Source organism: Pogona vitticeps, chromosome 3 (genome assembly GCF_051106095.1).
Source record: "Pogona vitticeps strain Pit_001003342236 chromosome 3, PviZW2.1, whole genome shotgun sequence".
NCBI lineage: Eukaryota > Metazoa > Chordata > Lepidosauria > Squamata > Agamidae > Pogona > Pogona vitticeps.
In genome coordinates, this window is record NC_135785.1 from 120,877,015 (window position 1) to 121,097,609 (window position 220,595).

Genomic DNA, 220,595 nt, shown 5'->3' on the forward strand with positions numbered 1-220,595 from the left:
GTCACTAGCCTGGGAGACAAAAAAATAATTAAAAAATCTTATTTTTCGTTTATTCGTTCTCTTCTTCTGGGCCCTTCTTTTGGCAGGCAATTCAGACTAAACATTGAGCTTGACATACAAAACAAGAACAAAATTAATGTCGCCAAAGAAACAAATGAGAGGAAATTCTAGATAACAAAGGAAATTGGGCAACCTTTTTCTAATTCAAAAGACACAACGTTTTCATTTCATACTTTAGATGAATTAGAAATTCTCACAGAGGGAGATTATGATCCCTTGTCCGTTCCGGAGAATGTCTCAGTATTAGTGATTTGTCTGAGGGTGGGGGGGTCCTTCTCATGACTTACCATCTCTGGGACACCATGACTAAAAACTGGATTTTGAACTGGTTTATCGAGGGAAGGAAAAGAGTAAATGTATTTCCTCTACACAATTAGCACCAAGTAAGGAGCTCACGCTCACTTCTCTCCTCTGGTGAAATGGTCTGTCTAAAGCGTCTTCTGGGAGGCCCAGGGACAAAAGGGTCGCATGGCATCTTTAAGGCTAAAAGATGGAAGAGAGCAGTTCGCTCACTCCGATTATGCTTAAGGGCGACGACGCGCTTGCCTGGGAGTAAATGCCATTTCCATGGGCGTGAACCTGGAGGGAGAATTATAAAGCCCAACTATGCAGTTGGAGGAGAGGAGGAATTTGAGGTTTGCACCCATTATCCCTTTCGAGGTGGTATAAAGTTATCCAGCTGCAAAGAAGCCGTGCTGAACCCCAGCAGGCGCCTAATCGCTGCGTTTCTGTGGATCGCGCAATTATTTCGAAGCGAGCGCCTCCTTCTTCCACCTCTCCAAATAAGGCTATTTAGATGCTTTCCAGATGAGTGGAGGGGCGCTGAAACAGAGCTGACAGAGAAGTATATCTCCGGCAGCCCAGCTATCCTTCACGCCGGCCTCCGCGCCTATCCCCACTCCCCACCCCACACTCCCTGCCAGCCCAGGGATGCGCTCGCCAGCATACTCCTGGGGTCTCCTCCGGGACCGAGACTGCGGGCTATTACGAGCAAGGGATTAATTTGTAGCCAATTACAAGAGAGTGCTAAATATGAATGCATAAATAAGCCACAGTCCGACGTGAAAGAGGGTGGAATAAATGTCTAGGCTGACCCAAAAGGAGGGGGAGGGGGAAAGAGGGGGAGGGGTGACAAGGAGCAGCAGAGAGACCCTCGAAGCGGAGCCGAGCGCCGCAGCCCCCTGTGACTCGCGTTCTCCGCCAAGTTCCTTCTGCTCCTGATCGTCAGAAGGGGGTGTTTCCAGGAGAAGTTTGCTGAAAGAAGGAAGTCATCCGGAGGAGGGGAGAGGCGGGCGAGTGGCGGCGGCGGCGGCGGCGGCGGCGGCGGGGGGGGGGGCTGCTGAGCGAGGAGTCATGAACGTGGGCCGAGACAAGGCTCAGGTGGGTGACGTCTCTATTCCAGCAGCGGCAGCGGCGGCGGTGACGACGGCCAGCCCTCCGGAGCGCAAGCTGGGGGAGACTGGGTCCTGCAGCTGGCGGGGGGACAGCATGGACAGCCACGCGGAGCAGCGCCTGCCGCCGGGCAACGACCTGCCGCCGGTTTATTCGTGCCCGGTGAGCCGGGAGCGGCCGGGAAGCGAGAACCCGAACAACACTCCCGGGCCCGAGGGGGCGGGCGCCGCCTTGCCCGTCGTGCACAGGACCACCTCTTTCTCGGTGCTGGACATCCTGGACCCCAACAAATTCAACAGCAAGAGCCGGAGAGCGTGCGCGGTGCTCTACAAAGCCGCGGCGGGGGCGGAGTACACGCTGGTGACCGAGGAGAAGCTCGAGGAGGCGGATTCGGAGGCGAAAGCTCTGGCCGACGAGTTGCAGACCGGCAGGAGGAAGCCCTCGGCCGACTTGCGCAGTAAGTACCGGGGGGGGGGGAGGAACGACAAGTTCTCGGGCAGGGACGGGGACCACCAGCCCAGCCAGGGCATGTTCAGCCTGCTCGGGGAGGCAGCGCCGGCAGACCCCGCGTCCCATCGCATCGGCCGCCTTGGGGGGCGCCCAGCATCTCCCTCCCTGCTAGAGGTTCAGACGTGGTGCCCCGGGGCAACCTGGGGGGTCGTGAGCAACTCTCGGCCCTTTTTCGAGGCCAAGCCGGAGAGACGCGGGTCTTCCCCCCTCGCGCCCGGCCGCGGCTCCTTCCGCGAGGCTCTCCCAGTCCACCGCCCAGAGGTTTGTGCTGGCCGGTGGCCCCAAGGCGGAAAGTCGCCCGCCAGGCGCCCATCCCAGGCGGAGGCAGAGGCAGAGGCCAAAGGAAGAGGTGCCCATCCTCTGCTGCTCCTCCGCCGTCCGGGTCGTGCGCTGGGGGGGCGGAAGTGGCCCGGCTCCGCCTCGTCTTGTCCTCGAGATGAGGCCGGACTGCAGCTTGTTCTCCCAGAAAGTACAAGGCCGGGCGGCATCCGCCGGTCCGCATGTCCGCGGGGGGTTCCCAACACTCGGGGCGTCGTCAAGCCAAGCCCCTCCTCGGTGCGAAATACTTTGGAGCGCCACCCGGGCTGTTGATCCGCAGGCCCTCCCAAGAAGGCCTCCGCCTGGTTTCCCAAGCAGATCGCAACCGCCGCCGACCGAAGCCCCCCCCCCCCGCTTCTCCCGGCCAAACAAGCGTTTAGGACTCGGACGGTCCTCTTCTGGCTGCCTTCTTCACTCCCCCCCACCCTCCCCCGCTGCTGTTTCTTGCTCCCGGCGACAGATTCAATTTTCTCTCCCCCTTTAGCTTTTTTAGGACAAATCAGACTAATTGTGACAAAATGCTGGTTATCTCTGGAAAAACAATTAAATTCCTTCGATTACATTTAAAGTAAAATGTGCTTAGCAGCGTAAAGAGGCTGCATAATGGGGGGAAATCGCCCCAGAGTGGCGTGTCGGACTGAGCGGGTCGATATCCTATTATCGAATTGTGCATATCTCTTTCAAGCACCTTGCAAACTCTCGCCTAACATCTAAATTATAGGGTCAAAATTCGGATAATTACTCGATTAAAACCTATTACACTTATTAGGGCTGGCTATCGACCGGGAGAGGCGTTCGACCCGGACGTCAGATTGCTTTTGCTTCCCTGGGTCCAAGGCTTCCCACTTGCAAACCCCCCCCCCGCCATCCCATAGCTCCCATTCCAGCGTTGCAGCTCCAAGGGTACCGGAGCACTTGCCCGGCCGGAGGAGAGCGAGCGAGCGAGCGGGGCAGGCACGGAGGGGCGCCGGCCTGGATCGCCGATCGCACCTTCGCTGTGGGTACAAGGAGCTTCTCGCCCTCCTCCCGCTTTTACTAGGAGACGGGCGAGGGGGGCCCTTTCCACAAAAGAACCTGCGGAAAATCAGCACCACCCCGGAGAAAGGAGTCGGTCCGCGGCGTCGCGGCGCTTCTTCCTCGCCCTCCTGCCGGAGGCCTTTGCCGGCCGCCTTGGCAGGCCGCCTCTCCGCTTGAGGTCCCTTTTGCCGGCTTTGGGAAGGTCGCGCTTTGGAAAGACGAACTCCAGCCCCCGGCTTAGGAAGGGGTTTATCTCCCCAGGGCCTTGTCAGGGCCCGGCCTGGGAGAGCTCCGGTGCCCTTTCCCCAGAAGTCTCCGCTTTTCCCCTTTGGATCCACGCGGTGCACCTCCTCTGGAGTGAAACGCGAAGGGATCTCCCCATCCAGGAACCCATCCAGATCGTGCACGGTACTTCCGACATCCTGGCCACTTAAATTCCAGCCCACAAGGTCATTTCCCTGTTAAATCCCGGGTTCCTGCTCCTTGTGGCCTCAAGTATTTTCGCCTTTGGTGTCACACGGGGCTGCTTTGCGCTTCTTTGGATCCCTCCGGGTGGGGGACGCGAGCTGGAGGAGGGAGAGGAGGAGGAGGAAGCCCACCTTTCTCTCCTAAAGGCAATCCGGCGGAGATTCTGCTAAAGAGTTGGGGAAATTATTTTTTTCTGATTGGGGTTTGCTCAGCAAAACTTTCTCTGGATTGCTCCCTTTCGCAAAAACAAAATAAAGCAAAACTCTATCCCCTTTATCTGCTTTTATCGAGCTATATATTTAACCGGCATTTATTATAAATTTAACTATACAGTTTCTGATCGCGTCCCTGTATTCTCACCTATTTCTCTTCCCATCTCAAGCACTAAGTTTTGGGAAACATTATTGTCCCGACAAGTCACCTCGTAAAGATTTAAATTGCGGGTTGTTTTGTCTAGTAAGGATTGAGCAACACAACCTGGAACCATTTCACTTGACAAGGTTAAAACCATTTCGCCGTCAGCCCCCTCGTCTTGATAAAACATCGTAGGGCCAGCGGTCGCCTTAGGTGAGGACGGGAGCACAAGATGAGTCGGGTCAGCTCCAGGGTCCACTTCAGAGGAACGAAAGGCTCCCTGCCGACCAAGCCGCCTCTTCCTTTGAGGCTCCTTCCGGGGCTCTGCGCTCGCTTTCATGGTTCATCCCTCGTCCAAGGCGACACTCCTGCCCGTCTTGCCCGAGGAGTAGGTCTTATGAAAGGGGGAAAGACTTCTGGCAAGCAGGCAGAGGATGCGCTCCATACGTGTCAACTTCGCGGATTGCTGGGGAAGGAGTCCGGCGATTAGTCTTTCGGGAAACAACCCCAGCCACCAAGCTGCGAGGAGGGGGGGGGGGGAAGCACGGTTTGCCCCCAATTCGGAAGCGTCTTGCTTTTCCAAACGGAATCTCTGTTGCCGCCGGAGGAGGCTTTGGCAAAAAAACAAAGCAGAGGCAGGAGAGGCCCTTCCTGCGAGGAGCGCCTGGCCTCGCCCCTTTAATTGGCGGCTAATTTAACCTGGAAACCCAAATAAATGAAGTGACCGTTAATTCGTTTACACATTACACAAAATGGGTTTAATTGAGTTTGAATCTGCCCTGGTAATCGATGCCCGCATGTAGCCGAATTAAAGGCTTCTTCCATCCCGGGAAGACCAACAAGGGAGGAAACAACGTCCGGTAGGAAGAGTTTTGAACCGAGCGGGCCCCTCTTTCCCCCTCTTGGGGCCCACTTTCGTTCAGCTTCACACGCCTTTCTCCGAAGCCCCGGTTAGGTCTGTTTCCCGAGATCAGCTTGGCTGCGCCGGAGGTGCCCGCCTTCTCTCCTTTTCCCCCTCAACAAGTCCTTCTTCCTTGGAGTGGAAAGGAACGGGCTCGGCCCCTGGGCTGCTCCCGAGGAAGAGCGGCGGGGGCCCGGAGGCAGGTTTTGTTTTCTTCGGGGCTCCGGGAAAAGAGAGCGGCCAGCCTGACCCGGACTCCCTCCTTCCCTCCTTAGAAAGATCCTCCTCCGCCTCCTTTAGGCTGCCCAGGGGAAACGGGTCCGCCTGGAAATCGTTTGGTTTGGGTGTCTTCCTTGTCGCAGCCGGACCTTGCCTCCTGGCGGGCCTTCCCCAGCGACGCCATTCCAGAAAAGTGTCACTTTTGCTCGGGGAGATGTTTCTTGGTGAGCGCGTAGGGCAGGAAAGAAAAGGAAAAAATCCGTCTCGGTGATTCCATGAACCGCCGGCCCAAAATTCGGATGATGTATTCAAAATAATAAAAGTTTTCGAGGCACGAGCGGAATGGGGGGGCGGGAGTTGCTTTGGGGTCTGGACGTCGGCTTTTCAGAGAGAGGGGGAGGGAGCCATTCCACCGGTCTACTCTGGGGAGACCCTCGTGGGAGCTCGGCGAGGCCCGGCTTTGTCCGGCTTTAAAAACACACCCAGTCGTCACCCAATCCATTTTTATTGTTCGCGGCTGGGCTCTTAAAAACAAATCCTCAAAGCACCTGCAGAGAAGACTGCTGGCGGGCAGGTTCTGTCCACTGCGCAGCACTGCCCCTCAATTACTGCAACCGAGCCATCAACAAAGGACCTCGAAGGCTCCAAAGAGCAGCTCCTCCCCCGCCGGCTTTAGCCGCGCAATCCCTCCAGGTCAAGAGGCCTGGCGGCTCACGTTTCTCCTCTCTAAATAGACCGTCCCGGCCTCGCAACGCAGCGGCGGCCCGCTTGCCCGGAGCCGGGCCTTCCCAACTCTCCTCCTTCCGCAAGAGCGCTTTCCCCGTCTTCCTGGGCTCTTTCCCCCGCCCGCCGGGTCGGAAGGAGCTGCGTCCCCTTCCTCAGGCTGATCCTGGAGAGCGGGGTCGTGGCGACGGGCGGGGGAAGAAGTTCTGGCCCTTGTCGTCGACTCCAAGGGCTGAGCCTTAGCATCCCTGCGGGGAATCCCGTCTCCCTCTCCCTCTCTCCCTCTGTGCATGTTGGTGCTTCGACTTTGGAAAGGAACGTTCTGACCCTCGGATCTCCGGAGCACCTTGGGAGTCGCGGATCCGGGCGAACCTTGGTCTAGGAGGAAGAAATCATGAAAACAGGGCCGGGTGGAGGGAGGATTCCTTCACCGACGGTGCGGGCCGTGGAGTCTAATGTCTTTTGGACACGGGAGGCCCTGCCGCAAAAGGCCTGAAGCGGGTCGCTGGAGAAACGCCAGCGGGTCGGGGGGAAGAGACCTCCCCCGTGGCGGTTTCCACGGCGGGAGAGCCCCTTCCCGCACGCAGGTCCCTCCCCTTTCGGGCCGCCGCGACGGAGCGGTGGTCCACAGCGGGTGGGTGCGCGTCAGCGTCCGCTGTGGCGGCGAGCTTCTGGGCGCTTGGAGGATGGAGGGGTGGCCCAAAGGGCCCGGGGAGTCCCGCGGCCGGCCTGACCTTCTTTCGCTTTTTTGCGCAGAGCCCGGGGACCTGTACCGCACCCAGGACGCCGAGGTGGACTCGAGCACCCGCAGGAGCCCCTGCCCCGAAAGCGAAGCGGCCGACGAGGAAGACGACGAGGAAGACGAGGACGACGAGGAGGAGGAAGAGGAGGGGCTGTGCAGCGAGGAGAGCAGCCACAGCGAGGGCGGCGGGAGCAGCGGCCTCGGGGGCACCGTCGAAGCCGGCGGCGGCCTCCCAGCTGAGGAAGCCCCGAGGCAGCCCCCGCCCTCGCTGCCGCCCCAGCCCCAGGCGGCACCGCAGCAGCCGCCGCCCGGAACCCCCTCGGCGCCCCAACAGCAGCAGCAGCAGCCGAGCCAGGCCGGCCAGACGTCGGCCCCGTCGGGCAAGGCCAAGCGGAAGCGCCCGGGCTCGGATTCCAAGTCGGGCAAGCCCCGGCGGGCGCGGACAGCCTTCACCTACGAGCAGCTGGTGGCGCTGGAGAACAAGTTCAAGGCCACGCGGTACCTGTCGGTGTGCGAGCGCCTCAACCTGGCCCTCTCGCTCAGCCTCACCGAGACGCAGGTCAAGATCTGGTTCCAGAACCGGCGCACCAAGTGGAAGAAGCAGAACCCGGGCGCCGACACCAGCGCGCCCACCGGGGGCGGCGGGGGCGGAGGCGGGGGCGTCGGGGGCGGCGGCGGGCTCTCGGGGGCGCTCAGCCCGCTCAGCCACTCGCCGCCCATGGGCAGCCACGGCCTCGGCATGCACGGCCCGCCCGGCGCCTACGGCGGCCACCCGGCCGGCGGGCTGGTCTGCGCGGCTCAGCTGCCTTTCCTGCCCAGCCCGGCCGCCGTCCTCTCGCCCTTCGTGCTGGGCTCGCAGACCTACGGCGCGCCGGCCTTCTACGCGCCGCACCTCTGAGCGGCTGGGACTGGTGAGCGCCCTGGAGGGCGGCCTCTGGGCGGCTGGGCGCTGGGGCCGGCCAGGCGCGGCCTCCCGAGCGCAGACGCTCTCCGAGGTGCTACCACCGGTGCCGCCGCCATTTCCTCTGGAGCCGGAGACCGGGGGTTGAGCGGGGGCAGGGGCGGGCCATGCAGCTCGCCTGGACCGACCCGTTCCTTTGACGCTCGGGACTGACTGGGGAAAAGCGAGTCTGAGCGAAAGCTGCCATCAGGACTGCAGGCAAGCTGTCCCGGGAGTTGGGGGATTGAGGGGCCTCGGAATAAAAGACAACTGGGTCCTGGGGAAAGTCCTGCGCTCCCTCCAGCCTTGCTCCAGCCGGGTCTTCTCGGGGCGTCAGTCCTCTCTGTCGGGTGTCAATCGGAGGAGCGCAGCAGGCAGGCTTCTAGAGGCGGCCGCCTTTCGCTCTGTATTGCTCAATATTTCTGCGGAAAATCTGCCGGAAGCAGCCGAAGGAAACCTCCGTCTCGCTCTGTAAATAGACTGGCACAGCATCATTCCTCTCCCTTTTCCGCCTCCTCCTCCTCCTCCTCCTCCTCTTCTCCTTTTCTGCCTTCTCTTCCTCCTCCTGTTCCTCCTCTTCCTCCGTCCGGGGTTTTGGCTGTCCACCTGTCAATACTTCGCTCTCCTTCTCTCTTTCCACTCAGCTGACTCTCAGGGTAAAATAGAAAATGTTTCCCTTCTCGGCATTGCTGAGAAAACAAGGAACTCTTTGCTTTCGCGATTCCACGTTTTTTAGGGACTTCGGTGTCCGTTTGTTTTATTTTGTATTTTGAAAAAAAAAAGGAGAAGTAACGGGAAGGGGTGTTTAAAATAAATTCTAAAGGGTTTGCGTCTTATCTGAAATTCGTTTAAAGAAAATAAAGAGGCAAACTTTTTTAAAACATGAATCATCTATGTATATTTCTGGCTGTTATTGAAAAAAATAACTTTATAATTTGTGTATAAAGTACAAAAGAAACGTTGATCTCAAAGATACAGAAAGCACTTTGCTGAAATTCTAAACTAATAAAAAATAATTAATAAATCAACCTTGCTGTGCCCCAGTGACTGTTTTTAAGCTGGCGCGGAGGGCGGGAATCCTGCGAATATGTTGCCAGGATGAGTTCCGATGACGGGAAAGGCGACTCAGGAGGCCAGCCTTCCTTCAAAGTCAAGCCTTTTTGCTTTTGAAGGGAAGCTGTTAAAAGGGTGCACGAGCCTTTGCCGTGAAGGTCCTGAAGGGGGTGATGAAACCGGTCCCTCGTTGCCTTCGTTTTTTCTCTGTCATCCCGTGTCTGCTAATAAATCGAGAATCTTTCTAAACCCGGCATGTCTTGGGATGCCCCCTGTTCGGAGAGGGGCAGATTCCACAGGTAAAAAGATTCCACAGGCAAACCTTGCTAGATCGTTCGTTAAGAAAATGCGCCCTTCTCCGGTTTTTGTCATCTCCCTCTTATTAATTTCCAAAGAGCAGGGAGATGAAATGCAAATCCTACGTAAGAATAATGAACTTGGTGGCGATTTATTAACTGAGCCTTTTTAGCCTATTCGGAACACCTTTGTCTTTATAAATAGTATAATCGAATCCTGTAGAGTTTTTCCCACTGTTAAACACGTAAATTGAATTTAGTGATCTTATTGTTTTCTATATCTCCCCCCCCCAACAAAAAACAACCCTTCACATTCCGTCGGTGGTGTCAATTAAAGCAGCACGTGATGATTATTACTAGTAACTCTCAAGAATATTATTAAAGTTAATTGTTAAGTCAGAATATATTTCTATTGTATTGAATGTCACAACCCTATTGTTCCTATCTGTCCCTCTTGCTGACGTCACAATCGAAGTATCAAGAAACTGAAGCGGCGGGTATCCTGTCGCTCATGAACACAGCAGAGTTAATCGGGACATTTTTCTGCACAGCCCCGCTGAGAAAAGTTCTTCCGCAGGTGCAATAGCTTTGATGACTAAAGGAAAATTTCTTTAGGTTTTGTCCTCCCGTACCCGATTGTGATCTCATTCTCTCCTCCCCTACTTTTGGCCCAGGGGCATTTCAATGCAACAGGCACTGGAGGAGGAAAGCAGCGTTATTCCCTACCCACTCAGATCCCTGCGCGAAAGAACAGGAAACGAGCTTGCAGAAAGGGAACCGGCTGCCATTGGCATCGCTGGACCGGGGATGGACCCCAAGAGCGGGCAGGCGAAGGGTCCCAACTGGGCCCTGGGGTTCAAGACGGCGACCCGACACCCAATGACCGAGGGGGGAGTCCCAGCGAATACAATGGAACTTGCCTCGGGATAGACACGCAGAGGACTACCCTGGAAAGTCACCGAACTCGCGTGTGGATCGGGAACTGGACCCAGATCACAGGCGGGCACCCGGGGCGGAGCGGGGACGGGGCTTCCTTCAACCCGGGTGACAGAAGTACATACAGTGGCATCTTTCTAATCCTATTAGCTCCGCTCTCTTGTTTGCTGCCGCGCTGAGCAGCTTTGACAGCCTCTCACTGCCACCGCTGACACTTGAAGAACGAAGAAGTTATAATTTCTGACGGAGAAATTACATAGTCCCGCCGATGTCGTCGACAGCTGGAGATGTAAATAGCCTGAGCAAGAGGGGGGGAGGAGGAGGAGGAGAAGGCGGGCGGCTACAGCTGGCGGAGCTGGGTTCCCGAGCTCAGAAGCCCCCTAGGCAAAGGGGAGTCCTCTTGGGCCAGGAGGGGGAGACGTGGGGCGGGAACGCGGCGAGGAAGGCGCCCTCGATGGTCTCTCTCTCTAGCTGGCGCCAAACGAAGCGGGGGCCCTCGGCTTGCCTGCGCAGAAGCAACCCCGCCCGTAGCCCAGGGACCGAGCGGAGGTGCAGTACAGGATCCTGCCAGCCTTACTGACGCAGAGGCCTCCGACTCCCCGGAGCGGAAAAAGGCAAACCCCAAATCGCTCAGGACATCTTCGTACCAGCGAATGGACGCTGGACGTTCACCTGTGAGAGTTGCTGCCCATCTGGTCGCACCCAAAGGGCCTCGCTTCGGTGTCCCGTTGGCAGCGCGGTCTGGGAACCAGGATTGCAGGACGGCGCTTGGCCTGTGATCGGCTCGCGACCCTCGAACCTTCCCCGAGCAGTTTCCGACATGAGCACAGACGCGGAAAGAGACGGCAGGCACCTCCCGGTCATCGGCCTCCCTGCGCTTGCTCCTCCATTCTGATGGCACGTGGGGGGGGAGGGGATCCCCTTCCGACTGTCTCTCCCGCCCCCTCACCTCTTCTACCTTTACCACGTTAGAAAGGAGCTTTGCGTCTCCTTGAAGTTCTGTCGAGTGATGATGCTCCCCCTCTTAGGAAAAAAGGGCGTCCTAACTGCTATTCCATGTAAAATAGTTTAGGCTTCAGTTGAATAAAGTTAGGATGTGGACTTTGATGTCACCGAGCAGGTGTGTGCCGTTCAATACGTTAATGAGCGCACAGAGCCCCCACCCCCGCTGGGCTGCTCCCCTGGGGATGCGAGGAGCTGCCAGCCCGAATATTTCTTTCTTTCTCTTTTCATGACTTGCCCTTGACCTAGTACTGTAAAATGAGTTTTCATACGAAAACATTTTTGCCGCTATCCGTCACCGGACTGCCTGTAGTAGGTATCCTAAGATAACCTTTTCTCCAAGAGAACTTTTAAAATGATTTAAAAAAAAAAGAAAAAGAAATCATTTAAAAAAATCTGTTAGAGGAAATGGCAGGCACGCACGCTCACAAACATGTTTGCCAAGACATTCCATTTTAAAAAGAAATCCCGTTACAAAGCCATTCTCTAGATTTATAACCAAAGGAATAAAATCTTCTTGGCTGCCGGCCTCCCCGCCAGGAGAAAAGAGGAATGACCCTGAGTCAGTCGCTTTCTTTCAGCCTGACTACCTCGGAGGGTTGCTGTGAGGATAATGTTGGGAGGGCGGGGGGGGAGCATGTGCATCGCTTTGAACTTGCTTGGAAAAAGACAGAATATAAACATAACCAGATAAATAATGGAATCTGCCTGACGGATTTGACTGAGTGACTGACTTATATGCCGCTTTTCTCCCCATAGGCGACCCAAGGCGGTTCAGAACAATTAAAACTATACGAGATTGACACATTTTAAAATGCCCTAAAATTGTGTAGCAGTGCGGTTGGAGAGAGGGGGCTTGCTCTCACTTTCCAGCTCAGCGGCTGACTCAGAGTCTTTCCCGGTCCGGTCCCCTCCGGCAAAGCAAAGCAGTGGCCCCCCGCTAGTGCTTCGCCGTCCCCTGCCTCTGAAGACGCCGTGGTGAGGGGGACAGCGACTGTCACGGCAGCTCCGCCTTCCCCCCCCCCCCGGCAGCAATAGGAGTGGACGCCCGCGGGGTGGGGGGGATCGCCCCTCTAGCCGCCGCCGCTGCGCTTGCGTTGGCCCCGCCCAGGGCCAGGCCAGGGCGAAAAGGCGGGAAGCGAGCGGAGAAAGTCAGGCGCCCGTGCTGGCCTCGATCGGCAACACGGGGCTGCCCGGGAGGAGGAGCAGGAAAGGGGGCGCAGAGGACGGCGATGGGAAGGGAGGGGAGGGGAGGGGAGGGGCGGCTGCGGGTGACCGGAAGCCTTCCCTCTGCCCGGGCGGCTGGGGCTGGGGCGCATCTAAGGGGAGCGGAAAGTTTTGCTCAAGAAAGAGCGGACCCGAGCAACCTCGTTTCGCCCCCCCCCCCCAAATCCCTCTCGGTCTCTTCTTGGCGGGAAACCGTATCCCATCTTGCACGAAGCGAAGCCTGATTCTTAAGACTCGGGGGAGAGAATAATCATGCTCAAGGTGGCAGGGAATTTTGACAAGGGCTAGCAGCTGAGATGGGAATGGGGGGAGGGGAAAGGATGATAATCCAGAGGCGAAGAAGAGGCTTTTGAGGAGGTCGAGCTCGGTGCCCTGGGGCGCCCAGAGCCCTCACCCGCCGCTCCAGGCCCCGCGGTGCCACTCAGGGGAGGGGCCAGCCAAGATCATCCGGAGCTTGAAGGGCTGGCTGAGGGGAATGCCTGGCTCTGCCTAGAGATGGGAAGGCCTGGGGGGGGGGGGAATGGAAAAATGTGGGGGAGAGACATTTTCCCCCTGCTTTTTTTCCAAAGCAGGTTTTTGTCGTCGTCCCCCCCCCCCCGAACAAAATAATAATAAAACGAAGGAGTGTGGAATACGTTCTTTTACAATGATAAATAGTATGCCTGTGGCGTGGTATTCAAACTATATGACATGAAGACCTTAATAAAAGACGTCTGAGGCCTGAAGTATTTAAGTCACCCTGCAGGATCCCGGAGTACCACCAGGAGGAAGGATTGGCAAAGGGATTGCGGAGCATTTTATGCCTAGAAAACCCTGGGGCGGTTGGAATTGAGATGATGGCACATCATTACTAATAACCCTTCAAAGACACTGGCAGCTGGACGTGCAGGCATGGCAAAAGAGCGGTCCCTTAGGGAAAGGAGACGGCCGGTGTCGCTGAAATGTTCTCTTGCTAGGTCTGAGCACCTTTCCTGCATGGAGAGGAAGGTGCCTGTGCATGGGCAGGTACATACCAGCACCCCCATCCAGATGCCTGGTTTCCTGCCTTTTTATTTTCCCTTTCCCTTTAGTAATGCAGGGAGGCATTAAGACAAAGAGGTTCATGAATCTGGTGAGGTTCAAATCCAGAGAAGCACTTTTGAGGAGCCACCTCACCCACCAACAGTTTGCCTGGTCTTCAGGAGATCTGAGGACGAAATTCCACGCGCTCCCTTTGTGAGCCTGCTCGGGTGTTAAGATCATAATTTTGTGGCTTCTTCTATTTTTAGTAATGCATCTGCCTAACATTTTTTTAAAAAATATATAATGTTATTAATTCTTTTTAATGTTTGAATAATTTACTGTTTTAATCTTTTAATAACTTTTTTAGTGATGTAAGTCACTTTGGGTCCTTTTTAAAGGAAAAAGGTGGGGGTAAAACTATTTTAAATAAGTAGGAAAAGAGAGGACAGGAACGCGCGGCACAGGGTTTAGTCGGACATGTAGCCAGTTGAAGGGGGAGGAATGTCCTCTTGTCAGCCTTTAAAATGACACCCGGATGGCTGCAGCAGTGTGTGCAAAGGGAAGGAGAGGAGGGAGGTCGTTTCCCCTGCAAGCGATGGAGCCGGAAGGGCCGCTGGGAAGAAAGTGAGAAATCACTGCGTTTCTGCGCCGCGCACCCGGCAAATCAATCCGAGGCCACGGACAACCTCGCAGCGGCTGACCTCCCCTCACCCTTTCGCTTTCACTCTTTCCTGCCTTGTATCTCTTTTATGTCAGCAAAGAGAGGACACACAGGATTGGCCCGCTCCTTACTCTCTCTACCTTGGCAGCTCCCCTTCTGGTGGCTTTTTCTTTTCTTGTTTCCGCTCGTTCTCCTTCTCAGCAGCTTTAAATCATGCGAGGCAAACACCTGGTCTGGGGAGATCTAAACATCGGTTGCTTAGATCGGTGTCCCCTTCAAGATTGAGGGGCGCTTCAACTGGACAAGCCGTCCTGGCAAAGGGCCTGGGTTGCGCGACCGGGCGCACGGCACCGAGCCACCAGCCCCTTCGCCAGATTGCCGCAGGACCTTCCACAGCTGGAGGTCCACGAACGGCAACGTGGAATAGGGCACCGTCTTCAGACACTCGAGGTGATCAGCAGAGGACAAGAGCGTGTGTGTGTGTGGAGATGGGCACCCAGGAGCCAGGCTGGCGTGCCAGCGTTCTTCGACTCCACCATGTCCCTGCTGCTAAGGCTCAGTAGGAGAGCGCCTCCACCTCTACCCTCCTTGCACGAAGTCAGAGCCATGTTGCAAAGCTCCAGTTGCTCTGGTAAGGCTGTTAGACCGTCTGAGCTGGTTAGTTAGTTATTCTAATTTCACTGCTTCAGGAATTGATCCACTGTAAATAAATACTCATACCACTGAAATCTCCTTTTGGGTGGCTTTTTACAGCTGTGTTTTTGTTTCATACATGGTAAATAGTCTCGCTCATTACAAAAAGGCATCCAAAAAGAGGTTTTATAGATGCTCTAAACTTTAACACAGGAAGAACACTCGAAAGGCCATACCAATAATTTAAATAAAATAATCTGGATGAACTGGAAAGCTGGGCAGAAAGCAACTGAACTAAGTTCAGCCTAAAGTTGTGTTAGCCACTATCATGCATGCAATGTGCTGGCAATTTGGATTGGCCATTTGGCCATGTTTAAACACATATTTCTCGAGGGGAATATATTAAGAACATCTTTTCTCTAGGGGAGAATCTGAACCCAGAGCGTTAGGCTAAGCACAGTGGCACTGTTTCTTGTGCTGGAGAAATAGTGAGAACATCTTCCTAATATATCAAGTTAATTATTCTCCTCTGGTCTGCTTAGTAGGAAGATGTTAGTACACCCGATGTGCAATACACAAGCTTCACTTTGAGTAAACCACCTTCATAATCGTAGCATCTCCCTTGTCAAATCATTCTGAGACTAGAAGCAGTTTGTGGAGTGTATAACGGAGGCTCATTATCAATTTGGGGGGGCGGGGGAAGGAGGGGAGGAAGGGCAGTCCTACTCTGGTCATGAGCAACCTGTGTCTAAGACTGCCTGGTCTAAAAAGAAGACCTTAAGAAAGTGCCTGCCTAAAAAAGAAATACAATCAATGTCAACAAAATAAGTACACAAGAGATGACTGGAGTTTTCTTTTATCTTTCAACAGCCTTAAGCAGAGCTTTCCACCCACCTCAGTGTGAGAACAGGGAGTGAGAAAAAAGAAGATATGTATTCAGAAATGAAAGGGACACAACTATACCAAATACGAGGAGGGAGAACATCTGCAGCATATTAATTTTGATTACCTTAGGCTTAATTTAGCTCACCTCACAATGTAACTAGGCAAGAATCTCCAACCTCCTAATCTCATGCTCTGTTGAGCAGAACTGGCCTGGCCCAAAGCGGGGGAACCACAGCTCCTGGCAAATTCAGGAGCAACCCACATCTCCCATGCACTGAATGAAGCTTGCCAGAATTGCCCATCCAAACCAACTGGCACTCAGTCGGTGAGGCAGACAAGTCCCATGGGAGGGTCGCACACACCAGACCCCCCCACCCAGACTGAAAGCTCTGACAAGCCAGTTTGACAACCACTCCTTCAACAGATAATAGATGCTTTCAGCCACTCACGGAAAATCCTTAATTTAATCCTCCCCCTTCAGCCTGCATTAACCTTGCTTGTTGTGACATAATTAAAGCACAAGCAAGAAATCTCCATAAACGGATTTCAGGTAAGAAAATCCCAAACACAGTGTGGAATAGGCCAAAGCCAAATTCCAAGTATCCAGGACCAAACGCATAATATTGCTAAGCATACCCAAAGGCATAATATTGCTAAGCATACCCATAACAGCAAATGGAAATAAACCGACAACATATTACAAGGAAAGGTGGCTGGCAAACCAGCAGTAAAAAGACATTGTAGCAGCTGAGCTGGGCCTTCATGCCCTTCACCAATACTGTACAGTGGTCCCTCAGTGGCCAATGCAGAAGAGGCAGGGTATAGAAGGGCACTCCCTTTTCAACATTGTTCTCACAGAACTGCCTCCCTCCTCCATATTTCAGTCTGAATGTTTTATTGATTTTCCTCAATCTATGGGTCTTAGAAACAAGTACTGTACTTTAATTTGATCCTGCTGAGACCAAATGGTAAGGACAGCAAAATGACTGCTGGGAAACATTAAGGAAGTAAGTGCAAAAGCAGGATTATTGTTGAATGTAATGAAGAAGAAAATGTGGCTGCAGAAAAATAATAAATGCCAACAATGAAGGTATTAAAATAATTAAAGATTTTCTATATCTTGGTTCAATCATCAATCCGAAATGAGTCTGCAATCAAGAAATCAGAAGAACACTGAGACTCTGAAGGGCAGCTGTGAAAGAACTAGACCAGATCTTAAAATGGAAGGGTTTTGTAAGGCCAGAAGAATCCATGCTGTGGTATTAACAGTTACAATGTACAAATGTGAAAGATGGACAATGAAGAAAGGTGAAAAGGGGGGAAGAATTATTTGTTTGAAATATGGTGCTAGAGAAAAGCTTTGCTGGACCATCAGAAAGACAAACAAGTGGGTGTTAGATAAAATCAAGCCTGAGACAAAAATTAAGGTCTTTTTCTTTAAGTATATCATGAGAAGACAAATCTCACTGGTAAAGACAATAATGTAGGGAAGAACTGAAGGCAGCAGAAGACCAAAATCCCACAAAGGCTTCTCTCCTCTCATGATAGCAAAAATAAAACACAACAGCAAATTTTCTGTCCTTCCATAACATCTAAAATTAGCTGCCTGGGGTAGTTGCTTAACTTCAACCAATTGTAAGGCCAGCCCTTTTTAACATCTCAGTACTGAGTATAAAAATGTGACTATTGTTGTGGCTTAACTTATTATTTTTGTATTATTGAACAGAAACCAAAAAAAATAATAATAAAAATTGAGGCATCTGCATCAGGTGACTTGCTCCCATTAAAGGTGCAAAATTCCCATCTTTGCATCTGCCCCACCCCACCCCACCCCCGACTGTGGCAGACCAATAATCTGAAACAGCATGACAAAGGTTCATACCTTGTGAAAGAAGATTTAGCACACACATGTATGTTTGTGTACATATTGTAACAGACTTGCACAGATATGAGTTTCCTCTCAGTTCTGCTATGAGAAATTATTTGATGTTATAGATTATATGAAGTGCGGGTAGAAAACAACACTTCTACTACGACAATTGCTCTATTCTATTCTATTCTATTCTATTCTATTCTATTCTATTCTATTCTATTCTATTCTATTCTATTCTCTTCGGACTGTGTATTGCTACTGCGATCTTGTAACAGTACAGCTCTACCAATAGCATGGTATAATACTGTATGTTGTTGTTTAGTCGTTAAGTCGTGTCCGACTCTTCGTGACCCCATGGACCACAGCACGCCAGGCCGTCCTGTCTTCCACTGCCTCCCGGAGTTTGGTCAAAATAATACTGTACAAGTTGTAATAATAACTGTGTACAAAATTTTATTTGGAGTCCTGTGTTATTCAAGAAAGATGCTGTTCATAAGATGTGTAAAGCTGACACAAGTCCTGTTGCTTCTAAGCTCTCAGTCCCAGCAATTGCTTTATTACTTTGGAAAATCCCTTGCTCTCCTTCTTCTAGCAAACCCATAGTCTCCTCCCAAATTATTTCAGAACTTCTCACCTGTCCTGTGCTCTGAGAAAGAGCTGAGGTTGGTGCTGAGCTGATTTCCAATGCACGGCAGTTTTCCCTTGCGTCGCCCGATGTTAATTTCCTCAAGGACACAGCTTCTCGGGAAACTTTTTCCTGCATTCCTCTCTCTGCGCGCGTCTCCAGGGCCTGTAAATCCTCTGTTTGGACGGACGATGAATCGCTGTCTTCTCTGGAATGCTCCTTAGCATTCCACTGGGCCTTGTTAACTCTTTCCACACAAACATCTTGCATCTCAGGGTTGCTTCCAATTGTATGAAGCGTCTCATTGCAGTAATCCCCAAAGGAACCCTGCTGAACTTGGAAAAACTTTTGCATCAAGCCAGGTTCTGTGCTAAGAAAACGTTTTAAAAGGATGTTTTCCTGATAAAGCTCACGTATCAGGAAATCTCTTTCCCTAATTTTCTGCTTGGCTTGCTCGAAAAATCCAGAAGCCATTTCTAAGAGTATATCTATGGTTTCTGACTGGTTTTCTTCCTCCATATCTGCTGGTACTCTAGCCTTGGCTAGGTTAGCGAAAACAAACAAAAAGGAGAGAAAAAAAAATTTAAAAATCTCCTCTGCACTTCTGACCAACTGCTGTCCCTTCTGCTATCCTAAGATAGGCGAGAGAACAAACAGCTGCCAAACCAAAATAAAATTAAAAATCTCTTCTGCGCTTTCGACCAACTGCTGTCCCTGTGACCCTAAGGTCTGTGAGAAGACAGACAGCTGCCAAAACCAAAATACTGAAAACTCCAAAAGGAAGAGAAAAGAAAAACTGTGATTACTCTGTGAACCCTAAAGTTACAGAGATGATCAATGACTGAACTGGGTGCAGATAGATACCTCTAGGGCCAGGTCATCCCGACAGATGCTGAGATCATAGGGCATGACTCTAGGCCAAGCCAGATGCAACTAGGTACTCCTGCCAGATCCTAAGATCGTAGTGGGGAGACCCAGAGCTAGTCTGGAACACGGCCAGGTGCTCCGGCAAATCCTAAGATTATAGGAGTACACTTAGGCCAAAAACAAAAACAAAATACTTGGATGCAAGTTCCAGAACAATGCAGTCAGAGTCATTTATGCAATCCTAAGATTGTGAAATGACCTGCTGCTATTACAGAGTGCAAGCACTCTAAAAATAAAGGACATGCATCTTGGAATTTCTTCACTACAACGTTGTAACAACCTGCACATGCCTACTGCTTAAATTCAATTGTTTCCTAACAGTTTGCTTGTCCCACTGGGAATCTCTTTCTTAAAAGAGCACCCCAGATTCTAACACACATTACCACAGCCTGAAGATTTAACACCTCTCACCACAGCCTTTAGATCTAACTGCTGGCAAACAGCGTTTCCTAGGAAATTACTGTTTACACCCAGGGAAGCACCTAGCTCCTTGAAGCCTCAGTGTCCCACTGCAATCAAAACTTAGCTTGTGGATCAGAGTCACTCAAGCTGCCAGATAGAACAAAAATTGGTCATCCTGAGGTACTACAAAACCCAGCACGTGGTTCATCCCACCGCTGCCACCATGTGACGAACACGGGTTCGAAAACACACGTGTACGCTTGGACAGAGAGCAATCCGGAGTTTGCACATGCTAAAATGGGCTGAAGAGTCCAATTCAGCCAGCTATGTTACAACACTCCTTCTCGCAGGTCTGCCCACATAAGAACACACTGTTACCCTCAGATATTATTGTGAAAAGGTCAAGTGGGCTTTGTAGTCCTTAGACTTAACTTGCACCACTGACAGGACTCTAAGTAAGCTAGGCCGAGGCAGCACTCTCAGATGACCCTATGACAAGTGTACTGTTCAGGAAACCAAATGAGTTTTATAATCTTTATTTTATTAAAGAAAAAGCATGTTACTAAGTATCAGAGCCAAATTAAACCAAAACAAATAAACTAGTATTATGCTGTTTAGTTACACAGATGTAGTGAGGCAAAGAAAACATGAAAAATAGAAAAGTATTCAAAAAGCAAAAAAGCCATTAAAATGAATAAAAACAATTCCAGTCCAGGAAATCATTAGTAAACAAAATAATCCAAGTTGGTTATGAAAAGGCTATAGTCCTCAGTGATCCTATAGAATAAAAATCCCTAAACAAAAGTAAAAATCCATTATATGTCCCATAATCCTTAGAAAAGTAAAATTCAGTAAATATACCATAGTCCTTACTAAATTACAAGAGCATAGTCCATATGGAGTATTCCAAGAAAAGAAGTCCATAAAGAATATTCCATAGGTAACAGTCCATAGAAAATAGTCAATGCACAGTCCTTAGGAAAATCCCATAAGTCCAAAAGTAATCCAGCAAAGCATAGAAACCAGTCCATGTAGGTAGGCCACTAAACTCTCTCTCTAGACATCAGGGTAAGTCCCATATGGCTGAAATGTAGGTCACGAATCACTGAAAGGTCGGTCTTGGAAAGACAATGTCCATAGGTAAAAAGTTCCTTTTTCAAGAGTAACTGGCAAGGGCCTAATGCACCTTCCCACGATGTCATCCAATCAGAGTTCGTTACTAGGCAGACAGTCCTGTTACATCACATGAATTCTTTCTCATACACACCAGATGTTATTTGGGTTACGGTGGTTTATCAAAGAGTCACAACAATTCCCATCTAATCGCACCGAGTTCTTTTTCTCAGGCCTTCAGAATAACATGCTCTCTGCTCGCCTAGAAAACAACTTGTCAGCATAGCACAGATATTATATACAAAGAAACAAAATGGAACCTCTCTGGCTCACTTCATAATTACAAAACCCATATGCCTTTAAAAGATTTTAACTTAAAAACCCATCTCATCACATTGGTTACCCAAAATGTTTTACTCATGTCAAAAATGATGTTGAAAATTCAGTAGAAAAGGAGTGTGGTTTTGGGAAGATTTGGGAAAGCAGGTCCTTGATCAGACTTCGATTCCTTCCCACTTGGAACAGTCCTCTGTGGCTGACGACTGTGATTGGTTGTGGGTGCTTATCTCCCCTTTTCATCCCCTCCCCCCCACTGCCTTTTGTGTGTGTCCTTTCTTTGGTAATTGCAGCTGCCTTGTGGTGGACATCAATTATTCTGATGTGGCCGGAAGGATCCCCTCAGTATAAAGCAAAAGCAAAGCATACTGCTTATATACCGCCCCACAGCACTTCAAGCACTCTCTGGGCGGTTTACAAGTCAATTTTGGAGGCTACACATTGTGCGCCCCCCCCCCCGCAAGCTGAGCACTCATTTTACCGACCTCAGAAGGCTGAATTAACCTTGAGCCGGCTACCTGGGATTGAACCCCGGGGTCGTGAGCACAGTTTAATCACTGTGCCATGAGACTCCTATAAGTGATAGTTCAGAGATCTGGGGCAACATTTGCTAAACAAAACAGAGGTGGTATGTTTGGACTAAAGTTTGGCAAGCCAGATCTGGCATGGCTGCTGCCTACAAAGAAGAAAAAAAAGGCTTAACCTACAGAAGGAGACTATTTTCCCTAGCAGAAGTTGGTGCTCAGAAGGTACATAAAATACCCCTTAAAAGTGGTTTTGTAGCAGCAGCAGGTGAAGGGCTGATGATGACTGAAGGGCTGATGGGCTCAAGAGGATTAGTAATGAGATCCCAGACTTTTGGCTTTGTTGTCACCGGTGTGAACATTACTTGATCCAGCCTGGGCATGAGGTCATCACCAGCTGATAGATATTTAGCAAAGTCTCAGACAGGCTGGTAATACTTTAATCCTTTTCTCATTTAAGTGACATGGTAAAAAGACAAGGGTGGATAAAAAGTAAATAAACATGGAACAAATATTTCAATTCACCTGGTTTCCATCATGTGCAATCCAGCAAGGCCACACATGCAGTGTGCCTATTGACATAGCCTTACAACAAAATGTCTGTAATTTGGGAGTGGGTGGATGGGTGGGGGAGCATAAAAGTCATGACTTCCTCAGTTAAAACACAGCTCTCTGGGGCTGAATTATTTTGCTATTGCATTGCTCCTGTTACTGCTGCTGCTCTGTCATCAGGCAAACAGGAAAATGTGCTTGGAAAATTATTTCTGTTCATTGATTTGGAAACATGTTTTTTCTTTTTAGATATAGATAGCTGATAGATCCTTACAACTTTTTTTTAATTCTTCACAAAATTTCCCACCATTATTTGTCAGGGTGCATTTTAAAATACAGCTGTTTAAACTCTCCTTGTGAGACTTCTCTCTGAGAGGTGATACATAAATAAATGTAGGTGTACTCTACCTTAATATCCCTCCCTCAGTAAAGATGCCAAATGAAGGGGCACTTTCTCTCCCTGTCTTTGCAATCTGTATGTAGGGCATATCATATGGAAAAAATGAATTAGATTCAGATTAAAGAGGAGTGAAAATTAGTGCAAGAAAAATCAACAATTTAAGACATGCTGATAACACCAGGTTACTTGCAGGAAGTAACAATGACTTGAAAAAAAATAACAAAAGCAGGATTGCAGTTGAATATTAAGAAGATGAACGACAGAGGAATTACATTAATATCGACAATGAAAAAATCTTAACTGTATAATTGAGTTGGATTATGGTCTATGTCCTACACAAGGCATTCCAGAACAAAATGTTGAAGCATCTGTGCTGGGCAGACTCACAGTTGATGTACTTTGATACAATAGGACTCCCGTATCCACAGGGGAAACAGTTCCAAACTCCCCATGGATACTGAAACCATAGATAATAGCAAATCCTATGATCTGTTAGACCCAGGGCTCTCTCTATGTATCTGTAAGGACAATAATTTAGGGTGGCTGATGACCATGACACTCGGGAGGTAGAGATGTTCACAGCTGTTTACAAGCAGATACTAGAGAACTGGCTGGATGGTTAGAAGGTTGGAGATACTTACAGGGTGTTGGTTTCTACCTTTTGTAGAGGAACCTCTTTCATTACATGTCTCACATGTCTTTCATGTACCATTCCTTTTGTTAAATGCAAAAAGAACCAAGTCTTTTGGGCTATTTTCTTTTGCTTTTCCTCATTCTTTTTTTTTTTTTTTTGACTGAGTAAAAGCCCTTAAAAACTACTCCAAATAAACAGGCAACAGAAACAGACAATCTACTCGAAAAAAAAGCAACCGGCCACCACCAAATTAAAAGCCTGCCCCTGCCAACAAAAAAGTTTGGCCATGTTTCCTAAATGTATCTGCTCCCCTTTCTAAACAGATGGCTGCCACGAGCTAATGTTGCAACTACTGCCATTGCTGAATGCAGACAAAGAGCAAGAGAGAGAGGAGAGAGTTGCAAGAGATGCCGCCAGTACTCACTCTCTCTCAAAGTGGAAACCTAAAATCTTGAGGCATCTGTGGTGTCAGCCTTTCCCTAGTGGAGCAGTGCAATGAATGAGCCTTGAGAGTTGTTGTTGTGCCTTCACCTCCAGGTGGCTGTTGGTGCCCAGAGGGCTGGACAAGGGACCCTTCATCCTTTTGTGTGTGTGTGTGTGGGGGGTGTTTCTCCTTCAATATGGATCTGCTTTATGCTCAACACCAAGACTTTCGAGTGTCAGGGCAGCTGGTGGCCCTCAAGGAGGAATTGACCAGCCACACTTGGAGCCCCAGAGACCAGTGTGGCATCAACCCTTTGCTCCTCATACTGCAGCCTCAGGTGGATGGCCTCTTGTAGGAGGTGAATGAAGACAGGGAGAGAGGAACTGAATAGAAAATGAATGGTTCATCCTTACACTTCTTTTGTGCCAACTTTAGAGGGAGAGCTTGATGTCTTCCCCCTTACTGAGAGAAGTGAAGCATGAAAGGAAGGCAGGGCTGAGTTTTGATAAAGATCTCAACCCATGGCCTTGTATTGCTTGGCAGGGCAAGACTTAGCAGCAGAACGTGGCAAATCTGAGCCAAAGCACTCCCTCTGGGTTTCAAGCAATTCAGTCTCTTTTGCACCTTGAAATTCACACCTTTTCCTCGCATGAAAAACTTCCTGGGTGGTTTGACAGAGGTTTAAAGGGAGTTAAAGAAAAGGGGAGAGGAGGAAAAATAAAATTCTTGCAAATCAACAAAAGAACACAAAAAAGAAAATAAGAGCCTCCCCCATTTGTATTAACCCTTTTGTGTTGATCCCAAACATACTGATGGAAGTATATGATGCTGAACTCATCTTCGTGCTCTGCATTGGCAACATTCTCCACTTGCCCCTGAAAAATGCAGTGGATGGCTGCAAATGACTTCTAACCTTCCCTAATTACACCAACAATTTTCTGAATTGCTGCAGGATGATTTCAGGACACTCCCATCACAGTGTCAAAGGCAGCAAGCTGCTGCAGAACAAACAAGCAGAACTGGGCCTCCTGCCACCTACTGGTGCAGAAGATATCAACAAACTGGAACTCCACCTACTCCGAGCATATGGAGAGCAGCAGTGTGCTGGGTGTAAAATGGCCTAAGTCAGTGAAATGAGCCTGCTGACTTCTGATTTCTCAGGTACTGGTGCTGGAGTACAGGCCTTTTCATAAGGCCACTGGGACCTTGAGTGCTTTCAGAAAAAAGACCCTTCTAAGCCAGGTGATTCCCATTATCGGGCATCTCTGGTAGCAAATTATTGAATTTCTAGATGATGGAGATCCACAGAAAGGAGCTTTCCTACATTATATAACATGAATGGCATGCAAGCTGAGGATTAGCATAATGGCATTAACATTATACCAGGGCTAGGTGTACATAGTGGCCCCCATGTGTGGCCATGTGGGGTTACGGAGAGCATTACCAAGCGACACAAAGTTCCGGTAAAAGGAAGTGCAGGATGCCCAAACCTAGAAGTGTATGATAGCACTAGGACACAGCAGATACTCCCTCTTCTTCCCAGAGCATCACCAGCAAGCCTTCCACCTCTACCACTCCTGGCAGATGCAGAAGAAGCTATTTCAGCACCAGTAACAGAACCATTTTATTCCCACAAGCACCTGGGCCACATCTTTGGGAGCAGCATTTGGGTATCAAGGCAGCCACAGCTTCTTGTCAGGAGGACACTCCCGCAGCACTGATGTGTTACCTGTCTGAGCCAGTGGAACACTTTGACACCAATTCTCTGGAGTTCTGGGCAGCTTGCACCCAAATCTATCCAAATCAGTATCCATTGATTCACCTGCCCCCATGTAATTAATTATGGAAAGAAACAGAACAATGACTGACTGCTCACCCCGATGGGTTCCCATTGGTCCACTTGCTTGTACCTCTGTTAGCACACCCTGCCTATATCTCCTTCCAGTTGCACCAAGTCATGTGACTGGTGGGGGGGGGACATGGAAGGAAACTTCCCAAAGAATGTTGAGGACTGTGAACATCTTTGACAATGACAGTACCCTGGTGGCTGATTCATCCACTCTGGAAGCACCACTGGATTGCTTCTGGAACCAACAAAGAAGAATCTGACTGGTGCCCAATGAGGAATTTGAGTGGCAACTCGTTAATTTGCACAATTGCACGTACACTGGTATACATCCACTTACAATGCTGGTGTAAGTGGTGACTCACACATATTTTCTTGATGAATAGGTTTTCATAGGATTTTTCTTCAAAGCAACTGTCACATTCCTGCTTGCTCCTTGATTGTTTCACCACGCAAGAGCACAAGCTACGTGTCGTGTTGCTGCCACCAGGAGGTCCAGGAAATGTGTCATTTTAAATAGAACCAAATAGAAGTTGTTTATTGTTACAGGTGATGAAGGTACAATCAATGTTGTTAACTCTTAACGGAGCATCCCACTTCATCCACTCTCAACCACTACTCCCTCTCAAAACTCCCATCTAAACTCTTCCTCCTCCTGCAGAGAATCTTATATCTTGTGACTTTGCCTCTCCAGCACTCTTATTGGTCAATGCAGATAAAGAGGTTACTTACCTGTAACTCTTGTTCTTTGAGCAATCATCTGTGAATTCACACTAATGGTTAATTCTGCACATGCGCAGAGGCTGTGGAATATTCTGGAGCTAAAAATTCGCTAGGATCCCCCCCCCGCGCAGCCCACGTGGTCTGCCGTCCTAGTGGTTACCTCAGTTCCCCAATGCCGCTGCTGCTCAAAGAGAGAGACAGACAGAGGGGAGATGTGACAGACAGACGGGTAGGTAAGATGAATAGTCTGCACAATCCATCTTGATATGGTTTGGGGAGAAACATGCTGTCCTCTGTGAGGTGAATGAGGCGAGTCAAACAAACACTCGGACTTCCTAAAGGAAGCAGTCCTTCCTTTAGGAAGTCCAAGTGAAAGCTATAGCATGTTGCACGTCCAAAAGGTGAACTGATCTCTCAACACCAGTGGAAGGCTTTGGAAAGAAGGTGAGCAGAATCACTGATCGCCGAACATGAAAATCAGTCGATATCTTCGGAACGAAGGAGATGTCTGGATATAGTGCAACCTTATCCGGGTGGAATTGTGAGAAGGGTCAACACAGAGAGCTGCCAGCTCTGATGCCTTATGGGCAGAGGTGATTGCCACCAAAAACAGAACTTTAAATGACAACAAGCAATAGCCAGTGGTTTGAATGGTGGGAGAGACAGACACCTTATGACCATATGTAGCGACCACTGAGGTGTAGGGAACAGTCTTGGAGGATTAAGGTGGGGTAACTCACAGGGGAATCTTTTCAACATAGGGTGCTGAAACAATAAAGCAGTCTCAGAATCTTGGGGTTGGTGTGCGACAATAGCTGATAAGTAGACCTTCAGCGTGGATAATGACAGGTGATGATCAAACAGGTAGGATAGGAAGAGTAATACGGCCCTCAGAGTAGTCGGTGCCATTGGAAGATCATGCGCTTTCGCAAATTTTTGAAAAGCAAGCCATTTATATGCGTAGAGATGGTTAGTAGAAGGTTTCCTCGAGGTAAGATTCTCCAGGCCTTAAGATGTAGCGATTGAAGGTCGGGATGGAAGGTCTTCCCTCCGTGTTGAGTGAGGAGGTGAGGGAGACAAGGTAGCTGCATTGATTGGCATGCCATGGCTGTCAGCACTGTGAACCATGGTTGCCTCTGCCAGTATGGGGCAATTAGGATCACATTGGTGCAGTCTTGCTTTATTTTGACTATCGTTCATAAAATGAGTGGTAGCAGAGGAAACAGTTAAATGAGATGAGCTCTCCACGATACCATGGGGGCATCTCCTAGTGATCCCTGGTTAATTCCTGCTCTTGAAAAGTAGCTGGTGCACTTTTTGTTTTCCTTTGTTGCAAACGTATAACAGGGTGGCCCCATTGTCTGCAGATGTTGAGGAACACTTCCTGAACAAGAGACCACTTGTGCATCTGGAAAGTCTGTCTGCTCAGATAATCTGCCCAGGCATTGTCCTGAGTGGAAATGTGGGCAGCCGATGGAAAGATGTGGTGATCCAGGCAACACTCCCAAAACTGGCCAGGGGCAAGAGGGGAAGTGAAAGCATGCCCCCTTGTTTGTCAACATAATACATAGCTGTAGTATTGTCCATGGTAACCTGGACCGCATTGCCAGCAATGAAAGCACCTTGAAAATGGCCAGCAACTCCAGGTTGTTGATGTGGAGAAGCCTTTCTTCTCAGCGACCATGTTGCGTACATGTGAAGGTCCCCGCAGTGCGCTCCCCAACCTATAGGACTGGCATCGGTTGTCACCTGTGATGTCAACAAAAGCGGTGCAAAGGCGCGACCCATGAATAAGTTGGTAGGAGTGATCCACCACTGAAGCTGGTTTGCAAGCTCATAGGTAACCTGCAGGCCCATGGTGGGTGCATCATGAGGGGGATTGATCGTCTCTAATTATCTGTGCCAATAATTCAATTATCATTGTAAATAGTACTGGAGATAAGGGGCAACCTTGTCTTGTACCTCGGCCTAGGTGTATTGTCTCAGTTATACCATCATTGACTATTACTCTGGCTATATTCTGTAAATAAAGTTGGTGGATTATCTGATTAAAATTAGGACCAAACCCTAAATAATTAATTAATATCTTTAACAAATCCCATTCCACTGAATCAAATGCTTTGAATATGTCTAACGATATTACTCCCGCCTTGGAATTACTTTCTTTTGCTAGGTGCATTACGTTAAGTACCCTCCTCATTAAATCTGACATATGCCTGTCTATTGTGAATCCATTTTGATCATTTTCAATATATTTCCACATAAAACTATATCAATCTCTTTGCCATTATTGCTGTAAATATCTTAGCATCCTGATTTATCAGTGATATGGGTCTCTATGCTTCCATATTTATAGGATTTTTATCTGGTTTCAATATTAAAACAATGAGTGATTCTCTCCATGACAGTGGGATTTCTTCTCCCCTTAATATCTTATTAAATAACTCTTTTAATTTTGGTATGAGAATCTTTTTAAATACCTTATAATACTCTGGGCCTAATCTGTCTGTTCCAGGGGTCTTTCCTGCCTTTAAATTATTTATAATATCCTCTATTTCTTTATCCGTAATCAGCTGTTCCATTATGTTTTTATCCTCATCCAAGACTTTCTTATTAAAATTATTTTTTATGTACTCTTCAATTTTTATTATGGAAGGATTTTTACTATTATATAAGGTTTTATAAAATATTTGGAAAGCTTCCAATTTCTCCTTCATTTTATTGGCGCTCACAGAAACATTCCCAAGGCCAACTCAGAAGACTGCAACATGTTTCAAAATACACAATGGTTCATACATTTACAAACATGGCAGCCACTAACCCTGGGATGCACTTTTGGATATTTTTCTCACATCTACCACGGCCAATAGGATGAGACCCAACACGCACACATAGGGTTCAGAAGACCAATAAGGGGATGCTGGGCTTATTGTATTTTGTGTAAGAATCTTATAAAATGTTTTTTTCCATTAATGATGGGACTCCCGATTTGCCTTTTAAGACGGGAGTCCAGCTATATGTTTAATAAAAATAACAATTGACTCACATATAGTCTGATTGATGCACTTTTTTATCTGTATTCCCTGCCGGAGAAATAAAACCTAAAATTGAATGGTAACAGTGCCTTGCAAGATGATTTTAATTTGTTCCGCGAAAATCGTTGTCACACACCCCCAGTTCCCGTTTGTTCTTCTACACAAGCCAGGTTCACTTTCGGGCATGACATTTACTTTTCAACCCTTTTCGCTGCCATCAGAGGATTTATTCCTCACTCTATCAAATGACTCTTAAGTCACAGTTATCCAATATAACAATGTTTATTTATGTGTTTATAAGTAAATCATATAAAGTGAATCATGGATAGTCTTATTTTATTCATTCAATAAACTGTGCTTTGATAACATTTATATTTGCTTATGAAGAATTATTTTAATCAAGGTATTTATTCATTTCTTATCTTATTCTCTACCTCTCTTCTCTAACACATTTCTGGTCCTAACTACCTAAACTGCTTCTATCAAACTGACATCCCTAACTGAAGTCCCTAACTGATCTCCCTAACTCATATCCCTAACTGATCTTTAACTGTCTTCCATTCTCTTCTTATATTTTCTTAGTTCTGCCCCTTCCGCTCAACCATTGGTTGCTAGTTTAGGGTTCCATTATGATGGACAGGAGTGGTTACTGACCTGTCCATCACAATCGTCTTGTGAAAAAAATCATCTTACAAGGTTCCCTATGCATCAATCTAAAAAAATGTCTTGTGAAGCATCGTTCTCAAAAAAAGTCTTGAGAAGCAGAGTCATAGAAAAAAAGTCTTGTGAGGCACCACAGTGATCGCAAAAACCAATTGTCTTGCAGGTTTTTCATGCCACGAGGCAATCGTCTAGCGAGGCAACACTGTACATATATCAATATGCACTATGCTGCAATACTACAGAGCAACTATCTGTCCTTCTTGGTTCACATTTTGGAAAACAATGTGGTTATTTTCTTTGCATCAGGCATTTATTCACAATCCATACTGTACTATAACCCCCCAAAATGAGGCTTAATTCCCACATTTGAAAATTATTGTCCCTCAGACTTCAGTTATGAATGAATGCTTTATTACGGTCAAAGACCAGCAAAACCAAATCAATATAAAATAGATAGTATATGTAGTTCAGTAACCATAGATACAAGAGCCCTGTGGTGCAAAAAATTATTCTTCTGCTCCCAATTAGTATTTCACTCATTCTATAAATCATAGTCTCCCAACCTGCGGACTGTGATTCCCAAGGAGGTTGCAAAATGTTTTCTGGAGAATAGCCATGGTTATTTTTGGTTGCAATTATTTTTATATTTCTTATGTCAAATATGGCATACACAATACTGTTTTATTTTAATCCTCTTGACCCACAGAGGCAACCTAGAGTTCTCAGTTATTTCTGTAACTCTTTGGGTAGATTTTCCTTTTATGTATGGGTATTATCCTACCCACTCTGAAAGAGCCGCTCTTGCTCATTTCTCTCTGCTCCTCCACATCCACCTTTGGAGGACTGAGATCAGCCCTTTGGACCTGAGCATTACCCAGTTCAAAGACACCTCAATGAGGCAAATGCACGGTACAAGCGAGGAACACCAACACCCAATATGGTGGCAGGATTGAACAAATGTTGCTGTAGTGGCGGCAGTGTTGCCTTTTCCTCTGCCTGAGTCTCCTGCTCCTCTGGGTGTGTGATAGCAGTACAGTGAAGGGAGAGTGGACCTGGATGGGGAGATGCCTCCAGGCCCCATCTGAGTCATGGAGGAGAAAGGCAAGAGGGGCAAAAAAGGTGAGGCAGTAGAACTGGGGAGGGGATTAGGCCCATGGGTGTTTGTGTTTATTTGGGCTCTAGAGGGAGGGACTCTTCACTTAGGGAGCTTTTTTGGGGGGGAAGACACGTGAAGGGTCGTTTCTACCTCCAAAAAAGTAACTTAAACTCAAAGTATATTGATATTTTTTCTCCTTTTCAAATTTTATTTGGTAGAGGCAGATTTACAGCCCCCACAATAATTATGTATTATTACATAATTATTTAATATATTATGTTACAATTATATTGTGAAAAATCTATTTTAATGCGTTTTCTTTATCCCACTAAAATGCCTTTTTATACAAATACAGTGCAGACTGCAGGTCACTTGGCTATTATAAAAGGGGGCTGCAATTTGAAAAAGGTTGGGAAGCACAGCAGTAAATCCTAACTACCAGATGAAACAGTTCATGAGTTTAAACAGAATGCTTGCCTTGAGAAGCCTGTTGGCTAGCAAACATCCCAGGTTTAGATGGCTATCAGAGTTCTAGCCTTCTCTAGCAGGCATCAAATTACCAAGGCACCAGTGGTCACATGGCAGAACAAATCTGCACTATGATAGGCTTTTAATACATGGTATAAATATAAATGCCCTAAAGGCAGAAAAATCTAGTCCAAAAAGGTAAAAAATATATATTCAAGAGTTCAGCTGGAATATACAACACACACACACACAACTGATTTATTAAAATTGACATCAATATAAACTGACATTAATATAATATATTCCAATAAATGTTTTATCTACAGGGCTTTAAGAACAGCTGTATTGGTCAGTGTCTTCTCAGTCTTGACATTAATAACCTTCAATTCAGTGCATAGTTAAACTGGTTTGCAAACTTTTCATGCTTTCTTTGATCCATTTGATTCATTGCTTTCACCACCCGCTTCACTGCAGCTCTGTAAGAAAAGCAAGACAAGAGGAAAATAATAACCATACTAAACCACTACTCTATGCAAATGTCTGCAACACCTATATGAGTTTGTTAGCAAAAATAATGAAGTGGGCATGATTAATTACTAATCAAGCCTCAAACACTGCACTTATGATGAAGCAGAACAAATTTATTATGTTAACTAAATTAGCTACAGCAATACAAACAGTTTTAATTTAGCAGTGAGCTCATTAACAGAAATAAACAAATGGAAGTCTTTCAGCATAATGATCATGCACTTTCTACCATTTACAGTCACATCCATTTGAGGCAATTACTTGGGTGAAATTTTATACATTGCCTTAGGAATATAAACTTATAGATGCTACTGTTTATGACCTTCTACTCATCAGTAAGTGTCTTGGAATTAGGTGAATGTGAAATGTTTGTATGCTATGATGGAATGAACCATAACAATGCAAGCAAGTTACACATGAAACTGTACCAAAAATGATTTTAAAAATCAGTTAACAGCAACCCTAAGGTGCAAAGAGAAGCATTAAAATAGCTGTTGTGGCTTGATCAACACCCATCCTGGCATTCATTATATCCTACAAATGTAGTAAATTATTTGTTAGGAACATCCTGAATCTCCTGCATGCAATAATTTCCAGAAACAACTTATAGGGATGTGCTGATAAGAGACAATAGTTGCCACTTCCCACCATCACACAAAATGAAAGATCCAAATCCATTTTAACATTTGCTATCGCAGTAAGAACATGTGTGAATTACTGGAGAGAAGTGGGAGGAAGAAACATGAGGGGTGGCGGTGGGATTTCTTTCCTCCGACCTGAAATGGAGTAATTGGAAAACTCAAATTTTGAGGAAAACCTTGCCTTACAAAACCTTTTACACATTCCAGAAGAGAAAATATTTCATCTGAGTGTGAGAGTTGATTCCCCAAAGTTTCAAAACTGAAAATCTATCCTTGGAACACACAGAAATAAACTGTTCCCTCCTGAATTTTTCAACTTTTCCCCCCTCATATTTTTAGGGAAGATACTCCTCTCAAAACTGAAGATATGAGTATCTGCTCATTCTACTACTATATTACACTGTGTTAACTATTCCGTTTTCTATGACTTTTTCCTTATGATTTCTATGACAATTACATTTTTGTTTTGAAACACACATCCTCCATTGCTGCTTGAAGCTTTTGAAGTATATAGTGTTTCTCGGTCAATAAAATAAAACACTTGCACTTACTAGAATACTGGTTAAGTTTTTATTTTTTCTCCTGTTTTCCATTTACAGAAATAGCTAATAAAGAACCTTACTGGTAAAGTACCACTCTAATTTCAATATTGGGTATATCTGTAATATTTATTTGAATAAAGTTGCTTACTTTTATTTTACAAATAAGAAATAAGGCAAAGACAAGTTTATGTTCTACGTTTCATGTAACACAGGGCCAGTGCAATGTAGTGGTTAATGCTGGGCTGCTGGGCTAGGACATTTTCCTGTTCTGCCACAAAGCTGACAGGGTTTTTGAGAGGATAATAGAGGTGGGGGAGAACTGTGTATATTATCTTCAGTATTTCATGTTCTTAATGTTCTACAGCTAAGAGCTGATCATATTTTTCTCTTCAAAGACTTTAATCTTTCTGAGCATCTTATCTCTAATTTAGATGTATAGTCAGCTCTGGACCACTTGCCTGGAACTACGTAGATATGGCTTTACTTGCTCTACCATGGAAATAAAGGAAATGGGATGAGTTATTTATGAACTGAACATAGTTAAATAGCATAACCACCACACAACGGTTGGCAGCAGCATGGTCAAGAAATCAGGTGTCCACTATTTCAGTCCATCTGTTTCTCTCACACTGAACATACACAGGTTGCAGTTGCGAGCCAAAGATGAAGCTTGTTTTATGAAGTGACAATCTTCAGTCATTAAACCTTTCACAATCAAGTCTTTCAAGGAAGATCCTGCTACTGGGGCCACATTCTGCTTAAGCTTGGCACCACGTTGTCCGAGTGGTGTCATGATTATTTTGAGAGCCTTGGCCACATTTTATTCTTGCACCTCCCAACAATTTTACTTTCACACTATTTTAATGTATGTGTGCAATATTTCTCATATGCTTTTAAAATGGAGGATTTACAACAATTAAGATTATTAGCACATTAAAGAAGTGCCCCTTTAAGTAAGTTTACAGGAGCACTGCTATAAAAGAATGGCAAATATTTGGTCAGGGTTTTGGATCTGGAATGTTATTTAATTGGTAGGAGAAAAGTGAGTCTTTAGCACGGCCACAGTGGCCTTGGCACTTTCATGTCATGTAGGTTTTACATTAGCACCACTGGCTTGTGAGATACTGTAAATGAAATGAGATCCCACTCTGATGATCTGTGTGCAATTTCACTTAACTTTATTGGCAGACTGGAGCCTGGGTTTATCACCTGCACATTTCAAGTAATTTGGGGCTGTTATATAAAGCCAAGGTTATCATCTTGTTTAGTGCTGCAAACTATGAAACCTATTAAAATATGACAGATTGGATTCCCACGCCTGGCACTAACACACATTCAAAATCATTAGCACGAAGCACAGTAAACTAAAAACAACTTTTTAAATTTATTTTCTAAAGCTGACATGAAATTCCTGCTTATTAGAACTTTATGGCTTATTGACTCTTCAAAATAAGACCAGATAATACAAGATTGTCATGGACAATGTGCTGTTCTGCAGGGAGAAGAAAACCAATGTGAGTTTTCATTACACATAACAACCATTACATCAAGACAAGAAGAGTAACACAATTTTTAAACAACGAACATCCCTTGAACTGGCTGATTCAGGCCTTTGAGGTTATACAACATTGTAAGTACTTATATATATATTTTTTTGGAACAAAAGGTTTTTTGCTTCTTGATTCAATTGTAGTTGCTTTCATCCACGTATCTTGAGCATGTCAGACATTGGTCTATTTGTAATGTTTGCAACACAGATGATGGCTTCAAACACCGCTGACCCAAGCAGGAGTTGGAACAAGTAACCATGCAGACCACCAGACTTTTATTTTCAACTTCCAAATTTAATCCTGCCTTTCCATTCCCTATGGGAGGGCCTTCCATGCTATCGCTATACATTTTTGGCAGTGGCTGGTAGTGATGTGGAAATTCTTTATACAATGAATTAGATCTGCATTATTAGCTCCTTGTCCATTGACACTACTGAGCAGACCAGTCACAAGGATGTAGTTTTAAGCATTAGATAATGAACATAACCTTGGTAAACAACTGATGTTTAATTCACAAGATGGAAGTCCAGTGATGCATATGAATGTACAAGATATATAAAAATTTATTCAGGCAAAAGGTCCAGATCATAATGCAATACAGATGATGCAAAACTAGCTCCCATGAACAGGGGCGAGCTGGAGAAATGTTTCCCTCTTTGTGGATGCTGCCACTGACTCTTCTGCAAGGTTCTCTGATGTGTGCTGCTCACGCACATCAGGGATAATTCAGACCTGTACAAATTGGTTTAATGTTTCTTAATTGTTTTTCCCTTTCAAGAAAGATGAGGAAGGTACTACTCAGATCCTTGAAACAGTGCTTAAAGTATAGAGCTACTCTGTTCTGAGTGTTGCTCTTTTCTATATCAGAAGTACATCTTCTCCAGGAAATCTTATTTTAAGAGACAGAAGGTGCTTGGGAGAACCTTCCATATCTGGGAGACAGAAGGACCTTCTCCAGAAGGTTCTGTATCTTGGAATCCAAGTAAATGACTCCAGAGGCATCTTCTCCAAGTATCACTGCAGAACAGCCATTTTCAACTTTTTTGGCCATGGCCATAAACACAATATAAAAGAAATATAGGTTGAATCAGGAATGTATAAGCCACATAATGAACCTTATAAGGTGGTATGTGAAGAATTGATTCTAGTCTATGACCCCCGCCCCCTTGAAATGTGCAAGACATTCTTATTCAAACTGTCTGTCACATTGGAGGCCTCATTCAAGGCTGCTCTTATAATCTTTTTTTTTCTTTTTAAAAAATATTTTTGTTCTTTTGGCTAAGTAGCAAGAGAAACCTTTTCCAAACAGTTGTAAATCAATCTGGAGGAAAAAAGACCAGATGATGCTACTACTACAGAATATCCTCACCCACAACAACCAGCTATTTTAAGAATACTTGTGGGGAAATATGAGATGATTCTGGTTTAAAATTCCTTCACTCACAGCAAGGAAGGGAGGCAAGGCAATCTGCTGATTTACAACAGTCTAGCTGATGACTACAGGGCTTATAACCAGGGAAATGATGCTGGGCAAGTACAAGTTCTATCCATATTGTCAGAAATTCATAAATTCTATTAATTATAAAATGAATAATACTTTGATCAATATGCAGTTTAGCAGAACAATTCCATCCACTGGAGCTCAGAGGCTAAGAGGAAGTGTGTGTATATGAAAGTTATGGTGTCAGTGAACAAAATGTCTTAGGTTATGGAGCATGTTTGCCACTTATGTAGCATGGATGCTAAGCCTATACGTACATTACAATTTTCATGCTTTGTAGTGCATGAGTAAAACTGAAAGTATCCCAAACATACTGAAACAGCTTTATAATCCTACTAATGCACATTGCAAGTGAATAGAGAATGCCCTTTCAAAAGGAAAGGGTAATAAGATAACAGTTTGCAGACTAAGGACACAATCTTTTCTTTTATATATGGAAAACCACACTCTGAAGAGGGAACACAGCAAATCAAAACTAACCTAATACAAGAGATGAGGAATTAGAAACAAATGAGCAAGTCTCTTACTTATTGAAAACTTTCTTCTCCAGGCGGGAACGACAAGTGTTTGCCTGTTGTTTCAGATCTACCAGCTTGGGATATTTCTTCTTTCCTTTGGTTTTTCCTCCTTTTCCTTTCCCACTATACCGAGAAGATCCAAGATCAGCCCCTGTGGATGCTTCAACTTCCCTCATGAATTCTGGATCTTGCCATTCTGACAAAGGAAAAAATCCATTAAAAGGTTTCAGCACTCACTCCTAAATCCATATGTTTTCAGAATGTCATAATCAAACAAAAACTTACTAAATTATTAAAATGACTGGCTGTTGTGGTTTGTCTGTCTACAATGTTCGGGCAATTTGGAGCTTAGCCTCACAATTTCCACATCAGAAAGTAACTGATCCTGGTTCAAAATCAGAAATCTAATTGTAAGACAGATATTAAAGGAAAGTCTCTGTCTTCCTCAAGTACTGTGTCAAGGTTCCTCAGATCAAGGCCCACACTAACCATTGGTTAACACTACCCTAATTGTGCTGGTGTGGGTGAATTCCAGGAAGATCAGGTGTGCTGATGCCTGGGAGAGAATCTTCTAGCCTGGCACCCTTCCAACACCTTGGTTGCAACCTGATTAAGCAGTGCTTCCAGAAAGTCACCAAAAAATGCAAAAGATGAAGCACTTTGACTCTTACGTCAACCCTGCAAGGTATGAAACCAATAAACCCACAAGACACACAGTCCCCCAGTAGTGCTAAGGCATGATTTTAAGTACCACCAACCATCCCAATCCAAAATTCAACAACTGTGAAAACATTATTTTTTATTAAAAGTGGTGATTTTTTTAAAAAAAAATCAAATTCAAAACAGCAACTCTTAAAAACCATTTTCTACAGTTATAGAAATAGTCAGAGGCTGTGGAGCAAATAAGCAATCATAAAGTTAAGGCAAGAGCAATTACAGAGCAAATTCACAAGAATATAATAAAGCTAGCTGGCCTATTCTAATGCTCATATCCTAGCATAGCTTCAGCATAGTCTCAGAGCAAAAATGAAGTGAGTGTCTTGCAGCAGGGCAGCAAATGAGTATAGCTTTCTCTTGAGTGATAACTAAGCCAAATTAAGTAACTTTTGTTCCCATTTTTATACCCGAAGTTCCAAGTGCTAGACTTTTCCAGAAGATCTGCCAATCAGACATGGAGTTCCTCTGAACTTTCACAAAGACGTAACTACTTACTTCTTATTTCATTCAGCTGAAACCATGTTTCTAATGAGTTCAGTACAGAGGAGTGAGCTCAGCTCGGCTTTGAAGCTTGTTCTCACAGTGATAAGCAACAGGTATTACTGCCTTCTAATTACCAGTGGGCATTCCTCCCTTCTCTTGGTTGGGTCATTCCAGGTACCAACTACAAAGCCTGATTTTCTAGAAGAGCAACAGAGTCCATGATTCCTCATTTTCCCATTTTCTTGACACACTGCTTTGTGTCTAACAAAAAAGGCTAGTGTGTATGCAAGGCCTTGCCCTTGATTATCCTCACTGTTTAGCAAAGTAAGTTAAACCATATTTAAAGTAGTGGCACATGAATTCATACTGACATTTCAGTTTTCAAACTATTTTGCGCTGATGACAAGGCAAGGCATGAATACTACTAGGGAAGTTTTCATGGAGCTATTCTTCAACATGTATAACAAAATCCAAACAACTTTCCCATCTAAGCAAATAAATTGTAATCCATGAAAACTCAGAATGAAATAAATTTCTTTGTCTTTAATGTGACACAATACAATTATTTTTATGGTCGTTGCTTATTTTGTTAAATATGGATGCTATTAACATTCATTAATATTTTTGCATATGCTATAAATATCTTGATTAGTCATGAAAAAGATGAAAGGTTAGGGTTATGGTTGGAATATGAAGTAGAAAAAAGTCTCAGCTGTTCAAAGCAGGTGGAATTGAGCTATTCCCCACTGAAAAGACACAGTACAGTGTTGATGAACCTTTAAAAGGCAAACTGAACTAGTCTATTAGCTTCATTTATGGCAATAAGAGCAAGATTAAAGCCCTGCACAGACAACAAGTGGGGTGGGGTGGCAGTAGAGCTCTAATGGAATTCATGGGTCTTCCCTTCAAGCCTAGAAGAGCAAAATGAAAACACACACATGCACAAGATGGATCACAGGTTTTTGTTTTCTTCTGTAAGTAAAGGAATACAGAGCAAAACAATCCAGACACAGAAACAATTAATCCAGGATTAACAAAAACTGTCTAAACAGTTTATCTCCCAATAAATAAGAAGGCGTCACAGTTTAGGAACCCAGTGAACAGAGCAATTGTTTAAACACAACGAAAAAGTGCTGGTGTTCAGTAGAGATGAAATGAGCATTTGAGTAAAATGAAGGAGCAATTTAAAAGCCTTTGAGAAAAATCGATAGCATGCCAGGAAGAGCAGCCTTTTTGAGCACTGATGGGCCCCTAAAGCTCTTCATACATTGTTACTGGTTTAGCAGCAGGGAAAAGAAAATTACACAGTTTGCAAGGGTAGGGTGGAATCAATACTGCAGTTAGTAAAGAGATACTATTTCACATCTGACTGGCCAGCGGCTGCCTTCAGTACCTTGTCCTGATACCTGTTTGTTAACAAGTCACTAAGGGTTGGCAAACCAGATATTCTTCAGGGCTGACACAAAAAATAGGCACTTAATTTGCTCCTCTGTGTGAACTATTGTAAAAGGATGAACACTGCAGATTAGCAGGTCAGCCTAATCCCTCATGATTTGTCGTTTCAGAAGAGCCTGAAGCTCCACTCTGTGGACAGCTGGGATGTAATATTTTTAAATTGTCAAGGAAGAAAAAGCAAGGCTTCATCATTATTAAACAATAGCATCAGGGTTGCTCAAATACTTTCCAGTTAACTGGCCACAAGACAAAAATACAACTGGAGATTCACAAAATATCACACTGACACACAGGACTGGTTTGTGGTAATTCAACCCTTCTGTAGTGTTAACCAAAGTATTTCCCTCCACCTTGACCTGTACAAAACACTTGTACTCCTTGTACAGATTGTGGGTTTGGTCTCTTCAGGGTGACTTAAGGTTTGTAAGGCTCCCTGCCCAACTTTAGTTCCATAAATGAAGTTGATTACTCTTTTCAGAGGATGCAGATTTCAACAAAGGAAAATTCTAAAATTCAGAACCTTTCTGCAACTCAAAACAAATGTCTTAGGGCTTTTGTAGTTCATGGTCTTAAGAAATTAGAATTACTTTTCTGTCTTATCATGGTATTCATACCATTAAGCTAACTTATATATATATTTGGTCTTACATAATAAACCATACAAGTCTGTTACACTGAGAAATAGCTAAAATTTCGAACATTTTGCCCATCTCTATTAAGCAATGCAATAGTAACGCAATATTTTCTTTTGGTTTTAGGAAATGGCTAATAATTCATATAATACCTTTTTATGAGAATTATTTTTGATATAAATATTTTACAGTAGAATCAGAAATACATCAATATTTGGATATTAATAAGTACCTGTATTGCTTCTCTTCTCTTTACAATAGGGATCTTTTTATTTCAATATTTTTTAAAAACAGAATAGTCACACTTGGATTGCCAGTTACTCTGCATGTATTTCAAACACAACAACAGATTTAATAACATAAACAAACCTGGGTGCTTTTCCCTTTTCTCAAATTCATTCTTTGCTTCCTTGACTCTGTCCTCTTCCTTGACAGGGATTCCAGATTCATCACGAGGTATTATTTTTCCATGAAAAGGGCACTTCAGGATGAAAAAAAAGTATTTGTTTTAAATATCTATGTTATAGATTATTTAAAAACAGATTATTGGAGAAGCCAAGCCTGATCTGAAACGACAGGTTACCCACCTGTAATTGTAGTTCTTCAAGTGGACTTCTGTGATTCACTCCCTGGGTGATCTGCGCTTGTAGAGCCTCATTGGAAAGTTCTAGAGCTTCTGCGGTATCAAAAAATAAGGCCCCTCCCCGCTCATATAAGTACCTTGGTACCAAGGCTCCCCTTTCAGTTGTGTCAACCGCCGCTACATTAAGCAGAATGGCGTGACAGTGGGGAGGACAGGTGGAATGTGTGAATCACAGAGGTCCACTTGAAGAACTACAATTACAGGTGGGTAACCTGTCGTTCTTCTTCGTGGCCTCTGTGAATCACACCCTGGGTGACTAAAAAGCTATCTTACCTGGAGGCAGGGTGTCATGCCAAGGTAGAGGCTAGATCAGCATGTCCAAAGGCCGCATCAGTCTTCTGCCTGAGATCAAGTCTATAATGCTGGATGAAAGTGGACAGCTGTTCCCAGGTGGCAGAGGTGCAGACGTCTGGAAAAGGTACGCCACGTAGGAATGCCGTAAAGGTCGCCACTGCTCTGGTGGAGTGAGGGCAAATCACCTTTGGGACTGGTTTGTGTGCCAGCTGATACGCGAGATGAATGGTTGAAGCGACCCATCTAGATATAGTTTGAGATGTCACCTGGCGACCTTTAGTAGGTAATTGGTGACTTATGAAAAGTCGAGGTGAACGCCTGAAAGGTTGGGTGCGTTGGATGTAAAAGGGAAGGGCTTGCGTTACGTCTAAAGTATGGAGGATTCTTTCCTGAGTTGTGGACGGTGACAGGAAGAAGGAAGGAAGGATAAACGACTGAGAGATGGAATTGAGATACGACTTTGGGGAGGAAAGAAATATCCATGGATAGTTTGACCTTGTCCGGTAAAAACTGTAAATAAGGATAGTCATGACGTAAGGCCATTAAATCACTAGCTCATTGAGCTGAGGTGGTGGCGACGAGGAAAACTGTTTTAAAGGTAAGTAGCTGTAAATCAGTTGAAGCTAAAGGTCTGAAAGGAGCTTTAGTAAGTTGTTGCAGTACTGGTGCTAGTGACCATTGCGGGGAAGGCAGGCGGGTAGACATGAGATAGACCTTTAAGAAAACGTTTCAGTGTTGGATGCTTGAAGAAATCAGTTGCTGGAGAGTTAGGGGGCTGATAAGAAACTATGGCAGAAAGGTAAACTCTCAAGGAAGAGAAGGAAAGGCCGCTAGACTTGAAATGAAGCAAAAAAGGTAGAACAGTAGCAAGTGATGGATTGATAGAAGACAATGAAGAAACTTCAGTGAAAAATTTGAATCTGTTCCATTTCTACAGCTAAGCCTTTCTAGTGGAGGACTTCTTTGATTGACAGAGGACGTTCATTAACAAGGCAGAATCCTCCACCCTGCCAGGTGCAGAAAAGGTAAGTCTGGGTGGAGTACTTGGAGTTGTTCTGCATGAGGAGGTGGCACAGGTGAGGGAGGTGGTGAATGTCTGATGAGAGATTGTGAAGGATTGGTGTTACATACAGCACTGATGTTACCTGTCTGTCATGGGTTTGGAGGGAAAGTTCCAGCCTATGGGGAGTGGAAGGCGGGACATCAGGAGGAGGGGCTGTACTGTATATATATGTGGAGCGTGTGTGGAGAAAAAGGAGAAGCTGGAGAAGAGCTGAGAGAAGAAGCTTGAGTGGGAGTCTGTGTGTCAGACAGGGTACTACTGTGTGTCAGTCAGTACCAACCTGATAGGTTCAGGTGTCTGTATGGTTAGCCAGAACTGATAGGTTCAGGGTCTGTGCTTCAAGTTAAGTGTTCTGTGTGAACCAAACTGTGTGTATGTATGATTGAGACTAAGCCACGTTACTGTATCTTATTCACCTGATCATTTTATTTTTCCCTGTGTGTTATTTAATAAACCTTGTTCTTTTATTTGTTAAAAATCCATCCCTGGTCTGTGTGACTTCTTATAGGGAATGGTTGGTGGCAGCTTAGTGAAACTGTGGCATATCCCAGTAGGTCTGGGTTTGTCACATTGATTGGTGTCCAGCGTGTGGGATACGACTGGTCCAGTTGTCCAGTGGTCCAGCAAAGCCTTGGCAAGTGTGCCCAGAGCAAGGGGGGTCTAGTCAGGGACAATCTGAGAGCGCGTAGGTAATCTTCTAGGTGTGCCTCACGGGGAGGTGCGCTAGTAGAAGAACGTGTAACCTCAGATTGGGGACTAGATTGGGGAGCTCTGAAGCAGCCTGTTTTGGCGGGAAAAAAGCTGAGGCAAAACTGTGTAGTAGCAGTGATCTAGCCTGCCTGCTGAGAGGCCTAGCAGAGGGGGGTAGACTCTGGCTCGCAACTGTTGCAAGTTAGTGCTGAAGAACAGCAGCAATCTATAGAGAAGGCTGGTTCTGAGGCAAAAGAAAAAAAAAAGTGGTCGCTTTATTTTGAGGCTTGACTTTTGAAAGCAGCCTGTGCTGGGGGGGGATTATGCCCTTGACTCGAAGCCAAATGGCAGAAATGGGTGAAGTGAAAGACCCCCAGGTAGACCAAGGTTCTGAGGATGAATTTGGCTCAGTGCAGGGTGACAGCACGGGAGAACAGGACCCAGAACTCAGGAAACTGCTCATAGCCCAACAGCATGAACTGAGGATGAGGCAATTGGAAAGAGAAGAAAGATTAGAGAGAGAAAGAAGGGAGGAAAGGGAAAGGCAATTTGAAATGGAAAAGGAAGAGAAATAGGAAAGGGAAAGGGAGAGGCAAAGACAATTTGAATTGGAATTGCAGAGAGAGAAAATGGCGTTTGAGTTAAGAAAATTGGAACTGATGAATCAGAACAATAATAACAATAGGGATTCTGAGGGAGGCCAATTGTCTAAAGCTGACCTGAAGAAATTCCCTGTGTACCACAAGGGAGATTGTCCTGAGGTGTTCTTTTCCCTCGTGGAAAGAGCGTTTGTGGACTTCTCAGTAAGGGAAACTGAGAAGATGACCATTATGCGATCTTTAATCAGTGGCAGCCTGGCAGAAGTCTATGCAGAGATGCCACAGGAACTGATGAAAGATTTTGCAGAGTTTAAAAAACTGGTGTTTGCCAGACATGGGATAAATGCGGAACAGCTGAGGCAAAGATTCAGGTCAATCACCAAGAAACCAGAGCAGACTTTTACCCAAGTGGGGGCCCAACTGGTGAGGCTGCTAGAGAAATGGCTATCTCAGGAGGGGACAGAGACCTTTCAGCAGCTCAAAGACTTGATAGCGCTGGAACAGTTCTATTCAGTCCTGCATGGGGAACTGAAATTCCAGGTGAGGGAAAGGAAACCGAAATCTGTGGCAGAAGCAGCCGAGATCGCAGATTTTATTTCCCAAATAAGAAAGCCCTTGGGTGAGGGGAAATCGATAGGTAAACCCAAAGAAACCTACAGCAAGTACTCTCAGGGACCAGGAAGAAACCAGCAAGGGGGAGGGACCCATGGTGAAGGGAAGCCCTCAGACATGAAACCAAGACCTCAGATTTTGGAGGGAAAACCAAAACAAGATGAGAAAGACTCAAAATATAGCAGAAAATGTTATTTCTGTCAGGGAAAGGGCCATCTAATCTCAGAGTGTGAGAAATTAAAGCAGCTAAAAGGAATTGTGCCTCAGGATTTGAGTGGAACCAAGCCAAAAGCTGTGTACTGTGTCCAGAAAGAGCAAAGCTCCTTGTCACTGAGGGAGCCTGTTGCCATGGCTACTCAATCTGGAACAGTTACATCTGCTGATCAGGCTGAGGAAAATGGTCCTCTTGTTGAGGTCAAGCACTGCTTGCTCGTGAGAACAGATTCTCAGTTGTTTGAAACAGCAGGGGTGGACGTAGGAATACTTGACCATCAGTATCGGGGGCTGAGGGACACTTGTTCCCAGGTGACCCTGTGCCATCCAGATATTATTCCTAGGGAATATATAATCCCAAATGAGAGCATGAAGGTGGCAGGGATTGAGGGGCAGGTGATCTCACTGCCAGTAGCGGAGGTACCTGTGAACTTTCAAGGCTGGAGGGGAGTTTGGCGGCTAGCGATTTCATCGACTCTGCCAGCAGCCGTGCTCGTGGGAAATGACCTGGCTGAACATGTGAAACGGGTGCTAGTGATTACACGTTCACAAGCCACCACGGGGACAGTTCAGGGGGGTAATGATGAGCCAGAGACGGAAGCAGAGGGGAGTTCAGAAGCTGTGGTGGAAACCTTAACCACAGACAGCCGATTTGGCCAAGAGCAAAAGGCAGACGCCACTCTCCAAAAGTGTTTTGAACAGGTGACAGACGCCCAGCTAACACCTGAAACCCCAGTGAGATTTCTAGAGAAAAAGGGGATTTTATATAGAGAGACCCTGAGGAATATCTCAAAAGGGGGAGATGGGATCCGAAGTCAGCTAGTGGTACCTGAAAAGTATCGCCCCATGATCTTACAAAGGGGGCACTCTGACATGTTTGCTGCGCACTTAGGGGTGAACAAAACACAGCAGAGAATCACACAGAATTTTTACTGGCCTGACATAGGGAAGCAGATTAGGGAGTTCTGTAAACAATGTGATGTGTGTCAAAGGCAGGGGAATAGCCGCGACAGGACCAAAGCAAAGTTGTGCCCTTTGCCTGTGATTGACACTCCGTTCAAATGCATAGGGGTGGATATTGTGGGACCTTTGCCCAAGGCCACAAAGAGGGGGAACAGGTTCATTCTCACCATTGTGGACCATGCCACGAGGTACCCTGAAGCCATACCCTTGACTAACATTGAAACTAACACAGTGGCAGATGCCTTGGTGGGGTATAGGTCCAGGATGGGATTTGCCTCAGAAATAATCACAGATTTGGGCGCATCGTTTACATCGAAGCTCATGAAACGCTTATGGCAAATCTGTGGAATTAAGCACAAGGAAACCACTGCCTATCACCCTGAAAGTAATGGGTTAACTGAGAAGTTCAATGGGACTCTAATGCGCATGATTAGGGCTTACTTGGCAGAGAATCCAAACAATTGGGACCAGAAGCTGCAATCCCTTTTGTTTGCTTATCGATCAGTGCCACAAGCCAGTACCGGGTTCAGTCCGTTTGAACTTTTATTTGGGAGAAGGGTGAAAGGGCCCCTTGATTTGATCAAACAAAATTGGGAGCAGATCACCCAGGATGACCCACAAGACGTTGTGACATATATAGACTCTTTAAGGAAGGACCTAAAGAGAAACCTAGAGCTAGCAGCAGAGACCCTGCAAGCTCAAAAGGTCAGAAAGAAAGCTTGGGATGACCAGGAAGGCAGGGAGAGGTACTTTAACCCAGGGGAGGAAGTGCTTTGGCCTAGGCTCTGCAAAGAGAACAAACTGCAGCGGGGTAGCCCAGAAATAAAATACTTGGGTCACATAGTAGGGGGAGGAGTGATAAAACCCCTAGAGGCCAAGATAGAAGCTGTTCGTTATTGGCCCAGACCCAACACCAAGAAAAAAGTCAAATCATTTCTTGGGTTGGTGGGCTACTACAGAAAGTTCATCCCGAGGTTTAGCGAGATTGCGGCTCCGCTGACCGATCTGACGAGGAAGAAGGCTGATGACCGCATCCCGTGGACCAGCGACTGTGAGGAGGCGTTCCAGCGGTTGAAGCAGGCGCTCATCAACTATCCAGTGCGGCGTGCTCCAGACTTCGACCGGGAGTTCATCATCTACACCGATGCGTCTAACAGCGGGGTAGGAGCAGTTCTTTGCCAGGAGGATGAGAATGGTGACCAGCATCCAGTGTCCTACCTGAGTAGGAAACTCCAGAAAGGTGAGAGACATTTGGCAACCGTGGAGAAGGAGTGCCTGGCCATAGTCTACGCGATCCAGAAGGCCAAGCCTTACATCTGGGGAAGACATTTTGTTCTGTGCACTGACCATTCACCACTGCAATGGTTAAAGACAATGAAAACCCACAATAGTAAACTTATGAGGTGGGCTTTAAATCTGCAAGACTATGACTTTGAAGTGAAGGTGGTCAGAGGGTCAGTGAACTGTGTGGCTGACGCCTTGTCAAGAAGACCTGAAGAATGAAGACGGCGAAAGAAACATGGACTATGTATATATTTTGATGACAAAAAGTCAAATGTGTCTGTTTATTAAACATGTTGGTTTGTATGAATAAAGGTAACTTGATGTATTGTTAATGGTAAATGTTTAAATGCCTAATAGAGTGTAAGTATAAGTAAGTATGATATTGTATGTTATTATATGACTGTTTTTGTTTGTTTTGGGTCCAGGTTGTTTTTTGGTGAAAAGCACCTTAGCTTTCCCCCTACAAAACAACTTATAAAGAGGGGAGGTGTTACATACAGCACTGATGTTACCTGTCTGTCATGGGTTTGGAGGGAAAGTTCCAGCCTATGGGGAGTGGAAGGCGGGACATCAGGAGGAGGGGCTGTACTGTATATATATGTGGAGCGTGTGTGGAGAAAAAGGAGAAGCTGGAGAAGAGCTGAGAGAAGAAGCTTGAGTGGGAGTCTGTGTGTCAGACAGGGTACTACTGTGTGTCAGTCAGTACCAACCTGATAGGTTCAGGTGTCTGTATGGTTAGCCAGAACTGATAGGTTCAGGGTCTGTGCTTCAAGTTAAGTGTTCTGTGTGAACCAAACTGTGTGTATGTATGATTGAGACTAAGCCACGTTACTGTATCTTATTCACCTGATCATTTTATTTTTCCCTGTGTGTTATTTAATAAACCTTGTTCTTTTATTTGTTATAAATCCATCCCTGGTCTGTGTGACTTCTTATAGGGAATGGTTGGTGGCAGCTTAGTGAAACTGTGGCATATCCCAGTAGGTCTGGGTTTGTCACATTGGAAACCAGGGTTGTCTTGGCCACCAAGGGGCTATAGCAATGGCATTGGGTTTGTCTTGTTGTAGGTGAACCACGACCTTGTGGAGAAGCGGGAATGGTGGAAAAAGGTAAGTGATGATCTTGGGCCATTGGCCGATGAATGCATCTCCTTGGGTGTTTGCCAATGCTGGGCTCGGGAGCAGTATCATTTGCACTTCCGATTCATGCGGGAGGTGAAGAGGTTAAGAATTGGTTTGCCCCATCGTTCACATAGGCAAAGAAAAACTAGAGTTGGTGCGGCTGAGTAGATCGGCCAAGTCATTGTCGTGGCCAGCAATGTGTAAAGCCATGAGGCAGATAGGATGTGCTAGGCACCACTCCCACCAACAGCTCTAATTCCTTGATGTGAAGCAATTTCTCTCTGGAAGACCACTTGTCATGGATTTTGAGAAATTTGAAGCGAGCTCCCCAGCCTGTGAGGCTGACGTTGGTGGTGACCTGTATTTGTGGTTGTGGATGTCGGAACAGCAGCCCGACGGATAGGTTGGGAAGAAAACACCACCACTGAAGTTGGGAGGCAAGTTCTGGAGCGACCTAGAGGAGGGTCTGTGAATGGGTCAAAGTGGGCGAGAAACCACGACTGAAGAGATCTCATCTTGAGACGTACGTGCTGCACTACTGAAGTCATAGAGGCCATGGTGCCTAATACAAGTTGCATAGTCAAGGCAGGTACCATAGCATGAGGGGTGAAAACTTGAAGTAATGCAATGAGATTTTCTCTCTTGTCTGGAGGTAGAAAAGTGTGAGCTTGTGTGGAATCTATACCTATATAATGAATAATCTTTGTAGGTTTCAAATTTGATTTTTGTTTCTTGACAGCGAGACCAAGACCACAAAGGAGGGTAAAAGTGAAGTGAGTGTCACGTTGGGCCTTGCGATGGGAATAAGCTATGAGGAGCAAATCGTCGATATATGGAAATATGAGAATTTTTTTGCAACCTGAGGTAAGCAGCTACTGGTGCCATGCACTTGGTGAATACTCTTGAAGCTGTTGCAAGGCCGAAAGGAAGCCTTTTGAATTGGTAGGCTTGTGAACCTAGCTGAAATTGAAAGAATTTTCTGTGTGAAGGATGTATGGAAATACGAAAGTATGTGTCTTTGAGGTCTATGACAGTGAGCGAGTCGTTTTTTCAGAGAAAAGGGAGAACTGATTCGAGGGTAACCATACAGAATTTTGTAGTAATGATGTATTTGTTTAACTCTCGTAGGTCTAAGATAGGGCGAAGACCTTTGTCCTTTATGGTGAAATAGCGAGAGAAAAACCCTTTGTTGTGTTGTGAGACGGGTTGTATGGTGTCTTTGAGGAGTAAATTTCTTATTTCCTCTTGTAGGGTTGGAGATGATGGAGTGATGACATGTGTTGCAGGAGGAAGTTGGAAGAAATGGATGTGGTAGCCGTCACGGATGATGGACAGTATCCAGGCATCTGTAGTGATGGATTCCCAGACAGGTAGGTGTTTCTAAAGGGCAGGATGGGTGGAGTGGTGTGTGATCTCAGTCATGGGAGTGTCAAACGTGATGTTTGGGCTTGCGCTCGTTGCCCCTAGTAATGGGTTATTGGCGGGGTTTATTTCTTTGATTTATGAAATGGGATGTATGATGTTTGTTTTGGAGCATCACGTTGGAATTTTTGATATGAGTTGTAGGGTTGTCTCCACTGATTTTATTGGGGGCGTTGCTGGTAGGATGGATAAACTCCCCAACGTCTAGCTGCTGATCTTTTCTTTTTCAGGTTTTCCAAAATATCATCAGTTTCAGCATTAAAGAGGCCTGCTCTATCGAATGGAAGGTCTTCGATAAATGTGTGGGCATCCTCAGCTAGACCAGCTGTCCTTAGCCAAGAGAAACGTCATAAGGCTACTGAAGTGGCCATTGACTTTGCTGTGGTTTCTACTGTGTGCCTAGCAGAAAGCATCTGTTGTTTGACAACGGAAAGACCGTCTTGTTGAAAGGTTTGGGCGAGTACTTTTTTATCTTCTGGTTAAGATTCGACAAAGGTTGACATATTGTCCCAAAGGAAATATTGATATGCACCCATGGATCCCTGGTAGTTAGCGACATGCATGGTAAACACTGCTGATGAATAAAGCCGTCTTTCCATTGAGTCAATCCTTCAACTATCTTTATTTGGTGATATGAGGGTTTGTCGATGCAGAGATTTGGATTGTGAGACTTCGACAAAAATAGAGTTTGGAGCTGGTTGTTTTTGAAGAAATATAGAGCTCCAGGATCATGGACTCTGTAGAGGTTATCAATTCATTTAGATATGGTATGGGAAGAGGCTAGTGTTGTTCAGGATTGTTGAGTCGTGCTGGGTAGAGACAGAAGCATCGAGATGTGTATTGGAGTAGTTGTATCTTTAGACACTGAGTTGTATAGATGATTGGCCAGTTGTGTTGAAGGACGCTGAATTTGGAGATTGAGAGACTTAGCCATATGGATCATAAGTTGGGCGTAAGTTTGAAAGTCTTCAGCTGGTGATGGCGGGTCGGCATCAACAAGGTCAGATTCTGGTGAGGTAAGTAATACTGACGGCGTCTGAGGTCTGGATCCATGATCAGAATAATCGGGATTGTGTCGGGAGTCGACGGATTGTTAATAGGTTGAGTGTCATAGTACAGTGGTGCCTCGCTTGGTGACGTTAATCCGTTCCAGCGAAATCGCTGTAGAGCGAAATCGTCATCAAGCGGGGAAAAAACTATTGAAATGCATTAAAAACCAGTAAATGCATTCCAATGGGCTAAATACCTAATCGTCTAGCGAAGATCCTCCATAGGGCGGCCATTTTCCAGCGAAAATTAAGTCCTGAAAACAGCCGGGAGCCATTTTGCACAGCGGGCGGCCATTTTAAGAGCTGCCAATCAGCTGTTTTCAGATCATCGTAATGTGAAGAATCGGTTCCTGAAGCAGGGAACCAATCATCGTAAAGCGTAAATTTTTCCCATTAAAACATAATTTCCCATTAAAACCTCGTCAAGCGGATTCGTCATTTAACAAGGTAATCGTTAAGCAGGGCACCACTGTATTGATGTTTGTGGCTCAATGTCAATGGAGGCGGCATGTCCATGGGCATTTGTTGTCGATGGAGGTGGCATGCCCATGGGCATTTGTTGGTGTCGAGGATTTTCGATATCGATGTCATCCGAGTGTCCATGGATGTCATTTGATATGGTTGAACGTCGGTGTCGAACTCGGGGTCATAGTGATGTCGAGTTCAATGGCTTGGTTCTATTGGGTGATGGAAATCATGCGTCAATAGAGAGACAGAATGACTGTCCATGAACTAGGACAGATATCGAAGATCATCAATATCAGAGCCTGTGTCTCGGTGATGTCAAAATGGAGGTTGTTGATGAGCTGGTAAAGCAGTGGAGTATATAGATGCTGGAAATGCCGAGCGAGAGGAATGATTTCCCTCATCTGGATTAGTGGGAAAATATTGGGCGGCTGGAGCTGTAAAACCCTCATGTGTAGAAGAAAACTGCTCGACCGTCCTGGGTCTTTTAGGTGCCAGGTAGGGAGCAGGTTGGAGTTGATGTGGGTCACGGTGATAGGACCGTTTCAACATTGGTAGCTGTGAAGATCGAGGCCCCCCATGAGAAGGTATGGCCGAGCTGGATAGAGCAACTGGCTGATTGGTGGTTGCAGTTTGTCCGGTTGATCACTGGTCGGGACAAATGGCAACCTGGGGAGAGTGCTGAACACGGGTTTGAGCCACGCGTTATGAAATAGACGGCTCCAGGGGCTGGTGGGGCTGATGTCTCTGAGAAGGTCGTGGTAGACAATCAGATGTTACCGACTCTAGTTGTTGTTTGGAGTCGCCTGTCAGGTGAAGCAACTACAGAAGGATGGCTTGAAAGAACAGAGTGTTTAGGACTGGGAGGAGAAGATGTTAATCGATCAACTCTTGCCATCGCATTCTGGTGATTGGGAGCAGGGTTGATGAGAGGGGATTCCATCATCATCAGAAGGCACACCAATAGGGATTGATGCGGCAGTTTGTTGAGGCTGTTGAGAAATGACTGCAGCTTTAGATTTATGCCGTTTAGGTCTTTTTAGGTGGAGAAGGCTCTGGAACCAAAGAGGCTTCAGTGGACATTTGACATTTAGTGGAGGGCTTCAATATCGAGGATTTTGGTATGAAGCGCTTCGATTTATGGGTTTTTAAAGTTTTAGATGAAGTGGATGGAGCATCGGAGTGGGATGGCGTGGTTGATGGATGTTGTTTTGAGGCTTCAGAAAGAGCCTTCTCCATTGCTTTGGTTTGTGAGGTGGCTTTACAAGGAGGTTGGGCTATTTTGGTTGGTTGAAGGAATTGTTCCCAAAGACGGAGTTTTACTCTGGGTAAGTGAGAACGGAGGACTCCGCACTTGAAGTTCTTACAATGTTGGCAGGAGGACGTCTGGTGTGCCTCTCCCAAGCAAAAAAGACACTTGGTGTAGCTGTTAGAGAGTGGTATTTTGTTATCACAGAACACACAGTGTTTAAACGGGCCCAAAGGAGCCATGAATAGAAAATTATTTGAGGAGAAAAAATTATGAGGGGGGGAGATGCTGCAGCCAGAGGCCGAACGAAGTAGAAAAATGAAAAGAAAAAAAACTCTGATAATGAATTTGATCTAAAAGTTTAAAAGGAAAAGACTGATAACAGGAAGGAATCAAGAATAAACTCTCCTTCTCTTTTACTCACAGAAGAAGAACTATGAGACTCTCAATGCAGCGGTTGAAAGAAACTGAAAGGGGAGCCTTGGTGCCAAGGTACTTATACGAGGGGGGCGCCTTATTCTAATGTGTTTTTTGCTACCGCAGAAGCTCTAGAACTTTCCGATGAGGCTCCGCGCAGGCATGGATCACCCAGGGGGTGATTCACAGAGGCCACAAAGAAAAACATCTATGACATATAGGTTAGAAAAGCCATTTGGGACTTGTGGATGTGTTGACTTATCTGTATCATTTTGGATAGGAATATCCAAATAGAAAGGTGCTCCTGAGGGGCTAATCAGTGCAGGGAACTTTGCTATCACTGAAGCCATTGTTTCTCTCTGATCTGAATGTCTTTATTCCTTAAATAAAAGAATAAGACTTCTTGAATTCTTTTCCGAGCTAAATGTTTGATAAGACATCTCTAGATTTAGGCAAATGTTTAATGAATATTATGTTTGCATGTGGGGAAGTTGGTGGAGAGTAAACAGACACCTCTGAAAATACTGTGAGGCAAAACAAAAGTTTTGTTTTGAGAGCCAGCAACTTTTTCAGAAGAAAAAGAGGTGAAGGCCTGTTACTGGCAAGTGACATAGGCAGACTGGAGCCTAAGCAGGATGTACTATCAGACAACTAACTGCCTGTGTGTTGGGGGGGGGCTTAAAAAACCCCAAAAAACACTGCTGCTTGCTCCCTCATTTGCCTTGGTCACTTGTAATCTTACAATCAAAGAACAGAACAGGAAAGGGCATCAAGTCCAATTCCCTGCTCAATGCTGGGATCCAAATCAAAGTAAGTCTGATAGATGGCTGTCAAATTTTCTCTTGAATGCCTCCAGTGCTGGAGTGCTCACCACCTCCTGAACTAATTGGTTTCTCACTTACTGAGTTCCAGGGAAACAAATATTTGAGCCCCTCTGGGTTTACTCTAGCATTTAACACCCATTCAGAATTCTGGCCACTTTGTATTGAGCACTGGCCGGTTGGATCCCTTCTTCTCAAAGCAAAGACTTCGAAGTAGAGTTACATTGAAAGAACTGGAGGAGAGATTAGCCAATGTCCTGCTTGCTTCAGGTACCTGAAGACACTCTCAGTGCTGACAAATGTCTCATAGCTGATATGGACCAAAAAACTGTAGTATTGCTAACTCCGTATTTTTACTGTAATGACCTCCAAATGGAGATGCACTTGAAGATGATTCAGAAGCTTCACCAAAGGCAGAATGTAGCTGGCAGAATTGTGACTAGTACAGCCAGGTGGACTTGTATTATACTAATTTTAAAAGATATCTACTGGCTGCCTGCATGCTTCTGGGTTCAGTTCAACGTGCTGTTTACACTTAAAATCCGAAATGACTTGGTATTCACTGAGAGAGAAAAGTTCAGATAAGTGATTTTTCTATCAGTGTATTCATTGTTTTAAGACAGGGATTGCTTTCCCCCAAATACCACTAGCTCATTGTGTGATAAGAAAGTCTGCCTTCTCTGTTGAATCACCTGCAATGTGAAACAGCTTCCCAACTGGAGATGCAAGTTGCACTGACATTATATTAGACTGTGTTCATGAGCTTCACATCTGATCACTTTGGGACAGAGACATTTCAGTGAGATGGCTTTGATCTCATTCAGGAATTCTGTTTCTAATCATGTGCTATATTGTGCTGAACAGCTCAAACACTGCTCTGAATTGTACATTTCTCATTTATGTATCTGATCTGTGTCCTGTTCATTCTTCAGAGAAGCTTAGAGTTGCATGCATTCTGTTATCCTCTTGATAACCTGCTAGGACAATTAATTCTGTTAAATATCACTAAGCGATCTTCATTCCTGGAGGTTTTGAAAACAAAGCCTTTCAGTTCACAACTACATCCAGCAAATCATATCACATGATTCAAACTTTTTACTCTCATACACCAGGATTTTTTAAAAGTGCACATAAGTTTTAGGGTATCTATGACCTTTGTTGAAAAGCCCAGTGTTCTCCTATTACAAAAGAGACCAAGCTATTTACAGCCACAGCATGTTACATTTGCTTATCCATATCTCTGTCCATCAAAAATATCCCCAACAGCAATAAATTTGTTGCAATAGTTTTTTTGTCTTGTGATTTTAAAATCTGTTTTTAAAAATTGTGTTTATGGCAAGCAGGTGAAATTTGGCAACATTGTTTACATTTTTTTCAGGTGAAAATGCTGCTGCAGTTCTAACTCTATGTGGGTTTGGCAACAATACGTGACTACCACAAGCGGAACACTTTGAATTTCATTATAGACTCACCTTAAACCTATCCTGCCTTTCACAAAGATTTCCATTAGGCATCGGCGCCCGACATTTATGTTTCACTGGTTCAAACTTGCCAGCAAAGGTTATGTATCTGCTTTTCAGCAACTCTGCAATTTCTTTGTTTTCCACTTCTTCTTCAACTTCATTGGGTGCCCAAAAGCGGTGCTGAGAGGAAAATCTAGCAAACAGAACACAATCACAACAAAGCACTGTATTCTGCTTTGAAGGCAGGCACATTGTACAGAATCATTATAATAGATTTTTCCCCATTATAAAACCATGAGAATAGACTTTTCCTATTATATAAACCATGCTCCGAAGAGTGATTTTAAACATTAACCCTTACTTGACTGGAAACACAGACACAAACTACATGAGTTTTTAAAATCTAAATTTTACACTTGGTCTGCAAATATATTAATCTAAAATACAACTACAATTTCAAAAGGACTCCAAGGGATTTACTTCTAGGAATGCTTGCAGATTTTGTTCTGTCTGCATGTTGAAGGAACCAATCTGTTTTGCGCTCTGAGAATTAATACATGGATCACAATGCAGTTATCCTTTGGGATTTTTCACTTCACCAAAAGCTAAAATACAGTTGTGTTCAAGGAATGTCTTCTGAATACTTAACATAGTTATAAAGATGGATGCACATATGTTTAAGATAACTTGACTTAATGTATAAAGTGCTGCTACATTCATCCAAAAGTTATGCTCTAGTCTTGCTTTATGCTTGTCACACAAGAGTGTGGACTGAGTAACAGTGATCTGAATTTGCCTGACATCACTAGATGTATTGTTTGGTGCCATTTCAGGTTCATATCTTTACCACTGGGGTTTGTGCTTTCTCTCCTGGGCTAAATATATTGATTCCCATGACAATGGGTCTTGTTTCAGGGGAATTCTAATTTTGGTTTGTGAAGATCTCATATATTAATAATATACAAATACACCCTGCAGACAGAGAACCAGCATATAAACCAGTACAATTCTATGCTAGCATCTTTTTTTTTGTGGGCATAATAATCTTTTCTTCCTTAATTATTAGACTGATTCAAATATAGTGGAATTGAGAAAAACTACAGAATGTGTATGCAGATCAGTTCTCAGGCTGTAAGGAAGTGCAGCTAAAACACTTTGTCATGCCTTGTTCCTGTAGACAGGAAATGTTATCACAGGATACAACACTGGGATGACAATCCCTGGATGCAGGGATTCCTTTGTGAATGCGTATTCTGGCATGTCCCAAGAGGTTTGGAATCTGGCTCTAAAGTAGTCTATGAACGAGAAGTGACAAGAAAGTTACTTTACTAAAACTTTTAGAAGTAGCATGGATTCAGAAGCTTTTAAAAAATGGATGTAAGTACAAAGTGAACACATAGTTGCTTTATATTTTTATGTCTGAGGCAATTCTACATAATTTTGTTGTTAACATCTTATGCCCCCTGGTGGACTGAGAATACCTTTACCTTTGAAAGTTTTCACATATTTGTATCTTCCAATTACATTACTAGTCTTTCTTATATCTAGTTCATAAAATTGTTTATTGGCAGTATAGCCTGTGCAACTTTATGTTCATAATGGTAGTAAACCATGCAGACACAGCGTTTTAAAGTATTTTAGCAATTTTCATAAATGAAAAGACATAAAATAAATAAATCCTAGCAATTAGGCACAAATGACGTCAACAGGACTAATTAAATTTTCCTGACATGGTCACTGAAGAATCCCTTACAGTGGATGTTTTTAACTTATTCATAATACTGTCTGATTTCTAAGGTAAATAGCTCAGTTTATTTGCAGTTGTTTTTTTTTTTTTACAATTAGTACAAGTAAAAGACTCCACCCTCCCAAACTCTTCACCTCATGAACTTCACTGGTGAACATTTATGGTAATAACAAAGGCTGGCATTTCAGCCTCTATTCATCTCTGCAGCATGGAATCCAGAATTTATCACAAAACATCAAGTTTGCTAAACTTGGTTTTCAACTTTTAACACACTTTCTACTACCTATAGTTGTACAGAGCAAATTTTAAATAAAATGAACTGCTAGCATTGTTTGTGTCAGCTATCTCTGCTTGCATCTATTCTTTAGATCCACCACACTCCCTCTGAGTTGTGCAGTATGCACAAATGGCCCAGCTTTGTTTCACTACTTAGGAAGGCATGGAGCTGCACAACTGACTTACGTAGTGTTTCCCCAATACCTTCTCAGACACCAAGGACAGGACATCAGATTTGCACTGCTTTTTGCATTCTCTGAAATACCACAGGAGAGGAACAAGGTCTTGCCCCTCTTCCAAGTGCATGGACTGGAGGAGTCAGAAGAATGAAGAAACCTCAAGTAAAGCTTCCTATGAAGCTAAGTTAAAAAGGGATGAAATTTAGAAACCATCTGCTTATTATTAGCAATCTGAATGAATATCATCTGTTTCTTAGTACTACCTGTTCTATCTGACTCTCCTATATTCCAGGATAAGGAATGCAGCAAATTATATCCTCAATAATGTTGTCAATAAAATATTTGTTATTTATTAAAACTACCACAAGTAAATTGGTATATAGGCACATGCTTTTGTTACTGGGCAAGCACTGGGAATATAGGAAACTTTATTAGTCAAACTATTAGTCCATCTAGCCAAAACTATTGGCATGAACCAATAGTGCCTTTGTGCTTTCCAGGTTCACTAACATCTGGAGTTCACTGACATCAGTGAAGCCACTTGTATGGAAAGCATGTACTTTACCAATTTGCTATGGACTCTTTAATAATCCTTATGGTCTATGGAAGACTAGCTAAAGGCCCTTTCTGTAATATTTTTTCTGTGTATACTGACAGAATATGACAACACAGGGTCATTCCTATGATCTGGTATAAGGCTGCCTGTACAATTTCTGTCAGTACAATTCAAATGTGAAAGCAGTGTGGTGTACTTGACAAAGTGACAGATGAGGACCACCTATTCCCAAATTGAAATGCCTGCTCCATTAAGAAGCTCATTGGATGATCTTGGACTGTCAATTTAGAGACTGCTTCCACATCTCCCAGCATCATTGTCTTTTACGAGAAAGTGATGACTTCCTAAATTCCCGGACATGGGCCCCAGATATTCCTGGATTACAACTTCCAAAAATCCTGACGATAGATTATATTCATTAGGGTTTCTGGGAGTTATGGTTCATGAAGATTTGGGGCTCCAAGTTTAGGAACCACTAGTATGGGCCCAGGAATTCAACAGCTTCCATCTCCTACAACACAGAAACCAAGAATGATAGCAAAATAATAGGTAGTTTTGTTATATTGAAATAATCTTGTTAAACACATACTAATTATAATACTTTGATTATGAAGGAAGGTTATGCAAATGTGCAGCTCTGAGACATTCAGGTGCTTGAAATAAAGTATAGATATGCTTTTCTATTTGATAACTAGATATTACTTTTTAAAATATAAATATTTATATTTTACTCTCTGGTTTTTATAGCTTAAATTTCAGTTGAAATGCTGTGAATCATTTAAGTAAAGTGGGTGAATTACTTTGCTCAATTCCATTTCTAAAAGGAACAATTAAGAGGTACTGGAAATCCATGTAGTCAAAACTTAATTTTTGAACTACTGGATGGAATACAAATGGCCTTTTCCCTGCGTGTACAAACACCACTTGCCAGAAGACTCTTTAAAATATGATCACATCAAGGGAAGAAATAGTTAATTATTTTAGAAGAAAATGTGAGAAAATATACTTACTTAAGAATCTTGCTAGAAGATTCTGGTTGCTCTTGGCCCCAGTAAAAAAGATCCAACCCAAAAGGCACAAAAGGAGCCTTGGCTTTTTCGTCTTCACATGTATTGTTCCTCTCCCCAGAAGCTGTTGGCTCAGAATTTCTAGATACACTTGATTAAAAGAGACACAGGTTTATGTCACCTTCATTATTAAGAATTGTAACACAAATTCACTAACACTTTATACATAAATCTGCATACAACTTACCTTGACAAGCTGGAAGTTAAAGACAAACAGAACAAATTTATTTATTTTATTTATTTATTTATTTTATTTCTATCCCGCCTATCTGATCATATTAGACCACTCTAGGCGGCTTACAGTAAAAACAACAATGTAATTTTAAAACTTTACAGCAGAAACTTAAATTAAAAAATAATAATAATAAAGAACAGAATAAGAAAAAAGATCGTCAAGGGTTTTCTGTTGGGAAGGCCCGCCTATACATCAATGTTTTTAGTTGTTTCTTAAAAATGCCCAGCGAGGGAGCCGCGCGAATCTCAGGGGGCAAGTTGTTCCAAAGGCGAGGAGCCACCGCCGAGAAGGCCCGGATTCTGGTCTTTTCCTTTCGGGCCTCTCTCGGCGTTAGGCTCCTCAGCCTTATCTCCTGGCTCGCGCGAGTGACACGGGTAGATCTAGATGGGAGAAGGCGTTCCGCCAAGTATCGAGGTCCTAAACCGTTTAGGGCTTTGTAAGTAAGCGTTAACACTTTGAAATCAATGCGGAATCGGATTGGCAGCCAATGCAATGCGGCCAGAGTGGGGGAGATATGTTGGTATCTTCTCAGCCCACTGAGTAGTCTGGCCGCCGCATTCTGCACCACCTGTAGTTTCCGCAGCAATCTCAAAGGTAGCCCCACGTAGAGCGCATTACAGTGGTCTAATCTCGAGACTACAAGCGCATGCACCAGAGTGGTGAGAGACCCCACATCAAGGTAGGGCCGCAGCTGGGCTATCCGCCTGAGATGGAAAAAAGCGGAACGGACCACGGACGCCACCTGGGTCTCCATGGTGAGCGCCGGGTCAAGATGGACACCCAAGCTACGGACCCCATCCCTGGCGGGCAGGGTCACCCCCCCAAAAATGAGGGAGTTTCCCATGTCCCCAGGTGTGGGGGCGCCCACCCTCAGTACCTCTGTCTTGTCCGGGTTCAGCCTCAGCCCGTTCTCCTGCATCCATTCCTGTACAGCCTCCAGGCAACGCTGAAGGGACAGAACGGCATCTCCTGCAGTTGGAAAAAAGGAGATGTAGAGCTGCGTGTCATCCGCATATTGATGGCACTGCGCTCCACACCTCCTGATGACCCCTCCCAGCGGCCTCATGTAGATATTATTCATATTCATCATGTCTGTACATTCACACCTATTCTGGCACAGATAAGCATGAAACACTGAATAGACATGTGGTGTGAAGTTTTTTACTATGTTTATCTGCTTTTCACTTTTTAAAAAAATAGTGACAATCTGTAGTGAAAATTAGATTTATAGAAAATGCATTGGTTCTACTATAAACAGCTGTCTCTTAATTCACAAAGCTCTCAAAAATCCAGAACTAGCAAATTCTTTATGCTTCTTGAACCCTATTTAACTGATCCCCACAAAATTTTGCCTTTGTTGCCTTTCAATTTCAAAAATACACACTGGGGGAACAAACTTTGGTATTTCAAAGCAAGGAAATGCATATCAAAAGTCACAATTTCTTCACTACAGAGAATGAAGCAATCTGTAAACAAAAAAAACGTATGCTTAACATGCTTTGTTAGTCTTTAAGATGCCACAAACCTTTATAACTTTTTACAAGAAACTCCTTTCAAAATATTGTCTGTCTGGGAACACAGCTGAAGTACTACTATCCCATGCTTTCTACAGCTTGTTATGGTTATAGTTTCAATGAATGCATCTGTGAGTATAATGCACAAATGCATGCACAAACACATAATCATAAACATGTACACTCATATATACATAGGTATCTATTAACCTGTCATCTGTAGCTTGACTCCTCGGTAGTTTATCTTGGATGATTTTCCATGTAGCTGCTGCGCAGGTTGGATCACATTCTTCTTCATTTCTTTTAGGATGGAACTGGGAGGTCGGTATAGATGTCTTCTTTACTATCCCAACTGCTAAGGGGTTTGGAGGTATTGCAGGCTCCAGACCTGCAGGAAAAAAAAGACAAATATGCCAGTAAATAAACCTTTACTGAAACTATTTAGGATAGATGATAAATAAGCAACCCATTATCTGAAAGAAAGGGCTGATTAGTTTATATAGGGCAACTTAAGAAGCAAACACTCAAAGTAAAATTTTGCTCCAGTAAGTAGGACGCATCACTCCAGTGGGTTGAAGTTGCAACTGAACTCATCATCAAGAAGAAACATACCTGCTTTCAGATAGCAGTGATACTTCATTCCTTAAAAAAAATCCACTACCGTATTTTTCGCTCCATAAGACGCACCTCTCCACAAGACGCACCAAATTTTTAGAAGAAAACAGGAAAAAAATAATTTTTTTTCTTCTCCTAAAAATTGGTGAGCCTTATGGAGAGGTCCATCTTATGGAACAATCACACCTCAATCACACTTGCACCTTTGAAGGATGCGCAAACTGATATAGAACAAGTTAAAAGGAGGACAACAGGAATAATCAGAGGACAGGAAACCAAGTCCTATGAAGAGACTGAAAAAAACTGGGCATGTTTAGCCTTGAGAAAAGAAGAATGAAGGGCAATATGACAGTACTCTTCAAATACAGTGGTGCCTCACACAACGATGTTAATCGGTTCCAAAAAAATCAACGTTGTGTGAAACATCGTTCTGTGAAACACCATTTCCCATAGGAATGCATTGAAAACCGGTTAATCCGTTCCAATTGGAACGGATTGCCATCTTTAAGTGAAAAAAACCCATAGGAAACATCATTGAGTGAAACAATGTTTCCTCCATTGGAATGTATTGAAGCCGACTCAATACATTTCAATGGCTTTGCGAAGTCCGTTTTTGCTCATTTAAAAGTGCCTTACAATGCTTGGAACAGGTTTTAAATGCTTGCAATCGTTAGCCCACCTCCTGAACCCTATGCAAACTTAATTTGGTGTTGTTCTGAGTCGTCTTTAATTTTTGGTGATTTTTTGAATTTTCTCTCATTGGAATGCATTGGACAGAAAGTTCCAAACATTGTAAGACCCTTAAAAATGAGCGAAAACGGAAGAGCTTAAATGCATTGAACTGTCCATTCAATTGATTTAAATGGGGAAAATAAAAAAATCAAAAAGGGACATTGTTAAGTGAAATTCCCCCATAGAGAACATCGTTAAACGATGGGGGAAATTCCTCAAAAAAACCCATCGCTGTGTGAATTCATCGTTGTATGAAGCAATCGTTGTGCGAGGCACCACTGTACTTCAAAGGCTGTCACATAGACGGGCAGGCTCTGTTCTCAATCATTCCAGAGCGTAGGACAAATACTAATCGGCTCAAATTACAGGAAGCCAGATTTCAACTGAGTACAGTAGACCCTCAACTTACGAAGGTCCCTACTTATGAAATTTCGAGGTACAAAAAGCTCTGGCCGCAAAATTTTAGTTCGACTTGCGGCTGGAGCTTCAACCTACGAAAGGCAGGGGGAAAGGGTGGGAAATTCAAAGCAGCCCCCGCTGTCCTCTTGTCTCCTGTCCCCAGTGCCCTCAGGCAGAGGGCACTGGGGACAGGAGACAAGAGGGCAGTGGGTGCAGCTTTCTAAGCCCTGAAAGCTGGCAGTGGGCGCAGAGCGGCTTTCTGCACTGCTGCCCTCTGTCTCTTGTCCCCGGTACCCTCTGCTCCTGTCCCTAAGGGGAAAGGAGGCAGAAGGGATAGAAGGCAGAGGGCACTAGGTGCAGCTTCAGAAGCCCGGGATTTTTTTCTTTGGCTGGAACGTATTAAATGGTTTTCAGTGCATTCCTATGGGAAATGGACCCTCAACCTACAGAATTTTTGACCTGCGGCCACAGTTCCAATACGGATTAATTCCATAAGTCGAGGGTCCACTGTATCAGGGAAGAAACTGTAAATGTTAGAAAAATACAAGGATGGAATCATTTACTCCAGGAGATGGTGAGCACTCCAATACAAGAGGCATTCAAGAAAACACTAGACAGCCAGCTGTCAGATATACTTTAACTTGGATTCCGGCACTGAGCAGAGGGTTAGACTCAATGGCCTTATAGGCCCCTCTGAACTCCATTGTTTTATGATTTCATTGCATCTCCGTACATTATGTATAGAGAAATGTAAGCACTGACTAGGGTGGATGGGGGGACAGTGTAGCAAAAATCTGGAACACCGTACAATAGTATCCTTAGTGACCTATATTGGCGCATGCAAATTCTTGGGTGTGCAATCCAGCTTACAACATGTAATATAGCAGTCAGTAGGAGAATATGTCATCTAGTACTAGAAAGGGAGGAGGTGGAAGAGGGCCTGGCGTGTTCTGGTCCATGGGGTCATGAAAAGTCGGACACGACTTAACGACTAAACAACCAGAAGGAAATAAAATCACATCAGCCACATGACAGACAGGAGCATAGTTTAAATGAAATGCACATTCAAAGGAGAATACTTCCTGCATTACACTTCATTTTACAGCCTTTCCAAAGTCTCTGCCAATATGACAATTTGGATAATCTGTGCCATTGGTAATGGGATTTAATTAAGTGAAACAAAAGTACAGAACATTTGTGCGAGCATCCCTGTTACCGTCAAGTTTAGTATTAATTCATCATGTTTCAGTTTACTGATGAAGAAATGAAATATTCAGAAGGTTTTTTTAATTGTTGAACAATAGAGACCTCCTTTCTACAATTCAGTAAAGAAAACCAACAGCAGAAAACTATGGATGGTAAGAAATCCTAACAACTTGGTTAGAATTAACTTGCTACTTCCATTTTAAGCAATAAAAAAGGAAAATAAAATACTAACTTATAATAATCATATTCTCTTAGTTAGATAAGTTTAAAGCAAATTAACTAAAATGCTAGATATCAATTTTGATTAATAACATTTAGAAATACTCACCTGCTACAAATTACAATTCTTGGGCAGAAAGCATGCCTATATAAGAAAGAGGATGAGGCTTTAAAAGTGAAATGCTTTGTATTATCCCCTTGTAAGAATACTTTGGCTCATATTTCTTATAAATTTTCCTTTCAGGATTTTAAAAATATAAATCCAAATTCCCCCCCCTTTTTTTTGTTTAAATTGACCAAATGGCACCTATTTACTTTTTGCAATAAAGTAGACAGTGTTAAAGAGATAAATCAATAATAGGAAATAGAGAGGCTTGGGTTTCAGCTGAAAGTTAGGCTGCTGAATGCTGACATTATTGATTTCAGCTAGTTCAGCTGGCCTTGTAATTAAAATGTAAATTTGAGAAAGAGATTATGTCCTAACAGAAATGGTGGGATTAGGAAGAGATAAAAGCTCCTAAAAGAAAATTCAGCAGAAGCAGAACAGGCTTCACCAACCATTTGGATTTAAGAGAATCAAAAGAAACATTAATATATGTTTAAAATAAAAGGGAAAAGCACAAAACAATAATTAAATAATATGAATAATATTTTTGAAGAACAGAGCTCTGCCACTTCCACTCTCCAAGTTTTGTTTTGCAGACAACTCAGGCTAATTCAAAACACACAACTGTTATTAGTATACGTTGGAATATAAAGAATTCTTCCAGGTACGCCCAAACGCTGACATGACATGGAGAATTTTCTTTATTTCCTCAACCCTTTCCTCTCTTAATAAAAGGTGGTGGTGGAAAAACTTGATGGTATCTTCTGCATATTTTAAATTATTGACCTTACTTCCACATTTTAACGCTACATTCATTTGAATCTCGTCTAGGTTTTCTTAAATGTTCTGCATATGGATTGAGCAGATAAAGACAAAATGCACCCTTTTTGGACATTTTTTCTTGTGGAAAACCATTCTGTCTCTTCATATTCTGTCCCAACAGTAGCTTCTTGTCCACAATACAAATTATGTATCAAGACAATCAAGTGCTGAGGCACACTCATTTCTTCCAGAACAATCTATAGCTTCTCAGGATCCACAGAGTTAAAGAGTTTGCTGTAGTCAATAAAGTATGTATGGATCTTCTTTTGAAATGCTTTTATGTGCTCCATCAGCCAGCAGATATCTGCAATATGATTTCAAATCCCTCTTCCTTTTCAGAATCTAGGCTGAACAATTGGCTTTTCTTGCTCCATATAAGGTAAAAATATTTGCTGCAACACACTTTGAGCTTCACTTTGCTTACATGGAAAATCAGAGTAATGGTTCTGCAGTTACTGCATTCCTTGACATCTCCTTTCTTGGGGATTATCATGTATACTGAACATTTCCAGTTTGTACGCCATAATTTTGTTTCCTATAATTATTGGCATATTCTTATCGGGATTCTGACAGATTCAATCCCTGTGACTTGGAACAGTTCTATTGCTATTCCATCTACCCCAGTGATTTGTTTCTTCTTAGTGGTTTCAGAGAAGGCTTCACTTCCTTTTTTAGAACTGCAGGTTCTTGTCATAGGATTCCTCCTCAAAGGAGTTTGTCATTCTTATATCTATTTTGTATTGGTCTTCAGTATACTGTTTCCACCTTCTCTCTCTCTCTCTCTTTTTTTTTTGTCTTGGTCTGATGGTACGCTTCCCTGTTGGTCTTCCAGCATTTCTAATCTGGGCTTGGTTCTGCTTTATTTCCCACATTTCCATTCCACTCCTCAATAATTACCAACATGTCCTATTTAGTGTGTGATCAATTTTCTTTCAGATGTTCACTTTTCTTCTTCAGCATCTATATTTGGAGCATAGATTTGAATTACAGTTCTGCTGATAGGTTATCTAAGTCATATGACTGATATTATTCAGTCAGATCTTTCATTACAACCCCCAACTACTTATGGTTCATCTTACTTAAATACTTGAGCCACTCTATTTCTTCTGAGTTTTTCATTGCCATAGTAAAATAATTTGTAGTAGCCTGACTGAAAATATCCCATTCAAGTCCACTTTAGTTCACTCACACCAAATACAGCAATAGTTTAAAGTTCCATTTTTTACTATACAACTACCAATTTACCTTCATACTTCTCACACATTATGCTCCAACTGCATGTATCAATCAACCCTGGACTTTCCTTTCACCTTTGAGCAAAATGGCCACTAGATGTCCTTTTAACTAATCTAGTAGCATCATTAGCAACAGCTCTATTCATACTTGTCGTTTGTTCTTCCTCAGTAGAAGTCTCATCTTCCAGCAATATCTCATTTTATTTTCTCTTCATACAGTTTCCAAGGTATGAAATATTTAGTCGTTTACTATTGCTGCCTTCTGCGAAATACTAACAAAAGTTAGCTTGAGTGACACTGCTGTTGTCTCTGCAAGATCCTCCTCCAGTGAACTAATTGAACTACTGCTGCTACGCAGTGGATGCCTTTCAAGAGTTTCACTGCCCTCATCACCAGTAGAACTATCCATTCTTTTTGGCTGATGCAAGAGTTACTACTTCTGGAGAGCTTAGACACATCTTAGTCTGGTGTCTCTGCTTTGACCATTCTACCTTGGGTGACTCCACTATGAGTCCTAACTCATAATGGAGTCTAGCTCCCTGATGGCATTGCTCTCAGCTTAAACCCCTCACCATGATAAGGTGAACATCCAAGACCCAGGTACCTGCCCTCAATAACAGAATCTAAAAAAAACACATGAAAAGACAGAGAAGCTGGAGAAAAACATTACAAGGGAGTAACCCCTCATGGATTGCTGCCTTGTCGTGGCGAAGGGGCTTGAGTAACTCAGAGAAGCTATGGGCTATGCCATGCAGGGACACCCAAGACGGACAGGACATAGCGGAGAGTTCCGACTAAACGCAATCCACCTGGAGTAGGAAATGGCAAGCCACTCCAGTATCTTTGCCAAGAACGCCCCATGATCAGAAACAAAAGGCTAAAAGATATGATGCTGGAAGATGGGCCCCTCAGGTCGGAAGGCGTCCAACATGCTACTGAGGAAGAGTGGAGGACAAGTACAAGTAGCTCCAGAGCTAATGAAGTGGTTGGGCCAAAGCCGAAAGGACGCTCAGCTGTGGACGTGCCTGGAAGTGAAAGGAAAATCCAATGCTGCAAAGAAAAATACTGCATAGGAACCTGGAATGTAAGATCTATGAACGTTGGGAAGCTGGAGGTGGTCAAACAGGAGATGGCAAGAATAAACATCGACATCCTGGGCATCAGTGAACTAAAATGGACAGGAATGGGCGAATTCAGCTCAGATGATTATCATATCTACTATTGTGGGCAAGAATCCCCTAGAAGGAATGGAGTAGCCCTCATAGTCAACAAAAGAGTGGGAAAAGCTGTAATGGGATACAATCTCAAAAATGATAGAATGATGTCAATACGAATCCAAGGCAGACCATTCAACATCACAATAATCCAAGTTTATGCACCAACCAGCATTGCTGAGGAGACTGAAATTGAACAATTCTATGAAGATTTACAACACCTTCTAGAACTGACACCAAAGAAAGATGTTCTTCTCATTCTAGGGGACTGGAATGCTAAAGTAGGGAGCCAAGAGATAAAAGGAACAACAGGGAAGTTTGGCCTTGGAGTTCAGAACGAAGCAGGACAAAGGCTAATAGAGTTTTGTCAAGAGAATAAGCTGGTCATCACAAACACTCTTTTCCAACAACACAAGAGGCGACTCTATACATGGAAATCACCAGATGGGCAATATCGAAATCAGATTGATTATATTCTCTGCAGCCAAAGATGGAGAAGCTCTATACAGTCAGCAAAAACAAGACCTGGAGCTGACTGCGGTTCTGATCATCAGCTTCTCATAGCAAAATTCAAGCTTAGACTGAAGAGATTAGGAAAAACCACTGGGCCACTCAGGTATAATCTAAACCAAATCCCTTATGAATACACAGTGGAAGTAAAGAACAGATTTAAGGAACTAGATTTGGTGGACAGAGTGCCTGAAGAACTTTGGATAGAGGCTCGTAACATTGTCCAGGAGGCAGCAACGAAAACCATCCCAAAGAAAAGGAAATGCAAGAAAGCAAAGTGGCTGTCCAACGAGGCCTTAGAAATAGCAGAGAGGAGAAGGGAAGCAAAATGCAAGGGAGATAGGGAAAGTTACAGAAACTTGAATGCAGACTTCCAAAGAATAGCAAGGAGAGACAAGAGGGCCTTCTTAAATGAACAATGCAAAGAAATAGAGGAAGATAACAGAAAAGGAAAGACCAGAGATCTGTTCAGGAAAATTGGACATATTAGAGGAACATTTTGCGCAAAGATGAACATGATAAAAGACAAAAATGGGAGGGACCTAACAGAAGCAGAAGACGTCAAGAAGAGGTGGCAAGAATACACAGAGGAATTATATCAGAAAGATTTGGATATCCCGGACAACCCAGACAATGTAGTTGCTGACCTTGAGCCAGACATCCTGGAGAGCGAAGTCAAGTGGGCCTTAGAAAGCCTGGCTAACAACAAGGCCAGTGGAGGTGATGGCATTCCAGTTGAACTATTTAAAATCTTGAAAGATGATGCTGTTAAGGTGCTACATTCAATATGCCAGCAAGTTTGGAAAACTCAACAGTGGCCAGAGGATTGGAAAAGATCAGTCTACATCCCAATCCCAAAGAAAGGCAGTGCCAAAGAATGCTCCAACTACCGTACAATTACACTCATTTCACACGCTAGCAAGGTTATGCTCAAAATCCTACAAGGTAGGCTTCAGCAGTATGTGGACCGAGAACTCCCAGAAGTACAAGCTGGATTCCGAAGAGGCAGAGGAACTCAAGACCAAATTGCTAACTTGCGCTGGATTATGGAGAAAGCCAGAGAGTTCCAGAAAAATATCTACTTCTGCTTCATTGACTATGCAAAAGCCTTTGACTGTGTGGACCACAGCAAACTATGGCAAGTTCTTAAAGAAATGGGAGTGCCTGACCACTTTATCTGTCTCCTGAGAAACCTATATGTGGGACAGGAAGCAACAGTTAGAACTGGTCATGGAACAACTGAGTGGTTCAAAATTGGGAAAGGAGTACGGCAAGGCTGTATATTGTCCCCCAGCTTATTTAACTTATATGCAGAATACATCATGCGGAAGGCTGGACTGGAAGAAACCCAAGCCGGAATTAAGATTGCCGGAAGAAATATCAACAACCTCCGATATGCAGATGATACCACCCTGATGGCAGAAAGTGAGGAGGAATTAAAGAACCTTGTAATGAGAGTGAAAGAGAGTGCAAAAAACGGTCTGAAACTCAACATCAAAAAAACTAAGATCATGGCCACTGGTCCCATCACCTCCTGGGAAATAGAAGGGGAAGATATGGAGGCAGTGTCAAATTTTATCTTCCTGGGCTCCATGATCACTGCAGATGGAGACAGCAGCCCTGAAATTAAAAGGCGCCTTCTTCTTGGGAGGAAAGCGATGACAAATCTTGACAGCATCTTGAAAAGCAGAGACATCACCTTGCCAACAAAAGTCCGAATAGTCAAAGCTATGGTTTTTCCTGTCATGATGTATGGAAGTGAGAGCTGGACCATAAAGAAAGCAGACCGCCAAAGAATTGATGCCTTTGAATTGTGGTGCTGGAGGAGGCTCTTGAGAATCCCCTGGACTGCAAGGAGAACAAACCTATCAGTTCTAAAGGAAATCAACCCTGAATGCTCACTTGAAGGACAGATCCTGAAGCTGAGGCTCCAGTACTTTGGCCATCTCATGAGAAGAAAAGAGTCCTTGGAAAAAACCTTGATGTTAGGAAGGTGTGATGGCAAGAGGAGAAGGGGACGACCGAGGATGAGATGGCTGGACAGTGTCTGCGAAGCAACCAACATGAACCTGACACAACTCCGGGAGGCAGTAGAAGACAGGAGGGCCTGGCGTGCTCTGGTCCATGGGGTCACGAAGAGTCGGACACGACTAAACGACTAAACACACACAACCATGCCAATCTGTTGCAGAAAAACCAATAAAGGGTCTTGTGGCACATTAAAGACTACCACATTTTATTTTGCACAAGATTGCAGGCCACCCATGATGGATCTGATTAGCTGGGCTATAATTCACAAAATCTTCTGCCAAAGAAATTCGTCTTAAGCCCTATTCAGGAGTACAAAAACTGTTAAATCTGCAAGTGTGACCATGGAGAGAATTTCAGCCCCAAACCTGCCATTGTTCCCACAGGAAGGAGTGTCTGAAGAGGAAACCTTCTGCTAAACATGCAGTTTCTCTATGTGACTGAAAATCTTTAAAAATCAGGGTTTCCAATTCCATGGTTCCCAATTTCATGGGAAATTCTTCTGCTTCTTCTTTAGACTGTGTTCTCCAGACTAGGAACACAAGAGACAGACTCATGCCTTCAAATTAACCCTTGAATTCTTCACTAGGGAGTTAGTTTTAAGGTGTGTCAAGATCCTTTGTCCATCTTGGAGGGGGAAAAAATAAAAACTTCACATGAGTGGAAAAATGAAAAAAGGGAAGACAGTTAAGCAACAGATTAACTAATGTAGGAACAGGAAATAAATTCATAAACATAGCAAGAGTAAATGGCAAGATATATTGAGAATAATTTCTTTTTATATAACTGACGAAATCCATGGGCTCAAGATAGGATAAAGTATCTGCAAATGAGAATGTACTCCCTTTCTTACCTACTATATAATCAAACCTGAGCATTATTATTCTCATTCCCTACCAATTCTTCATATAGCATCTGATAAGTGATGGCCAGACTTCTACTGGTGTCACAAAGCAGAAGCTGGAACTGCACAACTGATGTGCACTGTCACGCTATCTCTCTGTCATGTGCACTGACACACCTACTATACAGTCAAAGGAGAATAATCAGTAACACAAATATTATGCCATTTGTAAGTTGAGTTAATTGACAGATGGCTGCAAAAGTGCTCAGGTTTCCAGCCAGCCTTTCCTGCAAAGCAAGACAACACACACAGATACGCAAACACAATTTTAGTGTTTAAATGTTTGTAGCTTTTCCAACTGATACTGAATTTTTCACAGCCACTAGGCGTGTTCAGTACCACTGGGATCTGGTTATCGGTTGTGTTATGGATTATTCCCTCATTTTTTAAAAAAACAAATCTTCTGAAACTGTGCTTCTACAAAGCTCAGGGTTCCCCCTAGGATGCAGATTTCTCCCTTTGCTTCTCAGTCACCTTCCTATGACTCCATAACATGGGGGGGGGGGGGGGGAAGGATGAATATTCTGTGCCTTGGAGAATTCTATATCATCATACAGTAGACACTGAAGTATGTAAAAGCAACCTATTTATAAAACCTATTTATTCACGTAACAGTTGTATGCCAGACTGCATTTAAATGATCATACTTCTACAAGAAAGGAAGACACGGATTATGTTATGGTTTGTTTCTTTGGCCATTAACTGTTCTACTGATGGCCACTTTGCTCTCTCCATTTCTGGTTTTTCATCTTTTTAGTCAGTTCCTGTTTAAGGATGGGTAGATGGAGATTATGATTCTGACATAACAAATAACAACTTAAATAAGAGTTCAAAAGGCAAAAATAAAATTCAGCTTCTATCTGTGGTTTGTAGCTGCATAACAAATGAGTTTGTTTCTGGGGATGCAAAAAAAAAAAAAAAAGAAGCCACAATTCAACAGACCATTATCTGGTCCACCCTATGTGCAAATCCAGGTCCTAAATTGTTACAAATGTTGTCTTTGTTTTTGTTCAGTCTAAAACGGGTGGGGAATGTGTGGCTCTCCATAACTGTTGTTTAGTCGTGTCCGACTCTTCATGATCCCATGGACCAGAACACGCCAGGCCCTCCTGTCTTCCACTCTCCAGAATTATTTGGCGACAACTCACAACAGTGCTAGGCCACATGGCCAGTAGGAAAGGATGACGGCAGTTTTAGCCTATCTGCGTCTGAAGGACTACACGGCCCTGTCCTCAAGTGCAGAACAAGTCTCATGGTCCTAATGCACAGCGACCACACTCAACCTGGAACAAATCAACTTAATCTTACTATCAATTTATAAAGAGGCAGTATAGAGCATTTTCATTGGTTCTTCCCCTCTATCTTATGTAAGACAGAGAGTAGTGTTACATACATACAAGGCATAAATTCTCTTTTCAAAACAGTATACATTTACACAGTTACCATTCTGCAATGATCAGGTGCAGGGGTAAATAAGGATTATACAAATGAGAGGTCATTAAAAAGCCTGGTAATGTTAATTTGGCATGACACCCCTTAATGGGTTATGTCTTCACACTTCAGTTGTCTAATCACCTAAATTCTTCTACAAATTTACATTTTATCTTATACACAGAAGATCCAATCAGCTGCATCCCTCTAATAACATCTACTTAAAACTCATTTCTGCCCAAGTTTTACAGTTATCATGTATACTTAAAATTATTTGTATAACTTTTAATCTTAGTGCAAAGAATTAAGAAACAATCACAAAAAATTCTAAATACACATTTTAAAAAACCTATTTCTTCTAAACTGTAAGAAGAAAATCCAGAAGCTTTTGCCATTTCCTCTGCACATCTTTGATTTTAATAATGAATGTAAATGCCATTAAACCTGCAGTCTAAATTTTCATTGCTTCTTGAAGTACAGAAGTATTGGAACCAACCGAAAATGTTGAAGCATATTATGAGAGAAGAATGTTTCATAACCTTGGCTAAAAGCTGTAAACTGTTTTTGAGGGAAAGAACACTTAAAAAGAATTTGGTAAATTCTCCTTAAGTGCTTTTCGTTAACAACAACACAAAGCCAAAAGGTACCTACTACTTAGTTTCTCTATTTCCCAGACCTGGCATTGCTAATACCCTTCTTACTACTCCATCTAATCTTTACTTTTGCTTCCTTTATCCATTCTATTAAACACAGCTATATTATTCATCTCTTCAGTGACAGTTTTCAACATTTCATCACAAAGGGAAAACTATTTTTGTGGTGCTGCAGTTGTGAAGTTTGGGATGTGTTAATACAGGGGCCATAAACTTTTGTACAGAATACTCCAATCACTGAAGCAACCCACTTCTAAAAATCTGTTTTATTCCTTTTTCCCAACAAAGAGACCCAAGGTAGCATTTTAAACAATTAAGGCAACTAAAACTGCTAAATAAAAATCATTTACAAGAATTTAAAAATAACTTTCAACTCCCCCACACTAAAATGCCTTCCTTAGCAGCCAGTTACTTATTAAAAGCCTATCTAAAAAGAAAGGCCTTTGCTTGCCACCACAGGGGCCGCAGAAATGGTGCTAGCCTGGTCTCTCATGTAAGGGAGGTCCATGGTTTGGGAACTCCCATGAGAAAGACTTTTTCTGGCATCCTTGCCAAGAAAGACTGTGGAACAAATTACCTTGGAAGTGACACAGTCTCCTGTGACGGAGCCCTCCCCCATTTTACCCAGCAACAACAGAAGTAAGAAGACTGGCTGGAAGAAGGCTGGAGGAGAATCAATCCAGAGGAGCCAGCAGGAGGTATATAAAGAAGAGCTCAAGAGGAGGAAGGGGGAGAAGAGTTAAATGGTATCTAAAGAAGGGAGGTTGGGTTTTTAAGAATGGACTGAATATGGCATGCTAGATTGTATCTAAAGAAGAGAGGTTGAATGTTTGAAGCACGACATGGGACACAGTGTAACCTGAAGTTGAAGTCTGTTTAATGTCACAAGCTGTTGTAATTACCGTGTTTCCCTGAAAATAAGACAGGGTCTTATATTAATTGTTGCTCCAAAAACACAGTAGGGCTTATTTTCAGGGGATGTTTCATTTTTTTCCCATGTACAAATTCAATATAGTCATGTTATCTTCTGGTTGCTGCACAATGCTGCACAATGGTGGAGGGCAGGGTTTCACTTACCAGGGGCTTATTTTTGGGGTAGGGCTTATATTATGATCATCCTGAAAAATTCATACTAGGGCTTATTTTCAGGTTAGGTCTTATTTTGGGGGAAACGGTAATAAAGATCAAATTGTTGTGTTCTAAACTTACAACCACTTGGGCTCCTATATTTTAGGCTTAAGGCAAGCCTGGTATAAGTGAGGGCTGTTTAAAGGTGATTAGCCAAGTAAGGCTGGTCACATCTCCTTTTGGGTTTTTTTTTTAAATAGAGGTGATATGCCAAAAATGCTTTAAGTATGGATTTCTTGCACCGCCAGGGATTTGAATGATGCCAATTGTTCAGTCTTTCAAAAGTCAACATGTATTTAGCTCAGGATAACTTTGCAAGTACTCACAGCCATGTCTGGTACAAAAGGACAGACTATCAGACATGTATTGTATCTTACTACTACTACCACACCCCCTGGAAAGTGGCTCTGCTTCATTAAATGGACTAATGGAGATACAGCATCTATGTGGAGCAGCACACACACATTTTGAAACAACTAATTTACATGCAGAGATGCCTTTTATACTCTTTGATCTATTGTAATTTGTATTAGATACAGTGCTTAGAAAAGTTGATTGATTTCTAAATGCAAAACCAGATATTATTAGAATTATAAATGCAATAATTAACAAAAAAAAAGAATGGAAAAAGTCTACTTTACAATTATTGCTAAACCATAAAAACAAGCACCATGGAGACTGACGTCCAAAATGCATGATGTCTTGGTTTTTTTTAAAAAAACATAGTTGTGTTGCAACACATCAGGACTACATCTGATGAACAGCAACTATTCCAGGGTATAGTACTTGGAATTGAAAACAGAATTAATCCCAGAAATTTCAAAGGACCGCCTTAAAAACTCTTCCTTTTATATAGTAACATTTGATCAAAAATGAAATACTGCTTTAGGAATTATGGAAACGTTTTTAAATCTCCAAGAAAGACATTTATTTAATTACTTTGCTATCTAAGGACTGTTTGTTGAATAAAGAATGAACAAAAATATTGTGTGGTTTGTTCACTCTCTGCAATATTAACTACCATGAGTGATCATGAGAGAAAGAAAGGTCTCTGTATGGAAAGAGATTCAATTAAATTATAAGCAATATGGGTTATTTTTAAATTCAATAGTAGCAGCAGTAGTAACAGTTTAGCAGCAGCACTCAGGTATCTGTTGAAATATATGTAGTTGTATTGTGTCCCCTTATTCCCAGCTCTAGCACATAGCCTAGAACTGAACCAGAACCTTAGCAAAGCTCTAAAAACAGAGAAGGGCTGATAAGTGTAAAGGTAAAAATGAAAAAGAGAAAGTTACAAATGTCACTGTTAAATTATGACTGTAAGCTGTAACTGATTAATTGATGTCATTAATCAATGGATGCCATTGCACACCTTCAAATATATCCCTTAATTTAGCAGTGTGGAACTCCATACATACAAATTATAAACTTTTCATGGGCCTCTTTTCCTGCTTTTTCCTAAATGTATTGATTTCATAAAAAGTAAAATTAAGGAGTTATATTTCCTTCATTTTTGTACAAAAAGTCTAAACACTTGTTTTCCTTTCAATGATAAACTATTGCTGCTTTTCTTTTAAAGGAAACCTCAGACAAGTAGCACTACTCAATTAAAACAAATGTTACTGTAACTCTAGGTTGAGGTGGGTGACCCCAGAGGGTTCAAGGCCCATTTTTCAAATTTGCCAGCAGCCTACGGGCCACATTCCTGATGGGTGAGGCTAAAGGGACTAATTTGCATATATCCTAGAGGACTCCCTAGAAACCTCAAAAAAGAAAGTGTGCATTGTTTCATTCTTTCAAATAAGGTAAGGAATCTTGCACAACTGAAGAATTCCTCACTGAAGTATTCCAGTAGCATACCCTAAATTGATAGGAAAGAGGATTATAGTGAGCATCCTAAAAATTTCCCCTTTAAAATATAAACTAATTCACTCAGATCAATTGGTTGAAAAAGAAACCAACAGAAAGTTTTTAACACGTCTTTATAGAGTCTTCTATACATGGGGTTTATACAGGGTTAAATATGAAAACTTACTGGGACACACTAAATACAATGGACTTTTATATAACAGAACTTCCGGTTTTGAGCATCACAGTTTAAGGGCATCAGCAATAAACTGAACAGTGGCACTGGCTAACAGAGGCTGATCTACCAGGGAGGCTTTTCCTTCAGTAGATGATAGGAATTAATGATCCTTGGGAACTCTTTCAGTTCTGCTATTTGATCATTCTGTACCACAGTTCTGAATAAAGTAACCACGCAAGTGTTTTCCTTAAAATGCTTTGATTTGCTTATGTCTTTTTTCCTGTTCCCCTTTTAAAATCATTTAATCGTTTTCTAGTGTTATGATTTGTTTCATGAATTTTTAAATGTTTTAATCTATGTACCCATCTTCCCTCACTTCCATTTCTGAAACCACCCTGAGTCCCTGAATTGGGAAAAGGGCAAGATATATATGAAATACATAAATGATAAACATACTAAAAGTGTGCAGTACAAACTTTCCTAAAGGAAAACAAGCAGAAAACTTAGGGTATTCCTGCACATAGTAATGAAACATTGTGGGTTGTGCAGCAACCTTGAAACTGGGGTTAAATTTAATTTCAGCTTATTGTTTTAAAATCCCTTTTTAATTAGCTGCAAAACCCCCAGGCTGTATCACTGAGGTAATTAACAAACATTTTAGATTTTCTGTAGCTGGAATTAAAACAGAACAGCAAATTCTGTTTTCTCTAGGCCAGTATCCTATCGATCTTCTGTTGAATGGAAATTTTTGTTGCCATAATACAACAAAATAACACTGTCTGCAGAAGCAGTGCAATTCACAAGGCTGGATTTTCTGAATGGAGATCTGTGTCTGTGTAATAGCAATGCTTGTGCAACCGATGTGCTACTGGATGATTATGCTGGCAAGACTTTCTGTTCAATATCCCGCCCTACAACTGTTCATTTTAGGCAAAGAGTTAAATAAACAGAATGCTAAGAATCATTAATACACTTACACTTTTAAATTGTACAGTAGCACCCCCTTATTCACAGGATCACTATTATCTGCGGTTTTCACTACTCATGGGGTAAGGCTTGGAGTCAATTCCCAGCTGATATGGGGGTCCTACTGTAGTTCCATGCTGATTTTGATTAGCTGTTACAATGTGCACCAAAGAGCTATACTTAGCCATGCTTCACAGTGGAATTAATTCCTTGGTTTTGACAGACTGAGATATGAAGAATTCATCCTAAGTGAAAAGCCCCTGGCAAATTTGGTACCAATATTAGTGCAAGAGACAGGAGTTACTCTGGCTTTTGAATCTCATTAGCCAGCCCATTCAACAAATTACAGTTTCGCTCACCAAGTGACAATTTGGCTCTCAAACTCAATAGTACAATAGCTGAAGTCAAACCCTAATAGGAGAAGTGCTAACAGAGTATGTACACATGCATGTAGGCATCCTTCAATCTCAAGAGACTATGGTAACGTGCTCTAAATAGAGCAGTGGTCGCTAACCTTTCTGAGACTGCGAACCAAACCGGTTAAGCCTCTGAGGAAGGCGGGCCACTCCCTGTGCTCTTGGGAGCATGCACACACTCTCTCTGGTGCGTGTGCGAAGTGGTGGGGGAGAGCGCGTGTGCCAGTGCCAAAATGAGTGCTCCCATACCCCTACACGCATGCTCAGGAGCACCTGCATGCCCGCCCACTTACCCCTTCGCATGGGTGCTTGGGCACATGTATGGGGGGGAGCACTCAGTGTGCTGGCACATGCACGCGTGCGCAAAGCAGCTGTGGTGAGGGAAGTGCATGCAGGTGATGTGGGAGGTCTGTCTCCACGGCCCGGTCCAACTCAGGCCACAGACCGGCACCAGGCCACGGACCGGGGGTTGACGACCTCTGGAATAGAGGTCTTGGAACAGTGTCTAGTGTGGCTGAGAAGGCCAATTCGAGAATGACAATCCCTTTCACACTGAAGACAAATACAATCTGTCCCCTGTCCAGCTCCCTGCTTTTGCTGGTTTCAGGACTGCCTCTTTGCCTCGGCAATGCATGCATATTCATACTCAAAACGTGAATATAGAGGATCAGATTCTTAAGTCACTGTGACTATTTCTGTTTGTGTAGATGCATGATGACAAACAGCAGAAGACTGTAGGCAATAGCACTGCCACAGTGCACCCACATGGAAAGCCTTGTCCTTCTACAATATTGTTAAAAGGTTAAAGGTTCCCCTTGACAATTTTTGTCCAGTCGTGTTTGACTCTGGGGGCGGTGCTCATCCCTGTTTCCAAGCCATAGAGCCAGCGTTTGTCCAAAGACAATCTTCCATGGTCACATGGCCAGTGCGACTTAGACATGGAACGCTGTTACCTTCCCACCGAAGTGGTCCCCATTTATCTACTTGCATTCGCATGCTTTCGAACCGCTAGGTAACAATATTGTTACCATTCCTAAAAAAGAAATGGAGGGGAGCAGTTTCTGTTTCACTTACTAGGGTTTCAGCAAGTACAGCAGTGTTGTGAAATGTGAACCAAGAAACCTAATGACAGAATGCCAAAAGTGTAATTATTTCCTGATTAGACCATTTTCTTCAGCCATAATATATGAAAGCTGAGAAGATTTTTAACCCCAGACACTTTACACATTTAATAACTGGGAGTAAACATAGGTAACAGTGGCCTTGTATACATAGGGATGCACTCCAAAAAAGCATTTAGATTTAGGAATGGGGTAAAGTAATTAAATAAAGCTGTAAGAATAGTTTCTTCTAAAGCAGGCTCTTGGCCAGGCTTATAAAACTGGTTTTATGCTCCTATTTTCTAAACCCTGGTTTACCATTTCCCAAAGGTTGGGGGCATCATCTGCAAAAAGTAGTACAATTCTAATTTATTCTATCATGTTATCACCATTTGTACTAAGTAACAGATATTCATTCTAGTCTATGAATTGTTCTTTTTTTACTGTGCATGGCTACCTATATACCTCTGTATATACATGCACAGCAACTTCTTTACTCAAGGTTACATCAAAATATGAGTGGATAAAACAAGTCACTGACCCAACTTGTCTCCTAGAGAATATTTGTTTTTTTTTAAGTCTTGCTCCTTCCCTACCTACGTAATGATTCCCTCACAGCAGTCAGAAAGATTACCCACACCACTGATCATTTTATTACCTCATAATGGCTGTTTATTTGCTTTACTGCAGCAGTAACATCCAGAATTTTCACAGCTGGACAAACTCACCGTATTCCTTTCGGAGGTGATCAGGAATGTGTGGCTCATAGCCTTCCTTCTCAGGCACTTCTACAAAGTCATCGTCGTCGTCATCATCATCATTTGTAGCTTTTACCTATCAAGAAAACTCAAATGCATCACAGGTGCATATCTAGTATACAGTGCTGAATGTCCCACACAGGCAGCTATGTATTTAGTAACTTAAGAACTGGCATTCCATTTATCTCTAACTCTAAGCCCCAAATTATATATAAAACAATGATTTACCAAGTAAAACAACATTTGCAGGTATACTGTATAATCTTCACCAGGATGTGGAATGGATGACATTCTTCCTTTTATCTTAAATTTACTTGTATTTTCTATTTTTTAAAGGTACATAACAAAATATCTTCAATAAATCAAACAGCACTGACAAACTTGAACCTTCTGCATAACGGCATCATTTTTGTATAATAACTTTGTCACAACAATAGGGAAAAACAGTAGTAATAACTTACTTCCACATGCTTATATTTGGTTACAAAAATGACTGGAGCTATCAGGGCTTGAAGATACAAACAGCAAACAAATAAAAGTGAAAGCTAAATAGTATGACCATGGTATCTGTGGAGGATTGGTTCCAAGCCTCCTGTCCTCCATGGATAATACTTAACCTTATACACAACATGGTCAGTTCTGGTGAATGCACCCTGGAAATACGTATATACGGAGATATTATTTAGTATTTTCAGGCGGTGGAGAAGTGAATCAGCAGATAGCAATATTGTGGATTGGGGGGGTCCTACTATACACATTTGGCTGATTCACAGAACTAAACCCAAATATCACTACATCGTTGCTCCTACTAAAAATTTTCATTTGACCTGCAAAGCTTTCCAGTAACTTTCTGGGCCTATTTTGATTTTAAGATTTCCCTTGACTCTTTCTGTCAGTTCTTTAATTTTTGTGTGCAGGATGTTATCTGCTTCTAGTATTCCAAAGTATTTATGATTTTCATCACTTAAGAGTGATCTTATAATGTTGTCATTTTAAACTCTATTCCATCTAGTTTTTGGATCCTGCCACAGTGCATAGACAGTGCTGCACATCTGTCAATTACAAATTTCATTTGAATATCTTCATTAAATATTCTCGCAGTGCTTAGCAGTGATTCTATCTCAGTGGAACTTTTTGCATAGTTTTAGGTCATCCGTGTATAACAGATTGATTTTTCCTGCTTGTTCTGAAATATAGTAGCTCAATCCATTTTCATTTAAAAATACTGACATGGGGATTAGTGAGATGTTAAACAGCAGTGGCAACAAAGAATCCACCTGCCCTCAAGGAGATACTCATTAGGCCCATTAGAAAGAAACCTAGTTTGGCGGCGGACAAAATTGGCAACTATAGGCCCGTCGCCAATGTTTCTTTCATGAGCAAAGTGGTCGAGAGGGTGGTGGCTGACCAGCTTCAGGCACACTTGGACGAAACAGATGCCCTGGATGCGTTTCAGTCGGGCTTCAGGCTGCGCCACGGTACAGAGACGGCATTGGTCGCCCTGTACGATGACCTGTTGAGGGAAGCCGATAGGGGTAAAATGTCTCTGTTGGTCCTCCTCGACATCTCAGCGGCCTTTGATACCGTTGACCACGGTATCCTCCTGGGGAGGCTCTCTGAGCTGGGAATCGGTGGCCTGGCGCTTGCCTGGCTCCGTTCCTTCTTGGAGGATCTCCCCCAGAGAGTGCAGCTTGGGGAGAGTGTCTCGGCCCCGAGGAGTCTCAATTGCGGGGTTCCACAGGGGTCGATTATCTCCCCAATGCTGTTTAACATCTATATGAGGCCGCTGGGTGGGGTCATCAGGGGGTGTGGGGCCTCGTGTCTTCAGTACGCTGATGACACCCAGCTCTACATCTCCTTCTCACCAACTGCAGGAGATGCCATTCTGTCCCTCCAGCGCTGCCTGGAGGCCGTACTGCAATGGATGCAGGAAAACGGGCTGAACCCGAACCCGGACAAGACGGAGGTACTGAGGGTGGGCGCCCCCACAGTAGGCGGTTTGGGAATCTCTCTTTTGGGGGGGCGACTCTTGCTACCATGAGTGGGGTTCGCAGTCGGGGTTCCATCTAGACCCAACACTCACTATGGAGACTCAGGTGGCATCGGTGGTCCGCACCGCCTTTTTTCACCGTCCTCAGATAGCCCAGCTGCGACCCTATCTCGATGTTGGGGTGCTCACTACCTTGGTCCATGCGCTCGTAATCTCAACATTAGACCACTGTAACGCGCTCTACGTGGGGCTACCTTTGAGGCTGATGCGGAAACTCCAAGTGGTGCAGAATGCAGCAGCCAGACTTCTTAGTGGTGTGAGAAAATTCCAACACATCACACCCACTCTGGCCGCATTGCACTGGCTGCCCATTCGGTTCTACATTGACTTCAAAGTGTTGATGCTTACGTATAAAGCCCTAAACGGTTTAGGGCCTCGATATTTGACGGAACGCCTTCTCCCACCAAGAACTACCCGGGTCACTCAATCGAGTCAGGAGGTGAGGCTGAGGAGCCTTACACCGAGGGAGGCCTGAAAGGAAAAAATAAGAAATCGTGCCTTCTCGGCAGTGGCTCCTCGCCTCTGGAACAACTTGCCTCCAGAGATTCGTGAGGCCCCGTCGCTGGGTATTTTCAAGACCAATCTAAAAACATGGATGTATAAGCAGGACTTCCCTCCAGATAACAATTACATTTTCTCCCCTTCTTTACCTATTATGTGCTATTTTTTGCCATCTTGAAGAATTTGCTTATTGTTTCTTTATTGTTTAATTGTCTACTTTGTATATTTTTATTTTTTGTTATATGTATTTAAGTCTGCATTTTTATCTGTCTGGAAGCCGCCTAGAGTGGTCATTTCGACCAGACAGGCGGGGTATAAACAAACAAACACTGAAACAGCAATAGTGTTTGACCATTTAAAATGCATCACTTGCACTGTTCTAAAGGCAAACTTTGAAAAAGTGAAATGCTATTTTGAAGAAAAAATTCCCAAGTTTCCCCTCGTTTGATTTTATATGGACTCCTAGAGAACTGGGGTTTAAAATGTATTTTACAAAAAGAGCCCCAGCTAAAACTAATGTCTTTAGTGCAAGAGGCTGATGTGAAACTGAGCATCAACATCCGTGCACTCTTGCAGGGTCTCCAACTTTGAAACCCTCACAAAGCTCGACTAAGAAGAAAAATAGTAAGATGCAAATTCACTTTGTTTAGGCACAATCCATGAGCTGCACATTTAAGCACTATAGGAAGCATTAATCATTGGCAACTGTAATTTTTGTTATCAGTCCAACACTAATCAAAGGGGAAACCTGTCACCAGCACTGACCTGTGAAACGTCCCAATTATACTCTTTGGAAATGACAGGAGCACTTAACTTCCTCACTGAGTAAATGACGACAATCAATCACGTTTGAATAACAATGAGCCACGGAGCTGAAAATTATTTTTTGTATAGAATATACCCAGGAATTTATGAAAGGTGAAAAGCAACCCAAGGTTTTAGGGCCATTATAGCTTTCAGCTAGTACAGTGCATATCAAACACTAAACAGAATTTATGTGTTTTAATTTTCTAAAAGGTAGATGTGGACTTGGTGCTACAATGCATAACATATAATGCCAGATTTTAAATATGAGGGTCGTTTTCATAAAATATTATGCATATTGTCTGCAGCCTTGAATTCACTGAAGATTTTTAAAAAATTCTTATTTCCTTTAAAAATATTTAACTACTTAGCTAACTGGCAGGAATTAAATCCTCAGTTCCCAGATATAAAGAGACTCGTTTTCAAATTACTCTATAAAACCATGTTTCCCTTCATCTGTAAACAAAGGCAGCTGCTTATAAAATCCATGTAGCAAGAAGGGGCACTAAATGACTACTTATCAAAATTGCATTTTTTAAAAACACCCTATCATTTCTGCTTGCAAGATTGAGTCCCCCACCCCCAAGTTAAATACCAGCACTATATTAGCCAGAAAATCATTGTGCCTAGGATTCCAGCCTAAAACACCAACTTCATGCCAATAATACCAGGTTGCAATTTCAACCTACTAAATCACAGCACACTTTCAACTAATCCAAAGCTACAGGTCTGACTCTCCACATAAACAGGTATATACTTGGCAACAATTTCTGAATGCGGTTATATCAACATGAACCGCCACTTTAAAAACATGAGAAAATCACTTCATGAGAAGTGATACATAATCCCACTCAACTAATCTACTCTGCTGAGGCACAATCCAGCTTCAATCTGTATACCACTTGGCGGATTAAGAATGTCATGCATTATACCTGATGTGCAGGCAAACACACATCAGAATTGCTCATGTGGCCATCAATTTTGTGTATCTACACTGCAGGAAATCTAAATATGCTCCTCCATCTTGATGAAACTAGTCACATTTTTAAAAAATGTGACCAAAACGAAACATACTGATAATCAATTCAAGTGCTTTTTTCTTGTAAATCTACACTCACATATAACCCCATATAAGTGGTAGTTTAAAAATAATAGCAGTTGATGCCGTAGCTCATACTTGTCTATAGAAGACATAATTTGGTCACTTAAATTTTTCAGATTTTAAAGAGAAATCTACATATATTCCTGCCCTGCTACAAGAGAAAACAAGACACTTCAGCTGAAGGAAAAACTGTTTTTATAACTGTTTCATTAATGTGCAATAAAACTAGGATGATGAACTTCAGTATATGCTGAAGTTCTATCTGGTAAGAGACATTTGTGTAACCATGTAGAAAGCAACCAATACACAGAGATGCATTGTTCCTGGTACCAAAGTGAGTTTACCTGCACCACGACTAGTTGCCACTGATAGCTCTTTATTCCATCAATTTATCCAATTCCCTTTTAAAGTTATTCAAACTGCCAGTCATTCACAAACTTCAGTATCACATCACTAACTCCTAGGACTGCATGAAATGGTAAAAACATTGAAAATAGTTTTCTGTATACATTATTTAGATTAACCTTTCTATCTTCCCAAGTATTCTGTCTAATACTGATTATAAAATACAATGAAGAATATTGCAGTTCTCAAAACTTGCTTTTTATTTCTCGAGATGCATCTGTTAACAGCAACTCTGACCTGATATTCCAATCCTGGAGCTTTTTGTCCCTCCCAGCATGATACAGTGTGTAACGGCCTATTAAAATCTTCAGAATTACAGTGGTGCCCCACTTGACGATTACCTCGTTATATGGCGAAATTGCTTCACGACGACATTTTTGCGATCGCTATTGCGATCACAAAATGATGTTTCAAAGGGCTTTTTTCGCTTGACGATGGTTGGTTCCCTGCTTCAGGAACTGATTTTTCGCTTAACGATGATCAGAAAACAAAATGACCACCCGCTGTGCAAAATGGCTCCCCACTTTGCTTTAGGAGGGCTTTTTCGCTTTACCGGCACCGGAAAATGGCTGCCCTATGGAGGATCTTCGCTGGACGATGAGGTATTCCACCTATTAGAACGCATTAACCAGTTTTTAATGCATTCTAATGGGTTTTTTACTTTCGCTTAACAACAATTTCTTTGTACAAGCGATTTTGCTGGAACTGATTATCGTTGTCAAGCGAGCCACCACTGTATTTTTAATAGCTTCCTTGAGTGATGCTGATTCCTTTAGAACAGGGGTCCCCAACCAGTGGTCCGTGGCCTAGTCAGGACTGGGCTGCAGACACATATCTCCCCCCCGCGCACCCCCCACGAATGTGTGCATGCACAATCAGTCCCCCCGCGAGTGCCGCCGCAGTCATGCATGCGAGCATGCTCCATCCTCCTGCAGGTGCAGCACACCCCCGAGCGTGCCACGCCCCCAACCGGTCCATAGTTTGGAAAAGGCTGGGGACCACTGCTTTAGAGTGATAATCCTAGCTACTGGCCCTCTGCAACTTTTTATACACAAAGTCAAGCCTTACCTTGCTCTCTGAAAGTACACACCTTTTGAAAATAGAAATGTCAATGAACCCACGATTACTGGAGGCCAAACTATTACAACACATTAAAGACTAAAAGTTTTATTTCAGTGTGGGCTTTTGTGGATGAAAATCCAACTCAAAACCTCACACTTAAATAAAAGTGTTAGTCTTTATAGTGCTACAATATTTTCTTTTTCTTCCCCTTGTCTTCTTGCAACATGCTGAGAAAGATTAAGACAACAACTTCTTTGGAGATTTTTGGTTGAGAAGTCAATTTTGGCAAGAAGACTTCTAGAGATAAATGCAGGAAGAAAGGGGCAGGCAGTGGAAACAAAAGTGAAACTGTACGAGCAGAACAGCTTAAAAGACTGGATACCTTTTCAGAACACTCTTCCATGTCTGAGGTCTACAAAGATTAAGTCTACATGTTAAATTTCTCATGCTGACATGCCTTATTTAATTTTTGTTTTGCTTTTAAAAATTCAGTAAAAAAACAAACTGGATCTTAAAAATATCTATATCTAAAATTGTTCGCTATATTTCCAAAAAAATCTCATTTGCTTGCTAAAAAATTAGCCCAAATCCCATTACTTACTATACTAAATTGCACTAGAGTAGGCCCACTGAATTAATGGGGGAGGACCATCGGGAGGACTGCCCCTTAACTGCAGTTTCTTAGCATAGTAAATTGTATTTAGAATAGGCACATTTTAATCAATGGAACTTATGGAGGAGTTGACCCACTAAATCCCCAATAATTCAGTGGGCCTACTCTAGTGTTATCTGCTACACTAAGCAACAAGATGGCATTTACTGTTGAAGGACTGAAAATCCACTATGCAGTGTCATTTTAGTTAAATGAAACACTTCAGTGTCTGGAGTTTATGATTGCCCAGAGTAAGGTCAGAAATTCTCTAAGTATTCAGTGCCCTCACAAATATTTGCTCCAGTTAGCTTAGGTAACTAAAATAATCATTTTTCTAATATAAGTCTGAATGATTTTCAAAATAAACCAGTTTTTAAAATTTATACTGCAGGACTTCTAGAAGCAGTTTTGTAAAATATGCAAATGTATTAGTGATGCCGTTAAAAAGAATGTGTATGATTAAATCACATTTTTCTGAGTATCGATCTAAATTGTGATATAAATCATGATGTGATCAATTTGACTGCAATCAAATCTACTGTGCTGCCGATATACAAAATGCACATACCTGTCAATAAACAAGTTGCAGAGTAAAAACACTCAGAATAACATGTAAATGTCTGAAGATTTTTAGTTTAGGGGAAAAAACATGTAAGGAATGTTGACAGGACTTAAATTATTATGCTGAGCAGAGAAAATATTTCTTCCCTTTTCCACAAAGAACTGAATAGCGCGAGAGAAGGATAGACTAAGTTATTGCTTCTTCTGGCTTCTAGTCATGGCTGCAATCCATGAACTCTGAGGCCTGAATATTAGATTCAGACTCTGAATGCCTCTGTATATCATTTGTACATGGTGGGAAATCCTCACAACCTGTTTGTGAGCTTCTCCCAGGTGCCGCTGTTTGGCCATTGAAAAAAACACACGTACAGGACTAGACAGGCCTTTGGTCTGATCCAGCAGGCTTCTTATCTTTATCAAATAATTAGAATCTGGCAGTTGTTCTGATCAAAATCCACTAGGTTGACTATTCAAATCTGAACAAGAATGAAAAACAAGTCAGCAGTAAGTAATACAGGACTTGAAATGTCATTTCCCACTACACTGGCCACTCTGTAAGTTAGCAGACAACTGCTTCAAATGAAAATACATTTGCCTTTGCATACTATGCAGCAGTGCTTTCCAAAATTCCATAGTCTAGCTAAAACAACACATCCTACTTAACCTGTCAGCATAGCTTCACTTTTTAATATAACTTATTTTCTTGAGAGTCTGCTAAATGTTATCAGAATGTTAGATCCCATTATGTATTTTCACTGTGTTGCACTTTCCAGAGTGCTTCCACTCAGATGAATATACTGCCTCCTCTAATCTCACTCTAGCTCCCTCTCTTGCAGTGACTATGTTCTTCACATCTTGCTACCACAAGCAAAAGCATTCCACAATCAAAGTAAGATCAGCCTTTTATTTTCCAACCATGAAAGGATAGCAGTGATAGTGTAAGTAGTACAGGTTAAAGCACCCTTAAAAACAACAATATCTATTCACTAAATAAGGGGTTTTTAAAGAATTTTGACAAGATAGCTTGTTCTGCTACCTTGGTCACTTTTTATTGCCTTTGCCATCCCAAGTAATTACTTTTACTCAGATACAATTGTGTGGCAGGCTCAGATTCTTGTCCTGTAACGTGATGTAAGGTATTCTCAGATAAGTGAACTCTAAACTTCATTTGTCTTTCAGCAGGCTTGATGACTATGCATTTAAAAACCCATTCTGTCTTATAAACTAAAAATTAAATGTACTCAGCTGTGATGGTCATCATTGCATCTGCTATTTATATGCTAATACCCTCACTGGAAGATCTTGCAAATTATTCCATCATACCAATATTTCATGTGCATCTACTCACGGTCAACTAAATATTTTTTCATAGAGGAGAGAGGATTTTTGGCCAAGGAATTAATATTTACTGCAGTGGAACCAATTTATAAGGGTAACTTTATGTGAATGCATATTGAATTCAGCCATGACATAAAATATAGTCTTAATCTTAAATGGGGGGAAAGGACAATTTGTGTAACCAAATCACATAGTGTTCATTAATTGAGTATAAAATCCTTCTGAAACGACTGACAATTAGAGCAAAACAAGGTGCCTATATGAGAAACAGAACAAGATACCTTACTGTGAAGCAAATTTTACTACTTTGTCTATTTTATAATTTTCACAACATAAATGCAAATGATGTATTGACCTGTAAACTGTTCGATTTATCTTTAAAACTGCTGTAAACAGTAATATAGGATGGGAAACCGGGATTCATGAGAGTCTGGGAGTTCGGTGCCACCAGTAAACTGATGACACTCAACTCTTTCTCTCCTTTCCATTGGAAGCTGCTTTAGTTCTAAACTAGTGCCTGATATCAGTGATGGGCTGGATGAGGCAAAACAAACTGAAACTTAATCCAAACAGAGCAGACGTGCTCTTGGTCAATAAGGCGGCAGATGCCGAGGGGACAGGGATCCAACCTGTGCTGGATGGGGTTACACTCACCCTGAAAATCCAGGTCATCCCTTAGACTAGATGCCCAGGTTTCAGCAGCGGCCAGGAGTGCATTTGCACAGTTAAAACATGCAAACTAGCGCTCTACATGCCCTGCCTTTGAAGATGATTTGGAAACCTCAGCTAGTTCAAGATGCAGCTGCCTACAACAACTGCACTGGCTATTAGTCCATTTCCATGTCCAATTCAAAAGTGCTGCTGTTATGAATAAAGTCCTATATGGCTTGGGTCCAGGCTATCTGAAGGACCGTATCTCTCCATATAAAGCCTTCCTAGTACTTAAAATCATCAGACACCCTCCTCCTCTCGATCACATTGCCATCGCAGAAACATCTGAGGAAATAAGAGACGGCCTTCTCTGTGGCTGTTCCCAGGCTGTAGAATGCTTTCCCTCAAGAGGCTAGGTTGGCCCTCTCCCTTTTAGCTTCTGCCAATAGTTGAAGACTCATATTTTCAAGTAGCCTTTTAATAATCATAAATGAGTCCTGAATGCTAGTTTTTAGCTGAGTATGTTTGTTTACAGTTTAGATGTTTTCGATAATTTGATGTATTTTAATTACTATTACAATTTAATTGCTTTTAACGTATACTGTATTGTTTTTACAGTGGTACTTCTACTTACGAACTTAATCCGTATTGGAATGGCGTTCATACGTCAAAAAGTGTGTAAGTTGAGGCAAAATTTCCCATAGGAATGTACTGAAAACCATTTAATCCCTTCCGGCTGTTCTTCGTTCGTATGTTGAGGTGCTGTTCGCAAGTAGAGGCATTAGTTCCCATAGGAACTAACGCAAAGCCGGTTAATCTGTACTAGGGGGAAATTTTTTAAATTATTTTTTCTTCTTTTGACCTAAGATGAACTTAGGTCAAAAAAGGGCAGGAAAGTTTTTTTTTTCGTTTGTAAGTTGAGGCTCCATTTGCAAGTCGAAGCAAAATTTTGCGAATGGAGCCATTCGTAACTTGAAATGTTTGTAAGTAGAGACATTTGTAAGTCGAGGTACCACTATTATTATTATTATTATTATTATTATTATTATTATTATTATTATTATTATTATTATTATTATTATTATTATTATTATTATTATTATTATTATTATTTTTATTATTATTTTAAGTACTGTGAGGGCCCTGAGAACTTATCTCTTAGTCGCAGTTACCTGTGGCAAGCAATGTTCCCTCTAATTTTCTGCCAGTGCTGGACAGGTGACTGCCCCATGTGCACAGGTTCCCACCCATGACTGGGCAGAAACTGATGCAGCATTATGTGGCCACTGGCCACTCGACTGCACAGCTTAGAACGAACGTAGGTGGCAACTTATGCAAACCTCATGCTAATATCAACAGCATTCTAGCCAATAGTTAGTCAGAGCCAATCTTATTATAAGTGCAGCAGTGTGTCCTTGCGCCCCACAAATACTAACTAAACTAAGTGATTCTCATTTCACTTCCCTCCAGGAAACTTATTCTTCCTCAATGCTGCCTAGTAACTTCTTGTGTTGCCTTAATCAAGTAAGAATGTTCTTAACATATATGATAGGTACACATATTGAGCATACTCCTACATACTAGCAATTAGCATTCAAATATGAAGGGAGTCAGACAGCTCCATGTTTCTCCAATGAATTGTGTTGATACGGCTCTAACTCTACAGTACAGTGGCTGACCTTACATATATGTTCGGGTAGTGTGGGCGGCATATAAGTTAAATAAATAAATAAATATTTTTGTCACACTGGACTTCAAGAATATCAAAGGATTCAATAGCAGGTTCCAGGCCCTTCTGGGCATGGAGGACACTGGGTATCCTAGCCACCTTCAAAATGTGATGCTGGAAAAGAGATTAATGGATACCATGGACTGCCAGCAAAATAAGTAAATGGGTGCTAGATCAAATCAGCATTGAGCTCGCACTTGAAGCTAAAACAATGAAAGAGAGTAGACCTTTGGTCTAGATGGGCGGGATAGAAATCTAATAAATAAATAAATAAATAAATAAATAAATAAATAAATGCATACCTTGAAGGATGCAACTTAAAGCTATCAGTTTTATTTGATCACTTTAGATTTATTTGGAAAAGAATCCAGAAACCACACCATTCCTCAGTTTTTATACTTTCCCTCAGGGAAAAAAGCTTACTTGCAGTGTAATCATCCCTATGCCTCTCTGTGAATAAGATCAAATTTCCTCAATAATGTCTACTTCTTAGTTGCCACAAACAGAGTTTTATTAATATACAGTACATTTATCAGGAAACTCTTGATTTTGAAAACTTAATACCATATAATATTTGACTACCTTATATAAATTAGTGTTTAGTATATATTTGCAGAACTAATGGATTATCAGTGTCTTCTAACTTAGATTTTCCTACAATTATCCTTCAGAAAATTAAGGAGCAGAGTTGCAATTTCCATTTTGAAAAACTGCACACACCCAGATCTTTCAGGTACTTAGCACTGCAATGCCAATTAGATTACAAGTAAGCCTAAATATTTAACAGAAATCATTGCAATTAACCATTAGAATACTTACATTTAACCTTAGGGAAATCTGTTCAAATAGGTTTACAGAGGAATACATGAGCAACTGATTTTAGATGCACTCTGGAAATTAGTGCATTTTCACTTCATATACTAAAAATAGTTACAGATCTAGAGCTACACTGAGATTTGTTCCTCTGAAACTCAAATGCTCATATATCCACACATATTAATCAGGCTCTCAGAGGTACATATATTTTGAAAGGAATACTTTCAAAATATGTAAGAAATGAGCAGAATGAAGAGTAGACTCCCTCTACTGGGCACTGGAAAGAAATTCAAGGTGAATATATATGCCTTCAACCCAAAGAAGCTAAATGAAAATGTTGTAATCATACTTCTCATTTTAACACAAAATGTACACAAATTCAAGTACTATGTCAATTACCAGATTTACCCACAGAAAAATCTGAAACTTTCCATTACCGTGTACTACAGCAGAATCACAGTCTTACTGCCATGCAAAAATATCACATCTTACTATATACAAAGAAATGACAAGCCTGCTAAACACATTTTAGACATACATTTTAATTCAAAATAACCAAATCTCAGTTCAAATCAGATATGTGAAAACTGCTTTTTGGACTACAAGTCTACAAATATCCAGGCAGCATGGTCACTGGCTACTTCTGAAGCTGTAGTTTAAAAGTAGCTCTTGCCATCCCTTACTTGGATACTTTAAGCTATACAGCAGACAAAATGAAAACAGATGAATAAATAAATAGAGTTGGACACAACTAAACGACTAAACAACAACAGTTTTCCTGCTTTGGAAGCTGAAACTATGATCCTGGTTCTAAACTATGACTAATAAAAGCCTGAATTAAGCATGAGGAATCCCAGAAGTTTTCAAATACAGTGGTGCCTCACTTAACGGCGATAATCCGTTCCAGGAAAATCGCGTTAAGCGAAAACATCATAAAGTGAAAATAAAAAGCCCATTGAAACGCATTGAAAACCTTTCAATGTGTTCCAATGGGCTTAAAACTCACCGTCCATTGAAGATCCTCCATACGGCGGCCATTTTCGCTGCCTGTATAGCGAGGAATCTGTCCCTAAACACAGCGGGGAACCATTTTAGTTACCCAGCAGGCATTTTGAAACCGCCGATGAACTGTTTAAAAATCATCGTTTTGCAAAGAATCGGTTCCCGAAGCATAGAACCGATCATCGCAAAGCGAAATTTCCCCATTTAGACCATTGTTTTGCGATAGCAATTGCGATCGCAAAAAGATCGTCGTAAAGTGGATTCGTCGTAATGCGGGGCAATCGTAAAGCGAGGCACGACTGTATTGAAAAACACTTAATTCACTCTTGTTAAGTTCTGAGCTCAAAATCATATAAGGAATAGGTTTAGATTTTCCTGTATGCTCCTTTACTCAGCATATATGTGGACATGAAACCTGTCCTGTTCAGAACACATCTAAAGAAGGAGCAACTTGCGTCTTTAGAATTATGGCTTCCTCACCATCAACTAGAAGAGACAAACGTTTCTCCACGATAGGGAAAGCAACTGTGAAAGTTAAGTTGGTATATTTCATTGGTAAAATTCATGCAAATTCAGTGTAAAAACATACTTTCTTCACGAGGGATCAGTTCCAAACCTCAATGCAGATGTTGAAAATTGCAGACAGAGAACCCTATACAGTGGTCCATCGACTTACAGACGTCCCTACTTACGAAAATTTCGAGTTACAGAAAGCTCCGGCCGCAAAATTTTGGTTCGACTTGCGACCGGAGCTTCCACTTACGAACGGAAAAAGGCAGGGTGAAAGGGCGGGAAATTTAAATTTACTGTTGGTGGCGAAGAGGCTGCTTCTTTGTAGCTCTTTCGCCGCAACGGTTAGGGAAAGGGATGCGGTGGGGGTGTCCTACAGCCAGGAGGCTTGACCCTCCTGGGTGCTCTGGCGACAGCAGCGGGGGTGGTGGAGGCAACGGTCACCCAGTGCCAGGAGGCTTGAGCTGGCCAGGGTGCTTCGGCCGCTTGCCTCCCAGCTCGCCTCCCGCTCGCTCCTCGCCACCCTCCGCCATTTGAATTTCCTGCCATGGACCTCTGAAAGCCACAGCACTGAAGAGCTGAGAGGCGGGGAGCCAGTGCCACTTTCAGAGATCCCCCCCACCAATTTTTTTTTGCCCATAGGAACGCATTAATTAAATTTCAATGCATTCCTATGGGAAACCATGCCTCACAAGACAAATTTTTTTTCCTTTTATGAGTCACCAAAAAACTCCCAAGACGCTTTCGTCTTGTGAGTTTTTCGTTGTGCAAGGCATTCGTCTTGCGAGGCACCACTATATTAGAGTCTGATATACAAATGGAGAACTAATGTATAAAGGGCCAAAAAGACATGTATTTAGTTTCTTTATAAATCACCATTTGTTAAAACTAATATCTATCATGGAACACCAGTCTGCAAAAGGACACATAAGGAAAAAATCCCACAACAGTAAATTATTGAAGATTTTTTCCAACCAATTTGCAACTAATTTCATTATGTGTTAATATAGTCAAACCGTATCTGACAGATGAAATTAACCATCTTGAGCGAGAGAATAATTTGATGTAGATGGCAAGAATAGCTACTCATAATTTTTCCACAAAAAATTGTCCTTTCTCCTTGTCCCACAGGTACTGACTGTAACACAACATCTGTTCACAAACATGTCAGCTAAACCAGTTTCACACAAAGTGAAGTAAAGAAAATTGCATGTCCTATTTAAAAATACATTGCACATAATGAAACAGAAGGCAGTCTCCATCATTAGTATAATGCAAGTTAAAAATGACCCAGATACTGTTATGAAAAAAATTGAGAAGAATTTGTTAGGTTAAGATAATTCAAAACATGCACAGTACCTATTGACTTCTGACTAACCAAAGAACAGAAAATCAAGACTAGAATATGGGAAAGTAAGAAAATTATCACTGACCTATGTAACCAAGTCAAGCATTCTCCCATTAACATTTATCAGAAATAGTGCAACTCACCACTTTCTTCTTTCTCTCTTCAAAGTCAATATTTATTTCTTTATTTTTCTTCATAGCAGTTTCCAATGTATTTTTAAGATCAATGGCTTGTTTTAGACGATTGTCACTTATTCCAGCCCTTGTGAACAACTGCAAGTTCAAATTGCATGGGTAGTTCATCCATTAGTTAGTTTATGCACAGATTTGGCAAGCTACAGAAATAACACAACAATGCAAGCATTTGCAGTATTCAGCTATCAAAGGTTTGTCCAGACTTTCTCTCCTATGGAGATATGGGTTGCAAGCACATGGAAAGCTGAACTGTACTCATCCTATCCTCTGGCCATGGTGTGGTTTGGAAAGAGGTCACATTCAGTAGACACACTCCTTGTCTAGACATATCTACTGTTGCATAAGATTTCAGCACTAAGGGTTTCCAGAAATGTCAGGGGGGCATAAAATAAATGTTGTTATACTTCTATGTGGCAATACAAGGCCAAAAGTACAACATCCCTTTAATACAGGTTGTCCAGGAAATTTTCTGAAAAGTTTGCTAACACTCTTAAAATACCATGGTCTGGTCAAAGCTGGAAAAGATGTAAAAACAAATGGATGGGCGAAATCAAATACAGTGGTGCCCCGCATAGCGAGGTTAATCCGTTCCGGATTAACCATCGCTATGGGGAAACATCGCTATACGGAACAAAAAAGCCCAATGAAATTTAATGCATTCCAAATGGGCCCAAAACTCACCGTTATGCGATGTTCCTCCATAGTGCAGACATTTTCACGCCCTCGATAAGCGAGGGCAGGGCGCGAAAACGCTGCGCACGGCCATTCTGGGTGTTCCGGCGGCCAGTGAAACGCTTACCAATCGTCGCAAAGCGAGTTTTTGCCTATCTAGGCATCAGTATGCGATCGCATTAGCGATCCCAAAAAATGGATCACTATGCGAATTCGCCGTTAAACGGTGCGCTCGTTATGCGAGGCACCACTGTACTGAGTTATGAATACCAGATATGAAAAAAGTAGTTACAACATTACAAAACATGCTAGGAGAAAGGTTGTAACTCCAAATGGAGTATTCTGAAGTTTCTGAATAGCCCATGGGGGGGATTACTGCATGAACCCACCAGCATTTTCTACATAAGCAGATCCAAAACACACAACATTTCTTTCCTCCTCACCTGAATCCAAGATTGCACTAAAGGTAAGAATTTATTTTGGATGAGCTTATGAGAATCTTTAATATTATTTATTATAGCTGTATTGTCTTCATTCTCATTCAGCTTCACATCTATCAAGAAAAAACAGACACAGCATCACTTTTAATTCAGAAGCAAACTTCCTTTCTTGCCTAAATAATATTTACACACTGATAATATATTATTCTAGGGCAGTTATCTGACAAGCTTGGGTATAATAGTCTAAAACGTATTTAACAATAAGATATTGTTCCAAACAATCTGCATCCCCCACCATCTAACTATTCAATGGTTTTAAACATAATAGTTTGATGAATAGTTAAGAAATAGAAAACAGAAAACAGAAAACATTATTGTTGTTGTTGTTATTATTATTATTATTAGTTTTATTTATATGCCGTATTTCTCCCAACAAGGGACCTAAAGCGGCTCACAACATTAAAATTCACACAATTAAAACAGTAAGTTAAATATTAAAAGACAAATTAAACAATATATCATTTATACGAAGTATAAAGAGAACTCATAACAGTCCTCTCATTTGTCTCTGATTTAGTCTTTCTTTCAAAGATCAGTTGTCACAGAGACACAGGATGGGAAACTAATTTAACAATTAATGACTTTACCAAACACATATTTTAAATATGATAAATATGATTTGCACTATGCAAACGTGTAACATTAAAATTAACCTGCAGCTAAAAGAAGTGCTGTGCTCGATATAAACATAACAGTAGGTCTAAATACCTGTGGGTATTTCCAGACTGAGAGTGTATTTATGAGAACCAAGACCATGACTCCGAACAAAGGTTGCATGATCATCTTCACTGGCACCAGCAGAAGTCAACTGAAAGTCTAAGCAGTCTTCAGTATTTATGTTCTTCTGCATTTCCTTGTTCAGGTCTCCACTGTCAATTTTTGGAACCAGAGAGAGAGAAGGAAGGTTTTTGCTACAACAAGGCTGCTCGTCATCATCAATCAAAGGAACAGATGAAGAGGAAACAGTTTTGCCCACTTCAGTTGTCCTCCAATGAACAGTTTCAGTGTCATTCACCATAAAGTCAAAAGGATCTGGCATCAAAAGCCGAAAACAGTTTTCCAACTCCGTCAGCACAGCTTGGATTTCTACGGACATATCTGTTGAGTGGTAGTAATTTAAGAATATTGCTGTATATAATCCAGAGCTACTACTACACACACTAAAACCGATTCAGTCTCTATGAAATAGTTTCCTACCTCTGCAGAATCAATTTTTGTACATTGCTAATGTTGAATCCAAATCTATTACCTAGTTTCTTGTGCAAACAAAAATTACTCCAAAAATATTTCAAAACATAAAACAACCAGTGCAGAGAACACACAGAGAAAAATTTAACATGAAGTGGCTGATGGTCTAAGAGGGTGAAAAATGCATTGGTATAAGGCAGAGAAGGGCAACACAGTTCATGAAGATTACCCTGCTGAAGACTTAACTCACAGAGAGAGCCTGGTAGACTGTGTTTCTATGCAGAGCAGCAATAAGAAGCCTAGCTCTCACCAGCTTGAGTAGGAACCATGCATCTGTGGTCCCAGTGAGTGGAAAAAGGGCAAATCCATCCATAGTTTTAGATGTTCAATGGTTTTGTACATATTTGGAAAGAAAGGAAAGGAACAGGATTTGTTTGGACTTTTAGAAATATGCCCACACATATCTGAGAGCTATGGCATTTTCTTTGGAATTGTCCAATTGCCAATGGATTTTCATTTTCTCCTCTTGACCTTTGTATCTCCCTTTCCATACTTGCTTCTTTAAGCAAGCTGCTTAAAGAATATACCTACCCATTATTATTATTATGATTATTATGATTATTATGATTATTATACCTATAGAAGCAGCATTGTCCAAAGGAAATTAATGAAGCTTCACAGTATCAGGCCAGAATGTTTCAGTGACACTCCAAAAGCTAGTCCACCCCTAATTAGGGCACTAAGTCCTCCTCACCTTCCATTTCCTTCTCAGCTTTCTTGGCCTTTTCTCCATATATGCTATCCAATCGTTTTTGTTTTTCTTCATCTCTTTTTCTTTCGGCTAGAGTTCTGGCACTTACATTTTGAAAATCCACCTAAAAGAGAATTGTGGATAATATTAGTTTCCTTTAACAGAACAATTTTTTTCTTACAAAGAAATCTAGGTCTGCACAATATCTAAAGATCGACATCTAAAGTATACATAGCACAAAGGTTGCTTTCTTGTATTTTTACAGCATCTGCTTTTGAGACAATGTACTCTCCTCAAAAGTCTAAAGCAAATTTCAAAAGATTTTTTTAAACATAAAATGTTGAAACAATCCAGGATAATTAATTACGCAAATTTAATCTCTAAGATAAAAAAACTGTGTTCTTTGCCTGAAAATGCACCCAGATTCTCTTTGCCACTTTGTCAAGATTGTTTGACTGTTTTGTTTCAAGCCCAAAAATATATATCCAGGCCTGCAGTAAATAAACATGCACAAATCCGCCATACAAAGTGTTGCACTGTATAAGCTGTCCATACTGAACTAACAGTAAGCACCTTAGTAGCAGCAAAAATCAAGAAAAGGTTGTGAGGTCCCTAAAACAATATAAAAGTGGGTAGAGGTGATACCTTTATTTGACCACTTAAAAAACCCTAAACAGTGAGCTTTTGACAATTATTCATCTTCAGAACACACCTTCCCCTCACAGGCCTCTTGCAGACTGCAACTATTTGTATCTTTAAAAAAAACTAACCTTGTTCCAACAATGACCCTAAGACTTTAAGACTTTAATAAAAGCATATAATTTTGGAACTGCTCATAAGAACTAGGGTCATAGCCTGAAGATGAATTATCATTGAAAGCTTGCTGTTTCTTTTTTGTTTTAGTGGTCCAATAAATGTATAACCTGTTCCTGCATTTCTACCTGCAGTCTGAGTGAATAAACAATCATTTCCCCTAATTATTTACAACAAAATTCCTTTTTTCTTTCAGGCAAACACACATACATCAACCTGCACTAAAACAAGCTTTCTAAAATAGCATTTAGCCATACAGCACAAACGAATGAAAATATTTAAGTACCTTCTTGTTTTGCTTTAAGAAATAGTATCCAAGTGAAAGTTTCTTGTAGGCCTCCCCATACTCTTCATGCCACCTTTGAACAGATTTAATAGCTACTGTTTTCAGCTTCTGAGCTACTTCTTCTGGTGGAGGAAGAGGCTGATCATAGTCCGTTTCCACCGTAAGCTCCAATAATTCTTGGAAGTTTGATATAATTAAAGTCCTAAACTGATGTGATCGTGTAAAAAGTTCATCTACAATTTGGAATGCTGAAAGACGTATCTGAGCATGGTCTTCATTTAGCTGTGTCATTAACAGGTGATAAATGTGACAAATATGCTCATCTGAAGACCTTAAAGAAAGTATCAAATAAATGAGTACTCCAAAAGCAAAAACCATCAACCATGAGGTCTTAAAGACAATCTAACACAATCACACACAAAAAAAGGATCACTGCTGAGTCTTAATATACCAGTTACATGCTATGCCACCAATCAAAATAACATTTTGCTTTTCAGTATCTTTGGGGATGCAGTCCTGTACACATATAAACCTCATTTGGTACCATGAGACTTGCTTCTGTATCATCATGCATAAGCACTTTATAATGAGGAATGCACCAATTTGATCTAATATTAGAAATCAAGCAGAGCTGAGCCAGGTTAGTATTCGAAAGGGAAGTCACTGGGGAATGACATGTTTTTCCAGGAAAGAATATTGCCTAAATTCTATCCAGGAGAGCTGCTGTCAGTCAGAGTTGACAATATTTAAATTGTTTTTAAATTTTAAATTCTTTTTAAATTGTGTGAATTTTAATGTTGTTAGCCGTTTTGGGTCCCTTGTTGGGAGAAATGCGGCATCATCATCATCATCATGGTGATGATGATGGTGGTGGTGGTGGTGATGATACTGGGCTACAAATGAACAAATAGTTTGCTTATGCTTCTATTTTACTGAACCCACAATTTAAAGAACAGTGAACACTTTGGAAAAATTATTTTGCAATTTTTTACCTCCACTATTAGAGAAAAATAACCTGTAACGTGTTATTTTACTACCACAGACATTTGGCAGTACTGTAAGATCATACAAAAATAGGCAACCCTGATACCTGCAAATCTTCTTTAGTTCCTTCATCTTCTGAGAATCCAGCTGGGGTTCTCCTGAAGTTGTAAGGTGCTCCACAAGCTGAGACAACCTTTGATCCATCTTTGGAGTGAAAAAGTGCACAAAAATGATTAAACTAAAATTAACTCCGAATGAGCAATTCTTGTCGTGATGATTCCCGTCTCCCTCCCCAAGAAAACCAGGAGAGAGGAAAAAAAAACCTCTTATATTTTAGAAAGCGAAAATCACAGGAATTTGGACACAGTTTGGGAAACCAAACTGTCATCTGCGCCCGGCCGCCCGCCCGCCCGCCCGGCCTGAAGGCAATCCCGTCCGCCTCGGCTACGGAGGTTACCTTCTCGCTTTCCTTCCGGAAGCCTCTTTCACTCCCTCTCCAAACGACGACGACAACGACGACAGGCAGCTCCTCCTCCAACTCCTCGCCTTTCGCTACAAGGCGACGCCATAAGTGACCCCAGAGGAGCTGCGGAGCTTCAGCCGCAGAGCAACAAGCCCGCCGTCCAAGCCGCGGCGCCGTCCTCGGGCAGAGCCGGAGAGAGAGCCGGACAGCCCCGCCACTTCCGCAGCCACCGCCAGCGAGGGCCGAGGAAAGGGGGGAGCGGAGCGAAGAAAAGGAGGCCCCGAAGGAGAGCGAACTGGAGGCGTCCGGACTCCGGGGGGGGGGCCTGGAGAGAGAGCGAGAAGGGCCACGGAAGCGCCGCCGCCGCCTCTTTTCCCCTCTCACTCGCGGGGGACGCCGGGCGCCCTCCGCCTCCTCCCTTCCGGAACTAGCCGGGCCGAGTGACGCCTTCCAGGGCCGGTCCGCGAGGGAGGGAGGGGAAAGAGGCGGGCCTTCCCCTTCGCCCTAGAGCGACGGTCGCCTGGGCGACGAGGAGGCGGGAGCCCTCGGAAATCAAACGGAGGTTGCGCAGAAGCCGAGCCCTCCCCTGCGCTGCCCGTTGGTCTCGCCTCCCGGGCGGAAGTGGAAGTGGGTTCTGCTGAAGCCATCCAGGGATTCGCCGGGCGACCGCGGGCAGCCCGCACGACGAGATCGCAGGGGAGGGAAGAGGTTTTTTTTCGGGGCTTCAGCTGTGGGAAAGGGCTTCTTCTGTATATGAGGCGCTTGTCATGAAGCCAGTGCCGCGCAGACGGGACAAGCAGGGAGCCAGTTGGGCGTTGATCGGAAAGGGGAACGGGGGGGGGGGGGAGAGAGAGAGAGGCCTGGTCTCAGTGGATGTCTCTGCCCCCACCCCCAAAGCCTGAGTTCAGGATGCGGAGATCTGGCTCCCTCAACGCCTTTTCTTCGCAACGGCCCTCCTTCGCAACGGCTCCGCGGGGAAGACCTTGCTGTTTTATTCAGGGGGTTTCCTCTCCCGCCGGGCAAGAGGAACAGGGTCTGGGGGGGGGGGGTTGTTGAAATCCCTGGGAGCAAAGCGGGAGAACCGGCCCATTTGGGGAGAACTGCCCCGCCCCACCACCACCCCTGCAGCCGGAGACCCCCACAGGCAGCCCTCGAGGTTATTCAGGGCTTGGGTTCCTTCCGCCGCTGGCGCCCGGGAAGAGGCGGAGAGGGCCGCCCCGCGGGCTGGGCGCCTTCCGTCCGAAGACGGCCGCTCCGGCGCTCGTGGAAATGCAACTGCGGCCCTGCAAGACAGCCCCGCAGAAGGCCTGCGGTCTTGAGAAGGGACGGGCCCCGTAAGCGGCGGCTCGTAGCGAGAGAGGGGCTCGCTCGCTCTTCCCGGGTAACCTCCTGGGAGCGGACTTTGGGAAGGCGCCCCTTGGCTCTGCAGAGAGCGGGACGCCTTTCCTTGCAGCTTAACAGGAGCCCGAGGCTGCGGCCAGGGCCAGGGCCAGGCTTTTTTGCGTCCTTTTTTGCGTCCTAGGCAAGTCTTAACTACTGTACTTGCGCCCTTCTCAGTTCAGCTCTGCACCCCTCAAGTCAGTTCTGCGACTCTCTGGGGTCAGTTTTGCGCCCCTCTCAGGTCTGCACTCTAGGCGGTCGCTGCGCCCAGCTTTGCTCGGAGCGCCCTTCGCTCCTTTTTTGTGCTTTCATTGCAGCCGGCTGGCCCAGTGCCGTGGGTCCACCGTGTTGCTTTTGCATGAGGAACAGCTGCGCAATTGCTACCTGCGGTTACCTGGCTCCTAAGGATCGTGACCCTGTGAATTCATTCCTGCTATTAACAGCCGTGTCTGAAAGTCCTTGGCAGTCTTCATTGCACCATGCCATCCCATATTTGCTCTGCCAACTACCTTCAGTGTACCGGTAGCTTAGCTGGCTGGATAGCTCAATGGTTTAGGTATCTGGCTGCAGTGGGAGATGTTGGGGAACTGAACTCCCCACTGTGCCTCCTGGGAGAACAGGCAGCCTGTGAGGACTTGGCCAAGCGGCAGAGTCGCAGGGCTCCCCTCAGAAGAAGGAAATGGTAGATCACTTCCAAGCACTCTATACTTAGAAAACCATGAGAAAAAGGTTGCCACGTCAGAATGGCACACAAATATTAACAACTTTAAAAAGGGATTAAATACATTCATGGAAATTGGATTAAACTGTGGGGTATCACCACATTCTCAGACAGGGATTTCATTAGTGCATATTATCAGAAGTAGTACATTTTTTGGCTTGCTTGTTTTTACTGCCTGTCATTTTCACTAGCTAAAGGCACATTTCAGCATTATTAAAGGGAATGTTTTTCCTCCTAGTTTTGTTGGACTATTTAAAATGCAGCACAACCCTCTCGGAGACTTTAAGGCCCTTGAAGTCTTTTGGGGGTGGACTCAACCAGCCGGCAGGTAATGAGCCTTGTCTCTTTGCAGGGCTTTTTCATCTGCTTATTTTATGAACAACATAAATACGTCAAATTCTGTTCAATATTATAAAAAGGAGTATCACAATCATACATATGAACTGAACATGCCAACTGAAGCAAGAAACAGTATGCCTGCCTTTGAGGAAATGATGTAACAAACTAAAGAATAAAATCAAGTGAAGAAAAATGAAACAAAGGAAAACAGATATCCTTTAATACAGCAGTCCCCAACCTTTTTCGGACCGCAGATTGGTTGGGGGAGTGTTCTGTGGGGGGGGGGCAGGTGCTCCACTGTGCGGGCATGACACACCCACTGTGCAGGCAGGCAGAGATCCATCTCCGCAGCCCAGTTCCAGCAAGCCCAAGGACCGCCACCAGGCTGCGGACCAGGGTTTGGGGACCCCTGCTTTAATAGAAATGCAGGTATGCCTCAGAGTTTTCTAATGCATCATTTCCTATACCGGTTGTCTTACACTGAAAAGGTAGGAAACCAGTTTATCAATGTGAGGTGTTCTTGCTTCATTGGAGAGTTCCCTTTTATGGTCCCAGACAATGATGGAAGCAGGGTTGTATGCAACAAACGTTTATTTAATGGCAAAGTAGTAGCATGAACAACAACTTAAGTAAGCCCAACAAGGCGAAAAGAATAGGGTCATCTAGGCCAGATGTCCCTCAGTTCACGGGTAAACATGAATTTAGCAGTGAGGGCTCACATCAAATCTCTCCTGGTTTGTCAGCTTTTGCAGAGGTCTCCTCAACCTGGCACAGAGTCCCACAGCAGGGGTGACACACAATTCCCCTTTGAACTGCACCCCTGGATTAGGTCTCTGTTCCCGGCATTCCTTGCTCTTCTAATACTGAGTAGGTATAGAATAAGAAAAAGTAACTGAATATATAGCAACGTATAGTAACGTAGCACACATAGAGGATTAAGATTCCTCATGCCAGATCTAGCAAGCTTTAGCTGACCTCGACTCCCAGAAATACGATAAGGCCTATGTGACCTCCAAACACATTGGGATATTACAGGGGAGGTGTGAAGAGGCCCATTTACAACAGGTCCTCCGGGAGAGCAACACCAGCATATAGATAAGGAATACACATCTGGGGTGCCAGGATGTCTGGAAATTAGAAGGACAAAGGGGGGGGGGCTCCATCTCTCCTCATTCCCTGTCAAGAACTAATAGGTCACCATATCGCAGCCTCAGCACCAATTAGGGCAAGGATCCAAACATGTTGCAGATTAGGCCCAGTCACAGTTTTCGGGTTTATGACTGTTTGTAAACAGTATGTGTATCTGACCAATGTATGTTCAGGGCCTTCTCACTCTTTTTGAGAGGAGCCCCAGCTGTCTGTCTTGACATATTTCACTTTTTCTCAATAAAATGTGTTGTATTACAATTATCCTCAAAATCGAGGCTAACATTTCCAGGGACCCCCTTTCTTGAGGTACACGTATACTATCCATTCTGGTCCCTCTAGCTGTACCAATACTCTTTTTTTCTGCTTCCTTTACTGTTTCCTTTCTCTCCCCCCCTTGCTACATTTAGCATGGGGAATCTTATTTTTCTTAATAGAAAAGATAAAGAAATGAAGATATTGAAACATATTCCATGGCAAATAAGACAGAAAAGAAGACAATATGTGGAGCTGCTCCATTTTGGGAACAAACTCAACTAGGTGCCTGAGGGTGTTCTCTCTGAATTCCAAGAACAGAGTTATTATATTAACAATGAAGACAGAAACCTTTATGAAAACAAAGGAGAAATGGCTGGGTAGAAAAGGAGGGAAAAAACAGATGAGAAACTTGGAGGAGAAATCAAGTGGCTTATTAGGATATGAAGCAGAAAGAAACTCGACTAGAGCAGAAGAGCAAGTGAGAGCATTCAAAGGAAAGCACACTATAGAAACAAGAGGATCTAGGAGGAGGAAAGAAAACCTGAACAATAAAAATGGACTAAATGATTACAACATGAAAGTGAAAAATGAAGTGGCTAGAGACAGTATATAAAATGGTACAAAATGGTAGATATTGTGACGATTGCCCCACATCACTCATGCAATTCGTAGTCATGAGCTGATTTGCATGAGCCTATGAGAGGGCTGGAGAGGCAGAGTCAGCAGCTATATGAAGGTTTGGCAGGTGAAGGGGGAGTCAGATAGAGATAGGGATGAGATCCAGATAGAGATATGGACTGGTTAGTCAGAGGGAACAGATATTGAGTGATAAGGCTGGTTAAGAAAATAGGCAGAAAAGGTGGTAATGATATTGCAAGAGAAAAGTATATACTGAGAGAACTGTTAATGATTTGCTTGTGTACAATGTTTATCTGAAGAAATTATGTTATTAAATCTGCTTCAATTCAATAAATAAGTTCAGTTTGTATTCACAAGTTTTCTGACAAACATTTATATTGTGGATTGAGGTAATTCACTGGTGGCAGCGAGAGGAAAACACGATGTGGGCCTTTGTGAGGGCAAAATACGCAAGTGCCACAAGGGTGAACGCCATAGATATTAATGTCCAAAAATCAGTAACTATTCAATAAAATATAGGTAAGATGTTTTATAGATGATATATGAGTTACTGATGATACACAATGCCAACTTTTTTTAAAGAAAAGAAAGGTTTAAAAATATGTTTAAATAATATGGGAAATGTAAAAATACTTTCATTATGCTTGATGGATATATAGGAAAATACTATAGGTGTATGAAAGTGTGAAAAATATTCTTTTCCACATGACATTTAAACTGGATCGGTTTTTTTATTGAATAGTTGACCTGAGATGTTACAGAAATAATTTTTTTGATAAGGTATATTTTTCCATGTATAAGACACTACTTTTTCCTAAAATCATTACACAAAAAATTAAGAGGTGTCTTTTACATTGAAGTAAGCTGAGATAGCAAAACGGCTGTATCTTGCCTCTATAAACAGGCTTCCTCCAATCACGAGCCTTATGGAAGTGATGTCGGCTAATGCTGAACAAACCAATTGGAACACACCTCGTTGGAGGTGGAGCCTGTAGGATCAGATTCAACAGGGACTCCTAACTAATGTCTAACGTTCTGAGCACGGAGGCTGAATACTCAAAGCTAAGTTTTCTTAATTTGGGGGTTAGAAAAGTGTGTGTAGGAGTCCTTATAAACCAGGGTGTGTGTGTTATAAATGGAAAAATACAGTAATTTCTACAGTTATTAGATGGGAAATGATAGAAGAAAACATATCCTAGAGTCAGAAGAGCTGAAAGGGAAGTCACAGAGCTGGAGGAAACAATAATTCCATAATTAGACTGAAAAGATAGCTAGGAAAGCATAGATTAAAGAAGAATGTGAAGGTCCAATTAAGGAATAGACCAGTAACTATAGTAACACTGAGAAAATCTGCTGGTTTCTTTTAATCTTTCTTTGTAGTACAGTATAAGTGAACAAGTTGATGTAAATGTACTATCTCACTCTGGAATGTTTTCCTTTCTCTATCCATACCTACCCCCCAACCCTAAATTCCTTTCTCCATAACCCTATCGCTATTGAAAAGAATAAAAAAAAAAAAATAAGGAATCTTATTTCTTTGTGTGCCACATTACTATATGTTGCTATATATTTAATTACTTTTTCATATTCAATACCTACTTGCTTAGGAGAAGGTTTGCTCTTTTGTCTCCATTCAGTTTCCTCTGTTTCATTCAGACCATCTCTCAGGTCCACAGTTCCTCTATCTCTATCCATCCCCATCCATGAGGTAATCCTTCGTTATCCCTCTTTCATCTTCTTTCTCCTTTCTCAACTCATCTGCTCCATGTTCTGCCTTCTCTCCCCACTCTCTCCCCTCTTATCTCCTCCTCAATCACTACTTCCTTCTCTTTTCTTCCTGCTATCAGGAATCCTTCCGCTATTGGTAGAGCCTCTGCTATTTCCCATGTCTGTCTTATTCTACTTTATTTTCTCTACCCCTTCCAGTTTGTAATCGCAACTTTGAAAACAGCAGATAAAATAGTGTAAACACTCTCATATCCCTCCATTGCAGACAATAGAGAGGACTGCTCACTACCAGTCGCTATAGCCTTTGGCTTTTCTTACAATCAGCCACAAATCTCAGATCGCATATTCCCTCCAAACATGTTAAAATCTGTTTGTGCTGCTTCGGACCATATATCTGCAAATGTAGACTGGCTGTTGCAAAGAGCTAACCCACTGAAAGTTTTTGGCATCCACTACTACCCATGACTATGTCCTTTTCATGCTTGGGTTGGGATTCAAACACTACAATTTGTGATGCACATCATTTGTTAACTAGCATTAATCTTTGTCCTAGAGATGTTTCTACTAGTGCTGAGGAGAGGCTGTGTGAAGTATGAACTCACATTTCACTGCACTGAGTTTTATCATAGCATGATATGCAGTTCGTATAAAAGTAGATAACGCTTGAAATCCTGTTATGCATTGCGCAAGTTTTACTAATGATTGCTGTAAATTTTAAAAATCTGTATCATTATTTGTTACCCGCTGACTCAGTACACAACATATTCTCTGGAGATTTCTTAATGTATGACGTTTCATAGCTAAAAATGCCTTTTGCAATGCTCTCTAAGTGGGGCTTCCCTTGAGACTGACCAAGAGACTACAGCAGGTCCAGAATGTGGTGGACAGACTGGTGGCTGGTGTTATCAAATTTGATCAATCTTCCCAGTGCAGGCCATCCTCCATTGGCTACCCATGGTGTCCCAGATCAGGTTCAAGGTTCTGACAGACATATATAAAGCCCTTCATGCTTTGGGACCACATTATCCGCTGGAGCTTCTTTTCCCAATGTCAGGCCAGGCCCCTGTGCGTATCCACCCTGAGAGAGGCCCAACAGTTATCTACTACAGATAGGGCCTTCTTGGTGGTGGCACCTATGTTATGGAATCAAGTCCCAGAGGAGGAATGCCTGGTCCCTTCCCTGTACTCATTCAGGAGGCAATTAAAAACACTATTTTTCAGGGAGGCCTTTCACTGGTTGGATGCCTCACCTCCAGTCTTGCCTCACTCCAAAAAAATTGTTAGCCTTTTTATTTAAGTTTTTAGACCATGTTTTTGCTATTTATGATGTATTTAGTTCTGTATAGTTTGTTTTCACTGTCCGTAAACCACCCAGAATAGTGCTTTAGCACTAATGGGCAGTCTATAAATTGAAATAATAAATAATAGTGAACCACCAGTGCAATTTGGTCAGATTTGTAGTTTGATGTTTAAAAGTGTTATTGGGGGTGGTGGTAATTTTTAAACCAAGTTATTTCTGAATGAGCTGATGGGGAATGTCATTCGGGTCAACAGTGAAGGAACCCTGTAAATCCCACTTATTTTAGTAGGGAATTAATACTGCTCGTTCAATGCATTGAATTAGTGTGAAATTTTGACTGTATGACTCAGCCCTCCAATTCCTTGCCTTCACCAGAGTTTTGGATGCTCCTATTGGGTTAGAATTAAGAAGAGGTAAGCATTGCACATATCCCATTACTGACTAGTTAAGAATATCCACAATTTCTTGAAAGCAATATTCACAATATCATAATTTTCTGATGATTGACTGTTAATACCAGGATTAGCTAAAATATATTTAATGTACCCATTCCAGTAGTGATGAGGGGGATTGCTGAAGCCCATTAAAAGAATAAGCTATTGCGTAAGTAAAGGAAAAAAGGTTTATGAACAAGGCTTATGTTTACTTTCTTTATTAGCTAATCAACATCAACATGCAAAAATAAATGCTAAATACAAACTTCTACCATATGGTTTTCTTTCAACTACAATGGGTTTTGTTTGGAGAGTGGTAAGGAGGTGATTTGTATCTGTTAAAATTGAACTAATCTCTTCTGTAATGAATACCCTAAAGTTACATAATTATCCTGCAAGGCATCTTCAAAACTTGCCCAACACTTAAGGTTATCAGATGATTTTCATGTGAATACATTCTCAAAGCAAGAAATAAGGCAGTAGCACTAATGGTCTGATACTGAATCCTATGCCCATAGTAACTAATAAATGAATGATGTTACCACTACGGTCAACTGGAAGGACAGGCACCAAAGCAGTGCATTATGCCTGTAACATTATCTGTTCTCTGTATTTATGCACTCTTCCTCATGATGGAGGGGAGAATAAAACCTTATATTTCTATTCAAAGGAATTTCTGATACCTCCAATGAAATTAGTCTTGTTACTGTTGCCAGACATCCCTTCCACAGAACTACAATAGCCCATGGGATCATTTAAAAGGCAGAGTGTAACAGAATACCAAACAAAAGGGTCTTCAGTTGCTAACATAAGAGGCAGGAAGCACGCTGAGGCCCACATCACACTTTTATATAACATGTTTCCAGTTTGTGTGTGGCAGCCACATCCAAAGGGAAGATGCACATGCACTCAGACTCACACATATCTCAGCCATACACTTGAGGCCACAGTAGACATACATTCAGAAGCTGTGATTAGCTCCAGCTTCCTAGTGTATTACAGATTTGCATATTTGGCCCCTTCAAATACCACTCTGTTTCACAAATGGGTACACATTAGTGTTACTGAAAACACGTCTGGAAATGTGAAGTGGCCCTTTGAAATTCACTGTAACATTTTTATCCCTCAAGTGAACAGTCCATTTGAGTAAACTTCTTTTTCTGGATGAATATTTGAGATACCAATTACTGTCCAAACATTCAAAACTTGTTCCCTCCAAGTACAAACTTTTAGTCACACTTCCTCAATTTCTAAGAGTGTATATTGTTGTTCAATGATCTTTGGTCGCAAGAAAAAATGCCACCAATAAATCTGAATCCCTCCCTCCCCAAAACACAGCTCTCTTTGCTCAAGATCTCTTTCTACATGTCATGGCAGAATATCTTGTGACAAATTCCAGCAGCACTTCATTATGTGTATAAGGGATTTACATAATGTAAACCTTCTCTGCTTGTGAGAAGTTGAAGACTTCTTTGGTTCTTGGGCAAACTACTTTGTCATCCTGACGAACAGAAAGCAAAGACTGGAATAAAAAAACAGAAGACAGATTAAGACAATCCTCATCTGAAATAAAGCATATATTAATTAGTGATAGTCATAATCTGTAAGTGTTCTCTAAGACAGCAACAGTTCTGCAGATCATGAACCTATTGTATGCTAAAATCACAATAACAGTCTGTCCAGTCTTTTTGTAATCTTGCTCTCAAGATATCTGCACAGAGACAACTTTTACTGAGATTCTGTTCTTTTAATTTTATATTTTAGCTTCATTCTTTGAAAATTTTTTGATAGCAGAAACAGGCAAGTAACCTGAACACCCACCCTTTAGAGAAACAAGTACAACTAAAATTGTAACATAACTATGTTTGTCAAAAATACTGACAACAGCACCATACTGACAGGCCTCAAATTGGTATGAATTATGTAGGTCAATATCTTGTTCCCTTGTTCTGCATGTGCAATGCTCTACTGCACAAGCAGTGGGTTTTTCCCAGAACCTGCACATTAAGTATCCAATATCTCCTAGCACTGGGGGAAAAATGGAAGTGACATCCAACTTCTGCAACAGCAAGCTGGTGATTGCAAGAGCTCACCCATGGTGAACAAAACAATAGCCACAACTCTGTCTATTCAAAAGAACAGGACATGATCTGCTGCTTTAAGATGCAACCCACTACATAGCAGCTTGGGAATAACAGCTTAGTGCTGAAAGGGAATAAGGTATTCACATTGTGTAGCTACCTAGTAGCTAGTCTATATAAGAATATAAAGCCAGGTGCTAGTCTATATAAGAATACTACGCTCAAGAGGCTTTCAAGAGCTTCTCGATCTATCAAGGAAAGTTTATTTCCATTTTCAACAGGGTGAAGGATAAAGAGAAAAGTTGTTATGAAAGCCATTACAAAATTCTATTCCAATTTTTAAACTTCTATTCCAAATTGTAGTGACCCTAATATGATTTTCAAAATATGCAAGATGTTCTAGGAAAAGCTAACCCTTGCCACGAGTTTCCATGCCTGAGCTGGGATTTGAACCCAGGTCTCTCAAGTCCTAGTCCAAACACTGTGTTCACTACATCACATTGACTGTCTCTAGGGTTATTACTTTATACAAAAACATATGCAAGTCATTTACTGTGACTCAATGTCTTCACTAGGTTTCATTTTACAAAAGCCTTCTCAAGAAAAATCTTCGAAGGGTAAATGCTGTTTAATACTGCAAGTCAATGAAGCTACTGAGTATATAAAGCTATTTTAAAATGTAGTTCCCAGATGGTGGAATAAAAGAAAGTGGTCACTGCAGCAGGAGTGGTTTAGAATCTTCTGCACCATTAATCATCAGTAGCCAAATCAATACAAAAAGGGTCCTGTGAGGGCAAATTTGGTTATCATTAAGAATTTCCTTGTAGATGAAACCACTACTTCTTGTCCCATCTTTGGTTAGAGCAGTCACATGTCTTACTTTACACAGTACAGTTCCCTAGTATAAGGAATGTCAAGAGTTTCTTAAGAACTTGCATGTGGCAATTACCAAAAATATGTGTCTTATAGGGCAAGCAAAACAAACATTGGCTCTTGGGTTGTTTTAATAAAAATAGTACAGCCTATAGTTTCTGAGCCCATTGGAAAAAATGATAATCACAAAGTAAGCACTTTCTTTCATAAAATATTCACAAATAAGATTCCAAAGCATATTTAGTGCTACTTTTGTTCTTGGTTGCATATATAGCAAGCTTAGGTTAGATTGTTTTAAAGGAAAACACTTACATTGTATCCATACACGTATCCATTTGGAAGCATCATGGGAGGATTATTTTCATTCATCACATCTCCTGAAATCTTGCAGACTAGTCGGGAGTTGGCACAGTGTGCCATTGGCAAAGGCTGAGCCAGCTTATTTAGGGATTTGCTACACACAGGGCAATCAGGGTTCTTTGAACTGCCATCCTCTTTATAACATTGTCTATTAAAAAGCAAGTTAAAGGACAACTGCTATAGAAGTTGAATATTTAAATCGATAAACATTGACTGAAGGATTCAGTTGCCACTGAAGACTTTCAGGCTAATATTAGGAAAGATCATGCAAGTGCTGAAGTTTTAGTTCAAGTTTGCATAAGAAAAGCAAAACTTTCCGGACCACCCTTAAGGTTTTTAAAAAACAAACAAAAACTTTTGAGATTCAGCATGCAATAGACATACTTGGTCACGTTATTAAATACCAAGCAAAAATACATACCTGGAATTCAAATTTATTTCCCAATTTGCATCAAGACTGTTTATCACTCAGGCTATATTTTGTGAAACACAGACTTTGAAAACTACTGTAGCTTCTGTATTTCCCCTAAAATTGAACGTAAGTATACTAAACAAAAATTTGCCAAGTACTACTATAACTTAGAAAACGTGTTTCCTACAAAAATTCCTAATTTTTAACTGCCAAAAATCTTTAGCAATCCATTACTATGCAATGAAGGATACGGTGTTTTTATAGCCGAAAGCCCAGCTTGGAGTGTTATAGTAAAAACAGAATTGTTCCCCAGCTGGTGCAACCTGTAGTTATCGTATCTAAACTGCTGAATTAGCATCCTCCATCGTGCAGGGTCCAGAAGATCCTGTTGAGAACACACAAAATGCAGAGCCAGACTGAAACATACTGAAAGTCTCAAAATACTGAGAAAAATTAAATTATGTGTTGCACCATTTGGCCCTGAAATTAGCTCATTAGCCCCAAACCATAAACATTCCATTAGTATGAAAAAGTATTTTATGCTTATTTAGTCCCGCCTCAATAAAGCTCAATATAAAACACATACAGTAAGACCCCCTTATATGTGGTATCAGTATCTGCTAGTTCACTTATCCATGGTCTAAAAATATTAAAAATATTAAAAGAAATATATATTTCCAAAGATGAAGTTACCAGAACTGGCCACTAGAGGAAGCCAGCAACCATGCTACAAACAGCATTTGCTATTAAAATATCAAAATAGCTTTTGCTATAATCTGCATTTTCCAGCACCTGGGGTGGAAGCTTGAAACTGATCCCCCATGCATACAGGGGATGTCCTATTGTATTCCTTTAAACACACATGCATACACAAATACAGTAATGAATAAATATTTACCTTGTAAGGAGAGATGTGAGTATCGGAAGGGAAGGCCAACATTCCCATCACTTGTCGCACCTCATCGAGCTGACTTCCTTCAGCCTGGCTAAAATGTTTCCTTGCATGTCTGAAATTCAGAATCCAAAATAATTTTGCTTGGGTCTCTTTCCTTTTCTTGTAATATTTAAATCTCTACACAAAAATGTACCACACCTTAACATATACAGTGGGGTCTCGACTTACGAACGACCTGACTTGCGAACAATTCGAGTTACGAACCTGCCCTATAGGGAAAGTAAGGACTCGACATGCGAACTTCCCTCGAGTTACGAACAGGGAAAAAAGTCCCCCCTCCCTCCCCTTAGAGGCTTCTGGAGGGGGGGAAAGGGTCAGAAACTTAAAAATAAATACTGTACTGTTAAATAAAGTCACTTACCAGGCCTTGGTAGCCCCCAAACCACAGGAAAAAGAGCAGGAAAGAGCTAAAAGCCCACACCCAGAAAGAGCCTGGCAGCCATTTTGTGGTTTTCCCCGCTCCTCTCCCCGCCTAACAGCTGATCGGCTGGCTCTGAGCAGGCTTCCGGAGGCTTGCTCAGCACCTAAAAAGCCTGCCTGAGTGCCTTTGTGCTGAAAAAATCAGCACAACATGCTTTAAAACATTATTTAAAATTGGCTTCGTTTAAAAAAAAGAGAGTTCTAAAGTGCTGCCTTTGGTGTTCCCTGCCTTCCCTGAACCTAAGGGGAAAAAAGAAAATATCCCTCTCTAGTGGCAGAAGGCAGAATAGCAGCTTCCCATTAGTTTCTATGGACAGAAAAGAGCAGATACGGATTAAATGGTTTTCAATGCATTCCTATGGGAAATGCAGATTCGACTTAAGAAATTTTCGACTTGAGAACCACCTTCCAATACGGATTAAGTTCTTAAGTCGAGACCCCACTGTAGAAGGCAGTTTTCAAGGCAAAATCTTGCAAGCAGAGGAAGCATCTCCATTTATATGTTAGAATAAGTACTGCTAATTTTTTAGACAAACATGCCCCCCTAAAAACACTTGTACAATATAAGCTAAGCCAAGTTTTTCCACATTTTGCATGGAATGCAGTGTTTAAGCAGTTCTAAGTCTGTATCAAATCTAATACTATCAATCGCCTAACTAAAGTTCTGAGTTTAGCAGTATGATGTATGTTTGTATATACCATCTCGTTCATTTCACCCCTTCAGTTTCTTGACTAGCATTAACTTTGATAAGTGATGTCTGCATTAGCAGTAGCTGTTAACCAAGATCTGTAAATCAGTTCTCAAGCTTGGCTTAAAAGCTAACCAGAATTACAATTCACCATGGTTAGCAATGGTACAGGAATAATGCTGAACCAACCTAATAAATCACAAGATACGAAGGAAGAATTTGTGTACTGTAGCTATAATTAGCCCATCACAGTCTCCTGATCTACTAATGATAACTATGTATAATATTAGCTTTATATATTTGCATTTGTCCTATAAATGTTGCAGGAGAATGTCTGGATTAAAGCTCTTGAATTTTTAAGTAAGTACAAATTCTCTTATATAAATTAAGCACTAGGAAAAAATCTCAGCACTTGATAGCAAAATTAAATAACTATGATATTAAAATGATTCTTTGCAGAGTGATGCAATTAGCACAAATAATATAATGAAATATTAAAATAGTACTTATAGATTAATAAAATAAATAAAAATAGCCAACAGTACATTAAACTATAAAAACAATAAAACCAAACTATTTAAATTATTTATTTATTTATTTATTTGATTTATATCCTGCCTATCTGGACCGACGGCCCACTCTAGGCAATTAAATCTTTTAATTGCCAACATTACAGCAGTTCTGAAAACAGAAGTCTTTGCCTGGGAGCTGACTGAAACCAGATACAGCACTACACACATTTCTCTGAGGATGGCAATCCAAAGCCAAGTGATTTCCATGAAAATACTCAACATATAATGAAGACAAAAAAAAGATAAAACAAAAACATCTGTCCAAGCCATACATCTGCAGTAATTATTACCAGACTTGTCTATCCAACTTAATTAGTATGAGAAGTTGTTGATATTCTATATGTTCTATAACTTTTGGTTCTTCTAAACCTTAGAGGAGCTTTTGATACTACCTTTGAAAGAAATCAGATCCATTGTTGGTATTCTTAGCAGCTTCCATTTTCTAGCAGTCCAAACTCATGTAAGTTTTGATACCTGAATTATCTTTGTTTTGGGTTCTCAAAATGAAACAAGAGTCCTGCTAATTGGAGTAAATATTTTTGCCCTGGTTCATAAGAGAAAAACAGATTGCTTTAATAACATTTGTTCTTTGAGAGGTTATCTATGCATTCATACTAAAGGAAGTGTCTAGATGAAGAATGAGTTTTGGTGGCAGCCTCACCCTTCCATGTGCTGATATTCAACACCCTCCCCATTTTTACATTTGGGTGGCACAGTCCTAGAATCAGTTAACTGCAGGTGCATTAGATGGAAGAGATATTAAGTCAAGTGAATTCACAAATGACTACTCAAAGAAGAAATGCTACAAAAGCAAACCATTCTTCTTTGTCTTTGTTTCTATGCATTCATGCCAATGAGTAAAAACTAGCAATCCTACTTCCAAATACAACTAGGGGCAGGAGGATATGCACCTGCAGTTAATACAGCACTGCAAAGATTACAGTCCTCCAAAGAAAGTGAGACCTGGTGTCCATTCAGTTAGACTGGATAAATGTAGATGATTGAGAATGACACTGGCATAAATGAGATAATTACTCCCCATTTAAAAATTATGAGTAGACAGCCAAAGCCTGGTGGAGTTGCTTTGGCAAAGGCATTCTAGTCAATTGATATGCCAAAGCGATTGCTCTGATTCTGCAAAACTCTGAGAAGAAACCCTTTCTTAGGTCACTAAAATATGTCTGGTGGATTGACTGAGCCGTTTTCTAAATGGAGAACGCTATCACTATTTTTATAGTCAAGGTATATAGATCCTTTTATGTCAAATGTCAAGGGAGATAGGGAAAAAGAAGGAAACACTACCTCAGTGCGATTAACAGACTGAAGTGTGGAAGCCAGTATTGATAGTAAGCTTCTGTGTGTGTGTACCAAAACAAACAAACAAAAACTGGCAACATGAAGGACGAACAACTATATGAAGATAAATGTCTTTCAGATCTATAGATATAAATCAATCATCTTCCCAGACTAAAGGAAGGAGATAGGTCAGAGTCAATGCATGAAAACTATTTGCAGTAATGTAAACGTTGACACCTCAAAGATCGAAGGAAGGCCAGATGGCGCCATGAAACAGCACATGTATCAGGAATAGGATGATTGTGGTATGAAGAATAGTCTTGATGATTTCTTTATTTAGTTGTTTATTGATCTCTTGCAAATAAAGGCTTGGGAGGTAGCAATGTACAGGTGTCAGTGGAAGATGGATTCTCAATCTATTCAATATACCTACTGCACTACTTCAAGTACCCACTGTTCAGTAGTGATTCTGTTCTAGGCCCAAAGTGGTTGTGCTAATGTGGTAGCAAAGACCGTGGTTTGGGTATTTATATAGGAAGCATAGTGGAGATTAGCACTCCCAGTAAATTCAGTAGCAACAATGGAGATTAGATGTTGTTGGACACTCTCCAAAATTGATGGCAGTAAACTTGTATTTGTCAAGGTGCCAATGTAGATATGGTGGTCAACGTTCACAGTTTCTTTCTGAAGGAAATAATTTGGCTCTGAAACAGGGAAATTGTTTAGACTGATGTGTGGTCATTTAGAGAAGGCTTGTTGTGGCCTCATGTAAATAGGGCTCCTCCACTGGAATCTGCTGTAGATTTGGTACCCAACCATGCTGGTTAGGTTGGTGTAAAAGAGATGTTGATGGAACTCTCATACAATTTGACATGGTAGCCAATCTGTACTCTGTATCTAACCTTTATCTGTTCTAGATAAACACAGACCATGGCCTTCAACTGGCATATATCAACTATCTCATCTCTTTATCAACATGTAAAAGAAACATTGGATGGAACCATGAATGACAGCACTAAGTGACTATTCCTGCAAGGGCTCTCATGGGGCACTGAACCGCATGCTCTGCTGAGTTAATTTGGTGTCTTGCCAATTCACGTCTCCCAAAAAAAATACAGCTGACATGCATATCTTGACATCTGAGAGGTGATCCATGAAAACAAATGCCCTGGAGCAGTGATGGTGAACCTATGGCATGTGTTCCACAGCTGGCATATAGAGCCCTTTCTGCTGGCACGCAAGCCATAGGTTGCCAGATTGCTACTCGCCTCGCCCCACCTGCGCAGCCTCAGGAGGTGGCTGCAGCTGGTGCTGGCACTTCGGCAGGTGGATCCGGAGCAACTGGTACTAGCAGCGGAGGGGTCTTGAGGCACCTCCATGCCAGGATTCCCCCTTCCGCCACCACTTCCGGTTCCAGGTCCACCATTTCCAGGTCCTCCAGGTCTGCCGCCACCGCGGCACACTGCCCGCTGTTTCTTGTTTTTGTTTTCCAGTTTGGGCACTGGAGCCCAAAAAGGTTCGCCACCACCCTTGAGAAACCACTACTATAATTCCACATTAAGTTTCCTAGGTTGCAACTTTTAAATTGAGGGATGCTCCAGAATAAGCTTTTCGGCCTAACAAATTTAGATGTTTCCTTTCTTTCCCTGGAGATAAAGAAGTTACTTACCTGTAACTCTGGTTCTTTGAGTGGTCCTCTATGAATTCACACTAATGGGTTAATCTGCGCCTGAGCAGAGCAGCCTTGGAAACCTCCACAGCTTAAGCACTTGGTGCTGGCACCTCCCCTACACTGGCTATATAACTCCGCCACCGGCACCCAGCCCTCATTTCTAAGGAACCGACTGCTGCTGCCCAACATGCAATGGCACACGTGACGAACAATGGGGAGGAGGCTGGGATGTGTGAATTCACAGAGGACCACTCAAAGAACCAGAGTTACAGGTAAGTAACTTCTTTTTCTCCTTTGTGGTCTCTGTGAATGGGTGACTGGCAAGCTGACTCACCAGGAGGGGACAACAACACGAAAGTGCAGATGCCAGGACAGCTTGACCTACTGCAGCCTGAGCCTTTGGACAGACATCCAGGCAGTAGTGCGAGATGAAGGTAGACAGAATGGCCCGTGTGGCAGGGTGGCAGACATCTGCGATGTCCACTCCATGGAGAAAGGCTGTTGAGGATGCTACAACTCTAGTAGAGTGAGCTCTCACTGACTTTGGAAGAGGAGTCTCTGCCAAATCATAGGGAGATGGATGGTCTTGACTATTCAGCTAGAGATAGTCTGAGAGGAAGCCGGTGCGCCAAAGAAGAAACCAGCATAGGTGACAAAGAGACGTTGAGAGGCACGAAACGTGGTCGTGCAATGCACATAATATGACAGAGCACGCTTCACATCTAGAGTGTGCAAAGTTGTCTCAAGCGGTGAAGATAGTGTGGGAAAGAAAACAGGAAGGAGAGTTGGCTGTTCAAATGGAAGGCAGAAAATACCTTAGGCAAGAAGGTTACCTTACAGAAAGGAGGATCTGCTCTTAGTGTAGCCAGTCCTCCAGCCCTGCAAGCTAAGGATACCCCCAGGAGAAAGGCAGTTTTGAAGCTTAGCAAGTGGTGCGATGCTGACTCCAGGGGCTCGAAGGGAGGCCTCATAAGAATTGATTGGAGAGACCACTGAGATGTTAGTGGTCTATATGCAGGGCACATATTCTCCAGGCCTCGGAGAAATAGATTGCAGGTAGAACAGGCCAGTCCCAGGTGAAGCAGGTGAAGGAGAAACTGAAGGAATGAGTCCAGAGACTCTGGCCTAGTAGGCAAATATTATCTTGATGCAAAGTGACAGAACGCCTACCATTATAGGATTAGGTAAAGATGGTAGAAGATTTGTGAGCATGACTGAGCATGTCTGTTACTGTCGGGGAAGACTCCAAGCCGACAGGCAGAGGGACTCGAGGACCGGATGAAATATCCAACCTCAGTCAATAGATGAGGGACCAGCTGCAGTGTGATGTATTCTGCAGCTCACAGAAGCAGGATGGAGAACGATGGCTAGCAAGGCGACCAAGCATGATGTTTGCACACTCATGTTGGACTCGAAAGACAGTCCTTTGAAGAAGGGGAAAAGGTGGAAACATGTAGAGGAGGTCCCGTGACCAATTTGTCAGGAAGGTGTCACCTAGGGAATTGCAGCCGATGGCGGCAGGGAAGCCGAACATGGCACACTTCTTGTTTGTCCAAGATGCGAAAGGGTCTATGTCCAGAGTCCCGCATCAATGGCAGAGGCAACGAAAGATGGTATTGTCAACAGCCTGCTTGTGAGAGCCTGACTGTAGTCTGCTGAGATGGACTGCCATGGAATTGTTCTCGCCTACCAATGTATAGCCACCAGATAAATGTGGCAAGCATAACACCATTTTGAAAGGTCGACAGTGTGAAAAAGAAGGCGTAACAAGTGAGTGCCGCCCTGCTTGTGTATATAATAAACTGCAGTGGTATTGTCTGATGCAACCTGGACCATGCAACCCCAGAGTAGGGGCTCAGATGCCCCAAAGGCCTTGGTGATTGCCAGGAGCTCCAGCACAATGATATGCAGGCCGGCTACTATCATGGACCAGCAGCCTAGGGCAACATGGTGGCGTAGACAAGCCCCCGCAGCCTGGTGGGCTGGCATCCACCACTGACTGAACCAACCGGGTCAAGAGACCAAAGGGTCTCCCTATCTGTAGGTTGAGGGGGATCTCCACCAGTCCAGTTGTCACCTGGAGCAACTTGGATTGGTGGTCACAAGAAATCTGAAAGAGTGAGAGAAACCAGGCTTGAAGGGACCGCAACCTCAGTCCAGCATGCTGTCTCATAGCTGTGGTAGATGCCATCAGCCCCAGGAGTCGCCGGATCTGTAGGACAGGGAACCAAACGGCTGAAAAAAAGGAGCATAACAAATTATGCATTTTCACAAACTTGCTGTCAGGGGAAAAAGGCTGCTTCAAGAAAGCATCCGAAGTTGCATTAATGCAATCTACAGATTGTGTAAATTGCAAAATTGACTTCTCTATGCTGACCTTTAGTCCTGATGCTGACAAAAGATACAGTGTCAAGGATGTGTGTTTACAAGCTTGTGACTTGGACTCAGCAGCCAGGAGCCAGTTATCCAAATATGGATAAACAGTGATTCCCCCAAGTGAAACCCTGAGAAAGCGTTGATAGTCTGACCGGATGCCAGCATGAAAATGAGCATCTTACGATTATGAGCAACTCCCTGGACGTAACATGTGAATAACAGAGTCCAAGGAAGTCATAAGGAATCTACGTCGAGTAATAAAAGAATTCAGGCCTCTAAAATCAAGGATGGGCCAGAGGTCTTCATCCTTTTTTTCTTTTTTTGGGAGGGGGGATCGGGGTGGCCTTAATGTGGCCTGTGGCAGGGGATATATCAAATTCAGTGGCATAGCTGGTAGCTATGATAGAGACTACTGAAATGTTAGATGTGGAGGAACACCAAATGGAAAGATAAGGGGCCAAACGATGACAGAGAAGTCAGGTGCAGTAAAGAGACCGCTCAGCTTTGCGGACGTGCCTGCGGTTTTGTTGGTCAGGGTGCTGCCTGCCCACATGTCTAGGGGGCGGCAGCTGGTAACTTTGGAGTTGAGGCCTTTGATGTTCCTGGGATGCCCTAGGCTGGTAGGAACATCACGAGGTACTTGCAGTTGTTACTTCGTTACACCGTGCCACCTTCCACTGCTCAGGGGAATATCATTGATACACATTATGATATCCTTGGCAGGCACAGTGTTTCAATTGCGTTGAAATTGAAACACTTGATATGATCCTACAAGATCATATCAGAAAGTGCTACAGTGCTTTTATTCCATTCAACAGATTATAGAAGTGTCACAATGTTTTATCTTGTCCTAGATTCTACTCCATCTCTTCATCAGTACTAGTGGGAGAAGTCATCTAGAGATTTGCGCTGGGCTTTCACCAATACAGTACCTGGCTGACTCCAGCTTTATCTCCTCTTTTCATCTACAACTCCCAGGGAGGTCAAGTTTTGCCACATTTCTACAGGTCCAGACCAAATAGAGCCACAACGCATGGGGAAACTGACTCATCTGGAGAAAAGGATATGATTGGTCTTCAACAAGGATGGTTCTTTCCAAAAAGATCAAGTTCACAGTGTGCTGGACCTCCTAGCCTACCTGTGAAAATGCTGATGGCATAGTAGCTAGGTGTGTCCTTCAATGACTTTAGCTGGTATACGAGTTATTCCTCTGCTAAATAAATCAGCCCTTATTTAATATGTATACCCTCTATAGCAGTGGTCCTCAACCTTTTCTGAACCGTGGACCGGTTGGGGGGGTCCATGTGCGGGGGACAGGGTGCTTGCTCATGCATGCATGGGTGGGCAGGGCGCGCTTGCGGGTGGGTGGAGCACCCATGCATGAAGGTCTGCAGGCCATGCGTGGGGGGAGTGCATGCAGGGGATGGGAGATCTGTCTCCACAGCCCGGTCCTGCCAAGGGCATGGACCGACACCGGGCTGCAGACCGAGGGTTGGGGAGGGTATTCACATCCACATTAGACTATATACAGTGGTGCCTCGCTAGACAGTTACCCCGCATGACAGTTTTTTCGCTAGACATTGACTTTTTGCGATTGCTATAGCAAGTCGCAACACATTGATTCCTATGGGGGAATTTCGCTGGACAATGTTTGGTCCCTGCTTCACAAACCAATTTTCGCTAGACAACGATTTTGACAGCTCCTTCCGCACTTGCAAAACAGGTGTTTTCGGGACCTAAGCTTTGCAAGACAGCAATTTAAACAGCTGATCGGCGGTTCGCAAAGCGGCTTTCCTATGGCCGATCTTCACTAGACAACGATGATTCTTCCCCACTGGAACGCATTAAACAGGTTTCAGTGCATTCCAATGGGGAAATGCTTTTCGCTAGACAATGATTTCGCTAAACAGCGATTTCAGTGGAACGGATTATCATAGTCTAGCGAGGCACCACTGTATAGTAGGGGCAAACGTGCTTAAGATGTCCTGGGGGCAATTTCAAGCCTCCAGCACATGTTCACAGGCCATACCAGCCCCCTCCTCAAACAAACACCTTTCATGTATAGGTGGCCTATAAGTTTTAAGTTGTCATAAAGTGAGCTATATAGTTGATTCAAGTAAAACCAAAACCACAGCAGTGGATATGTCTGGGTGTCAAAAGATTATGAATGAGGCAAGCTGAAACCGCTGAATAAGGATGATTAGAATTGGGGGGGGGGGGGAGAGAATGAAATGTAAGGTGTAACTTCAAATGCTTCCAGAAGACTAATACATACATACAAGATGCACTGCAATGACAGTTACTATCATCATAAAATGTAATATGTTTCTCTGCCTGCCACAGAATGTACACTTGAATGTATCTTTGTTGGTCTGTCTTGTTAGCAGAATGGTTGGCTTGGGACAGGATACACAGTAATTCCAGTTCCCTATTTCATAAATTTTAAATCACGAGTATCTCTGAACTTTCTTCCACTAGACAGAATTTTTAAAAAGCACTCTATCCTTTAAAAATGTTTTCAGAAAACCAAGAAATTGTGTGTGTTTTCAATCTGCCAACATAATAAATTCAATTTACTGTGCACTTAAAAGGCATCCAGAATAATTGTATCTTCATAACACTCTGAAGACACAAAGCTAAACAGGCTTCCCACAGAAAAATATTACTGAATTTGGAACAGAGATGTAAAATTTCCAGAAATTTTGAAGCCATCGTAGGAACCACCCCAATGAACAGAAGTCACATAACTTCCATTATGCTCCTACAGTGGACCCTCGACTTACAGACGGCTCGACTTAGAGACTTTTCGAGTTACAGACTTCTCTGGCTGCAAAATTTAGGTTCGACTTGCAGCCTGAGAATCGACCTACAGACCAGAAAAAAACCAAAATGGAACAAAAATGGAAAAAAATGGCTGGTTATGGGATTAATTGGTTTTCAATGCATTGTAGGTCAATGGAGACTCGACCTACATACTTTTCGACCTGCAGCCACCGTTCCAATACAGATAAATTCCGTAAGTAGAGTGTCCACTGTAGTTCATTTTCAGGACAATTCAAAGTACTGTTTCTGACCTATAAAGCCCTAAACAGCTTGGGTTCAAGCTATATAAAATAATGCATCTCCCTTTACAAGCATGGTGGCAAAACATTGCTATTATACAGCAAAACAGCTTTAAGACTCTTCTTTGATGAACCAATGAACAGTTTCGACTCATCTGGATCGTAAACAATGCTATCACACCATCAATGTTGTTGTAGGCTACAAGATCACCTTCCATGAAGAAGAGTGGGACAAGAGCCTTTTGATGGTCACAGAACAATGAAACCCTAACATCACCTGCCAGGAGATTCCAGTGCTGTAATCTGGAGTCCAACAGCTTTGGCCTTACTCTTGGGTAGTTCCAAATCCCTGACAAATTAATTCAATTCACCTTGTGTTATGAGGTGTGATTCAGAGGAGGATGGGAGAAAATGTTGGTTCTGTGACACTGATGGTTCAGGACTATAGATGGGCATGAATTAAAAGATGAATTGAAAAATTCATCAAAAATTGCTAATTCATTGGAAATTCGTCACTTTGTATTCATCAGATGCAACAACTCTGATGAATACAAAGCAATGAATGTTTAGCCATTTTAAACTCATCACTTAATTTACCCATTTTGGGGCTGTTTTTGTCCCCACAAGCCACCTGTAGCCCGCTCCTGTCAAATCAGGAGTCTCTAGGCAACCCTAGGAGGGATCTAGAGATGCCTAGATTGGCAGGTCAGCCAGCCAAATGCGCAGCTCAAAGGGCTCTGGGGATCTGTTTGTAAAGAAGTTTTATAAACAGTTTCCTTGCAGACATTTTCTACTTCTGCTCAGAGTTTTTTCTGAGTGGCTGCTGCTCCTGTCTGTTTGCTCTCTCAAGGCAGGCAGCAGTTCACAGTTACAGTGTGCAAACCACAACTTTATTTTATTATTTCAATTAGTGGGACTTTGGGGAAGGCTTTGTTTAGGTGTGTGTGTGTGTGTGTGTGTGTGTGTGTGTGTGTGTGTGTGTGTGTGTGTGTGTGTCCGTCCGTCCGTCCGTCCGTCCGTCCGTGCGTGCGTGCGTGCGTGCGTGCGTGCGTGCGTGCGTGCGTGCGTGCGTGTATTTCACCAACTATTTTTAGAGGTATGTGTGTTAGGGTAGGGCGAGTGATCTCTGTTTATGTATTTATTCTGTAGGCGATATTACCCTCGCCTGCATTCCATTTCAAGTTGAAGGTGTGTGTATGTGGTGGGGACTGTGCAGGTACTGTGTGGTTTTGGGGTTATTTCCCCTACTCCCCTCCCATCTTTTAAAAATATACTCATGCTTTCCTTGCCAAAATGTAATCATTTGGATGGTTCCAATTCTCGGTTAGAGTGGGTGCTTTGGGATTTTTTATTCAATTCCTCCCCCCATCATCCTATTTTGTCCCTCTGAGGACCCTACCTTCTTTTTAAAATATTATTTTCTTACAACCCTCTCTTAGATCAGCCCATTTAATTTTTCCTTTTATTTGTGAGCAAGTCCCCTCCCCTCTCTGTTATTCCCAAATCGAAATGTGTGTGTGTTTTAGGAGGTAGGATTACAGCACCTGAAAATGAAGAGCAGTGGGGTCTCTAAGGGGAAGAAGCCCCTCGGTAGATCAGCCACCACTGTTCAGCCTTTGGCGGGCTTGGAGCTGGAGGTGAAAGCAGAACTTCCTCAGGTGCCCAAAGAAGAGCTGCTGCTCTTCATTGAGGAATGAGAGGAGTTAACAGTTCCAGAAGATCCAAAATCCCCCACAGTCCTCTCAATGAGTACTGCCAGGGCAGGTTTCACCACCACCACCCGACCCCAGAACTCATCTCCTCAATCCTGCCAGATACGCATCACACCGTCTTCCCAAGATGGTAGCAGAGAGGGACAGGCAGTGGGTCATAGTAGTTCCAAGCATGGCAGAGGCTCCCTACGGGAACATTTCACTGTTGTCAACAATGACCAATGCACACTGCTCTGCAATGCCTGACTTACAGTGGCCCACAGGGGTTTCAACCCCAGACATCTTTCCTCCACCACCCTTCACCAACATCTGGAGAGGCATGACCCAAGGCTCCTATCTGGGGAAGGCTGTCTGTTACCGTCTGGGGAGAGGAAAGGACCAGCACGATGGGGAGAAGTGGAGAGAGAGAAGGAGGTACTGCCTTTGAAAAATACCACCATGGGAACTTATGGATGGGAGCTTGAGGCAGGCCAAGTTCAAGAATGTAGTTCCTACTGGGGCTGCAGACACCTTCAGCAGACGGTCCAGTGGCAAGGCAAAGGAGGTGGGCACTTGTTTGGTTGCTGAGATGATTGCCTGCTCAGGCTTCCATTGTCCATCATAGAAACCTGTCTTTCGCTATTTGCACCATTTCCCCCCCACCCACACACATATGTCCCCCCCCTCCTGGATAGTCCTGCCCTCTCTCTCTGACTCTGTGTGAGAGGTGGTCCATGACGAGCTGTCAAGGGCACACAGCCAAAAAGTCCACTTCACAGTTGACCTGTGGAGCAGGGATAACCATGGGTACTTCACTGGTGGCAGCTGGAAGACCTGAAGGGTGGCAGGGCATCAGCAACAGGGCCACAGGAAAGGCACTTGTCATGCCACCAGACTACAGGGTTGTTCTGCTGCAGGTGCGGCACATAGAAGTTTAGGTGATGGGGAGGAATATTGCCAAAGAGTTTTAGGCCACACTGCAGAAGTGGGCAACAGATGGTGATGTCATCTGTGAGCACACGGTGACAGATGCCAAGAGAAACATGTCGGTGGCGTTGAATGCAGCAGGCTTTGAGGGCATTGTGTGCATGGCATACGACTTACACCTGGTTCTGTGCTATGCCATTGGCCTGGGGAGCCACATCAAGTTTGATTGGGACGCAGGCATATGGGAGACATGGCACTTCTGGAGAAATGCTGTCAACTGGTAAACCATTTTTCACATAGCTTGAAAGCTGCTTGCCAGCTGCTGAGAGGCAGAGTTGTTGGGAGGAACATTTTCTCCTGCCGGACCTGCCAACCCAGTGGAACTCCGCCTACATCATGGTCTCTTGGCTGGTGGAACAAAAGACCATATTGGGACCTTATGTCCAACATTCCCATTCTGCCCAGGGGAAAGAGGTGGGCCTCACTGCCACAGATTGATTTTCCCTATCCCAGATGGTGCAGGTGCAAAAGCCCTTCCAGGAGACCTCCCGCCCCCCTTTTTTTAGCACTCACAAGGCAAACCTGGGACAAGTCATCCCCTGATGCGCACCCTTGACCGGGCTCTGGAGTCCGCTGTTTCCTCCCTATTTCTGTGGAACAGGGCCGTGGTGTAGAAGTAACAACTGCTGATACAATCTGTTGGCTCTCTACAAATCATTGACACTGCAAACGGCATCAATTTCCTTTTCATGTTCAACTGACTACTGGCAAAAATTTGTTGTGTGGTGCCCGCCTCTTGCCCTGATCTCCAGTTTTGCAGCCAAAATAAAGGTGATCGGCTTTTTTAACCATTGTGGTTACACTGTGCTTTTTAATGCAAAAGTCATGTATGATGCAATACCAGCTTCAGATTGCATCATTCATTGTTTTGCCTGAAAAGCAAGTTCTGTCCAAACCTAGTCATAGATTTATTAATAGATCCACCAATCAAAGATGTATTTTAGTCATGTCTGGTTTAAATTGAGATCTCTTCCCCTTTTAACTCCCTTGTCCTCTGCCATTCCCAAGAGTCATATGTACTGACCCAATAGCATTATCTTGAAAACTAGCATTTCTTGAATAAGTATTTCTTCCCAATAGCATACAGTATCTTGAAAAATAGCATTTCTTGAAAACCAGAAATTCTGGGTCACTGAGAATGAAAATGATGCTTTAAATGATTTTAAGCATCATTTTCATTCTCAGTGACGCAGAATTAGTAAAGTTTGACTACATTTATTTCAGAAGGATTTTGGCTGTAGACTACTGTTTCCAGCATTTTGAACATTAGATCGTCTATTAAAATACAATTCATTCATTATCTCTGTTTTCCAGGCTGTGTGACCAACACAGCTACTGTAGTTTGTTTCCAAATACCCACCCCTCACAACACTATAAGCTGCAAAATGAAAACTGAAGTTTTGATGGCTGTAGCTCAAGGATGACAAATCACAAGCAAAGTAACCTACCCTGACAGAGAAGTCACATAATTGACTGCTAGGGCTTGCATTGCACAAACATTGCAGTTCTCAAACAGCATGAAGAGAATGGATCAAACATACCAAACAACATGAAGTTACAATGGTACTCTATAAGCCACTTAACTCCCTGACACAAAGGAGTCTTCCAACACAATGACAGATTGATCTGGGCAAATGTTCCACTTTAACTAGTGTATAGATCAAAATGTATTTTTTTTCCTATTGTCTCTTCCTATTCTCCTATATGCATCCTACTCTATACTAGAGTAGAGCACAAATGAAAATTGTACTCAACAATATTCCAAGAATTACTTCACATTCCATCATCAACAAATGGCAATTCAGAAGAGCTATGGTAGTCACATAGTCCTGCACAGTTCTCAATGTTTTTTTTTAAATTTTATTTATATCCCACCTATCTGGTCGGGTTAGGACCACTCTAGGCGGCTTTCCCATTGTTTACTTTTATATATTAAAATCCATCTTCTCTGTGAAAATTGAAAGAGGAATTTTAATATAGTCTATCTTTTCATTAAAAATAGAGGCAGAATATAAACAGTTACTGTAGTCATCAAATTCAGAAGAAATGTCATTATATCGCTGTGTTTTCTTCTGTAAGCAAATGGATGGCATTTACTCTTATGGAGAATGACAAATTCTAGGCTCTCTGTAAAAGAGGGCAAACCAGTACACATCTCAGTTAGGTGCAGTGTGGACTTTATATATGTACAAAGATCTTATCACTTCAACACACATATTTCACTCTGATATATTTTTTTTCTGGTAAAAGAAACAGGAGTATTATAACAGCTGAGCCTGAAATATGTGCCCTTTGTTCATCACTTTTGATATGGATCCCAATAAGCAATGCCTCTGGTATATACCTCTGTCTTAATGATCGAACTTGTTCAACATAATTACTCTTCTATTACACAAACATTATTATTATAACAAGAAAATTGCATCTGTGCATGCTGCTACAGAGATGGTGCATATATCAAAATGTGTGGCAGGGATGAAAATCTATAGTTCAAAGAACATGCACATTCTACAAGGCTGCCAGCATCACACTTTATCCTGTAAAATAATACCCAACTGTATTATCTAAATACTATGTAGCAAAGAATGGACAAAAATATCATGAACAAATTCAAGCTGTGCAAGAGTCTTTTGATATGACCAGATTATTACCAAGAATAAGGAATTTGTTTTATACAGAACAGTGGTGACATGACTTTGGGTACAATGCCCTGCATACTGCCAAACGAACATACAGATTGGACCAGAAACAATATAGCATCTATGTCAAAGGGAGAACTATGGAAAACAAAAATCAGATGCAAAACCCATGAACACTCTCACCAAAAAAATAAGCTACCATTTTCTCCAGTCAAATTATGAAACTATCAAAATCAGAATTTTAAGAGATCACTGTGTTTTGTTCTGTACAGCACACAAGTTCAGATATTTCACATGTGTTAGTTTGAGAATCAGTTCAGTACTAGGTCTTGGACAAACTCAATGAAATGAGATCTGTTAAAGAAGCACACCTTTCTTGTGGGGTTTTGAGAAATCAATAGAATCTGCAGATGCAAACTCTAGGAGTAACTGCAGTAGTACAGTACAGAATAGAGTCAACTGTGCAGATGAATTCATCAGCACTATCCTAGCATTCCTTGACTACATTAAGATTGGTCTCCCTGCATGTATAGTATTTTTTTCTTCTAAGAGAGTTTTTCTCAGTTTGTGAAAGCTGAAGAATATGGGCAACTTACAATGTTGGCATTACAGTGGTGCCTCACTAGACGCTTGCCTAGCGGGATGAAAAACCCACAAGACGATTGGTTTTTGCGATCACGATGGTGCCTCGCAAGACTTTTTTTTCTATGACCGTGCTTCGCAAGACTTTTTTTTTAGACCGATGCTTCGCAAGACTTTCTTTTTGCATAGGGAACCTTGAAAGACGATTTTTTCACAAGATGACAGTTTTCGTGGAACGAATTAAAATCGTCTTGTGAGGCACCACTGTATATGATATACTTGCTTGTGAGAACTCTAGACACAGCTCTGGCTCCCTGAAATGGCTCTGCAAAGTTCTCTTATTAACCTTTGTGCCTGAAGTACCTCTTGAAAAGCCTCTGTTTAATGACCTCCCGTTTTTCCTTCAAATTCCTTCCTCTAAACCCACCTTTCTGAGAAAGCCCTTTAACAATCCCTTTAGTTTCTACATTAAAGGGATATAACTAATTATTATAACTAAGTCAAAGTTATGTGTAATTGAAATAATCCCATATTCTTCTGTTGCCTACACTTGCCATTTTATCTCCTTTCCTCTGTTTCCGTGTCTCGTTAAGACTGTAAATGCTTTGGCGTAGATACATGTCATATCTGTACAGCACTATGTACACAAAATGGTGGTGTATAAACTACCACCTTGTATGTTTGTATTATATTCCATTTTAAATCAATTTATTTTTGAGTGAGATTACAGGTGAAATCTGAACACACAAATGTAAACTAAAGAAAGGCATTAATTTTGCCTCATCTCAGGCACCATTTAGTATAAAAGGAGTTACTTTTAGATCCAGAAATGTTCATGAATGTTACCATGTGATGGCTATATGTTAAAACAATGTGATCTGTATAGAATAAAACCAAAACAGTTCCTCATAATAGAAAGCTAAATAATCATTTAAATAGTGAAAACTATCACATTTCAACCCCTCTTCTAAGCTCTAATTCAGGATAGGCAAGTATCTGGCTCTCCAAATGCTGACCTGCAACTCCCACATATTTAGACCAGTTCCAACATCACTTCATCCTCTTTGGAGTAGTTTAGAGAATTCTTACTGAGAATCAAGTAGATATTTTTGACATAATTCTGCAAGGAAAACTACCAAGAACAACACTTTGGAAGAATGATCTTTCATGTCAAAACTCTCATCATTCCTTCTTAACACTTTCCACAAGTCTTCCATCCCAGCAATCATTCCAGAGCATCCCTGTTTTATGTACATTAATTACTCCCCTTAGCACTATTTCTGGAGAATAAATTATTCCAGGAATATCACTTTAAATTACCCCAGGAAGCCAAAACAAATAATACTGGGCTTTTCTATTTAGAGCATGAAGTTAAAGAGCTATGGTTCAACAGAATGACACTTAAGAACATTTTCAAAATTCTCCAGAGACAAATATCAATAAAAATCAGAGTAATGATAAATAGAAATGTTGAAGTGGGTAATGCTCTAATACTCCTGAAGCATAACACTCTAAAGTATACTGTTTATAAAGCACTATTTTCATACCTCACAGCATCCAGTCTCTTGTTTTGTCGAATAAGCTCAATGAACTCCTGAATCCTTAGGCTGAACTCCAGGCAACTCTAAGATTAAAGACAAGATGGAGGCCTGACATCAGATCCTTCTGATCAAGTTTACTTGTCAGCAACTTACCTTGAAATCAACTGGAATTCCAAGTAGTTCTAGAACTGAAGTGTTACATATGCAAGAGAAATGGAATGGTTCACAGAGAGACTTGTTTAAATTTAGGTGTTCATATAGTTGAAACACATTTCTTGTTTACCACCTAGAAGCACTCAGCTATGTAAGACAGAGACCCTACTCATGCTTAATTGAATTGAGCAGTTTAACACAAGCTGTTTTTAGGCCTACATTCCATTTCTATCCAACTGTATAGCAATCACTGCAAATATTTTTTAAGATGCAACACAAAGTAAAAGATCTGTGTCTTTCATACAGACATAGTTTGATAAGAAAAAGTTACTTTTAAAGAGTAGCCTGAACATTTTTCATTTGCTTTTTTATGTGTCAAGATGCTACTTAAATTATATTTTAAATATGAAAAAGTACATATTTTCATCAGGTAAAAGCTAGATGGCAAATTTAGTAAACCACACTCATCCACACATCACATGTTTATTTTCAATAGTAAATCAATCTACTTCACATTTGTTCATTTTACCACTGAGTTGTAAAATGTATATTGTTACCTGTTTTAAAATTTATCTTGTAATATTATTCATGTGATCCTGCTGCCCTATGGTATCAATTGCTTTTCAGATCTCGTTAAATGGTGTGTTGTTTTTGGAGTGTGTCACTTTACATGTTTGGCTAGCTTATGTCAAGATTTATCTGTCTTGCACAATCAACTCTATAAAAACTGTTTATCAAAATATATAGTATGGCGAAATATTTCTTCATACATAACTATTCTATATTAGTGAAATCCATTGTACAATCAAAGTAACATGAAAAATGTAGTTAACACAATTTCTGCATGCAGAATACTGAATACATGTAGAATAGGTTTTACTAACTAGGTAACTACAACCCTCCCCCCCAAAAAAAACCTAAGATCACAAGAGGTACCTGATCTGAATCTTATTGTGCCATGAGCTGCCTACATAACTGTGCTCTCAGTTCCCTTTACCTTCAGCCCCCTATCTGCAATATGAAGATAATCCTGATTTACAATAAAATATAGTACATTAAATCCAACTGTTAGTCCCTGCTACAGCAGAACCACTAAATCAATGCCTAAAATTCACTTGTATAACTACAAAATTCAATTTGGAGGCAAATTGCCCTAAATTAAGAAATCACCATAGATATTACAAGTTGCTCACTGAGTCATACAACTCAGTATGCAACTAATAATGTCTATGGTGATCTCTAATTTAAGGCAAATCAAAAATTAAGCCATTGGTGTTATTACAGTATAACTAGGTAAGATGACTCAGGCCAACAGAATTTTTCAAGTCAACACTTATGCAAGTCCCATTTATACAACAGGGCTACTCTAGTTGCAATTAACTGTTCATCCACCCATTCTCACTCAGATCTAAAACTTTCGCCATGCAACACATATAACTACCATCAATTTAAGAATTTAAATACCTTCATTTTCCTGAGCCTTGATTTGTTGTCATGACACCAAGCTAAACAAGTCATTGTTTCTTGTCTTTCCAATGATTCCTCTACCTCTTTGGCAGTCAAGAACATTTCAATATTTACCAAATCCTATAAAGAAAGTGAAGGGCAGTTACTCATCTGAGAGACACTATTTGCATAGCTTTCATTAAAACAACCAAGTACAAACAGTGAAAAGATCGCCACTAACAAAAGATGCCCCAGTCTGGTTTGAGGAGCTCTCTCCCATTGCCTTCAGTCCCCATAGCACAACCCATTTAGCAGGTTGCTTAGTTCTCTGAGTAGCATTTTCAAGGGATTGATGTTGGGAGAAAATGGCAGTGAAGTCCATACAATTAAAGCATATAGACATTTTCTCTGCACAGCATGGGGAAAATGTCCCATCCACTAACTACCAGCCCTTGTCACTACTACTTTTTGGGTGTGATTCACTCTCAAGTGACTATTTTTTCTTTAAGTGCTTCCACATCTAGTATGCCAAGCAGAAATTATTAATCATCTAATTACTCACCAAGGAAGACCCATTTCTCAGAGAAATAGCTTTTGACTTGAGATTATGTTATTGGCTCTTAAAGGGACCTTACAATACTTCAATAAGATTTCCGCCCTAATTTTTACAGCAAGCAGTTGTTTATGCTTCTTTGTTCAACTATATATATGAGCTACCCTGTTTCCCCTAAAATAAGACCTAACCTGAAAATAAACCCTACTATGATTTGGCAGGATGCTTGTAATATAAGCCCTACCCCCAAAATAAGCCTGTTACGTGAAACCTCGCCCTCCACCACTGTGCAGCAACCAGAATAAAATGACATGACTATTTGAATAACAGATTGTTGTACAGTGGTGCCTCGCATTGCGACGTTAATTCATTCCGCAAAAATCGCTGTTGAACGAAAACGTCGCTATGCGATATTAAAAAGCCCATAGAAACGCATTAAAACCTGATTAATGCGTTCCTAGGGGCTTAAAACTCACCGTTCAGCGAAGATCCTCCATAGCGCAGCCATTTTTTGGTGCCTTTTAAGTGAGGAATCCGTCCCAGAAAACAGCGGGTGGCCATTTTGAAACCGCCGATCAGCTGTGCGAAAATGGTCGCTTTGCGATGATTGGTTCCCAAAATTCCCCCATAGGGAACATCAGAAAGTGATCGCTTTTGCGATCGTAAAAAGGTTGTTGCAAAGCAATTTCGTCGCTAAACGGAGCGCTCGCTAAGCGAGGCACCACTGTACATGAAAAACTAAAACATCCCCTGAAAATAAGCCCTAATGCATTTTTGGAGCAAAAATTAATATAAGATCCTGTTTTATTTTTGGGGAAACAGGGTAGAAATTCTGAATTTTCACATACATCAATCCATCTTATTCTCACATCAAGTTAATGATATTTTATTCCTGGTCTTCATTAGAGTTTATTAGTTCATTCAATTTATATACCACCCTTCTGTAGTGAATAGGACTCAACAGGTATACAATTTGCTTTTCACTGCCAAACACCAAAGCACATAATGAATTTATAAATAAAGTGGATCCAACAGTTCATAAGAGAAAAAGAAACTGGAAGACAAAATCATTGTTTTTCAAGATTTCACTTGGATATTGGTAAGCAAAGAAATACATTAGATCCATATGCCTAAATTTCAGTAATATGACAATTACATACAGCCAATTAACAGAATTACAAGAAACAAGAATTAACAGATAAAAGTTATAATGTTGGTAAAGGCACAGTTAAGATGGGATGGGCAAAGCATGGGCTAAATGTAGCCCCCATGGCCTCCACAAGTTCAAAGAAGAAGAAAAATTCTATTCTTAGACCTGACAACATTCTCCCAAGACTTTCCCACCCACAAAAAAACAGATACTGCCTATTTTAAAAATGCCATTTTCTGTCATATCCAGGCTTACTATAGGTTGTGTGTGTTTGGGGGCTTGAATTTGTTTCTTGAGCCCTCAGACTTTTCCCTGGACTGAAAAGAAAGGTTACTGCTAAAAGACATAAGTTCAATTTTCAGAGAAGTAGCAACAGGTTAAGGGTTTGAATACGGCTTGTTTCACTTAGAGCTGTATGCTTTGCAAGCTCCTTTCTGTTATTCATCTTCACTCATTCCTTGGAGGTAGGGAATGATATAGCCTGAACAGGACGAGAGGAAGGTTCCATCTAATGGTACTTAGTAATAATAATGGTGTGCTGTCAATTCTGACTTCTCAGGGTTTTCTGGTACAGAATACTCAGAAGTGGTTTGCCATTCCCTTTTCCTGGGGGCATCCTGGGACTATGCAGTGTAGCATTCAGCCCTGCCCAAGGCCACATAGGCTGGCTCTTCAGGGAGACACAGTGGAGAACTGAACTCTCAAACTCCTGCTCCACAGATACTTAACATGGTACTTTATTAAATATGTTTTTTAAAATTTCTACGGTTGTCTACATCAGTTGGTTAATTGATGTATGAATATACTACACAAAGATGACCTGTCCAATGTAACTACTAAATTACCATCCCTGCCTACATTCTTCCAACTCCAGTGAGTAAACAAAGAGTACGAATTACATATTAAAATTCCATTTGGCTGAATAGCTTGTACATAACAGGAAATGAAGAACCTGATTGTGACAAACATTACAGTATCAACATGCCAATGCATGTACAACTTATTGACTATTTTACTAATTCAATCAAACACAAATTCTAACTAATTTCTCAATGTAACTGGCTACATTAAGAATTTTTTGTGGCTACACTGGCTAGTGCATGTAGAAAAAAGAATTCTTAGCAAGATCCACTTTGTTCCAATATCACTAATGATTATTTTAAGCTGGTAAAAAAAATTACACTGTGAAATCAAAACAAGCAGAATGAACTAACAAAATTCATTGAACTAGTAATATAAGAACTCTGCTATAAAGATTAAGTCACCCAAATTAATTAATTCCAGTCAAATTCAAAGTATATGTGTTAACAAAAAGATGCAAGGAACAGTAGAAAATTACTCAAGCTGGGATGGTGAACAAGAACAAATTTAAACAAATTTAAGAGACACAGAGACAGTTCTGTCCTCTGAAGATGCTGGTCACAGAGACTGGCGAAACATTAGGAAGAAAAATCTTAAGAACACGGCCAAACAGCCCAGAAAACCCACAAGAACCATCACATTTAAGAGACTTTCTAAACACACAGTTCAACTGCCAGTTTTAGATTGCCAGGAGGTAAAGTATGGTGCTGAGGTAACAGTTCCTCTCCATTATTTTACAGTTCCTCTCTCTACATGTTACAACTTGAAGATCAGGAAGAAGTACTATAACTTTGATTTCTCCTTGAAACACTAGTCTTTCATCCATACATCTGACTTCTTAGCACCTGGTCTATACAGGCAGTGTCTCAATTAAAGACACCTGCCAAACATTGCCTAGCCACGGGTGACCAAGACAGGAAGCAATTTTCTTATTCCAGTCTTGATATCAGCCTCATCATCAGGGTACATTTCTCTAAGCTGAATAATCACCAGCTGTTCCCCTTCCTTTAAATGGGAGGTTACCCTGGAGGCCTCTGGGAAAACCTCATCTTTTTCAATGAAAGTGGTCCCTGCCATACTCCAGGCAGTACTGTACTAAATATCAGCATTTTTATGGGCATTTCATCATAGCAACTACCAACCTCAATACCACTTTGCCTTGCTAGTTTTACAGCTGTATTGTAGTAGCCACACCGCAAAAGATGTTCCACCATCATGCGATCCATGCGTTTTTTCTTCCACATATTTGCAGCAGCTGGCTGATCACTACTGTGCTCTTTGAGGTGTTCAATTCTGCGTTTGCACAGTTTTGCACTCTCATCTTCAGCCTGGATTGATTCAACTGCCTATATAAAGAAAACACATGTTTAGTCAGATTTTAATGTGAAACTCAATCTGAACTCTACATTTAACTCATTTACTATTCTGAAATGCAGATACACTGATACTTAAATATATAGATGAAACCCACTGTAGCACCCCACAACCAGTATCTAACAGAATCAAACTGCTCTATTTGAGAGCAAAGAACAGAGCTGACACAAACTCCTCTACCAGTAATAAAGAGTTCATCCTTATGTATATTAGGAAAGGCTTCAGAAAGAAGAACCAATTCATTCTTCATTTTCAAAGCATTCATTTGTATATACTGTATGTTTGTGATAATCAGAGCATGAACCTGTGATGTGCAAACACTTAGCTGGGAAGTTGAGAATTCCAGCATTAAAATAATTCACTTGGCATCTTATAGGCATCCTCCCTATAACAATACAAAGCAAGTGAGACTGAAACCTTGTGTGATGCTCCTATCAACTGAAATCTGCTTTATATTGGACTTCAGCACCAACTGCATGCACTGTATTTACAAAGAAATTTATCTGCTCAATACAAGCAAACATAAACTGAATTATTTTCATTTAAGAGAAATACACATAAAGCTAAAACAGTTACTTCCTCAGTCTTCATGCATAAGGTTTCCTGTTAACCTGTTGTTACATTAAACACCCCTTTAGACAAAATTATTAGTACTGTATAGCGAATGCAAAATAAGTTCTGAAAGCTTCATATAGGTGCGGAAAAATAGGAGACAGCTTTCTAATAACTAAATAAAAATTAAAGGGAACTGTAAATTTAACATGTAAGGCACAAACATAAGTTTGAAATATCTTGAAGACCAACAGTTTCCTTGAATGTCTGTTAGCATTTCATTGAAGTATATAAAATGCTATTAATATAGTTTTCTTTCTAGAATGTCATTAGTCAAAGACAGAATCCAGTGCTTAAAGAAAGATGCAACACTTTCCTGATTACTTCTGACAACAGCTGAGTGCTTCTGACTACCATCAAATGACTCAAACAGGAATTTTGTTTTTTTTACTTTTGCAAATCTACTTCCAACTAAATGACTTCTGTTGCTATAAGACGTTAATTTTCTTCTTTGGGGTTAAAAAAATCATTTCCTTTTATAATGAACTTCTAGACAATTAGCCTTTGTCAATTCACATTAGCACTCTCCTAGCTCTTTGAAGAGACTGATACATTGGGCTCAATCTCTTGTTAGGTTCACATAGTGTATTTGTGTATTTCTTTTTCCAGATATAGGAGGCCCTTTTATAAAAATGGAAGGCCAAATACTGAACACAGTTGTGATTCTGTTTCACACATGCCTTAAAAAAATTACTGCATGCAGCATGCCAACCTGAGTGTCTACTTTAATGTTAGATAACAGGATCCAAAACCATATCATATTTTTGAGAATCAAGTTCTACCATCCCACTCCAAATGGAATTCAAGGCTGAATGACATTAGAATGTAGGAAGACCACTACAATATACATACTTCTTTCAAGTCACAAGAAAAATACACAATATATCTTTATCTTAGTTAGACCTGAAAAAGTTAAAACCACCCCTGAGCTTTGACTCATTACAAAGTAGTCCTGTATACCTATGCCTGTAAGGACAATTGTGTATCTCCCCATAACCACTCTTTTGCCATACATCTGATATTGCAGTACAGTGGTGCTTCGCCTTACGAACGTCTTGACTTGCAACCAATTCGAGTTACAACCAGCTCCAGTTGCAAAATTTTGCCTTCACTTGCGATCGGCTTTGAGATACAATCAGAAAAGAGGCTGCTTTTCCCCATTGTTCCCTCCCTCTTCTGCCTTTTTTTTAACCTTAGAGGTCATCTTAGGTTAAAAAAGTCTCCCCCTAGTGGACAGATTAACCGCTTTTGCATTAGTTTCTGTGGGAACTAATGCTTTGAGATACAACCAGCGCCTTGAGACACGACCAAAAGACAGCTGGAACAGATTAATGGCACTTCAATGTATTCCTATGGGAAATGGTGCTTTGAGTTACAACCAACTTGAGTTACGACCATAATCCCGGAACAAACTGAGTTCGTAACTCAAGGCACCACTGTACGTGTAAAATTGTTCACATTCCCAAACACAAAGGTCAACCTATAGCAGGAGAAAAACTGCTGTGTGATTCTCTTATTCAAAAGCACAAATGGGGACTAAGTCTCAAGATGTATAAAAATTGGCAATATTTTTATTTTATGCTTAGTTTCTGAAGGCCACAGCCAAAACACATTGAGCCTGAGATTTTTAAATAAAATCTGCATTGCCAATTTTTATACATCTTGAGACTCAGTCTCCCATTTGTACTTTTGCCACCAGCTCCCAGTTCCCTCTGCTTTGTTTCACACTGATACTGGTGTCATGGCCTGGGACAATATATTCAGCTATTCTAAAGAAGATAAACTACCATTACAGCCTTACATTTTTGAGAGGAAAGACAAATGTGCTGACGTGAAATGGGAGGAATTATGCAAAATGCACAAAAAACTTATTAGAAGTTAACTGCATGCCTTCACATTATTAGAATACTGCAGAATACAACAGATTCCCAGAAGCCTGAGAATATTGAAAGAACCAGGCATATATAGAGATAAAGGATTTATAGACAAATGGAATGCCATTCTAAACAAATGCTCACAAGATCTGATGATACTGATTATTGATACTTCCTCCAAAATTAACTTAGAATTGAAGAAAACACTACAAGAAAACAAGAACAAATACAAATGGCACCTTACCAAACAAAACTAGCAGAATTCGGCCAATTTGGATGAAGAGCTGAAGAACTTATGAAAAACTCAAAGCATTTAAGTACAAAAAGTTACAAAGAGATAAAAAGGACTATACGTCCCTGGCAGTACAAAAAAATCCAAAAAAGGATCCTTCAGCTTGGACAAAAACTCTACAGCGTCACATACAGACTGGGAATCAGCAGCTCAGAGCAGCAGTGATACAGACCACAGACACCAATTTTTTTTGAATCGGAAGAAAGGCAAAGAAAACAAGAGAAGATGCAGCTGCAGTGTGAAGTTAAAGAAAAACAGCTACAAGGGAAATCTCTCCTCTAATCCAGTTTACCAGGAGTTGGTTATAAATCTTTCCAAAAGTCCTTTGAATTATGTTGAGACAAATATTTTAGAAAAAGGATTATCTTTTGCACCCACACACGACTCAAATGAGATTAAATCTGTTTCATTTCTTTAGGAACGTTAAATTGAGGCACTTCTTTGGTAAGTGAGAGGGACATTCTGGGGGCCACAAGATTAATTTCAGAAGTCAATCTGTTCATGCCCCCAAGGAATCTGGGCTCTACAAACACAACTTTTGAAAAACTGGTTTTAAATAATTTGGAGAAAGTAGAGAAATCAACAAAATTCTCCTGGAAAAATATAAGTAAGGCATAACAGTGGGCCCTCAGGACTCTTTCCTCTGATTCATCCATAGTTATAAAAACAGCAGACAAGGGTGGTGCCAGTTATATAAAACACCAGTGACTATAAGCAGGAATTTCTTAGATAAATGTCAGATACAACAGCATATGAACCATGTGTATATGATCCAACTAATGAAATCATTAAAGAAATTAACATTCTACCAGAAGAGGGTTTATTCCTGGGTTGCATTCATAAATCAAATAATCCAGTGGCAGGAAGACCCATAATCTGAGGATCTAATTCATATCTCGAGCCCCTATCCAAATGTATTGATCATTTTTTGAAACCATTTATACCAGGGATACCATCATATATTCAGGACTCTAGAGATACAATTAATAAATTAGAGGCAGTTACAATATAAGAAAAGTATATTTTAGTTATTCTGGATCTAAGATCATTGCACACCAACATATCTCAGGAAGAAGCCTTAAGAATTATTTTGGACGAAACAGTAGAGAGACATCCACCAAATTTGTTCTTGTGTTCACTAGCTAAGACAGCCTTAAAAAGGAACTATTTTCAATTTAATAACAATTTCTATTGGCAAATAAAAGGAGTGGCCATGGAATGTGCCATGGACTCAGAAGTAGCCAACTTATATATGCAGTACTTATACATATATATACTCAACTTATATATGCAGCATACATCCAAATCAACAAAGGAATGGCTTCACCAAAAGAAGATTAAAGTTTTGGAATGGCCCAGTCAGAGCCCAGACCTGAATCCGACTGATTATCTGTGAGGTGATCTGAAGAGGGCTGTGCACAGGAGGCGCCCTTGCAATCTGACAGATTTGGAGTAGACTCATATCCATAAAGGCTGAGTGCTCTAATAAAATCAAAAGGTGCTTCGACAAAGTATTAGTTTAAGGGTGTGTACATAGATGCAACCATATTACTTCAGTTTATTTTTACATCTCTCCATCTGAAAAATTTCAGTTTGCTGTTCAACTAAGTTGTACAGTTCATAGGTCTCATTAACGGTGGAAAAAGTTCTGAAATGATTTATCTTTGTCTCGTTTTTTACATCACAGACATTTGACATTTTAACAGGGGTGTGTAAACTTTTTCTATCCGCTGTATATAGAAAACCAACAAACTGTAACACCTATTGAGGTTTGATAGCTCCCATCCAAGATCATCTCTACGTCAACATCTTCCATATGGTCAATTGTTAATGAAAGGGAACTACACCAAGAGGAAGGACTTTGAGCAGAAATCTCTAATATTGAGAAATCAGTTAAGAGACAGAGGTCATAGATAATACTTTTGCTAAGGCCAATAATACTAGACTCAGTGCTCTTCAAAACAAAACAAAAACTCTACAAATCATGTCAACTGTGTTCTAACATATGATCATGTCACCAACAAACTACAGAAATGCATAAAGAGGCATTGACATACAGTATACAGTGGTGCCTTGCACAACGAGCGCACCATAGAGCGATGAATTCGCTCTACGGTGACGCTTTTGCGATCGCAAAAGCGATCGCACAACGATGGCCCCAATGGGCAAAAATCGCAGAGCGAAGGTCGGTAGGCTGCTCACTTACCGACCTTCGCTTTGCGACCCGCCGATCAGCTGTTCGGCGGGTAAAAAATGGCCGCCGGAACAGCCGAAAGGGGCCGGGGCGCAGCGTTTTCGCGCCCTTGGTAAGCAAGGGGAGCGTGCGAAAATGCTGCGGAAGCCCCGAAATGGCTGCGCGCAACCATTTCGGGGCTTCCGGCAGTGTTTTCGCGCGCTCCCCTTGCTTACCAAGGGCGCGAAAACGCTGCGCCCCGGCCCCTTTCGGCTGTTCCGGCGGCCATTTTTTGCCCGCCGAACAGCTGATGGCAGCCATTTTGGCGCCCTCGTTCTGCGAGGGGAGGGCGCGAAAATGGCTGCCGCCTATGGAGGAACTTCGCTGAACGGTGAGTTTGAAAGCCATAGGAACGCATTGAACAAAGTTCAATGCGTTTCTATGGCTTTTTCCCTCCCGCACAGCGATGTTTCCCACAGCGAAGGTTAATCCGGAACGGATTAACCTCGCTGTGCGGGGCACCACTGTATTAGAAAGTATAGAAGGTTTTCAGGAGGGGGTACAGGTATAACTCAAAAGAACAAGAAACCTAGGGGATATATTAGTAAAGAGTGAATTTAAGAACAGATTACCACCACAAATACAGAGCATTTCACCTGGTTCTTCCCCTTCCACAGGACACCACACCTGTGGACATTGTGCCTACTATAGAAATTCATGTCATCTGACAGATTTTAAAGATCCACAGAATGGCAAGGTATACATCCTGAAGAAATCTACCAACTTCAATACCAAGGGAGTGATCTATGCCATAAGTTGTCCTTGCAATAAACTGTATATAGGGAAGACCTCTTAAGACAAGAATAGGAGTAATTTAAGAAATAGAAGACTAGACAGTCCTCTTGTCAGCCACTTCACAGAATTTAACCACACAATAAGATATTTAATATTCTGGGTCATGGGTCATATTCTAGGTCTAGCTGCCTAGAGTGGTCGAAATGACTAGATAGGCGGGGTATAAATACAATAAATACAATAAATACAATAAATAAATAAATAAATAAATAAATAAATAAATAAATATGGTTCCTGTTAAATAGGTCCTTATTGAGAAGGGAAATCAATTGGATATTGAGGTTGAACACTTTAGCCCCTTTTGGGCTAAATAAAGGAACAGATTTCTTGCCCTTACTATAGCACAATCTCCGCTGCTTCGCTGATTATCTAACTGTTCTTGACTTGTCTGCCAGTTGAGAATAAGTAGATATCACCCGTTCTATATTTGTACCTTGAATCAATGTTGGAGCTGGTATAGACCAAACAAGCAGCAAACATTCTAAAAGCTTGGTATGTATCTTATATGCTGTCATTAAGCTGTACTAGTTTACTGATCTTGTTATGTGCATATTCATTAATTTATAATGTTAGCTGTATAGATAAGAAAAAAGAGCTGTCCCAAGCCAGCTGTTTCTAAATTAATATATTTTAATTTTATGCTTAGCTCCTGAAGGTCATAGCTGAAATGCACCAAGTCTGAGCGTTTTAGATAATAAAATCTGCATTGCCAATTTTTCTATATCTTGAAATTCAGTTTCCCATTTGTACTTTAGCCATCAGTGGATGTACCAGTTCCCTGTTCTTTGATTCTCTTATTCACATTTTTTTCATCATTTGGATTCTGGCCAGCATTTGTACTGCAATCACACAAAGGCAAAATGCTACATTTGGTTAATTCTGTACAACAAAAGTAAGAAACCCTGAAGAAAAATACTGGGTGGGAAGGCAACTTACCTTTCGTTTCAGAACACTGAGCTTTTCGACTACTCCATCAAGGAGACTGACTACAGAATCAACTGCTGGACAGCTGCTCAGTGTTTTCTCTAACTCTGCTACAACCATTGTAACGTGGCTAGTCTCCCGGTCAATGTTTTTCTGAGCAGCTCGGAATCTTTTATTCAGTGTTTCATATGGCACCTTAAAAAATAAACAATTGTTTAGTTTAGTTATATATATATAAAACATAAGGCAGCTTAGCAAATCAGACTGGTGGCCCACCTTGCTGAATACTTCTTTATTAGTTACAACTGTTTGTGTTTTCTTGTACAGTACAAAGTATTATTTATTTATTTAGAATAATGGTAACAGAATAAATTCCAGCAACTTTATAGCAATATAGGCCATTCTTTGTATTGTTTCTGAAAACCTAGGATGCAAACGCACATTTAAAAACTGTATGTATTCATGCATTCTGATCTACTCATTCAAACTATACAAATTTTTCTACTTAGAAACATCCTGAATTATAAGAAACTTAATGCTGATGTTGCCAAGGAACTTTTTTTATCCCTTATGTCTGTAGTGAAGACTGCAGGTATAAATAATAAGAATATTTTTAGAATGAATAACTGTTCAGATAAACATTCCTCTGTATTACGAGGGCAGGGTGTCATCCACAAGTCATGCCCCTCTGATGGACCCACTAATCATCCATTTCAGATGGCTGTGAATCCAGCATCAGCATAAAAAGAAGTCTACATATCCACAGATGCTCCCAGATTGTTTTGTAAATGATGAACACATGCCGACCATATATAGCTGGGAAACACTGTAAGTTAGACACTTCAGCACAAAAGCAAAGTTTGTATCCTCATTCAAGTGTTCACAGTAAAGGTAAAGTGTTCACAACAGATACATAAAAATAAGACAAACAAAATGGTGAACAAAAGATGCAAGGAAGAGGGATTTGGGTTTCCTCTCACAAACATGTGGACTGTTCTAGGTACAATAATCCTATCATTCATCTAAAGGAAGCCCCAGACAATTAAAAGGCACTTAACATTCCAACATCTATTCAAATGAGAACATCTGGCATTAGACCCCTTCTTTCAAAATTAGAGTGTAACCATGCAACACAATCACACAGTTGATCCAACTCTGGCATACATTTGCATCACAGTGGCAAGATCTTGCATCAGTCCAATGTCCTCTGAAGACAGGGTTGGGAACCACTGCCTTCTCTAAATATTATTAGAAAAGACCTCAAATAGGTGGGCATCTGGAAGGCATACCCTATCTTTTCCAATTGAGTGTGCCCGTCAGCTGCTTTGGACTACACAGCCTATCAGCATTAGCCAACATAGGTAACAGTCTGAAACTCTGGCATTTTAAGTTTAGGAATCAGGTAAACATCAGACTGGAAAGGGCTATGTCATTGTTTCTCACCTTAATACTCTTATATATCAGATAGACATTATCCTATAAGAAAAATTACAGAACCACAAAAGGAAATGTGCAACTTAAAGTCAAAAGGATTTAGAGGCAAAAAGTCCTTACACAATGGGTCTTGTGATTAAGCACATACATTAGTATCTGCAGATCACTCACTAACTAACACTGCCCTAACAGACATTCGCTTTTAGTTAACAACAAACTCAGGATGTTCAAGGATCCTCTTGCCATTGTGTTGGGCCTAGTCATTTAAAAAGATAATAATCAACAGGGCTAATATTTAAACCAGTTACAAGAAATCAAATAGCATCACATGATTCTGTCTCTCTGCAACAGCCCTGGAAGGTAGGAGAATGACTGAGAATGTGAGCAGGGAGATCCACACAAAGGGTGCTGCCAGATAAAGAATTCTTGTATGTTGCCATCAACTATGCCTCAGAAGGCAGTGGCACACGTAACGGGCACAACAAATCATGTAATCAGTTTCACATGGGAAGAACTAGTCCCAAGCACCCAAGTCCCAATTTGTAGGGCTTCAAGTAATAACCAGTAACTTAACTTGCATGCTAGAACAGATTACTACAAAACATTTGTTAATATGATTTCCACTGTAGTTAATAGGGAAGAAATTAAAAAGACAAGAGGTGGGCTTTTACCGCAGGTTGAAAATGTACTTCCCAATCCCCACTGATCTCTCATAATGATTTACTGTACATTCTAAAAAAATCATGCCTGACTTTGTGGAACTGACGTGGTGGCGCTGCGGGCTAAACCGCAGAAGTCTTCTTGTGCTGCAGGGTCAGAAAACGAGCAGTCGTAAGATTGAATCCACGCGACGGAGTGAGCTCCCGTCGCTTTGTTCCAGCTCCTCGCCAGCCTAGCAATTTGAAAGCATGTAAATGCGAGTAGATAAATAGGTACCATTTTGGTGGGAAGGTAAACAGCGTTCCGGGTCTGTCGCGCTGGCCACGTGACAATGGAAACTGTCTTCGGACAAATGCTGGCTCTATGGCTTGGAAACGGGGATGAGCGCTGCCCCCTTGAGTCGAACACTACTGACTAAAAAATGTCAAGGGGAGCCTTTACCTTTACCTATAGTTTAAAGAGTCAAGCATGACCCCCCCCCAACCATCTGTGCTATTAGGCTTCCCACTCTCCTACACTCTCACTTGCACTCTCTCCAGGGTTGCTTGTAAGGAAATACATTGTCACTCCTGCCCTTGCTTAAAACGAAAGATACAATTAACATTTCTAAAAGGCAAACTAATTTCACTCTACTCAATTTCATCTATTTAAAATCCAGAGATATTCTGTAAGAGTCCGTTCCCAGTACTCTTGAGCAGTCACACTCAGAACATGTCAACAAACCCCTGGGAGTTGGTTTAAGACACACAGTGACCAAATGCACACTGCAATCTAAACGCAGAGCTGCTCAGGAAGAGGGAGAGGTATCCCTATGTCATTCATTTGTACTTTCTGGAAATACTAGGTAAATCTGTCTACAATCATTTCCTTAATTTGCGTTCTAAACATATAGATGAAACAATTACTCCAGATACACAGGTATCTAATTTCACTTAATTTTCACTATACTACCACCAAAATTTAATGTGACATTTTAAATGGTAGAGCACATTGTCTTCTACTTGCTTCACACAATGCTCTGAAGCAAAAGGAAGCAGAGGAGCTCATGTGACATTCTGGAACATGCAGTAGTATGTCACCAATAGTGATTGTTATAAAGCCCTAGGGGGTACATTTTCATTAAAGAATTTAGAAACATATTAGAACATATATTGCCAAATAATAGAAACAAACTGAGTTGTGATTCTTTACATGGGCTTCAGGCACAGAAAATGCCCAAATAAGCCAGGCAAAGCTCCTGGACCCGATCTCATTTTTAATGAGATCTTGACCATAAACCCTCATTGGTGGGCAGAGCCCTTAGCTACTCTTTTTACCTTGATAAATCACTCTGGTTGTTTTCCAAACTCCTGGTTATCTTCCATACTTATGCCTATTCATAAAAAAGACGATCCCTCTCAACCCTCAAATTATCGCCCAATAAGCTTATTATCCAATATTGGCAAAATATATTCTAAATATCTCTTGAAAAAACACTCTAAATGGGCTGCTGCCAAGGATCTTCCTGGAAAGGAACAGATAGGCTTTCACGCCGGAGCGTCCACTCTGAATCATATCTTTTTGCTGTCTTTTCTTGCTGAAAAATAAACAATAAACAAAACCAAACTTTTTGTTGCCTTTGTGGACCTCCGAGGGGCATTTGACTCCGTCAACAGAGATCTACTATGGAAAAAACTTTCCAACTGGAGTATTGATCCACGCCTGCTATTTTTGCTCCGCCAACTGCATTCACATAATTCCTGTCAGGTTCATTTACCTGATTCCAACACTCTTACAGAAAAAAATCCAATTTTCAAAGGTATTCGCCAAGGTTGTATTTTGGCCCCTTTGTTATTTAATTTATTTTTAGCCGATCTTCCCTCTTTTCTTTCCCCTTGCAATCAGTCGGCTCCGGCCCTTAATGGTGTTTCCTTATCTATACTGCTGATGATACAGTGCTGATGTCTCGTACTAAATCAGGTCTTCGTCACACTTTACTTAAATTTCAGGATTTCTGTGATCTTAATGATCTATCCATTAACCCTAATAAAATCCACATTTTGGTTTTCCCCCCTCTTGGTCCCCTACATCTTGGACAATAGGATCTTCTTCCTACCGTCAAGTACACTCTTATAAGTATCTGGGTCTTCATATTAATCATAAACTCAGTTGGACATTTCATAAAAAAGCTGCCATTTCTTCAATTTCTCCCCAATTAAAAGCTATTTCTAAATTTCATTATTCTTCCAGAAACCAATATATCCCAGCAGCCATCCAGATTTTTCAGTCTAAGATTCTTTCTCATTTGCTGTACGGTGTGCCTATATGGATACACTCGGCTAATTTGGATATTGATCAAGTTGCAGCAACTTTTTTTGCAGAATATTAGGAGTTCCTAACTTAATTCGGCTTTCTACTATTTCTTTAGAATTGGGCATTCACCTACCTTCCACAACTGCCTGGTTACTTACATTTAAATTTTGGCTCCGTCTTTTTTAAAATTCACATTCTGGATCCCTGATATATGATTTATTGTGCGATTCTTACTCCTTTTTTGGTTCCAGCTTATTGAAAAGAAACTCTCTTCTCTTCACATATCCCTGGAATCTTTAGTAGATATGAATCTCACTAAGACTTATTCCATAATCAAGGACAAGCTCTGTCACGCCGAATTCAATCACCTATGCAATAACCTTAACCCTGTATGTTCCCCTCTTTCTGTTGGATTTTTTCCATCTCAGGATCACTCTCCCAAATATTTCCACTCCCTAGTAAATCCACATCTAAGAAGAGCTTTTATGTTAGCCCGTTTTAACATTTTTCCTTTGGCCACCCATGCCGGTCGATTTCTCAATATCCCTCACGAAAAAAGACTTTGTTCTTTTCATTTATAGACGCCTGACACCCTGGTTCATATACTGTTCCAAAGCCCTGCTCATTCCCATCTCCGAAATTTTTTTCTTGAACCTTGGTTCTCTTATTTTACCAATTCTTCTGAGTCAGTTTTTTCTATTTTCATAAGCAATGAATGTAATGCCCTGACCGCTGCTGTTGCAGGTTTCTTATCTGCAATTTTGAAATTGTCCCCTGCTTCTCGCTCCTAATTTGTGAAATTTGTGTAATTTTACTTTTCCTATTTTGCTTGTGTTGTTGTAACTTGTAAATGCCATTAAAGGTTTCAGGACACCCAAAATGGCAAAATATTGAGATTTTAAAGATTTGAATTGGCGTTACAGAGACCAAAGAGGGATATTTGCTTAATAATAATAATAATAATAATAATAATAATAATAATAATAATAATAATAATAATAATAATAATAATAATAATAATAATAATAATAATAATAATAATAATAATAATAATAATGTGCCATCAATTCAATTCTGACTTATGGCAACTTCTTTCAGGGATTTCTAGGTAGAAAATACTCAGAAGTAGAGATGGGCATGAACTGTCAGTTCATGCTGGTTCATGCTCTGGACAAACAGGTGTTCAGTGGTTCCCAGCCCTGCCTCCTCCAGCAGGTACTACCTCAGAGACAGTGGACCAGCTCCCCTGCCCCTCCTATTCTGAGTGTTGCCTCCGAGTTTCCTAAACCTACCATTTTCAAAGCTCTAATACTGCAACAGGTAAAGGCAGTTATTGGCCAAAATCCTGTTACGTACATACAACAGCTCATGCTACTAGCTAAGGAATCCATACTAGCATTCTTCAACATGTCAAGTTGCAGAACTTGAGTGTGATGAGGAATACAAATGTCAAATTTTCAACTAAAAACAACTCAGCTCTGAAATCTATGCCCTTTGACTTGTGCCAGCATATGTAAGAAGATTATGGCCAAGAGCTGGCAAAATCAGCTAAAAATTCTGAACCAAGAATGTCATGTCTTTTTTTAAAAAAACTCTTAAACATGTAAAGGTATTTAAAAAAACAGGACTTAATCTTGTTATTAAGATTAAGTCCTGTTAATCTTACCAGGATTAACAGGACTTAAACCCCACACTCTCTGACCCTAAAAGGTCAGGACTAAACTCATAAAAACATTTTATTTCTTCAAATCTCGTCCTCTTTCTACTGCATGCAGAAAAACTAACAGCTCACATTGTTGAGAAGTACATCACGTAGATATAATTGTATCTCTTACTAAAAAACAAAAGTATGGAGGAAAGGAGAAACACTGAAAAGTTGAACAATATTGATAAGGTTCAAAGGAATTAGATTTACTTCTTCCAGTCACTTGTGCATAATATTTAAACCAGGAGGCCTGAGTTCAAATCCCCCACTCAGCTAAGGAAATTCACTGGTGGTGTGGAACTGGTAAAACTACTCTTTAAATATCTCACTGGCCTTGAAAGCCCTTAGGGTCACTATAAGTCAGTTCCAAGTACAACTTGTAACAACACATAGGTGTATGTGCATAAAATGTAAGAGTCCTTTGAATGTTTGATACCACCAATCACAACATTATTCCCAATCCAATGACAGACCTTCTATGTATGTTACTTTGATTCATTATGATTTCATAAGTTAAGTGAAGAATGAAGTCATCATTGTTTCACAAGGTAACTGGATGTACACTCAAGTGTTTTGATATTATAAAAAATTTAAAATCACATATTTGCTATTAAATGTTTGTACCTTGCTTTCTATATGCTATTCTTAAAGAAACAACAAGCAAATGAATAACTTCCTCTCCCCGCTGAGACCAGTTAAGTTCAAAAGTGACAAATAGATTGCCTCTGGACTTCCTTTCTCAACATATTGACATGCAGAACATGGTAAATGAAGTAATATTTGGAAATCACAACCACTCATCCTTACATTTCTCAAAAAAATTAAAACCTTGCCTTTTCTTTTAGACTTCTTTACCCTCACAATTTTATAACTAGAGGATAATTTAAAAAAATAAAACCTATGGGGGCAAGTTACTTAAACAGGCGTTTGTTGTGTAACTCCAGGCACCCTTAAATTTTTCAGTTTTCTAAATCTATTTCGGTCCCCTTTTGGGGTCATTTTTTGCACTTAAACCTCTGTGATTACACTTTATTGTGTAAACTGTGTATCTTTTTACTACTATATCTCCATAAGGTTTTACTATATTACTGTATATCTTTTAGGATTACATAAGATTGTGTTAACAACTGCAAATAAACTATTCATTCATTCACTGTGATTACACTGATGAAGGACAGTGCAAACCTGCTAATTTTCTGCAAGTTTTTAAAACCATCACTCAGCTATCTAAGTCAAAAACCTGCTACTTTTCCTCAACCTTCCAAACCCTTGTAATATTCATCATTTAACCCTTCTGTACCAGCTGTTTGGGATATGTTACAACAATTCCATTCATGCCTGGATTGCCAGTTGTAGAAGGCAGTAATGACTACTGCTCTGCACCTTGGTAGTTTTACTATGAGTTTCCAGAAGGTGCCTTCCTATTTATTTTTATCCCACCTTTCTCCTAAAAGGAATGCAAGACAGGTTACAGTATTAAAAAATGAACGGTACACAAGATAAAAAACAACAAATCATTATAGTATTTAGAAAGAATTAAACATTTAAAACATGTTAAAAACTCACAGATAAAAGCAGTACTATTAAAAACACAAAATTAAAAAAGTCCTGTTAGACAGCCAGACATTAAAAGAAAACCAGCTTGAAGAGAAAGGTCGTTGCCTGCTTGTGGACAGACAGCAAAGACAGGACCAGCCTTGGTCTCTAGTGGGAGGGAGTTTCAGAGTCTGAAAACAGCGGCACAGGGCTCTTGCCATTTCTCCACCGAATGCACCTGTCAGGGTGGTGGGACCAAGAGAAAGCCTGCTCCTGATCATTTTAAAACCTAGGCAGGCTCTTAAAGGGAGAAGTGGTCTTTGAAACAGTTTGAACCCAAGTCATTTAGGGCTTTATACATCAAAAACAGCCCTTTGAATTGCCCAGAAACAGATCATAGCCAGGGGAGCTATTGTAAGCATCTGTGTCTTGTCTGGATTAAGCTTTATTCGTCTTCATCCAGGTCATTACTGACACCAGGCACCAATCTAGAACTAAAAGTGCTTCCTTGAATTAAGATGGAAAAGATAAACTCGAGCTCATTTGCATATTGGTGATACTGAATTCCACAACTTTGGACAACTTCTTTCAGTGGTTTCATGTAGATGTTAAATAGTATGGGGAGCAAAGCAAAATCCTGAGGAATAACACAGGCCAATGGCCAGGGTGACAAACGGGGGTACCTCAGCATCGCCTTTTGAGTTCTGCCCTCCAGGAAGGACAGGGGCCACTGTAAAATAGTGCCATCAAGTCTCATCCCAGAGAGATAGCCCAGAAGGATACCACGGCCAATGGTACTGAAAGCTCCAGCAGAATTAACAGGGACAACTTCACCTGTCTAGTTCCTGACATAGGTTACCCAACAAATTAGATAATCCATCTCATCCAGGAACATCTGGAACTGTGCAACCGCAACCCACTCCAGTACCTTGCCCAAGAACAGAACACTAAGGACTGGCCAGCAATTATCAAATACCATGGGATCTAAAGAGAGCTTTTTCAGCAATGATCTTACTACTGCCTCCTTTCATTATGCTAGGATCCTACCATGGCTGTAGGAGGGCATTCGCCACTCTTTCTATTCACTTGGCCAGTCCCCCTCTGGCAGCTTTCATAAGCTAGGAAGAGCAAGAATCTAACAAACATGTGATTGCCTTCACTTCTGCAAGGGTTCTGTCCACATTTTCAGGTTACAAAAACTAAAACTTATTCATCAATAGAAGGCAAGCATGAACATTCCCATGGTATTCATTTGCATAAAAGTGCTAGCTTAGATCATTTAGGGATTTGGAAATGCAGTGGCATTTGTGAGCTGATGATGACAGATCTCCTTTTCATCAAATTCTGGTGATGCTGTGGAAATGATAAACACATATGCAGGATCAGTAATGATCTGAATAAGGGATGATTTACACATCAGTCTCTATAAGACATCCACTTCACAGATATTTTAGATGCAACTGTAAGGATGAGGATGGTAGTTGAGAAGTACTACTAAATTCAAGCTTATTTCCAGAAGCCCCAAAGCACCATCTGCTGCCCTAGGCTTGTGTGTCATCTACAATCTCAAGTGGTTACAGCTTTGTGTCCCAGCCCAATCTAGTAAATGGACAGTTTGACCCATGATGACTGTATTCTAGAAACATGCCACATTTCACTGGGGAAGATCAGGGTTGAAAGCTATCCCCAAAGTGCCATTGTTAAAGACCGTACAACTGGGTTATTAATCTGGATCAGGGATATACAAAATAACAGCCTACGTCCTGAAAGAGCTGCAATGGCTTCAACTTTGTTTCCTGAGCCAATTGAACAACCTAGCTTCATTTTCAAGCAATAAATTTCCTCTTGAATCTCCCAGCACAATAAGCTCATCAGTACCCCTTACAGATCTCTGAGCTCTGAAACAATATCAAAGAAGTTCAGATATTTTCTACTGTACTGTGCCCTCCCTTTGATACTTCTCTCCTAGGTAAATTCACATTAACAGCACCCACCTCTTTCCCCAGCCAGAAGACTTGCATTTTCCCAGCATTTTTAAGATATAGAATCTGACTGATAAGTTTATCTCCGGTTTCAAAGCTACCACTCTAATTTTATTTTAGCAATTTTTTAAAAAAAACAACAACTCTATAATGTCGATATACTTTTGGAGGCTATATGCCCAGACCGAATGATAAATCTTGAAAGAAAACATTTCAGTGTTGTGTACGGAACAGAAACAATCCCTTCGTCACACAATCTGAAGCTCCACCTCTCGATATTTATCGCTATCTAAATAAAAGCAACGCACATCCGTATTTTACGGGGTTCCTAAACTTGTAAGATTATGTGATAAAGACACAGCCGACCCAGCATGCAGCGTCGCATCTCTCCTCGACGTATACCCATAAAGACTGGGGGGAAAATCTCACGGTGTTCGCATCCATCCGCCCGACTCCCCCCCCCCGCCCTTAGTCAGACCCGGCCATGGACACAAAACACGAAAGCGCTCCCCGTCTAGACCGCCCCAGAGGCTCCTGACCCGTGTCGAGCGTCGTTCACAAGGCCCTGGAGCCTCCCACGACGTTACGCCCCACACAGCGCCGAGGGGAGAAAAAAGCCACCCGCTCACCCGGGAAGGAAGGAAAGAAAGAAGCCCACCTCCCCTCCCCTCCCCGTGAACCCCCGCTTCCGGAGGCAGTTTCCACCCCTAAGGAAGGAGGAAATCCCCCCTCAGTCAACCCCCCCCCGGCTCCCTGGCAGAGTTGCGTAGCCCCTAAGGCCGCCAGAGCCCTCTCCGTGGGGGGGGAGTAGGCACCCACCTTGAGCGTGGGGTACTCCTGCACCTTCAAAGTCATTGAGAGCTGAGCGGCTGACTCCTGCACCGCCATCTTGGACCGAGCACCAAGCGCCGGCACCGCCTCCGTCTCTCTCTCTCCCTCCCTCCTTTCCTTCCTTTTCGGCTGCGCGCACCCCCTCCCCTCACAAAAAAACTGAAGGAACGCTTCCGTATGGAGCTCGCGTTGCACCTTGGGTAATTAAAGTGCTTCCGCCTTTCCTTCCTCGGCTTCTGACAGGCGGCGGCGAAACCAAAGGAAAACTTCGAACCCCTCCTCTTCTTCCCCCCCCACACGAAGCCAAATGGTTTACGCCAACGAAGCCGGCCACCCATCAACGCCCTCTTTCGACTTCCATTCCTTCGGGCCGCCCCTCCTTCGGGCTGCAGAGTTCTTACGCTTCGTTTATTGCCTCTCCTCTTAGGAATGTGTAACAATAGGGTTGCGTGGACAGGATAAGAAGGGGGAGGTGTGACGGTTCACCTAGCACAGCCACAGGAAGCTGTCAATAAGCCTTTGTCCAATCCTAACCCGACGCCCAGTGCGTGGGCGGGACTTAAAAACAAAGCGCAGAAGGCGGCTCTTTTGACTGGCTTTAAGGGCAACAGCTGCCCAGACGGAGGGAGGGGTTTTCGCGGGTCCCTCCGCCCCCGCCCCGCCCCCAGGTGTCAAAGCACGGACCGAGATTTTGGGGGGTGTCTCTTTCTGGAGGGGCGGGGGAAGGAGCCGAGACTCCCGGAGAAGAGCGGGCAAGGGAGCCCTTTCGTAGGGAGTCTTCCAGGGCGAGATCAGACAAAGCTGCGTCGGGTTGTGCTACACATGTGCGTTTTCCATGTGTGTGTGCTCACGCACTTGTTGGTCCTTGTTAGAGGTGAACGGATGCAATTCAGCATTCACGGAAGAAAATGTGTGTCCTTACGTGGGGAGTGAGGGACCACCTTGGTATCCAGGACTGATCTTTATTTATTTATTTATTGAATCTGTACCCCGCCCATTTAGTCAACTGACTACTCTGGGCGGCTAACAACCTATAAAATAAGCAATTTAAAATAGAGGAACAAAGTAATGCATCAATAAACAAGAACACAAGGTGGAAGAGCAAAATAAATCAAGAAGTGGCTGGAGGGAAGGCTTGCCTAAATAGTCAGGTTTTCAGTTGGCCTTTGAAGATGCCCAGCAAAGGGGCCATACGGATCTCAGAAGGGAGGCTATTCCAAAGGCGAGGAGCCACTGCCGAGAAGGCCCGGTTTCTTCTTTTTTCCTTCTGGACCTCCGTCGGCATTAGGCTCCTCAGCCACCCTTCCTGGCTAGATGGAATGATACTAGTAGATTTAGGTGGGAGGAGGCATTCTGTCAGATATTGAGGCCCTAAATCATTTAGGGCTTTATAGGTAAGCATTAGAGCTTTGAAATCAATGTGGAAGCAAACGGGCAGCCAATGTAAGGTGGCCAGAGTGGGGGAGATACGATGATGTTTCCTCACCCCACTAAGAAGTCTAGTCGCCGCATTCTGCACCATTTGGAGTTTCTGCATTGATCTCAAAGGTAGCCCCACGTAGAGAGCATTACAGTGGTCTAACCTCGAGATTACGAGCGCATGGACCAGACTGGTGAGCGACCCACCATCTAGATAGGAACGCAGCTGGGCAATCCGCCACAGATGGAAATAGACGGATCGGACCACAGATGCCCCCTGCGATTTCATGGTAAGCGCCTGGTCAAGATGGATCCCCAAGCTGCGAACCTCACTCTTGGCGATGAGAGTTACAGAAAATTGAATGCAGACTTCCAAAAAATAGCAAGGAGAGACAAAAGGGCCTCCTTAAATGAACAATGCAAAGAAATAGAGGAAAATAATAGAAAAGGAAAAACCTAATATCTGTTCAGGAAAATCAGAGATACTAAAGGAACATTTTGTGCAAAGATGAACATGATAAAGGACAAAAATGGGAGGGACCTAACAGAAGCAGAAGACATCAAATAGAGGTGGCAAGAATACACAGAGGAATTATATCAGAAAGATCTGGATATCTTGGACAACCCAGATAGTGTGGTTGCTGACCTTGAGCCAGACATCCCGGAGAGTCAAGTGGGTCTTAGAAAGCTTGTCTAACAACAAGGCCAGTGGAGGTGATGGCATTCCAGTGGAACTATTTAAAATCTTAAAAGATGACGCTGTTTGGGTGCTGCATTCAATATGTCAGTAAGTTTGGAAAACTCAGCAGTGACCAGAGGACTTGAAAATATCAGTCTACATCTCAATCTCAAAGAAGGGCAGTGCCAAAGAATGCTCCAACTACTGTACAATTGCACTCATTTCACACGCTAGCAAGGTTATGCTCAAAATCCTACAAGGTAGGCTTCGGCAATATGTGGACTAAGAACTCCCAGAAGTACAAGCTGGATTTCGAAGGGGCAGAGGAAATATAGACCAAATTGTTAACATGCGCTGGATTATGGAAAAAGCCAGAGAGTTCCAGAAAAATATCTTTTTCTGCTTCATTGACTACGCAAAAGCCTTTGACTGTGTGGACCACAGCAAACTATGGCAAGTCCTTAAAGAAATGGGAGTGCCTGATGACCTTATCTACCTCCTGAGAAACCTATATGTGGGACAGGAAGCAACAGTTAGAACTGGATATGGAACAACTGATTGGTTCAAAATTAGGAAAGGAGTACGACAAAGCTGTATATTGCCCCCCTGCTTATTTAACTTATATGCAGAATACATCATGCGAAAGGCCGGACTGGAGGAATCCCAAACCAGAATTAAGATTGCCGGAATAAATATCAACAACCTCTGATATGCAGATGATACCACTCTGATGGCAGAAAGTGAGGAGGAATTAAAGAGCCTTGTAATGAGGGTGAAAGAGAGAGTGCAAAAAAATGTCTGAAGCTCAACATAAAAAAAAAAACCCTAAGATCATGGCCACTGGTCCCATCACCTCCTGGCAAATAGAAGGGGAAGATATGGAGGTAGTGACAGATTTCACTTTCATGGGCTCCATGATCACTGCAGATGGTGACAGCAGCCACAAAATTAAAAGACGCCTGCTTCTTGGGAGGAAAGCGATGACAAACCTTGACAGCATCTTAAAAAGCAGAGACATCACCTTGCCAACAAAAGTCCGAATAGTCAAAGCTATGGTTTTTCCTGTAGTGATGCACGGAAGTGAGAGCTGGACCATAAAGAAAGCAGACCACCAAAGAATTGATGCCTTTGAATTGTGGTGCTGGAGGAGGCTCTTGAGAGTCCCCTGGACTGCAAGGAGAACAAACCTATCCATTCTGAAGGAAATCAACCCTGAGTGCTCTCTGGAAGGACAGATCCTGAAGCTGAGGCTCCAATACTTTGGCCATCTCATGAGAAGAGAAGACTCCCTGGAAAAGACCCTGATGTTAGGAAAGTGTGAGGGCAAGAGGAGAAGGGAATGACAGAGGATCAGATGGCTGGACAGTGTCATCAAAGGTACCAACATGAATTTGGCCCAACTCCAGGAGGCAGTGGAAGACAGGAGGGCATGGCGTGCTCTGGTCCATGGGGTCACGAAGAGTCGGAAACGACTAAACAACAGCATGTAAAATTCAAGAGGTGTAATGTTTATGTATTTTCAGCTTTTCATTAAAAGGTTTCAATGCAGATTCATAAAAAGCAAATGATTTAAAACAAAAAACATTAAAAACCATAGTATCTATTTCTAAAATAAGGTGTAATTTATGAATGTTAATAGAGAATACCTGCCTGAACAGGTATTGTATGTCTTTAAAGGGGAAGTAGCCGGCACTCATTCCAGTCCGATTTTTGTGAAAAAGCCACTGCACATAAAGAGCATCACAATGGGAGCCTGCAATGTTAGGTTTTAAAATCAACATGTTAATTTTAAATTTAGGAACTGGAAAATTAATTAGTTGCTGTGAATATAAAAAACTGAAAACATTTAACTCATTGAATTAACAGTAGTTACTGTAATTATTAGTTCTAAAATAAACAATGACTTTTACAGGGCTTCTTCACTATTTGCCATCAGCTTATTCAGAAGTGCTTTTTCTGTTTTAGAATGGTCATCTATAATCTTGTACTTTTAAAAAACAAACTTCAAATTCTACAATTTATTTATTTATTTTATTTATTTTATTTCTATCCCGCCTATCTGGACATATTAGCCCACTCTAGGCGGCTTACAATAAAGAAAGAACAATATAATTTTAAAAACATTGCACCTAGACTAAGATAGAAATCAAAGAAAGATATAGGAAAGAAAAAATCGTCAGGAGTTTTCTGTTGGGAAGGCCTGCCTATACATCAGTGTTTTTAGTTGTTTCTTAAAAATGTCCAGCGAGGGAGTCGCGGGAATCTCAGGAGGTAAGTTGTTCCAGAGACGAGGAGCCACCGCCGAGAAGGCCCGATTTCTGGTCTTCTCCTTCCGGGCCTCTCTCGGCGTTAGGCTCCTCAGCCTCACCTCCTGGCTCACACGAGTGACACGGGTAGATCTTGGTGGGAGAAGGCGTTCCACCAAGTATCGAGGTCCTAAACCGTTTAGGGCTTTATAAGTAAGCATCAACACTTTGAAGTCGATGCGGAATTGGATGGGCAGCCAATGCAGTGCGGCCAGAGTGGGCGAGATATGTTGGAATCTTCTCACTCCACTAAGTAATCTGGCCGCAGCATTCTGCACCACCTGTACTTTCCGCAGAAGCCTCAAAGGTAGCCCCACGTAGAGCGCATTACAGTGGTCTAATCTTGAGATTACAAGCGCATGCACCAAAGTAGTGAGAGCCCCCACATTAAGGTAGGGTTGCAGCTGGGCTATCCGCCTAAGATGGAAAAAAGCGGTACGGACCACAGACGCCACCTGAGATTCCATAGTGAGCGCCGGGTCCAGATGGATCCCCAAGCTGCGGACCCCATCCCTGGTGGGCAGAGTCACACCCCCAAAAGTGAGGGAGTTTCCCAAGTCCCCAACTGTGGGAGCGCCCACCCTCAGTACCTCCGTCTTGTCCGGGTTCAGCCTCAGCCCGTTCTCCTGCATCCATTCCAATACGGTCCCCAGGCAACGCTGAAGGGACAGAATGGCATCTCCTGCAGTTGGAAAAAAGGAGATGTAGAGCTGCGTGTCATCCGCATATTGATGGCACATCGCTCCACACCCCCTGATGACCCGCCCCAGCGGCCTCATATAGATGTTAAACAGCATTGGGGAGATGATCGACCCCTGTGGGACCCCACAATTGAGGCTCCACGGGGCTGAGACATTCTCCCCAAGCTGTACTCTCTGGGGGCGGTCCTCCAAGAAGGAACGGAGCCAGGCGAGAGCCTGGCCACCTATTCCCAACTCAGTGAGCCTCCCCAGGAGGATACCGTGGTCAATGGTATCGAAGGCCGCTGAGATATCGAGGAGGACCAGCAGAGACATTTTGCCCCTGTCGGCCTCCCTCAATAGGTCATCACACAGGGCGACCAATGCCGTTTCTGTTCCATGGCGCGGCCTGAAGCCCGACTGGAATGGATCCAGGGCATCTGTTTCATCCAGGAATGCCTGAAGCTGATCGGCCACCACCCTCTCGACTACCTTGCTTAAGAAACATTGGCGACGGGCCTATAATTGCCAATTTCGTCCGCCGCCAAACTGGGTTTCTTTCTAATGGGCCTAATGAGTGTTTCCTTGAGGGCAGAGGGAAATCTGCCCTCAAGGAAAGACCGATTAATTATTACAGTAGCCCATTCCGTTGTTAAAGGCCTGGCTGCTTTGATTAGCCAGGGCAGGCAAGGGTCCAAGGAGCAGGTGGTGGCACGACAGCGGTCAAGCGTCCTGGCGACAGTATCGGACGAAACAGGCTGAAAGGTATCAAAAGTCACCCGACAAGACGGAGCGCTGGACATCTCAGCTCGACTCACTGTATTCAAAAAAGGAGCGAGGTCCCGGCGGATGGCCTCCACTTTAGATTTAAAGAATGCTGCAAATTGGTCCGGTGTAAAACTAGGGGGAGGCCTATCACCCGGGCCAATTCCGGATAGGTCGCGTACTATACGGAATAATTCCGCCTGTTGGTTAGACGCCTCGCTTATCCGGTTAGCGAGGTAAGTTCGACTGGCAGCCTTTACCTTAGCCTGGTAAAGGTTAGTAGCGACCTTAACAGCTATACGATTGAAACCCGTCGGGTCCTTTCTCCATTTGCGCTCTAGCCGTCTCCTGACCCGCTTTGACGCCCGGAGATCCTGGTTAAACCAGGGCGCCGGGCGATCTCTGCGGTGGAGAGGGTGTTTAGGCGCAATCGTGTCTACGGCACTAGCCGCGGCGGTGAACCAGCCGTCAACCAGTGCCTCGACAGGAGCGCCAGCCAGGTCAGCCGTAACTCCTCTCATGGCATCCTGGAATCCAATCGGATCCAGTAGCCTTCGAGGGCGGACCATGACAATAGGTCCCTGCTCCCTGAGAGGGGGGAGAGCCATCTTGATGATACATTTTATTAGGTGGTGATCCGACCATGACAAGGGAACCGACTCAAGGTCAGTCACCATCGGACCACTCTCACTCCCGTTGGTGGAAAAAACCAGGTCTAGTGTGTGGCCGCCCACGTGTGTAGGGCCGTTGACATGCTGGGACATGTTCAAGAAGGCCATGGTCTCCAGGAACTCAAGAGCTGGTCCGGAAGCCTCTGCCCCCACATGCATGTTGAAGTCCCCCAGGACCAATAGCCTCGGGGAACCCAGCAATGCCGCGGAGACAAAGTCCACCAGCTCCGGAAGGGAAATGGCTGGGTCGCGGGGAGCACAGTAACCCAGCAAGATCCCAATACCGTCCCTAGCCCCAATCCACACGTGGAGGGCCTCAAGACCCGGCTTTACCACCAAGGAGCGCCTAACTACCTCTAGGGTAGACTTGTAAACGATAGCTCCCCCGTCCCTCTAGTCTGCCCTGGTGTTGGACAGCATAACCGGGCGGGCAAATGAGAGCTAGGGGGGGACCCCCCTCTCCGCCAATCCATGTTTCGGTTATGCAAGCCAGGTCTGCATCTTCCTCCAGAATAAGATCGTAAATTAGCTGGGTTTTATTAGATACAGACCTGGCATTCAACAACACCAGGCGTAGAGTAGAGGGCTGGCTGGTCTGGCTACCTCGGTACTGGGGGTTGGTCTCCGTCTCAGAACAAGGAACAGCCTTTAAACATCTGTTCATAGTTCTTCTAACACGAGTAGGGACGGAGCCAAAGCCATATCGCCCTCTACCCATAATCACAGAGATGTTTTGTGGCCCCTCGCTGGGAAGGCAGGCCCTCCATTCCATGACGAAAGGAAAAATAGAAGAAAGGGAAAGAAAAAAAACTAATAACTTAATACAATTTAACAAAATCAAAATTTTTACAATACAAAGACTAACTAAATACACCATTTTAAAAAAATGTGAAGATTATTCAGTTCCTCAAGGGTGTGTAGTGTCACGTTCTGAACGGTACTGAGCACAAAAGGGTATCCTGTAGACCATCTTGACTGCTACTATTGGTGTTGTCAACATTCATGCTGCCCTTTGCTGTAGAGAGTGGTATCCTCTTTCCTGCTGGGCACAATATTGTGCAGCAGTATCAGGCAATTTTCTGGCTTTTTAAATCGTGGTCACAAAAGCACTATATCCCACATTCATAAATTGTAGATGTAGGTTTCTTGAATAATTGAATCCGCCACTGCTTTGTTTTAGTGTGCATTAATACAGAGAATCATCCAGTTGGGAAATAAACAAGGCTCTTCCTGTTGTGTACTTGGAGTCTTTACTCCATGACCTGATCCTGTGATTCAATCAAGAAGTGAGGAAAAGTCCACAGAGTGAGCTTGAAATTTGTTGCCCGATCCTTCTAATTTAGTTTGAAAGGTCTTGGCCTATTTTGGACCTTAATTATTATTAAGGCTACAAGTCTTCTTGCAATCAATGTCTGCAGTAACTATTTGCATAAACAAAGTGTTTATCTGAGGTAGTAATACCCTGTTTCCCCTAAAAAAAGATCTAACCTGAAAAATAAGCCCTAGTATGATTTTTTCAGGATGCTCGTAATATAAGCCCTACCCCAAAAATAAGCCCCAATTGTGAAACCCTGCCCTCCACCATTGTACAGCAACCAGAAGATGACATGACTATATTTGAATAATTGTAGATTGTTGCAGATGAAAAAAATAAAACATCCCCTGAAAATAAGCCGTACTGCGTTTTTTCGAACAAAAATTAATATAAGACCCTGTCTTATTTTTGAGGAAACATGGTATCATGTAATATTCTCTCCCTCAAGCCCTAATGTGAAGATACAGTTACAAATCCAGTCAGTGTTAATGGTGTATGATCAGAAATCCAATCTGTAAATAATTTCCAATCAATTAACTGTGTACTTCAATAAATATGGTACAAACTGATCTATTGACTTCCATCCTCCATTGATCTGCACTGTTGCTATCCTTTCAGATATATCAATTCAATAATATCCATGAGTTTTTCAGGGTACCATATGTTATTTAGCTAGGTGTTACATACTTTCAGCAGCATCTGTCCATTGCTTTAAAGGTTTTGTTTTCAGTAAATTTGTTTTAACCTGTGGCTGTACGATTGTATTTAGAGCGTTGAAATTTTATTATTTATTTATTATATTTATATACCACCCATCTGGAATGTGTCTACTCTTGGCAGTTTACATATAACATAAAAATAAAATCCAGATTGGTCACAGAGTCCAAGATGGGAAAGGAAGAAAGAAAGAGAGAGAAAAAAGAAAAAGGAAACGAGAAAACACTTCCCCCCCTCCTAGTGGTTTGGAACATCCTCATAACCATGTACCACTCATCACAATTAGAACTTAATCATATGGGCATTTGTTCTGCTGTTTGGTGTACTGCAGGAGCAGATTGGTTTCAGGTATCAGGGGATTCTGCTCTTTTGATATTGGTTGGTGTGCTTTGGTTCGGTCCATTACCAGCATGTGCAATCACTGGGAATGGATCAAAATCAAGCCTTGCAGCTGTCAAAGTGGCCAAGGCTACTTCCAGTGTCAATTTCTGGTATCATGAAGTAGCCAGGATATCAACAAATTGAACATTTCTGCTGCTCTTTTGTGAAGGGTCAGGGGATGTAAAATTATTAAAATTTTGACTCTGCTTGATCATTGCTGATGTACTAAATCACTTAAATTAAATTTTAAAAATCCTTTTTCTTTGCATTTGTGTGAAACTGAAAACTGTAGGCACTTTCTCAATCAGCTCTATGCACAAAGCAAAGAAAAATATTTTTTAAAAAATTTAATCTAAGTGATTCAGCACACCAGTGATGATCTAGTAGGGGCCAAAAGAAAATTTCACTTCCCCTGACCCTCCACATAGGATTAGGGTAAGTGTTAAATTGTCCAGTATCCTGAAGTAGCTCATTTAATCACTTCACAATATTGGAAATAGGGTCATATGAGGTTGGTATGCCATTTGGATGCAAGAATTGCACCCAATAGCATGTCATACCTCCCCCCAAACTCAAGCAACCCTATTTAGACTCTACCAGCCTGCACTAAAAGGGACAGTATGATAGCACCTTTAAATAACATAGTGATATTTATTTCTGTCTTCAATATACAAAAACAGCTGTGTGTTAGCTGTTTTCATTTTCACAAATACATAGATTATGAATGTCTTCATTTCCACAAATACATAGATTGTGAAAGTCTTCAGTGACAAATGAAAATATTCAGAATTTCAAACAGGAGTTAAGGGCATGCAGATTGTAATGGTTTTGCTATGTTTAGAGACATTACAACAAAGTGAATTTGTTTCCATGGTAACTTCTTTTGTTTAACTTATTTGGTAAGACATTGAATAGCTGGACCTGCATAAGGATAGCAGGATTTTAATTATCTTGTGCACTGGATGTTCAACCTATTACCATCACTTCATTTTTTGTTTAAAAACACTGATAAGTTACGTTGGGAGGATGTATCATCTCACTTAGTATATTTATGATATTGTGGCATATTGCTTTACCAATTTCCTAATATAAACATTATTGTTATTTTAAAGTGAATAGTAGAAAACATCCTGTAAGTTGTTGCATTGTTATGTACATTTTATGGAACAAATCTAATCATTCCATACCCTACAACACTAATAAAAATAGTGTTACACATGCTAATTTGTAAATGATATCACCAAGTAGCATGGCATTTTGGCCATGAAGTTGTGGATAGGCAATCCAAAAAATATGATCAGTAGTATTGCCAGACAATCCAAGAGTATTATTTATTTATTACATTTATTTAATAAATAAATAAATTAATTAAATTGAGTGTGGTCAAATGCAAAAGTTCTTCATGTAGAAGAACAGTAAATCTGCAGTTAGTTAAGCACAGAAATCTGTTCACTGAATTTCTGTATTGCATTTAGATAAGCCTGAGAAAAGAGGGGAAAATAAAAAAAAAATACTATTTGAATGTGCAGATAGTGTCACATGCCTGTCCCTCATTTGGAAAGCATTGCCTCCACTATACCTTGTAAAAAGAATGGTTGTTACAGTATACACAGAGGCATCTGGTACTATTCTTGTTAGTTCACAAATTCAGTCCTTCTCCCCTGAACCTACAGATTCATGAGTATATCACAATAAGCCTCTATAAATGACACATTGTCATCTGATCTGCAGGAAAAATATGAAAAACAGAAGGGCAAAAAGCAGCAATTGATGGTGGAGGCAGAACACGATGCAGTTTTTTTCCCAGAAATATATGCTAAATATTTTTAAATGAGAAAACATTTATACTTTAACTTCCTTTCCTATGTGTACTTGACTGTTAATCACAATACTGTACATGGTTAATTAGCTCATCCTTACTAAAATGTCTTTGCTACCACCCAACTGTTTGCCAATGACCATAGTTAAGGCTATGACCAAAGTTTGTACTTTTTTGCATCTCAGTCTCTTGTTATTCCACTGCCTCTACCTTCCCACCCTTTCATGTATATCATGGTTCCCAGCCTTGGGTAACTCAGGTGCTCTTTGACTGCTACTTCCTTCACTACTGGTCAGGGTTTCTGGGAGTTGCAGTCCAAGAACATCTGGGTTATCTACAGTAGGAAACACTGATGTATACCCATGCAACACTTTGTTTTTCTAATGAAGTGGGCTGTGATCCATGGAAGCTTATGGCAAATAAACATTGCTCATCTTCAAGATGCTACAAGATTCTATGATTTGATGGTTGTTGTAGGTTTTTCTGGCTGTTTGACTATGTTCCAAAGGTTTTTCTTCCTAACATTTTGCCAGTCTCTGTGGCTGGCATCTTCAGAGGACAGGAGTTAGAACTCTGTCTGTGTTCTGGTATAGGATAGTTGAGTATTTGTAGCTATGGGATCAGCTTTTTGTCCTTTTCAGGAGATTGGGTGATTTTTTTTTTGTTATGGGTGTATGGGGTGGAGATGGTCTGTCCCTGTGATTGATGGGTGTTGTTAGCTAGTCTTTTGTGTGCAGTGATCACAGGTCCTTGTAGCTGGGTAGAGTTTGTTGACCTTTTGCAGGCTGTATTTTTCAAGCTGGACATGAAATTCTATTTCAAAACACTGGACAACACCAGCAATCATTATGTTAGACTATATAGGGAAGCCATTGAAATCCACGAACACCAGCAGAGCTTCAACAAAAAAAATCTAAAACTCAGCAAAGCCTGGCTCCTAGTTTAGACTTTGCAGCTAATTGATGAGGTGTCAAGGTGCATGACAGCTGTGTAACCAAGTCATGACTAGGCATGTGACCAACACATACCACAGCACTTCATTCATTAGCCAGTTAGTCATAGTAAATCATGTAAACCTTTAAAAAGACAGCAATAAGGTTGTGGCTAATAAATACATTTCAAGTCAAATGGCACTTCAGTGTGGCAGATTCCTTAACACCACACTCTTCATAGTTTGCTTTAAATTCCTCTCAACATAAATATTTTCTACATCCCCTGTCACAGGAACTGTCATTTTGTTTCCTTGCTATTGGCTACATTGTAGTAGAAATATATGTTTCCTATAAATACATAAACCTATTATACACAATTACTGTCTGAGAAAGCAGTTCAGAAGGCCATACCATCCATTTTAAGGCAATATGTTCTTAGTCTTCCCAACATAACAATTTCTTGTAATTTTTTTAAAACACTTCACAGAAATGCAAGTTTCAGAGGAAGCATCTAACTCAGTAAGCTTGTATGACACTGTCCCTCCACCCCTGAAGTCTTGTTTCATCAAATAGCATTCATTGTGTCTCAGATCAGGTTCAAGGTTTTAACACTCACATATAAAGCTCTTCACAGTTTTGGAATCACATTACCTGTCAAAGCATCTTTCCCCAATGTCGTATCCCTGACCTGCCAGATCTTCACAGGTCAGGCTCCTTGGTGTAGCCACCCCAAGAGACGCCCCTACTAGAGGCAGGGCCTTCTCAGTGGAGGCACCAAGGTTATGGAATCAGCTCCCAGAGGTGCTTCACCTGGATCCCTCCCTATACTCATTTAGGAGGTGGTCGAAAGCATTACTTTTCAGGGAAACCTTTCACTCTGACCTTGGCTGAATGTCTTGCCTCCTCTCTGCTTTACTGTGAAATTTTGTTTTCATGTCATTAGTTTTATGTTTTATGTTATTGCTGTTTGTGCAGTAATTCAATATTTACTGTTTGTTACTCTAGTTTAACTGCTCCAGCACTAATGGGGCTCTGTGTGTGTGTGTGTGTGTGTGTGTGTGTGTGTGTGTGTGTGTACGCGTGTGCCTACACACAGACACACACACACACACACACAGATGACTATTTATAAATTTTTCTCAATCAATCAGTCAATCAATCAGTCAATCAATCAATCAATCGAGAATTAATCCAGCTAGGATTCTTGAAGCTGATTTTTCTACAAGCCCAGAAAGATGCAAACTCTTTCACTGTCATATGCACTGCAACAAAACAAGACAGCCCAACAGTCTCCAATATTGCTGATTTTACCTTGCTTGGAGTGAGGTTCTGCTTTGTTACATCGTCCTCGCCCTCATTCCTGCAGCTCTGCTGCTTTCTATCACTGTTTTGAAGCACCTTTGCAGAACAAATCTTACCTGTCTGCAATTAGGCTAGGCTTCCCCAGAACTGCAACACTTACCAAGGAACTGAGAGAGAAAGACCTAAGATCCTTTCAGCTAAATTGACAGTGGCTTCATTCATTGACTAACAATACTTAAAGGCAGCATCAGGTTCATTTTATTACAAAACCACTGGACAGAAATGTAATCACACATTTTGCTTCCCACATGGACTTCTAAAAGGACTGGAGCAAACAACTTGCCCATCCCTACAAATAAGTGAGTAACAAATTAATTATATATGGCTTCTTGGAAGACTGCAGCACAGGACTCCAGATGACCATAAGGTTAACCACTTTTCTTATTTATGTTATAGGTATCAAACAACTGCTTTGCTTCTATTACTGGAGTGGGCATTAAGGACTCACAGTTTTACATAGGCATACAAAAGACAGGATAAAATTATGAATTATTATTTTCCATGCAGTTCTATATATATTTAGAATGGTAATTTAATTTTACAATATTTTAATGTTGTTTAGTAAGAGGTACTAGTAATTCTGTAGCTAAAAGCTAAGGCATAGTAACTTTTAAAGGAGATTAGACTAGATTACTTGCAGCAGCCTGTTACTGTTTCCTCCAGTAATATGCAGAATCATTTTAACGTGGATGCAGTGTGAGCTGAACACATGAGTGCTTGAAGGTAATATTTTATGCATGACAAAAATTTGTTGAATCATGAAAAGAAATATTAACAGCTCTGTAAAAAAAGTAACATGGTTTCATATTTTAATAGGAAGAACCCATTAGACAAAGCATCATAATTAATAATTAAGTTCAAAAGCGTCAAATGTAATATTCTATATTTGCATCATGATTCAGCAATTATGCTGTTTTGTGCATGTACATGAGCTTCATTTAATGGGTTATGACAGTAACTAATACAGGATTCTGCCTAAGGTAGACCGGAAAACACTGTAATAGTAATATTTTTAATGTACTGTCTGATCTTATTAAACATAAAGGGCATTTTTCTTTTGACATAGAAACTAGTGCTGGATTCCTCCCCCCTTCAAATATGAAAGCACTTTAAACAGTCCTTCTTGTGCAGCAATTATCCTGATATTTGATATTCTTCTACGTGGTCTCTGTGAATGCACACTAATGGGTTTAATCTGCGCCTGCGTAGAGGTCTCTGGAATATTCTGAAGCTTTATGCTACGTTCGTCAAGGACTGCATCCCTAGCTCATGAGGTCCGTCCGTCCCAGTAATTCTCTTAGTTCCTTTTTGTCGCCACTGAGGTCTCCCCTCTAGTTGAGCTGCCGTTCGTCCTTTGCGATATCTGAAAGAAATACAATCCTTTATTACTTCTATTCTTCAATTACGATCTTCTACAACCAGGGAATTGTAAGAGACTTCTATATTTCCCCGACCAGGCCCCCCACCTTTTCCCCCTCCTTTCCTGCCATTTTTGGTACCCCTTCCCCCTTTCAAGAAGTGCACTTCATGCTCTGATAAGATTCCACTTTCAGATGGCCACAACATCTGACTTTTTTTGTCTCAGAGAATCCCACCAAACTTCCTCCTGCCAGTTTTGTAAAAATTTCACCAAATAAGCCCTCAAATTGAGACAACAATGTCTTCGATCTTTCCTTTGGGAAAAATCCCTTCAACCTCCCCAAAGTATGGAGTCAACCCATGATCTCATCCTCCGAAACAATCTCCAGTTCCACCTGCCGTTTCTCCGACCAGATCACTCTCCAAAACTTCTCAAAATCTAAATCTAAGCCTTCTAGCTCCACCAAATTGACTTCCGTACCAAAGTCTCCTTCAATAGCAGATCATTCTAAATAAAAAAAGCAGAAAAATCTACCACCAACTCCCATCCGCGCAGACTGGTACCAGACCAACCACCACTCCAGGACCAACCTACCGTGTGTGTCAACTCCTTGGAAGAGACTCTTCTGCCTCCTTCCGTTCAACCCGAATCTCCGATACTGGCACAATCTCCATTCTCACCGATTGATCATGCTAAAGCCACCATAATACCTACTTCATCACACTCGAGCCATTTATCTATGATTTGTTCCATTTCAATGGGCGATTCCGACTTGGCGTACCAGGCACCCGATGTTTCTCTTCCTCGCAAGAGGTTAAAGAAAGAACATCTTACGTCTCAAACATCTCGCTTTGGTGCCAATCTCGTGAGACCCACCACTCCAACCGGGTCCTTCACGTCTCAAGAGCTCTCTAGGAGGTATAGACACTCCAAATGGGTCACACTCTCTGAGCCTCTGGAGTATTATTACCCTGCCTACAAACGCTCTCGATATTGAGCATATCGGTACTATCTGTCCGAGCTCGACTTTTACCCAGACTGTCGACACTGACATTGGTACTACTATGATTCCAAAGTCTCGGACTCCTCTCCTTCACCTCGGTATCGATCATGGTACCAAGATGCCTACCGGTCCCGTTCCTCATCCGACGAGGATTCGGTACCAACCATCTCGATACCAAAACATCACAAGTCACGAAAAAGACAACATCCCAAACCCCCACGGGTTCAGTCCACAGTACTGAAGCGATCCCACACTTCTGCTCCAGCACAACAATGACCCATCAACCTTCAGTACAGGCGACCACGACTTACACGGTTCCCCAGCCTCTACCTCTTGGTACCAAGCATCCTCACAATAAACACTCCAAATCTCAGACTGCCTTGGTACCACCTCAACACACCTCATCAAGGTTTCACCATGACCTTCCAGAACCTACTCCTACTTTATCTCAATACTGCCTCACTTCTCCAACCTCTTCCTCTCGTTCATTCTCTTCACAATCTTCTCATTCCATACTGGATCAACAATCCCCACCAAACCTACCAACACCGGACTCGGATGTTAATCACAACAATCCTCTATCACCATCTGATGACTTTTCTTCCTATTCCCAATTGGTCCTATGGATTGCCAAAGCCATAGAACTTGATGTACAACAGCCTACTCAAGTCTAATCTGACAAAGTTTTTGAAGACATCAGTGAACAGCAAACTCTGCCTCAAAGCATGAGTTTCATTCCCTCTTTGCTAGAACTTACTAAGCAAACCTGATCAAAACCTTCTTCCTTACCACATATGTCTTGTAAAGTTGAAAACCTTTATAAAACACACAGAGGAAATACTGGATTCTTGTTTAAGCATCCACTTCCTAATTCACACATTGCAGATGGCACTCAAAACAGGGCACATAACTGCTCCAGCACCACACCAAACAACAAAGAAGGGAGAAAACTGGACACTGTGGGAGGCAGAATCTACTCTCTTGCATCATTCACTCTTCACACTGCCAATTACATCACAGCTATGCGAGCTTACCACCGTTATTTGTGGAATAAAGCTCTCCCACCTCTCCAATCCGCTGGCTCGTGGTCTCTTCCTCTCACTCTCAAGCCTTGAAAGATATCCAGGTGACTCTCTCTCTTCTCGCAGAACTGGGCCTACAAATCAACAAAGAAAAATCAATTCTCACCCCCCCCACTCAATGCATCGTATACATAGGTGCACTCCCTGACTCTACCACAGCAAGAGTCTTTCTTCCTTCGGAAACAGCCATCAAACTCCAGTCCCTCATCACTCATTTCCACCCCCACTCCTGCATCACAGCGCATTCTGCTTAGCGCCTCTTAGGCTTTATGGCCTCTACAACTTCAACTATCCTATACTGAAGATTTGTTCCCTCCAGTCATGGTATCTGATTCTCTTCAATCCCATGACAGAACCACCATCAAAGCTACTCAAGGTTGCTCCCGAACTCTCTTCCCAACTTCTCTGGTGGGACGCTCCAGCCAACCTTTTCATGGGATGACCATTTATTCCCCTTCAACCATCAGTACAAATTACCACAGATGCAAGCACTACCAGATGGGGTGCACCTTGCAACGATCTTCATATCCACACTACCTGGTCCCACACAGAACATGTCCTCCATATAAACAATCTGGAACTTTTAGCCATTTTCAAGGCATTCAGAGCCTTTGAGCCGATTATCCACGGCAACATCGTTCAAGTCACAACAGACAACACCACCGTCTTATTCTAGATCAACAAGCAGGGAGGCACACACTCCCTTCCACTTCTTTATCTCACAGTGCAATTTTGGGAATGGTGCCTCGAACGCCACATCTTTCCCATGGCAGTACATATTGCCACACAGGACAATCTGGTGGCAGACAAACTCAGTAGATTGCACAAATGGTCCCTAGACCAATCTATGTTTCTTCACCTCTGCAAACTCTGGGGTCAGCTGCAAGTCGACATGTTTGCCACACTGCAAAATTCCAAATGCAACCTTTTCTACTCAAGAGCAGGCATGGGCCGCAAATCACTAGGAGATGCACTCATGGCAGATTGGGCTACACACCTCGTATACCTCTTCCCTCTCATGCCTCTCCTTCTCAAGACAATAGCCAAAATCAGACACAATCATGCCAACACAATCCTCATCGCTCCCTGGTGGCCAAGACAGCCATGGTTCACCATGCTCTGTTTCATCACCAGCAACTACCTACACCTGCCTCTCATCCCACACCTGCTCTCACAACATTAGGGCAGGACTCACCACCCAGACCTCCACACTCTCCATCTCACAGTGTGGATAATTCTCCCTCAGTGAATGCTATTCTTGCCAATGCCTGTAAACCTTCCATAGTCAAACTCTACTCCTACAAATGATCTGTCTTCACCAAATTTGCTCTCCAACATGATCTTCCTACTAGTCCAACAAATTTATAAGCTGTCCTATGATTTCTGTCTTATCTCTTTAATAAACAATTATCCCTGTCAGCTCTCAAGGTCTACCTATACACCATTGTAGCTCATCAACCTCAAGATTTGGAAGCTACCATGATTTTTTTGCCACCCCACACTAAAATGCTTTCTTTGGGGTGTTTCCATATGTGCCCTTCAGTGCCACCGCCTCCTCCTCAATGGTCTTTAATACTTGTTCTCCACTGGCTTTCCCGTACTCCATTTGAACCACTTGCCACCACTTCAGAGTACCTCCTCTCTCTCAAGACGCTTTTCCGCATTGCCAGTATTTCTGCCCGCAGAGCTTCTGAACTTGCAGCACTGAGGATTGACCCTCCATTTCTCCAATTTCACTCCGACAAGGTCACCCTCTTTCCTGATGTCTCCTTCCTGCCTAAGGTTGTGTCCCACTTTCACCTCTCCCAACCTATAATTCTACCTACGTTCTTCCCATCACCTACAACTGATTTAGAATGATCCCTACACACATCGGACACCAGATGGGCACTTGCCTTTTATGCCTCAAGAATGTCTTCTTTCTGTAAATAAAAGAGACTGTTCATATCACCACACCTCCCTCACAGAGGTTCTCACATCTTTTCATAAATGATTTCCCGCTGGATCATTTCCACCATAAAACTGGCTTATCAACTTGCCAAACAGCCACTACCTGTGGGTATTAAGGCTCATTCCACTAGGGCGACAGCTACTTCTGCAGAGTTTCTTCGTGGAGTTCCTCTCCCGGGCAACACCATCTATGTTTGCCGCCCACTACAGACTGGGCTTAAGAGCCAAAAAGGATGCATCGTTTGGGAGAGCTGTGCTTTCTTCAATTCTTCCGTGATGTCCCTCCACCTATAAGGTACAGTAAGCTTGTTAATCACCCATTAGTGTGCATTCACAGAGACCATGAAGAAGAAAGAGAGGTTACTTAATTGTAACTCTGGTTCTTCGAGTGGTCATCTGTAAATTCACACTTTCCACCTAGCCTCCTGTCCGTCTGTCACTCTTGTACCTTTTGATGCAGCGGCGGACTGTTCTTAGGAACTGAGGCAATTACCAGGATGGGCGGACCTTGTGGGCTAGGGGGGCGGTCCTTGACAAACGTAGCATAAAGCTCTAGAATATTTTGGAGACCTCTGCACAGGTGCAGATTAAACCCATTAATGTGAATTCACAGATGACCACTCGAAGAACCAGAGTTACAGGTAAGTAACCTCTCTTTTTGTTGTTGTTGTTGTTGCTGTTGTGGCATTTTTGCTATACATATACACTATTAATAGAACAGTGATGTTTGTTTTGTATCTCAAATACCGGGTGAAATATTACCACAATGCGTATGAAGACAAATATATTCAGATTGGGACACAATATTCTAATCCACACTGCCCAAAGTGAGATCTGAAATGTACACTGCTGCCCAATATTGTAGCTCGTATTTTGAAACTTTTTTTAAACAATGGTGCCTGACCCACACATCTGGACATATTTTTGGAACTGTAATGCTTCTTCTCACACACACCCTCAGCTCTGGGATACTCAGACTCTCAAAGACACACACAGGGTCATGAGCTAGCTTGTATGTTTTTTTAAAAAAAGGTTTAATAAAGATATCACCTACCATTCCCTTTGGACACAATCAGCTTGTGTTTTTAAAGAAGTGTCTTGATAAAAGTTGGTGGAGGGGAAGAAGGGGAATAGCTAAGATGAAAAGAAGTGTGAAATGTCTTTCCAGTGTTTCTTAGTCACTATTCCTAACATCAACTATTTTGTATGTGTGAGAGGACATGAGATTTTATGCAAGTAGTCCAAGATAGTGTGGAAATCATATCAAGTGGAAGAGATTATGCAAAAGTGAGATCTAATGTATTCTAATGTTGGGCTTAGACCAAGAAGACCTGGGTTTAAAACCTCTTTGTAGCAGTATGTCTTTCTAGATGTTCTTGGACTTGGCTCACCTTTTCAGTGACACCAACCTTCCAAGCTTCTTGTGAGGATAAAGTTACCCATGTATACTGCCCTGAAGTTGAAAAGGGATTGAGATTTAAAAAGTACAGTGGACCCTCTACTTAAAGAATTAATCCGTATTGGAATGGTGGCTGCAAGTCGAAAAGTCTGTAAGTCGAATCTCCATTGACCTACAATGCACTGAAAACCGATTAATTCCATAACCAGTGGTTTTTATTCTATTTTTATTCCATTTTGGTTTTTTTCTGGTCTGTAAGTCGATTCTCTGGCTGCAAGTCGAATCTAAATTTTGCAGCCAGAGAAGTCTGTAACTCGAAAAGTCTGTAAGTCGAGCCGTCTGTAAGTCGAGGGTCCACTGTAATCAGTTTGGAAATAATTATTTAAAAATCTATTATCTCAAATTCATGAAAAATTGTAGCAGTAATTGTAAGCTTTGTTATTTTAATATTTAAATTACAACAATGTTATTTTTGAGTAATAATTAATGTTTATCAGCACTTAAATTACTAGCCACGTTTAGGAAATTTAAAGAATTTTAAAAATGAAAAGAAAAAGAGGAACAAATAAGAACAAACATGATTTTAGTGGTCTATGTAAATAAAACCAAAAATTAAAGAGAGGCATTATCTTTATTAGAACCAAATAACATTCCATAAAAGTGTGCAAAACTTTACAGTTCACTAGAATTCTTGAACACATTGTGGTATAAAAAGTTGCTCAAAATCCTATTGGTGTTCATGTAAAGTTTTCATTACTTGCCTTAGCTACATGCAGCTAATTGATGAGGTGCCAGGTTGCATCTTGGTTATCAGGATGCAACTTGGACTATGTTCCAGAGATATGTTCCAGAACCTCATCAATTAGCTGCAGTAGGTATAACAATTTAAAGAAAACATACATGCAAACAGGGTTGCGGATATTAAGATGAGTGGGGAAGAACCAGGAAAGTTCAAAAATTTGGCCAGACCTTATTGTGGCCATAAGGCTTGGTGTCAAATTCAGTAGAGGTGGGTGGCTCCATTTTTATGAATTACTATTTCGGCATGGTTCATGTGATGTGGTTGCAATTAAGGAGCATTTTAAGAAGAGTTGTTTACCTCTTCCTTGGAATGTGTTTGGACGTCTTGGCTACAGTCCATTAAAAAGGGAGACAGCCTCCTTAACATGGAATGACAAAGATGATCCCATCCTTTGGACATTTACCTTGCATGTAAGGTGAGAGAAGAGACACTTGTAGCTCTAACCAATAAAGGTATAGCCTGTTATTTTCCATCAAACCACTGGTAATTGTTCAGTTTTCTTCTCCACCTCCTTCTCCTGCCCACCCCATTGTAGCCAATGAAGAAACAAATTACTGTTTTAACCTGGTTCTTCCTTTGATATCCAATAGATGGTGCTAGCATATCACTCTAATTAGACCAGGAAAATACTTGTTCATTTTTCTTCATTTGATTAGTTCCAACTAGATAACATTAGTTCTTCTAACAGTTAAGGGAAGGGGAATAAATTGTTCATACTTTAATAAAGATTCCCTTTTGGACATCAGAATGCCTGGGTTTGAGGTCTAGTCACCACTCCTTTCTCCAACTCTATACCATCTTTGCACCAAAAGGCCAAACAAAATTATTTACTCTATTTCAACCAACATACTCTGCTTTTCTTCAGAAAATACTTACAAAATAAGTGGTCTGTTAATTATCAGAAGTGCCTTGATGGATTCTAGGACTGTTAGGTCCAACATTCTTTGCAGGAATTTTATAGCAAGAAGATAGTTCTGTGGGATATAGCATATATCTTTTTTTTTACCCCATGACTAAAAAGCAAAGCTAATTTCCTACCCCTTCTAACTTGTGTACATTCTGGGGCTATCTGACATTCTTTGACCACAGGCAAAGACAGGGATATTTGAAGATGTCAGGCATTAGAAAACAGGGGCAGCTGAGATGCCTGTGAGTAGACAAAAATTTAAATCACTCTCAGAAAGATTAGATTTAATCATGTGACCTCAAGTGAGCTCTCACTTGTTATAAACTTAATACATTTTTAATAATTATATACTCAAAGATAGCAGGTTTTTTTCCCCAGAGATCCATATTTTATTTCAGTGACTGAAATCCAGCAGGCAAACCTATATGCCCCTGAAGGTTGATGGCACCATTATCTATGAACGTTTTCCCCCTCCACCCTCCCTGAAGGCTGCCTTGGGAGTCCTTTCATGACTGGAGACTTGCAGGCTCCAGAGGACGGACTTCAATTCTCATAGACATATAGCATCAATTTTTGAACTCTTGTCTACAATTTTTCTGCAGTCTCCGTGACAGGGTTCTGCTAAGCCTGAAGAAGTGTAATTTTCTCCACAAAAGCTGTCAATTCGTTTGATTTATTTTTTTAAGGTATCACCACTCAATATCGATAATATCAATAAGTAGGTATTACCCACTCTGACATTTGTTTAATCTTGGGAACCACACAGGCCTTTCCTTGTTCTTTCATCAAGAGGAGACCATTCAGGAATGCAGGGTGAAAGGAGGAGAGAGTTTATGCCACCGCTGCTGGTTTGTCAGTGCAGCATTAAGTTCTGTTCTAAGATAGATGTCACATTACTGATATATGTTTATTCTGATTTTTTTATATTGCTGTTATGTTTATGTGGTTATTATTATATTAATATGTTATTGTTATTTTGTTGTGAACTTTACAGAGTGGCCTTTGTATCCAGATGGGCAGAATACAAGCCAGCCAGCCAGCCAGCCAGCCAGCCAGCCAGCCAGCCAGCCAGCCAGCCAGCCAGCCAGCCAGCCAGCCAATCAATCAATCAATCAATCAATCAATCAATCAATCAATCAATCAATCAATCAATCAATCAATCAATCAATCAATCAATCCAATGTCAACAAACACATAAAGATTAGTTTTGCAGTTCTATCAGAAAAATGAATGATTGTTTTGCATATAAAGCTCATTGGAACAGCTATTTGGGAAGGCTATGCAGATTGTATAATCCTCAGTTTTAACAGTTTAATAAAAAACATTTGGGGAATATTCTTATCTTATTCTATTATCTGAGCACCATGACCAGACAGACATTGGCATTATTTTGTTAAACTCAAATGATACTGTATTGTGGGTTTTTGTTTCTTTAACAGCACAGACAAAGTTGCCAAAACCCTATTGCGCAATGACACATATGCAACTCAAGGTTGCTTATATGCAGTAGTTGCACTGGGGCCAAGGCAGAAGTGCTCTGTCTGAAAGCATAGTTAATTGTGATGGGGACGCATGACTGTGCAATTCTGTAGTGCTATTCCTTGTTGCTGGGCTTAATGCCTGGCACATTTATGCTAGTATAACTTTATGTTATGTCATCATGAATAGGATACACTACAATATTTAACATAATTTTTTAAAAAATTAAAATTGCATGCTTTCTTCAGATGTTTTAAAATCAGGAGGAATGTAAATTGTATCACCCTGGCGAATCTGCATTGTTTGCATGTATATCGTCTACACAGTAAGCAAACAAACACTCCTCTTCAGAGTCCTCCATCACAGTGGGGACAAGAAAACTGTAGGGAGCGCAGGGCTAGGTGCTCCCCTTTAATCGTGTCGATGAAATGGATGATTGGACAGAGCTCTTCTCACCTGTTTACCTGTTTGGTCTCTCTCCCCCATCCCCTCTGTAATAGTCTGGAGACCTTATTGCAGAGAGCAGCAGTCACATTTTGTATGTTGTGTGAAGAACTGTTCTTTCAGTGATTTCTTTGAACACTGGGTTGTTGTTTTTTTTTAAATTTGTACTCTGAATTCTAATTATAGGCTGTGTTACCAATGTGTTCTTTCACAACTACTGTTTAAAAGGCTGTGTTCCAGTTTATCTCAAAATGTCAGATTTTCTCAGCCTGTAATTTAATCAAGTGTTGTGATTATTTTATTATGGTAGTATTTATTGTTTAATAAGTACTTATGCTTTGTGACCCATCTTTTCTTAGTTCACTAGGTGACTGAACATGTATTGTATACTATTTGTTGAAATTATCTTTGGGTACTATGAAAATAAGTTTTGCCCCCATCTTTATTAGCATAAACAGCTATTGAGATTTCTGTTGTAAGCAAAGACAGCATTCTCTGGCAAGGATGGCAAAACATTCATGATCAGATAACATATAGAGCAAAACCATTGGAGGTTATCTAGGCATCATCTACAGCGGACCCTCTACTTAAGGAATTAATCTGTATTGGAATGGTGGCTGCAGGTCGAAAAGTCTGTAGGTCGAGTCTCCATTGACCTACAATGCATTGAAAACCGATTAATCCCGTAACCGGCCGTTTTTGTTTGATTTTATTCCATTTTGGGTTTTTTTCTGGTCTGTAGGTCGATTCCCCGGCTGCAAGTCAAACCTAAATTTTGTGGCCAGAGAAGTCTGTAACTCGAAAAGTCTGTAAGTCGAGGGTCCACTGAATATATATATATATATGATTATATATAAAATTATTACTACTAGAGAGTTATTCCCATGAATATATATATATATACACACACACACACATATATAGATGATGCCTAGATAACCTCCAATGGTTTTGCTAGTCTGGATCTCTATTCTGCATCTTCATCAAGGGAAGGTGTGTTCTCCATGCCACTCCAGTATTCCTGCAATGCAAGGAAGTTACAGAAACTTTACATAAACACCACTAGGATTCTGGCCATCTTGTTACAATAAAATAAAAGCAGCAGTGGGAAAACACAGAATATAAAGAAAGCCATCCTCAGTATTTTGAACTCTTCCAAAGAGGTGTATCAGTGTTGCTTTTGAGGGTTATGCCTGAGATCTGGCACCCGTCCCCAAGTAGTGGTGCACTGTCTTTATGCTAAAACTCTGTGGTGGCTGAAGTCAGCAGTTTGCACAGCCAGGCAGATGGTGGAGGTTGTCCTCTTAGAGCAATAAAGGGTGATAAGGGGAGAATGAGGGTCGGAATAACACCCACTTTAACCAAGGAGTGTTGATAAGTCAGAATTGTAGCTGATAGCATGCGGGGGGGGGGGGTCCCAAGCAATGGAGATTGAGCCCCACTTCCAGGTGACCTAGGTGTCAAGAGCATATTTAGTGGCCTGGCAGCAGAAGGACCAGGCCCTCAAACAGGCCTTACAGCCAAACTTGAGAGGATCAGGCCCTATTTCAAGATGAAGGGAGGCCTCCTGTACAGTGTGGTATCACCGGAGGAGGATCAATCCAGGGGCACCCAGTTGGTTATAATGCTCTGTGTGACATTCTTCTTGTTGTTTCAGTTGTGATTGTGTTATTTCTCCATAGATGAGCCTCTTTTTTTCTCATTCTGTGATACAGTAGTGCCTCGCTTAGCGAGTGCTTCGCTATGCGATGAATTCGCATAGCGAAGGGGTCCGGGCCATCGCTGGAGCGTTCGCTCAGCGATGGCCCCTATGGCGATTTTTCGCTTTGCGATGATCGCTAAGCGATTCGCTTAGCGATCTTCGCAAAACGAAGCAGGGGAGAACAGCTGATCGGCGGTTCCAAAATGGCCGCCGGAAGGTCCGCGCCGCATTTTCGCGCCCTGCCCTCGCTTACCGAGGGCGCGAAAATGGCAGCGCTATGGAAGAAACATCGCTTAACGGTGAGTTTTCAAGCCATAGGAACACATTGAACGAAGTTCAATGCGTTTCTATGGCTTTTTTAGTCCCGTTTAGCGATGTTTTCGCATAGCGAAGGTTAATCCGGAACGGATTAACCTCGCTATGCGAGGCACCACTGTATAATTATCAGCTGTTCAGTGGTTGGAAGAGGCAGATCCACAATGACTGCTAAGAGATTTAAACTTATACAGTAGTGCCATCTTAACACAAATGTAACATGTTATATCAGCAGAGAAATGTACTTGAATATGTTCTAAAGATTAAAAATAATTAAAAATGTAACAGTAGTAGTAAATTATTTTCCTTCACCCACAAATATAGACTTTAAACTACCAGATTGCTTTGTATGCCTGAGTTCCTATTTATATTTTATATAAATAAAATAAATATTTTATATCTATATCAAAGTAAAATCGATTAACTCTCAAGATTTAATACATCAACATGATGTAAAAGGCTTGTATTAATACTTTTTTAAAATATGATCTTTCTAGTTTAATTTTTATTTCCAAAAATATATTCCAACATTGCATATTTTCTTTATAGAACAAAGGCCAAAATCCTGGTGTGTAACATAAGCAAAGTCATATGTTTCAGTCTGTTTCTCTCTGGTACATAAAGTTCTCTGCCACAATTCTTGGGGTTGTGTATGTACACACTGCCAAACCAGAATGTGTGCACACCAGAGAATCACAGAGGGGTATTTTTATTTACTGATTTGGAACAGACCTCAACTTATGACTTGGCATACAGTACACAACAGGATTTCAGCCATAATTTTACTCTCAGATAACTCTCTGTGGCAAGCCAAAGAATTTCTTAAAAAACAAAACAAAACACATGTAACTGAAAAAGGTGGGTCTTTTTTTAAAGTATGATTAGAGGGAATAGCTCAGAATACAAAATGGACATATAGAAACAAACTTCATGTTAAATCAACTAGAGATGCAAAGTGCTATATAAGGGCACAGTATTTTGCCTGCAAACCCAAAGACATTTATTAGGGAATAGGTTCCACTGAAGACAAGAGACCTTATTTTTGAGTAAATGTGCATAGAACTATACAGTTGCAGTTACAATAATTCCTACCGTACATGGACATTATTAGTACTGGAGCACAAGATACAATCTCACAGCATCTGCAAGTTTGATTCTATATTGTTTTCACAGATCTAATGAGCTGAATGTAAAAATCCTATGTTATTATTGCTATCAAAGAAAAAAACATACTCTTTTATAAGAAGAAAAGAAATCTCCATGCTTTAGCTTTGTGTGGCTGGTGTTTTTTTTAAAATCTTGATATAGTTCATGTTACATACAGCACTGATGTTACCTGTCTGTCATGGGTTTGGAGGGAAAGTTCCATCCTATGGGGAGTGGAAGGCGGGACATCAGGAGGAGGGGCTGTACTGTATATATATGTGAAGCCTGTGTGGTGAAGTTTAGGAGACGCTGGGATGTGAAGAAGCAGCAGCTGGGAAGAAGAAGCTGGTGTGGGAGTCTGTGTGTCAGACAGGGTACTACTGTGTGTCAGTACCAACCTGATAGGTTCAGGTGTCTGTATGGTTAGCCAGAACTGATAGGTTCAGGGTCTGTGCTTCAAGTTAAGGGTTCTGTGTGAACCAAACTGTATGCATGTATGAATGAGACTAAGCCACGTTACTATATCTTATTCACCTAATCATTTTATTTTCCCTGTGTGTGATTTAAATAAACCTTGTTCTTTTATTTGTTTAAAAATCCATCCCTGGTCTGTGTGACTTCTTACAGGGAATGGTTGGTGGCAGCTTAGTTAACGTGTGGCAGATCCCAGTAGGTCTGGGTTTGTCACATTGATTGGTGTCCAGCGTGTGGGATACGACTGGTCCAGTTGTCCAGTGGTCCAGCAAAGCCTTGGCAAGTGTGCCCAGAGCAAGGGGGGTCTAGTCAGGGACAATCTGAGAGCACGTAGGTAATCTTCTAGGTGTACCTCACGGGGGGGTGCACTAGTAGAAGAACGTGTAACCTCAGATTGGGGGCTAGATTAGGGAGCTCTGAGGCAGCCTGTTTTGGCGGGAAAAAGCTGAGGCAAAACTGTAAAGTAGAAGTGATTCAGCCTGCCTGCTGAGAGGCCCAGCAGAGGGGGGTGGACTCCGGCTGGCTACAGTTGCAAGTAGTGCTGAAGGACAGCAGCAATCTATAGGGAAAGCTGGTTCTGAGGCAAAAGAAAAAAAAAGTGGTCGTTTTATTTTGAGGCTTGACTTTTTGAAGCAGCCTGTTCTGGGGGGGGGGATTATGCCCTTGACTCGAAGCCAAATGGCAGAAATGGGTGAAGTGAAAGACCCCCAGGTTGACCAAGGTTCTGAGGATGAATTTGGCTCAGTGCAGGGTGACAGCACAGGAGAGCAGAACCCAGAACTCAGAAAATTGCTCCTAGCCCAACAGCATGAACTGAGGGTGAGGGAAATGGAGGAAAGATTAGAGAGAGAAAGAAGGGAAGAAAGGGAAAGGCAATTTGAAATGGAGCAAAGGGAAAGAGAGAAACAACGGCAATTTGAATTAGAGAGAGAGAGAGAGAAAATTGCTCTGGAAAAAGAAAGGATGGCGTTTGAATTAAGGAAATTGGAAATGATGAACCAGAACAATAATAACAATAGGGATTCTGAGGGAGGCCAATTGTCTAAAGCTGACCTGAAGAAATTCCCTGTGTACCACAAGGGAGATTGTCCTGAGGTGTTCTTTTCCCTAGTGGAAAGAGCGTTTGTGGACTTCTCAGTGAGGGAAACTGAGAAGATGACCATCATGCGATCTTTAATCAGTGGTAGCCTGGCTGAGGTTTATTCAGAGATGCCACAGGAACGGATGAGGGATTTTGCAGAGTTTAAAAAACTGGTGTTTGCAAGACATGGGATAAATGCGGAACAGCTGAGGCAAAGATTCAGGTCCCTCACAAAGAAACCAGAGCAGACTTTTACCCAAGTGGGGGCTCAATTGGTGAGGCTGCTAGAGAAATGGCTATCTCAGGAGGGGACAGAGACCTTTCAGCAGCTTAAAGATTTGATAGCGCTGGAACAGTTCTATTCAGTCCTGCATGGGGAACTGAAATTCCAGGTGAGGGAAAGGAAACCAAAATCTGTGGCAGAAGCAGCCGAGATCGCAGATTTTATTTACCAGATAAGAAAGCCCTTAGGTGAGGAGAAATCTGTAGGAAAACCCAAAGAAACCTACAGCAAGTACTCTCAGGGACCAGGGAAAAGCCAGCAAGGGGGAGGGGCCCATGGTGAAGGGAAGCCCTCAGACATGAAACCAAGACCTCAGATTTTGGAGGGAAAACCAAAACAAGATGAGCGAGACTCAAAATACACCAGAAAATGTTATTTCTGTCAGGGAAAGGGCCATCTAATCTCAGAGTGTGAGAAATTAAAGCAGCTAAAAGGAATTGTGCCTCAGGATTCGAGTGGGACCAAGCCAAAAGCTGTGTTCTGTGTCCAGAAAGAGCAAGGCTCATTGTCACTGAGGGAGCCTGTTGCCATGGCTACTCAATCTGGAACAGCTACATCTGCTGATCAGGCTGAGGAAAATGGTCCTCTTGTAGAGGTCAGGCGCTGCCTGCTGGTGAGAACAGATTCTCAGTTGTTTGAAACAGCAGGGGTGGACGTAGAAATACTTGACCATCAGTATAGGGGGCTGCGGGACACTTGTTCCCAGGTGACCCTGTGCCATCCAGATATTATTCCTAGGGAGTATGTAATCCCAAATGAGAGCATGAAGGTGGCAGGGATTGAGGGGCAGGTAATCTCACTGCCAGTCGCGGAGGTACCTGTGAACTTTCAAGGCTGGAGGGGAGTTTGGCGGCTAGCAATTTCATCGACTCTGCCAGCAGCCATGCTCGTGGGAAATGACCTGGCTGAACATGTGAAAAGGGTGCTAGTGATTACACGTTCACAAGCCACCACGGGGACAGTTCAGGGGGGTAATGATGAGCCAGAGACGGAAGCAGAGGGGAGTTCAGAAGCTGTGGTGGAAACCTTAACCACAGACAGCAGATTTGGACAGGAGCAAAAGGCAGACGCCACTCTCCAAAAGTGTTTTGAACAGGTGACTGACGCCCAGCTAACACCTGAAACCCCAGTGAGATTTCTGGAGAAAAAGGGGATTTTGTATAGAGAGACCCTGAGGAATATCTCAAAAGGGGGAGATGGGATCAGAAGTCAGCTGGTGGTACCTGAAAAGTATCGCCCCATGATCTTACAAAGGGGGCACTCTGACATGTTTGCTGCACACTTAGGGGTGAACAAAACACAGCAGAGAATCACACAGAATTTTCACTGGCCTGACATAGGGAAGCAGATCAGGGAGTTCTGTAAACAATGTGATGTGTGTCAAAGGCAGGGGAATAACCACGACAGGACCAAAGCAAAGTTGTGCCCTTTGCCTGTGATTGACACTCCGTTCAAATGCATAGGGGTGGATATAGTGGGACCTTTGCCCAAGGCCACAAAGAGGGGGAACAGGTTCATTCTCACCATTGTGGACCATGCCACGAGGTACCCTGAAGCCATACCCTTGACTAACATTGAAACTAACACAGTGGCAGATGCCTTGGTGGGGTATATGTCCAGGATGGGATTTGCCTCAGAAATAATCACAGATTTGGGCGCATCGTTCACATCAAAGCTCATGAAACGCTTATGGCAAATCTGTGGAATTAAGCACAAGGAAACTACTGCCTATCATCCTGAAAGTAATGGGTTAACTGAGAAGTTCAATGGGACTCTAATGCGCATGATTAGGGCTTACTTGGCAGAGAATCCAAACAATTGGGACCAGAAGCTGCAATCCCTTTTGTTTGCGTATCGATCAGTGCCACAAGCCAGTACCGGGTTCAGTCCATTTGAACTTTTATTTGGGAGAAGGGTGAAAGGGCCCCTTGATTTGATCAAACAAAATTGGGAGCAGATCACCCAGGATGACCCACAAGACGTTGTGACATACATAGACTCTTTAAGGATTGACCTAAAGAGAAACCTAGAGCTAGCAGCAGAGACCCTGCAAGCTCAAAAGGTCAGAAAGAAAGCTTGGGATGACCAGGAAGCCAGGGAGAGGCACTTTGACCCAGGGGAGGGAGTGCTTTGGCCCAGGCCCTGCAAAGAGAACAAACTGCAGCTGGGTATCCCAGAAACAAAATACTTGGGTCACATGGTAGGGGGAGGAGTGATAAAACCCCTGGAGGCCAAAATAGAAGCTGTTCGTGATTGGCCCAGACCCAACACCAAGAAAAAAGTCAAATCATTTCTTGGGTTGGTGGGCTACTACAGAAAGTTCATCCCGAGGTTTAGCGAGATTGCGGCTCCGCTGACCGATCTGACGAGGAAGAAGACTGATGACCGCATCCCGTGGACCAGCGACTGTGAGGCGGCGTTCCAGAGGTTGAAGGAGGCGCTCGTCCAGTATCCAGTGCTGCGTGCTCCAGACTTCGACCGGGAGTTCATCATCTACACCGATGCGTCTAACAGCGGGGTAGGAGCAGTTCTGTGCCAGGAGGATGAAAATGGTGACCAGCATCCAGTGTCCTACCTGAGTAGGAAACTTCAAAAAGGTGAGAGACATTTGGCAACCGTGGAGAAGGAGTGTTTGGCCATAGTCTACGCGATCCAGAAGGCCAAGCCTTACATCTGGGGGAAGACATTTTACTCTGTGCACTGACCATTCACCACTGCAATGGTTAAAGACAATGAAAACCCACAATAGCAAACTTATGAGGTGGGCTTTAAACCTACAGGACTATGACTTTGAAGTGAAGGTGGTCAGAGGGTCAGTGAACTGTGTTGCTGACGCCTTGTCAAGAAGACCTGAAGAATGAAGACGGCGAAAGAAACATGGATTATGTATATATATTGATGACAAAAAGTTAAATGTACCTGTTTTTTGAACTTGGTTTGTATGAATAAAGGTAAATTGATGTAATGTATATGGTAAATGTTTAAATGCCTAATTGATATGGTTAACTTAGAATGTAAGTATAAGTAAGTATGATATTGTATGTATAACTGTTGTTGTGTGTTTTATCCAGGTTGTTTTTTTGGGAAAAAGCACCTTAGCTTTCCCCCTACAAAACAACTTATAAAGAGGGGAGGTGTTACATACAGCACTGATGTTACCTGTCTGTCATGGGTTTGGAGGGAAAGTTCCATCCTATGGGGAGTGGAAGGCGGGACATCAGGAGGAGGGGCTGTACTGTATATATATGTGAAGCCTGTGTGGTGAAGTTTAGGAGACGCTGGGATGTGAAGAAGCAGCAGCTGGGAAGAAGAAGCTGGTGTGGGAGTCTGTGTGTCAGACAGGGTACTACTGTGTGTCAGTACCAACCTGATAGGTTCAGGTGTCTGTATGGTTAGCCAGAACTGATAGGTTCAGGGTCTGTGCTTCAAGTTAAGGGTTCTGTGTGAACCAAACTGTATGCATGTATGAATGAGACTAAGCCACGTTACTATATCTTATTCACCTAATCATTTTATTTTCCCTGTGTGTGATTTAAATAAACCTTGTTCTTTTATTTGTTTAAAAATCCATCCCTGGTCTGTGTGACTTCTTACAGGGAATGGTTGGTGGCAGCTTAGTTAACGTGTGGCAGATCCCAGTAGGTCTGGGTTTGTCACAGTTCATACTCTTATTTTTTAAATTTTTTATATATTCTTCATGAAAAGATATATTGGCTGAAATCCTATTGCTTGATGTAGTAACTATCAACTACAGTAGACCCTTTGAATTAATGGAATGTAAAGAGGTCGTCAACAAATCCCCACTGATGTAGTGGTTCTACTCTAGTTGCAACTTACTACACTAAACTACATGATTTCAACCACTGTAACAACAACAAAAAATCAATTTCATAACACATTATGATGATATTCAATACTTTAAAACTATAATCAGAGTAGAACCTAAATATTGCCTTTTTTCAGTTGATTCTTTAGGTTCTCCATCCCTAAGTTCTTATTTTCATTTAAATAACATTTTAAAATGTCCATCAAGGAAAAAAAAATACATTTTAAGATTAAAGATGTCATAGAATTTACACAGAGGATCTGGGGACCTTCAGCCTATTATTCCAAATATTCCCAAGTATACTTGGAGGGTTTCTCATATTATTTCCACATAACTGTATATAAATAATAAAAGGAAGCTAATTTGAGATTAAAAATTATTAAAATGTCTCTTGTTATTTGCATTCCTTATTGTTAGCCATATCTTTCCAAAAAGTTAAGATTCCATACTCAGTCATAAGATACTTTCAAGCCAAGGTCTGTAATGTCTTTCCAATGCATTGCTACTTAATATGTTGCTATGTTACAAGAAATTTTACAAGATCTTTATATAAAATATTCCCTGCAAGAAATAAATTTAACAGGGCTAATGACTGATTTAATTAAAATTATTGCTGTACTTTCAATTTCTTTATTTATCAACAAAGTTTAAGGATGTGTCTCTGGAGACCGAGACCATTCACAATCTTGTATTTTCTATCACAATGAATGGGTGTGAAAGCTGGACAGTAAAGAAAGCTGTCAGTAAAGAAAATGATTCATTTGATAATTGGTGCTGGAGGAGAGCTTTGCAAAAATCCTGGACCACCAGAAAGACAAGTGGTCCTAGATGAAATCAAGCCTCAACTATCACTGGAGGCAAAAATGAGAAGGCAGGATTCTCTGGAAAAGATTATTATCCCTCCTCCGTACAGAAGAGAAGGAAGTACAGACCCAGCCTGTCTCAACTCTCAAAAAGGCAGAGCATCGAGGGACAGAGACAGAGGAGATAGAAGGAGAAATACAAAAACTGACTGTTGAAAGGGCTCAGGGAAAAAATGGTGGGGATGGAGTGGAAGATGGTGGAGACAGAGGTGGGGACAGCAGATATAAAAAGGAGGGGAAAACAGCTACTACCAGGTTGGGAGTGGGTTTGGATGGAAGACCCATGGGCCGGTGTTTGGGAAAGACTGAGAGTGCCCAAGGAGGAGGTGGATTATAGGAGGAGAAGGGAGATTCCACCCAGACAGTCTTATTGGGGAGAGGGAGAGGCCAAAGAGTGGAGAAGGAAACTTAGAGAAGAGAGGGAAAGAGAAAGGAGAGAGAGGCTGGAATGGAGAGTAAACGAGATGAGGAGGAAGGGGTTCAGGGAAGACCCTGGAAGGCTCACACATCAGAAGGATGTCTCACGTGGGGTGATGGCCGGGATGACGAGACTGTGTCCTTGCTGGAAGGTGAAGAGGGACAGACTGTAAACCCCAACACCTTTGAAGATTGGCTGGTTCCCTGAAACTCCAGTGAGAGAAACCTGTTCCTGGACGAAGACTGGAAGCCCCTTCAAGACCCATTGTCCGAAGGAGAAAGATGATGGAATCATGTTGCGGACACTGGTTATTTGTCAAACTCACCAATAAATACCTCACCTATTTCTAAACAATAAAAATCTCCTGATTTCTTTGAAGGGAGAAAGGAGCGTAGAGTCGAACCCTCACTTGCTATAAGTAATTTTCAGAAATGGGAACACAGGGGGGAAAAACCCAGTTTCAACACATTTCAACCTCCCAGGACAGTCTGTTACAGATCTCAAAGTAACTGTTGTATTAAAATGGATTTACAAAGTAAGATTCAAGAAACATACAGCTTAAGGGGCTCTATTCACAGATTGCAAAGTACATTAAAAAAAATTTAAACAAGGACCAAAGATTCTTAGCACACTACATATATTAACATTCTGCCTTTATCCATCATAGTTGGTATAGGTGTAGCAAAAAAGGTATTTCCTTTGATGCAACTTCACCTTAACATGGTCAAAGGGCTGATAGCATAGATATCCTATTATTGTATTAAGCGATTAGACAGCTATGTTAAGGTGAAATTTTTGGTGCTATTATCACTTTAAAAGCAAATTACCAGCACAACTGTCGCCCTTTCTTTCCCATGTCATCCTTCCACCATATTTTCTGTGTATAAAAACCTGTAGCCTAACTATTTCAACAGGGAAAAATAAGAAGTTCTACCTTTAGGCAGGAAAAATCAGATGCAGAAATACGGGATGGGAGGCAGTTGGCTTGACAATAATACAAGTCAAAAGGATTGATTGATTTAAAATATTTCTATGCCACCTTTCTCCCCAAAAGGACCCAAGGCGGCTTACATTACTAAAACATTTTTAAAGCTAAAACAGTAAATATACAACTATTAAAAAAGAATTAAACAAGTACAATATTAAAATGGTAGCTAAGATCAATATTAAAACACATTTAAAACAGACCAAAACAGCCCATTTAAAAACGCTTTCAGACCACCAGTTCTTAAGGAAAAGCATGTCTGAAGAGAAAGATATTTGCCTGCCTATGGAAGGACAGCAAAGATGGGGCCAACCTAGCTTCCCATGGGAGGAAGTTCCACCATCTGGGAGCAGTGACAGAGAAGGCCCTCTCCCATGTCCCCACCAAGCACACCTGTGAGGATGGCGGAGCTGAGAGAAAGGCCTCCCCTGATGATCCTAATGCCCAAGCAGGCTCACAGAGGGAGGTGCAGTCTTTTAGATAGCTTGAACTGAAGCTGTTTAGGGCTTTGTAGGTTAAAACCAGCACTTTGAATTGTGCCCAGAAATGGATTGGCAGCCAGTGGAGCTGTTATAATGGGGGTGTAACATGTTCCCTGTAACCAGCCCCAGTTAACAATCTGGCTGCAGAATATTGGACCCTTTGGAGGTTCTGAACACTTTCCAAAGGCAGCCTGACATAGAGTGTGTAACAGTAATCCAACTGAGATGTAACTAGGGCATGTGTCACCGTGGACAGATCAGATCGCTCAAGAAACAGTTGCAGCTGGTGCACTAGTTTTAACTGTGCAAAGGCAATTTTGGCCACCGCTGAAACCTGGGCATCCAGGCTTAGAGATGAATCCAGGAACAACTGCAAGCTGAGTGCCTGTGTTGTCAGAGGGAGTGTAACCCCATTCATCACAGGCTGTAAACCTATTCCTGATCTATTTTTTGACTGGCCAGGAGCACTTCTGTCTTGCCTGGATTAAGTTTCAGTTTATTCGCCCTCATCCAGTCCATCACTGACACCAGACACTGATTTAGAACCAAAACAACTTCCTTGGATTTAGATGAAAAGGAGAGAAAGAGTTGGGTCTCATCAGTGTACTGGTGACACCAAACCCCAAAACTCTGGACAACCCCTCCCAGTGGTTTCATGTAGAGATTAAAATAGCATTTCTAGGGGATTGTACTAGACACCAAGCTAAACATGAGTCAACAGTGGGGTGTGGTACACAAAAGAAAAAAAGAAAGCAAATGCACAGGATACTTGAATGCATCAACAGAAGTATAGTGTACAAATCAAGGGAAGTAACAGTACCACTATATTATGCATGGGTTACACCTCAGCTGGAATATCATGTCCAGTTTTGGACACCACAGTTTAAGGATAATGAGAAGTTGGAATGTGTCCAGAGGAGGACAAATGTAGTCTGGAAAAGAGAAAACTAAAAGATATGATAGCCATTGTGGCACAATGCCCAAGTCACGCCTGTCCGTCATATGGAGCTCTAGAGCAGGAGCCTATGGCAGGACAGGAGGGGCGGAGTCAGGAGAACAGTTGGAGACTGAGGGGAGTTAGAGAGGAGGTTTTGAAGGGTTAAGACAGAGAAACATTGGTGTGTGTTAGAGAATAGATAAGAGATAACAAGAATAAAAAATAGATAGACAGTCATAAGATATTGCTACAGTGGTTAATGTGAATGAATACAAACAAGCAAACGTGTAATCCTATCAAAGTTTAATGACTGAACAATAAAAGAACATCTATGACTTTACTTCTGTGATTTACCAATCAAACAATAAATAAACAATAAATGATACAGTGTGGATAAAGATCCACTGGTGGCAGCAGGTAAAGGGAGAAAACAGTACATCATGTCCGAAGGTGGGGCTGTGTTTGGGGGAAAATGAACCGGGGACACTGGGGGAATGTAACAGCCAGCTTCAAATATTTGAAGGAATGTCACATGGAAAATAGGACTAGTTTGTTTTATGCAACTCAAGAGGATAGGACTCAAAGTAATGGATTTAAATTACAGGAAAGGAGATTTTGGCTCAATATTAAGAAGAACTTCCTCACAGAGCTGTTTGACACAGGGATCGTCTGTCTCAAAGTGTGGTGGATTTGCCAACACTGGAAATGTATAAACCAAGATTGGATGATAACCTGTCAGGGATACTTTAGGTAGAGATTTCTTGCTTTTTTAGGTAGCTGGATTTGATGACACCTGTGGGGTGTATTAAAGAAGATCTTGCAAATGAAGTAGCGCAATTTTGCTGAAAAATAGTCTAATCACCTTAACATTTTAAATTTGTTTGAACATTATATACATGTATTCCACATACTCCCATAATTTTTAATTTTGCAGCAATTTATTTATTTATTTATTTATTTATTTATTTATTGGACTTATATACCGCCCATAGCACTACAAGCACTCTCTGGGCGGTTTAAAATTTTAATTATACAGGCTACACATTGCCCCCCCCCCCAGCGAGCTGGGTACTCATTTTACCGACCTCGGAAGGATGGAAGGCTGAGTCAACCTTGAGCCGGCTACCTGGGATTTGATATGAATAAAGAAGGGCGGACCTCTGTGGTCGCTTCCAGCTCTAGTCTTTTATGATTCTGTTGTTCTCCTTATGTCTAAGGAAGTTGATTGTAGTCTGGTGAAGCCCACACTGAAGAAAATGCATTAATCTTTAAGGTGCCACAACTTTGTTTTTATTTTTGGTTAATCATGGATTTCCTCATAGGAAGACAGCACACAAATAAATTAAATGATGAAATAAGAATAATCTCAACATGTTGATCCATATTTCTAGAATTAAGGCAGAACTCATCTTATATTGACTTGTTGAATACATTGTGGTATGTTTCCTGCTTTATTTTGGAGACAAATTTGACATCGTTACTTTCTGAAGATATTATTTACTGACACAACTTAAATTATTGGAAAATTTGAAATCTAATTTTATCCTTTCATAGATTTATCTTGTTCTCTCAGAGGAAAAGATGGGAAATCTGTTGCCATGGTAATGTTCTTTTACTTTGCCTATCAGTCAATATAGTAGTGATTTATGCTCATCACACCTGTCCTGCTTTATGAAACCAGCACCATTTCTAGTTTTTTAATGATGTTTCCAAAGGTAGCAGGAGTGCTTATTAAACCAGAGATGCTGTGTTTATTGATGGTAGTACCCCTTGTATTTTAGGGGGAGGGGAAACATTAAGAAGTGTAAGAATAATATCAGTAGCAGTTATGAGCCAAAGAAATCAGTATATGAGTGGAAAATATTTCCATTCATGGGAAAGGCTCAACCAGTGCTCCACAATCCCCACCATATCTTCTGTCACCTCACAGACATTAGCAGGATGAGCAGGGGAGACAGAAAAGCCTGCTGTTGATGCATATTACTGTTTTGTTGTGGAAATGGAGGAGGAATATGAATGGAAGATTTGTTATTAATTTTTTTAGTAACTGCATTTTTCATCAGAGAGGTCACATTTAAGTTGAGCTGTAGAGACACTATTCAAAAGTAAATCTGGAGCTCCAAATGGCAACCATTTCAAGCTTAACTTGCATTGTGCTTTTAATCCTTGATAGAGATGCAAAAAGAATAAAATTTGTCCATTCGTTCATTCCTTCTTTCATTTAACATGCAACTTCTCTTCCAAAACAGGGACCCAAGGCACCTTAAAATATACCTAAGAAAAACAACAGAACATTAAAACACAGTGGCTGAAATCCTGATGTGCAGTCACATGTGCATAACGTAAACCTGCAAAAGCCATAGAGAAAAATCATAGTAGGGCAGAAATAATATATAAGTGCACTTCCGCAGGCACGCCATGCAACTTCCCACCATGTACCATGGAATTGATTGAGCAATGCTGGCTGCCTAGGCATAAGGCCTGGCACACTTCCGTAGGTGTACCTTTATGGTTTGCCAACTTGAACAAGATTTTAGCCAGTAAAGTTAAAAATACTAAAATATAATTAAAAATGAACCATGTGACCTGCTGTACACTCTCCATGAGAACCACACAATCATGAACTGTGCATTATTGGAATTTAAACTTCAATTTAATATTTAATATTTAAAATTTCTTGATTAAAATGTTAATACTAGTTTACTTTAAAGAGAGAAAGCCAGTAGTCAGCTACAATACTTACAGTTTTACAGCATTAATTCCAAAAGCCTGCATAGATAAGATGGTATTCACCTGCTGACAGAAGGACAGCAAGGTGGAGCAGAGTCTCTTGGCAAAGAGTTCCTGAATGGCCAGAGAGAAGATGGTTTCACAAGTCCCCACCAAATGGGCCTCTGAAAGTGATGGGACCATTAGAAGGGACTCATCAGCAGATCTGAAAGGCTGGTGGGCTTCTATGGGAGAATATTTTCTGAACTGTACTGAAAGTTTCATTTTAAAATTTTCTCCACAATGGACATATTTTTCCAGTGTTGTAAATCCATGCTAATAAGGATGACATGGTGCAACTGTAATAAATGACAGTATAGTGTGTAAAAATGTACATATGTCACACTGTTTAAATGCTATTTCCCTTTCAGCATACATAGGAAAAAACATGTGTTCACTACTGTTCTTTGATTATACTTAACAGAAGTAATTTTGCTTCTCATACAGCACTTTAGAAAGATTTTTAGAATGTGTCTAGTTCCTTCCTTTTCTGTCTGTGTATAATTTGACGTGATATTTTAAAAAGAACATTTTGTACAGCTACTGCCAGCCGTGTAAGGAAAGCAAAATGACCTGGTTAGTCTGGCATCTACTCCAACATTGTTAGAATATCAGGTTATTGCTTTCTGAGGCTAAGATTATATGTCATTCAGTCTTGTCAAAAATTCTATGAATATTCAATGAGGATTTTAATGTATTGTAATCAAGGAAACAATTTCAGTAGAGAAATATTAAATGTGTTGTCATCTCCTTACTTTAAATGCATTGTCTTGCCCATGAAGTGACCTTATGCAATTTTAACATTGCGTCTCTCTCCTCTCTTTTGCTTATACTAAATAAATTATTTTTATATAATAGGAATAAATTCCAGTAGAATATACAATCAATTAATTAAAACAGAGGGAAACTTCTAAAATCATCATCGTGTTTTAACCCTGGATTTTCCTTTAGAATTTATACTTGAATGGAAATATAAAATAGGTACCTGAAACCTGACATTTAGACAATTGCACCTTGTAACATTTTTTTTCTTGAATGGGATTCAACTTAGTTAGAAATAATGGAATTTACATATTTAAATTTATATGACTATTTTAATTGATAAATTAAGTTACTCATTTTTGGCTGGGTGTGACTGTCTCTGGCAGCTTTTCTGTAATGGCTACTTGCTGGTTTTGATATGAATGAGTGGGCTTTTCAACAGCTTATAAAAATATACAATGCAACAAAACATATTTCTTGTGTTATGTAATTTTCTACTAATGTATAATGATGACACACAAGGTGTGTAATGTGTATCCAAAGTGTCAAGTTCAGTTTGATATTAAAGTTGCACGATAGTAAGGCAATACAATCTCATGAACCTATGCTCAGATATAAGACTCACTATGTTCAATGGCACTTACTTCCAAGTAAATATGATTTGTACAGGACTGCAGCCTGACTTGGCTGACTGGCTGAAAAAAGCTTGCATTAGCAGCAATTAGCACATAGTTGGTACTAGGGCTAGTAGCTAATTCCAACCCTCCACCATCAAAAATCTATCCTTTTTAGCTACAGGAGTTCTGGGGCGTGACTGAGGGTTTACAAAATAGTCTCATTCCAGTGGATCACATTGTAGACCTGCGGTGGGCAACTTTGGCAGATCTGGGAGCTGACAGACCATGTCTGCCTGAATTGGCCAGTGAACTGCCCCATGAAATTTCAGCACCAGTTGTGGGGGGGAACATTTTTAAAAAACACATGATGACAGAGTGGGAGGAGCTAAACTGTTCCTCTCTTTACATTTTTGATACAACATGCAGCAATATGAGCGAATAGCGCTTCTTTGTCTCAAAACTGGATGTGATATTTTTATTAATTTTTGCTGCTTCTTGTTCTCGTTGGTTGGATTTCTTTTACTTGGGTATCCCATGGAAAAACACAATACAAATATTTCAGACTTCAAGGAAATTTTTTTTTCTGAAGTTGGAAAAATACAAATACTTGATATGAGCTTTATTTTTACCATATACTGTACAATATATTTCTTAAGAATCTTTAGTTTTGGAAAGTCCAGGAAAACCTGGGTTACCCAAGTTGGGAACCGCTGGCTTCAGACCACTGGTCCATCTGACCCTCCATGGCCCATTTACCCTTGACAAATAGCAGCTGTGCAAAATCTCATAGATAGATTCCCCCCCCCAACCCTTGTCTTAAATAGAGATGAGGGCAATTTTTACTGTGAACTCCTGAATACAGAATATGTTGTGCTTTGTCACCAAGCTGTGTCCCATTATCTTACACAAACTTTCTACAATTTGGAGCCCTCTGGAAGTAATTGACCGCAGCACCATTAGCCCAGCAAACAAGGCAAATAACAACTACAGATGTATAGCTATGTGTACCTATCTCCCATGTGGTGTGCTATCAGGACTGCATTGCTGGCTGATGAAGTGTCCCTTGGTGACTACCCACCCACCCCCACCTGAACACGTCAGCCTGAATAAGCCATAAAATCTTCCACATAAGGTAGGATATTTCCTAGGCAATAATATTCGCCACTGTTGCCTAGACATGGATGCTTCATATGTGTATATAGGGGATATGAATATGAAGTGAGGCCCCACAGAGGTCCATTCCTTCCCCCCAGAACCAGCCCAGTCCACTCACTGGGCTCTGCACGGCATGCAAGTCCATCATCATTGTTGTCACATGTCACAGATGATGTCCAGTCACGGAAGTAGCCCAGCCAGAATTTCCTCACCTCCTCACACAGCTGACTACTCCAGCAAGGAGGCAGGATGACGAGTCTCCCCACTCAGCTGCTGAGTGGTCAGCTGTGGGGAGAGAAAGGGAAGCTCCCTCTGGGCTACATTGGTGCAAAGAAGATGATGGGGGTGCATGCCATGCGGAACCTGGTGAGTGGACCAGACTTTTTCTGGGGTGGAGGGAATGGACCTTTGTGGCACCTATGGTGCTGCCCTTTGTATTCATATTCCCTGGATATGAATACAAAGTGTCCACGTCTACTGTTAACTTCTGACTTAACACTTTCTTAATCAGAACAAGGCAAATGGGATCAATATCCACTTGCTCTCTTGCCCGGAAGCTAGGCTATTGAGTGGGAGTGTCCCTTGCACAACATGCCAATTTCTAGATTGTCCATTAGGCATTGCTGTCTGTTCACCATTTAGAGCAGTCTATCAGGATATTCCTTTCCTGGTGCAAAAAGCTACTCTGAAGACAACTCTCCTGCACATTAAAAAAATGTATGAGTGACTAAAATGTATTTGTCCTCAGTGAAGAAGGGATTGTCACTCTTGAATTGGCCTTCTCAGCCACACTAGATGCTGTTCCAAGTCCTCCATACAGAGCACGTTACCAGAGTCTCTCGAGACTGAAGGATGCCTAACCTAAACAGTATCTAGAAGACATCATTGTCAAACTGTGGAAAAGGAGTATCCTAGCAGAACTAAAAGATTCCAGTGTGGAATCCATTTATGTTCTACAACTCTCATTGCTTTTCTGGTGCTCTTTTTCTTGCCAGCACTAGAATCAGCATGTTGAACCAGAAAAAGACATTGGAGATAGCCTGTATGACCAGAACAGGGAAAATTCCTAACTAATGAAACCATCTGAGTGGCACAGCATGAGCTTCTCTCACCTCCAAGATCATGTATACTAGCTAATTTTATTCGTTTATTGGGTTTCCTCTGAAGTCTGATTTCACAAACACAGAAAGGCTACATCAGTTACTTCTTTGCAATATTAACATGCTTTGAGGTCTACTCAAGGACTATATCTAATATCAGTTTCAGTCTTGGATAGACCTTCTAGTTTTCTGTTCTGTACCAACTTCTAGGAGAGCTGTTGGGACATAGTGCATAGAGTGGCAGAGATATGATTCAGGATTCTGCTTGACCACAAAAACTCATCTGGGAGTGACATTGGTCATCAACTCCTTAAAAATCTCACATCCCCCACAAACCCTGTAGGGTGACCATCAACTGGAATTAGGTAAAAACAAAGTTAAAAAAAAAGACAAAAAGGGGCACCTTAAAGACAAACTTTTATATTTTTTAATGTGAGCTTTTGTGGACAAGTTCACCATCAGACAACAAAAGCTGGAAGTGACTTTACAGTGCACAATAACAATAACCAAATTCTAACCACCTAATCCAAGTTGTTGTCTCACTTTACTTGGCCATCTTCATTGGTTAAACGGCTTAACGCTCATTTAAAGCCTAACTCTTTGTTCCTTTCCTCACACTTTCCATTCCCTTTTCTTGCCATCTTTTTTGTCTTTTGTCTTCTATAGATGTATGCACCACCCTGTAGTACTTCACAGATAAAGAACAATAAACACTATTAAAGATTCATGGATATTTAACAATACTCCAATTATAGTTATCTAATCTGTTGAGTGTAATAAAGATCTATCCCAATTCTATTATCAGCCATTCATTATGAACCACATCAGAAGTCCAAAATAGGGTTCAGTTGCTCTTATCATGATCTTGTAGCATGGATCATCAATTAGTCAAAGGTACTAATGAAGGTTTAGTGCCACAGCAAGATTCAGGAGCAGCTGGCCCACTTTTGTCTGAAAAAGTGCAAGTCAACCAAGTATTCATCTGCCACCCCTAGAAAGGGGAAGTTGAGACCAGGGCATTAACCAGCTGCAGAATGCATATCCTGGTTGTGCTTCCTAAGTATCAGCCAAATGACTGCTTATTTGAGGCCATTTGACACACAGCCATATCCAGATTTAACTTCTTACCTTGCAGATTTTCAGTGGCCTTGGTTAAACTGTTATTGGCCTGGCAATTTACTATTATGCTTTACTATAATTTCATTATGATTTGTGCTATTTTTAGATTATAACCAGCCCCCAGACAGGCAGCTATGATGGCAAAGAATGGTCTACCTCTAACTGTTGGAAGCATTAAAATTCATTTCCTGCAATGCATACAGAAACATTAAAATAAATATACTAGCATTCTTATGGTCCTGCTCATAGCAGGGGCATTAAATTCTCCCTTAGCAATACGGAGGCAGACAACTGTCTTCCTCAAGGTATACTTGTTTTAAGGTCCTTTGCTCCTTTCTCTTTATTGGGCTATCTATCCTGTCTAAAGTTCTTCGATCTTAAAACATGTCAATATATTAATAAAATCAGCTTTTAAACATGCCAGTTGTAAGACTACATCAGATATTAAAGAGTGGAATGGATCCCTAGTAAATCTTATGTTGAGTTCTATGATGATGCACTGTAAATTTAAACAGAACAAACATTGGCTTTAAAAGTTCAGTATTTCTTATTGTCACATTCACATTACTCTAGTTTTTTGCAACCCTGTTAATGTAAACCCAGTTTATGATTGAGAAGTAAAATTTCATTTAAGGCTAAAAAATAATATATGAAAGCATTTCACAATTGTGTGATTATTAAGATTTTTTTATATGCCATAATACTGTGAAGTAATATGTGAATGTATGTTGCCATGTCACCTGTTAGCAAAAAGTGATTCGAAAATATTCAGAAAAGGCAAATGGCAGAATCCTCGGTCAGGTTGGGCACCTGAGGCGGGAGCTGCATTCATGTTACAGGTTGTTGAAAGCAGCCACTGTTCTCCAATCCAGCTGGACACAATTGTCCATCAGGAAAATAAAATGTGCAGATCGAACCAGGCTTTTGTGAAGTTGCCAATATCTGCTTCCATGAGGAACAATATTATTTCTTGAGAAAAAGATACAGACATTGAAAATTAAAATGACTACTGTTACTTTCCAGTCTTTATAACATTGTATCAGTAGTATATTATTCGGACAAACTAGCTGGTTAGTAAAAAAAATCAGTAACTCATATTGAGTTCTGCAAAAGAACCTCTCATGCAAGTGTACCGTAGTTACCAGCAGTACCAACAAAAAAGACTGCACAGTTGTGCCATTTGTCAGACAATCAGAAGCCTCTAAGCTGCAAGGTCGAAAGACCAGCGGTTCAAATCCACACGACAGAGTGAGCTCCCGTCACTTCTCCCAGCTCCTGCCAGCCTAGCAGTTCGAAAGCATGTAAAAATGTGAGTAGACAAATAGGTACCACTACGGTAGGAAGGTAACAGCATTCCGTTTCTAGTCACACCGACTACATGACCATGGAAACTGTCTATGGACAAACGCTGGCTCTATGGCCTGGAAGCGGGGATGAGCACCACGCCCTAGAGTCAGACACGACTGGACATACTGTCAAGGGGAACCTTTACCTTCACCTTATAACAATCATGTCATTGTCACTCTTTTTTTCAGGATGGTTGGATGATCACCATCTGGGATTGGATGATATGAGTTTTGTTGCTTGCCAAACTCTGAGAAAATACTTTTAAATCAAACATGCTCTTTTGCTTCACCTGTCTTTGGTTCTCATTTATTTACTGAAGGGAGCATTTGTGCCCATGGACTCCAATCAGTGATTAGTGGCATACTGTTACAGATCCAGAGATATTCATTTGCTGACTCACTTGAGAGTCTGCTTCTAATTATGAACTTCAGCAAGATGCCTATGTTGATGATGATCAGCATCATGGAGCTTAGTGGCTGGAATACATGCCATGAGAGTTGTCACACTATTGTGTTCATTAGATAATGCAAAAAAGTGGACCAAATGGGACAGCATCATCTGGTGAATGTCTTCAATACTGTCAGGCTGAATTACCTCTGAGTGTTGTAGTGAAAGAGCTGCAGCTATCAACTTGTGAATGGCTTCCAGATTTGCTGAAGGTTGCAAAGTGGTAAATGGATTCATAATCAGCAACAGATCGTCATCAGCTTCAGAGCACTGATTCAAGATCTCAGCAAGTGATTCAGCAACTTCATCACAGAAACCACCAACATCCCTCCTGTCAAATGCATACTGAGAGTTATACCTTCTGTCTTCTCATGTGCTTTCCTGCCAGTTGAATTCCTTTCAGCATCGCTCTGCCATCTGACTGTGTTACAGCATAATCATTAAAAGCCGTGACCACCCATTAAACAAATACTGTTTTTTTCAGCACCAGGAGCTTTGATTCTACCATTGTTGTCAGCTTCTCTGTACCAGATATGGTTACACCATCTCCTTGCTGCTGCTTTGTGCACTACTGAAGACAGTAAGTACAGCAGCCCATAAAAGACATATGTGAGAGTTTGCCTTCATCAAGGAGGAAAATCATGTCTTATCAGACTTTTTCATGAAGATTACTAGGGAATGCCAAGAAACTCAGACTTGAATGTACTAAAGAAATCTCTGTCCAACTGATCTCTGAAAGTTTGGATAGAGCAACATGACAACAGCGTTTGATTTCTCTGGATGGGTGTGAATATGTACTTAGCCCTACAAAATGTTGTAACATGTGCCCAGTTTCAGCAACTGGATTATTTTGTAGACCTCCATGCAAGACATCACCAGTGGACCCCACAATGGATCGTCAGAAAAGACAGGAGTTTCTTGTCCATTATCCCTAATTTTGTCTGGGGATACAGATGTTAAATGACAAAAATGAGCTCTAGTTACCTCTATACTATTGTTCCCAAGTGTACAGATTCTTGCCTTTGATATGATGTTGGAGAATATGAACCAGGAGCTGAACAAGACCTCTTTTGAAGAAGTCAGCATGTGTCTTGTTCTGTGCTGGACAAGGCAGCTGTGGTTCCCAGCTAGAGAAGCTGCATACTGGAGAAGTAACTAGGCAGTTGGGATCCCCATGAATGACCGTCTCCAACATGACTGCCTCTCCCCATGTCTCCTCTCCACCCAATGTTGCTGATGACAGCTCCAAGCCCTGCAACCTAAAAGGCCTTTTATGACCACTGTCACAGCCTCTCACAGTTGTTCCCTTCCTCCACTGGCAGTGGCACCTGGGGATGGTCAAGGCGATCTCTTCTTACAGTGGTACAGTATCTTCTGTGTTGCATGAAGTGCCAGCTATGCTGCTATGGTACTACTTTTAAAGAAAGTGCCTTTGGAATCATTGCACTATGTGGAATATGCATCTTCCTCCTGTCCTACTGAGACAAGCTCTGCTTTTGGTTCTCATGTTAGTACCAACAATCCGACTTTCATTTCCAATGATTCCAACTTTCATTTCCAACTTGTAAGAGTATACAACCTATATATGCACAGAGATATTTGTATCATCACCAGACATTTTGGGTACAGTTCATCAGCTACTATCTCCTTCTCAGGGTGTAAAGTTTTCTGCCAACCAACTAGTGTGTTGGGCAATGGCTTTAAGAGATTTAATATAAAGCAGTTCAGAAAGAGGTTACTGTTACTGAGTTTAAAAGATTGCAAACATTTATTTATTTATTTATTTATTTATTTATTTATTTATTTATTTATTTATTTATTTACTTACTTACTTACTTACTTACTTACTTACTTACTTACTTACTTACTTACTTACTTACTTACTTACTTACTTACTTACTTACTTACTTACTTACTTACTTACTTATTTACAGTGGGGTCTCTACTTAAGAATGTCCCTACTTAAGAACAATCCAACTTAAGAACAGCTCCATTTGCTAAATTTTGCTTCTACTTGAGAACAGAAATCCAAGATAAGAACAGGGAAAAAAACCTTTCCTGCTCTTTTTTTAACCTTAGGTCATCTTAGGTTAAAAAAAATTTCTCCCCCTAGTGGTAGAGTACGTATTAACCAGCTTTGCATTAGTTCCTATGGGAACTAATGCTTCAATGTACGAACGCACCTCTACATAACAAAAAAACAGCCAGAACGGATTAATTGGTTTTCAGTCCATTCCTATGGGAAATTTTGCTTCAACTTAAGAACGTTTCAACTTAAGAACACCATTCCAAAACAGATTAAGTTCTGAAGTAGTGGTTCCACTGTAGTTTCTATGGCCGGAAAAGAGCAGATACGGATTAAATGGTTTTCAATGCATTCCTATGGGAAATGCAGATTCAACATAAGAACTTTTCAACTTGAGAACCACCTTCCAATACGGATTAAGTTCTTAAGTAGAGACCCCACTGTATTTATTTATTTATTTATTTATTTATTTATTTATTTATTTATTTATTTATTTATTTATTTATTTAATTTATATCCTGCCTATCTGGTCTTGCGACCACTCTAGGTGGCTTACAAACACATAATACAACAATAAATATAAAAAAGAATTATTACATTAAATAGCAAATTCTTCAAGATGGGGAAGAAAAAATGAAAATAAACCACAAAAGAAGAAGAGAAAGGAAAGAATCAGATATTAACTGGAGGCAAGGCTTGCCTGAACATCCATGTTTTTAATTGGTTCTTAAAAACACCCAGCAAGGGGGCTGCACAAATCTCCAGAGGCAGATTGTTCCAGAGGCAAGGAGCCACTGCCGAGAAGGCCCAGTTTCTTATTTTTTCCTTCTGGGCCTCCCTCGGCGTCAGGCTCCTCAGCCTCACCTCCTGACTCACTCGAGTGACACGGGTAGAGCTTGGTGGGAGTAGGTGTTCCGCCAAGTATCAAGGCCCTAAACCGTTTAGGGCTTTATAAGTAAGGATCAAGACTTCGAAGTCAATGCAGAACCGAATGGGCAGCCAGTGCAGTGCGGCCAGAATAGGAGAAATGTGGTATTTTCTTGCTCCACTAAGGAGTCTAGCCACCGCATTCTTCACCACTTGGAGTTTCCACATCAACTTCAAAGGTAGCCCCACGTAGAGTGCATTACAGTGGTCTAATCTTGAGATTATGAGCGCATGTACCAAGGTAGTGAGCGCCGGGTAGGGTTGCAGCCGAGCTATCCACCAAAGATGGAAAAAGGCAGTACAGACCACCGATGCCATCTGAGTCTCCATGGTGAGTGCCAGGTCCAGGTGGATCCTCAAGCTGTGAACTCCATTCTTTGCGGCAAGGGTCCCCCCCCCCAAACAGGACAGAGTCACCCAAACTGCCAACAGTGGGGGCACCCACCCTCAGGACCTCCATCTTGACCAGGTTCAGCCTCAGCCCATTTTCCTGCATCCATTGCAGTACGGTCCCCAGCCAGCGCTGAAGGGACAGAATGGCATCTCCTGCAGTTGGTGAAAAGGAGATGTAGAGCTGGGTGTCACCAGTGGCCTCATATAGATGTTAAACAGCGTTGGGGAGATAATCGACCCCTGTGGAACCCCGCAATTGAGATTCCACGGGGCCGAGACACTCTCCCCAAGCTGCACTCTCTGGGGATGGTCCCCCAAGAAAGAATGGAGCCAGGCGAGCGCCAGGCCACCAATTCCCAACTCGGAGAGCCTCCCCAGGAGGATACTGTGGTTGACAGTATCAAAGGCCACCAAGATGTCGCGAAGGACCAACAGAGATGTTTTACCCCTGTCAGCCTCCCTCAACAGATCATCATTCAGGGCGACCAATGCCATTTCTGTACATGGCACGGCCTGAAGCCCGACTGAAACGGATCCAGGGCATCTGTTTCATCCAAAGGAGCCTGAAGCTGGCTTTCAACAATTGCCAATTTCGTCCGCCGCCAAATTAGGTTTCTTTCTTATGGGCCCAATGAGTGTCTCCTTGAGAGCAGGAGGAACTCTGCCCTCAAGGAAAGACCCATTAATTATTAAAGTGGCTCATTCTGTTGTTGTAGGCCTGGCTGCTTTGATTAGCCAGGCCGGGCAAGGGTCAAGGGAGGAGGTGGTGGCACGACAGTGACCAAGCGCTTTGTCCACAGTATCTGGTGTCACAGGCTGAAAGAGATCGAGAGTCACCGGGCAGGATGGAGTGCTGGACATCTCAGCTTGACTCACTGTATTTAAAAAAGGAGAGCTCCCGGTGGATGGCCTCCACCTTAGATTTTTAAAATGCTGCAAATTGGTCTGGTGAAAAGCTGGGGGAGGCCCATCACTCAGACCAATTCCGGATAGGTCGCGCACTATAAGGAATAGCTCTGCCTACTGATTGGATGCTTCGCTTATCCTGTTAGTGAAGTATGCACGACTTAGAGCCTTTACCTTAGCCAGGTAGAGGTTAGTCGCGACCCTGACAGCTATCCAATTATAATCCGTCGGGTTCTTCCTCCATTTGCACTCTAGCCTTCTCCTAAGCTTCTTCATCGCTCGTAGGTCCTGGTTAAACCAGGGCGCAGGCCGAGCTCTGTGTTGGAGAGGGTGTTTAGGCACAATCGTGTCTACAGCCCTGGTGGCAGCAGTGAACCAGGCATCAATGACAGCCTCAACAGGAGTGCCAGTCAGGTCAGCCGTAACACATCTCATGGCATCCTGGAATCCAACAGGATCCAGTAGCCTTCGAGGGCGGACCACAGAAATAGGTCCCTGCCCCCTGCGAGGGGGGAGAGCCACTATGAGGTTACATTTTATTAGGTGGTGATCTGACCTTGACAAGGGGACTGACACCAAAGTCCGAGCTGGAAGAGGCGCTATCACTGCCATTTTCCACTCTTGGGATCCGGCTAAGGAGACATCACTGTTAACCCAGAGAGAGCAGGTGGAGAGAGAAAATCCTAGGGAAAGTATTACCCTCTGGACACCCAACATGGCAGCAGTGTTCCGACGCTCCTGGGACCTCACAGGTGCCCTCAGACAACCACGAAAGACCCAGCTCCCTCCTGCCAATCTCCACTCCAGGCGCTCCATCGGGACCCACTCCTTTGGGAAGATCTCACCGGTCTCCAGTCCCTGGATCCTCTCCCAACGATGCCCTCGGGATCAGGCGAGGAACCTCCGAGCTCCACCAAGCAGCCACCAGTTGACCCCCATGTTCCAAGCTCCAGCTCTGTCCGCGCTTGCACCACCGCCTGCTCCAACTCACAGCAGCCGCCCAGGACTCAGAGCTCTTCCCGAGCACCTCCCCCCAGCGCTTTTGGTCAGGTAGGGGAGGAAGGCGATTCAGAGCAGAAAAAAAGATAAAATAAAAAGAGTGAAAAATAGCTCAGAAAGATAAGGAAGCAAGCCGGGGCGGTGGTGGTGAAATCGCTACCCGCCCGCCACCAGAGCCATCTTGAAGTTAGGAGGTGTGGAACTGATATACAGTGGCACAAACAGCAGAAGCATTTTTCATTCCATTTATTATTACATGCTGTCAGGCAGCCTTTGCAAAACCCACAGCTGGTACTGCCAAATTCTGAGAAGACTGACCATTTATATAGAGCACAGGACAAAACTATAATATTCTGTTTTGTTTACTGGAAATCAAAGCAAAACTGACCAAAACAACCCAAAAAAATAATTAGTAGGCGCATCATCCAATGCCACCAAGACTGGTTGTGATCATCTGGATTTCCACCTGATGCCAAGCCCAATGAAGACTTGCAATTTGATAATGAGGAATTATTTAGCAACAAAATGGACAACAAATTTGACAATGATCAGAATTTTTAAAATGATATCTAAAAAGACAGGTCTATATACACAATTTGCCCTAGACAACCTTCGTGCTGCCTAGGGACAGTAATTTCTATTACTCTTTCTTTTTCTTTGTTTTTAAAATTAATTAATTTAAATGTATATCCCGCACTATCTGGCAACCAGGCCACTCTGGGCGACAGGTCTTCAATGCTCTTTTGAACCCATCCAGTGAGGGTGCCAAGCGGATCTCAATAGGCAGGTTGTTCCATAGGTGAGAGGCAAACACTGTGAAGGCCTGGTTTCTATTTCTTTCCCTCCGGGCCTCCTTCGGGATCAAGACCCTCAACCGCCCTGCCTGTGAGGAATGGGTATTACGGACAGATCTGGCTGGGTGCAGGCGTTCTGATAGGTACCTAGGTCCTAAACCATTTAGTGCTTTGAATGTTACCATCATAAGCTTGAAGTCAATGCAGAAACAAACTGGTAACCAATGAAGGGCAGCCAGAGTGGGGGAGGTTTGCTGGAATTTCTTCACCTCAGTTATTAATCTGGCTGCCAAATTCTGGACCAGTTGAAGTCTCCGCATCAGCCTCAAGGGTAGCCCCACAAAGAGAGCACTGCAGTAGGCTATTCTTGAGATTACGAGGGCATGAATCAGCGTCATGAGTGCCCCCACTTCTAGATAGGGGGCAATCCTCCAAAGATGAAAATGGGCTGCTCAGATCAGAGATGCCACCTGGGTTTCCGTGGTGAGATCCGGGTCCAGGCAGATGCCCAAGCTGTGAACCTCACTCTTTGTGGGGAGAGTCACTCCCCCAAAGGAGAGGGAGTTTCCCAACCCACTGATGCTGGGGCCGCCCCCACACAAGATTTCCATCTTGTCCAGATTCAACCTCAGTCCATTTGCCCGCATCCACTCCAGAACGGTTCCCAAGCAGTGTTCAAGGGTCAGAACAGCATCCACTGCAGTAGGAGAAAAGAAGAGGTAGAGCTCCACAACCCCACATGATCTCACCCAGCAGCCTCATATAGATATTAAATAGCTTTGGTGAGATGATCGACCCCACAATTGAGAATCCACGGGGTGGAAGTCATCTCACCAATCTGCACTCTCTGAGGACAGTCCTTCAAGAAGGAACGGAGCTACGCCAAAGCGAGGCCACCAATTCCCAATTCGGAGAGCCTCCCCAGGAGGACACCGTAGTCGATGGTATCAAAGGCCACTGAGATATTGAGGAGGACCAACAAGGACATATTGCCCCTGTCGGCCTCCCTCAGGAAGTCATCCTGCAGGCCAACCAATGCTGCTTCCATACCATGCCACGGCCTGACTGAAACAAATCAAGGGCATCATTTTCCTCCAGGAGGGCCTGAAGCTGATCAACCACCACACTCTTGTCCACTTTACTCATGAAAGAAACATTGACGATAGGCCTACAATTCCTAATTTCGTCTGCCGGCAAATTAGGTTTCTTTCTAATGGGCCTAATGAGTGTCTCCTTGAGGGAAGGGGGAACCATGCCCTCCTGGAGAGACTCATTAATCATTGTGGTGGCCCATTCCGTTGTTGCCAGCTTGGCTGCTTTGATGAGGAGGGTCTAAAGAGGAGGTGGTGGCACGACTGCACACAAGCACCCTGTCCACCTCATTGGACGTCACAGCTTGAAAGCAAGTTAACCTTGCTGGGCAAGACAATGCACTTTAATAATTCTCCTGGCAGAATTCTATTCCAGCCCTTCCACACACATAGCAGATGGCTACATTTTTGCTCACCTGGACCACGGCCTATTTCCAAGACTACACTGCAATTTCAGATCTTGCTTTCTGTTGCTCATAGCTGCCATGGTGCTTCTTGGGGATTATTTTTTTTTGAGAGGCACTTTCCACAGAGCCTAAAGTGCAGTGAGACTACAGCTTCTAGGAAGCACTACAGCAGCTTACTTTTTTGTACATTAATAACAGGAAGCAAGGTCTGAGACTTTGGTGGCAAGTTCCGGGTGAACAAAATGTAGATATCTGCAGGTGTTTGTAGATGTGAGTTTGTGAGCTGGAACTTCCAGAACACTGCCTGGGTTTACTGATGGGCAAAGCCATATCACCTGTCCCCATTCAGCAAATACTAAGGAGCTTTCATTCAAGATTGATTGATTGATCGATTCATTCTTGAGGCAACTTACTGCATAAAGGCCTGCCTGAAGAGGAAGGTCTTTGCCTGACAATGGAAGGACAAGAGGGAGGGGGCCAACTTGGTAGCTTCTCACGGCAGTGCATTCCAATGCCTGGGAGAAGCTATTGAGAAGCGCTCTCTCTCATGTCCACACCAAACAGGTTTGGGAAGGTGGTGGAACCAAGAGAAGAGCCTCCCCGAAAGATCTTAACAGCCAAGAAGGCTCATAGAGGGTGACAGGATCTTTCAAATAGCCTGAACCCAAGCCATATAGGGTTTCATAGGCAATAACAAGCACTTTGAATTGGGCCCAGAAATAGAAGGGCAGCCAGTGAAGCTGTTGTTATAAGGGAATTACAGTGGGGTCTTGACTTAAGAACGGCTTGAGTTAAGAACATTTTGACTTAAGAACCACTCTCATAGGAAAATATTGACTTGACTTAAGTACTTAGATTTGAGTTAAGAACTGAAAAAAACCCACGTGGGAGGCAGGGAAAGTGCAAAATGTGAACTTTCAATTAACTGTTGGCCAGTGAAAAGGGTGCCTGTCTGCTTCCTCACTCCTCCCAGCGTTTAGAGAGTGGATTGGGAGACAGTCTTCAGACTGCCTGGTACTGTACTGCCTGGACTGTCTTTTCCCTGCCTTCCCTGAACCTTTCTTGACCTAAGAAAAAAAGAAACAAAATATCCCCCTCTAGTGGTCGAAGGCAGAATAGCAGCTTCCCATTAGTTTCTATGGACGGAAAAGAGCAGATACGGATCAAATGGTTTTCAATGCATTCCTATGGGAAATGCAGATTTGACTTGAGAACTTTTTGACTTGAGAACCGCCTTCCAATACGGATTAAGTTCTCAAGTCAAGACCCCACTGTACTGTAAAGATACTGTACAGTTTCAAAGAAATAGGAAAGGCTGTGACCTACATATTTTCCATCAGGATCCCTAATTACAACAGGGTTAGTGACAATAAGACAGAACAATGCCAGCTACATCCTAACAATGATCTCACTGGTCTTGGTTCCCAATACTTTTGCTGCCACTACATTGTTAGTTCTACTAGCATTTTAACTGGTGACTCAGGAGATCTCAGAAAACAGGAAAAATAACCATTAATGTTTCTCAGTTTGGAAGATGACCCCCAACTTGAATTTTTAAAAAAGAAATCATAGAGATAATGAATGTATTTATTTATCATGTGCTGCCACGTTGATTCCAAATTATGGTTACCCTTCCTGAGATTTTCTACATACAGTATGTAAGCAGTTTACCATACCTACCTTTTCATGATGCTGTAGGGTCATGAAGCTTGCCCAATCTGAAAGCAATCATAGATGATGGTTCAATCATAAATGCAGTGCGAGAAGTCTCTAAATGTCTTAAAAGAATGAACAGGCTCATATGGTAAGACAGATGGTTTTTCCTCTAAGCTTCCATCTGCATATGATTATTTGATTTCTGTTATTTGTGTGTGAGTGTGTGTTGGATTCTGTATCCTGAAAATGGTAACTAATTATTACTAAGAATGGTTCCATGTGTTTTCTCAATAAAATTAGAAAACCACTACACAGTACATATATACCGCAAATGCCCAGAGCAATTGTTCTTGCTAAAGAATTTTATAGTGCTAATGAAATCTTGGCCTGTGGATGATCTGGCTGCAATTTGCTATGGCATATCATTCTCATTTGCCAAAGGGCATAATGAAAGCTATAAATCATCATAAATCTTAGCAATCCTAAAAAAGACTAAGATTTCATATGGGAAATGATACTTATCTCAAAAAGAATCAATTGAAGAAGATTGATAACTAACCTGTTCATAGCCTACATTCAGTGGACAAAAGTAGGGCAGTGCTAAATCCTCTTAACAAAGCTATACTGACACAGGAGAATTTTTTTATCACAGTAGTGCATTCTAGAAGACTGGATTTTCATCACACTTATGACATTATTACTCAAGGTGGAAAAAGGGTTTATTGGAGTTCTATGCTTGCCCAAAGTCAGCCAGTATGCATTCACACACTCATTCTGACAATGGGAGCCCCCAGTTTACTTTTTCAACCCCCTCTTTTTATGTCCCCAAAGATATAACACAAGACACAGTTTTGACGCCTGAACACAGCATACTACCACCACTGTGTAAGACAGATATTCAGACCATTCTAAAGACGTATGGCTTCACAGTTTCGTTAGTCTTCCATTGTGTTGTGACAGAGATCTGTATATTGCTTTAATGCAGGCATGGGCAGAAGGTACATCTCTGGACAATCAGACCTTCACAGCTGGCAGGGGCTGAGAAATTCCAAAACAGCTAGAAGCTAACTTTGTTTCCACCCCTGCTTTAACAAGCCTTTCTTACTCAAAAGAAGATAGCAGTCTCTACCCCGCAAAGTATATAGAGTCAGAAAGTATGCAACTTGCAGTAAGAGAAACCCAGATGGCCATGAAACCCTGGGCACGCGTTAGCAGTTGTGAGGGTAAAGTGTAGCCCACCACAGACTTGGATGCCAGGCACAAAGGATACCAGGCATAATGCACTTCATTTATTGTGACTGCTGATTCTGCAGGATGTATCCTTTCCCCCCTCCACAGAATTGGAACCAAGATACTGTATATGGAATAGAGTAAATGTAAACAATCTGGCTGGATAGCTCAGTGGTTTGGATATCTGTCTGTGGAGCCAGAGTTTGGCAGCTTGAGTCCCCACTGTGCCACTGAGGTTATGAAGAAAATACTGTATGAACAGCTTGGAAGTGACATCCTTTCTGAGTTACTCACTTCTTAATTCCCCAATCAGCATTACTATATGCAACAATTTTTGTAGCTCCTACTGTAGTTCCCAGTGTGTAGAAAGGATCCTATTTACAAACTTCATTTTATATGATCATAGCAAGTGCTAGTTGTCTGTTGAAACTCGGCAGCCGTAAATCTCATTTGCAACTCAGTTCTGGTGTTTGTAGGAACAAGCATGACTCCAACACATCTTTCGCTTTTCATGTAAGTCAAACGCAAAACTAGCAGGTAGGGAAGAAATGTTTGGAATTTGTACATTGCTCTAAAACTAGCTTTGTTTTGCTAAAGATGTAGGCTGACCTTGTAAATCATGCAGGGACAGAAACTCAAGGACAATGTTTGGCTGGTTGCTGAAACAACAGAGGTGGAATTCGGAATGAGATGGAGTTGGGAAGGGTCAGAGAAGAAGAAGGACATCATTAAGTTGTATCTGAATTACTTCTCTAATTGCCCGAAAAATATCATCCTGTTGCAGCACTACATCAAAAATCCACTACTGGAGTTAATCTTAATCATAATTTCCCTGACTTTCCAGAGGGTGGCAACCCCTTAAATGTTTGTGTGTGTGTTTCTTTCTGAAAATGTAGCCTAAGTGAAGCATGTAATAACAGTTCAACTAGACTTATTGATGAAAGACCTGAAGATAAGTATGAGATAGACTTATGTTTAAAAAAAGCACTTTCTGATGAGTGCGTAAAAGAGAAAGCCTTAAAGCAAGTCTCGATGCCACCTGAAAAATGTAAGTTTCCTGTGTCTGAGGCAGAAAATCGTCATTTTGGCATCAGTTGCTAAATATTTATTCTTGGCTGATGGTGCAGTGGATAGAGTGATGGACTGGGACTCTGGAGACCAGGGTTCGAAGCCCTTCTCAGCCATGGAAACTATACTATGTTTCTTATAGTTATCTTTAGCATATGTTTCCTGTCCATGTATTCCTTTGGATCCAATGCTCATAATGTTTGATTACCTCTTTCCCCAACTTCACAGCTTAATAAAACACACATTTTGCATAATGTATCACTTATTTTTTTTTAAATATACTGTTGTTGTTCTGTGACATCAAGATGGAACTGACTTATAGTGACCTTGATAGGGCTTTCAAGGTAATTGAGATATTTAAGGAGCGGCTTTATCAGTTCCACTCCTCCCCCCCCATGTATTTCCATGGCTCAGCAAGAATTCAAAGCCTGGTCTCCAGAGTTCTAGTCCATCAGTCTATATATGTATACATTGATGCCAATATTTTTACTGAAAACCTTTTTAAAGTCATGGAAGGAAAGCAGCCTCATATTCTTTCTCAACTGAGCGCAGACAGACAACAAATTGTATTCTTGAAGGCTTTCACGGCTGGGATCCAATGGTTGTTATAGGTTTTTCAGGTTGCTTGGTCGTGTTCTGGAGGTTTTTCTTCCTAATGTTTTGCCAGTCTCTGTGGCCAGCATCTTCAGAAAACAGGAGTACAGAATACAGAAATAGGATTTCATCACAGACAGAGTTGTCCCTGTCTCTGAAATCCTATTTCAGAATACAGAAATACTGGACAACACCAGCAATCATTATGTTAGACTACACAGGGAAGACATTGAAATCCACAAACACCAGCACAGCTTCAGAAGAAAGTTTAAAACTTAATAAAGCCTGGCTCCCAGTACTGAAAAATACAGCCTGCAAAATGAACTCTATCCAGCCACATGGATCGGTAATCACTGCACACACAAGACTAGCTAACAACACCCATCAATCACAGTGACAGATCATCTCCCCCTTATCACAAAATTACACCCCCCCCAAAAAAAACACCTTGATCACCATATTCACCCAATCTCCTGAAAAGGACAAAAAGCTGGTCCCACAGCTACAAATGCTCAACTATCCCACAAACTACAGAACACAGACAGAGTTCTAAATTCTGTCCTCTGAAGATGCTGGCCACAGAGACTGGCAAAACATTAGGAAGAAAAAAACACCCAGAACATGGCCCAACCAGACAACAAACTGTCTTAGAAAATGAACAAACAAAATAGTATCTCATGTAGAAACCATAATCTTTGTGGATAGCAGGAAAAAGCCTAAAGAGGCATTGGTTACTTTGGTATTGGACTGGAAGACCAAGGGAATAATGACAGGAATTACTGTGCTCTTTCAGCTCTTCTGCCAGAAGCATAGTCGAAGTTCTAAAAGAGCACTCAACAGAGACTGCAGATACCAAAACTGTATTCACCTTTCCAGTCATACAGAATGAAGTAATTGCACTGTGTGGGGAAATTTACATGCCTTCATTCTTCCACGCTGTGCAAATTTTAGTTACAACAATAATGTTTATGGTCATGGTGGCAGCCTGCCAGAGTCTGTGTTACAAGCCCTTGTATTTACAGGATATACAAAAGCAATGGAAATTCTTATTTATAAAGTTCTGCTGGTGCATCAGACCCCTATTACTTGCAGGTCCTGGAAAAGAGAATGTTTACACTTTGAAGGAAAACTGTAAACTTCTGAAAGAAATATAAATATGGGGTATAGGTGAGACACACATAAACAGAAGAACGCAACACACCATATCACATACACCATATACCAACAACACTCATGTAACAGAAGCAGCAACAGCAGCAACAGACAAGGACAACATGGATTTTCCTTCATAGATTGAAATCGTCTTGGCTGGGTGACCACTGATAATAAATTTAATGTTTGTCTAGAAATGCTAAAAGGCTAAGTAATACATTTTACTTTCAGATTTTTAGCTCTTTTTTTCCTTGCTTTTTGATTGTGCCTTTTTAAGCTGTAAGCTTTGGCATTTTTAGAATGTAATTAAAACATTCTTTTTGGTATTCTTATTGTACTTTTTATGCTTCTGTGTTCTGGACTGAATTCGGATTGGACTGAATTGCTGACAACCTAGGTTCAGTCTGCATATATTTTTTAATCATTTGTGCCTACAGTTTTTCTATAGCTGTAAGAACCTTTTCAATACATGTTAATTTCTTACTTTTTGAAGTATTTTTGTGCATATGGAATATACTTTACTTTATTAGATTTTACCCTGCCCCCCTAGACAAAGTCTACTTGGCGTGGCATTTATACATGAAAAAACATAATATAGAACCAATGTAGATAAATAAAGCTTATCGAATTAGATGAGCTCATGTTGCCTGGAATCATTGCAACAATTAAAAGACTTAATACCCATATGAATTTTGACATGATTGGAAATGATTGCTTGATTTCATTTTGGAATTAACCCTTAACTGGTTAATTAAGGGTGGTGGGCACAGGCTTCTAATTTTTTCCTAGAGGTCTATAAAGGTCTGTAGGGTTTTTAGGGAGATGTTCAGGTGTCAGACTCTCTAACCTGACATTTTTGGCAAGCCAGCCAGAAGTCCAAAAAGATTTATGCACCTCATTTCTGGGTGTGACACAGCTAGTGCACTGGTTCTAAGCACGGACACACTCTCCTGGCCACTGCTGAAACCTGGGCATCAGGGCTAAGTGACAAATCCAGGAAAACACCCAAGCTGTTAATCTGAGCTTTCAAGGAGAGTGTCTTATTTGGTTTAAGGTTCAGTTTGTTTGTCCTCATCCAATCCATTACTAACATCAGACAGTGGTTTAGAACCAAATGCCCTCCTTGAAGTTAGAAGGAAGGAAATATGGTTTGGAGTCATCAGCATATTAGCAGCACCAGACCACAAACTTCTGTACAAAGTGCCCTTATGGTTTTATGTATGATGCTAAATAGTGCTGGGTACAGACTGATGTGGTGGCACTGTGGGTTAAACTGCAGAAGCCTCTGTGCAGTCGTAAGATCAAATCCATGCGACGGAGTGAGTTCCCATCACTTGTCCCAGCTCCTGCCAACCTAGCAGTTCAAAAGCATATAAAAATGTGAGTAGATAAATAGGTACCACCTCAGTGGGAAGGTGACAGTGTTCCGTGTCTAGTCGCACTGACCACATGACCACAGAAAGTTTATTCGGACAAATGCTGGCTCTATGGCTTGGAAACGGGGATGAGCACCTCACCCTAGAGTCAGGCACGACTGGACTAAATGTCAAGGGGAACCTTTACCTTACAGACTGAACCCCAAGTGACTGCATAAGGCAAAGGCTAGAGTGTTGGCGTGGACTTTCACAGTACCACCTTCTGAGATAGCTCCCCATGAAGAATCCAAGTCACTGCAGAACAGGGCCTCCACACCCCATGGAGATGATTCAAAAGGCTACCACAGTTGATGGTATCAAAAGCTACTGAGAGTTTGAGAAGAACTGACAGGGGCATATTCCCCTATTTATTTTATAGTGCAGGTAATTCATGAAAGGAACCAAAGTCATATCCATATCATAATCAGGCCTGAAGGAAGACTGAAATGGATCTAGACAATGTGTCTCTGACAGGAATCCTTGGAGCTGAGAAGCCACTACACACTCCAGTATCTTATCCCAGAAAATTAAAACCTGAGATAAAATAAAATGTGGACTACTTATTTTGCAGGATATTTTATCAATCTAGTGAGATCTCCACTCCAGTGAGATAATTTTTATTTTTCAAATGGAGCAAACCACTGGCAAACAGAGTGTGCAATTTCTTTGCTACATCATGATTCATGGGAAAAAATTGTATGAGACATTTTTGCCTTAATATATTACATTAGCGGAGACAAAAAGAGTATCTTAATGGTAAAAATCAATAGATTTGTTGGGACAGTTCCCTCTATCACATTTTTTTGTTTATAGGGAGGAAAACCTGGAAATGATATAATATTTAGAGCCTGGCTAACATTAGAGAGTCACACAGTGGTGTTGTGCAGCAACAACAGCAGATGAATAGGGTCCAAGGTGCTACTAACGTTTTAATAGTGGGCTCTTGTGTTCTGCCACCAGAAGGGAATACTTCAGCCTGCCAGGATGGGTCATGATTCCCTGAGACAAAATGCCTGGAAAACACTGCCCCCCCAAAGAATTTCCAGAGGAGTTCAGTTCAAAACAGGACCTGGTTCAGTACAGACTAGAGATTAGAAAACCTGTGATAAATAAGTTCAATATTGTTCCTTCCTTCCTTCCTTCCTTCCTTCCTTCCTTCCTTCCTTCCTTCCTTCCTTCCTTCCTTCCTTCCTTCCTTCCTTCCATCCATCCATCCATCCATCCATCCATCCATCCATCCATCCATCCATCCATCCATCCATCCATCCATCCATCCATCCATCCATCCATCCATCCATCCATCCATCCATCCATCCATCCATCCATCCATCCATCCATCGCATCTATACCCTGCTTTTCCACTAAAAGATAGTGCTGAAGGTGGGTTACAAACTTTTTCAGAGAATAAAAAATTAATAAAACCAAATTTAGCTAAACACTCTTAAAATCATGTAAACCAGCCCCACTTTAAAGTTATTAAGATTAAGGAAAAACATTTTTAAAAACTGAAAATGGCAAAGGATACAGATCAAAAACAACACAGCACGGCAAGCTATACCTTTATCATAGGCATCTGAGGCATGTACACTTAATACCAGGTCAGGCCATAACAAAATAACTATGTCCATGACTACCTTGCTCGAAATATTGAGATGAGGTGACTAGAAAAGGTGAGGCGAAACATTTATTTTCCATCTGTGCCCACCTGGGCTCCTGGTGCAGCAGCAAAAATGCTTAATATTGAAGGTGAGGGTCCTTGTCTGCCTCTCCTGGAGCTGGGGAACTTATCGATTTCCATGTGCAAAGTGGAGTTTTAACCTGTAAAGCATTTTATGATTAGCAGCCCACATATCTGAGGGAATTACTCCTTCCACATAATCTTTCCCAGCTCCTAAACAGAAACTAAAACTCATTCTGATTGCTTCCACAATCTTAGAAGAGGGAAGTAGCAAGTGGGTTTGGGAGTTTTCCTTAGTAACATTCTATTTGTGGGTTTTTTTTCCCCTTGAGAGGCGAATTTACCACCAAACATCTTAGCTTTTAGACACAACATCATTTGTAGCTTTAGTCTTCACATGCACTATTTTTAATCAAGTGAAGTTTTAATTCATTGGGCTGGATTGGATTATGACCATGGTGGGAGAGGTAAAAAACTTTAACTATTTGCCGATCTAATGTTCCCTATTAATATCTTCACATTGCAAATAATCACCGTATTCATGGCAGGCCCCAAAAGGTAAAATGCCCATCTTCCACTATACCCCCAATATGCCTTCACCTCTGCCCCATGGATGTGAAGGCTAATTATACGTAAAATGCCACATCTACCCTGGCCCTCAGATATGGGGCAAATGCCATTTCATTTACTGATGTTTTTCTCAACTGCTGGCTTGTGTTGCCGCTTGTAGCCATTGCTGTTTCTTTATAAAGTCTCCCCACTGTTAAATTGTTTTAGATTATTGTTTTGTTTTAATGGTATGTGTAAGCCAGTTTTAAAGTATCTAATTGAAATGCAGGATAAAGAACTTTAAATAAAGAAATATGGGCAACTGAGATTGCTGTACCTTTAAACATAAAGCTACAGGATAATTTAAGACTCTCTGGGCATTTTAAAAGCTTTGCATGATTGCCCTTCTTTCACATCCTACGGCAACTGAAGCATTATTGGGAGAACCTATTAAACAATTTAATTTGTTATCAACCATTGCGAAAAGCAATGAAAGAAATCTGAAGAATTGATTTTGCCTGTGGGTTGCTATCCTAACCTAGAGGAAAATAGAGTTCTGATGCAGAATTATCTTTGCATCTTTATGTGGAAGGTCATTTCCATGAAAAAGAAAATGACTGCTCACACAAGGTCGCTGGCTGGATAATATTCACTTCCCCAAAGTGGAGAGAAGCTGCAGAGGATACTGCCAGGCACAGTAGTCATCATTATGCCTCATTAGGTGATACTCCCCTTTGTTTCTTTTTTTAAAAAGAGACAGTGACAGCAGAGGGGGGGCAGGAGGAATAGAGGACACTGATGGTCCATGTTTCTTCTCACCCACAAAAGCCTATTGGTTCACAATTTATCTCACATCCATTTTCTCACATAGTCACAACAGACTTCCATTGCACATCTCCTTTAGAGAGCACATACACAAGTGACAGCTTTTAAAAACTAATATTTGGACTATGGGACTTTCTTGCTCCCACCTTTATGACCACTGTGATACATCTGCTGCCCATATTATGTGCAGGTGATATAATGAAGTATATTGGACTCAGAGCAGTTAATATGATTAGAAGTGGATGTTTGAAAGCAAGTGAGCTTATGGCTCAGCTGTCAGTTTTCCTGTTGGTGTCACCAACCCACTGTGTGTGGCAACACTAGTGCCCACAAGGCTACTTTCTCTCATATCTCTAGGACTGAACATGAGCAGCGAATATACCACAGTAGTAACAGGGGGTGGGGGGGAGAGGAGAAAGTCCCAAAGTCCAAAAATAATTTTTTAAAGAAAAGAATTGAGGAGTAAATGTTGGGGAAAGATGACCAAATGTTGCCACCCCATGTCATCCATTCAACTTCTGAAAGAGATGTTGAGTGTGCTGATTAATGGTGGGTCGGCATTTGTCCTTCTGGGTTGCAGTATCAGCAGTAAATCCTTCTTAAATTCCTGCCCTCCCCTTTTAAAAGAAATTAGATAATTTCTTTCTAGAACTTTGTTGGAGGGTACTTTTTCTTTTGTATGCTTATTTTTTAATTTTTTTATGACTAAGGTTGAATTAAAAAGTAATTAAACCCACAAAATGCACATACGCGCACACACACACATCAGCACAAATATCTACTATATTTCTTTTCAGAGAACAGGATATTTTATCTTTCTCATAATTTTAATGGCAGAAGTTTCCACATTCTCAAATTATGGGTTTTTGATGCCGGACAAGGGATACTGTCCTGCCTCAGCCTTGGGCAACACCATCCAGACCCCTTTCCTGCAAAGATTAGGGTCCCGCCTAAGTTCTCCTCCTGCTCAGCTTTCAGACTCATTGCATTCTATGTAAGTGTGTGTTTGTGTGTGCGAGAGGAGAAAAATGAGAGAATTAAGGAGGGCAAAACAAGCTTTGTGTGAGGTTGATGCTCTGGCTGTCCCCACAGGTCTGTCTGCCTCAGACTCACACACTCCAGCAGACCTCACAAATTCAGTCGGGAGGGCACCGAAGGTAAGAATGGAGCCCCAGGTGAGACATGACCTGCACTTAAGAGGATGGGGCAGAGACCAGAATGAGTTGGTGGGACCTGGACTTAAGAGGGAGAGGATTCATCCCCACCCACAGGCTCAGCAGGGAAGGAACAGGCAGATGCCTCAGGGGAGCCCCTTCCCATATTTTGTGCTCTTGTAAGGACCAGCGACTGCTGCTGCAGGAGCCTTTGATGGGCAAGTGGGCCCACTCCTCAGCTGACAAAGAGCATCAGGAGTCCTGGGCCCTCCACAGCAATGGCACCAACGCCTGGCTAAGCCCAGATCAGAAGCGGTGCTGGCAGACAAAGTACCACAATGATTTCCTGTGGCAGATCCTCCAGAGGTAGGATGAACTATTGGCACTACTGGCCTTGTTTAAATGGTGTTTTAAATGGCTTCTACCCAACAACAACACCCAAACAGTTAAACTGTATCACCTCTCTCAGTTCAACAGTTGTTGTTTCAGTCAGTGGTTCTTAACCTTGGGTTACTCAGGTGTTTTTGAACTGCAACTCCCAGAAATCTCAGCCAGCACAGCTGGTGGTGAAGGCTTCTGGGAGTTGCAGTCCAAAAACACCAGAGTAACCCAAGGTTAAGAACCACTGGTTTAAGTGATGCCAAGACTGAATCATATTGTTCTCTCTCTCTCTCTCTCTCTCTCTCACTCACTCACACTCACACACACACACACACACACACACACACACACACACACACACACACACACACAGAGTAACCACCATTAATACACTTACCAAGCAACTCTGGAAAGTATGCAGATTAAGATGTCCAAAACTGTAGAACTGAAATATTGCACGCATAGTCACACTACCTATACCACATATATTTTAATTCCCACTGATTTTATTAGTGCATAACACACTGACTCTACATAAGCATAACACACTACATAAGCATAACACACTCTACATCTGCATAACACACTGACCCTACATAAGAGAAATAGTGTGAATCGCAGTGTCATATTGCTGCTGGTTAATGAGTTGTTGCTTGTATTCCCCACAAGCAAACCTGATTAACCAGCAGCAATTTGCCATTGCAATTTATGTCACTGTATTTATGCAGAAATAACCAATAGGATTCTGGTCTCGGACAGAAATCACTAGTCGTTTCATAGCATTAACTCTTGCTGGATCATGTTCTGAGTCTGCAAAAACATTAAACTAATGCAGAGATGTGTCCTAATCAACAGCATCCACAGCAAATGTAAAACCTTCAAGCAAATCCTTGTTGCAGTGGACCATGACCTGAAAAATCATACTCCCTGAAAAACACACATACACCCAACACCACAGAAACAAGAGATTATTTTATAACTCCTAGTTCATTATAATCCTAACATTTCATTAAATTGCGACTAAGTTGTCTAGAATGTCTTGTGAAATTTGATTCTGTATAGCCATCAGAACCTGAAACTATAAATGTTATTGCTAGTTTTCAAAAAATCCTTCTCAAAAACTTATTTCCTTTGCCTTTTAAATAAATCTTTTTTTTCTTTACCCTTCAAATACCTTTCAAGTCTTTGGTTCCTATAGCACCAACAGCAAATAAGGGTGCGGAGGAGGGAATAAATAAAATAAATAAATAAGTGTACAGTGTCAAATTTTGGGTATGAACAGTCTCCACCTCCCTGTTGAAACTCTTAGGTCAGAACTGAAGATAACTAATATTATAACAAAGCTGTTATTAAAATAATTGTTCATGTGTTGATGTTCTTGCAGTAATTGTGAGAAACTTCCTGATAACTGTTAAAATTTATTGGATGAAAGATCAATAGCTACATCTCCACTGAGGTAAATTATTAGGCCCTGAAGTGCACGGCCATTATGAGAGTTAATTGTATTCTTCCCTTCCACATATAGTATAATGTGTACTGCATTATGCAAGTCAGCTGACCCAGCAAAGCTGTGGAGCTGAACAGATGAAATATTTAGTTTGACATCTGTCTCCTGAGCTTTTCTCATAATCCCAATAAAACTTAATTTGTGACAACTTTGTCTTTTCTCATGCATCTTGTTATTAACCTTCAGAGAAGGAAAAGAAAAACATTAGACACTTTAAGGTACATGTATCTGTGGAGTTGGTTTTTTTTCAATTAGTGCTATCCAATATATTTTATAAAATCCATATGTCTTTATACACTAAAATGTCACTATAACCTGATTAACACCAAATGAAAAAACTTATATGTGAATGATATTGTTGAGCATTTGATATATCCATCTTTTCATGCCCCCAGAGTAGCTACTAAATCAATTTCAGTTCTTTGGTATGAAAATGATATACTATCTCAAAATGAAGTCTGAGAAGGTAACTAAGGACATTTTCATATTATTGGTGGAAGAAACATCTAGAAGTGAATTGCAATGAGATAAATTAATGATATTCTCAAAACGACAGAAATTGTTTCAATGGTCATTCAATGGACCACTAATTGGAAAAGTTTTCAGATACCTAGGCATGATTTTTCAGGACATGTTCGTGTTCAGGTCATGAACAGCCTAATGGGAATATGCTGTAGAAAAGGCTTCACAGAACAACATAATCATGAGAGAAATGTTCCCACTAACAGTCACAATTTTATACTATCAGGGCTGAAAGTCTACAAAACTAAGCCAATTGTTGTTGAATGTGATTCAAATCTGGACCCATATAAACTTTGAATCAATAGATACCATGCAGTCTAAGTTTCGTAGGCAAACATTTGCCCTTTCAGGGTGAACTTCAAATTCCTCTTTGATGTCAGAAGGAAGGTGGCCTTCCTTCAGTTTCTACACAGGCTTGGCTAAGGACATTTAACTTTTGGCTATGATTCAATTTAGCTCCTTCTGATTTGCTTTCTGTTATGCAGGATTCATGAGAAAAGAAGGCTGAAAGCTATTGGCCCAAATTCTGTTGCTTTGTGTAGTAAATTGCTATAGAGTAGGCGCATTAAACCAATGAGGATTTAATTAGACAACTCTGTAAATTCCCTTGATTCAAATGCACCTAATTGCAACTGACTACGCTAAAACAAGCTATACTTAGAATAAGCCTATTTGAATCAAGGGAACTCATGGAGGAGTTGACTCATCAAATCCCCACTGATTCAATGTGTCTCCTCTGGTGCTGTTTACTACACAAAGCAACAGGATTCTGGCTACTCAGTCCAAACTATGCACTTTTGTTAAAACAGCACTTACTGTATATCAGAGGTCCCCAAGCCCCGGTCCGCAGCCCGGTGCCGGTCCATGGTTTGAGCTGAACCGGGCTGTGGAGACAGACCTCCTGCCCCCCCTGCGCACACACTCACCCCTGAACAGCAGATTTGTGCATGCGTGCATGCTCCAATGCAACTTTGTGAACACTGCCATTTGCGCATGGGCACTAACACCCTGTGTGAGTGCCCTGCTGCCGTTTGTGCACGCACACGAGCGCGCCCACACAAGCACCGCTGTTTGCACATGGGAGCTCATTCATGCATGCACACGAGCATGGGGGGTACCCTGCCTTCCCTAGCTGGTCTGTGGGGTGAAAAAGGTGGGGAACCCCTGCTGTATATGACATTGAACAACAAATAATTTATCACCAAAAATCATGCCCTTGGTATGACTGTTTGTTTTAGCAAGTCATTTAACCAAAATGGCACAGTATCTGCAAAATTAGAAATAATTCCTAATTACAGAAGGGCCTTTTCATGTGCACGGCCAAATCAAACCTTCAGCACTCCATGAAGGTCATTTTGGAAGAATTACCAAATTGTATATGTCCATGCTGTGATGGTATTAAAATGCTTGACCATAATATTGCCGTTTTACTCTTTGTATAGGGCTATGTAGAAAGAGTTAATTTGTCCTTTACGGGTCAGTTAAGTTGGGCTGCTCATCTCATTTTTATGTATTATTTTCCTGCAGACGAATGGTGCACTCAACAAAAATTTTAGCACCAGCATTTAAAACAAAATTCTCTGCAGACTTACCTATTTGATTCTCTAAGGATTTTGGTATACTGTATTTGATGGATCATGTATTTCTCTTCGTGATTAGTATGTTGGTCTTATCTCAGTCTTGCTGCTTTATTATTAGCTTAAACTGTCCGAATAATGTGGTAAGCTGCAGCTAGAGTAGACCTACTGAATCAATGGGGATTTGATGAGTCAGCTCCTTCATAAGATATATTGATCCAATGGGATCAACTCTAGTTGCAACTCATTATGCTAAGCAACAAGATTTCACCAGCTATAGCCATATTTATTTCTATTTCATTCCTAAAATTTATACCATGCCCTGCAACAGCTCCTCCATGCACCAAGACATTTGCTTCCTTTTTAGAAATACACAATTTATTGCGGCAACAGAATGTCTTGGGCCCGCTTTGTAGTGTCCAGTCTCCCTGCTTTTTTCTATCAGTCTGCCCACCACCCACTTCTTCATATTTATATTTGCATTCCCGGAGGAATAAACTATGTGTGGTGCCATAGTAAAGGAACTTCATCATGACTCAGAATTCTTGCCACCATATATCTAGTAAGAATTGCACCTAATAATACTGGCTAACAGTCTGGAAGTTCCCGGTTTGAATCATGTATCTGCTGTAACCCTGCAAGATGCCTTTAAGCAAGTCACTCTTTTGCTCTCTTTCTCTCCATCAGCAATATCAAGATATCCTGACATGTACCTGGCTAGATAGCTCAGTGAGATAGGTAGAGGTTGGGAGTTTTATTTTCCATTGTGCCTCTTGGAAGAAGTACCCTTGAGCAACCTTCATAGTCCCACAGTGCCCTCAGAAGGGGGGGGGAATGGTGAACCATTTCTGAGTACTCTCTGCTTAGAAAACCCTGAAACAGGTCAGCATAAGTAGGAATTGATTTAATGGCACACAGTTACTATTACTGTTGTTGTTGTTTACAAAAGAATGTTATTTGAATACGCTAAAGTTCCACGTACAGACTGTTAAGACATTCCAGCACTGGCTCCTCAAAACTTTGTGTTTTGTGCCATCTGCTCCAAACCTTCAGTTTCTAATGTAGTTGAGACTAAATTGCAAGGAGTGTGTATGTGTGAGGTCATGAATTACCTTACTGGTGCCAGTGTCACTCTCCTATTACTACAAGGCTATGCACACCACCATCCCATAAGGAAACACCCAGGTTCGGGGGAAGGGGGGTCTACATCCTTGAGCGGCATTGGGGTAGAAAGGCCTTAAATGA

At 42.1% G+C, this 220,595-nt stretch overlaps 3 protein-coding genes and 1 long non-coding RNA gene across 6 annotated transcripts; 1 reads left to right on the forward strand and 3 right to left on the reverse strand.

The window, feature by feature from the left end:
- Positions 1 to 1,413: 1,413 nt before the first annotated feature.
- NKX1-1 (NK1 homeobox 1) lies at positions 1,414 to 8,672 on the forward strand. The gene is made up of 3 exons (XM_078390266.1): positions 1,414 to 2,223; positions 5,321 to 5,463; positions 6,453 to 8,672. The coding sequence occupies exons 1-3, from the start codon at positions 1,414 to 1,416 to the stop codon at positions 7,600 to 7,602; spliced, it is 2,103 nt and encodes a 700-aa protein (XP_078246392.1). The 3' UTR covers positions 7,603 to 8,672.
- A 20,344-nt stretch (positions 8,673 to 29,016) lies between these two features.
- Positions 29,017 to 98,494, reverse strand: UVSSA (UV stimulated scaffold protein A). Its single transcript, XM_020797050.3, has 14 exons — positions 98,334 to 98,494; positions 97,983 to 98,080; positions 96,893 to 97,223; positions 95,797 to 95,917; positions 94,563 to 94,952; positions 93,798 to 93,907; positions 92,632 to 92,760; positions 77,928 to 78,033; positions 59,700 to 59,877; positions 57,684 to 57,830; positions 53,925 to 54,108; positions 39,917 to 40,028; positions 36,270 to 36,456; positions 29,017 to 31,456 (listed from the first exon to the last, which is right to left on the reverse strand). Exons 2-14 carry the CDS (start codon positions 98,078 to 98,080, stop codon positions 31,363 to 31,365), a joined length of 2,187 nt encoding a protein of 728 aa, XP_020652709.3. The 5' UTR covers positions 98,334 to 98,494; the 3' UTR covers positions 29,017 to 31,362.
- A 7,992-nt stretch (positions 98,495 to 106,486) lies between these two features.
- Positions 106,487 to 151,709, reverse strand: MAEA (macrophage erythroblast attacher, E3 ubiquitin ligase). 3 transcript variants are annotated; one of them, XM_020797048.3, is made up of 9 exons: positions 151,395 to 151,709; positions 140,772 to 140,954; positions 133,798 to 134,001; positions 130,110 to 130,232; positions 128,499 to 128,575; positions 110,909 to 111,017; positions 110,262 to 110,395; positions 109,551 to 109,746; positions 106,487 to 107,806 (listed from the first exon to the last, which is right to left on the reverse strand). In XM_020797048.3, the coding sequence occupies exons 2-9, from the start codon at positions 140,877 to 140,879 to the stop codon at positions 107,711 to 107,713; spliced, it is 1,047 nt and encodes a 348-aa protein (XP_020652707.1). In that variant the 5' UTR covers positions 140,880 to 140,954; positions 151,395 to 151,709; the 3' UTR covers positions 106,487 to 107,710. The 3 variants fall into 3 exon arrangements, with proteins under 3 accessions (XP_020652707.1, XP_020652706.1, XP_020652708.1); XM_020797047.3 differs by having other exon boundaries at positions 151,188 to 151,709; XM_020797049.3 differs by lacking the exon at positions 151,395 to 151,709 and adding an exon at positions 150,908 to 151,036.
- A 6,610-nt stretch (positions 151,710 to 158,319) lies between these two features.
- Positions 158,320 to 173,474, reverse strand: LOC144588231 (uncharacterized). Its single transcript, XR_013543678.1, has 2 exons — positions 167,643 to 173,474; positions 158,320 to 165,608 (listed from the first exon to the last, which is right to left on the reverse strand). It is a non-coding gene; the product is annotated as an uncharacterized LOC144588231 (long non-coding RNA).
- Between the last annotated feature and the right edge of the window lie 47,121 nt (positions 173,475 to 220,595).

Bases quoted from the DNA above. Each gene is read 5' to 3' on its own strand.
- NKX1-1 (XM_078390266.1), top strand. From the start codon at position 1,414: ATGAACGTGGGCCGAGACAAGGCTCAGGTGGGTGACGTCTCTATTCCA. The intron at 2,224-5,320 runs GTTTGTGCTGGC...CGCCTCCTTTAG, and splicing joins TCCCAGTCCACCGCCCAGAG to GCTGCCCAGGGGAAACGGGT. The intron at 5,464-6,452 runs GTGAGCGCGTAG...CTGCCGCAAAAG, and splicing joins GCTCGGGGAGATGTTTCTTG to GCCTGAAGCGGGTCGCTGGA.
- MAEA (XM_020797047.3), bottom strand. From the start codon at position 151,256: ATGGCGGTGCAGGAGTCAGCCGCTCAGCTCTCAATGACTTTGAAGGTG. The intron at 134,002-140,771 runs GTAAGTTGCCTT...TTCTTTATATAG, and splicing joins TCAGTGTTCTGAAACGAAAG to GCAGTTGAATCAATCCAGGC. The intron at 107,807-109,550 runs GTAAGTGTTTTC...TTTTTATTCCAG, and splicing joins GATACGTGTATGGATACAAT to TCTTTGCTTTCTGTTCGTCA.
- UVSSA (XM_020797050.3), bottom strand. From the start codon at position 98,080: ATGGATCAAAGGTTGTCTCAGCTTGTGGAGCACCTTACAACTTCAGGA. The intron at 92,761-93,797 runs GTGAGGAGGAAA...TTGAACTTGCAG, and splicing joins TAGTGCAATCTTGGATTCAG to TTGTTCACAAGGGCTGGAAT. The intron at 54,109-57,683 runs GTAAGTATATTT...TCTGTTTGCTAG, and splicing joins TCTTCTAGCAAGATTCTTAA to ATTTTCCTCTCAGCACCGCT.